At 47.5% G+C, this 249,994-nt stretch overlaps 4 protein-coding genes across 4 annotated transcripts; 2 read left to right on the top strand and 2 right to left on the bottom strand.

The window, feature by feature from the left end:
* Positions 1–9,290: 9,290 nt before the first annotated feature.
* Positions 9,291–36,010, top strand: DOLPP1 (dolichyldiphosphatase 1). Its single transcript, XM_066580540.1, has 8 exons — positions 9,291–9,421; positions 18,844–18,944; positions 19,022–19,106; positions 19,461–19,560; positions 20,097–20,195; positions 20,276–20,404; positions 22,606–22,695; positions 29,478–36,010. Exons 1-8 carry the CDS (start codon positions 9,346–9,348, stop codon positions 29,512–29,514), a joined length of 717 nt encoding a protein of 238 aa, XP_066436637.1. The 5' UTR covers positions 9,291–9,345; the 3' UTR covers positions 29,515–36,010.
* Positions 36,011–37,781: 1,771 nt separating this feature from the next.
* CRAT (carnitine O-acetyltransferase) lies at positions 37,782–74,340 on the bottom strand. Its single transcript, XM_066580539.1, has 14 exons — positions 74,053–74,340; positions 60,967–61,227; positions 58,289–58,407; positions 55,344–55,397; positions 55,097–55,262; positions 53,455–53,629; positions 48,241–48,419; positions 48,062–48,162; positions 47,049–47,168; positions 46,077–46,199; positions 43,888–44,023; positions 43,726–43,788; positions 41,633–41,770; positions 37,782–41,553 (listed from the first exon to the last, which is right to left on the bottom strand). Exons 1-14 carry the CDS (start codon positions 74,077–74,079, stop codon positions 41,338–41,340), a joined length of 1,878 nt encoding a protein of 625 aa, XP_066436636.1. The 5' UTR covers positions 74,080–74,340; the 3' UTR covers positions 37,782–41,337.
* Positions 74,341–74,604: 264 nt separating this feature from the next.
* PTPA (protein phosphatase 2 phosphatase activator) lies at positions 74,605–135,877 on the top strand. The gene is made up of 10 exons (XM_066580537.1): positions 74,605–74,832; positions 78,647–78,756; positions 82,631–82,717; positions 100,579–100,704; positions 101,924–102,041; positions 104,474–104,573; positions 105,874–105,998; positions 108,605–108,705; positions 122,961–123,068; positions 135,197–135,877. The coding sequence occupies exons 1-10, from the start codon at positions 74,808–74,810 to the stop codon at positions 135,269–135,271; spliced, it is 975 nt and encodes a 324-aa protein (XP_066436634.1). The 5' UTR covers positions 74,605–74,807; the 3' UTR covers positions 135,272–135,877.
* Positions 135,878–192,037: 56,160 nt separating this feature from the next.
* Positions 192,038–193,199, bottom strand: IER5L (immediate early response 5 like). The gene has a single exon (XM_066580536.1). It carries the CDS (start codon positions 193,073–193,075, stop codon positions 192,224–192,226), a length of 852 nt encoding a protein of 283 aa, XP_066436633.1. The 5' UTR covers positions 193,076–193,199; the 3' UTR covers positions 192,038–192,223.
* Between the last annotated feature and the right edge of the window lie 56,795 nt (positions 193,200–249,994).

Genomic DNA, 249,994 nt, shown 5'->3' with positions numbered 1-249,994 from the left:
TTCTTCACAAGAATCACCCAAAAATAGGACATCATGCAACGCTACCGTGTTTCCCCGAAAATAAGACCGTGTCTTATATTAATTTTTGTTCAAAAAGGTCTAACTTTTTTACATGTATAGCTGCCTGGACACTATTTAAATAGACTTTTTAAATTAACTGTTAGCAGGGCTTAATTTTGGAGTAGGGCTTATATTTCAAGCATCCTCAAAAAGCCTGAAAAATCATTTTGCATCCTCAAACATTCTGGAAAATCATGCTAGGTCTTATTTTCAGGGTGTGTCTTATTTTCAGGGAAACAGGGTATGAGAGAAAATTTCTGTGATTTCTGTGCATCTCGCAACACACGGAAATCTTGCAGTTAAAAACGGCCCTGTGAACCCAAATGCTGACAAAATGAAGAATACATCAAGTAAATTCACATAATGGGGATGGTGCGCGGTCTCGCTGTGTACAGACACACGCTGGCAGAAGCCTTAGTAGGGCAGCGAGGGTTCAGTCCAACCTCCCACTAGTCACACAATCACTATGATAAGATAACGGAGAGTAATTGGCATCAGATGAAAGAAAAACTCAGACAAGTTTGATAAATGAGGTTTCAAATTCTCTGTCCTCATTGCCCATAGCAGCCAATCACAGCGCAGCTTTCATCTTATCTCAGCAGTAACATGAATCCCTATTTATGAATATAGGGGTATATATTGTGCCAATTTATCGAATAACTTAATTGCGCCAAATTTAAAGTAGCGAACAGACTTGAAAATTATGTTGCACCAAAACAGGAAAGATGGGCCGATTTTCACAGAGCCGTGCTGCTGCCCCCAAAAAGGTCCATTTGTATTCTGAAATATAGTTTACACCACAAATTCTGCTTTATGTATTAGTATAAAAAATAACAGTCTAAATTACTGATATTAACACACAAAATGGGGCAAAAACCTGATAAATCCACTCGTAAATAAAAGCCAATGCTCTCGTCATGTGCCAATCAACCTGTTTTGATGCCCCCATACTCCTACAGTATTTGCCTTGGCAGCAGCTGCCTGACACTGGTCGCTGAAGTTAAGCTTACAGGTAACTACAATCCCCAAGTCCTTTTCCTTGTCAGTGTTGGGGCTCCTGTCCCCGGGTATGGGCAATGACCACGAATGCCCTGCGCATGGCCGCTTATCCCACGCACACGAACATGTGCAGTGTGGCTTCTCTTTTTTGTATTACGTATGAACAGCGTTTCATACGTTGCCTAGACCAATATAACGGTGCGTGGCGTGCAGAGAAATGGAACATGCTGCAATCTATTCCTCGTGCGTATCGACACGCAGCATCCACATATACATGTGCATGGAGCAATGAAAGTCCACTGACTCCATTCACCGCGTATCACACGGGTGAGCATGATATCGCGCTTGTGTGGCGTTTTTGTGTAAAAACACCTCCCATCACTTCTGGGACGTTGTGATCCTGCGGCACGGATTTCAGCCTCGTGTATCTGACCACATTCAAAAGAATGGGGTTCATATTTTAAAAAAATCTCGCGCTTGTTTAAAGTGGCCTCACCCAGTGGTTTCCCATTTAGTGTGTAATGGTGACCTGTATTTCCCCTGCCCATGTGCAGAAACATACATTTATCAGTGTTTAACCTCATTTGCCACTTTTCTGCCCCAGACCCCAACTTCTTCAGATCCTTTTGCGCTCTCCTTGCATCCTCTCTCGTGCTAATTACTTCACATATAGTGTAAAGCCCCATTTACACGCAAAGATGATCGCTTAAAATGTATTAAAAAGATAGGATGACTGACAGATTGATCGATCATTTTTGCATAAGCTGCTAATGGGCACTAATGCCCATGATTAGTTTATTAGTATGTAAATGAGCCTCTTTTTGCTGTATGCAGAAAACGGCAGCTGGTCTGTTATCTGCATACAACCCCTTTGTTCTACCGTGGGACTGCAGCTGAAAACAATGTTATCAACGCTCCTGTGGAGAAACTTAGCGTGTGGTGCCTGCTATCAGCTCTCCAGCGCAGAATGGATTTTAAACTCCACTAAAAATCATCGTTCGGCCAAAAAGTAAACTATGATAGCATTTACACGCAACGATTATTGCTCTAAAGACATCATTTGAGCGATAATCGTTGTGTGTAAGTGGGCCTTAATTAAAGAGAAGCTGTGCTGTGATTGGTTGCTATGGACAACAAAGAAAGTTTTACCGCGAGATAGTTTTGATAAATGAGGCCTTTTGTCTGATTTTGGAGTTCTCGCTCAGTCCACTGCCCTGCACTTGCATGAAGCGACAGCGTGCACCAACAGTAGTGTGGTATGTTGAAACAAAACCAAGAGTTTCAGTTCAATGAAATTACGGACAAGTGTGCAGAGAAGAGGCTCCTGATGGGAAAACAAGTTAGCGGCGGTCCCAGAAGTTTCCGGCAACTGGAAAGGTTCTAAAATAGTCCGGAAGCGCTCATCGAAGTGTTTCCTATGAGAAAGTGGGAGAAACTTTAGATGGGTTTCAAAAAAAGTCAGCGGAAATGAATTTGTCAAGCATGAAATCAATTCGACCTCCCGCCAACAACTGCATCAAGTACTGAACGGCTTCGTCTGTAGCCTCGTAAAGGGCTGATTGCCCCACAATTCAATCCGTGGAGATGGGGATTGGCTAGTAAAATGCCGGGTTACATCACACTGACAATCACTTTCTTGGAAACCTCTTGTTCTCATATGAGGCTACATTACATCTGTCAGGAAATGGCAATCGGCATACTGTGAGAAGGTGGAGAACCGAACACCCCCGTCTACAGAGAACATGTCCGAGATGGCCCAAAACTGAATGCTTGGTGTAATGAGGGATAAGATTATCGGTCCTATTTGTCGGTGACCATACAGTAACTGGCCCCATAGACCTGACCATGTTGGAATAGTTCCTTTATCTCAAATAGCAGATCTACAACCGTACATCATCGTGCAGCAAGATGGGGTTCACCCACATTGCGGTGTGAATAGTCAAAGTTCCCTCAACAACCCCTTATCAGATTGCTAGACTGGACATGGTAGCCCAATTTGGTGGCCGCCCCGTTCACCAGATCTTATGCCAGTTCTTCGTGGATCAATCTATTATACTGCGGATATCCGCGCCCATTGTACTCCATGGTCGTGGATATACACGCAGGCCATATGCAATTACAGTGTGACTCGTCTGTGGGTACTCACGTCATAATTAAGCATACTGCGCATGACCGCCAGCGTGAGTAAGTGGTGATACGCAATACATTACACGGCCATGCACGGGGTCACTGCCGGGCTCGCAGTTGGAATCCACTGCGGGCCTTCGACAGCGGAGTCCGCATACGGCCGTGTGAGCCTGGCATTATTCCGCTCTGGATTCCTTCCTCTGGGGTTATGTGATGGACCACACATTCGTGATACAGGCAGTGATCCCCCAGATTTGTGAGCCCGCATCCCTGATGTGATTGTTACAGTTACAGTAGACATGTTGGAGAGAGCCTGGCAAGAAATGGAGTGCAGACTGGATATTGTTGGGGCGCATGGGGAGGGTTATCAGAGTGTGCAATTAACATTGTGGTGGAAATGCTCGCAACTAATAGGGGATGGCAGGAGAGAGCTTTCTTCTGCGTGGACAATGCATCATGCAAATGTGTACATCGGTACGGAAAACACTCGTATACGCGATCATTCGCAGTTACTCTCGCCTGTTGGTGTGAGCCCGGCCTTAACTGATAGAATGTGGGAGGCTTAGGCTGCCTGTCCACGGGCGTTGCGGTATCCCACGGCGGATCTAAGTGAATCCCATTCATTTTAATGGGTTTCTTCACATGTGCGTGCTTTTTCTTCAACATTTCGGTTGTGCAAGATAAACAAAATACAGCATGCTCTATTTTAGAGTCCGCACAGAAGACAGTGGTGCAGAAAATCCGCTAGGAGATGGATGAAACATTGTAGAATTGGGAAGGGAAAAGAACACATCAGGAACGTATTAGACTAATTACTCATTTCAATCAGTGTGTATTTTTTTGCTGCGCACAAATGAACATGACTTGTGGGCGCAAAAAGTCCCGTAAAATACGTTGATGCCCATGCAAAAAAACATTTCATGCTACAAAAAAATCTATGCTCATGCGTGTGCAAATATGCATATGCTCATGTGACGCCGGCCGAAGCCTAGAGACAGGCCAAATCGTATCCCAAGAAATGGGGTACTGTGTTTTTTTTTGTTTTTAAACTTTGCATTGGCCCAACAGCCTGGTGCCTGAATGAATGTAACACAAAGGAAGTGCCCTTTAGTCACCCATATCAAACACCCTGACCTGTCGCTAGATTCAGGGCCTACGGATGTCTTTGCGTAGCGTTTTCTACATGCATCCACGACCGGTCTTCTTTATCTGGACATCTTTAGGCATTATGTTAACTAATTCCTGTAATTTAGCCCTGCCCCATCCCGCCTCCTCTCATTGCAAATAGTGCAGAGGGGTGGAGAGGAGGCAGAGAGGGGGCGGGAGCTCAGAGCACTGCTCCCGGCTCCCCCAGCCTCCTCCCCCTGCTGAGAGAGACGCCGTATATCGGCTGGCGTGAATTCCCGGCCGATATACAGTCATCTGAATAAGCCCTTACTATTGAAATTTCACAATGTATCATTGGCACTTCATATTGCTGTGATAGAATTCTGGATGCCAACAGTCTCCACTAGGGGGAGCACTGGCGTTGACTGCATATGTATTTACAGTAATATTGAAGGGTTTTCCAGGAGTAACATACTGAGGGCCAGGGGCGTAACTATAGAGGGTGCAGGAGATGCAGTTGCACCCGGGCCCAGGAGCCTTAGGGGGCCCATAAAGTCTCTCTTCTCCATATAGGGAGCCCAGTACTATGAATAAAGTATTATAGTTGAGGGCCCTGTTACAGGTTTTGCATTGGGGCCCAGAAGCTTCAAGTTATGCCTCTGTGCAGCATGGTTTAGGTATGGGTACGGGTACAGATACAGATAGAGGGGGGGCCTAGCTCACCTTTTGCATCAGGGCCCCTGAGCCTTTAGTTACGCCCCTGCTGAGGGCCTAGCCTCAGGATAGGTCATCCGTATCAGATTGGTAGGGGTCTGCTGCTTGAGATCCTCACCGATTAGCTGATTGAAGAGGGTAAGGGCTCTTTTACCCGGAACAATCATAGTTCCGATTCTTGTTGGATGACGGAAATCTGATCAATCGTTCAGTGTAAATGCCGGTAGCTACTGAATGACCGACAAAATTTGTAGATAAGTTTCTGCAGGCATAAAAATCAAATGCTGATCGGCCTGTGCTAATGGGCAATAGTTCGTCTATCAACGACCGCCTGTTTACTGTGAATGTAGGCGGCCGGCGTGCTCTCTGGATCACTCTGCCCCAATTTATTGAGCGATCCTTGCTCCTGTGTGAGAGCGCAGACGCAAATGTGGGCTAAAGCGCCCAACAACTGTCCCATTTAAATGGACCCTGGGTGCTGCGGCATCTCCTTGTCCATCGGTCATATGTCTGATTCAAGTAAACTAACGGACACCACTGCTCTAAGATGCACGGCGCTGTCCTATTATGTGCACTTCAGACGATCGGCGAGGATTCCGACTGCAGATCCCCTCGGATCAAATGTTTCATTTACCTCTATGGGCCACCTGTTAAAATCCACGCGTCCGAGTATTCAATGCCGGTCAATGGGACGAGATTTCAAGAAATCGCCGTCACATCCTGTGGAAAAATCTGCAGTGTAAGGCCGAATGCACACGGGTGTATTTGCATTTGCGGAATCCGGAGCGGGTGACGTAGCAAATACTGCCCATTAACATGCTATGTAAAATCGCAGTATTGGCTATTCCAGCGCGGATGGCTTTCATTGAATTAAATGGAAGCCATCTGATCCGCAAAACATCCGCAATCATCATTGCAGAAAGGTCGCAGAATCCGCGTTGTCACCTATTGACAACGTGGCATGATCTGTACTGTGCATGTGCGCTGGGCCGCACATACGCAATACAGATCTGGAAAAGTACGTAGGGGTCACAGGCTGGGCACGGGGTCGGATTCCGTTGCGGGACACTGGATGCTGAATCCGACCTGGCCGTGTGTACGCGGCCTAAATTGACCTGTGGTGCGGGTGACATTCCCGGTGAATTCACATGTAACACGTGGAGTTCGCTGCGGCATCATTGCATATTTTACATTCATGAAAATATGTTCAATACAGACGTACCCTTAACCCCTGTGTGATGTACACGTCCGTCACCGAGGTGTGGCTTGGGTATGTAGCGGGCTCAGGAGTGGAGCTGGTTGCATACCCGGCGGGTGACAGCTGTTTGGAAAATCTCGCACTTCTTCTCCTGTGCGCTGATAGCAGGCCGGACGGTCAGTGGATGGAAGGGGATCCCAAGCAGCAGAGCCTCGTCCATCCATTAGGCTGCTTTCACATGGGCTACAAAATCGCACAATTTTGTAACAATGCGACAGCACTGCAGAACGCACGTATGTGAAGCCCATGGTTGTGATCTATTTCCTGTCCGTACCCTTGTGTTGTGGCACTGGCAGCAGGTGCCTGATCAGCTGGTCGCCCATGGTTCTGAGCGGTGGATCCCAGCCGTTCAGCTATTGCTGACCTATCCTGCCTGTGGCATGGCTTAATAAGTGAATGTTAAAATTACAGTATACTGCACTACTGAAGTATTGCAGTGTATTGTAGAAGCAAATTAACAATTGCAAGTTCAAGTCCCCTTGGAGGACAAAAAATATATAAGAATGAGTGAAATCAAATTTTTTTTTTCAAAACAAAAGAATATTCAAAATCCCCCCCCCCCCATTTTTTTTCCCACTGTCCCGACAAAGAATAAAAAAAATGGTAATGCTGTATCCAAAAAAGCCGAAGTATCACATTATATATAATGTCACACATGGTAAATGCTTGTAAATGAAAAAAAAAGCACAATTCTAGAATTGCAGGTTTTTCGTCAAACCATCTCCCAATAAAAATTGACCTAAAAAAAATAATTGGGAAGTTGCGTGTACCCCCAAAAAACTACAGCTTTCCCACGCAAAAAGCACAAAATGCATGAGCCCATATGAGTGCTGCCTCTCCATTCATGTCAATGGGGCTGATGGAGATGGTTCAGCACACAGCGCTTGGCTACCTCTGGCCGTCTTCAATGCTGGAGAAAACCCCAGAAGTCTTGAGTTGGTCACAAATCACCTAGGATTTTTTCCCCCTTTGGCTAACTTAACGCGGGCAAATACGCGTATGCTTATAAACTCCGCCCTACATCACGCGTGCCAACGTGCGTTAAAGGCTGGGTTCTCACACGGCGTATTCCCGTCGGAAATCTCACGGTTTGGCCGCAGCAAAAAAGCGCAAGATTTCTGACCGGAAAGCGCTGCTTCAAAACCCGCTGAACTTAGCCGCGGGTTTCGACGCGGCTTGGCCACACACTTTTCCGTTGCGGCCGGCGCTCCCATAGAGGAGAGTGCAGCTGCAGCGGAAAAAAAGGACATTCTACGGCCAGCGAATCTGTGCTGCAACACCGGCTTCTGCTGGCTTTGCCACAATGGATTCACCATCCCGTGTAGACGAGATTTCTGAGAGATCCCATCCACATGGCTGGCTAATCCCGGGATTAGCGGCCGCAGTCCGATTCGCTGCGGCGAAATTCTGGACGGAATTTCCGCGGCAAATCCGCCCTGTGTGAACCCAGCCTTATAAATGTATGCATGGCGTTTTTCATTCAAAAACCCCTCGCATCACTTCTGTGAAATTGCGATTCAATGGGAAACATCACATCACGCGATTTCTTTAACCCCTTAACGACACAGGATGTTTGTTACATCCTGCATGTACGGCGTGTGTATGGAGGGAGATCGTGGGCGATCTCCCTCCATAGAATGCGGGCGCCGGCTTTTTATTACAGCTGACACCCAGCAACAACAGCTCCAATAAGCTGCGAGGCTCATCAGAGCTGTTAACTTTTTAAATGCCGCTGTCAATTCTGACAGCGGCATTTAAATCTCCCAGCCGATGTTCCAGAGTCCCGTACGACCCCCCCGCGATGAGATCGCAGGGATCCGTGCGGGTATCATTGCAGCTGAGGGCCTTCTGAAAGGCAGCTATGTCGACGAAAAAATTAAAAAGTTATAGCTGTCAAGATGGCGGCAGAAAATAATTTTAAAAATATATATATCGTGGCACAAAAATTGCAGATTAGACCAAAGAAAATTTGCTCTAAACACCACGGGTAACGGGTTGGCGCATTTTATGTCGTTCACTATGTATTTGCCGAATCTGCGCAATCAAACTGCACCGATCGTTCAGCCTACGAGGTTAATTTTGAGCACAGTTAGAAAAGCGATTTCATTTCGGCGCATCGGTACGGCTTTGATGCAACCCTATTCTTTTTGGCGCTCTTCTCATTTTGACGCCCGCATTGTTTCTGTAAACTCGTCGTATATTATTATTTTTTTTTATTATTGTCGTTGGATAATGTTCTTTATACGGCGGTGAATCCAGACGCTCAACTGCAAAAACCACCTCCGTACGCACTCTGAGGTAAAATTTGACCGAACTCACTCAAATTTTCATTATGGCACACCTCCATGAATTTTGGCGCATCTAGCATAAATTGTGGCGCATCTTCGCTTTTTATGCCTCCTCTATTAACTGTTTCCTGACCTGCGCGCATTTTTTTTGTAAGCTGTCAAACATTTGGCACATTATGACACTTTTTAGCGCATCTACTAGTTTCTTCCGGCGCTTCTAAATATTCACCACATTTACAAGCGCTGTTCAATAAATATGGCGTAGATTATACCTGTTGGGAATGACTAGAATTACGCTTTTATTGATAAAGAAGCCAATTGCATGCAATATTGTGCTAAAATATGGCTGCAGAATGGTACCAGGCACAGGACGCCCCCGATAGCCCTTCATTTTGGAAAAGAATACACTTTTAAGTACTTTTCTTTGAGGTGTCGGCCATAATGACGTCACGTGACCAACACGTCTGACACATTTACTCGGTATGGGAAGGCTGGAGTTTAATTTCAAAGCATAATATATTTATGTCTGGTGTTTTTTTTAATTACTTTTCACTATAAACTCTGCTTTTATAATGGTGTCTGGAGGTGACCGTCCTCCCACACGTTTCCCGCGCATCGCTTTCCCCTCCCGCGCCGCGCGCATTCGCACTTCCCGCTCTTTTCCAGCGGCTTTGCCACAGAGCGGTCACGTGGTGCGCTGAAATCTCGGTCATGTGACCTGACGTCATCAAGGTCCTTCTAGAGGATGGGAACCAGCCACTACCGTTTCCAAACGCCCGGTATCCGGGTAAGATGGCGGCTGTAGAACAGTGCTGGCTCTCGGCTCAATGGCGGCCGGTTTCCTTGACTCACGTTGAATATCCTGCAGGTAAATGACGCTCTTGCAGCTTTGACGCGTTCGCTTGCAGACGGCTGATTGAGAACGGTTGGAAGAATGATTTAATGGCGATATTGTGATCCCTTTATGGGACTGTCTGGGGTTGTGCGCATGCGCACTGTGGCAGAGGCTGATGCCGAGTTGTGTGACAGCCCTGTGCGCATGCGCGGGGTACTTTTCTCCCTACCTGCTGAGTGCACGCTGGCTGCCTGTCATGGAGGAAGCCCTCGTTTTGTAGTGTTCTCCGTGTACGGTGTGGCTGTAGTATATGTGTGCCATATACCTCTGCATGAAGGGATCTCTATGTCTGCAGTGTTTCTGGAACATTTTATTTGTTTTTTGACAGTTCCTCGAAATGTCGCAGTTCATGGCGAACCGTACGCAGAAGCTTGTGTAATAATAGGTATATTTTCCTTAGGGCCGTCGTGTATTACGTTTTGACCTGTGACCACGCCTCATTCGAATACGTAATAAATATGGCGAATTCCACTTCTGAATTTTCTACATGAAATCCGCCCGTGAAAACCGCGAAATGGATCCAGAGCTCTTCTGCTGCGGATCCGCACGTGGTTTTAGCGCTGTCAATGGGCAAAAATCTGCATAGAGAATTTACGACGCGAATCCGCGTGAAGAACGGACTGCAATCCGTTGCGGATTCTGCCGTGTGAAGGCTTAGCGGGTCAGATCCCACACGCGGGAGGGCCACGGTGGAATCAGGCTGTTGGCCCTGCGTACCTCACATAACCGTATCGCGGAGACTCGTAGGGGGTCATGCTCAGTATAGGTGGTTGTTCGCTGAGCGGCGGTGCGGTACCCGCTGCCCGTGTTAATTGTGTATATGGGCAGCGAGTTGGTCGCTTCCATCGATATCAATGGGGGCCGTCCACGCGTAATCCGTGAAAAAATGGAGCATGCTGCGATTTTTCTTCCGCTCACGGAGCACGCAATTCGTATCCGCGAGTCTGAAGGAAAACTTGAAAAGGTATGCTTTTCAATGCCCGTGTTTTACCGCAGATTTCCCGCGCAGATGTCGATCGAGGAATCTGCAATTCAAATTGGTTCCTGTGAGGCCGGCCTTGTACTGGGACAACCATAGGATGGATTTAACCCTTTGCAATCCATTTTTGGATTCAGGGTTTCCTAGGGTGCTTTCTCTTTCTGCCATTATACAATGGCGCCATCTGCTGCCTAGAGCAAGTACTGTGGTATGGGACATGCTGGAGAGGCCCCCCCCCCCCCGACAGAGCGGCCAGTAATATACAGTAAGAATACCCTGCCGGACGTCTGCCAATATTGGAGCTGTACAGCCTTCAATCAGAATGTCTTCAGACGTCACAGTGGATTGGAAAGGGTTAAAATCCAACCTTTCTAGTAGCTGCCCCGTACACGGGACAGATATGTACGACCGGGGTGAGGGGGTTGGTATGGAGCAGAATTGGGGACTGAGCCCGGTCCGTACACAGCTGGTGTAAGCGGTCTGACTAAGAATTAAAATCGGTGATCGGCGTGCCTTCTGTCAGCCCTTTAAGTGTTGTCAATTTTGCGATGAGCTTGCAAAAGATGTAGCCTGAGTGTCATGGCAGCTGATGGCCTTCTGAAGGCCCCGAGGGCTACCTTGTATTTCTGACTGTTAGGACGGGTGGCCCGTCCTAATGGATTGCCTGCAGAAATGCCATATACTGCAATATTGAAGTACTGCACTGTATGGTAGAAGCCATCACATGGTTAAAACTTCAAAAGTAAAAAAAAAAAAAAAAGTGGGGGTAAAAAGTCCTTATTATTGTAAAAAACCAAAGGATATTTAAGTTTATTTAAAAAAAACTTTTATGCTTTAAAAAAAAAAAGAAAAGAAAAAAAAAAAGCTCAAAACCTATTTGGTATCTTTGCATCCATAAAAGTCTGATTAATCAAAATAACACATTTTATACCGCAATGTGATCCCGGCCAGAAATAATAATAATTACACGGCGCCGGTCTCCAAGACCGTCTTTAATACGAAGCGATACAGCATACTCACCTGTCCGGACGCTGCGGGGCTCTGATGACCACGGGCCCAGCATACTCGCTTGTCCGGACGCTGCGGGGCTCTGATGACCACGGGCCCAGCATACTCGCTTGTCCGGACGCTGCGGGGCTCTGATGAGCACGGGCCCAGCATACTCGCTTGTCCGGACGCTGCGGGGCTCTGATGAGCACGGGCCCAGCATACTCGCTTGTCCGGACGCTGCGGGGCTCTGATGAGCACGGGCCCAGCATACTCGCTTGTCCGGACGCTGCGGGGCTCTGATGAGCACGGGCCCAGCATACTCGCCTGTCCGGTCGCTGTGGGGCTCTCCTCTGTTGTGGCCGGATCCCCCCCCCCCCCTTTTTTTTTTTAATAACTCCTGCTCTCCCGCGGTACGGACGCAGTGTCAGCTGCGACTGTGTCGCGGGGCAGATGGCTTCCATTGACTTCAGGAGAAGCCATCCGTGTGGGAAAAACGCACAAAATAAAGCATGCTGCGGGTGTTTCTCCTGTGCGTGCGATCCGCGTGCCGGGGAAAAACTGACATCCGCAGGTATTTAATTACTTGCCGGTGCCCAATGATTCCCTATGGGCGCAGATCACACGTGCGGGAGACCCGCGCAGGCTTGGTAATTCTATTTATGCCATGGACATGAGGCCTAAATGAATACTCCATTAGAAACCACAGGTCATCCCCCCCAAAAAAATGAGCCCTCGCACAACGCCTTTGAGGGAAAGATAAAGTTAGGGCTTGTGCCCACAGCTGTGACGGGCTCCGCAAGCAGAATACCGCAGTGGAGTCCGTCACTGCGCCCCCCCCCCCCCCCTCCCTAAAGACCCCATACTCCCCTCTGGATCCGCTGTGCAACTTCTGCATGACGCGCCGGAGCACATGTGCAGTACAGCGCATCACGTGCTGGCAGCGTCATATGACGCGGTGGGCAAGTCGCGTATTCACGCTATACATACACTGTGCTATAGCGGAAGTATAGCGTGACGGGCGGCTTCCATTGACAACAATGGAAGCCGTCCGCACGTATTTCTGTGGCAAATAGGACATGCCGTGGGTTATTCCACGCTGTGGAGTTCCGCGATGGAATTCCGTAGAGTGTACATTGCTTGCCTGGTGAAACGCCACAGAAATCCGGTCGTGGGCATTAGCCCCTAAGGCGGTCAGAAGATGCTGACCTACTGGACCCTGACCTGTAAGTTATGGGCGGTACCTGACGCTGCCCACTGACAGCCACCTCTCCAGTAATACCTCATTGGAAGCACGTTCCTCTTCAATAAGCAGATGCCAGAGACCGGGTGCCGCTTAACACCGGGAAACCATAAGATGGGATGGGTTTAAAATCCAAGCTTTCTTAGACTTTCTAGTAGCTAAAGTGCAGATTAAAGGGGGTTTCTACTATTCGGGGCTCGTTCACGTTTTGTGCTGTTGATTCTGTTTTCCTGCTCCGTTACGGGAACAGGAGAACGGAGGTCGCTGACCAAACGGGTTCATCTTCTGACAAACAAACGGACCCCATTGGCTGTATTGGAGTCCGTTCAGTTTCCATCTAGAATCTATCGCGATGATTCTCCGCTCGTGGACAGGGGGGCTGCGCTTTACATAGCACCCCGGCGATAATCCGGCCACGGGGAACGCAGTCAAAATTTGCCTGGGTTTTTCCAGGGAAGTACTACCTCAGGATGGGTCAGTACAAGCTGCTGCTCCGACCCTTGTCTAGCGGCCGGCGCTTTAATTGCAAGAGCAGCTGTCATTAAAATCAATGGGGGCTGCTGCTGTAGTTACAAGCGCCGGCCACTATAGGGGTCGGAGTAGTGGGTTCCACCTTCCGTACCCCTGGGTGTTGTGGTGCTGACAACAGACGCCCAAGAAACCTCAACCATGGTCCCAAGTGGCGGACCCCCAATCAATCCACTGTTGATGACCTATCCTGAGAATACGTCATCCGTAGTATTTCCCTGGATAACCCCTTTAGGGGCTGCGTGAGGATGTTATTACATGTGCGCCGTTAACACGCGTGTAATAGCACTCATACATGTGGAGCCCAGGAATCATTGGAAGAACGCAGCCGCCACTAGCGCCTATGTAATAGCAGTCAACAATCAAGCAAACGCTCGTTCATTGGCCGATCGGCTTTTTTTTTTTTTCGAGCGGGAAGCTGTACTAATGACAAATGGCCGCTGTATGGGGGCTAGCACCTGTTCGTTCTAAATGGGCTCGTTAGATCAGTGATATCGGCGCTCGTCTCCTGAACCGAGCCGATCAGCCAGCGATTGAGCGTCTGCTCGTTTGTCCGCCGCTGCTTGCACTCGGCCTGACGAAGGGTTGTGACTGATATACAATAAGTGTTGGGAAATGATTCCAGAGCCGAAGCCCTCGTCCTGAACCGACACACCGATGTTTGACTTGCAAATCTGTCATCTTTGCGTGCGGCACATTTTCCGGGCAGCAGTCGCTGCCACACCGGACGGACGGGGCTTGTTTGATTACTCATTAGTTCTGTTTCTTCCTTCGCCTATCTGGTAGTACAAGAAGGAAAGAGACTTGTAACGGACTCTTGTCTTATCAGGCAGCTGCCTGGGTGCCTCTTCCGTTGGGGCTGTGCCACCGTGCACAAGGCACATTACAGAACAATCCTTCTTAAAGGGGTTTGTTGGGCACACAATTAAAATGCTGAAATCTAGGAGGTAAGTAGCGGCACCCTGTACCTTTTTACCTGCCGCTCTGCACCCTCTTCTTCGTCCCGTGCAGCCGCCGATCTGCCGCTGTGTTTACATACATCATTTCTGCAGTAAACCCAACAACAGACTAATAACTACAACTCCCAGCATGCATAGAGCACGTTTATAGGCCAGTGCTGTAGCTCACCCATCAGCAGTCGCAAGGTACCAACGGGTTCCCACGGCCATGTAACTCAGTCTTTTAGGCCCTGACTCTTCGCAGAGGCTATTAGGCTTTTGTCATAGGTTTAGTAGACTGCACTACTTAAGTAATGCAGTGTACTATCCTGGTAATCAAACAATCGCCTCTTGAAAAATCTTAAAAATAGTGTTTTACAAAAAAAAAATTCAATAAAGTTTATTTAAAAGTCAAAAAAAACCCCAGTTTAAAAAGTAGGCATCTGACCTCTCGTCACGGCCCAAACAATGACAATATTTTGATATTTACCTTTTTTTGCTCTGTAAGACGCATCTAGGTTTTAGAGGAGGAGAATTGGGGGGGGGGGGAGGGGAAATCTTTTGACCCCCCCCCCCCCCCCCCACGCAGGGACTTTAGTTGCAGGGGCTAGTACAGGGTGACGGGGGGCCGCCAGAACTCCTGTACCTTCTCTTCCACAGCAGGAGCAGCGGCGCTCTGTAACAGTAGTGCATGTGGTACGGCGGTAGGAAGGGAGTCAGCTGATTGGTGGAGACGGGTGAGCAACGGCAGTTCTCGCCAGCGCTCACCACCAATCAGCTGACTCCCTCACTACCGCCGTACCACATGCACTACTGTTACAGAGCGCTGCTGCTCCTGCAGTGGAAGAGAGATGGAAAAGAGTACTAGCGGCCCTCCGTCGCCCTGCACTAGCCCCGGCACGGTCACAAAGTCCCTGGGACAGCTCTGTTGCTAGAAGAATGTGTTATGGGTCCTGGAGCAAGGCGCTGCAGATCCACTTGATTTTCTTTAAAAACGTGTTTTTTGTTTTTTGCGCTGTAGTAATAAATCTAGACTTGGTATCTCAGTAATTTGCACAATTTGCGCGCGGTGAGTATCGCCCATTGGTTGCAACGAGTTCGGTCATGTGCGTTTTTTTTCTTGCACACGCTTTTTAGTGGTGCAAAAAATAAGTCTGCCCTATTTTGGTGCGTATTCTGCCCTAATTAGCTCATATTAAACTTCATTGGTCACTGGAAGCAAAGGGTGCATGTTTGCTTGTTGTTGTTGTTTTTTATTTCTTGCTTGCGTTATTTCTATACATGCAAAAACGCAGCGCCCTTCGCCTAAACCCATTGTGTAAACGCGCCGGTCTGCGTCGCATGAGGTTTAAGGGTTGTGTAGCATTACGCAATTCTGATGTATCGCTTCAATGCTGTGACAATAAATAATAAAGCAACTTTGCATTAAACATCTCCTGTGTGTGCAGCACCTATGCTGACTAGCGTGTCTCCATGGTTACAGTCTACAAACGCACCCTTTGCAGTCTGTTACTCCACTCCATCCGACCTGTCCTCTTTCCACCCTATAGATGCGGGTTATTTGGGGGTCTCTGTATCTGGAGCTTATTGACTAATTGGGAACGGATCTGTTAATCTATTCGTGTCCCATAGGCCGCCGCTCCGTGTGACCGCCGCAGACGCTGACCGCACTTCTCTCATCTGGCTCCTTCTGCTCTGTGGTTTCCCTGAATATTTCATGTGGTTTTTAATGGCTCAGCAAAACTGATGGACTCAATTATTCATGAGGTTCTTCCAGGCTGCAACTAAACAAGTCCCTTGTAGACAACGCTAGTAATGTTAACCAGATACGAAGAGGGCGCGCTTTCCTGCGGGATCGGGGACGGGGGTTTCCATTAAATTGGTCACCTGATTTGGAGGGGTACCCTCCTCTATTTCTCTTTCTAGGATCTGGAAGACTCCCAACATCTGTTTAAAAAGACCAACCATATAAGGCCTCATGTCCACGGGCTTAAAATCTGCAGCGTTTCTCCCGCACGTGGATCCGAGCCCCATAGGGATGCATTGGACACCGGCAGGAAGTTAAAGGGGTTGTCCCGCGCCGAAACGGGTTTTTTTTTTCTCCAATAGTTCCCCCGTTCGGCGCGAGACAAACCCGATGCAGGGGTTAAAAAAGAAAACCGGATAGTACTTACCTGAATCCCTGTGCTCCGGTGACTTCTTACTTACCTGGTGAAGATGGCCGCCGGGATCTTCACCCTCGGTGGACCGCAGGTCTTGTGTGCGGTCCATTGCCGATTCCCGCCTCCTGATTGGCTGGAATCGGCACGTGACGGGGCGGAGCTACGAGGAGCCGCTCTCCGGCACGAGCGGCCCCATTCAGAAAAGAAGACCGGACTGCGCAAGCGCGTCTAATCCGGCGATTAGACGCTGAAAATTAGACGGCACCATGGAGACTGGGACGCCAGCAACGGAACAGGTAAGTGAATAACTTCTGTATGGCTCATAATTAATGCACAATGTACATTACAAAGTGCATTAATATGGTCATACAGAAGTGTATACCCCAACTTTGTTTCGCGGGACAACCCCTTTAAATACCTGCGGATGTCCTTTTTCTGTCAGGCGCGGATCCACGTGCGGGACATGCTCCATTTTCGTGCGGGTCTCCCGCAGGCTTCTATTAAAGCCTATGGAAGCCGTCCGGATCCGCAGGAGACCCATACCAGAATTAAACTCGCCTGTTCCGGACGATGCGGTTCTTCCCTTCTCCGCGGACGGATCTTCTTTCTTCGGCCCGGCGGATGTGTTCGGCACGTTGGCAGCGTGCATGCGCCGGGCACATCCGCCGGGCCGAAGAAAGAAGATCCGGCCGCGAAGGAAGGAAGATCCGCATCATCCGGAGCAGGTAAGTTTATTCAGATTTTTAGGCCTCATGTCCGCGGGGCAGGAGGGACCCGCTACGGATTCTACATGAAGAATCCACGGCGGGCCTAAGGCTTCCTGCACCTGGGCACACATGGATTCCGTGTAGGAAATCCCACATGGAATCCGCCCGCTGTTGACGACCCTGCGTACCTGGCAGATTAATTCTTCTTCTGTAGTACGGATGTGCCGCTGGTGCTCCAGGACAGATTTCCCCGTACCGTCGCCTAGGCGATTACTTGGATCCGTGACACTTCCGCAATGCTCATTGCAAAAGTGCCGCGGCAGGGATGGCTTCCATTGACTTCAATGAAAGCCGTCCCTGCGTATCCACTTTGAAAATAGAGCATGCTAAGATCTTATTTTGGCATATGGTGGCCGCTAATAAAATCCACTGGTGTGCGTGGAGAGGGAATCTCCACAACATCGATTGGCACATTGACCAGCGGATCGCCCGCGCCTGCTGACAAGCGCGTGATCTGCAACTCAATTTGCCCCGCGTGCATGTTGTCAGAATGGCAGAAACGTTCTCTGCGTGATTATAATGTTATAAGGAAGTGATTACAATATCAGAGCAAAAGCATCATTTATTGTGGAGAACCGACCCCTTGTAGGGAGGCTCTGGTATCCTGTTGTACCGCCTCTAGCTTGGATACAAGATGTGATACGGGTGGGCATGCAGGCTCTAGTACCCTGTTGTACCGCCTCTAGCTTGGATACAAGATGTGATACGGGTGGGCATGCAGGCTCTAGTACCCTGTTGTACCGCCTCTAGCTTGGATACAAGATGGGATACGGGTGGGCATGGAGGCTCAAGTACCCTGTTGTATCGCCCCTAGGTTGGATACAAGATGTGATACGGTGTGGTGGGGCATAGGAGGCTCTAGTACCCTGTTGTATCGCCTCCAGCTTGGATACAAGATGTTATACCGGAGGGCATGGAGGCTCTAGTACCCTGTTGTACCACCTCTAGCTTGGATACAAGATGTGATATGGAAGGGCATGGAGGCTCTAGTACCCTGTTGTCCCACCTCTAGCTTGGATACAAGATGTGATACAGGCAGGCATGGAGGCTCTAGTACCCTGTTGTACCGCCTCTAGCTTGGATACAAGATGTGATACAGGCTGGCATGGAGAATATAGTACTTTGTTGTACCGCCTCTAGCTTAGATGTAATGAAAACAAAGGTTTGGTCCGGTGTTAGCCAGTAGAGCAAAATGTGATTGTTCCCAGCAAGAGAAACCAAGTCATCTTGTAGATATGATACCTTTTAATGACTATGAAACCATTGGAGCTGCTGCTACTTGTCGGACGATGAGCCAATCCTCGGTCGGGGGCGTCCTGAGCCCAATCACCTTGTGTGCCCTCGCACATCCACTGGTCCCACCACCTCCTAACAGTCTGTGATCCTTTTATAGGCCAAGGGGGGAACCACTTTTAGGGCCTCCGGTGACAAGACCGCTCATCTAATCACCACAACTCTCATCATTTGTGTATCTACCTGAGATGGAACTGCATGCCGGGTTTTGCAGCAAAACTCCAACTTCTAGAGCTGTAATTTTTTTTCTTTTTAAGTGTATTTTGTTATATCCTTGTAATAGATGGTTGCAGCACGTTCTTTAGGATAGCACCAGTGGAAACCCCCTCTATAATTTGCATATAGGGCATATAAAACTGGGGAAGCCCTCAGCACCTCACCAGGATTGGTTATCTTGTAGACCTTCTCATATGAATGATGTATGTTGTGATAGTTGCCTTTGCTGTACAGAGTCTTCAATCTGTTTTCTTCCTCTTTTCTGTGGCCCTCTTCCTCTAGGAGACGTCTACGGGCAGCTCTTGGCCTACCTCAGCCTGGGACCAGTCGTCATTCTCATCAGCTTTGTGACTCTTATCATATTCAAGAGAGAACTTCACACGGTTAGTGTTTAATAAAACGTTCTCGTCAAGGGGGTTATATGCCGGTCATGGTCCCTAATTGTCTTTCTCTGTTCCAGATTTCCTTTCTGGGGGGTTTGGTAATGAATGAAGGTGTGAACTGGTTAATTAAGAACATTATACGAGAGCCGCGGCCCTGTGAAGGTAAGCGGGACAGGGTTGTATGGCCGCTGCTTACATTTCATGGATGTCAGACCAAAATTGAGAACAATTGTTGATCCTATTGTCATTCCTGACCATAGACACACAATGAGTTGCATGTTACACATCATGGGATTGTAGCTTTATTACAGCTTTGCCACAGGGACACACCGGGCATTATGGAGACAGCCATCATGCTGGACAGCCCTCAGTAGCTTCTGAGTCAAGGTGGTTGGGGTTCCTTGGTCTAGGGTCGGGGCGCTTGGGGGTTCCTTGGTCTAGGGTCGGGGCGCTTAGGGGTTCCTAGGGCTAGAGTCATTGTACTTATTTCATTTTGCATTTCGGTCCTTCTCGCAGGAACGCACACAACAGTCACCACAGAATATGGATTGCCTTCAAGTCATTCACAGTTCATGTGGTTCTTCTCCGTGTATTCATTCCTCTTCCTGTACTTAAGGTGAGATAGAATGATAATATATCGCTTCTTACAGGTTGTACCACTTTCCAGAACGGCAACTAGCACAAAGTTCACATGGGTCACTTTTGAGGCACTGATCTAGCGGACCGGTTTCCCCAGTAGGGGTGGTAAGCTGATCTCAACCTGCTCATAGACGCTTGGCATAGGAGTTAGTAAAATGGCCTGTCTTCATGCCAAACGACTTTTCAGTACGGGTAAGAGAAGTGGTTCCTGAGGATTAAAAAAGATTTGGGAGCGCCAGCAGTTAGACCCCTTCCCCGATGTAACATAACCTATTAAGGGGGAAGGTACGGCATTGGCTGCCATATTGGTTGTCAGCTGGCTTTAACATGAACCACTCAAGAACTTGTATTTGTCGGAGGTCTCCTGGTTGAAGTAGATAGGTTATTAGTTCGGTATGTGTTGATAGTTCCTAGTGATGTATAGGGGGTTTCTTCTCTGCCACCAGGTTGTACTTGCACTTTTAGGCAGTCTTGCGCTCCTCAGAACTCATTTTATGTGTTTTTGTCTTTCAGGATGCACCAGACAAACAATGCTCGGTTCTTGGACTTGCTCTGGCGTCATGTACTGTCACTTTGTCTCCTAACAGCAGCGTGTCTAGTCTCATATAGTCGGTATGTACGATGCCTTTTATAATGCTCTATACGAGTACTGAGTGTTACATCTCGTGTAACTGTCTGTGGTTTTCCTACAGAGTGTATCTAATGTATCACAGCTGGAGCCAGGTCACTTACGGAGCTGTGGCAGGAAGTATCTTGGCCATAGCTTGGTTTGCCATCACCCAGGAGATTCTTACCCCTTTATTCCCTAGAATTGCATCCTGGTAAGTTTTGAGCTACAAAATAAACTTTTAACCCTTTCCAATCCAATTTTGAATTCAGGGTTTCCTAAAAGGCTTTCTCTTTTTGCTGTTATACAACGGTGCCATCTGCTGGCTAAAGCCAGTGTGTGTGCACCACAGAGGCTCCGACAGCGGAGTGGCTGGCAATAGATGGTAAGAATACCCTGTCGGATGTCTTCTGACATTGGAGCTGTACATGCTTCCATCGGAATGTAGGAAGATGTCACAGTGGATTGGAAAGGGTTAAGTCAAAGACACACGAGCGGATCTGCAGGTTGTGTGCTGTCTGTGTCTACAACTGATTAGACTCAGATGACCCGCAGCACTCTATGTGCCATATGACACATTAATTTTTTTTCGCACATGGATTAAGTGGGAATAAAAAAAAAAAAATGCACCATTCACTTATTTTTTTCGATCCTTTCTTGCGGATGAGACTTGCCTAGTTAAGTCAATGGAGATGCAAGAAACAAAAACCTGATAGCCCTTGGATGTCGTCCCTGTACTGTCTGTATTTCATGAAACCGTTGTTAAAGAGTGCTGGAAAAAAAAATCGCCCGGTTTTCAGCTCTTTGTAGATCTGAAAAATAAATGATGTACTAAAGTTAAAAAAACAAACAAAAAAAACACTTTTTTAAATTTTTATTTGTTTTAATCCCCACAAGGTACTTGAACTGTAAACCGCTGCGTGCGTCTTTTTTCCCTGTACTGTGCTACCCACAGCCTGAGCAGCATAAGGGACCTGAAAGGTCCCCTTTTATTGAAGCTACCAGCCACTTCAGAGACAACGGCTACAGAGAATGGATTTGTTAATCCTGCTATACTCATACTGGATTATCAGATTATTCTGGATTATTACGCAGTCGTCATATATAAAACGTGTATCAGTAGAAATCTCCAGGAAGATGGGGGTTTCCTAATTGATTCTGTCTTCTGGTTTGGGTATTCCAAACTGAGCTCTGAGAAATAAGTGTATTATTTAAAGGGTCACATATTACAGCGTCCTCGATCCCCTTTTGCAGGACAGAGGTGGCTGCCCATCCTTTAAAGTCCATAGGGGTTACAGAAAGAGCCTGTGATTTACTCTGAGGTTTCAGGTTCTCTCTAGTCAATGTGACATAGAAGAATGATATGTACACTATCCTACCTAAAGTGATTGGATACCTGAGCAAGAATCAAGTGTCCAATTACTTTAGGTAGGATCGTGTACATGTAATTCTAAAACTTTCTGACAGCGAGGGTGATCAATGAGTGGAACAGGTTACCAAGGGAGGTGGTGAGTTCTCCTTCAATGGAAGTCTTCAAACAAAGGCTGGACAAATATCTGTCTGGGATGATTTAGTGAATCCTGCACTGAGCAGGGGGTTGGACCCGATGACCCTGGAGGTCCCTTCCAACTCGACCAGTCTATGGTTTATTTCCATATGATAATACTTAGTGGGACTCCTTTGGCCCTAACAACATGGATTCTCTCTGTGGTATACTTTCTAATAACGTCTAATACACTTCAGCTGGCATTTCCCTTAATTCATCCTGCAAACATCTGGTGAGTTCTCTCAAAGGAGATGCATCGGCCTGTCTCCAATAGCGCAAGCAGCGCCATTGTTAGACAGTTTGGCAATGTTCTATGGAGTGACAAATCGCACTACTCCATCTTCACATCAGATAGGCATACGTGGGTGTGGAGGACACCTGGGCAATGTCTTCTGCCTGATTGTGTTATGCCAACAGTTTAAGCATGGTAGAGGTTCCATTACGGTCTGGGGATGTGTTACATGGCATGGGCTCAGTCCGTTGGTTGTAGTAACAAGAACCATGAATACGTAAACTATGCCACGGAGAATATTCAAGGGCCAAAGGAGCTCCACTAAGTATTACCATATGAAGATAATTAATTGTGATTCTTGCTCAAGTGTCCAATTACTATTGGTAGGGCAGTGTGTGCTGATTGGCTGGTCTGTACACAGACTGACAAGAGCTCCCATGGGCTGCCAGTTACCCACCATTGCACTGGATGGTAATGTAAGACATTATGGGGGTGAAGACTCCATGTCCGTATATGTTTGTGCTCGTTTATTCCTTCGCCCATTCTTGCTGTGATTATTACCATTTTCCATCACGTTGACTCCCCTCCCCGTTTCTCGGATGTCTCTTTACACGCTGTCGTCTGTTCTTTCTTGCAGGCCCATCTCGGAATTCTTTCTTATCCGGGACACCAGTCTAATTCCCAACATCTTGTGGTTTGAATACACAGTCACTCGATCAGAAGCCAGGTAAATGCAGAGGACAGCATGTCTAGCTTCTCTCTGGGCTGACAAGGCATCCTGGGAGTTGTAGTTCTGCAGCAGCTTGAGCACTGTAGGTACACTATTCAGATAGACTATATATATTTTCTAAATTATGCTTCTAGAGGTCCTCAAAACTGGAGATATGTGAGGTAAAGTAGTCATCAGAACTAGGGATATAATCCTACTGAAGAACTGTCAACCTGTCTGGAAGGTAAAATGGCTGATAACGGTGAATAGTAGTTTGCATTCAGCTGCACGTTGGGTGTTTCTTGTATGTCTCTCTTAGTAGTTTGAGTTTGTATAGTGTTGGAGAAGATGACGTAGAGGGGAAGCTTCTGTATGTACTCCTCTTCAATCGGCCAAAGTGTGTGTTAAGGCAGATCCACATTGGATTGTCTAACGCCAACCTTCACTGTGCATGCGTAACACAGAAGTGCTGATGTCAGGGGCACTGGAGGGTCTTAATCAAGGGGGAATGGATGCAATGCGGTAACTCTGAGGTCTACGGCACTGTCCCAGTGACTCCGGGGATCTAATTGGCATGCACTGTGCACCAGAATAAAAGTTTTCCAGCAGAAATCAACAACAGTGACTTCAACAAAAACCTAGTTGTTGCTATTGCACTTCTGACATGTATTCTGTGTAGAGATGGGGTTGTACTACAATAGGCTCTCTCGTCCGTGTCATTGGGGGGGGGGGGGGACATGGCAGACTTTTGGTATAGCTTCTGCCACTAAGAGGCGACACAAAGCACAGTTAGTCCCTCCCACTAACACTGAGCTAATCAGTTGTAGCTTAGTGTCTGCAGTAGGTCTCTTGTTTTTATTTTTTTTTTCCCCCCCATTTAGCCGAGAATCGGGAATGAGATATTGTCCCCACGTGAGGAGGGCGAGCAGTGCTCTATCAGACACCCTGTTTTCTCCCTCCTCCAAGGAGACAAACTGGAACAGAGCGGAGCTAACCACTTTGCTTCCCGCCAGCCATTAGATCACCGGAGGATCCTGCCCCCAATTCCAGCGATCTCTCACCACTAGGTGACAGTCGCCGAGGAGGTGACGCTGCTGGTGCCCCAGGGAAAACGAAGAGAAGAGGCTCAAGAGGCGGCGAGCATGTCTTAGGTAAGTATGGCACCATCACCCCAATCTTCACACTCTTTACCTCTTTTTTGAGTGTAATTTCTCTTAGTCAGTCAGCACCCCCTTCCTTCATGGGACTCCTCATCTTTTCTCTCAAGACATCTCTGGGGTCACCCTCCTTTTACAGCCATGGTCCATCCTGCCAAAATCCCTGGCCTTCGTCTGCAGCCCACCTACTACACTAACTAGTCCCTGGAATGTGGGCAGCGTTCTACTCCTCCCGAAATACTTTCTCTTCCCCAGCAGCCCTCCAGGAAGAGGCTTATAGATTTGTGCCTCTTGGGGTCCAGGTCTTCCTGTGTCACAGCCAGGATCACCTACAGTAGATCTGCAGCGGCAATATTTGTCACGTCCTGCCTCAGACCAGGTTGGCTCCATCCGTTGAACATGGTTCTTGCCATCTAACTCTTCGACACTCCCACGCATATAAAGTCATGGAAAGACCTCAGACAGCAATCAAGTGTTACCCTCCAGATAGCTGCAATTCCTTAGGCATAGAATGTGTATTACTAGGGGCAGCACTGCTTTCTGGGGTGATGGTTACCTTCATTAGGTCTACAGTTCTTGGAGCCACACACCTGATATGGGTGAACCTCCTTCATTTGGGGCCAACCAGAGTGCATGAGCTTTCTCCTCTTGCAATTCACTGTGGTCCATCTCAGACCAAGTGTGTTTCCTTGGGGAGTTTCCAGGAGGTGGTCCTGTCAGCTTTGGATGAGACGAAGCTGGTACAAGAGAGGAACCCATACATCATCCATGCTCCAGTGGGAAGAGTCACTACTTGGGATGCAGCTGCAGCATGGAGGAGAAGCTACTAGAGTACACCTAGTAAGGCGTCAGTCTGTGTCGCTTGACTGTCTATGATGTGATTTTTGTTGGTTTTGGCAACCAGCCGAAGAAGTGATTTGTATATGGTCGCTCCACGCCTGATGTGGTTGTGCAATGATCTCCAATTTGATCAGCCAGCCAGGATCCTCATCACCGCACGGTTGTGACCGGTGCCAGCAGCAGAATGTTGTTATAGTCCTACTTCAATTGCTGTTGTCACATCGAGTAATTACCTTACAGCAGATAACAGATACTTTTCAGTGTCTGTCCTCTGATTCTCCCTAAGTGGAGTAGTTTCTGTTGGCAGTTTGCTCTTCCCTTTCAGGTGGTGTCCGATGTTGTCCGTCACTGTTTGTATTGATCATAGGTCTTTTATTCTTTCTATAAAGGGCATCTCCCTCTAGATTCTGTAAAATCTCGGTAGCTGAGGCGGCACAGCGTGGCGGGATTCCCTGATGTCAAGCCCAAGATGGCTTACTTACCGGAATCTTTTTGACGAGGCTTATCTCGGCTATTCCGAGGAAGATTTGTGACACCCACCAAGCCGGTACATCTGCCTGGTAAAGACTACCCTTCCTTCTATGGACTGCACTAAGCACTCTAAGCAGTCCGCTCTGCAATTGGGCAACTACTGCAATCCCTTCCATAAGCATAGTAAGTCACCTATTCGGTGCATTCCACAGGTATATTACCTGTAATCGCTTTTAGCACTCCTCTGCAAATTTGAGCGCAATATTGAGCCGAGAAGCCCCTATATCAGGCTTGCCAACGTGTTTCATTCACGCGGATGAGAGGCTTTTTTTCATTCGAAAACTCCTTGCATCACTTCTGGGAAATTGCGTTTCTCAGACTCGTGTGAATCGCGGCCCCATATCGCGCTCGCAATCCATGTCAAAACAGCCTTGCGTTACTTCGGGGAAGAAGGGATCCTCCGTCTTGGTAGAAGAGCACAGAGTTTCTCCCATTTTTCTCAATGACTCCTTACATTGTGTGCACCCAGCACGTGGTGCAATGCTGCCACCAGCCCATTGAAAATGATGGGTGATGTGAGGGAGCGCCCAAAGATAGGACATGCCACGATTTCCCTCCCCTGCAGCGAGATGGGAGACAAAGTTGCTCATGTGTATGACCCTTTTCAAAAGAATGGGGTTCATATTTGTGCGCCTCGCAATGAACAAATCTTGTGTGATTTTCTTGGCCATGTGAAAGCGGCCTAAGAGTGATGATTCTCTTGTAAACCCCAATTTCTCCCATACCCTCACTATTCTCTTCTGGGAGTCGTGCTGCCTTGACAGAAGGGAGGCTGGAGCATCCTGGGGCGCTTATTTCTCTAGGGCTGTTTGCTCTCCAATGGGACTTTTTTCCCCTCCTATGATGATTCCGGTTCTTCTTTTAACATTCCGGGACAGATCCTTCAAGAATCCTTCCCTGTGATCATCATCATGGATTTTTAGGCTACCCCTCTGACCTTCAGGCTCCTGGTCTACTTGTTTCGTTCTTCTCTGCTCTCTCAAAGACTACTATAGCAATGGCCTACCAGGCCAAGCAAGCAAAAACAAACAAAAAAAAGATGCCATGTCAGCAATATCCAGCATACTGTGACGAACTGCGTCTCACGCTCCAGCGCTCCTGACCTTCTGTGCCTCTGAACAGATAATCAGGAGGGCCAGCGATCAGCCCTTCTATCCTTGACAATTATCTTCCACCTTGACATTCCCAACATTGGCTCAACCATTCTCTTGGCTTGCCTTTGTGTCATTAGCAAAACGAAGAACACAACATACTTGACCCTCATTCCCATCTCACCACATTTATATGGGGCATATTCCGCCCTTAATTAAAACTTGTCACTTTACAAAGGCCCAAAACTCGAGCTGGAATGGCATTGTTGGACTTCTAATTATACTACTTGGCGGGCCAACTGTGCAATCTACGACCATGGTTCCTGCAGCAGGAACTGCCGATTACAAGGCCGATCTCCTAAGTTACTTAGAACGCCCGGAGTACACCAAGTCCTCGAATATGACCCATACACTAATTAGCTTTATCTATATGGCGAACTGCAAAAAATGTTCAACACTTTACGGATACGGTAGCCGACCTTCCCCCTATGGAATAATCCTATCCTGCCCTCCTTACAGGAAATATCAGATTGCCAATATTGGATCTCATTGGGTGTATCTGAATTGGGGGACATATATGATAATAATGTGCCTGTCACATTCACCCAATTATGTGAAAAATTACAAATGCGTCAACTTCAAAGGTTTCGATACTTCCAACTATGGCATGCTCCGAATACCCAGTGTCCCTCTACCGCCACCCACATATCAAAATATCACACAATAGGCACATTTAGATCCCAAGGGCCTAAAGGCCTAATATCAGCGCCCTGTACCCATCTAATCTCAGCTATAACCCACTATCTAGTCAGGATAAACGCCAGTCTTGTATCCCCTCACTAAGAGCTTAATGGTCAGATCTAGTAGACTCCCAGCTGTCAATAAGCTAATACTACGGTTATCCATCCATCTTATCTGACCCCAGTACCTCTTCACAAAGTGGGTAAAACGCCAAGGTCGGCCAGTCACAGATGCCATCAACTTCAGGCCGATTTTTGGCATTTGATATGGGAATGCCCCTATGTAGCCTAGTGATAACGCGGAATCCGCAACCCTTCCGCAATGTTATTGCGGAAGGGTCGCAGATCGGACAGCTTTCATTGACTTCAAAGGAAGAGGTCCTTGCGAAATCCATGCTAGAATAGGACATGCTATGTTTTTTTTTTTCCCTCTGCGAGCGGGAAATCACAACTGATTTCCACTTGTGGATATGGAAAAGCGTTTTTTTTTGCACAGCGTGTCTATGGGAAGTATTTGCTGCAGCATACAGAGGCAGATTCCTGCTCCGGATTCCGCAATGCAAGTACGCCAGTGTGCATTGGGCTTTAAACAGGCAAAAAACTTTTAAAGAGTAAAGTCCGGTCTCTTCCTTCACCGCCTATAGAAATTGGACATCCTCAGCAACCAGGACTTGTACTGTATCTACTGCTTGCTAGTCTACCTTTCTTGGGACCTTTTGAAAAGGTCCAAGATACATTCAAGGATCTGCCTCCACACAAGGTAATCCGTCCCTTTTCCCCATGTAGTGCGGTGTCTCCTCAGTTCCCGGAGCGTATCTCCTACAGGACAACAGGATCCCCATTCCTTATTGTTTCCATCTTATGATATTTTGCAGACACTTCCTTGATGATCCGCAAGTTTTTTAGCCTTCTAGTATTAGAGCTGCTATCCCATTTGCACTGTGTGCGTCCTACAACATGCGTTCCGTTACAGCCCTTGGTGGACCTTTCGCTTACAGGTACCTGCAGGGCCCAACAGTCTGACTGCGCTACCTTTTGTTTGGCCCCCTGGGTACTGCTCTAGAATGTCCCGTGGTCTGCTGTGTCCCCCGATGACACGGATGAGAAAACAGGATTTTTGTTATTGTGAAATCCATTTCTTGTCACGTTCATTGGGGGACACAGAACCCACCCAGTCGGTTATAGCTCGCTAGCTCTCGTGGTTTCTGTCAAGGTCCCTCAATGGTTTCTTACCTGCACTCTTGTTATGGTCTTGATTTGATTTCATGTGTTAGTTCGTTGTCTACGAAAGACTTCTGTATAAACTTATTTAGCTCAGTGCCTAAAGATGGGCTATAGCTGGTGGGAGGGACAAACCTTTGTGATTAGTTCTGCCTCCTAGTGGCAGGAGCTATACATGAACATAACGAGAAATGGATTTTACGGTGAGTAACTGCTGAGACCCCCCCCCCCCCCCCCCCTCCCAACAAGCCTGAGAATGGGGGTCCAGTGCCTCAATTTCCTCTTCACTGTGGGATCACTGCAACCCCTGTAGTAAGAAGGAGATTGAATGGAGTGGCGGTGGTGGGTGTGCAGCTCTATTCCGTTCATCTTCAATGGGACTGCTGGTGATGGAAGCTCCAAATGCTCCATTGAATGGCGTCTGCTCGGCTGCTGCTCCATTCAATCTCCACTTCACTGCAGGCTCGCTGCACCCACAAGAGGGATGGGGGGTTGTCACAGGATCCCCTGTTCTTGGGATCAGATGGAGTCTGGCTGTTGAGACCCCACTGATCAGGGCATTGCCTCTTTTGGATCAGTGATTCTGGTACAACCTTTTTAAATTAAACTTTTAAGCTCCACCTAGTGGTGACCGCAGACCGCTATAATTTCATCACTTTAAAGGGGTTTCCCATGCTAAGTACTATTGATAATCTATCTTCGGGATAGGTCATCAATAGTTGATTGGCAGTAGTCCTCCACTTGGGATCCCCTCCGATCAGCTGATCCTCCGGCCCGCATGGTTGGTCAGGGTGTGAAGTATAACAAATGGGATTCGCTCTCACTGTAATAAATGGGATGGATGCTTTCATTACTCTTCTAACTACTCATTGTGGTCGGAATCGGAAGTGTAATAGGTGTTGCTCCCATTTTATTTCAGTGGGAGTGAAACGATCTATTACACTCGGGCCCTGACCACCGATGCGGCCGTCCAGCACCGACAGTGGCCGTAGGATCAGCTGAAAGGCGGGAATCCCGAGTGGCAGATCCCTGCCGATCAACTACTGATGACCTATCGAAGGAGATGTCCTCAGTAGTAAATGCCTGGAATACCCCTTTTAATGCATTATAAAAGTTAGGACCTCCCATTGCTTATTTGAATAGTTGAATGTTTTGGCATATTTTGTACAAAGTTTTGGCTATTACAAACGTTTTTTGTTTTTTTTTCCGGACTTGTCCAGAAGCAGACAACGCAAACTCGGTACAAAGCTGCAGTGAATCTCCGACAAACTGACAAGGGTTGGGGTATGACGGCGGTAGGATCCATAATCTTCTGGCAGTCCAAAGGAAATGAAGCCAGTACAGCCCACGGTGCACCGAAGAACACTTAAAACTGACGGACCAAAAACACGGGAGTGAGAAAGAGAGGCCTTTACTTGGTTTACAATGCCTGTCTTGCCAGCGGCCGCCCTCTGCATGTCAGGACTGCAGCCGACCAACGCTCTCCAATGCACGCTGTCCAACCGTCCCTCTCTGACGAATTGATGGAAATTTGCAAGAGCTAAGGTGTTAAAAAAAAATAATTTTCCCTCACCTTTTTCCCCCCTTTTCATATGATCAAAGGAAATCCATCCCTCTCACGCCCCTTTTTATCGCATGAACGGCCACCTTTTATTTATTTATATTTTTAAGAAAATTGGATCTAATAAGGGTGGAAGACGCTGGAAATGGCGGCAATTTTTTTGGGGGGGAGGAGGTTGGGTTGGGAGAGGCTTTGGGACTTGTGGTCCATGATTTACAAGTGAGGCACTTAACCCCTTTGTGCTTCAACAGACTAAGCTTGGTTGCCGATTTAATAATACTGCCCCCTCCTATGGGCTTCAGCTATGCTCCCTAAGGTGCCTATTGATGATTGATTGGCTGGAGGGCTTAAAGCAATTCCTGTTGCACTTTTGAACAAGGTTTTCAATTTAAGGACTACAAATAACCCTTTTAACACTAGTGATTTTTTTAAAAACTTTTTTTTTGTAAAAATTGTCAATGGGCGAAAAGCGGAATCGTGTCCTTCCTAACTTGTTACTCGTCTTACTCCGTGGAGATGATTTTTGCCGTAACTGAGAAAGGAGCTCAATCGCTCTGTAGCCTCCCATGTGGTTCATTTCTGACCTTCCATTAAAGGGGTATTGCGGACATTTAACCACTTGTAGTACTGATAATCTATCCTGAGGATAGGTCATCAGTAGTTGATCATTGATCACCTGATCTCAGGCCCATGTACTGCCCTGTCTGGTTTAAACCAGAAGTGCTATAGAAGGTATTGCTTCCATGGGTCTCGCTTCTGTTACCGTTTCGGGTCAGATCCTGCTACAGTGAGTATGGGGCCTGAGATCAGGTGATCGCCGGGGGTTCCGAGCGTCGGTCCTCTCGCCGATCAAGTATTGATATTCTTTCCTGAGGCTGGGCCATCAGTAATTAAAGGGATTAAATGCCCAGAATATGCCTTCGAAATATCCTGTCTTAAAGTAAAACTGCACTGTTAGGGAATTACCTTATAAGCGATTGTCTAATACGTAGTTAATACCCAAATCTCGTTTGGTTTTATGATCAGGGCAGGAATAGGGAGATCGTCCTCCTGGTTGGTAGTATTGAGCCACCTATGAATGGAAGCGATATTAAGGCTTTTCTCCATAGGGTGCGGTAGTCTTCAACGTGTGGCTCCCCAGTTGTTCACCTTCAACTGTCAGGGCATGCTGGGAGTTGTAGTTTAACAAAAGTTGGAAATGACTGCTGTGGAGTATACAGACGACCGCTGTGGTTACTCTTGCTTGTAAAGGAAGAGATCCTGGATATACAGTATATCATGGGCTGTATTTGCTCGGGGGTCCTTTCTGCATGATTTCTGTCCGATTGTAAGCCGGTAAAACTCGCAAGGGGGAAAAAAAAACGTATTGGTTCCAACAGGTTATCAAACGAGAAACTTTTCTCTTGGGCGGATAAGCTAAGATCAAAAAAATTGCAGCGAGTCCTATTTTTCTGCAAGAATCGCCCATTATTTTCTAGGGGCGCGTGAAGAAAAAAAAAGTATCCCACTTGCCTGTCATACAAGTGCGATGCATTATACTATTGGACCCACGTGCATTTTTCAATGCATGATAAAACCGCATGTAATCTGATTCAAATTGTGTTTTTTTTTTTTTTTTTTTTCCCTCAAACGCACCGACCGTGCAAGAAAATTGCGGGGGAAACGACCAATTCTTCACTGGCGTACAGCTCGCTCGCGCAGGCGTATATTTGCTGCATTTATCTTCATACACACAAGATGCATGTAATGTGCACATTTTAAACACCCCTACCCCATAATGTGCGTATTAGGCACCGCGGTGGGACATGCTGCGTTTTTTGTTTCTACACGTGTTATATGCGCAGGAGAAAAACACAAGTCTGAATGGCCCAACGTAAAGCAATGGGCTTTTAGCACTGCGTATTACACATAAATTGTGTAATATGCAGCAGATGTACGTGAGGGAGCCCGAAGGAGTAGAGCTGAAGGAAGCAACTGATCAGGGTTGGAGAAATGTAAAGGCGAGCCAGAATAGGAAGAAATCTAAATGGTGCCCCCCTGAAGAAACAGCTCCACTCTTGTCCATGGGCTGTGGTTGGTATTGCAGTTACTTAAATGAAGTGATGCTAACTTTGAGGGGTGTCTACACCCCCCCTCCCCTTTTCAAGTTCTGGATTCTTAGTGACTCTGGAGGCTCATCATCCTGCAACTCCTGCTGTGGCTGGAAATACAGAGCTTAATTTTCAGCCACTTTTATCTTCCGAGCGCCGTTTAGTCCTAAAATATTTCATTATCCCTTCTAGCAGAATTTACTATGAAGAAAATATGCTTTACAAACTTACAACCCCCCCCCCCCCCAAAAAAAAAAATTGAAAAACAAATTAAGACCAGTTACAAATTGCTCCTAAAGTTTTTAACTATATGTAATTTTACCTGGAGCGTGGATGACGAGGTGGAATTAGACCGATCACAATAAGGGCAAAACTGCAGTTATAGCCGGTTTCACATGGGCGACAAAATTGTGCGTGTTTTTTTTTTTTTTTGGTCCTCTCACGTTGGCTTCAATTTGCGAGGTTTTGTAGCTCATGTTCCCCTATAGAGTCTTTCTGTGTATCGCATTGCATAAAAATTAAATCCATCACCTAAGAGGCTCTCTCCGGCGCCGCCGCACATCTCCTCAGGTTCCTGGCAGACTTGCTTGTAGTTTTCCCTCAGCATTTCCTGGTCAAGGGTTTTTAAAAACCCTGCCTCCAGGAAGTGCTGCGCCTCTGATTAGCTGAGCCTTGGCGCTAGAGAACCAATCGGAGCCAGCACTCAATGAACCAATCACAGCCATTCATTAAATGGCTGTGATTGGTTCATCAAGCACTGCCCTCTGAATCAGAAGCAGTGCTTCCTGGAGGCGGGGTTTTTCAAACTTCTGACCAGGAAACACTGAGGAGAAAACTACAAGCAAGTCAGCCAGGGACCTGAGGAGACCTGGGGCGGAGCTGGCCAGCACTTCTTAGGTGATGGATTTATTTATTTGGTTTTAATACAGCTAGAGCTTATATTCCAAGCCCCTCAAAAAGAGCGCTACAAAATCGCGATATTATTGCGAGAAAACAGCGTTAATCGCACAGAACGCCGATGTGATATTGCTGCCGCCCATGTGAAAGAGGCCTAAAGAGGGCGTCTAGGGTCGAGAAGCATGGCAGCTTTCGCTGGCTAGAAGTTGGGTGTGGTGTATTGCAGGTCACAAGTGTTCATGGAACCGCACTACTAGACCCAACCCATGGACAGGGGTGGAGCTCGGGCGATTCTCCCTAATTCAGGCACTCCTCTATTAGTGATTAAATAAAGGATGCAGTGAAGTGAATGGAGCAAGGACTGTGCCATACATGGCAGGTCTGGATGTGCTGCACCGCTGATACCTGCCCGCAACTGGAGCTGGGACCATTTAACCACTCGGATGCTGTGGTTTATAGCAACTACTGCATCTAAGCTATTAATGGGGGTGGGTTCTCCTGTCAGGCACAGGTCTTGTGAAAGCTCCCAATTCCACTGTTAGCACTCCTATTACCTCCTACCAGAGATGGTGTATTAGGATAATGCTTACAAGTATTGTATGGGGGACCAAGCTATCTCATAGTCACGTCCCCATGGGCTGTAAAGCTTAAAAACGAAAAAAAATGGGCCATTGATGGAAAAATAAATTATAGGTGTCATGTGACAATTTATATATAGTTTCACTACTTTATTGCAGTAATTGCTCATTTGCAAAAGTCATTTATTCGAAACGCTGAATGCAGGAAAAACTAAGCTCCACGTCCAATGCCACAATTGCATTTTTTCCCCCATTCTAATAACACTTAAAAAAATTTTAGAAGCTTTTCAATATTAACATTTAAAAAAAAAAAAAAAAAAATTCTGCAGGAAAAAAAGTCCTCTTGTCAATGGCAAAATAAAATGGGTATAATGCTTAGGACAGAGCAACAAAAAAGCTAAACCGTAGCTTACAACAGGGGGTGGGGGGGTCAGAGTCCATCTGCTGCTGCGATGGTTGTTCTCGGATTAATATCTGAGCAGGATGACCAATCGCACATAGAGATGGGACGGGTAGCGATTCCATACTCAAGTCCTTAAACAGGGTCTGTGGGAACAGGATATTTAAAGCGTACCTGAGTTTAACAAGTTGTCTAAAAATACACCAGGTTCTCCTTATCCATTTAGTCGCTGCTGTTTCCACCCTGTTTCATATCTGTAAGTTCTGATTTTTAGGTGGTCTTCTCCATATATATATAGAAAAAATTTTTTTCCTGTTGCTCTGCTGTTTGCAATCCACTTAAATGCAGAGGGTATGTAGCAAACCTAGCATGCTGCCAGTAGTTCACTGTCCTACACTTCCTTGCCCTGACTTCACATGCTGCAGTCTGTGGACCAATCAGAAGAGGGGCAGTATTTTTAAATTCCCATCCTGCTGCTCTCCCTGGACAATTGAGTAAAACCAATATTGTGTTTGTTTATACACTTCCCCCCCCCCCCCCCCCCCAAGAGAGGTTATCACAGTGTCTGCAGATCTGTTAGCCTGTAACCTCTGCCTGCACGGTAAAGATAGCGCCTCCCTCCCCCATTGCTAAGGAAACATCCCTGTGTCTATGTTGGTTACAGAGCTTTTGTATTAAGACAGTATATTGAAGGGAGACCCCTATTGGCAGCCACTACAAATGATTTACAGCGGTAGAGCAAATTTTTTTTTTTTTTCTTAAATGCAAGTATATTGCAGAAATGATGAGACTAACACATGCTAGTAGATGAGCAGAAGTTGGCTGAAAAGTTAGCGCCCCTTTTAAGTGGTAAATTTTTTTATTTTTACTCATGTTCCAGTTCCAAAAAAAGTCCTGTAAGCGCGCCACACTTGATAAATGTCAGCTAAGCCCGCAGCGTTCTGTGGGTCGCCACGCTCGGCCACCCCAGGGATAGACACCAGTTTTGCCCAGAGTGTTCCTTTAAGAGTGCGAGTTCCTACAAAATTTTGTAGTGTCTGTGGGAAGCAAGACGACCCAACTGTATGTGAGCGGCAGCACGCAATCGAGCCTAGAAGTCCTCAGTCGTTCCAACCAAAGGACGTCCCAGCAGTTGTAGTTAATGTGAATTGTCACAATCTGTTAAGTGAGCACAGCATTACTATCTGTATACACGTCGGGTACAATAGATATTCTGTCCATGTGGAAAGGGCTTACGGCAGGCCCATCCGGACGTCTGCCATCTTTTTTTATCCTTGTATTACGAACACTTGTCTATAAGTACTTGTCCTGTGTGGACCGATACTAGGTGATCGCACGGAGGAGAGCAGCAACTTTTTGCTTTTCTACATGACGACTGCATGGGAGGCTCACAAAGTTCACCCCACAATGTGCACAGTTGGGGTGTATCTGGTAGCTTAAAAGGAACCGGTCAGCCAGGTTCATGCTGCCCAAACAGCAAGCAACATCCACGCCGGTCAGGCAGACGGACGCTTCATTCTGAAGCACTGCAGCGTTACGGTAAAAACATGCTTTGCAGGACTGCTGCAAATGAGCAGAAGAGCCATAGAGGCGGGGCCTAGCCAGATTTTCTCTACCCGGATTGGCTAGACTGACCATTCTCTCTATACACAAACCTGAGAAAGTGGTTGGTGTAGCTGATCCCCGTGTGGAAATGCCGGCAGAGCCCCGTGCCCGCTGCCTTCTCAAAGTGCAACACTTTCAGAATACAGCGTAATGTCTGCCTGGTCAGGTGGCATAAAGGGGGTGGTTCAGGATTAGAGACCTTTTTTTTTTCTTCACCCCAAAAGTGCCACTCTTGTCTAGTGCAAGATATTGCCTGGGCATTGTATAATGGCCTTAGCCACAGTTCAGTTGTGTCTCAATGCCCGCTGTCGGATCAGGTCTAGTATCCTGGAGGTACACTGTAATTGGTGCTGCCCATACAAGAGTGGTGCTGTTTCCGGGGGAAGGAAATCTTCATCCCAACTCTAATCTTTGACGACCTCTTTAGGATAAGATGGGGCCATCACTGTATTGCTTCATGTGCATGATACAGGCCCAGAGCACAGATTACCATAGCGAGACAGCGCCCCCTGTCAGCGGCTCCTGGCACCAACTTGTCACTTTCGTTTGTTTTTGTTCAAATGTAAGTCCAACGAATTGAAACATGACATTTTTATTTTAAAATAAAAATTATGCAAAATTCTGCAATTGTGTGTTTTGTTCTTTACTTGGGAAGTGGCGTCCTGTGAGGGATGGGGCTGTCGTCCTGTGAGGGATAGGGCTGTTATCCCGGATGTCCCCTCTTCCCAGTGTGGGCAGGAAACTTGAAACCCAAATTCTTGCTTTTATTGAATTTGAAGTTGCCCCTTAATATCCTCACAGAATTTGGGAATACAAGTTTATAACCATCTGTGATGCTCTCACCACAGGCCGAATACCCTACAGCCATGAAGTACTATGTCAATCCAAGTCAGCCTATTACTAACCCTACAATGGTGATCTGGAGGAAGGGGAAAAAAAAAACAATGAGGTCCATTTTAGGGAAAAATTCCTGCCCAACTCCAATCAGAATAACAGACTCGCCTGACGTTATTAGTGATACAACATATATTGTATCGCTCAAGAAAGGCGTTGAGGACCCTCTTGTACTCTTATCAAATCTGCCATCACCACGTCCTCAGGCAGATAGAGCAGTGAGACTGTGGAACTTACAGTAAAGAACCACCTTCTATGTCGGTGTAGAAACCTCCTTTCCTCTAGAGGTAGTGGACGCCCCCTTGTTACAGTCACAGTCCTGGGTATAAATAGATGATGGGAGAGATCTCTGTATTGTCCCCTGATATATTTGTACATAGTTATTAGCTCGCCCCTCAGCTGTGGGTTTTTTTTTTATTAAAGCTAAATAATCCCAGTTTTGATAACTTCTCTGGGTATTTTAGTCCACTCATTTCAATTATTACTTTAGTTGCCCACCTTTGTACCCGCTCAAGCTCTGATACGTCCTTCAGTCCCGGTGCCCAAAACTGTCCACAGTATTCCATGTGTGGTCTGACCAGTGACTTGTGAAGAGGAAGAACAATGTTCTCGTCATGGACTCCTAGACCTCTTCTGATGCGCCCCATGATCCTATTTGCTTTGGCAGCAGCTGCCTGACACTGGTTTCTCCAATAACTGTTAAGGTTTCATGGCAAGATGGACTATCTGACAGATCTGGGAGAGAGATGGTTTAGAATCCTGGTTCTCCCTGGTTCTCTTCCCCCCCCCCCCCCCCTGTTTATACTGACTGAGAAGTCTCTCATGAGCTGAAATGAAGCGACTAATAAGTGATTTCTCGCTCAGTACCCCATCGGGGTCGACTGTCAAAATTGCTTGTTTGAGCAATTCTTTTAGCTGATAATTCGCCCGTGTAAAAGAACCCTAAATATTTACTTGTCCCTTCCATGAACAGAAGCCGATAATACATCCAATATTAAACGTATCATATACAAGATTACGGTTTTCTCTTACTGAGACTACTCCCATTTTGCTGGCTAAGGCCTCTCGCATCTGCGCTTTTACCGTGGCGTTCTAAAAGCCGCGGTATAACGCTCCCATTGATTTTAACGGGGCCGTGATTTTGGAGTACAGTCAGCTCTATTTTACTGATGATGATGGGGTGCGCTAAATCCCTGCATCCAAAAACCAAAGTAAAAAAAAGCGGCATTTCGCAGACATGTGTGAGGGTGGCCTAACACCGTACCAAACTTTTTTTTTTTACTACCTAGCTGTGACTACTTTGGGGCAACACGAAAAGCGGAGGAGGGAGCAGAGGACACCTTTTGGGGCACATTGTGGTAGCATTCATAAAACCACTGCAAAAAAAAAAATGCATTTACTGGGACCTCTACGCCAACCTCACATCCGGACGGGCATTGTGAACCAGGCCTGTGCGTCGTGGCGCTTGCTCTGGAGTATAGCGATACTAGATATAAACCGTTGTATTCATTTATATATTTATTATAAATCTCTTTAGCAAATCTTGAGCAGTTCCAGCGACTTACAGAGTACATCCCCCCCGGATCGGACATGTATGGACGGTGGAGTCACTGATCCGCTCCCTCTTCTTGCGTCTGCAGATTGTCCTTTGCTTAAGAACGCGTTACAATTCAACAAGAGAAAAAGAAATCAATGCAAATATCTTGTAGCACAAGTGCGAGGAGCGGGTTATAGAGCAAGCCGCTGGAGATGGTTAGCTCTTGGGGGCAGAGTTGGGTTAGTGTTCAAAAGCGGCTATGCTGAGTTTGTAGTCCCAGAATAGCTGAAGAGACAACTGGCGAGGGCGATATCACACTTGGCATCCATGTGAAACATCACTGCAGGGATGAAGGGAGGCACAGCCGCCGCAGAGGATTGCGGAGTTCCCCCATTACTTTCAATGGGGATAGGGCTGCTGCTGCCCCTGCCAGCCCCGTTGAAAACAATGGGCGATATCAACACTGTGCCATGCCGGAAACCATTGCTAATGTGAATAAACCCCTTCGAAAGAATGAGTTTCATATTTGTGCATCTTGTACTACCCAAATCTCACCAATGTGAAGGAACCCTTAAGCATCCCCCCATTTGTCTTAGTCTTCTCATTCCTAACGCGGACCCCTCTTATAAAGATTTCTCCTTTTTGAGAGAAGGCTTTTTCGAAGACCTCAACAAACCAGAGCAAGCAGCGGCCATTGTGGCAGATTAATTACGACTAGTTCTTAATAGGCTTGATGCCATGGAAGGCCACTGGGCTACCATGAAAATCATCAGCACCCCACCGTAGTCTCTGCCAGCTGGTCAGCAGGGGTTAAATGGCTTTGATCACAACTGTTGAGGGCAGCATCTGCTGTTTTATAAGGTGCGCATCTGCTGAAAACGATCTGTACCAACCTATGACATATAATTATGTCATAGGTCAGAAAGGGGGTTAATAAATTTGATATCTTATGACCACTTTAAGCCTGAAACTAAATCTATGCCCATGGGCAGGTGGAGATCGGCACCTTTCTCTAGTTTAAAGCGATCCTCTAGTCCTGGACAAACAAAGATGGCCGCACCGCTTCTCTGACTAGCTCATATACATTGCATGTTAGTATACATCAGTAATCTAAGATGCTCACATGGGCAGCACTGACCAATCAAAGCAGACTGTGGGGTCTTAAGACTCCTAATGAGTAGTGTGCATCAGGTAGACAGAAGAGCAGTGCGGCCATCTTTGTTTGGCCCCCCAAATACTTCAAAAGTCACAAACGTGGTGTGCAACTTCACCATAAGGGTGACTACCCACTACAGTTCTTTTTCAGTTTACCGCGAAATCGCGATTTTGCACGATCACAATTTTAACATTACGGCTGCATTCACACAGGGCGGATTTGCCGCGGAAATTCTGCGCGGAATTTTGCCGTGGCAAACCCGCCTGCGGCCACTACTCTCGGAATTTCTCAGAAATCTCGTCCACACGGGACGGCCAATCCTCTGCGGTAAGTCCGGCGACCGCAGCCGCGGCTTCAGAAGATGCAGCATGTCTATTTGTTTATTTCCGCCGCGGCCGCGCTCTCCTCTATGGGAGCGCCGGCCGCAGCAGAAGAGCGAGTGGCCGGGCCGCTTCAAAGCCGCCGAGGGTTTTTCCACGGCAGTTCTCCCGGCGGAAATCTCGCGGTTTCGGCTGCGGCCAATCCGCGGGATTTCCGGCAGGAATACGCCTAGTGTGACCCCAGCCTAACAAGTCCCATAGACCCCTGGAGAAAAAAAAAAACTGTGAATTTTACAGTGAAAAAGAACTGTAGTGGGCAGTCACCCTAAAGTGGTGCCAAGTGTTTGAGAAATTCGCATCGTTTCCCATCTGTCATTCATCACATATCTTCCATCTCCACTTCCCCACTGTCATTGTAAAGGGATTCTATAAGATCAGTAAAACATGGTGCTTTCTCCCCAAACCAGCGCTATTCTTATCCTTAGGTCACTATCACACAGCCATGAAAATCGCACAAGATTTGTACGTTGCGAAATGCGCAAATCTTGCAGAATATGAACTCCATTCTTCTGAAGGGGGTCATATAAATGAGCGATTTTTCTTTGTTTTTGCGCAGCACCGTGGGCGGTGTTTCCATATGGACGCAGCGTGACTCTTTAACCTGCTCCGCGCACGCTCTCCGATTCATCCCTAGGAGATTGCACGCACAAAGTAGGCTGAACAGAGCTATGCTGTGTGCATGCAGGGGACACTGCGAGCATGAAATACCACTTCCCAGACTCCCCGTTCCCAGATCTTTTGAGTCCCATGACGTAGTTTATAGGGCTCCAAAGTCATAAAGGGTTCCCTTTTAAGGACAACCCATGGACAAGAAGGGGGACATTTTTTTAAAGAAAGCAGCAATGTTTTTCTAACCCTGGACAACCCCTTTAGTACCTCCATAAGGTGCAAGTCATGAACACAGACCATGTGGGTCCATACTGGTCACCTTCTAACCCTCTTGTATCAACCACTTCCGGCCCCTTTATGATCATATATTTGTTTCCAGTGTGAAGAAATGGGAAAATCCATAGAAAAAAAAGTTGATTCGACTTTCATCAACTTTCCCTCTGTACATGTAGATTTCACACAAGCACCAGTAAACAAACGCCGATCATCCAAAATCAGTAAACAATAAGTTTGTGTTTGATCGTCGTTAACTCAGAACACCCCAAAACGAGTTTCATGTAGCTAAGTGATAAAATCAACACTCACATTTATATAAAAATCAGAGTTATTACTGGGGAGACTTCTGAACAAGAGCAGAGGGAGAAATGGAGGTTCTGCAAGCAATCCAACTGGTGCTTTGAGCAGCCAAACAGCGGGTTGCTATGGGCAGCACCTCCACTTTTTCCCTGTACCAGTGTTAAAGGGGTTTGTCCAGTTGTAAACCACTGATGGCCTATCCTCAGGACAAGTCATTAATAGTAGATCGGTGGTCAGGACCCGCCACTGATCAGCTGTTTGCCAGGCCAGTGCGCTGAGCTGACTTTTGCAGGAAGCAGACAGCTCCATTCCTAGTGTAATGACCAGGCTTGGCACTGCAGGCCAAATTCCTATTCATTGGGAACTTGGCCTGCAATACCAAGCGTGGCCACTACAGTAAGGCCGGCTGCAGAAGGACGCAAGAGTGGAGCCGTCTGCTTCCTGCAAAAATCAGTTCGCTGCACGAGCTTGCTGGCTTTGCAGAAGAGCTGATCAACAAGGGTCCGAGGCAAACGAACCCGCCGATCTATTCCTGATTGATTACCTATCCTAAGGACAGGTCATCAATAGCTTACAACTAGACACCCCTTTAGCAAGTCTCGCTGTTCTCTCTCTTCACGAGTTCCTTGGAGTTAGTAAACCTTGATTGAATGTGATTATTATGTAGACCGACAGCTAGTCCCAAGAGCAGAGGGCACCATATTTGGCTGTGTAGTCTCCTGCTGGTGCCCACTCTTGCCTGTATCCGGTTAACGCGCCATACGTATGTGGTTAAAGTCTCCAGCCTGGTGTATAAGTTAGAGCTTGGCCTTGGGGGTGCTCTGTATCAGCTGTTGCATATCACTCAGAGCCCGCTCCAAATAATGGACCATCCTGGCTGCGTTGGTCTCAGCACAGCTGTTATAGGCCGATACAGAGAAGTTGATGTGATTTTCCATGGGGTTGTAGCAGACGCCGTAGCCATCGGGCACCACCGGGCCGAAGCACATGACACAGTCTGTTTTTGCAGGCACCTGCAAACAATACGCTGTCAGTCATACAACAGATTATGTAACTTTGATGTAGTATGGAGAGAAGAGCTAAGTGTTGTACCTGGCTGGTGGAGAGGTTAAAATGCATCGCCACAGCGTAAGACGTATCCATGAAGAGCTCCGGCATGCTGACCAAATCCTCAATGGCTTGAAGCTTCAATCCCAGCAGATGACGGTCTATGGCTTTTCCGTTAATCGCCTATGGCAATGAGGGGAATGATATAAGTTTAAGGGTAACTCCACTTAAAAATAAAAACAAAAAAGACTTTGACAACCCCTTTAATGTTAAAACTGTCTCCCCGCTTTATCCCGCGCCGTCACTCCAGGTCTCCCCCCGATGTTATGGTTATAGGGGAACCTGGAAGATCTCCTGCTGTCCGTTTTAGTAACTACTTACATTTCCTGTGAAATAACAAATCTGGAGCAATTTTTTTCTTTAAAATGGGTGGAGCTGCAGTGTAAAGCATAGAGGAAGGGATCAAGCGGAACCAGTCTGATGAGAGTTGACTGCATCAGCCTTCCAGTTACTCCGGAGTCACTACTCATAGAAGTGATGTGCCTAATGGAAGTAGTGCTAGCGTCACGCCTAGGTAGGGACCTAAAGGGGTATTCCGGTTACACAAAATTTTTGTCAAATGAGTGCTGACCAAATATTAAAATTTGCAACATGGTTCTGCTTTGGATTTTGTGTCGGTAGCTCTAAAACCAGGACCTTCCTGGTACTTCAGAAGTCTTCATTCCCAGGTTTCGCTACATACAACCTGTAGATATTCTAGCGCTACTGGTCCGGTTGGCTCAGTAGGAACGACTAGGGATGGCTTTTTTCTGTTCAGCTCTCAGGACTGGATTGCTGACCAATAGCAGGGCAGCGCTTAACAAAGACATGCACAAACCGGAAGTACAGAGCGGGGAGTTGTGGGAAATATAGTTTTTAGGGATGCGGCTGCCATCTTGGAAAGTAGTGTTGTGGGGAAACATCAAAAATGGGGGACAGAATAAAAAGGTAATGGCTGCGCAATTTATACCCATTAGAAGCTGTGCATAAACATGGCGCAAACACCTTCCATATCTGGAATTTTTGAAAGTTTTCTTCACAACTGGAATACCCCTTTAAAAGATGGACACACATTAACCCTTTGCAATCCAATCTTGAATTCAGGGTTTCCTAGGGGGCTTTCTCTTTCTGGCATTATACAATGGTGCCACCTGCTGGCTAGAGCCAGTACTGCGGTATGGGACATGCTGGAGAGGCCCCGACAACAGAGCATCCAGTAATATACAGTAAGAATACCCTGCTGGACGTCTTCCAACATTGGAGCTGTACAGCCTTCAGTCAGAATGTCTTTAGACGTCAGCCAGCGGATTTGAAAGGGTTAAACTAATATCAGCTGAGCTGATGGATTTCTGCAGCATCAGCCGACTATCTAATGTTCCGACGCCAGATATTGGGGGAAAGAAGGATTAAGCTGTTAACGCGTTCAATACTTTTGCTCTCAGAAGAGATAAGCCGATACCAGAGGTATCCGATAGCAACTTATGGTCTTCCCCTTCGGCTGGATTCGCACAGGGCGGAATTGCCGCGGACTTTCCGTGCAGACTGCCTGCAAGTTTTATCCCGGGTTACCACAGCAAAGCGGACGAGAGTTGCAAAAAATCTCGTCCTCATGCTGTGGGCGATCCGCTGAGGCCGAGCCACGTGGAAACTCACATGCGGCGCGGAAATCAAAGCAGCGGCATGTCAATTGTTTCGCTGTTTCCACGGCGGCCTCTGTCTTTCTCTACGGGGAAGGCTGGCCACAGCGGAATAAGCCGCTTGAAAACCCGCAGGACTTTAAGCTGTGGAAATCTCGCTGAATTTCCATGCGGTCCTGCTGCGGACATTCCGCGAGATTTCCACGGGATTTTAGTCCCATGTGAATCCAGCCTTAAAGTGACCCTCCAGTTTTGGGACAAAATCCTGTCCCGGGATCAGAGGTGAAAGGAGTTATATTACCCCCCTGCTCCAATCTGGCACAGCTCTTCGGACTCCCCGTTTCCTCACCTTTGCGCCCCAAATGTAGTTTGTGCTTAAACAAAATGACAGTGTCCCTTTAAGGATGGCCCACGACGTCCTACATCTTACATGTCAGGCTCTGGGCAGCTTGTTCCACTTACCATGTCTGTGTATTCACGGTGACCCTGAACCGCCTTTCTGAGCAGATTCACTTTCTCTGTGTTCTACCAACAGAAAAAACAAAATGCGCGTCAGATAAAATGGCGGTAACATCTGTGGCGACTTCCTGTACAAATGACTGTAGTGTCACAGTTGTCATTCACCTGTTTCCCAGAATCCTCCATTCCTTGCACAAACTCCAGAGATGGCACAGAAGCAGACCTGATCGTGTCGGTCCTTCCCAGGCGGAACATTCGTAGGGATGCGCTCTCATAAGTGGCGCAGGCGCTTCCGTACATCCTTCACACAGGAGGAATTATATGTGAGCAGTCTTTCATACAATCCTCTAAAACACGCAGATTAAAGCTCTGGAACTCCTTAAGGATGCACCTCCCCCGCCCAATTTACCCCAGATTATTGTTTTTTCCTCGCCACTTTCAAAAAATTCTGAACTTTCAAAGTGGAGGGAAATGCAAAAAAAAAAGCAACGTTGCCATCTTGGGGGTGGGTCTTGTTTTTACGGCACACACATTGCATGATTTTGATAGATCGGCCTTTTATGGGCACAGCAATACCAAAAATGGTTTTTATATAATTTTTTGAAAATATGGGAAAAGGGCTTTTTACATTTTTAATATCCTTGATTTTTTTTCTTGTTTTAACAATAGTTATTTTTACCAGTTTTTTTAAAACTCTTTTTAGTCCCCATAAGAGACTTGAGCTTGCAGTCATTTGATTACTTATATCATATACTGCAATACTTCATTATGGACCCCTGAATTCCAATCGGGGTATTTAAATACTGTTGTCACAATTGACAGCAGCATTTAGAGTAGGGGTGTCAAACTCATTTTCACCGAGGGCCACATCAGCCCTCATGGTTACCTTCAGAGGGCCGATTGTAATTGTCAGACTGTATAGTAAAGGCCTGTTCACACCAGCGTCTTTGCGTACCTAATACGCAGTGAATAGAAGCCATTGATTTCAATGAGTTCATTCACAGGATGTATATTTTCACACAGCATGACCAATTTTGTTGCCTACTACGCACCGCAGCGGCCCCAATAGTAATGGTGACCCCCCACAGTGGCCCCAGTAGTAATGGCGACCCCCACAGTGGCCCCAGTAGTAATGGCGACCCCCACAGAGGCCCCAGTAGTAATGGCGACCCCCACAGAGGCCCCAGTAGTAATATTAACCCCCTCAGTAATATTAATTCCTCAGTATTAACCCCTTCAGTATTAACCACAAAATAATAATACAGTGGTAACCCCCTCAGTATTAATAACCTCTGCAGCAATAATATTAACCCCCTCAGTAATATTAACCCCACAGTAATAATAGCCCCCCAACCCATATACTTACCTTCCCCTTGCAGTCAGCGCCGCTCTTCCTCTGCTCAGCGCTAATCCCCGGTGCACACTGACAGCAGTGTGTGCGCCCTGAATGCTCCCTCCTTTGTCCTCTCATGTGGAACCAAGGAGGGGAGGACTCAGGGAAGGAGAATCCCGGGTGCACACTGACGTCAGAGTGTGCACCGGGATCAGCGTCGCTGCGTGATTGCCGGCAGGGAGCTGCGGCACTCCGTCTGCTAATCACTACAGTCGTGAGCAGCCGTCGGCATACGTGCCATAGGTTTGCGGGCCACATAAAATGAGCCAGTGGGCCTTGTATTTGACACGTGTGATTTAGAGGGTTAACAGCCACAGTCAGCGTGAATGCTGCTTGCGGTTGTTCTAAAGAGGTGTCAGCTGTCAACAATGGCCGACACTCAGAATGTACGGAGCGGGCTCAGGTTCCAGGTCTGTTCCATACAAATCCCATGACCAAGCCTGGCCACTGCAGTGGGAACAGAGCCGTCTGCTTCCTGCAGAAATCAGCTTAGTCCCTGGCACTGGGCCCTCACCAATCTACTATTAATGACTGATCCTGAGGACAGACTAGTAATAGTTCACAGCTGAACAACCCCTTTAAAATAATATTCATTGGTGAAATTCTGCCAATCAAATGCCCAAGTTGTATTTGTGAATCCCCATAATGGTCGTCTACTACAGAGAGAGTCCAGGACAAACTCCTGCAGTAGTTCTTGTCTAAATTTCTTCCTCTTTAATAGTGGTCTCCCAATCTGTGACCCTCCAGCAGTTACAAGGCTACAAGTCTCAGCATGCCTTAAGAGCTAAAGTGCGAAAGGTTGGAGACCGCTCTGTATCTTCTCCAGACACTTAAATATGGATCCACAAACCAAAGAAAGCAATATTAGGTTGTGGCCTGCCCTACTGAGCAGGGGATTCACAAATGAATCAATACCACCAGGGTGGCGTATTGGTACACACAGGCACGAAACCCTTCTTACCGAAAATAGGCCAGCTGGAGCGCCACTTGGATGAAGGCATCTGGGCTCAGCTTTTCTGACTTCGGAAAATTTTTCCCAAAGACGTCAAAAACAAACACTTTCACATCCAGATCGTGAACCATTCTGGGGGGAAAACAGAGAAAATGAGGAGAGAAGCAGCAGGACGAACACTGATGGTCTGAGTCCCAAGTCAGCCGTTTAGGCCGCATTCAGACAGCAGTGTGCGAGTTACACCCGAGACATCAGACAGCACACGGACACCCCACATGTGATGTCCACGGTCTGTGATACACGCTAGAATAGGACATATAGCAAGTTTTTTTCCCCCATGAACCATTGATCCGTTAAATAAAGAAAAAAAAAGTTGATTGCCTGATAGCCCACTGATTGTATTGGGTCTGCGTTTTTCCGAGTTTACTCAGTTACAAACTCAGACACAAAAATCGGATCTAGAACTTACCTGTGTGAATTAGGCCTTTTTGGGCAAAAATAGTTAATTGCATGAGATCCCCAGATCGCGCAGCCCGGCTGTCATTGCGGTGGGCTGCACGTGAGTCATAGGAGAAGGAAGTAGTCTAGCTGGCTTCAGTCCCATTGCAATCAATGGGAGCTGAAGCAGCTATTAAACTCCGGTTGTAGGAAGCGAAAGTGCTGGAAGTGTAATAGATGCTTCAGCAATCATTGATTTTAATGAGAGTGAAGCCGGCTAAGCCATTTCCGATTCGGTCTTATTTGGCGCATGTCTGGCCCTCTGCACTGAGAGCTGGGCGATCAGATGATCACTGAGGATTTGATGCAGCAGGTCCCTGGCGATTAACTATTGATGACCTATTCCTGAGGAGAGGTGATCAACTGTTTCTGCCTGGAAAACCCCTTTAACTGTTCCATTAACTGTTTCATCCCTGCTAATTAACGGACAATATCCGTAAATGAAAGATCAGCAATAAGCTTGCATCCATAGTGTCAGCTCACATGTTGAGGTTTTGCTTGGCTTTCTCAATGTCATTCTTGATTTCTGGAGTGATGTTGAAGCGAAGTTTATTGGGCATTGGCAGAGAAATCATCGGCGACCTCACCAGATCAGGCTTCTTCCTGCAGAAAAGATATTAAAAATAAGCAGATTAATCAAAAACGTGGACTAAGAGCAGCGCCACCCCTTTCAAATGAATGGGATGGAAATGTGGCACCGGGCAGAGCCGCTACACAATGAACGGTGCTATACCTGGTATGGACTGAAGGGACAGTGGTGCTCACCTGAGCGCTGCTGTCACTTCAATCAGCTGATCACAAGCGATGGAACCCAACCAATCACTATTGTGGACCCAACCTGTTAAAGAGGTTTTCCGTAGAAATATTATTGATGACCTATCTTTATGATAGGTCATCAATAGTTTATTGACCGGGATCCGCCGCTTGGGACCCTGACCCATCAGCCAAGGGTGCAGGTTGTCAGCAACGCAATAATAGAGGTCAGAGCGGAAGCCTCCACGACGACCTCCCATGTAGTGGACGGCGTTTGTAAGTACAGGCATGTCTCCCATTGATTTCAACGAGAGCCATGCCCGTACTTACAAGCTTCCGACCTCTGTTATTGTATTGCTGACAACATGCGCCCGCGCAGCTGATCGGTCAGGGTCCCAAACGGCGGACCCCAGCCGATCAGCTATTGATGACCTATCCTGAGGATGGGTCATCAACAGTATATCCACGGAAAACCCCCTTTAAAAAAGCGGATATATTTAAAGCAAATCTCCTCTCTCAGACAAACAAAGATGGCTGCACCACTTCATCTGATGCACAGTGTACACTGGTAGTCTAAAGACACTACATGCTGCTCATGTGAGCAGTGCTGGCCAATCAGAGCAGCATGCAGTGTCTTAGACGACCAACGCACAGTGCGCAATCAGGTAGTCAGAGAAGTGACGCAGCCATCTTTGTTTGTCTGGGACTGGAGGGTTGCTTAATTCCGTCAATGATAAACTTACGTGTATTCAACAACGTGATCGAGCAAGGCCACAATGGGGGGTCCTTCTGCCGGGGCGTGTTCATATATCAGCCCACATGACCCATCCTCCGCTACGATGAACTGAGAACACATTACAGGAGATGCTCAATAAGCTACAAATCTGCTCAGAGGATATCCCTAGAGAACGGTCTCTCCTACCTGAAGGGTTTTGTCGAACCACCTGTTGCCACTGTTCAGGCGGCTGCCTCCACCGTGTAGCATCTGAGCAGCCACGCGGCTCTTGTAGTGTTCATCAGACACCTTGGGCATCGGGCCATCTAGGCACACAGTGAAGATGCTCTTCTGGATGGAACGCACCGACTCCTTGTTGGTTTTATCTAGTTATAGAAGTGAAGGCATCAGTGGCATAACGTCTAGCTACTAACCTGTAACAAGGCCATGGGCCACTTATAATACTGGGATGGCTGTGGAGACCTGCAAGGTGGAGGACAATGACTTAAATAACTTTTTCACACTTTGATGTTGATGGCTTATCCTTAGGGTAGATCATAAATATCAGATCGGTGTGGGTCCGATTCGCAGTACTCCATCCGATCTACTGGCTGAAGGGGCCGTAGAGCACCAGCAAGCGCCATCAAACTTTTAGTAGTGGCTACGGCTGGTACTGCATCTCAGATCTATTTGAGTGAATGGGATCAAATTGCAATACCATGAAAACAAAGGTTTGGCACTGCGTTAGCCAGTAGAGCAAAATGTGATTGTTCCCAGCAAAAGAAACCACGTAATCTTGTAGATATGATACCTTTTAATGGCTAACAAAAATGCAAGCTCGCTATTACATCATGTATTTTTGTTAGCCATTGCAATACCAGGCACAGGCACTACCAAACGTATGGAGCTGTGACTGGTAAATAATATAGGGAATGCAGGACTTACTAGAACACCACAGCCCCTGCAGTTGACTGATTAGTGGGAGTACTGGAAGTCGAATCTCCAATGAACTGCTGCTATCCACATCCTGACTTCAAAAAAAAAAAAAAAGCCCTAACAACTTCTGTTAAAATAGTAAAAACAGCGGTACGTACCCGTCCGAAGACCCAGAGACACACCGCTGCACCCGGTCTTCTGACTACCATTAGACTCCTGCAACCAACCAATCAGAGCCCGCAGCAGTCACATTGTTCTCCGGGCATCTGAGTGGATACTCCAGAAGAACAGTGCCTGACCGCCGTAGCCCCCCCCCCAATTGGCAGCAGAGGATGGCGGGGCTGCAGCGCTGGATTGCTGGGGTAGAGGACAGGTAAGTACCACTGCTTCTATTATTTTAAGAGTCAGTTCTATTTCTAAAAAGTTCATAGAAAACCCGGAAACCCCTTTCATGCGTCTAACCATGATAGCCATCAGACAGCCACTTCCTGTCACAGAAACTGATGGCAGAATGGGAGATTTAAGAATAGAAAACTTTTCATTTTTGGCTGAATGTGTGTCTTTGACCCTTTGCTGCTGCAGCCCCTCTTTTTTTCATTTTTCCATCCTCACTTTCAAAAAATAAGTTGTGGGCCTGCTTTTTTGCAGAATGAGTTCTATTTCATTGGTACCATTTAACAACCCATAAAATGTATTGGAAAACTTTTATAAACTTCTAAGTGGGGTACAATGGAACTTTTTTTTATGTGTGTGTGTGTGAGGGGGGAGGGGGGGGGGAGATGAGTGGGTTTTACAGCATTCACCGTGCAGCGAAGACGACACATCTTTGTTCTGTGGGAAAGTTTCTTAGATCCTAGGTGGTCAAAGAAAAAAAAAAACTGGCAATTCTGGCATTGCAGATTTTTTTCCCCCCACTGCCGTCCACCATGTGGGATTAATAATGCAAAGTTTTAATAGACTGGACTTTTATGAACTCGGCAATATGAATTTTTTAATGCAACTACTGGGAAAAAGGTTTAACCTTTTAATATTTTTTTTTCATAGTTTTAAAAAACTATTAACTTTTTTTTTAGTCCCCATTGAGGGCTTGAACTTGTGATTTTTGACCACTTATACAATATACTACACTACTTCAGTATTGCATTATAGTGTATTAAGCCTGAGGCAAGGCTTAAAGGGGTTTTCCAGGGAAATACTAAGACTTTTCCTCAAGATAGGTCATCAAAAGCTGATTAGCAGGGGTTCGAAAGACGGGATCTTGGCTGATCAGGAGCCCATTGTCAGCGGCACAACACACAGGGGTACAGAGTGCAAGCTGCTGCATCAACCACTGTCTAGTGGCCGGCGCAACTCTCAATAAAATCAATGGGAGGTGTGCCTGCAGTCACAAGCGCCAGCCACTACACAGGGGTCAGTGATCTGCTCCATGCCCCTGTGCCTTGCGGTGCTGACAGGCTTGTGAAGTTAGAACACATGTAGAATACTACAGTATTTGCTGTGTGGGCAGTGGGTTCGGGAGGGGATCCTGATCTATATACAGCAGGTACCGGCAATCTTTGACGGCCGACATCTGCCTGCAACAACCAAGGAGGTAACTGAAATCACGGCCATTAAATGTCCCACACAGCCCTGCCATGATAAGATCACAGGGTTGCTGTCAGGGTGTCATGGCAGCCCGGGGCCATTGTGATTGTTTGCCTCTTAAAATGAGCTTTTGCCACGTTTTAAATAAGCAGCCTGTAGTACAGTATAATGCAATACCATAGTATTGCATTATACAGTATAAGTCGGCGTTTCCCAATCTTATCAGCTTTAGGGCACTCCTGGAAAAAACAACATTTACTGCGGGGCACCCCTATCAAAAAAGGAGTGTGATCATGGGGTGTGGCTTATCACAACTTATGATTTAACCTTCGATTTTCCGGTCATCACCAGTGAGCGCAGCGCTGCTGGCCTCTTCCACATCCCCTGACCAGCTGTACTGCACATTCACACTTTTTTTTTGCACATGTAATTTCTGTGAATGAAGGCCATTGATTTCAACGGGTTCATTCACATTTGTGTATTTTCACGGCGTATTTCGTCCTATTATGTCCTATCATTTTCAATACTCCTCCATTTTGCTGCTACTCTAAGTTCTGTGGAAATTCCATGGCAAATCGTCCCCATGTGAACCCAGCCTAATGGGTTTTCCAGGCAGCGCCTGCTGGGATATGCCAGAGTCGGAGCAGAAGCTCTGCTCTGACCCCAGTGTAGTGACTGATGCTCGTAATTGCATTTGAATACATTGGTTTCGATAAGAGCTGCGCCTGTAATTACAAACGCCGGCCACTATATGGGTTGGAGCAGCACTTCCACCCCGACCCCAAATGGCTTTGCCAGGCACCGCCCACCAATGTCAGCTGAGCGATTCCCAGCCTGGGAAACCACAGCACCCCGGTTGTGAATCACTGGTATAAGTGATCAAACGATTGCAAGTTCAAGTCCCCTATGGAAAAAAAATGTAAGAATTGGCATTGCTACATCTGTAAACGTCCAGCTTATTAAATATCACACTATTCATCCCACATAGTGAACACCGTCAGAAGCAAACATACAATGCCAGAGTTGTGGTTTGTTTTTTTTTAATCGCCCCATTTCCAAGAAGAAAAAAAACTGAATTAAAAAAAAACAAAAAACTTTGTATAAACCCCAAAATGGTAGCACTAAAAACTACAGGCCACCCAGCAAAAAACAAGCTTTCACACAACTGCATCAACAGAAGAAAAGGACTTTTTGAAAGTCGGAATACCAGAACTACAGAATGTGACCTGGACACAGGAGCCTCAATGACCCTTGGTCATGAAAGGGTTAGGCTGGGTTCCCACAGGATGGAAATCCCACAGAACTCTCGTGGCTTGGCCGCACTGAAAAACTGTGAGATTTCTGCGGGAGAGCCGCAGCTTCAAATCCCACGGCATTTTGCTGCGGGTTTTGGAGCAATCGGGCTGCTGGCATTCCGTTGCGGCTTTCTCTCCCCATAGAGAAGAGTGAGGCGGGAACGAAAAAAAGGAAAAAAAAAAAAAGAATTGACATGCTGCGTCTGTCAATTCCGCGGTGCATCAGTGATTCAGCCTGGCTTTGCCACGACGGATTGGCCGCCCCGTGTGGACAAGAGTTTTGCAAAGTCTCGTCCACGTGGCTGGCTAATCCCGGGATTAGGAGCCGCGGGCGGATTTGCCGCATGGAAATTCCACAGCAATTCCGTCCCCTGTGAACCCAGCTTTAAAGTGTAGACAGTTCTCTATGTACAATGCAAAAGCTTCAGCACTGTACCTATGCCCACCGTGCCAGGCACCACAGGGCATTCTGGCATGTGTTCTAGCAGTGATGTCGTCCTCCAATGTAGAAACACTCTTATACAGCGTATGCCGTATTACAAACGGTCCAATTTAAACGGTATAGAACAGTTTCTGACCAAAGGTTTCCAAAGCAGAGCATCCCCGTATTCGTGTGGGTTGTGAACAGCAGTCACTTAGAGGGCAGAGTGAAGGGTCTCGCTGATCGCCAGTATAGCATATTGGTCAGCACTGGCTACTGCCATTTACATGCTGCAGAGAAGTGCTAGTATGGGGACGATCAATCATTAACTACGATCGTTCATCCCATTACAGCTTGACTGTAGGCATATTCACATGGGTTGATGAGCGGGTAAACGAGCGTGCATGTGCCCGATCAGTGGCCCTTTGCAGAAAGGCCTTTAGGATGCCTTCACATATCGCTGATGCAGATTGTCCGCAGCTACAAAAATCTTCAAAAAATCCACACCATTTGATGTGAATTGAAGGGGTGAAATCTGCTGTGGAGCTGCACAAATAATGTGTGGATTTTGACACTTCGATTTGCTAAATTGTTTCGAGCTGTGGAAAATCTGCAGCAAATCAGCTACGTGTAAACGCACCCTAAAGCCTCATTTACACACAACGATTAGTATTTGAACGAATTAACATCTTTTTTGCATAGAGATGGGCAGCATTTAAATGTACAGATAATTATAATCGTTTGAAATCCTCTCCATTTCCCTCATCAGCTAAAGTAAACCCTGTATATGTTGTTTGCTCAAGTGGGTGTGTGTTTATACGAGGAATCTCTGTCTGGCAGGGTTTTAATTAGTATGAAGAAAACCACTGTCTTCTGCTGGCATGAGTAAACAAGTAGTCATTGTTTAGGTAAGGCAGACAAACACCTTCCCTCAAGTTGTTCAGTCTTTCAAAGATTAAACAAATGCCATTTAAATGAAGCGGAGAGCGAACTAACGACCATTTTTATGCAGCTGAAGAATGGCGATAAACTATAAATGAGCGAATAGTGCACGATGGCTTTGCGTTTACACGTCACGATTGTTGCACAAATTCGCTTGAACGAATTTTGAGCGATAATCGTTGCATGTAAACGGGCCTTTAGGAGTATTAACCTGAAAGTTATTAGACAACGTCTGTAACTCACCTTTGATGAGGTTGTTGTAGGCCTTGGCCCAACTGTTCCTGTGATTGGAAGTCAAGATGCCGATGGGCTCCTTGTTCGTCTGCAGGGAGGTCCCCCAGATCTTTTCCAGCTGATGAAAAAGCTGATCGGTGGTGAGGGGGCTTCCATCGCTGTTGTACACGTCCAGTTCAAAGAACTGAAGAAATAAGAAGGACAGAAAGACCAGATCAAAATGCAGCACATATATGGGAATTGCACAACGGCAAAGCAGAGGTTTATAGTCTTTTAAGCTTAAGCACCTGACTGTTGTCCCAGCGATCATTGCTCCTGGGCTGTCACACAGAAGCGATGATCACTCAGTGAATGGAGGTGGAGCGGCCTGGAGATTGGTTCAATCCGCCAGTCTCCATTCACAGTTAACAGGCAGTTGTTCATAGATGAATGACTATTTACAAAGGCCGACCATAGTTTGATTTTTATGCTTACACAAACTCAATGATGAGCGCACGAATTCTCATTCGTCATTCAGGTGCTGGCAGCACTTACACTGAATGATTATTGTTCGGATTCTCACAACCCAGCAAGAATCTAATCGTCCGGGTAAAAGAGCCATTAGGCCTCATGTCCACAGGCGGATCGGATTCTGCATGCGGATTTTCGCAGCGGGAGACCTTCAGAAAACGTTTGCAGGAGATCGCAGATCATCCGCGTGGAAAAAAAAATCCGTAACCCCACCTCCCAGCCTTTTCCCACATCGCAAATTGATTTTAACCTTCACATCCACAGTGCTACCGCAATTGTGTTTGTGGACGCACTGTGGATCGTCGGCACCCACTGATTTCTATTGAGATTGTCCACACGGAATCCGCACTGAAGTGGAGTATGCTGCGATTTGTTTTCCACACCAAACGATCCGCAAATCAAATCCACATGCTTAAATCCAGTTGCGGATGCCAATACTTCCCTATGGGCACTTTGAATTGCGGAATTTCCGTGTGGGTTCCGCAAATCAAATCCTCTTGTGGACATCGGGCCTTAGAATTTGTCATAGGCCTCATGTCCACAGGGAAAATCAGGCCCGCTGCGGATTCTCCATGCAGAATCCGCAGCGGGTCCCTTCTTTCCCGTGGACATGAGGCCTGAAAATAAGAATAAACTCACCTGTCCTGGACGCTGCATTTCTCCCCTCCGTCGCGGCCGGATCTTCTTTCTTCGGCCCGGCTGATGTGCTCGGCACGCCGGCACATCCGCCGGGCCGAAGAGAGAAGATCCGGCCGCGACGGAAGGAAGACCTGCAGCGTCCAGGACAGGTGAGTTTAATTATGGTCCGGGTGTTCCGCGGATCCGGACGGCTTCCATAGGCTTCAATAGAAGCCTATGGGAGCCGTCCCCGTGGGAGACCCGCACTAAAATGGAGCATGTCCATTTTTTTTCCTGCACGCAGGATCCGCGCCTGAAGGGAAAAATGACATCCGCAGGTATTTAACTACCTGCGGGTGTCCAATGCATCCCTATGGGGCGCGGATCCGCGTGCAGGAAAAACGCTGCGGATTTTAACCCTATGGACATGAGGCCATACTCATGGTTGATCTTGGGAGACTGTGGATGAGAACAGGGCAGTGCTATATCCAGTCCATGGACATCCAAACAGATTAGGTCTTACCTGGAAGTTATGCACCACAGTTATATGAGTGGGGGGCTTCTTCACTTGACTGTAGTTGACCACAGAGTCACGCTTCGGGCCAGGAACTCGACAGGATGATAGAATCTGGTAGTACTGATTCATACATAGAGGTTTACCACCAAGATATTCCACAGGGAGGGTCTCACTGTAATCAATAAGAGGACAGAATACATCAGGCCTAGAAACAGCCCAATGAGAGGTTCTGAGGATGCAGTCCATTACTCACTTGTCTATCATGGCTTTAAAGTCCAGAACGCCCTCAATCAGCTTCGCAGCAAATCTAAAAGAAGAAGCAGAATTAATAGTAAGACCAAACAAGAATATTATGGCAAGCAATGGTGATGAGATACCGGGAACAGCGCAGGTAAATTGCCCCTGCCATAGGGGCAGACCTTACACTGACATATCAAAAGTCACGGGGCAGGAACTAATATCGTGTAGGACCCCATATCTATTCTCTAGCCTGGAGAAGGGCAACAAATCTACGTGGCATTTGCCAGCAGCACTTGCCTACCCCCCCCCCCCCCCCCCGCCCCCCCCAGCTCCATGAAATTCATAGGTGCAGGAGCCGGGTGTGGATGGACCTTTCCATGATAAGCCATAAATGCTCAGTTGGGCTCAGGTCAGATGAACATGCCGGCCGCACCATTCGTAGGAACTCTCCAGAACATGTCTTGACCATTTCTGGACAACTTGGGCCCGATTGTACTGAGCGTTATCCTGCTGGAATATCCCATCATTGTGAGGTACATGAAGTCCATGAAGGACTGCAAATGGTCACCAAGCAGTGAAACGTAGCGGGCATTGGTCAATAGCATGTTAAGGCTAACTCAACCCATGCCATGCCCATAAGAACACCCCACACAAGTATGGCTTCATGAGGTCTGCTCCACACACAAACCTTACCATTAGCATGAAACAATTGGCATTGCCATGGACCACGCTATATATTGCCAGTCCTCTAAGGTCCAGTTAGTAACCTCAGGAGCCCAGGTGAGGCGCTGTGTCCAGTGTTGTGGTGTAACAGAGGCATCTGGGTGGGGTTTTCTGCTCCCATGTCTGCGCGTGCGGGCCCTCCTGCGCCGACCTGCCGGATCTCTGCGCGTGCGGGCTCTCCTGCGCCGACCTGCCGGATCTCTGCGCCGACCTGCCGGATCTCTGCGCCGACCTGCCGGATCTCTGCGCCGACCTGCCGGATCTCTGCGCCGACCTGCCGGATCTCTGCGCGTGCGGGCTCTCCTGCGCCGACCTGCGGGATCTCTGCGCGTGCGGCCTCTCCTGCGCCGACCTGCGGGATCTCTGCGCGTGCGGCCTCTCCTGCGCCGACCTGCGGGATCTCTGCGCGTGCGGCCTCTCCTGCGCCGACCTGCGGGATCTCTGCGCGTGCGGGCTCTCCTGCGCCGACCTGCGGGATCTCTGCGCGTGCGGGCTCTCCTGCGCCGACCTGCGGGATCTCTGCGCGTGCGGGCTCTCCTGCGCCGACCTGCGGGATCTCTGCGCGTGCGGGCTCTCCTGCGCCGACCTGCGGGATCTCTGCGCGTGCGGGCCCTCCTGCGCCGGCCTGCCGGATCTCTGCGCGTGCGGGCTTTCCTGCGCCGACCTGCCGGATCTCTGCGCGTGCGGGCTCTCCTGCGCCGACCTGCCGGATCTCTGCGCCGACCTGCCGGATCTCTGCGCCGACCTGCGGGATCTCTGCGCGTGCGGGCTCTCCTGCGCCGACCTGCGGGATCTCTGCGCGTGCGGGCTCTCCTGCGCCGACCTGCGGGATCTCTGCGCGTGCGGGCTCTCCTGCGCCGACCTGCGGGATCTCTGCGCGTGCGGGCTCTCCTGCGCCGACCTGCGGGATCTCTGCGCGTGCGGGCTCTCCTGCGCCGACCTGCCGGATCTCTGCGCGTGCGGGCTCTCCTGCGCCGACCTGCCGGATCTCTGCGCGTGCGGGCCCTCCTGCGCCGGCCTGCCGGATCTCTGCGCGTGCGGGCTCTCCTGCGCCGACCTGCCGGATCTCTGCGCCGACCTGCCGGATCTCTGCGCGTGCGGGCTCTCCTGCGCCGACCTGCCGGATCTCTGCGCGTGCGGGCCCTCCTGCGCCGACCTGCCGGATCTCTGCGCGTGCGGGCCCTCCTGCGCCGGCCTGCCGGATCTCTGCGCGTGCGGGCCCTCCTGCGCCGGCCTGCCGGATCTCTGCGCGTGCGGGCCCTCCTGCGCCGGCCTGCCGGATCTCTGCGCGTGCGGGCCCTCCTGCGCCGGCCTGCCGGATCTCTGCGCGTGCGGGCCCTCCTGCGCCGGCCTGCCGGATCTCTGCGCGTGCGGCACCTCCTGCGCCGGCCTGCCGGATCTCTGCGCGTGCGGCACCTCCTGCGCCGGCCTGCCGGATCTCTGCGCGTGCGGCACCTCCTGCGCCGGCCTGCCGGATCTCTGCGCGTGCGGCACCTCCTGCGCCGGCCTGCCGGATCTCTGCGCGTGCGGCACCTCCTGCGCCGGCCTGCCGGATCTCTGCGCGTGCGGCACCTCCTGCGCCGGCCTGCCGGATCTCTGCGCGTGCGGGCTTTCCTGCGCCGGCCTGCCGGATCTCTGCGCGTGCGGGCCCTCCTGCGCCGGCCTGCCGGATCTCTGCGCGTGCGGGCCCTCCTCCCGTTCTCTGTATACTCTTCATACTGCTGCATAAGAAAACCCCACAAGTGAAATTCTCGCCCCGGCTAGTCTAGCACTGATGACCTTGTTGGGAGTCGCTCAGATCGCTGGATTTTCCCATCTAATGTGGATCCACACTGAAACTGATCCTCGGAAAACTTGGCACTTGACGCTGCACTCTGATAGTTTCCATACAGGGAAGCCCCAATTGTGAGAGGGCCGGGGGCTGTAATAACGGGGTCATTAAGTGTATATCAGCCTGCGTGCTGTAATACTGAATGATCAGCGAGTCCGCTATGGCTGTGTAATGTTACAACCCCCCCGCACTGCTGAGGAGGGGTCTACGTTATCGGTCAGAGTCAGCAGTTGTAGCTCTGCCATCATCCGTACACGTGGGAGGGTCTGGAATAACCGGCATTTGGTAGATGGCATTGAGCCGGGTGGAAATAGCAGCAGAGTAAGTGTGGGAAAGGTCACCCTGGACATAGTTCAGCTCACAGGAGTGGCGCAGGCTACTGTACGGGTAACAGAACAACTTACCTCAGCTGCCCCTGTCTGTCTTCAAAGTCTTGCTTCGGTAAGACCACCCCGGGGCTGGAGTGGACCACCACCGGTAGCCGGTATTCTAGATAAGCTGTCTGCAGCCACCAGTCGGAGAGCTGCGGAGAAGCAAAAAACAGCACGTCAGATCTCATCGGGAACGGAATTAACAAATTCCTCATCATCTTTTTTTTTTTTAATCCCTCAGCTTGCTGTCAGTGAATGGGAGGATTGTTGTTTACACCAAGAGACTGAAAATCCACACAGACCGATTACTTCTCTGCTACAACTGACAAATCTCTCAGGATTTGAGCCACTAGATGTAAACCTCCATTCACTGACAGGAAGCAGATAACTTGAAAGTGATGAGGAAGTGAAATTAAAAGAATGTGACAAAGCTGCTGAATTTATATAAAACTGGATATATAAAAGTAACCCTCCATTACTGGAGAAACCAAGATGGCGGCGCCGCTTCTCTGGGTACCTGAGGCACACTGTGCAAAAGTGAAGCATTGGTAGTCTGAGACACTAGACACTGATGTGATTGGCCAATGATATGGCTCATGTGAGCAGCCCCGGCTAAGGAGAGCAGCGTGTAGTGTCTAATGCCGCGTTTAGACGGGGAATGAGTTAGCGGTGACGTCACTCGCCCTTTCAAACAATAATCGGCGCGTCTAAAAAAAAGGACCCTCAGCTGCTCCTATACCGCACGATAACCGTTCAGATTCCCGCGATCCAGTAAGATCCATAATCGGTCAACGTAAACGCGGTCAGCGACTGAATGATGAGCGATAATGTGTTCGTCATTCAGTTTTGGCAGACATAAGAATCGGGCGACGATCGGATCGTGTGAACAGGCAGACATTCATCTAGGAACAACGGCCTGCTCACTGTGAATGGTGGCGGTTGGCTGGAGCGATCTCCGGCGCGCTCCACCTCCATTCCCTGAGCGATCCCTGATCCTGTGTGAAAGCACCGGAACGATTATCGCTGGGATGACTGTTAGTCGCTGTAGCACCCAACAGTCGCCTCATGTGAAGGGACCCCTAGACTACCGATACAGCACCAATGCACAGTGTTCATGAGGTAAGAGGGCGGCCATCTTGGTTTGTCCAGGAATGGAGAGTTGCTTAAAGACCTCATTCACAACTCACTTTTCTCTATTTACTGATACTCTGGTAGAAGGTGCCAAAAAACCACAACATTTTGACAGTGCGAAAACGGCGAGTAGGGAAGAGTATAAAAACTGCATCCCCGAACTCCTCAGGCCTATGAGCGCCATGACTTAGTTTACAGAGCTTATAGGCAGTGACAGGTTCCTTTTAAGAAGATGGCTAAAGTTGGATGTACTCCTTGAAGTATATCTCCAGTCAAAAGAAGATCAACTTTGGCCTGGGTTCAGGCTGACCCCAATCCCTCAAAACCTCATTATCTAAGCTCTTAAAGGGGTATTCTGGTGACCTTAAAGGGGTATTCCAGGATCTTTTACACAGACAGGTCATCAATAGATATTGGCAGGAGTCTTTAGCTCATAACCCCCGATGATTAGCCGATTCCTGTGCCACTGCAGTCAGCGCCAAGGGGCATAATACATCGGTTTGGGTTGGAATGGCAAGCGCAGCTCCCATTGAATTCAACGGGAGCTGCACCTGCAATACTAACAAAGGCTGCCGCTTCCTGCGCTGACACTAGTGACAGCAGCATGGAGAATCAGCTGCGATCTCGATCAGCAGATCCCTGCCAGTCATCAATAGAAAAAAGTGCAAAATGCCGGAATGCCCCTTTAAGTTATCCTTTATCCGCAGACTAGGCAACAACTAGCTGATCAGAAGTGAATCGCTGAGACCCCCACGGATTGCCAGAACTGGGGTCCTGTGTCCTCTGAGAGACTGGAAAACTGAAAGGAGCAGCAGCACGTATGTTCAGCCACGGCTCTATTGATTTCAATGGAAGTGCTGAAAACTTTCAAGTTCAAGCGCTCGGCAATCTCTGGTGCTCGCAGTGAAAAAAATGGAGGGATGGCCGAGCATGCGGGAGGCTGCTCCATTTATTTTGCCAGTCTCTTGCAGAACATGGGACCCTACCCTGGTGATCGGTGGCAGTCTCAGCCGTCAGATCACCAGTGATCAGCTAGTTATGCCCTATGCAGTGGATAGAGGATAACCTAAGATCACTGAATACCCCTTTAAGATGTATCGATGTCTTGAAGTGCCCGGCTATCTATATAAGGAAATATTTGCTGCAGAGTCCATCTGAAGACATTTTCCTTCGTACAGAGAGCCCATGGCATCAGACCGCCTGTGATTTTGATATGGTCATGTGTTTAGCAGGTTGGAGATAGAGAATGGGTTAGGGTCAGAGATGAGCGAGTATACTCACTAAGGCACATTACTCCAGCGAGTAGTGCCTTAGCCAAGTGTCTCCCCGCTCGTCTCTAAGGATTCGGGGGCCGGCGCGGGTGACAGGTGAGTTGCGGCGGGAAGTGGGGGAAAGAAAAGGAGAGAGAGATCTCCCCTCCGTTCCTCCCGCTCTCCCCCACCGCTCCCCGCCGGCCCCCGAATCTTTAGAGACGAGCGGGGAGATACTCGGCTAAGGCACTACTCGCTCACCTCTAGTTAGGGTCTTTCTGGGATGACTCATACATATGATATACAGTGACAGTGTCCACGTGCCCGTACCCAGTTTTCAGTTTTCTTTGCTCTCCTCTCAAGCCCCTTCTGCAGCCGCTCGCCCACTCCAGATGTCCGGAAGTCGTCCACCAATTTGCTGGTGTGGGTCCATTCTTCCTCAGGCACCAGGGGCTTCAAGGCCAGAAGATACTTGTCCAGTGTCTGCTGTAACGCAGGGACGGGTAGAGCAGGTAACCCTTCTTGGTGCGCCAAGTACCTACCTGGCAGCTTCACCAACGACACAGGCTTTACCAAGCGAGCCGGCCTGGCCTAGAAAAGTACACAAATAATAGAAAAGTTTAGAAGTGCAACCCGAAACATATGTAACTGTCTGTAGACAGGGATTTAAAAGGACGACGTCACTCCGCCCGAATACCTGGTGGCGTCCCGTAAAATTTGTCACGCGGGATTCAAAATGTAGAATTCCCGGGCAGGTTTACGGGATGTCACTGATGACGTCAGGCCTTCCATTGGCTGCAGTAGTCAGGAGGGTAAACAACCAACCTGGGCGCGGCAGCGCATGTAAATAGAACACCAAACAGTGGCGAGCAGTGCGCAGTGGGAGGAGAGTATTGAGACCCCTACTGATCCCGAGTATGGGGGTCCTCTGTCCACCACTTCTCTGCACTGCAACTCCCGCAGCGAGGAGGAGATTGAATGGAGCGGCGGTTGAGTATGTGTGGTGCCGTTCCATTCATCTTCAATGGGACTGCTTGAAAGAGCGAGCGCTTGTGGTCAACCCCCATTGAAGAAGAATGAAGTGGCCCCACACCGATGTGCGACTCCTGCGCCATTCAATCTCCTCCTCGCTATGGGGGCAGGGACGACACAGGACCCCCTTTCTCTGGATCGGTTAGGGTTCTGAATGGCAAGACCCCACTGATCACATTTATCACCTATTCTATGAACAGGTATAAAAACTTCTTGGATAAAAGTTTTTTTCCCCCTCCAGAAACAGCACCACTCCTGTTCCAAGGCCGTGCCCGGTATTGCAGTTCAATCCAAATCACTTGAATGCGATTTCTTGCAATGCACAGAAATCGTATGTGAAGAGACAAACCTCGCCCGCGTAACTACACCCTACTGATATAGGCAGGGAGTCAGCGTTGGCAGCAGCTGGTTTAAAGATCATTTGGCCGGCAGTTATCTGCAGTTACACAACATCTGGCTGACTCCTGCGAGTAACGACGTTCATATCTGTTCCCATGTTAATAAATTTCCTCGTGTTATAAAGTGCTGAAGTGTTCATTTCATTTCAGACTTTTTGGTTTAGTGCCTTATGAGAAGAAACAAGCGTCAGCAAACATTGGGTTAATGGATTATCGGCTCCTGGCGTAGTCAGTCCTACGTCGCGCGTTCTGAGTCGGCTGACAGAGATGAATGCTAATCGTTGGCTTCCACGCCAAGCTATGCCATACGCACACTGCCATCCGTGCAGCGCTACCAGGCAACGTGGGCACCCTGAACGTCAATCCCAACATTACCCCGCCAATCCCTACTGAGGCGGAGCGGCGGCCACACAAGGAAACACGTACTTTCTGGCCTGGGAAATACAACATGGCCGATTTCGTCCCGGCACCTTTGAAGACTGATGTAGCAGTGCCAGGCTCAGTCCAATCAATGGCGGTATATTTAAGGGCCGCATCAGACGAGCGTTAGCACAAAAACGCACGCCATGGTACAAATATTTGCGCAGTGAAGGTCGTGCTGTCGTACGGATATCTGAGCATTTTACTGTACTTTCTGCGCTGCCGCCAGACAAAACAATAGGCTGTATTTCTGCGCATTGCGGGCGCATACACGCTCGTCTGAAGCCGCCCTAAGGAACGGTCACCTAATACACATGGCTGGCTGAACCCCGTAAGGACGTGGCTTTGTGATTGGTTTCTGCGCAGTTGAATTTCATTGATGCTCAACCATCCGGATGGCGCCATGACGGGTGAGCACACCGAGATGAAGGCGCCTCAGTAAGGACGTGTGTGTACAGGCTTGTTACTGTGGGAGGGGCTTACATGACCGATGTTAATTTGTACCACTCCTTATATGAGACATTTGCATGTACATTGCTCTTATTTGGTCTATGGAGGGATAAACATGTTCCCTCCTCTGCCCCCTGTATGCCGTCACGTTCTCCTTCTATTCTCTAACAACCAAACAGCGAGTCGCCATCCGTCGCTCGATTGTCGTGTGTGTTTACACTGGACTAGGATTGGGAAGTTTTGCTTCCTCTAACGAGTTTTTACACAGTAGTCGCCGAGGGGAAACGGCCCTAAGTAGTGTTTACTCGCAGGGAACGGCAGGTGAGATGTTTACACTGCATTCCAACATAGTACAAAGAATGTGCTTGAATACACTGCAGTACCTCAAACGACGAGTAATGCGGAGCGCTGCAGGTGACAGGCCTGTAATATTGCTGAGTGCTCCGGCCATCGGCTATGCAGAGGGAAGCGAGAGATAAATGGGGAGGATGGCAGAAGGAGTCAGGTGACCAAAAGTTTTGTTTTAGGGCTATATGACTGCACCATGGACTTCTGCGGAGGAACGGCTACCCAATGACATATCGGAGATCTGTAGCGATGTATAAGATCAAATTAATATTTCAGAAGAGAGGGGCTTCCATGGCTCCCAAGCCACCATATAAAGCGATTTCCAAAGGGGCCTGATCAGCGGCATTAGACTAGCGGGGCCAGGAACTCACGGCCAACCATGTGGGGGATTCTTGCGCAGCGGTGTGGAGAGTATATAGAGATCAAGGAGAAATGTCCAGCGAAAGGGATCCTGTGGATGGAAACTCATCACCAAAAGGGGTCCGAAGAGGATGTCAAGAGTCGTTCTGATGAACAGGCGCTGCAGTCAAGGAAACTGTAGCCGAATAAAACGCGGGTGCGGCAACTAACGTGTCCGAACGTACGACTCGTCCTTCCTTAGCAAGGATGGGCTATAACAGCAGAGGCCAATCCTTGTGTCTGAGGCTGTATTCACACGGACAAGCGCAATATTGGTCTGAGAAACTTGGACTGATATCACATGGATGATAACGCGATTTTCTATCTTTGCACCCGTGTGATAAATTTCATTTTTTTTTCTCAATAGGAATATTTTTTTAATCTCGCAGCATAGCAGAGAAAAGTCGCTGACGTAAATCCACCCATTGTAAATAGCGGACTGTATCGCCGTGCGTCTCGCAACACATAACTCACACGAGAATAATGTCAGTGTGAATATGTGCTAGGAGAAACAGAAAGGAGAGACTCCGGGGGGCAGAAGAGCGCGAAAACTGTATCACTGAGCAGCCGAAAAAAATCTCCTGTTAGATGGATCCAGATTTCTGTTGCACCGTGCCGATGGGAGCTCAGAATTTGACGCAAGCAGCATGAATTGATGACCCCTTCCTGTCCGCTGGTCCGTACATGTCAGCACCTCCAGCTAATCTGGAAGCTTGCTGTCCGCAGGGGCCGATATCCCTGCAGAACAATTTCATCACCCGGTGGGATCTATACTACGATGAACTGCTGCGGTTCTGAAGACCAAAGTAGTCCAACGTACTACTAGATGGGGTCTCTAATATAGTGGCCATTCAGTATATATGTTAATACTGGATCTCTCCCACTACTAAAGCGAGCGATTCCCTTAAAAGCCCATTCAAGTAATTTTACAATTGCAAAGGGGTTCGGATAAGATTAGAGAAAGAAGAAAAAAAATGGGTAGGGGGAGGGGGGGTGTGTCTTTATTTACCAGGAACAGTGCCACCCCTATGTATAGGCCATGTCTGGTATTGCAGCTCAGCCAAATAATCTTGTAGTGCTATCTGCATGGGGATTATGTTCTTAGTGCTTTCTACAAGGGCTTCTGTCACTAATATGATGGGATCTCCGGATTCGCCCTCATTACAGGGTGGGTATAACGAGATAAGAGGCATCAAGGGGAGTGAACCATCAGCAAGGCAAACTCTTCTTATTCTAATCCCAGCAGGAGCAAATCAGATGAGCGCAGAAGATTAGAGAGGAGTGAGAGCGGACAAGTGAGAAGCGTACTATACCTGATCCGAGCGGCGCCGCTCATCCATCGCTGCACCTAATGCTCCGATAGACTAATTACCGTGCCGGACCGTAAACCTTACAGACATAACACTGGTCTATTCTGTTAAGGAAACAAAACAGCAGCCATTACCAAGGAGAAGGCGCCACGGCCTCATGTATTGCCCCTATCCTCTCAACCTGCACAGCGCTTCACTTGTTAGAGCAGCAGGTTGTCCTCCGGAGCTGCTCTTCCTTCTGTAAGTTACAGGACACCATACTGCGTCTGCGGAGCCCAGGCTTCAGGCCTCGTATACGCCGAGTCTTCTGTGCCCTTTCATCTCATTTCCCGTCTCCGTGTCCCTTAGGCGCTCGTAAATTAATGGCGGCCAAATCCAACGATTACAGTACAATCTAACTGATGCCCATGATGGCATCCCAACTGCCCCCAATGCCAGCTAGCAGGAATACGGCGGCATGCTGAATTGAGATTCCTAGTAGCGGCGTATTCCCTTCTTAGGGCTCAGTCACACGGGTGTACGCAATTACAAATTTCAGTCTGTGAAAAGCGAACCGTTCTCACTGCATGTATGTGCGTGCCGCAAGCGCTTGTGATGCGTGCGCAGTTTTTTTTAGGCCATATTACATCTCTATTCACATGTGCAAAAGAAAAAAAAAAAACTCACATAGGCCTAATTAGTGTCACCTTTTTGTTCCCACGGTTCCTGGCAACATGCGCAAAAAACAAATTTGAATACGCGTGCAACTTGTAGCGTTTTTACGCAATCCCATAGACTTTAATGGGTGATTTCGGTTTTATTAATATGGACGAAATTAGTATTTAAAAAAAAAAAACAAACAAAAAAACACGAATGATTGGTCAGTGAAAAAAACGTTCATCCGTGCAAATCAATGGTGTCTACTGAAATCAATGGGAATGCTGCCTCCCGTTACACGTCCGCGGCCGTCCGTGCTGGAGGGGTAAGGGGAGGCTTCAGCTCCCATTGATTTCAAGGGCAATGAAGCCCCTCTACTGCGCCTCCAACCCGACATCCAGCTCTGCTGCATGACAGCGGGCCAGGAGGTAAGACAGGTCAGCAATAGGGTTTGTCCGAAAGATGTCGTTAAGCTTGCCCATGTGAACAGACCCTAAGGCCAGGCTCAGCGCTGGGTAGATTCATGCGACATTTCAGTGGGTGGCATCTGCTTTAACCCCTCGCCCCCCCCCCCCCCCCCAAGCTAGTTCGCCCGGTGACCAAGCCCAAATTTCGAAATCGGACAGGTTTCACTTCACGCGGTAATACCTTTGGAATACTGACTCAAATGATTCTGCGATTGCTTTTTCGTGACGCGTTTTACTTTACATCCGCGGTAAATTTTGGTCGGTGTATTTTGCGTTTTTTTTAGAAAACAAATTCCAAAATGTAGAAAAATTAACATTTTTAAAAGTTTGCCATTTTCTGCTTGTAATACGGATAATCCCATCACACAACGGTTAATAACATTTCCCGTATCGCCACATCACGTCGGGATCATTGCCAGGCGTATAAATAAAGCAGCAATTGTTCCCAAACTCCATTATTTCAGAGACCGGTTCAGCGTTGATGCGGCTTTAAGGGGTCTGAGTATTAGAAGCCCCCTATAAATCACCCCATTATAAAATCTGCGCCCCTAAAAGTATTCAAAAGCACATTTAGTAAGTTTGTTAACTCTTTAAGCGTTTCTCAGGAATTAAAGTGAAGTGGAGGTGAAATTTAACATTTCAATTTTGTTTTTGCGCATTTTCAATTTTAACCCTTCGCAATCCCACTTTAGATTCGGGGATTCCTAGGGGGCTTACTCTTTCTGCCATTATACAATGGCGCCATCTGCTGGCTAGAGCCAGTACTGCGGTATGGGACATGCTGGAGAGGCCCCCGACAACAGAGCGGCCAGTAATATACAGTAAGAATACCCTGCCGGACGTCTTCCGATATCGGAGCTGTACAGCCTTCAATCAGAATGTCTTCAGATGTCAGATGGGATTGGAAAGGGTTAAAGTAGTTTTCTTCTGAATCAGAGTCGGAGATTTCAGAAAAACAAAGCTCAATATTTATTACCCTACATCTGCAGTTTTCAGAAATATCCCACGTGTGGCGCTAGTGTGCAACTTGGCTCAAACAGAGGCCTCAGTAATGAAGGAGCACCTACTGGATTTCAGAGTTTCCCTTTCATTCAGATGCTCCAGGGGAAGGCTCTATGGAGATTCCCTGCAGCTATAGCTGAGGACGGCCTGGACATTTCTAGTCTATGGGCAGTACTGAAGTGGTCACAAATGGTAAGCTGTGTTGGTCAGGGACCATGAGGATGAATGTACTACTGTATATTGGGGGGGCTCTTTACGTTGGATGTGAGACGACGCTCTCCTCTGCCTTCCGCTTGGCACTATATCAGCTGGTTGCTTCACTCCTTTTGCAACGCTTGGCGAGAGAAGCGGCGGCGCTGCCATAATGATGTCATTCAATCCTCTACAACTGTAAAAACGGAAACGGCATTAGCCCCGGGCGATGGTAACATGCTGCTCATTGTTAGACCTACCGGAATATACAAGGAATTGCTTAAATAACTTCCCAATATGATGTTATTAGGAAAACCAACCTCGTCCGCCCATAGCCTATTATTACTGCTCCCACACTACACTCATTGTCAGTAACATCCCTCCCCTCAAAGACCTTGGGCCGCCTCTAGCTTGGATACAAGATGTGATATGGAAGGGCATGGAGGCTCTAGTACCCTGTTGTACTGCCTCTAGCTTGGATACAAGATGTGATACGGGTGGGCATGGAGGCTCTAGTGCCCTGTTGTATTGCCTCTAGCTTGGATACAAGATGTGATACAGGGAGCATGGAGGCTCTAGTACCCTGTTGTACTGCCTCTAGCTTGGATACAAGATGTGATACAGGGAGCATGGAGGCTCTAGTACCCTGTTGTACTGCCTCTAGCTTGGATACAAGATGTGATACGGGAGGGCATGGAGGCTCTAGTACCCTGTTGTATTGCCTCTAGCTTGGATACAAGATGTGATACAGGTGGGCATGGAGGCTCTAGTACCCTGTTGTATTGCCTCTAGCTCGGATACAAGATGTGATACAGGCAGGCATGGAGGCTCTAGTACCCTGTTGTACTGCCTCTAGCTTGGATACAAGATGTGATACAGGTGGGCATGGAGGCTCTAGTACCCTGTTGTACCGCCTCTAGCTTGGATACAAGATGTGAAAAGGGGCGGGCATGGAGGCTCTAGTACCCTGTTGTACCGCCTCTAGCTTGGATACAAGATGTGAAAAGGGGCGGGCATGGAGGCTCTAGTACCCCATTGTACCGCCTCTAGCTTGGATACAAGATGTGATATAGGTGGGCATGGAGGCTCTAGTACCCTGTTGTACTGCCTCTAGCTTAGATACAAGATGTGATACGGGCGAGCATGGTGGTTCCAGTACCCTGTTGCACCATTTCTAGCTTGGATACAAAATGTGATACAGGCGGGCATGGAGGCATACAGGTTCCGTATGGCATCCTGTGGCATATCACCCCACATTTGCTGTAACTGAGCCTCTAGATCGTGTAAACTCATAGGCTGTGGAAGTTGGCGTCCCAGATGGCCCCATACATGTTTCATTGGCAATAAATTTGACGACTGGGCAGCCACAGAAGTGTGACAATGTTGTGGGGGCGTTTCTATGACCCCCTTGTGTGTGTGGCTGAGCATTATTATTAAAGGACTGGGGCTTTCCATCATAAATATTTATGGCATATGGACAGGGAATCCCATAGATGTGAGATTACTGGGGGCTCACCACTAAAATAAACACATTGGGGATTTGTCACCATTGTGGAGAGTGACCACAAACGTATGGCCAGAAACAGGACAGGGTCCCACATTCTTTGGATTGTGGTTGTCCTCAAGAGGTTGTCCAGTTGTAAAGTATTGATTGCCTATTCTCAGGATACATCATCAATAGTAGATTGGTACAGTTCTGTCACCTAAGATCCCACCGACAAGCTGTTCTCTGGACTGGCGCGCTCATGTACAGAGTCGATAGCTGCAGGAAGCAGACAGCTCTGTTCACACTGCAGTGGCCTAGTCTGGCAGTGCAGGCACAGTTCTCATTCACCTCACTGGGAACTTTGCTTTTAATATCAAACCTTACCACTGCAGTGAGAACGGAGCTGTCCGCTTCCTGCAGGAATCATCTCTGTGAACCAGCACATTGGTTTAGGGAACAGCTGTTTGGTGGGGATCCCTTGCAGTGGACCCCTGTCGATCGCCTATTGATGATCTATCCTGAGGATAGGCCATCAATAGTTTACAACTGGACAACCCCATTAACAGTCAGAACCGCCTTTATAAGACATCAAAAGGATAAGAAACCACATTGAATAGATCTGCAGCAGAGCCCATGGACTCCGCATTTGCCTGCTCTAGTGTTCCACTTGGCGCCCCCTGTCTGCCACCTGACCAGGACACTGGTGGCGGTGTTGTTGTTCGGAGGTGTTGGCCATAGTACAGTTCATAGCACTGCCAAGCTTATGAGTTGTGAAGAGTTGTGTAAACTTTATCCCAGTTTCACGGCCTTGATTTCCTGTTTTATAGACCCAGATTACCCGCAGCTAACTGGGCGACGAGCTGTGATAACCGATTACAGAACCGCAAGCCTGTGCCGGCCAGATCCAGCATATAGAACATACGGACAGACTAATTTCAGCTACTATAGAGGTTGTCACCAGACTCAGATCCTGTGTGTCCTACAAGTCCTCATTATCATACAGAATAACATTCCAGCCCCCCTTCCTCCTACTTTGTCAGTGTGTCAGTCTACAGTGCAGTCCTGGCATTCTATTCAGAAACCAAGACAAACTGTGTTGTAACCCCAGCTCAGGAAGGAGTGTGAACAGCAGTGGAAGGGATTGTTGGGAGGAAAGTGGGTCGTCAACAAGCAATGACACAGTGTAAAGTCACTTGTCTTACTCTAAATATACAGCAGGTCCTGCGCGCAGTCCGTGCCGGGGACCATAAGGAGCTAAAAACCACAGCTCAAGGGTACGAGGCCCAAGTGTAACACAATACACTGCTGGCATCCCTGCAATCCAGTGGAGCAGTGACATACGCCAACATATGTGCCGGCCGGGGGGTCACCATCTAGGACATCGCACGCCCCTCAGTCCTTCAGCCATTCTTCAAAGTTTGGGCTTATTCACATAACCTTGTCCATTAAAGTCAATGGGTGCTTAAAAAAAAAAAAAAAAAAAAAAGGACTGCATTCGTGTGCGATCCATTTTTTAATTTTTTTTTTCACGCACCCATTAACTTCAAGGGGCATTTTAACCATTTAACACCACAGGACCGTAAGTTTACGTCCTGGCTGGGAGGTATTTAATGCAGCATGACATAAACTTACATCCTGTGGATGGTGCGGCTCAAAACTGACTGTGGGACGAACTCCTGCTGCAAAAGCAAGGATTGATGAGAGCATCGATCCCCGCTCTTAACCCCTTACATGCTATGTTCAATGTACATTGCGGTATCTAAAGGATTCACAGAGGTAATCGGAGGGCCGAGTGGGCTGCCATGGCAACCAGATGCCATAGACTGTTACCCGGACCTGCTATTGTGAGAGATCATGCACTGCAGTACAGAAGTACTGCAATGCATTATCAAAACTGTTATGGTTCAAGTCCCTTACATGACATTAAAAGTGTTTTTAAAAAAAATGAAACCTTTTTTGCGCACCTTCTCCTGTTTGTATAATAATAAAAAATTATTTAAAAAAAAAAATCAAAAAACACCGCCACATATTTGGTATCGTATCCATAACAACCTGTACAATAAATTGAACACAGTATTTATCCTGCACGGCAAAAACCATAGAGAAAATATAAAATCTAAAAAAAAAACAGGCAAAATGCTTATTTTGTTCATTTTACCTAAAAAAAAAAAAAAGCATTAAAAGTCCCTGAACGACCAACCCTATGTATTAAATGTGGCTTACCCCTTTAAATCCAGCTAATACTACAAAAAATAACCAAAACTATAACGAGGAAAAAAGTACCAGCGAATTATACGCTGGAACAGTTCCACAGACTTCCTTAAAGGGGCAGGCACACTATTTATATTATTGGTTGCTACAAGTGAGCGTGTACATACACAACAACAGATGCTACAATTACACAACTCTAGATACTGATCACTGTTTACAGTGCGATAGAAGTAGCATTCTCGAACACATTTTGGGCCGCCCTATGACTGTCTGCGTTTCCGAGTAGCAGCAGAGAAGGTCAGGGCCGCCAAACGGGGCCGCCAACTGAGATTTGCAGGTGGCACAAGAAGTTTTAAAAGGCACCTTCTCGAGGTGCGATATCCGTAGGAACTGTAACCGGATAAGATCCGGAACTAGCTCTACATCGGCAATCCGTAGGCGATCTGACAAGCTCGGAAGTGGTGACGGGTTCTTCTTAAGGACTGATGCCACCCAATTCTACCTCTAGAGCACCACCTATAAGTGGTGCAGAGAGTGATGGCGGCTCGTTCGGCCAACAGCTATTCCATCCAACCTCCGCATGCATGTGTTTTTAATGGGGCAAGTGGAATAAGCCTCTACTTATCTCCTGCGAGAACAAAAGGATTAGGCATATTGAAATTCAACATGTCTGATCCGTCTGTCCCCTCGACACCTGCCATCAGAGGAAGAGTGTGAGACCACCATACGCAATAGATGGTTGGACGATCCTGACAAAATCAGCGGACATTCATTTAATGTGTATGGCCATGTTTAGGCCGCCTGTCCACGGCCGAGGCGGAATATCGCCAGTGGGGGAGGAGTGGGCTGACAGGCTCACTGTGGAGACTCGCCGCAATCGCAGCATGCCGCGATTTAAATCCAGCAAGAGGAGAATTGCTACGATTGTATGAATGTTTATTCGCCTGTCGACGAATGAGCAAGCCTTTCTTTTGTTATGAGTGGCCACAAAAAAAAAAGGCGCCGGCAGCACAACCTCCGCTGCGAATGGAGGATGCGCTGCTGACGATGGTTCTCTACGCGGAACGAACTATTTTTCGTCCCAGTCTGAATCAGCGTACGCAAAAGTCAGATAGACGACGCTGCCTGTTGATCGGCGCTCACCTACTGGACCAGATTGCTTTATGTAAAAGGACCCTTAAAAAGGGCCAGAAAGGGGACTACTTGTAGGTAACCACCGTGGCGGCCAGTTGGGTTGTGGGGGTCTGGCTGCTAGAACACCCCCCAAAAATCAATTAACACGTAATAGCACTAAAGTGACTCTCTAATTCTCCCGCCGCCCCGTGGGACGTCGGGTGTGGAGAGCGGCAGGGTGCATGCTGGGACGTTACAGCCGAGCAGACATGGCGACATTGTGACCCTCACACTAGACTCTCTCGGTAGCATGCGGCCCGGCGTAACCCTCTCCACAACCGATGTCAGATGGGGCGTGAGGGCGAACTGGGGGGGGGGGGGGCGACTATGAATGGTCTGTTCGGGCACGTAGGCAGCACTGAGGGGGAAAGCATAACCTCAGAGTGAACAGGCTTCACAACAGTGATAAACAAGCTAGGCCTCGTTGCCCCTAGCAACCAATCAGCACTCTGCTCTTAGTAACCTGTGATGTGATTGGTTGCCATGGAAACAAGACTGTGACAATATGTCCCTTTGAGTGAGCCCTAAGACCGTCTTCACACGGGCGAAAGCGCATTTATGCACACACTTACGTGACGGGCGTTACGTTTTTGCACATGCCTGTACATCATTAAGCCTGGGGTCACACAGGGCGGATTTGCCGCGGATTGCCCTGTTACATATCCGCACTGCGGCAAAACCGCTGCGTTTGCAGTGCAATGCAGCGCAAACGAGATTTGCAAAAAAGCTGTTCTCACAGGGCGGATTTTTTCCGCACAGCCGCAATGCGGAAATGCAACTGCGGCGCGGTTTTCAAAGATGCAGCATGTCCATTCTTCTGTCTTTTCCGCAGCGCTTTTTTGTCCATAGACCTCTATGGACGCAGCCAAATACGCTGCAAAAAGTAAAAAACGCTGCGGAAAAAAAAAACGCTTGCGGATTTTTCCGCAAGAAAATCCGCAAGCCAAAATTAACCATTGAAGCGGTTTTGCCGCCGAAGCAGTTCTTCTGCAGCAAAACCGCCGCAAATCCGCCCCTGTGTGAACCTAGCCTTACTGTATTTTTTCTGAGTCATTCGCAATTGCGCGTGCGGAAAAAAAATGCAAGCGTGCTCCTAGTGCTGTCAATGGGCAATTAAATTACATTCGCTCAATGTGCTACGTTCGTGCGCAATATGCGCCCAAACAGCTGATCATCCAGGGTCCCAGTGACAGACCGCTGCTGATCAAGTATGGATGACCGGAGGACGGGTCAATGGTTGGAATAGCCTGGAAACCCCCTATAGGCTCCGTTCACACGTTACCGATTTTGCCGCAATTTTTGGTTCGGACCACTGGCAGATTTTACCCCTTCGATTTGAATTCAAATGCCGCGGATCCGCGCCTAAATCAGCGGCGCGCGAACGCTCCCTCAACCGCATAATAAACAGTCCTTGTAAACGGACCATCAGGCTCTGCTCACGTACGCATTGCGGGTTCCGTTCAAAACCAAAGCAGCGATACGACGGCTCCGTCACATGACCGACCCCGCCGGATTCAAAATAATATTTAATCTATTAATAATTGTAACTTTTTTTTTTTTAAAGTTGAGAAAAAGTTGAAAACAAGATGAAAAATATAAACCGCGGCGTAAACCATCTACAGGCGCAATATTATACATCAACATAAAAAACGTACAGCGGCAGCGACGCGTCTCAAGTCTCGGTTTTCCGAATTCGTTATCTTATTATGAATAACAGGTAACGAAAAAAAGGTGAAAAACTCATTTTGAGTTTTTTTCCACAAGTGAGGGCCTTTAAATGGTGCCCATAAATAGCACTCGGTGCCCAAGGGTAGAAGGGCACAATACTCCAGGAGAAAGGGTTAATCCCCAGGACACCCCGGGAACCCCCCCGCAGCTCTGCCCGCACTCACCATACTCCTCGCTATGAAGGCTAGCATGTCTCCTCCGCTGTCGGCCCCGGTACAAAGTCCCCGCTGTGCTGTCAGTGACAAGGACTGGCAGCAGCGAACTTCATTGCTCGTCTGTCACTCGACTGCGCTGCCCGTACAGGCCGGGGAGGGGCGCAGCGGCCATGTGCACGGGGTCACCTCAAACACCCCAGAGCCCTTCCCCTCTCATCACCCGGGACATAAACAGCCCCTGGGCGCCGTCTGCGCTCCGCAGCACGGGAAATATTTGCAAATAACAAACATACGCAACTTGGGAAGTTTGCCAAGAACAAAGATGGCGCATGCGTTTCAAACCGCCGCCATCTTAACTAGGGGCAACTGCTTCATAAGCGCGATGTTATGACATAGCGTTCCTGTTTTTCTATGGGCGCTGCAAGTGTCCCTGCCAAGAAAAACGATTTTTGAAGAACGTAAATAGGCAGAAGGTTGAAAGGGAGGAAGCTTTGCCCTCAGTAAAGATGGCGGCCGGCGACTGCTCGCGGCCATTTTTGAAGCTGGCAAGCGCCAAGTTCGGAGGGTGACGGAGTGCTAGCAGTGACTGAAGGTTCACTTATGTGTGCAAAGACGCCCTTAAAGTTTTGTCGGTAGCCAAAACATAAAGGAAGAGGAGGAAGAAGAGAAGGAGGAGGGAGAGTCAGTGTTTCCAGGGTAACGGGCGGAGGGCGTGTCCTTGGGAGGTGAAAGGTAAAAGGTGAAGAGAACCCGGCTGCAAGAAGATGGCCGAGAGGGAGCAGCAGACAGGTCTGTCACTGGGGACCCGTCACCCCCGATTAATAACCGCTACAGCTGGGGGAGCCGGAAGTGGTGCCAGTCACGTGGCTCCTGCTGGTCACTCGTTGCTATGGTAACCATGGCTGACTTTCCAGTGGGATGCCCATGTCTCAGGGCATCCTGAGGTTAATGGCCAGTTATAGAAGACCAACATATTCCAGCATGCCTTCTGTGTATGGGGACTGGTGGCATGCTGGGACTTGTTGTTCTGCTAGTAGAGGTGACGGCTATGGTGAGGCCTCATCCAGACCTGGCGGCGAGGAGAGAACTTGGAGCAGCGCATTTCTGTTGCTGTTCCTTAGCTTCCGCTTTTTGTACAAGCACTTTAAATGATGCAATATACTTAAAATGTGCGGCGCCTAGCAAGGCATGCTGGGAGCTTAGAGGTGCGATGCCAAAATGGCTGACGTCTACAAGCGCGGTGGCGCCTGATGCATGAGGGAAACGAGAAGCGGGCACCTTGGGTTTTACTGCTCTTCGTGGTCTGGAGATAAGTGGCGTGTGACTGTACAGCTGACGCTTATCCCTCCCTATAGCGGTAACATACGCATTCTGAGCGAGCGCGGCCAGTAGTGGAATAGTACCACACAGCGACTCCTGCGACGGCCGGACACAGTAATGGCTCGCTCACACAGGGGCGGATGCGTATTTCGGTCACGGAAATTTGCTGCGTATTTGCGTGAACGAAAATCCCATTACCTGCGCGTTTCGGCCCTTCCTGACTCTTCTGTGGCCCTTGGTGCACAAACACGCAGGAAAATAGAGCGAGTCCTATTTCTTTCCGTGTGCGCAAAATACGGAGATTCCGCGAGAGGAGGAAAAATTGCAACGTGCTCTATTTGGCTGTGGACTCTGCACAGATGACCGCCATTAAAGTCAATGGAGACCGTCCCACCCGCAGCCCATGAGCAATTAACATTGAATACGGGCCGCGGGCGCCCTTGTCATCGCTAAGCAACAGCATACTAACAGTAAGAAAAATTTGTTCCGCACACGACCGACGGCGAGATGCTGTTATACGCAGTGCGAAAAATTCAGGTACGCGGGGTCGCTGGCCGGAATCCGCTGTGCAAGCAGAATCCGGTCCACCCGTGTGAAGCCTCAGGCTAGTTTCACGCTGCCGAGCGTGATATTGGGCCGTGAAACTCGGCCTGATATCACACTTGTGCGCATGCGACGGCCCCGTGGATGCGAGGCGTTTGTGTCCAAAACGCCTCCCATCACTTTAGTACCGCTGCGATCCAGATTTCGGAGGATCGCGGAGTGTTTCCTGTTGTTTTCACGTGGAAGTCTCGCGTCGCACATCGTACGCCGTAGGATGTGTTTTCCCGTCCTATTGAAAGCGATAGGCAATGCGTTCCGAGGGAACGGCCAAAGTGAGGACATACCGCGATTTTCATATTTGTGCGTCTCGCGTTGCACAAATCTCGCACTATTTTCACGGCCACGTGAAAGCGGTCTCGGGGTGTATTTACACGTACGATTTCTGTGTGTTGCGAGATGCGCAGAAATCGTATGTGAATTGAACCCATTGTCTTCAACGGTTTAATTTCCATGAGCAATTTTTTTCGCTCCTGCGCCAAACAAAAAAAAAACGTAGCGCATCCTATTTTTGGTTAATTTTGTTCAAAAATTGGGTGTAAATGAATCAAATATAAATCCGATTTTCATGCGAGGGCGATGCGTATTTATATTTTTACTATTGGAACGTGATTTTTTTTTTTTTTTACCGCATCTACAGCAAAACGCCTCACAATCGCGTGTAAAAAAACCCCCAAACAATCAGATTTCTGCGTGCGATGTCACGCTGCGTTTCTCGGAGCGATCTCGCACTCGCCTGTGTAAATAAACTTATGGTGGAGTTACCGCTCACGTGACGGAGAATGAAAAACCGTGCACCACAATCTGTGGGCTCCGTGAACTACCAAGATGCAGCCCGTCAGTGTGTTGTAAAGCTTTTTTAGGGCTCATTCACACGGGCGTATGCAATTTTGTACCGTAAGGGATGCGCCATTTTTGCTGTGGGTGTCCGTGCGTCTTACAAGTGTGTGGCTTTTTCTGTCGGCGTTACGTCTGTAAGTCGTCCCTTTTCATGGGTGCAAAGATAAAGGCAGGAAGGCAAGATGGCCGCCGTCTTGACTGTACTTGAGCGGAGAGTCCCATACGGATACACCTTATCACCGTCTGCAGCACCCGCTCCTCCTCTGCGTTACTCCAAGTGGTCTTTCCACAAAATTTCAGGCATCATATGGTACAAGAGGATCCGAGAGAAATAATCTTTATTCAACTCTTCCTCGGGGATCGGCTGAGCCTTGTAGTACTCCAGCAACATCCATAGATGCATCAGAATTGCAATCCATAATGAGCGTCTCTGTACAGCCCCCCCCCCCCAGGACCACCTTGTCAAGAATGCGGGTCGCATCATGGTCAGAGTAAGCAAGACCTTCCCCTCCATCTTGATCTCCTGGATATCTGTGTGCGCTGACTGGGAAATACACCATCCTACTCAAAGTAGGAGCAGGAATCAAAACTAGTACTTATTTCCATATGCTAATACTTCGTGGGGCTCCTTTGGCCCTAACAACATCGGATACTCTCTACTAATGTCTGATACACTTCAGCTATTTCCCTCCATTCATCCTGCAAACATCTGACAAGTTCCCTCAAAGAAGATAGACGCTGCTCATATTTTCTGACCCGACGTTCCAAAGATGTTCAGGTTGGGACTCTGTGCAGCCGGTCCGATCATATCCTCAAACCAACGTAAAACGGCGTTGGATGTGTGACGAGGCGCGTCGTCTTGTCGGAAGTATGGCCGACCATTCCCAGAGAATTACCACAGTGTCGGCAGCACATTATTGTCTGGAAGGTCAGGGTTCACCTCCGTGTTCATGGTTCTTGTCACTACAACCAACGGACTGAGACCATGCCACATAACACATCCCCAGACCGTAACTGAACCTCCGCCGTACTTAACCGTTGGCGCTCAAAAAAAGGCGTTTCCCCGGCCGTCTCCACCCCCGGGTACCTCCATCTGATGTGAAGAGGGAGTAGCGTCAGAAGCAATGGCTGACACCTCCAGGGGTCTGCACCTTGTTATAGGACACGTGACACGCTAAGACGCGATTCATTCTGCTGATTGGGGGGGTCCAAATACTTTTGGTAGAATAGTCTACCTTCAAAGAGATTGTCGCAGCCCCCCGCACTCCTCCTCACTCCTCTGTGGGGTCTCTCCACAGCACCAGAGACCTCCAGGAATCCAAGATGGAGAGGGACGCCTTTGCTTATTCTTGATGATGTGACTCAAATTCTCATCAGGGTGGTCCAGGGTGCGTCTTCAGATGCATCAATGGACTTTGCCGGAGTACTACAAGGCTCAGCGGATCCCTAGAAATCTATAAAGATTGCGGTTAACGTCCTGGATGTCTCTGGCACTTCGGACCCTCTCCCGCCATTCAGTTAGAAGGTCAAAAGACAATTTAGTCAACTTTTTGGTTCGGGCATTTTATAGATTCCCTTTTATGAAGGGGTCTGTCAGGGGAGAGATCCCCCTTAAAGGACCGCTCGGAAGAAACCCTATACACTGTGTAATCCGCAGCGCAGGTCCTGAAGGGGCGGAGCATGACGGGTTCTCTATGACTTCTTGTGACTTGCTCCGCCTTTCTGACACTGCTTTGGTTAGTTCTACACCCGTCTGCGCCCATAACGCGTCATTGTGTGATAGCGCAGCGTGTTCGCTACTTTCGTCGTAGTATAGTTGATGTTTACCTCTCTTGTTCTCCAGGCTCCCATGATGGGGACGAGGTTCCTCCTCCTCTTGCAGGACACGTCTTCATGGTCCCAAAGAAGGAAATCAACACTGTTCCTGACATGGTCAAGTGGAAGCGCTCCCAGGTACTCCACGGCACTTGTATACGGGGTGTAGCCAATAAGCCGCATCCGGCGCCATATCTCACTACTGGGGTGCTATATTGTGGTAACAATAGGGTACTTCAATAGCAAGATAGGGATGCGCTACATGATGGTACAGCGCTCGGCCCCTGGGGGCCCCGGAACATGGATTGTGTGTTGTAGCCCCCGTTAGAGAGAGTAAAACCCAATTACAAAGATGAAGAGTAGCATGAGGGCTCACTCACACGGGCATATATGTGCCACCTATTACGTGTGAAATACGCAGTACATGTTAAATCCCCATAGTCTATATTGGTGCGTATTACACCAATATAGAACATGCTGCTTTTTTTTCTTTCATGCGTGTAAGGGCTCGTTCACACAGCCGTATTTTCATCGCAAAATAGGCATGCGATGCACAGCCACGTGACACACGGCGAATGGGGTCAATGAAAGTAAATGAATTTTCATTCATTCATTCACATTAGCGAATCTACACTGCACATAGATCCGCACGAGAGATAGATCACAGCATGCTCTATTTCTCCGCGTACCACACAGCGTGAGCCCTATACCTTTCTATGGGCAGCGTATGCAATGCTGTCCATACGCAATACATTGTGTATTGGTGGCAATGCGTACGCAATTCTGCTATATGACAGAGCGGGGAATTAAAAAAAAAAAACGACAAAGTAACAATGGGCATGACCGCGTGCGGGAGATATGCGGTCATGCGCAATGCACTCGCTGCTGTATGCAGCAGTAGCCGGCTCTCTACCAGCATCACACAGACCGGTAAAACTCTGCGGGGCTTTTACGCATGCGGTCGTGTGAATGAGCCCTAATACGTGCGTGGAAAAAAAACACGCAGATGTGATTGGCCCACTAGAAATGAATGAGCTTCTAGCACCACCTATTATGTGCGTGAAAAATACACGTGTAAGGCCGCCTGCAGACGAGCGGGTCGGATCCGGCGGCGAGAATTCTCGCCGCGGGACCCGACCCGAGAGCCTGCAGTGACGAGCGTGTAGTCACCCGCGCCTGGCGGCCCCGGCTCTTTCATGTGCCGGCTGCGGCGCAGCCGGCGCATGCACAGACCGGAGCCGGCGGCCGGGTGAGTGCGAGCCCCGCACAAAAATAGGACATGCCGTGGTTTGTTTGCGGCGTGAGATTTCGCGCGGCCAAACCGCGGCCGTCTGCATGGGAGTGCGTATTGTAATGCACTCCTATGCAAACTTTCAGTGGCGGAAATCCTGCGGGAAATCCCGCCGCAGAATTTCCGCCCGTGTGCAGGCGACCTAATACACGGCGACATATGGCCATATATATGAGCACTAAGTCCGCTGGGACAGTGTTCTGGAAGTGGCCTCCTTCTGCTACGATACGTGCATGGCGCCGTCGTTGGACCTGTGTTAATTCTAGGGACTCCACGCGGACCGCTACCTGAATCTCCTGCAGATGGCGGACGACTTCATGGATGATCTGCCACATAGTGTAAGGAGGACACTTGCCTTACCTCAGTCCTAGCAGCGGTCCCACCGGACTTAGAGAAACACGGACAGTGGGTTTCTGCTTCTCACCTGCTGCTCTTCAACTTTACAATTGGGTTCTACTCTCTCACTTGGACTATAATACAATATTGAAATCCATGTTCTGGGGCCCCCAGGGGTCCGTGCCTCATACCATAATGTAGTACAAGCAAAAAATAGCCTTTTCCACCCTGTTTCCCGATCATTGCTCACATATTGCAGATATACTTCGGATGTTACATAGCTGGCTTTAGAGATGAGCGAGTATACTCGCTAAGGCACATTACTCGAGCGAGTAGTGCCTTAGCCGAGTATCTCCCCGCTCGCCTCTAAAGATGCGGGGGCCGGCGGGGGGCGGGGGAGAGCGGGGAGGAACGGAGGGGAAATCTCTCTCTCCCTCTCTTCCCGCCGCAACTCACCTGTCACCCCTGCCGGCCCCCGAATCTTCAGACGAGCGGGGAGATACTCGGCTAAGGCACTACTCGCTCGAGTAATGTGCCTTAGCGAGTATACTCGCTCATCTCTAGCTGGCTTGGCTGTGGATAATCTGCAGTGTATCACAGTAGTTTTCAAGTGAGGGTGAAATCCGCATCAAAATCGGCAAGTCCCACACAGGTTTTGTTAGGATCCACACTAAAAACTGCAGCGTCTTTTGGTACATGTGTTCCCAGGGTACGATCACACAGAGGGATTTGTCAAGGGATTGTCAACGGTGATTTCCGCCTGTAGATAAAACTTTTTTTTGGCATGGGTACATACATAGAATTTGCCCTGTCAGTAGGCAAAATCCAGGTGCAGAATTCCGATGCCAGTGTTTCCGCTCCAAGAAGTGACATTTTACTTGTGAGTGGGATCTCGCAGAAACTTATTTTTCCGCACACAAATTTTATCCGTTGACAGGGTAAGGGCTTATTCGCACGTCTGTATATTGGCCAGGTTTTCACGCCCGGCCGATATACGATGTCCTGTTCTGCAGGGACGTTCACATATTATAATATGAGATGGAAAATTTGTTTAAAGGCCTTATTCACACGGGCTACAAAATCGCACGATTTTCTAGCGCCACAGCAATGCATGTATGTGAAGCTCATGATTTCCAATGGGTTCCTTCTAGTGATGAGCGAGCATTACCCCTTAGCGAGTACCTGCCCGCTCGAGAGAAAAGGTTCGGGTGCCGGCGGCGGTCGGGGAGCGGCGGGGGAGAGCGGGGAGGAACGGAGGGGAGATCTCTCTCTCCCTCGCTCCCCCCTTCTGACTGCCGCAACTCACCGCTCCCCCGCGCCGGCACCCAAACCTTTTCTCTCGAGCGGGGAGATACTCGCTAAAGGCAATGCTCGCTCATCTCTAGTTCTTTTACCTGAGATGTAGGTCTGTGCAGGCATGTTGGAGAAACTTTAATTTGAAGCTGGATTCACAAGGGGCATATTTGTGCATGAAATTTTTGCGCGTTCAATACGCAGAAAATAGAACCCATTGATTTCAAGGTGGCCTTATTAGTAGAAGACAGAACTAGTCCTGCATATTCATGAGCTGCAGGCTAGCCACACCCACTCCACCCTCCAGCCAATGATTGCCAGAGCTCTCTACATGCACAGTAGTAAAAACTGCCAATCAGGGGTCGGACCCCATCGATCCTATCCTAGAAATATGCATCACTTTATCAGAAAGCAAATAGAACATTACTTGAGGATTCATGGTTTATGACCACTCGCTCCCTCTTGTGGCGCTTTTGAGAACTGCATGGCTGATTTGATCAGTGTGTAGGATTTTCAGCTGTTGACTGCAACCCCTACAGGCGCTCACTAGACGTCTGCAAATATGGAAGACATGTCCTTGAATTAATTCCCACAACATCACTTGGCACGGAGATTCTTCAGATGTATTCACTGCTCTTGCTGTAGTTTATTGTACTTTTCAGCTTTCTAAGAACCTCAGAGTGTTTTGAATAGAAAATCCACTTTTAAGGTTCGTAATGCGGGAAGTCATTTTAGTGGAGTGTCTCCATGTGCACAAGACGTATCAATATCCTAAGAGTCCATGGAGGAGTATTGGTAAAGCTGAACACCCCAACTATATAATATTATTTAAAGGGGTATTCCACTATATGGAATTGAGTTGCTGTCCATAGCAAAAAAAACAGATAACATCTATGACTTTTTTAGGAGCCCGTTGGAAAATGATTGCAGCAATCCTCTTGGTTGATGCGGACGACTTCTGCTGTGCACCGTTTTTTGTAAATGTTCCTTCATCGCGGGGTCATTTATACACCTCATTTCCAGTGTCTCACTTTGATGAGTGTGTGATGTGCGGCGTAAGCTGCTCTAACCCATAGTGTATTCTCCTCGCAGGCCTACGCTGACTACATGGGCTTCGTCCTCACCTTAAATGAGAGCGTAAAGGGAAAGAAGCTGAGCTGTGAATACTACGTGTCGGAGGTAAGTGTGTCCGGTCTCTTACTGCACACTGCGCTCATCTGAGATTCATTCTTAAAGGTGTATTGCCACCTTAGAGATCTATGATATCACCACCTCTGATACTCACACCTGTCTCCAGAACTGAGGTCCTCCGACTCCTGTCCTTCCTCGTGAGATGGTGGCCACATCCAGACAGGGAGTGAGTAGAGAGGCGGTCATGCATCATGTCTCTGTCCATTCAATTCTGTAAAGGATACGGAAACAGCTGAGCAGCCATGACACACCGAGGGTTGGTGTACCCCCCTCCTGGAGATTGGTACGTGCCCCATAGGTGTGATCTGAATCTATACATTTTTTTTGGTATATTCTTTGTATACGCCATAAATGTAAACACCATTAATAGACATTGTAGAATTAAAGGGGATCTGTCACCATCTTTTTGAAACCCTCTTTGAGATCAACACAAGGTAGTGACTGGCACACTGATTACAGCGATATATCTGCTTTATGTATCCGTGCAGTAATTTGGGAGAAACTTGCATTTTATGAGTAGCAGTACATGCAGAGAGGACTACTTCCTGTCGTCCTCTGTGTTCATGAGCTGCAGCTAACCACATCCACCTTGCCCTCTAACCACCAATTGACAGCTGTCTCTCGATGCACTGTAACAGGTGGACAGCTGTCAATCGGTGGTTGGAGGGTGAGGTGGGTGTGGCTAGCTGCAGCTCATAAACAGAGGGCTATAGGAAGTAGTCCTCTCTGCATGTGCTGCTGCTGCAGATAAAATGCAAGTTTCTCCCAAAGTACTGTACAGATACACATAGCAGACATATCGCTGTAATCAGTGTGCCAGTCACTACCTTTTGGTGTCCTCTGAGAGAGGTGGGAAAGGATGGTACTAAGTCTCTTAAAATCAGCCACATCCTCCTAGGTTTAACTGTAGGTCTTGCTGCTAGAAACGCTGGCTTACTGATCATTTCCCTTGTGGAAATGACGTTTTCTGCTCTGATTACCTGGAATTCAGTTACTGTGTAATAATCTGCAATGCTCTGCGGCATGCTGCACCGCATTACCTTTCCTTTCTTGCAACTACCTGCCCACTTGTGCTGTTTGCTCAGCCAATGTCCCACAAATCTCGTCCTCCATCATTACATCCTGTCGCCCCCATTTCCAGGACTTCTCCTGTTCTGTTCTGCATCCTCAAAAACTCATCGGGGTACGTTCACATATTATAATCTGAGTGGGAGATGGAAAATTTGTTTAAAGGCCTTATTCACACGGGCTACACAATCGCACGATTTTGTAGCGCCAAACAAAATCATGTATGTGAAGCTCATCGTTTCCAATGGGTTATTTCATGCAGAGAGGACTACTTCCTGTCGCCCTCTGTTTATGAGCTGCAGCTAGCCACACCCACCCTCCAACCACCGATTGACAGCTGCCCACCTGTTACTATGCATAGAGAGACAGCTGTCAATCGGTGGTTGAAGGGCAAGGTGGATGTGGTTAGCTGCAGCTCATGAACATAGAGGATGACAGGAAGTAGTCGTCTCTGCATGTACTGCTACTCATAAAATGTAAGTTTCTCCCAAACTACTGCACAGATACATAAAGCAGATATATCGCTGTAATCAGTGTGCCAGTCACTACCTTGTGTTGCTCTCAAAGAGGGTTGCAAAAAGAGGGTGACAGATCCCCTTTAATTTTACAACGTCTGTGTGTATTAATGGGGTTCCCACTATTTACATTTATGGCATATACAAAGGATGCTTTGTAGCCTGGAAACCATGAGCTTCACATACATGTGTTTTGTAGCCCGTGTGAATAAGGCCCTAAGGCCTCATGTCCACGGGGAAAATCAGGCCCGCCACGGATTCTTCCGCGGACATGAGGCCTAAAAATCAGAATAAACTCACCTGCTCCGGGGACGGCTCCCGTAGGCTTCTATGTAAAGCAGAATCAATCAGGTGGGAACTTTGAAGTGCCGTGAATAAAAACTCCTTTTATTGTAGTCTGTGCATATAAAAGTCACAGGTTCAGAGGACTAGTTTCAGCTCCTCATGAGCCTTGATCACCTTTTTCTGCTGCTTTACAAACGTAGGCTTCTATGGAAGCCGTCCGGATCCGCGGGAGACCCGTACCAGAATTAAACTCACCTGCTCCGGACGATGCGGATCTTCCTTTCTTCGCGGCCAGGCACATCCGCCGGGCCGAAGAAAGAAGATCCGGACGTGAAGGAAGGAAGATCCCCATTGTCCGGAGCAGGTGAGTTTAATTCTGGTACACGTTTTCCGCCAATCCAGACGGCTTCCATAGGCTTCAATAGAAGCCTGCGGGAGCCGTCCCCGCGGGAGACCCGCACGAAAATGGAGCATGTCCATTTTTTTTTTCCCGCACACAGATCCGCGCCTGACGGGAAAAATGACATCTGCAGGTATTTAACCACCTGCGAGTGTCCAATGCATCCCTATGGGGCGCGGATCCGCGTGCGGGAAAAACGCTGCGGATTTAAAATAAACATTATCCCGTGGACATGAGGCCTTAGTGTGGAGTTTTGTTGCGGGTTGCATTACAGCAGCTGGGAATTTTCTGGTGGATTAACCTTGATCATGTATAGAAAAGCCAATGCGAAATCTGAGTCAAGAAGTAACAGGTCCCTTTTTTTTCTGCGATGCGAATTTCATATTTGCACACGGAAAAAAATCTGCGTTGTACGGACCGCTTTATGGATTTATTTTACGCTAATTTGATGCAGAATCGGCTCGCGTTTTATTGCAAATTACGCTGTGCGAACACGACCGATTCGATTCTGTAATGTACAGCTGTAAGTGCCACCTGAAAAACTTTTGCACAAGGACTGATATAACTTTTTCAGCCCATTGCTCCCAATAACCCTCCTCCTCACAGACACCCCTTTAACTGTCTTTAACTTGCTCCGGGTACAACACAATGAACTTTATATCCTTGTTGGCATCCTGGTGACTCATGTAGACGGCTTTATTTATGTTCCCTCATTGTACATAGAGGAAGGCGCTGAACCGGATGAAATAATCACCGTGTGTGTATAATGCTGCCCGCCATAACGTTAAAAGGGGTGCAGTGAATAACACGGATTATCCGGTAACAATGGCGCCTGTCGGGCAGGAAGTGGTCATCGGTATTGATGTATTAGGAGCAGGAAAAATGGCCTGGTCTGATGAGTCACATTCTCTTTTACATCATGCGGACGGCTGTGTATGCCACTTACCTGGGAAGAGCTGGCATCACAATGCACTATGGGACGGAGACAAGCTGGTGGAGGCAGTGTGATGGGCAATGCTCTGCTGGGTACTTGGGTCCTGGCATCATGGGGATGTGACACCTAACATTGTACAGACAAGTACCCCCTTCATGGCAGTGGTTTTCTCTAATGCCATTTAGTCCCCCGCCCTAAAATGACGCCTATCGCATAGATTTCCTGATCCCGTACCCTCTGTACCACCTCACCCCATCCTGATTGAGCTCCACTGTGCTTCGAAAGCGCTGCAGAATACGTTGGCGCTATACAAATAAAGATTATTTAATGGCAGCGCCCTCTTTCAGCAGGATAATGCGTCGGCCACACTGCAGCAACTGTTCAGAAATGGTCCGAGGAGCGTGACAAAGAGATGACGGTGATGGCGGCTCCGAATTCCCAGATCTTAATCTGATGGGTCGTCTGTGGGTTGTGCTTGAGAAACGAGTCCGATCCACGGAGGCCGAACCGCGCAACCTACGGGGCTTAAAGGATCTGCTGGTGAAGTCTCGGTGCCGGATACCACAGGACACATCCGAGGTCCTGTGGGGTCTGCGCCTTGACCTCCTGTGACGGCACAAGGGGTGAAATGGACGCACATGATGCATGGAGAACGGTCCGTTTTTCACTCACCAAAACCGCTCCCACACCTGTGAATACAGCCTGCAGGTACCTTTCACACAGGGCGATCATCGCTGGAATCTGTGAACTTAGGCGGTAGTCATCCAGTGTACCAGCGGCCGCGAGAAATCGCTTACCTGTCGGAGCCGCTTGGTTTTTAGCTCGCCTGACAACCAAGCGACTATCGGCCCCTGTAGACAAGCGGTCGGTCGTTTATCTATGAACTGCCTGTTTGCCGTGAGCGGAGGCGAGCAGCCAGAAGAGATCTCCGGCGCGCTTCGCCTCCATTCTCTGAATGGCTATCACTCTTGTGTTGGAGCGCAGGAGCAATAGTCGGCTGGACGGTTGTCGGTGCTTATGTGTAAAGGTACCGTAATAAGGTGTCGGACTGTAAAGGTAATGATCTCTGCCGCTACATAAGGAGAGGGGACACAGAAACCATGTTGTACCAGTAAGGCTGGGTTCACACGGGGCGTATTCCCATCGGAAATCTCGCGGTTTGGCCGCAGCAAAAACCGGGCGAACCGCTGCGGTGGCTTTGAAGCGGCCTGGCCGCTCGCTTTTCCGTTGCGGCCGGCGCTCCATAGAGGAGAGCGTGGCCACAACGAAAATAAACAAAAAAAAAAGGAAATGGACATGCTGCATCTTCTGAAGCCGCAGCCGCAGTTTCAGCCGGACTTACCGCAGCGGATTGGCCGTCCCGTGTGGACGAGATTTCTCAGAAATCTCGTCCACATGGCTGGCTAATCCCGAGATTAGCGGCAAATCCGCCCTGTGTGAACCCAGGCTAAGACACCGCCAGTATATTAGGGAAAGGGCTCCACATTGCTGCGGTTTTATTTTTATTACGCCTTTCTTTAGATTTCCAGCTTGTCTGACGGATTATTTATTATGACGTCTCATCTCATTTCTGTCGGTTGGACGGAGGAGAGCAGCTCGGCCATATAAGGATGGGTTTGGGGTCCGGCGGGGGTCCTGCACTCTCTGCTCATTGTGTTGTATGTCTGCAAATAATCAACCTTTATACACCACACCACTGCCATCTAGTGGACAGAAGGAGGATGACATGTAGAAATGCCATCCAGCTGGAAGTGACTGACTACTTTCTGTATGGCACAGTGATGTTCACTGCAAATAGGAATAGTCAATAATCTGATCTTTTATCTGCATTAGTTCAGTCAAGACGGGGACCTCCTCTAGGTAGCTGATGGTTATTTGTGACCTGACCCATTATATAAGCTGTATACACAAGTGTTTGAAAGCACAGTCTGTTTATTTTTGACAGGCCTCTGAGTATATTTGAGACTTTACACTGATGTGCCAAAAGTCCTGGGATAGCGGTATGTAAGGTAATGTTCCCTCAGGTGGTGCTCGGGAGCGCCCTCACCTGTATACGTTGTGAGGTGTTCTCTTGTGAGTGAGGATGAACCCCGGCCAGCGTGCTCATGGGAAGGTGATGTGAATTATTGGAGCTGGAGCGAGGCCTGATAGCGGGCGCCGGACGGATGGGACGTTACATTTCTGAAATTGTGCGTTCTTTTATCATTCCTTGATCCTCATGTGTACCAGGAATACATCACAGAAGGCATCACTACCCACAGTGGGCAGCGCAGTGGTCGCCCACGGGTGCTTAATGATCATGACCAGCGGTGTCTGGGTAGAATTGTTTATGCAAATGGACAAGCAACTCCGACAGAAATCACATCGATATTGAATGCAGGAGACCCCACACCCACGTAGCCCGCAGGTCAGTGCAGAAGACCCCCACACACATATCCCACAGGTCGATGCAGGAGACCCCGCACACATATCCCGCAGATCAGTGCAGGAGACCCCGCACACATATCCCGCAGGTCGGGGCAGGAGACCCCACACATACATATCCCGCAGGTCGGGGCAGGAGACCCCGCACACACATCCCACAGGTCAGTGCAGGAGACCCCACACATACATATCCTGCAGGTCAGTGCAGGAGACCCCACACATACATATCCTGCAGGTCAGTGCAGGAGACCCCACACATACATATCCTGCAGGTCAGTGCAGGAGACCCCACACATACATATCCTGCAGGTCAGTGCAGGAGACCCCGCACACATATCCCGCAGGTCGGGGCAGGAGACCCCGCACACATATCCCGCAGGTCAGTGCAGGAGACCCCGCACACATATCCCGCAGGTCAGTGCAGGAGACCCCGCACACATATCCCGCAGGTCAGTGCAGGAGACCCCGCACACATATCCCGCAGGTCAGTGCAGGAGACCCCGCACACATATCCCGCAGGTCAGTGCAGGAGACCCTGCACACATATCCCGCAGGTCAGTGCAGGAGACCCCGCACACATATCCCGCAGGTCGGTGCAGGAGACCCCACACATACATATCCCGCAGGTCAGTGCAGGAGACCCCACACACACATCCCACAGGTCAGTGCAGGAGACCCCGCACACATATCCCACAGGTCGGGGCAGGAGACCCCACACATGCATATCCCACAGGTCAGTGTAGGAGACCCCGCACACACATCCCACAGGTCAGTGCAGGAGACCCCACACATACATATCCCACAGGTCGGGGCAGGAGACCCCACACACATACATATCCCACAGGTCGGGGCAGGAGACCCCGCACACACATCCCACAGGTCAGTGCAGGAGACCCCACACATACATATCCCACAGGTCGGGGCAGGAGACCCCGCACACATATATATCCCACAGGTCGGGGCAGGAGACCCCGCACACACATCCCACAGGTCAGTGCAGGAGACCCCACACATACACATCCCACAGGTCAGTGCAGGAGACCCCACACACATATCCCATAGGTCAGTGCAGGAGACCCCCCCCCCCACACACACACATATCCCATAGGTCAGTGCAGGAGACCCCCCCCCCCCCCACACACACATATCCCATAGGTCAGTGCAGGAGACCCCCCCCCCCACACACACACATATCCCATAGGTCAGTGCAGGAGACCCCCCCCCCCCCCCCACACACATATCCCATAGGTCAGTACAGGAGACCCCCCCACACACGCACATCCCGCAGGTCAGTGCAGGAGACCCCCCACACACGCACATCTCGCAGGTCGGTGCAGTGTTCTTTACCTTCAATGGCATATGGGAGCAGAAGACCCAGCAGATGCTTCTCTTATCACCACAACATCAGACACAGCGCCTCACCTGGGCTCATGAAGGCTAACTACTAACCGGACCCTATAGGTCTGGCTACATGTGCCGTGGCCCAATGAGTCAGTACCAATTGTTTTGGGCTGATGGTAGGGTTTGTGTGTGGGGCAGACCCCATGAAGCCATGGACCCCAGTTGTCAATAAGGCACTGTGCAAGCTCTTGGTTGTTCCTGTACCCCCACAATGATGGGATATTCCAGCAGGATAATGTACCGTGCCATCGGGTCCAAGTTGTCCAGAGTTGGTGCAGGTAGCATTCTGGAGAGTTCCTATGAATGGTGCGGTCTTTACGATCTAGACTATATGCTTCTCTTAATACATACCAGCATTGTGTTTGCCTTTTTGGCTGCTGCATCACATTGTTTACTCCTGTTCAGTCTCTGATCTATTAGTATGCCCAAGTCTTTTTCACATGTGCTGCTGCTTAACCCAGTTCCTCCCATTCTGTATGCGCTTTCTTCATTTTTCTTGCCCAGATGTAGGACTTTGCATTTCTCCTTGTTACATACCATTCTGTTAGTCGCCGCCCACTGTGCAAGCTTTTCTAGATCTCCGACTATTAACCCCTTACATGCCGCAATCAATGTTGCTCGTGGGTTTTAAAGGGTTCCCAGAGGGAGGGGGTTCCTTCAGGGATGTCATTGGCTCTCCGCAATGTAATCGATGGGCTGCAGTGGCCTATGATCGCTATTCTTAGAGATACTACATTGCAATACAAAAGTACTGCAATGTATTATCGTAGCTTCATAGTTTCCAAGTTGTGCCACCACTTGCGAGTCGCTGAACAGAGCTCTGAATCCAAGATGGCACCGCTCTCTGTGCTGGCGCCGCACCCTCTGCCAAGCACTGGCTCTATACTCTGGAGAGCCGGTCTTTCTGCGTCCAGACTTTGTCACGGGCCACATAAAATTACATGGCGGCCCGGGTTTGACTGATGTACTCTAGGGGGTTCTTGCTCTGTGGTGTTAAGTTGTCCTTACAGATTAGACTAAAGTTGACAAAAATGGACATTTTCACCTAAACCAATCGCTTGTCAGGTGACCTTTAACAACCGTCATTTTAGTCGGCCCGTTTGACATTTCCGTCCGCTAGTTGAATAAAAGATCTTCTGTCCACAGGAGATGTTTCTGCAAATAACTTCCCAGAAAGATTTTGTTCGTCGCCTGATGATGTTGGACGTGGACGGCCAGTGTGAACGACTCCAACAGCCAATGTGCACTGAAATGTGTATGGCTGCATCTGCAGAACATTCATCGTGTGATTCTTCAATGGTGGTTCAACCATTAAGCCTTTGCAATCCAATTTTGGATTCATGGTTTCCTAGGGGGCTTTCTCTTTCTGCCATTATACAATGGCACCATCTGCTGGCTAGAGCCAGTACTGCGGTATGGGACATGCTGGAGAGGCCCCCGACAACAGAGCGGCCAGCAATATACAGTAAGAATACCCTGCTGGATGTTTTCCGACATCGGAGCTGTACAACCTTCAATCAGAATGTCTGAGGTGGATTGGAAAGGGTTAAACGACTTCTTTTTAATGTATATAACCACGTTAGTAGATTCAACACAAATTGCAGCGTTTTGGGTACTTTGGCGTAACTTGAGTAGGGGGTACTTGGCTTGGAAACTCTAAGAAACCCTGCAGTAGAGCAGCTCCATAGACTCTATAAGAACACTGCCACCTGGTGGGCAAATGAAAGACTTCACCCTACTGCTTCCAAATAGCACGATTTGTATGTTTTTGGCATAGCAGCAGGTAAAACAAGTCTCCCCTCCCATAAAACACGTATGTTCACGGACATCCCTTCCTAGGACAGAACGTATACGGTTGACTGTTTTCTTTTTTTTTGTTTTTGCAATTTTGGGGAAAAAATTGACTTATGAAGCGTAGGTCTAAGGCCGGTGTCATAAGCGCATTTACGTGCGCATTTGTGCAATGAGTGTTGCGTATTTGCGTGTCTTACTGCGAAAAAAAACACAGACCTGCTCCCATCCATTGAAATAGGCAAGTGGTGTAATTAGATCAATGTGCGCTCTTTCTCTTTCGCAAATGCGCAGGAAAATAGAACACGTGCGCAAACTAAATGCCCGTGTAAAACACGCTTATGTGAACGAACCCATTGAAATCAGCAGGTTGTATTTACTGCGTTTTGCGTGGGCGAATTTTCCGTGCGCAATATGTTGCGTTCACGTGAATCCGGCCTACAGGATACCGTTCTGGCGCTCATTTGGCCCACAGGCTTCTGCCATAAATCAGGCGCCGCTTCGTATTTAGTGTAAAACCTAAACGGAGAAGCGGCGACTATGGGGCGGATTTATTAAGGTTGTCTAAAATTTAGACCGCTTGAAACTAGGAAACATGCGCCAAATTTAGCACAATGGCTCTCGCTGTTTCATACATTTGCCGCATCTTTAGGTTCCTCTGTCTTAACTTCTTCACCTTTTGGTTGGCTTACTTTGGACCATTTTTTGCGCCAAAATTTTGTTACAATGTGACACAATTAAAAGGATGTCCAGAGTTAGAAAAACATGGCTACTTTCTTCCAAACACAGCGCCACCCTTGTCCATAGGGTTGTGTGTGGTATTGCAGCTCCATTCCATTGAAGTGAATGGGAGCTGGGCTGCAATACCAGACACAACCATATGGACAAGGGTGGCGCTGTGTTTGGAAGAAAGCAACGGTGTTTTCTAACCCTGGACATCCCTTTTCTAGTGAGATACAAAACATAAACACTTAATAAATGTGGCGCACGGCGCGCCGATTAGTGAATCCTCCTTTATGTGGAACAAGACGAGAGCTTAGTTAAAGGCCCCTTTACACGTGCCAATTTCAAATGACTTAGCGCTAGTCATCAAGTTTGACGCTTGACAAGCGTAGGCCGCCACCACACTCTTATGGAAGCTGTCTAAAAAAAGATCTGCAGCAACCAATCACAGCACAGCTTTCATTTCTTATACAACAGAGGTAAAATAAAGCTGCGCTGTGATTGGTTGCTACGGATTCTCTTTCAGACCAGAGTCTGGTGCCAGCCTCCTTTGCCGCGGCCCACTCTATATTTGTCGAAAAGGGGCCCCAAGCATTGGGAGATGGCGCTATACTGGGGGGTACGTGGACACCCTCGTCATCTATGTACTCTTTCCAACAAGTTGTTAATTGCGTCGCTCGTTAATAATCGGCGCGGCCGCGTGCTCCGAGTCTCCACAGAAGAACCGCAGTTGTTGTTGTTTGCAATTTAGTTTTATTAGTTTTGGGAATAAATTTCTCTTACAGCAAAAATTGCATAACTCCAGAAGTTATTAACTGGTTCGTGTGCCGCGGGGGCCACTGATCGCAGCCGTGCTACCCGTATCCATACATGCAGCGCTAGCGAAATTACACTTCCCCCAACTCGCAGGCCTCTGGAGGGCGCTCTGCGGCTCCAAATGAGATGAAATTTGGATAAGCGCCACTTCAGACGATGTGCTCGCCATTTATGGAAAAAAAAAATTAGTAAAAAAGTCGCCAATAGGTGGCGCTGTAGCTATGCACATCACGCTGCAAATGTTCAAGAAGTCCCCCTTTGCTTTTAACAACGCTCTCCATTCACAAAGCCATGTGCTCCACTGCTGAATGAGCGAGTAAGCTGTAATAACGAAAGCATGTCGGCGAATGCTGCCCTTCAGATCTGATGCAGGTCTGTCATGGTAAGCCTGGCCCGCTACAGCGCCACCTATCAGCGATTTATTGATTAATTTTTTTTAAACTAAAATTTCTTTTCATGAAGGGCGAGCTCCTCCCCTGAAGTGGCCTTGTCTGGATTTTGTCTCAATGGGAGCAGCAGAGCGCCCTCCAGTGGCCTCTGAATTGGGGAAACTTAATTTTGCCCGCCCTGTAGATTGATGGAGCGGAGTGCTCCTCGCTACTAAAGAGAACCTCTTCATACATATACCTCACCTGCCTCCCTGCCACGTCCTCTAAGGGTACCATAACTTAGTTTATAATGCTGGTGGATGTGACGGATTCCCTTTTAAAGGGAACGCCCACCCACTACTTGACTTAAAGGGGTTGGCCGAGTTGTAATATGGCCTGCCCAGTTCTGTTATTGGCCGCAGCCCCCTGTGACATCCCATCAACCAGGTGAAACTGCAGCTGTAAACCGGGACCAGAGCAGGGGTCCGAGCGCCGGCACAGGTTGTTCTGAGATATTACAACAACCCCTTTAAGGCTAAGGTTAAGCCGTATTCTGGGTACCCTCTTAGGGGTGACCACTTTGGACAATACCTTTTTTGTTGGATTGCTCCCCGCAAGCAATAAGCTGGTTACGGGGTAACTTGCTGCTTGGGGCCATGATTGACAAATTATAATGTGTAAGCAAGTGTGTAATCTCCCTGCAGTGCCCCCGCAGGGCAAAATAAGCATGTGCACGTTTCTGTTGAAATAAATGCGTTAGGCTGCCTTCACACTAGTTTTACAAAAAACGGAACCGTACAAAACGGTTTTCTGGCGAATGCATCAAACGGGTCCTTAAAAAAAAAAAAAAAAGTATGCTTTCCGTACAGTTCCATTTCACTTCTGTTTTTCATCATTTTAAACGGATCCCCTTGGCTAGTTTACATTTCCCTCCCATCACCTCCTGCCCTCTGCTCAAGCTCAGAAATTAAACCTGATACAAAAATGGAAAGGTAAAATGGATGAAAACGATTGATTTCTGTGTTTTTTTTTCAGTCCCTATTGACTATAATGTAAAAACGGAAGCGTCGCAATCTGCACTTTTTACTCCAGTGTTAAAAAAACGGAATGGAGACGGAAAAATGGAAAAAGTCATTAAAACAGAAGGTCTTTAATTTCTATGAGCCAGAAAACTGAAACTTAAGGCCCGACCACACTGTCCTCTGCATCATCCGTTGCACATACCGAGTGCCTAACCGCAAGTCTCCAGACCTGAACTCTGCGCATCAAATGTGCATTTAATACACAGAGTTCAGGTCCAGAGACTCACGGCCCGGCTGAGACACACTTCTGCACTCAGTTTGTGCAACGGATGGTGCAGAGGACAGTGTGGTCGGGCCTTGAAAAAAGGGGTTTTACCACAAAGACATCTATCCCTAAACCATAGGATAGGGGATAAAATGCCTGATCACTGGCACCCCCAGTGATGCTGAGAACTGCTTCTACATGCCCCTGTGGATGGAGAGGTAGTGTGCATGCTCCATTGCCGCTCCATACACTTCTGTGGGCATCTACATTTAAATAGGTGTCATGTTATTTTCTTCCACAAAGCAAACTGTGCCGCGGGGACTGCGACAAAGATTCCCATAGAAAACAATGGGTCACTGAGTTCGCCGCGGAATACACAGGGATTCTGCACCACAATCCATAGGAACAACTCAGTGGGAACGGAGGCTGGGGGCACCTTTACACGGAGGCTGGGGGCACCTTTACACGGAGGCTGTATATGCACATTTGCGCGCCACTCAGCGAAATTTTTTTTTGCTCACGCCTTTTCTGCGCACGTGTTGGCGTATTTTACTGTACTTTTTCCACTTGCAGGACATGTTCATTTGTACACGCCAAACAAAGATGCGCCGCCTGAAATATCTATTTAGTCTATGTTGTTCTTACAGCGGAATTTTTTTTTTTTTTCGTGACCGAAATGCACACACAGAATGCGGGAATGTGAACCAACCAACTGAAATCCATGTGTTCGATTATCTGAGTATTGCGCACATACATTTTACACACTTCCTAAGGGAAGGCACCCCGAGGCTGTATTTACACGGGTGATTTTTCACGTGTGAGTCCTCTTCATTGCGAGACGGACAGAACTCGCACGTAAACGGAATCCATTATTTTTTATGGGTTTATACGCATGCGCCATTTTTCTCTCGGATCGCAGCATGTCGTATTATTAGACGTCTCTTGTTCAAGAATCTCCTATTGTGTGATTTGCATGTTAGTGTGATGCTTCCCCCCCCCCCCCCATTTTAACGATTGGAAGCGCAGGTTTTTGTCACGCACGTGTACAGCGATGCGTATTTATCGACAAAACGCATCACAATTGCAGTAAAATCACAGGTCCGCTGGTGTGGTATACGAGCCAAACCACCGACTCCTCACTTTTCCACGACTCCAACTCCTTCATATGGGACTTTTACTGTATTGAAGCGGTGCCATCCGGCTTTTCATCACCGTTATGATCCTCTGTAGAGGCGGAGCGTCACTACTGAGCATGTGCAGAAAGTGCAGCGCCGAGTCACTTCTTCAACGAACAGCCTTGATGAAGTAGCAGAAGGACACTTGGTCTAAGGCTTTATTCACACGGGTGCTTTATCGAGGCGATTGTGCCGCGATTAAACACTGGCTGAAAATCATGACCATCTGAAGCCTTGGATTCCAATGCATTTGTCAGATGGGCGATTTTTGGGGGTGTAAAATCGTCCGGCCAGAAAAAATAGTGCATGCAGTGTACATTCCGGCCGACCCCCTTTACACTGACCGGAAAAGATAGATCTGGACATATCTTTGGTTAGAATACAGCGGGTGGTCCCATAGACTCCTATGGGAGCTGCCGGAAAAGGGAGGTGGGGGGGGGGGTTTAGCAACGGCTCTGCTAAACCCCTTCCCTCCTCCTCGCCACCCCTTGCCGGCTGCTGGAAAAAAGAGGGGGCAGGACGGGGCAGAAGATTGGCACACTAGCTCAAGCTTAGTCCCGCCCCCTGCTTTTGCCAGCAAGGGGCGGAGAGGGGGAGGGAGTTTAGCTGAGCCAAACTCTCTCTCCCTCCGCCCGACGGTATTCTGGGCTGCGGTTTTCATGCGCCGCAGCCCCGGCCATCTGAACCGGCGACAAAATGGGAGATGCAGCCGCGACTTGGCTGTGTGTTTCTGAGTTATTTCTTTCCTATAGTTTTGGGCCCCCGTGCCTAAAACTATATAACAATAATAATATTTATTTGTATAGCGCCAACATATTCCGCAGCGCTTACATAGACAGGGGGGATACAGAAAGACAAAAGAATAAACATTACAGAACCACGGTTACATAGTAATCAGTTGATGGAAACAATAGGGGTGAGGGTCCTGCTCCAACGAGCTTACATACTACAAGTAATGGGGGGATACAGAAGGTAAAGGGGGTGGAGGTGTGCAGGTATGGTGAGGTGGAGAGTGAGGGGTGCTATATACATAGACAATGGTCAGACATTAAGCCGTATAATGGCTGAATCAGTATGACTGCAGGAGCGGTTTATGGTGGCTGTCAGGGATTGCAGTCAGTAGGTCAGGGAGCATGTTATCAGGCGGAGTACAGAGGAGTTTGTTTAGGGAATGTGGTATGCCTCCCTGAAGAGGTACATTTTTAGGTCACGCCTGAAGGGGAATTGCCCGGATAGTTTTGAGGTAGCGCGTTCCAGAGGACAGGTGCTGCTCTGGAAGAGTCTTGGAGGCGGGAATGAGAGGTTTGAATTAAAGGGGCACTCAGTCTGATTTCATTAGCAGAGCGGAGGGCGCGGGCTGGGTGATGGATTGAGATGAGGGAGGCAATATAGGGGGGCGCTGTGCTGTGGAGCGCTTTGTGGATGAGGGTAGTGAGTTTAAATTGTATTCTGTATTTGACGGGCAGCCAGTGCAGTGACTGGAACAGGGCAGAGGTGCCCGAGTAGCGGCTGGACAGGAAGATGAGCCTGGCTGCCGCATTCAGGATGGATTGGAGAGGGGAGAGTCTGTATAAAAGTAATATACTTGTGATGGCGCCATCCTGCAGCTCTGGCGGTCCACTCTCACAGCATCTGGCAGGTGATGTCACTGGGTAAGAAGACCCGGTGATGTCCCATAAACCTGTAATGTGGCTTTCTAATATAGAAGCCTGACGCAGCTTTGTGTTTTTGTTTTTTTTTTCCCTCAAGCAAGACAACCCCTTTACTAACAAGTTACGTCCACGAAACGTTAAAAAAATTATTTGCGCAATTAATCCGACATATCGGCCCTACAAAGCAAACCCCCACAAATGGACCGCTGCTTGCGCCACATTAATTGCCATGATTCTCTCGTTTTGTCCCCTCTTGTTCTGCATCCGTGGTGCATTTTGCGCGTGGTGCAGGCGGCCTGCATTGTCAGGTAATGTATTATGCTGATGCACAGAATAGGTTTTGTCCTCCGTCCTCTCCGGCTCGCGCTGGCGATGACCCCGGCTACATAGGACGCACACCCTAATGTTTCCGTTGCAATATTAATTTAGCCGGACAATAGGATGCCGCCTGCGCTTCCACACACGGCTTTTCAAAGAGACCCAGACACCAACGAAACCCTTGTGTCTCTTTAATTATGTATTAGGCTGCCTGGGCTGGCAGCTGGGGCCGGCTCGCTGCGTACCGCTCTGCTGTGCTTAATCCCTTTAAAAAGCAGTAGAAGGCAATGGATGCGTGACTGCTCTCCCCTCCCCCCCTTCACCAGCTCCGAAGCCTAGAGGTACAGCCATCCCCTGCCAGCCATTACTCAGCCGTCTCCGCTCCACGAGAGGGATGGAGGCTCCAGAATTGGCCATAATGAGCCGCCTATGGCTGGGAGGCTGGTGGCCATGTAAATCATTCGTATTGTTTAACGGAAAGCCTCTCTCTCTGTGACTCTTAATTACACCGCGGAGCTGCAGCCGCCGCAGCTGGATCTCCTGGCGTCGCGGCGTTACCAATCCGAGCAGGAAGTATTGACCTGGAAGGGGGCGTCAAGGGTTAACGGCCACCAGAGTAACAATCTGGATACGGACGTAGCGAACATTAACTTGACATCTTGCGTTACGTTGTAGTCACCGCGACAGTCATGTTAGTGATTGCTAAATACGTATTAAAAAAAAACGGACTGATTCGCGCGCTCCGCCACTTCCTCCAGACTCCACACCTCACCCCAATCTGCATTCTCCATGGTCACGTTCCCTCGGCCAGGTCCTGCAACCACATAACCTCCCTTCCGCAGGCTACGGTCCTGCAGATAAATGCCAATACCGAAGAGATGTCCGATGGTGACGGGAAAGACAAAATAAGCGGAAGGCGCAGGGGATCGGGGACTTGGGGCTTATTCACATGGGCGTAATCAGTAGCGAATAAAACCCATTGATTTCAGTTGGGTTATTCGCATGCGCAATTTTTGGTGGTCTGAAAAAATGCACCATATGACCTGTTTTGGTGGCCTCGAAGCGAATGGGACTGCGCAAATGCGCAGGGAATAGTCATAATACATGCGTATTCGCCACTTATTTGCGCAAGACATCAATGAGCTTTCTTGTTGCGTTTCTGTAAATACGCAAAGCCTATACTCGCAGAAAAATCGGAAGAAGGCCCGACATACGCTGGAAATAGGCAATTTTTGGTTCGTTAATACGCTGCGTATTTATGGACCAAAATACGCTTATGTCCGTGTGAATGAGGCCTTGCATTACACTAAAAAAGTGCTTTTTTTTTCCATTTTGCCTGAAACAGCGCCCCTCTCGTTTGTGGACTATGTCTGATGTTGCTGTTCAACCTTATTAAAGTGAATGGGGCTGAGCTGTAGTACCAGATAAGCACATTTGCCAAAGTGGCGCTGTTTCAGAAGAAAAAATAAGAAAAATACTTTAAAAGCAGAGGCATTGAGTGGCCGGGTGTCGGCGAGCAGCTCTGATTGGTTGCAGGTCATTAGCGGTCATATGGGTTTTATGACTTGCTGAAAGGTAGGGATATTAGGAGCTCGCCTTAAAGTGCTCATCCGCCTTCAACCTCTGTTGGCCGACTGCTATTGGCTGGCAACTATCGCCTGAAAAGTGGCGCCATAGAACGAATGTGAGCAACAGTTGTTCCATGTAAACACGGCCACTAACTGAGTGATGCGTGGTAATCCGTTCACTAGTCGCTTAGTGTCAGCTCACCTAAAGATAGTCTCTGGTCGATTTTAATTATTGTGTAAACAAGTAATCGTTGTTTTTCAAAGACTAGCCAATAAGTTTGCAAGGAGGTTTGCCCTGGTTCAGCATGCCCCTCCCACTGAACACTGATTGGCTCCCGCCTTTTTTGTTTGAACATTTTGCCCTCCCACTTGAGTCTCATTGGTTCCCGAGAACCTATAAATACTCTTGAATGATCCTTCACTGAACCGGTCTTCGAAAAAGAACTGCAGCGTCTCGTAGCGGCCAGCGTTTACTTGAAGATCGCTCGCACGTATTTATATCCTTTTAGTGGACTCGACAACCAATGAGCACCCATGGGGGAGGAGTCAAAATGTCAAATTCACAACCACCAAAGAACCTCACGGCCCCTAACTAGTCAACGGACAATATTTCACTGCGTGTAAACGCTTCCAACGATTTGCTCAGTGATAGTGAAAGTGCACAAACAGTTGTTCTATACCCCCAACCCCCCCCCCCCAAAAAAAAAAAAATTAAAACTTTGTATGTATGACACTATAGAGTGTAAAGTAACATTTGCCCTTTATTTGACCAATCAAGCAAAACTCTGCGTGTGTGTGTACCCGTCTTCTAGCCCAGGGCAGTCCCTCAGGATGGGTGCAGCGCGGGAGAAGTCCTGGGGACAGGAGTGATAGCGGAGAGGATGATTGCTGTCTGCTTAGAGCTGAAGTGTCCGCAGTCGGGGGCGCTCACACTTAGGGGATTTGGTAGATAATCCGCACCAAACCCGCTACTTGTTAACGCTCCCATAAAGCAAACCTCAAGGGAGGCGCGGATGTCTTACCACGCACCATCGTAGGACACTTGCTGTTCTTGTACGCGGCTCGGGTTGTTGATCGTCATCCTAGGGCTGCCATCGCTCAGTATTTGTTTGTTACCCACACAGGTGATCGAGAAGCTGATGGTCTTACTGGACACCTTAGATCGCTGGATCGATGAAACGCCCCCTGTAGACCAACCATCTCGTTTCGGCAACAAGGCATTTCGGACCTGGTACTCCAAGCTGGATCAGGTGGGAACCGCAATAGGCATTCATGAGCAGTTACTATTGTATATGCAGCCACATGGAGGCGCTATCAAGCGATTACATATTGGGCTACTAAAAAGGGAATAGTCTAAGTACCCCCTATTAATAGCAGGGGAGCACATTGTGCCAATCGGCACTACCCGACATCTTATAGAAGACGGCTGGGCAGGAAGCTATAGGTCATATTTATAGAGCCCCCCAAATAGTCTGCCGGTCTGATCCCGGACCATGTGGATCTATAGTTCCTGATTTGGTCTTGTACAGCCCAGCATGGTATGGAAACAACGGAGGGCGTGAAGACTTAATTCACATTTTTAATTGCAGCGTGGGGTGGTTGCAGCATTCCCTCCTCCCCCCTCATTATATACATAGTGCTCACAGCGAAAGGCAGAAAGCATTTCTATAATGCCCACGCCAGCCGCTATACATTGCAGTCAGAAACCCAGCAACCGGGTTCACCTTGCCGTGTACTGTGTACATGCTATACATGCACCATGGTACATATATGTGCTAGTGACCCCTAACCTTCTAAGGGGTTTTGTCATTGTATTCGCACGTATTGTACACATCAGCGTTGTATATAGTCGCACTTGTATATGGACTCTGATTCTGTGTAGAAATTGCCACTTTATCGGTGCCATGCTTTGGGCAATGATGCAGATAAGGGAGATGGAATGATACCTCTGCAGCGCCACCTATTGGATGGGAGCATTCCTTCAAATCAAAGGGTCAGGCATTGATTGGAAGGAATGCTGCCATCCAATAGGCGGCGCTGTAGAGGTATTGTCCATCTCCCTTATTTGCATATTACCCAGAAGAGCATGGATGGCCTTATAAGTCTCCTCACTCACCTTCTTGGTGCTCTCCCTAAGGAGTGATGTTACCCTTCCCGACTTGGGCAATAATGAAATGGGTTCCCACGCCAAAATCAAAATCTCCACCCCACCTAACCCTGGGACAAGAGAACATACGTTTTTTTTTCCCGTCCTATGGGCTGATTCCCCTTTGTGTCCCTTGTAATTGACTGGCCCCTACAACACCTATGGGGAATGTAGTTGGGGTCTCCGTCATTGCTGACTCTAGTGTTATCGCTCACCGGACCCCTGAACCCATCTTCTTACCCATTGTAGCGAGCTGATGGTATAGCATTTTCCTCCGTAAGACATGAGCGCACACAAATCTAAAACCTGAGTCTTCTTCTTAGGAAGCCGAGAATCTCGTTTCCACCGTTATCCCCCCCCATCTGAGCGCGGCGGTGCCCGAGGTGGCCGTATATCTGAAGGAATCTGTGGGGAACTCGACCCGGATCGACTACGGCACAGGTAAGCAGTTGTGTAATGCCCCCATAAAACATCATTATGAATGAAAATGAAGCTCGCATTGTCATTTTACATACATTCCTATTCCCTTTACACTCGGTAAGACCGAGCGAGCGTTTATGCAAATGAGTATCTGTAAAACACGATCATCATTCACCAGCGTTGTCACTAAACAAAACCAGAACGATGCCCGTGGCACAGCACAATAGTAGAGACTCGGAGACGGAAAAAAAAACTCGCTTGCTATTCCGCTCTGCGCCACTAGGGTGCCCTGTTGCTGCAGCCGTGCCGCGTGCTCGATGCCTGCAGTGGTTTTCGCAGCACTCTAGCCCACTTCTTCCTGTGCTGTCATTTTTTTTCCCCCTCTCCCTTACATCATTTCTTGTTCTCTGTTAGTCACTCTAAAACGGTTTGTGTCTTGTAACTCCATGGGATGACAGCATCAGTCGCACGTGTTCCAGGGGTTGCTGGTAGACATGCGAGATGTGCGAGCAGCATGGCGCACTTCTCCCGTGCCGTAGCAAATAAGTCGTTCAGCCGCTTCAGTCGCCTCTGGAGCGATTTGCACATTTTTCCTCTGCTTCTTTTTACTTTTAACCCTTCGGCGGTACGGTGGAACTAAAAGTCTAAGCAAGCCTTTGACACGCCATGCGCTGCTTCCTCCATCCCAACGCAACGGCATTTACTCCATTTACCGGCGTGATTGGGAAAAGGTAGCTGGATAGGAATATATGGAACCCGGCAGGAAGTTGGCGGTCGTATGCTCAAAGTGGCACTGGTGGCTGGGAAGGGGTTAAAAGGCATAAAAAGGTACTATTTGAGGCATAGGAACTGGAAGCTTTGGGAGGGGGCAGAAATGGGAAGGAAGTTTGGGAGGCAGGAAAGGTTGCAGATGAGCGAGGTGACCTATAGCAGCAGTCTATATACAATATGGCGGCTAGGAAACGACGCTGCGAGAGTCGATGCAAATCTACTACTGGCGACCGCACCTTAGTGGGGTTTTGGCTTATATAGTCAGGCGGCCTGAGACTCTGTTCACATTAGGCCTCTTTATATATTGGGTGCATCTTGGCTCTTTCGTGCGCCCTCAGTGAAATCTATCCCAGCTAGGAACTAGCGTAGATTTCGGGTATTATTTACGCCATTTTCTGGTGTAAATTATACATAAATGTGTTGGTCTGGGGCGGCCTTGTCCTCTCCCTACAAGCCACACCCCCTTTTTCGGAAAGTAGCACAGAGTAGCGTATCTCTCAAAAAGTTTCAAAGTTTTTGCGTAAGCAGGACTTGCGCCAAATTTTACGACTTTTTTATTCCACTAAAGCAATGATAAATCTCCCCTATTGGGGTTACAGGGTGTCCACTCAAAAAATGTATAGTGAGGGGTGTGCATTCCTGTTTTTACATGGGAACCTGTGGGTGACACATTCTAGTTGTACATCGTATACAGCGCAAAGTCCTCCCAACGTATATATTCAATGGAGGCTTAAAGGGAACCTGTCTAGAGCACCACAAACTAACTTGCGGTGCTGTTAGGGCAGGGGACAGGGAGCTGGTGATGTATTTTTCATACTCGCCCGCTTCCTGGTTCCTGCAAAGCCCGACGGTGAAATCCACGCACCGGCCGAAAATCTGAGTCTTTTTAAAGTCCCGCATGCGCTCTTTATCGGCTCCCTGTCACCTCGTGTAATGGCACCATAAGTACGTTTATGGTGCTATAGGCAGATGACAGGTTCCCTTTAAACAAAGCCTAAGGCTAACTTCAAACCAGCGAGATATGGGGCTGTGAATCCCCCCCCCCCCCCAATATCCCGCTCCCCACCATGTAAAATACCAAGGGATGCGAGACGTTTTCATGGGAAAACAGCTTCGTGTCACTTCGGGGATGAAGGGATCGCGGAGTTTCTTCCATTGCTTTCAATGGGGCTGCAGTGCGAGATCACGCAGCCAGATGGAACATGCCGCGATTTTATCGCCCTCTAAAGAGCGAATGTAACGATAGATGTTCCATGTAAACACATGGCCTACAACGTCACCCATAGGCTCCCACGTTTTAAAATATGCACGCCTTTTGTATTGGATAGTGCTGCAGACTAGTCTCTTCCATACAGGTGAAGAAAAGGTATACTAGTCCAACGAAGAGCAAAAGGACATTTTGGGTGAGGTGGATACATTTGACGTAAATGCTGGGCAACGCCAGGTGTAAGAAATGATCCATGGTCTCCAAATAAACATGGCGGCCGCGGCAATGACGTTCCGTTCCTTCACCGTTTATGTGATTTCAAAGATCTGCAACTTTGTGCAAACATGGCGATCTCCAATCTGCAGCTTTCCAGTTCTTATGCAACTACAACTCCCAGCATGCACGTTGGGATTAGTACCTTTGCGAGTTCAAGTTGACAGGCCACAGCTCTAACGCGTTCTGTCTCTTTCCTTAGGACATGAAGCTGCCTTTGCTGCTTTCCTGTTTTGCCTGTGTAAGATCAGGGTTCTGCAGGTGGACGACCAACTCGCCATCGTCTTCAAGGTCTTTGATCGGTAAGAGGCTGGCAGTGAGGGTATCCGAGCCTGTCTTATAGGCCTGCTTACCTTATACAGTGACTAGTGGGCAAAGTTTAGGCAGTACCTGGCCCATCAGTGCCTACAGTCCCCTGGTGGTTGTTATGTGGGATTCCCCCATGTATCCCCTTATCTTTTGGGGATTCAGGTTGTACAGTATGAATTCTTCATATACATTTTCTTGCCCTGGTTTTAGAATAGTTCGATTATAAGCTCTGAGGTGAGAATTGGAAGACTTTTAAAAACTTCCAAATGGAGTGAAATGGTGAGAAAACTCACAACTGCACCATTTTGGGAGATTATTTTTACTAAATTGCATGTTGTTTTTTAAAAAACCTTTTAGAGATTGATTTCTACTAGAGATGAGCGAACGTACTCGTTTTGAATAATTACTCGATCGAGCACCGCGATTTTGGAGTACTTCAGTACTCGGGTGAAAAGATTCGGGGGGCGGGGGAGGCGTGGCGGCGCGGGGGGTAGCAGCGGGGAACAGGGGGGAGCCCTCTCTCTCTCCCTCTCCCCCCCCACTCCCCGCTGCAACCCCCCACTCACCCACGGCGCCCCCCGAATCTTTTCGCCCGAGTACGGAAGTACTCGAAAATCGCGGTACTCGGGCGAAAAAGGGGCGCGGCCGAGTACGCTCGCTCATCTCTAATTTCTACCAATTTTTTTTACATTTTTTACATTTTTTTTATTTTAGATGCGACAACTGGGAAAAGTTATATTTTATTAACTTAGAAAAATACAAAAAAATCTTTGCTTTACTTATTTTTCCTTTTTTTCTTTAGTCCCCATAGAGGACTTGAACTTGCGATTGTTTGTTTGTTTATACAGTAAAATGCAATAGTAATACTATGGTCCCCAATAGGCAAACAATCATGGCAGCTCTGGGGGCTTTTAGAAGGCCCCAAGCTGCCATGACACCCGGATTGGGGGCCATTTGGGACATTTAAATCTCGATAGATTTAAATGCCAGTATCAGAACTGACAGCGTAATTTAAGGGGTTCTCTCCAATCTTAGCGGTTGCTGGTGGCTGTCGGCTGTGTATGGAGCGGTTTCAGCTCCCTGATCCACTTCGTACACGGCATATGCTGTGGTTGGCTATAAACTGGGTACATGCAGTTAGGACTTACATGTATGATGGGAAAGGGTTAATCATGTGCGGTAGGAAGGTAGGATGGCCGTGTTCTCACCAGCGGCGTTGATTTGTAGGACTTGTGATGGTGGACATGATGCATTATGGTAACGACCTTCTCTCCATCCTCCGTGTCTCCACAGTTACCTTGAGGTCATGAGGAAACTCCAGAAGACGTACCGGATGGAGCCTGCCGGCAGCCAAGGGGTCTGGGGCCTGGACGACTTCCAGTTTCTGCCTTTTATATGGGGCAGCGCACAGCTTGTAGGTAAAAAGTTCATCCTTGTAGGACAGTTGTTGTTGTTTCTACATGACTTGTTCTCCTCGGGACGATCAGGACGCGGCGCCGCTTGTAGATCCGTACATCACTGCCTGTTCATGGACCAAGTTATCCCACACATACGTGATGTCTCGCATAGACATGGCTCCCACATTCACATTGGTGTTGCCTTGTACGTCCCGGTGTACATGTAAAATGTATCCACAGGTTCCCATCACCTGACGAAGGCCAAAAAAAGTGACGTCCATTGAAACTTTTTTTTTTTTTTAACTATTAACCATTTCAGGACCATCTGCTGTAAATGTTCGTCCAGATTTGTGTGCCAAGAACTGACATATTTACATCTATTCTTCTGCTACTGATTGCGTCCCCCAACTGCAACCCCCAAAAATCCCAATCTTACGAACAACCTCTGGTCCTGGTGACATCCCGGGGACCTCATCAGTCCCAATCCTGTGATCACCCCATTGATAACCAATCTTGGAGCGCTCAGGATTGATTGGTTGTAGCAGCTATTCCGAGGTTCTACAAGGGAGAGAAGCTGTTACTTGGTGGACATGAGTGAAATGAATTAGTGTTTTGCTTTTAACCTCTTCCTGCTTGCCTCATATAAATTAGTGGTAATGGCACGCTGCTCGCTAATTTACGTGCTGTGTTTGCTTCTGTGCACAGTAACATGGGGTGGTTCAAACTGCGCCAGAAAACTGTCAAATATGCTTTGGCCCATATTTATTATGTGTTTAAGACACTTTGGGACGCTTTCTTTTGCTGTGTCTGACAAAGGGGCATTCCTTTGTTTAAAAAAAAAAAGTGTATGTCCTAAATTGCGCCAGAATTTGCGACAAATTGTGCCAAAGCTTTATCCTGATTTTGGCGTAAACTAAGCCAACTGAAAGGTGGTCTAAACATGGACTAGTCACTCTTAATATTCAACAAATGTATCCTTCAGCAGAACTACCATGATACATCTGGTACATTGTAAGTTTGCACTGACTAATTTTTATACAGTCTTAACCCTTTCCAATCCAATTTGTATCCTGGTTTTCCTAGGGGGCTTACTCTTTTTCTGCCATTATACAATGGCGCTATCTGCTGGCTAAAGCCAGTACTGCATGAGGTGACACGTTGGATAGGCTCCGACAGCAGAGAGGCTGGCAATATACAGTAAGAGAACCCCGACGGATGTCTTCCAACATCGGAGCTGTACAGCCTTAAATCATAATGTCTTTAGAGGTCAGTCAGAGGATTGGAAAGGGTTAATAAGCCCCATTCTCTCCAATTTTAAAGAATTAGTATGCACTATATGCCCTTAATCTAGTTGGGTAGACTAAGAAATAGAATTAAAAACCGCATATAGAAGACTCAAAGCACTTGAGGCATAATGTCAAACTTTGTAAGGTGAAGTCCTACCCATTCCTCTGTAGCTCCAACAATCCGTGAGGTGGTCTCGTGACTCCATGCCCACCTGTTTTTGGGGCTTCCTATGACATCCCATTGTGACATCATTCAGAGGTGTGCACACCGCATCACTAGTAACATCATGTTCATTGCCTGACCGGATGTACAGCGCATGCGCCCTACCTTCTCCCCTTATGCTTTTATCCCAATGTATTGCGCATGTGTGCAACCAGTTTGGGTGTAGTGGGAGGGGTTACAAAGTGAGTGGGACAGTGTGCTGGGGCATTTAGCATTGGCGCCTGTTGAAGTTACGCAGCTGGACAATAACCGATTGGGCATGCAGCAGTGATAACTTTACTTTAAAGCAATCTTCCAGTTTTGGAACAAATGGCTTTCCGGGGTTCAGAAGGTGGAGGAAGAACATTAACTTGGTTCATTTTATTGCCATCCTTCAATTATGCCCGTTCTGGATCCTGCCTTTTGGCTGCCAAGATGGCCACCGCCATCTTTGGACTACATAATAGTCCATAGTGCATTAGTAGTGTTAGGACTACCAATGCACTAAGATTGGCCAGCGCTGTTCACATGATGGGTGCTGGCCAATCACAGAGCAGGACAGAATTAGAAAACTGCTTTAAAAAGCACCAGGAATGTTGCAGAACTGAACGACGGCCGACGTAATTAACAGGTGATGTAACCCCTTCGCCGTGTCCCAAAACTGGAGGGTCCATTTAAGTATTGTGGATAGTAACAACATGTTAAAGGGGCTTTCTCATTACCTAAAATTGCTTCACAGCCGCTCTGTACTTCCTGATTGCTGTGGACAAGGACATGTGACTGCTGCAGCCAATCATTGGTCACAGTAGTGGCATTCTATAGCCAGTGATTGGCTGCAGCAGTCACATGTCCTGTCCGCAGCAACCAGGAAGTACAGAGCGGCTGTGAAGCAAGTTTAAGTCACGGGAAAACCCCTTTGTGTGTAACCAACTACGCTATTCTATACAAAGGCATCCTTTTAAAAAACTTTTACTGGACAGCATAACTTTTTTCTTGACGCGGGAGTCTATGTAGCAGTGCGTATACGTCATAGGAGTCCTCCTCACCTTCAGTGTGAATGCCCTCTTACTGTATGCCAGCTTACCAGTACAACCCTGATTCGGAGGACGGTGTTTAACATGTTTTCACTGTTTCTGCAGATCATTCCACCCTGGAGCCCCGGCATTTCGTGGACGAGAAGGTGGTGAATGAAAATCACAAGGATTATATGTTTCTGGAGTGCATCTTATTTATTACACAGGTGAGATGTCTTAGTCACTGCTCACCTGAAGCACATGGTAGGAATGGCTGTAGATGCCCACCTTTCTCCTAAGACCCTATTACATGGCCTGATTATAATGGATATTCATCCGCCCAATCATCGGGGTGTGTGAAAGGGAGAACGATCAGCCGATGAACGCTCGTTGATTTTCAGCAAGCATCAACAGGCTACTGATCGGCTGTATATGTACCTGTGTCAATGGGAAGATGTACAGCCGGCCTACGTGAAAGAACAAGCTTTGCAATGCTCATTCAGTCCTATAAGCGATTCTCCGGTAAAAGGGTGCCAATCAGCTTGCTTGTTGTTTGGCACTTCTTTTATATGGACCGACTTCTCAGTCCAATGTAATAACCATTCGCTGTGCCAGTTAAGACTTGAAGATCTGAGTAATCTGATTGGTTGCTGCAGATGTACAGCGCGGTGTGTCTATGGGAACCAGCCTATTACAAAATAGGATTGGCATAGAGATGACAGCTAAGAAGGGTGAAGTCGCTTGGCAGCAGTCAGTCCCTGCCAGTCCCCAATTCCTTTTGGGCAGTCAGTTTGGATATTATGCCAGATCTGAATCGCTGTTACTGCATTCTGCCTTCATATAACAGGCAGTCGTTCGGTTATGAATGTCTACCTATTTACTGTGAATGGAGCCGGAGTGTGCCGGAGATCGATCCAGCCCGCCCGCCTCCATTCACAGAATGGCTGCTTGACGCTAGATCGATAGTTGGGCGGTAGTCCGTGGGAGTGCTGCAGGGCGCGTGTGTGTCCGACAGTGTAACAGTACCTTAAGGAATAAAGATGGCAAACACGAGGGTGATGAAGTCGCCCACCAACACCTCATTGTGAAGCAGTATTGCAAACACCCACCTAGTCTATATCCTCCAAGAAGGACTATTATAGACTCTCCAGCGCGGGCAGATGTGAAGCTGCACTTATAGTGATTGGTGCTGCCCCCTTCAAGAGCATGAACCATAATAAAGAAGGTGAGCAATACGCTGAGCCCATTGATTCGCTGCAGTGACTATCTATTTAGCTGGCCTATGATCACACTACCTAGAAGAGAGCGAAGTCCAAGGTACCAAAGTGGTGAGGACCAGAGTAGCCGGGAGAGTGAAAGAAGTGAGTATAGACTCAGTTATCATTTTATAACCAATCACTGAGTGTATAGTAAACGTTTCAGTCCCTGGGCAAGCCCTTTAAATGTCACCTGTCCAGTTCTCGGCTGCAGTTATCATCATTGACCATTATTCACATGGCACCAACATACAGCGCGGTGCTGAGAATGCATGTTCACTCTCATTTGCTCCTGGGGCGTACAAGCTAATTTCCTTTCTCATAAGCTGACAGAAGAGACCTGAGAGTTTCCCCTCCTTGGATGCCAGCAGTAGAACTACAATGAAAGGAGTAATTCTATCAACTGCGAATACCGTCATTCCCTCTTCCTCCAAGATTGTGGCTAAGAGGAGATTGAATGAAACAACAGTCAAGCATGTTTCTTGCCGCTCAACATTTTAAATACCGGCGCTTGACTGTTTCCATCGGAGCCATAGACTTTTAAAGGGAATCTGTTAGTTCTTATGAGCTTCATAAACTAAATGTACAGGCAGGTAGCTGAGGGGTTAGTCCAGGGATGTGATGCTTACCTTCCCTGCTGTTCCCTCGCTGTCAGCTCCTAAGGTTGTCCATGGCCGCATACATCCCACGCATTACGTGAACACATGCTCCTGGTCCTGTCATCAGCAGTGCAGGTCTATGTGGTCTGCATGACGAGTTCAGCCGCAGCTTTGAGAGCGGACAGCAGGGGACCGGCGGGGAAGGTAAGTGTTTCAAATTCTCAGACTCAGCGCTTTTAGCTCCTGTGACTCCATCACTTTAGTTAATGTTGCTCATAGGAGCTGAAAGTTTCCCTTTAAGGCCCAATGTCAATAGGCGGATCGGATTCCGACCCTGCCTGTGGCCAAGGGCACTGCTTACCCGTCCGAGTGTTCTGCGTGCCTGTCCGGGTCTTATATTTTCTTCACTGCAGATGTGTGATGGAGCGCCAGCCGGCACGCCACCGCACATGCGCAGTGGAAGTTTTTTGTTTTTTTTTCCCTTTAATCTCCTGCTTTCGCGCAGAATCCGAATTGCAGACGGGCCACGGATCGCACAGCTTCCGTTGACTTCAGTGAAAGCCATTACCGCACTGAAATGGAGCATGCTGCTATTTGTTTTCTGGACCTAAAGGTCCGCAAACCAAATCTGCATGCTTTAATTCATGTGCGAACGCCCATGATTCCCTATGGGCGGCTTGATTTGCGGATCTTCCATGTGGGTGACCCGCGCAGATTCCGCAAATCAGATCTGCCCAAGGACATAGGGGGTGCGTTCACACTGAGCTGATTTACTGCAGAAAAGTTCTTAGTATTTAGAGTACTAGTGTTTCTTGTGGCGCAATGGGCCACTTATAACATAATATAATGAATGACATTGTCACATGTAACTCACTGAAGGACCTGTCATGAGGGTTGGAGTTGGTCAAAATATTGAAGGATCTGTGATGACGTCACCGTCATGTGATCAGGGGTGGGAGATGTAACTCACTCACTGGATGAAGGACCTGTGATGACATCCCCGTCATGTGATCAGGGGTGGAGCATGTAACTCACTCACGGACAAGTGGTTGTTAGTACTTTGATTTTACCCCTTCAGTTTGAATTTAATTGAAAGGATGAAATCTTCTGCAGATCCGCAGCAGATCAGTGACGTGTGAACACACCTGAAGGGATCAGCAGGGCAGATGCTTGATTGTCACTCCATTCAAGTTCCGTGGTCTCCCAGCTGGGAGAAACAGGGGATTGTGGGGCAGGGGATAGACGATAAATACTTATGGCCAGAATAGTATATGGCGCTGAGCAGTGATGAGCCAGAGATCATGTGACTATGCCCCAAAAAGTGTGATGTTAATAAGATGATGTATCATAGCACGTGGGCTAATTACATTAGGAGTGGCAAGCGGAATTCAGATGGTGGATATATAATAATCTCACAGGCGTAAGCCAGAGGGGCTTGTCCAGGTCTCGAAAAACTGCTTCTGTTTTGACGAAACAGCGCCACATCTGTCCATGGGCTGTGTCTGCAATTTCTGTTCATCCCCATTCAAGTGAACTGCAGTACCCAACATGGCCATGGAGAGCTGTGGCGCTGTTTCTGGACCTGAACAAGCCCCTTTAAAGCTACTGTGCTGCAATGCAAAATCTATAACTTGGCCCCATATGTTATAATAGCGGGGGATCTAGTAGCCCACCAGGCGCCGGACCATGGAGCAGTTGTCACCACTGCATCCCCTATAGCTACGCCACTGGGCAATACTATAAGAATGAAACTGGTACTCCCATCTTGTAAAGTGATGGCAGATCATTAGGCTTGGCTCACATGGGCGAAGTTTTATTACGGAATACGCGATCGCCGTGGTAGATCGTGGTAAAATGCGAGCGGAAGAAAAATCGCAGCATGCTCTATTTTAGCGCGGAATCTGCGCGGACGGCTCCCATTGAAGTTAATGAACACGAGTCTTCCGTCGACCATATACAATTAACATTGCGTACGATCGGCGGAAACGCTCACAACCTCAAAGGAAAAGCTAAAGGGGAGAAAGCGCTCATTCTTCGGCGCAGGCGATGTGCTGTGCATAGCGTACATCCGTGCGGAAAAACGCGTGCATCCGCGATCTTCTGCAATCCGACTGATCGCAGGTGACCCATTCGTGTGAGCCCGGCCTTGGGATAGGTCATCTCTTTATGACTGAAGGGGAGAGGTGGTGCTGTTCTCCTCTGTTATCAGCCTGACAATGTCCCTCACTCATTTCTTCGCTCGTATAGTACTTGTACAAATGCCAGCTTTCGTTGCAGTGTGTTTTTGGAAGTCCTTGATAGTTGAAGAACAGGCCGGTGTTGTAACGGAACAGCTATGTGCACTGCACCCACATGGGTAAAGGTTAACACATTCATTTCTGATGTCGTAAGACTGCGGGGAACTCCACGGCTTGGGTGCGGCTGCGTGCAACTTCAGATCTTCGTGGACCTGTAAGCTGAGGTGTATTTGTAGTCCTCGCATGCTTGGACTTGTAGTTCCACAACAGTATGGACCGCCCCCAGTTTTCCATCCCCAGCCTATAGCTGAAGCTTGATAGAGGTTTGCATTGTGCTGCTCGCCCCCGGGTGTTATAACCGATGTCATTAAACGCACCTCTCTATGTAATCCGCACTCGGGCTTTGCCTCTAGCAGATCGGAGGGCAGGCTATCCCTACTGAGGTCCGGTAGGGCCGGCCGGCATTGAGGACGTGACTGGCGCGGGCGCCCATGGCAGAGTATTGCAGTGTATGGCAGCTGCAGACCAGCCTGTATTCCCCAATGCTCTAGAATGGAAATTTTCTCTGTGGAGCCGTAGATTTCCATATAAAAGTAAGACTGGGGGGGAAACAGAGCGGTGGCTCTGAGCTTATGTATTCAGGAAAGTATTTAGGAGTTCCTATAGAATATCGGATTTAATCTCACCAAGTTCCATTAATGCTGCCAAATTTGTGCCTTTTTTAAAATATGGTCTTTTTTTTAATTCAGCCCCATTTCATGCTTTTTAATGATGATATTGCAATTCTGTCTCTTGCAGTGTACATGTATGTAGATCCAGGTCATGTAGGCCGCTGAGGGATACAATCATCTTTATTCATATAGCGCCAACATATTCCGCAGCGGTTTACAGATCAGGGGAACCATGTACAGAAACGCACATTACAGGGTCAAAGGCTGATTAACCATTCAAACGACATGAATGAGGGTGCTGCTCACAAGAGCTTACAATCTACAAGGAGACAGGGGTGACGCGGGCTTAGAATGTATGAGGACATGGGGGGGGGGGCAACAAGAGCTTACAATCTACTAGGAGACGGGTGACACGGGCTTAGAATGTATGAGGAGATGGGGGGGCAACAAGAGCTTACAATTTAGGAGGAAATAGGGGGACACAAGAGCTTGCAAGCTAGAAGAAAATAGGGGGGACACAAGAGCTTACAATCTACAAGGAGACAGGGGTGACACGAGCTTAGAATGTATGAGGAGATGGGGGGACACAAGAGCTTACAATCTAGGAGGAGATAGAGGGGACACAAGAGCTTACAATTTTTGAGGAGATCCGGGGGACACAAGAGCTTACAAGCTAGAAGAAAATAGGGGGGACACAAGAGCTTACAATCTATGAGGAGATCCGGGGGACACAAGAGCTTACAATCTATGAGGAGATCCGAGGGGACACAAGAGCTTACAATCTATGAGGAGATCCGGGGGACACAAGAGCTTACAATCTATGAGGAGATCCGAGGGGACACAAGAGCTTACAATCTTTGAGGAGATCCGGGGGACCCAAGAGCTTACAATATATTAGGAGATAGGGGGGACACAAGCTTACAATCTAGGAGGAGATCGGTGGACGACAAGAGGCTGCAGTGCTTGTTCTGTACAACGGTTCGGCCGCCTCCTATATACCCATGGTAGTATACAGATAGCCGCTCACCTGCCGATATCTGGTTATATCTTTACGCTTTATCTCAGTAGTTCTCTGCCCGGCGTATTTAATAATGTATTCTCTATTCCTTCCTTTTGCATTAGTAGACGATCTCTTGTTAACGAGGTTCTCCAGGTTTTCAGAATTAATGCTCATCAGTATGTGATTAGTTAGGATCTGACTTCTGGCACCCATCAGCTGTTTGCAGGGGCCACAGCACAATGGACTCTTCAATTCTTCGTACTTACAGCACCATACATTTCATAGTGGCCGTTTTGAGTACTGCAGCTTTGTCCCATTTGAAGTGAATGGGACAAGGCTGCAGTACTTAAAACGACAGCTATAAATAATACTGCATTCAGCTTGCTGGACTGATTTTGAATAGAGATCCCTTCAAACAGCAGATTGGTGGGGGCGCCGGGGGTCCTGAGGATAGGCCATGAATTTTGAAAACATAGATAACCCCTTTTTAGGACTTTCATCTTTTAGCCAGAGCGGAGAGCGACTGTCACCGTGGAGGACCCAGCACAGTCATGCATTTAAATGTGAACTGTGTAATTCTTCTTTTTCCCTGCGGAGGCGCTGCAGGGAAATCGAACATTTGCTGCTTGGTTCTCCCTTAGAAAATTAGCTCCATGGGGGGAATCCTAAGCTGTGAGTAGAGGACCCTGTCAAGATAATGGAGTCAGAGAAGACTGCTTCCTTTCGATGCGGTTGTCTACAGCTGGTCATAAAATGTTTGACTGTAACGGCTATAAAAGCTTGTTACATCTACGGTGAGGGTGGGATGCTACCAGAATCGGGTGCCGCTTCTCTCGAAGGAACCTATGGGACCGGATGGTTGAAATCCAACCTGGACGGCCTGGCAGACACGAGATTGTTAGTAGAGCTCGTTATTCAGAGCTCCGTCATACCGACAGATGAGTGGCGCCATGGCTCATTATTTTACAGCAGTGGGGTCTTGGGTGTGAATCCAACCATCTGCATGGCGTTTGTATGTTCTCTCCGTGTTTGCGTGGGTTTCCTCGCAAACTCCAAGAAACCTACTGATGGGTTAATTGGCTTCCTATAAAATTAACCCTAGCGTGTCGGTAACCTAGTGCAATTAGGGATTCCAATCTGCGTACAACGCCGCGGTATACGTTTTTAGCATCCGATAAGCGACGAGAACTAAATGCCCGTATTCCGACACCGCAGGGATATTAGTCCTCGGTATACGCTCGTACGTGTCTTATGAAATAAGCGCTGTGTAACATCGCCTTCGTTCCCCCATCTGCTTACGGCATAGAATTTTTTTTCTATTTTTTTTTTTTTTTTTTTCCATGCGCCACTTTTTTTTAAAAGGGATTTACTGTCAGCCCCTGCCTGAGGCTTAGTCGATGGGAAAAAAAAAGGGGGGGGGGGGGGGGAAACGGTATCGGATGCGGTCTGGGCTTGGGCGCTAAGGGGTTAATAAAAGCGCAGCTTCCACCACAAAGGATGAGATCAGTGAAGTTTCGAATGAGCGATGCTGACTTAACGAGAGAGAGAGATGAGCGGTAATTGAAAGGCGCTGAGCATTGTGCGGCGCTCTCCTCTGCCTGCAGAGTCTCCGCTTCAATCTGCCCTTCTAAATTTGGAGGAGATTTTTTTTTTTTTTTTTCGTTCCCTTCTAGAAGGGAGGGTTCAGATTTCTGCTGGAAGGGAAGGAACTGACAGGAAGGGGCTGCTCTCATCTATCCCTCCAACCCCCTCCTCCCTCCTCTTACTGACTGAGGAACCATTTACAAAAGGCTCATTCTCTGGGGAGAGCAGAGTCAGGAACGCAGAGCCTGTGAGTAATTTCCTGCTCAATATGGCTTCTCTGACTCATACAATTCCCCTGAGGTTACTGCAGGATTGGCTCTCTCCCTCTCTCTCCATCATGTGATGTCTCAGGCTCTTTTTCTCCTGCCGTCTCTCATGATCTCTCCCTGTATTTTCGCTTTTTTTATTTTTTTTTATTTTACCCCTCGCTGTCAGTTTCGGTCGCCGCTTTCCGTCTTTTTTTTTTTAACACGCCGCTACTACGAAGGAGAAGCATCGTTCTTTACGACCTCCTGTAACTTCATCGCCAACAAATGCCCAGCGAAGTTCTTGCTGCCCACATCCCCCCCACACCTTATTATCTAGTGAAATAGAATATAAAATAGCAGCGGCGGCTTTATGAAATATTCACAGCGCAATTGTTGTGAGAATACGTCTTTAAGTTTACAGGGGTTCTACTCTTCGGACAGATACTACGTTTTAAAAGGGTCTCTTGACAAGAAGATGATCGCAAAGTCTTCTCCTGCTAAGCACTCCGCTGTAATCTCTGGGGAAACCTGGTAGTAGGTATTCAGTTTTCCTACAGCTCCTCCGCAGGGGGAATGAAGTATTGCACAGTGTCCAATTACATCAATGGCTGGACAAGGCAGGTTCTCCAGAGCGAGAGGTACTCTTTGTAATAGCTCTGGCCAAGAGATGAGGATCCCGAACAAAGCCCCCCCTCTTCCATCTATTTACCCATAATTCCCTGATGGGCTATATGAAAATGGGTGCTCTAAAGTACACATCCCCTTTAAATGGGTTTTTTGGACCTGGCTCACAGGATCCACGGCAATCACCTATCAGTGCAGCGGGCTGAATGTGCATCATAGGAGACGGGACTGGAAGTGGCATAGCTGGCTTCACTCCCATTGAAATCAATGGGAACTGAAGCAGCTGTTACACTTCTGGCACTGGGAATGGGCACGGAAGTGTAATGGCCGCTTCAGCTCACATTAATTTCAGTCAGCTAGGCCACTACTGGTTCCGTCTCCTATGATGCACAGTGTTAGCCAGGTTGGGCGTTTTACATGAACATCAGGGATCCCTTTTGGCTGGTCCCAAGTGATTAACTATTGATGACCTATTCTGAGGATAGGTCAACAATAGTTTTTGCTAGGAAAACCCTTTTAATTGGGTTGTAGCACTATTGCTGCAGGAAGCAGATGGCTCCGTTTATTACGTAGTGGCCATGATTGGTATTGTAGGCTGAATTACATTCACTTCAATAGGATTCAGCCTGTAGTACCAACCCAGGCCACTAGGTGATGTACGGCGCTGTCTGCTTCCTGCAGCAAAACTGCTAGAAGTGGGACGACCCCATTTTTAAAGGAGTGCTTCTATCCTGAGGGTATTTATATAAGGATATTATTAGTGAACCCTGTAATGGACTATATACAATTAGAAAAGCCTATCAGCATTACTCTAGAAACAGCACCACACTTGTCCATTGGGTTATATGTGGTATTACAGCTCAATTAAATTCAAGTGAATGGGTCTAAACTGCAGTACCAGAAAACGCCCATGGACAAAAGTGGCGCTGTTTATGAATAAAGCAGCCATGGTTTTTCCATCTCCTACCATCCCCTTGTTTCAGGACATCACTGTGCACGATGTTACCACCCAGTAGTTACTATTGCCCTCTCCTCCCTGTGATTTGTCATGTCTATGGGAGCAGCCCAATGGGAAATATGGAGATCCAGACAGGTTGGAATCTAAGGGGAACCTGTTACCACCTACGAGCTTCCCGTTCTCGCCGATCACCCCCTGACGTCTGCGGGTGAAGAGTGCTGCAGGCTGCCCGTGGGCATTATGCTCTATGGGACTGCATGCTCACAGCCTTCAGAGATGGATCTGCTGCTCTGTCCACACGCCAACCTTCAGGGGCGACGGCACGGGAACGAGGAGAACGGCAAGTATAAAAATACATCCTCTGACTCCACAGAAGTAATCATAGGGGGTGACCGGGTCCCTTTAACTACTTCAATTCTGTTCTTGTGCTGGAGATAAGCAGCTGCCATATACATGTTACCACTTCTCTCCATCCTTCCACAGAAATAGCCAGCTCATCTAGTCAAGCTGACTAAACATGTGATCCCACCCCCATTAAAGGAGTGGTGCCAAGATTACAAGTTATCCCCTAACTTGCAGATTGGTGGGGACTCACCGCTAAGACGTCCACCAGTCTGGAGAAGGGGGGTCCCAAATCCCCTGCCCTCCTCACTGTGTGGATACTGCACCCCCCACAGTGAGGAGTGGACTGAGTGGAGCGCTGGTCGTGGAGATAGCACTCGGGTATTCCCATCAGCCCCGTTGAAATGAATGGCGCGCCGACTGCATGCTCGGCTAGTGCTTCATTCATTCTGATGTGACTGTAGGGGGAGAAGCAACCCCTGCAGTGATAAGCAGAGGGGGACACAGAATTCCAGTTCTAGTGATCGGCAGGGGTCTTACTTGTGAGACCCCCCCCACAATCAGCAAGTTATTCCCTACCCTGTGAATGGGGGATAGCTTGTAATCTCCCCACATTGTGCTTCGCTCTGCAGCCCTGCCTCGGTCGTCGGTCATCGTCTTCTATGGAGGAAACTGCAGTCTCTAAAGTTGGATAGAAAGGCCATTTTGGACCCCATGCAGTTTTTGACATAGAAACCCAAGATGAAGCCGGCAGTATAAAGCTGAGAACCGCATTCAAGAACCCTAATGTGTGCATTTGGGGGGTTGGATTCCGCATGCAGGAGCCCGCAGCAGACTCCAACCCTGCTTACCTGTCCGTGTCCTCTTTCTTCTGTACTGCGGGTTGTGCGGAAGTTCCGGTGCAGACTGGTTGCGGATCGGATGGCTTCCATTGACTTCAATGCAAGTTGTCCGTGCGGGAACCGCACTAAAATGGAGCATGCTGCAATTTGTTTTTCGCATGCGGAATCCAATTTACACATGCGCATTTGTTTTACGAAGTGCTGACACCCATGCTTCCCTATGGGCGGCTTGAACTGCGGGTCTTCCACGCGGGTCCCTGCACGGATTCCGCAAATCACATCCGCCCCTGGTCATTGGGCCTTATTATAGAGGGGTAGGGAAAAAACTTCCAGATACCTCCAGCACTCCTGATTTTATACGGGACTGATTGGGATTGGTTCTGAAAGTTCAGCACAGTGCAGTACTACAGTATCTTAGTGAGCTGGCCCCATGCACACGGCACGTGCGGACTCCGCACACGGATGACCTGCGACTCGGTGCGGAAATGATTTTTAAATGCTTGCCGGCTATCACATAGGCAATTGTTTTTCTGCACGGATGCACAGCGGATCGTCCGCATGGAAAAAAAAAATCGAAAGCGACTGCCCTACCCCTCCTCCTCGCCTCGCTACTTGGTCTCCAAGCAACCAGAGAGGTAACTGCCTACAAATCCGAAATTGAATTGCAGATTGCGCTCTTCCTGAGGAAGCTCCATGCTTTCCCGTGGGCGACTAATGCAGCGGATCTCCCGCACGGGTGCCGATCGTGGATTCCGCAAATCATATCCGCCCGTGTGCATGATGTCTTACAGAGATTGTGTGTGTGTGTGTGTGTGTGTGTATATATATATATATATATATATATATATATATATATATATATATATATATATATATATATATATATATATTTATTTTTTGCAACTCCTTTAAGTCTCCTCAGTTCTTCTTCTTTCTGCACCGTCATGGCGGCGTCCAGTCGGTGTAGTTCTCATTAGTAACACTTTGAGGTAATTGCTCGCCGAAGAGCTACTTGCATTGAGCAGTTCCCCGCACGATTTGTAAAGCCACTGGTTTGTGACATTCAATCCAATTTTACCGCATGTTCCTCTGAACAAGAAAATCAAAGTTTCCCCCAAGCCTATAGTAGCATTTCGTCAGAGCGCCGAGGGTGTACGAGGCATCGGGGGGGTTCTGTCCTTCTGTAATGGAGAGTTAGTGTTACCATCAAAGTATCGGGGATAATAGTAGTACTGACTACAGCTGCAGTGCGTTGCCATTCAGAAGCTTAGTATACTCTCTCCATTACATTCACAGTTCCTTACAGTCGCGGTCTTTTCCACAAACTTGTACTTATGTGATAGTCCGTATGATTACTAGCAAAAGTGCAAATCTCTTGTTTTACCTAAAATGTTTTTCTGCTGAAAAAATACTCTAATGTGCTGCCCACTAGAGGTCTCACTTTGCTGTCCACTGCCTGTTGTCAAGTGAAGCCCGTCTTTAGTAATAGAGACTAGAGGACGGAGAGCATGAAGTGTTGGGGTGAGTTGTCATCTCATGCTGCCCATGGGGAGAGAGAGCTGCTGAAGGACAGGGAGAAATCGAGACTCGCACAAATGTTTTTTTTTGCTGCAGCAACTAGTAGTGAATATTTTACGGTCTTGCAGCTACTGAAATCACATCTATACTGCTCAGTTCTTCTCTAGTGTTCTTTTATGATGCTGTGCGTGTTACAGGGAGGAGAATCTGCCAGTTTCTTTATGTACAGTGTGTGGGAGACCTCATAGCAGCTAATCTACACCATCCAGCTCAGGGACAACTGAAAAGTTCACACACTCACATGTTACACCCTTCCCGTACAATAGAATGGCAATTAAATGCCTAATTAGGGCCAGCTGTCTTCTTTTCCCTGTATTGTACACGGGGTGAATCCACCCCCTTACCTTTTTTTAAGCTGCCGTAGAAGTCTCTTCGTTGTGTTATACAGGCGAGCTTTTCACGTGCGGAAATGCCTCCACAAATGCGTTAGTCTGAATCTGTCCTAAAGGGGTTTTCCATCTCTTGTTGCCTTGGTCAGTCCACTGTAGCCGTCCTGGTCTCCTTTATTCCAGTCCCCATTGAAGCCGGAAACGATGATGTCACGTTCATTGCGCACTCGACCGCTGTAGGCAGTCACCGGGGCCATTTTCTGTAAGTGTCAGAAAGTCTCTTTAAATCAGGGAGATAAACCCTTCCACGCACGCACGCACATACACATGCACGCACGCACACACACTGAGCACTTATTGGTTGCCGAGTCCACTGAATGCACAAGTATGTGTGAACGGTCTTCGAGTTAACACTCACTCCTGCGGTCTCTTTCTCGATCAAAACCCAGAGACTGCAGCAGCGAGTATTCTTTGGAAGACCAGCAGGGACTGTTCAGCTGAGGATCGTTCGCTCATATTTATGCGTTTTCGGGAACCAAAAAGTGTTAAGTGAGAGGGCAAAATGTAAAAAAAAAAAAAAAAAAAAAAAAAAAAAAGGTGGAGGAGCCAATCAGCATTCAGTGGGAGGAGCATGCTGAACAAGCGCACGCCTCCCTGCAAAGTAATTGGCTAGTTCTTGCAACTATTTTTAGGTGAGCTGAAACAAAGTGACCACTAAACGAATTCTCACTCCTCATCCGGAACGACCGTCGCTTACATTCACTATTTGGATGATAGTTGTCCCCCGTAAACCCGCCTTTAGAAATGTGTTCAGTGGGACCAGAGGCGTAACGTGAAGCTTCTGGGCCCCGGTACAAAATCTTTAACAGGGCCCCCTACTATAATGCTTTTTTTTTATAGTGCTGGGCTCCCAGTATAGAGAAGAGAGGCCTTATGGGCCCCTCAAGGCTCCTGGGCCCGGGTGCAACCGCATCCCCTGCATCCTCTGTAGTTACGCCCCTGAGCGGGACAACCCCTTCAGGCAGACACAAGTATGTGTATTAAAGGCATTGCCTCCATGGATACAACCCCTGTCATATGTCCTCGCCCGGGACCGTCAGGGACCACATTGTTAAAGGGATTACCTCTGATAACACAACAACTTTTAAAGGGCTTTCCGTCCATAGGCATTATACTTGACTAATAAGGTGGATGTTTTACTTCTGGTCCCCTGACACCCATTATGCCACGGGCTGCCAAGTCCAAGCAGAGGGTGAATGGAGGGGTGGCGGGTGGGTATGTATCTCTCCATTCAGGTCCGTGGAAGTTACAGAAACGGCCAAATAAGAAGAGTAGGAAACAAACAATACATTACAAACACCAACAAACAGTGAAACAAAAGGAGGGACGACCCCGCTCATCAGAGCTTACAATCTATTCAGGAAGGGAATTTGCATCTTAAGCTGCGGAGAAAAAAAATAAATAAACGGGGTCCGGCTCCAAAAACGACAGGGGGCACTTTTACACGAATGATTATTGTACCGATTACCACTAGATCGTGTAAAACAGAACGACGATCATTTAGAGTAAATGCTGCCAGCGACTGAATGATCAATGATTTATACACCAATCGTTCGTTGGTCAGTATATAGTGGTGTACGGGCTCTGTCTAAAGTCTATGGAGTCCATGCACCACTTGCAATGGGTTCAGCTGATCGCTTCTGCCGTTTTTTGTTTTAGCGATCGGTTGGGGTCTAAGGACCCAGAACTCCACTGACTAAAACTTTTTTAAAAAGTTTAGATCTACTTTAAATCTTCCCTTTTTGCATTCAGGACTGACCCTTGATATAAGCCTTCCCATCCATGGTAGTATGATTTTTGGTGGGGCCTGCAGCTGGGACCTGTGCTGACTGCCTGCACCCTACATTGCTGCGCTGGAGATGACTGATCAGCATTGACGGGGTTCTTGTACATCACTGAATGCAGCTGCCCTCTCATTCTTGGTGGGGGTCTCGGATTAATCCCCTCCATGTTATACTTAGAGTTGATGCAGGGACTTGTCAAAAGGCGACTGGACAGGGACAAGACCACAGTTCTCATATTTCCCTCTAGGTGCAGAACGATGGTTACTAAAGCTACTCTGCAAGAAAAGGACTGCCTATTGGTGACTTTTCTGCACTCGTGACAATAGAAATATTGTAATTTTACGTTCTCTGACCGTCCTTTCTCTTCCAGATGAAGACCGGCCCTTTTGCAGAACACTCCAATCAGCTGTGGAACATCAGCGCTGTCCCGGCCTGGTCTAAAGTCAACCAAGGACTCATCCGCATGTACAAGGCAGAGGTGAGATGCTCTGCTGGCTTTCCCATTAGGAAGTAGATATTAATTTGTCTTGTAGGCCGCAAGAATGTTTTTTTTTTTTGCTTTGATCCCCTTTATATTTAAAGGAATTGTCCAGGTTTAGACAAAGATAGCTGCTTTCTTCCAAACACAGCGCCACCCTTATCCATAGGGTTGTGTGTGGTATTGCAATTCGACTCCATTGATGTGAATGAGATCTGAGCTGCAATACCACACACAACCCACAGACAAGGATCCTTCTCTGTTTGGTAGAAAGTAGCCATGTTTTTTTAACCCTGCCAACCCCTGTAATGGGTAGCTGATCGGGAAAGGCTCCCTCTAGGTTATTCCCGATAGGGGATCACTTTATGATCACTGGTGGTGGGACCGCTGGGACCCCCACCAATCCCAAGAATTGGGTCCCTGAGGGAATGGAGCGGCGATCAGGCAGGCGTGTTGGCGCTCCATTGACTTCAATGACCATGCTGGAGATTACCGAGTTCAAGCGCTTTGGTAATTCCGGCACTGATCTTGAAGTGACTAGAGTGGTGGCGTGCCTGTGCGACCTCCGCTCTGTTCACTTGGGGACAACTGGACCCCCGTTTTTGAGATCAGTGGGAATCCCAGCAATCGGACCCCAACGATTATCTGTGGATTGAAGATAACTTTACAACTTGGCACAATTTCTTTTTAAGGGGTTGTCCCACTCCTAGCTGTTTTTGCTCTGTACATTGCGTAGAGAATTGGAGTCCCATTTACATCAATAGGACTCGGCCTGCAATACCAACGCAGCCCACTGCGCAATGTACAGAGCTGTCTGCTTCCGGCAAAACATCTAGAAGTGGGACAACCCCTTGAAGGCAGCCATAAGTATGGGATAAGTGTCAGTTGCAGCTTTATTCCACCATAACAAAGCAAATCGGAACAGGAAACGTATATTTTACGGCCCCCCTTCTTTAGATTTTTTTTTGTTTGAAAGCTTGCCTGACAAACATTGGTGACCGCACTGATATTTGTGCTGGGTGAAACTGTGGGGTTCCTCTGACCACAACGAAACCAAATGCTGTCATGTTGACTTACAGATGGGTTTATATAACGCCTGCTGTGTATCAGCAGCCTCTGTCCCCAGCATCAGCCACAAGACCCGTCGTCTGCCATATTGCGGTATAGTCCATGGCACTAGCGTGTGCTGCGTGGCTTCAGGGTCAAATGTGCAGCTGCAAGGGGATAAGCAGCTGCCAGACTGATCTGGCGCCGCTTATCTTCAGGATCAATGAAGGATATTTACGTGCACACGTGGTGGATTTGGCGCAGATTTTGATGCGGATCGGACTTCACCCCTTTAAGTGAAGGTGTGAACTCTGCTGCCGACCCACACCAAATTTTATAAAGCTGCTTCGCTAATCTCCTTGCAGAATATACACATTTAGCTAATAGCCGTTTGGACGATGGCCATGTAATATGTGGCCCCGTCACGCAGGATGATACGTAGGCCGTCGCTCCTACAGATAAAGCTACGTCTCGCAGGGAATGGTCATCGGCCGCTCGTTTCCCTATAGAACGCGGTTCAATATAGGAGCTGTTTAGTCGGATGGCCTCCTGGTATGCTGATCATGCACTGAGGGGGACGACAGACTGATCGGTGGAGCAAGGGTTAATGTATCTGGGTTCTATTACCACAGGCTTGCTTGTTAACCCGTGAAAGGGGCGAGCACATGTACTGAATAGAATTACTGAGGTGAAAAGTTCCTGGAGCTCTGAATCAGTCCTTCCTCCTTCTCCCCCTCTGCTGCCGGCTCCACATCCTGTGTAAGGTTCCACCCACATACCTCTGTAATCTGGGAGCCAGTCTTTTGGAAGTCTGCGCCGTCTCCTTCCTGCTAAGAAAACTCTGTTCCCGTTTGTTCCTCTGTTAACAGAGGCCAGGTGCGAGCAAGAACAGCGGGGTCTACCTGAGCGGGACCCTCGGCGTATGCAGTGGATCGCCGCAGACGTAAATGCAACTGGTGTCCTTGTTCTATGCCGAAGGGTCGTGCACAGAGGCACAATCTGCCTCCGAAAAATAGGACTTGGATTCGCCTCAATATCCAGATGCGCCGATGATTGAAGGGGTATTCTAGGGCAAAACTATTGATGACCTATCCTTAGGATAGGTCATCAATAGTTGATCTGCAGGGTCCGCCACTCAAGATCTTCAGCGGTCAGCTGACTTTCCTCAGGCCTGTGCCGTCATGTTCATCAGTCACATGGCCTGAGAGCAGATCAGTCCCGTTCAGGTGAATAGGATTGAGGTGCAATACCAGGCACAACCACTAAACCATGACCAGTGCTGTTCTTGATATGGACTGAAGTGACAGCAGCATTCACATGAGTGCTGCTGTTACTTTAATCAGCTGATCGACAGCGGTCCTAAACAGCGAATCTTCACCGATAAATCCTTGATCACCTGTCTGTCCTGAGGATAGGTCATCAGTAGTTTAGTGCTGGAAAACCCCCTTAATGAGGGTAGCATTACACAGACAGACCATTGATTTTAACAGGCAGCATGTAATGCTGTTTTTGTCCTGTTGGAGTGCTGTGGGGAAATCGAACGCAAGTTGCCTGGCTCCTCCACAGACTATAGCTGATCTCTGATGGTCCCAGCAATCCACTTATCGGAGAAACCGTGTAATAAAAAAAATAAATTGTCCAATGTGGACAACCCCTTTAAATTTAAAGTCCCAATTCACTTATTTGTGGGGATACAAAACTGAAAACCATTATGGATGGCCAAAATCGGAACCAAATTAAATGTCTCTTTTGTCTCGGCCTCCTCACCAGCATGAACATGTTAAAGAGACATCGCCTAGGATATACAAGTCTGTAAGCGGACCCCTTCCTGGTTCTGGGAAAGATGGCTGACACTCCAGTATGGCCTCCATGACAAGTCACCCTGCTGTCCCAGATTCCAGAAGTAATACATCCTCTACTAAATTAATAACTAGTAACCCCAAGGTGGTCTAGGACTACAAGTCCTCGCACCCTCCGCTTACAAAGACAAGGGACTACTAGATGTAAAAAGATACAGGGGCGAATTTCATGAGCGACAATCTTGCTTACTTTTATACGTGGCGACAGACTATTATAACATTGGTACTATGGAAAGAACACAGTGCACCAACAAACCAAGATGACCGATTACCTCTTAAAGGGGTTGTCCAGTTGTAAACTGTTGATGGGCTATCCTCAGGATAAATCATCCATAGTGGATCAGTGGGGATTTTTTTTTTTCCCAAGGACCCCCGCCATGCAGTTGTTCTCTGAGCTGGTGTGTTTGTGCACTGAGCGGATTGATAGCTCAGTTTACCCTACAGTGGCCAAGCTTGGTATTGCAGTTTGGGTTCATTTTACTGGGAACTGGGCCTGTAATACCAAGTCTGGCCACTGCACAGGGAATGGAGCTGTCTGCTTCCTGCAAAAATCAGTACAGTGATCAAGCTTGGTAAACAGCAGATCAGTTGGAATACTGCGCGGCGGATCCTTGCCAATCTACTATTGATGCCCTATCCTAGGGACAGGCCAGCAATAGTTGGGAAACGTCTCTAGTTAAAGGGGTTATCCAGTTCTAAATTCTCCTATAGAGTAAAGGATGTGCAAAATTTTGCCACCATTTTTATTGCTCCAAAAAGATTAATCTGATACAAATGTGCGTTATTGAATGTGCCGTAGATTTGCGCCATAATTTACACTGGTTTCTGTCGTTAATAATGGTATATATATATATTGGGCCGTGAGAGATTACATCCTTTTGTAGAAGTAGCTAGCGGGGTGTAGAAAACTAAAAAGTCACACAATGTTTGCTAAAAAAAACTTTGCAACGTCTTAATGCCAGGAGACTGGTGCAAGCGCCTTGATAAATCGGGACGCACATCATGTGATCCTGCGGTCGGGTGTTACTCCGCTCCCACTGACCATATCAGAGGCGACAGATGGAGTAAGGATACTTCTACGTGCGCTGATAACGGCTCAAATGAGCAATTACTGGCAACTGTCGGCCCAAGGAGACATGGCGCCCAACAGAGTACTGAGGAGGTGCTCAGTAACATAGTATGAGAGGCTGAAAAAGACAACGTCCATTGGAGCGCTCAGGCCATATACCGCTGAACGCTCCGAGCAGGGTACGCAGAAGACAGCTGGAGCGTTGTCTTCTACATACCCAGGTTGGGTTCTCCGAGCGGGATACCAGCTGAAACAATAGTATGAGCAGTATCCCGCTGAGAACTCTGCGTGCGGCACTGATAAAGCTCGTCGTTAACCTTCAGCTAGCGATGAGCGAATAGTGCACGAACCCTGCATGATGGCAGCGCGTTTAGACACAACGATTATCACTCAAAAGACGGCTTTTGAGCGATAATCATTGTGTCTAAATGGGGTATAACACATGACCACAAGATCAGACTACGCAGGGTTTGTTTGTAGTCTGTAACCATGGAGACACATAGGTCAGCAGAAGAGCTGCATACACAATACAGCAGGAGAAAAATGCTTAATTCTTTTCATTCTCTTTTTGTATTTTTCTCCTCCCCCCCCCCCCCCCCCCCTCCACTACGGCAATTTTCTTTACATGACAAGTAATGGTAAGGCCAGGAGCAGTCGTGTAGCGGAACCACAGGACCCTCCTAGTAGCCTCCTTTATTGGTAGGGCGCAGCGATGGACCCCCACCTGAAGCCGTTCTCTGGAGGGGATTACCATCAGCCGTCTCATTTTATGTGCCGTCTCCTGCTTAGGGCACCCCGAATGAGACCCTAAAAAATTCTAGTAGCCGCTACGTAATATGCGTTGTTATGCCGTCATGGCATTGCAGCATTTGGCAGTGCGCGGCTGTCTGTGCAGCTCTCCCGGCGCTATAAGGAGGTGTGCTATTGATTTGTAAGCAAGAGCTGCTTCACATTAGGATTGCAGAGCCAGCAGACTGCACCCATGTGTGTCAGTACAAACTGATAGGCCTCCTCCTTTCATCTCTTGATGTGTGTTCTCCGCACATCAGCTCTCCGCCTGCTGCAGCGCGGCTCTTCTAGCTCTGGAGCTGCGCTCATGTTTGCTCAGCCTCCACCAGGCCCCCCAGTCTCTGGGAGACTGAGTGAACTTTCACCCTGGCTGGAATTCTAGGCGGCCTGATCTCAAAAACTTCCCCCAGCCTCCCTCATGACACCATCGAGACCGGCGGCAGCTGCAACTAAAAGCCTGGGCTACAGCAACGCATCGGGGGGCTCTCACGGTTACACGCAGCCGGGGGGCTTTCTCCTCCGGGTAGAAGACTAAGCGTATTGTAGTGCTGCTCATGTTGGACTCCTTTCACACGGAGCGATTTAGCGTTCGCACGGCTTGTTTATACAGGCAGATAAATCGTTCGCAGCGCAAATTGTTCAGTCGTTGATGTTTTCACCAAGTCAGAGAACGTAAACGACCAAACGATTGCTGTTTACACGCAACAATGTGTAACCGAGCGATGATTTTTACGCCTGCGTAAAATAAACGGCGAACAAAGTCTTGTTCGGCGTTCAATCGCTGGTCGTGTTCACACCGAAGGATCATCGTTCAGATTCGCACGGTCAAACGATTTGTCCGTCTAAAAAGGCCGTAAGTTGTTTGACCGGCAGCTTCCTTGTCTCCCTATTAGAGGAGTGATGATGGGCCGTCAGGTGACATTACGCCGCTTATCTCAAAAACGATGGTTTTTATGCCCGCAGAAACCGAAAAACGAACAAAGAGCGAACTATGTGCCGTTCATCGCTGACTGCGATTAGACTGAACGATTATCGCTCGCTTTTGCTCGTTTGCAGGATAATCGTTCCGTGTAAACGGGCATTAAGACGGTAAACGCTTTCCTCCATTGCCAGTCACTGGTTGGTGAGATCTGCTGGAGCCTATAGAGAAGGGATTGCGGGCAGATTAGGTGAAACTGTAGACTATATTCCTTGCGCAGCTAGTCACCGATTTCCCATATAGATTCCTAGGTAAGGGAAGAGAGACCTACATTAAATGGCCACTTTATTAGAGACCCCCATCTAGTAGCGTGTTGGACCTCCTTTGGCCCTCGGAACCTCCGTGATTCCTTTTAGTGTAGATCCCACCGGGTGATGAAGTCGTTCTGCAGGAATATCGGCCCCTGCGGACAGGAAGCGTCTTGTAGTTGCTGCTAATTGGATGAAGGTGCTGACATGGTCTCACAGGAAGGGGTCAGCGATTCATGCTGCTTGTGCCAAATTCTGGCCTCCCATCAGCATGGGGCAACAGAAATCTGGATTCATCGGACCAGACGATGTTTTTCCACTGATCAGTGATACAATTTTTGCTCTTTCTGTTTCTGTTCGCAATGGCGCAGGAAATAGTCGTCTGCAGTTATAGCCCATCCCTGCTACGGAACGGCGAGTTGTGTGTTTACACGTTAGTTGGAGCACTAGCCTTGTATTTTGCTGCAGTTTGCTTGACTGTGCAGCGCCTGTTGGTTAGAACGATTCCTGACATCCTCCTCTGACCCCTTTCGGTGAGGAGTTGTTTCCTTCCACAAGATCACTGGATGTTTTTCCTTGATCACATCATTCTCTGTATACTCTCTACACCGCTACATGGTAAAACCCCATGGCAGTGGAATCCTGGCCCCGGCTAGTCTAGCACCGATGACCGGCCTCGTTGGAAGTCCCATATGGATTCACACTTAAACTAATTCACGGAAAACTCGTCACGCGATTTTATGCTGCACTGCGGGGTCACACGGAGAAGTTTTACATTTGTTAAAGTTGTAGCGCAAAAGTTGCCTGAAGGTGGAATTTCAGTACTCAACTGTTTACTAGAACCCCAATTAACAGGATCCAATGATTGGCTCCTTATAGAAGGCCGGGTTGGATTCTGACTGCGTAATATCGCAGCGGAATCAGACCCGGCGCCCCCCAGAGTCCCTATACTCAGCTCTCCGGATCCGCGGCGAGGGTCTCTGCTAGCGAGCATGCGCAGCGCATGACGAGTGGGCGGTGACGCGATCTCCCACGATACTTCTGCTGTGCTCATAACGGAAGTATCGCGGGACGGACGGCTTCATAGACCCTTATGGCGGCCAACCTGGGCTCCGCACCCACACGGTATACGTTTTTTTTTCACAATAGTAGCCCATGGGCGACTGTTGCAACTAAGTGTCATGCGCTAAACGTATACAAATACGTTGAAATTTTCCATCAGAGACCCTCCTGGCGGAAGCCTCGGGCGCGCCCTGGCGGTGACGGGTGACGGTAGCCTAACAAGGTTTAGCCTTCTTTCAGTACTGTATAGATCTGTTGGAGGTGGCAATCAATATGGCCGCCATTCCTATCCGCGTCCCCAGACTGCAGCGTGTAAAGTCCGCCTTGTTGTGTTGGGATAAAGGCGTTCTCTCCGGTAACCTGCGCACTTATGACACCTTCCGTATTTTGTATACAGATGAATGGGCCGGTCTCCATTATCCAGAGACACAACACACAGCTCGCCGGGCCGCATCGCGTGGCGTTATGTGATCCCGCTTACGTTTGTGCGTAGATCTGGCGCAGCCTTTCTGAGCTGAGTGTAAAGAAACAGCATAATCGTCGCTACCCAGCATTTCATTGCCGAGATGGGAAGCCGCTGCTATAGTTTGCGGCCGGAGCAACCCAACACTGTTCCAGAAGCTCTCAATGAAGTGAATAGGATCTACGGAAATAGCGCAGCACGCTATACTGTTCCCGTAGCTCCCATTCGCTTCAATGAGAGCTATGGAAATGGCGCTGGGCTGAAGCGCTCGCCTGTTCCCGGCAGGGCCGGGTTTCTGCATCTTGGCCACCTTACCCCTTCAGTGTAGCCGTGGGGCGCAAGACGCGCGCGGGTCTGTTCACACGGGGCGGGTTTATTGCAGGAAGTTCTGCGGATGACCGTTAGTTCCGCTCCTCTTTTTGGGTTTGTTTTCGCCTCAGGCACGCGGCACGGAGTTTATTAAGGGAGTTGTGACAGTTTTCTGGCAGAAAAAAACTGCAGCTTTTGGTTCATGCTATTTTTGCGCAAAAATTTGCAATTTGTTTTATTTTTACACTGCTTTTCATAAAGTGGGTGGGGCTTGGCAAAGGGGCGTGGCCTCCAAGACCCCACAGATTTACTGCCACTAAAGGGGTTTTCCGGGACTTGCATATTGTTGAACTATCTTGCGAAAATAATCAATCCGGGCCGCCACCATCGGTTGTTTAAAAGCGCCATAGCACGTGGGCGAATGTCGTGGCCTCTTCACAGCGCCGCCGTACATTTAGTACCAATGGTGCCTGGTATTACAAGTGGGACTAAGCTGCACTTTGGCCAATGGACGTGACATCATGTGACCGCCTCTCCAGCTTGCCCCGCCCCTTTGACAGAACGTGACCGCTACCCTTTTCTACACCGGCGCTACAGGGAAGAGACGATAGTGTGGGTACATTTCGTTGTCCGGTTCCTCTAAGGCCGTATTCATACGTACATTTACGTACGTATTTGCGCATCAGGCGTTGCATTTTTGCGCCCCTCTGCGTTTTTATTGTACGCTTTACAAACGCAAATTGCGTGCGTTTGCACTCGCAAAAAAAACCCTGAACCGCGGTTCCCGCCATTGAAATGGCCAATTAGTGTAATTAGTTTCATACGTTCTATTTCTCTGCACAAATGCGCAGGAAAATAGGCCGCGCCGCGTATAGTTTTGCACAACATAATGGCGCACGCAAAAAACGCGCTTGTGAATGAATCCATTGAAATCAATGGGTTCTATTCACGGTGTATTGCGTGCGCAAATACGGTCGTGTAAATCCGGCCGTGGGGGCGCATCTTGCTGGAGAGAAGGTCGTATGCGCGGCGGACGGGACGTCTTGCTTCATCGCCGCACTCTTGTGCGCACGTGATCCTATCAGAGTCATCCGTGATGATGATGCCCACAAAATCGTTGCCCCATATGTTTAGTGCCACGCACATCCCCTTTAAGAAGCCGCGCAGCCGCTCATCGGGACGGATCTTCTGCCTCTGAACATAAATGCATCCATTCACTGACTGCTAGCAGAAGTTGTGACAATCTGGGGAGAACCTTTCATTAATCTGTATTTGCAATCAACCGGAAACCCTTCTTCAGCGCTGACTAGTTGTGCCGCAGGCCAGTAATCCGTTGCAGATGGGGGGCGGCAGCTGAAGCGTTAACGGCGTTTATTGCCCGGTTGTTTGGGAGCGCAGCTGTGCCGTCCGCTCGCTTCCCACACACACATGTGGAAACTTCCTTAGTGGTAAACTTCCTGCAGAGACAGAGAGCTCACACACAGCGTCCGCGCGCCCCACCTCATCCTGTGCGAGCCAAGGTACGCCGTACGCCACCGCAGCCGCCAGCTATACATGTAACTAACGGTGGGGTGTGTATAAAGCCGGCGTGCCTGATCTTTCTTCCCCAGCGGCGTATGTCGGGGGGAGTCGGGACGCCCTCATACACGCACGACACTCAGATGATCCCGCTGAGATCTGCAGGCTCGTACGACTCATCCCTAGTGTGTATGGAAGCCGTACGGGGGCAGATGATCGGGAACGAACGGTCGCTTACTCAACCATCTGCCTGTAAAAGGCCGGCCTAACACGGCGTATATACGCACGCAATACGCAAAAAATAGAACCCATTGATTTCAATGGGCTTGTGCACATTTCCGTATTTTGCATGCACGCATTTCGATCGCGCAAAAAGAAAATAGAACATGTGTTCTTTATTTGTGCGCCAAAGATCCTCATAGAAGCGAATGGAAAGTGCGGACATGTGGGGAAAAAAAAACTGTCTGGAAAGCATTAAGACTAATTAGTCATTTCAATTTAGGCATCTTTGCTTCCCGCATGCAAATGAGCGTGGCCTGTGGGTGCAAAGGGTACAGTAAAGTGCAACAATGGAAACGCAAAAAAGACGTTTGTCCATAAAAACGTTACCCTAAGACGCGCAAATACGCTTACGGTCGTGTGAAGCCAATGCAAGACTGCCGTTATTCAGGCACTAGTACCTGCTGCTCGCGCCCTTGACGTCAGTGGGAATTTGCTGCAGTACCAGACAGAACCTATAGACAAGAATGGCGCTGTTTCTGGAAAATAATGCAGGTACTCAAATGGTTAATACATGCTAAGACTTGGGCTCTGTTCACATCTGCACGGGAATCTCGGATGTAATAGAGTAGCCAAAAAGCATAATGGAAACCACACGGACCCCATTGTAATTGACGAGATCCATCCAGCGCCGTTCGGTTCCATCATAGGACCGATCCGTTTACTGCGGGGTTTCCGTTTTTTCTGTTCCTTAAAAGGAAGCAGAACAGAAACCCAAACACAGAAGTGACCCGAGCCTCAGCTGAATTAACCTTCAGAGGACACCTCAAGGGCTGTAATCTTAGTCTCTGCCTGGCGAAGGCGCACACTAGATATCGTCGTGTCCCGCCATCGCTGCGTCTACAGAATCCAACCATTCGGTACTATAGGAGACATCGCAGGAATCGCTCACCCCTGAGGCGCTCGGAGTTGGCAGCTGATTGCGGTTCGTACCTCTGAGTCGCGATAGCGCTGCCTGCCATGTCCTAAGGAAGCGATGACATTGGTGAGTCATGAGTGACTAAGTACTTCAAGCCTCCGCGATGCCGGGTAACCTAATAGCTTGCCTCGGGGGAGAACTGACTTAGGCCAGGAAACATGCTTGCCCTATACAAAGGTGCCATTTAAAGGGGGGTCTCTACGAGTCTAGTCAACCATTACCCCCCCCACCTAGACAGTCCTGCCCTTCTAGGCAGGACCAGATGCTGCGGATTCATGGTGCAGAATCCACGCTGGAGCGATTTACGGAAGAGGATGCGGTTTAAAAAACTCTGGCGTGTAAGCGTGCCGAAAAATGAACAAATGCTAATTTATCGGCTGATCAGCTCCTTCATGCAAGCCTACAAGTACTCGCTGGTTGCACATCTTCCTGGGGTTCTCTCGCCGACCGATGGTTGCTGTACGGCGGGAGATGATTATATTAAAGGGGATTTCCTGCTATAAAAAAAAGAATTACCGGCTGGGCGTGGCATGAAATTAAAAAGAGAGACCACGCTGACCGGTCTCCAGCCCCCCGGAAACAACCTAGCGGCACTCGGTATGTATGTCTAGTAGAAGTCAGGGGCCGTTCTGCCAATCAAAGACCAAGGCACCCCCATCCCAAACTCCTGGCATCAGTGCTCACATCCTGGACGTCATGATGAGAAGAGCTCGGAACACTGAGGCTTCTGATTGGCTTCAGCAGTCACCTGACTTTCACCAGACGTACGTACTAGCAGCCGCTCAGATGGTTCACAAGCGAGTGTTGTCCCTTGTTTAATTTATGCTGTACTACAGATCATCTGCCCAAATGAGACTGAAGAACAAGTGCCAACCCCCAGGAAGAGCGCCCTAAGGGGATGTTCACACTGGGGCGAATTCTGCCTTAAACACACCTCAAAATCCGTGGCTTTCTGCCACAGGTCCGGGCAAAATCCCATCAATTATAGCACTGGGCGGATTCCACCTCTTCCAATAAGTGGGTGAATTCCACTCCAAGAGGCGCGTAAAAAGGATGCTACAAAATCCACACCGACATGCAGTTCCAATTCTGAATTACAGTCTGTACTATAGTCCTGAGCTGCATTCACAGTTCTACAGACTTCAGAGCTGAAATCCCCCCTGCTCGTTTAGTCTCTGCATTCTGGAAAGTGAAGTCTTTACACCATTCACTCTGCTGTAAAAAGTCTAGAATAGTTTTCCTACATTACTGTAAACTTGTTGACTGTTTCCAATGACAACCAGCAGAGTTGTGAATGCAGCTCTGGCCTCTGATGAATGCAGTAACTCAGGATCAGTACAAGATAAGTAATGAACTCGCACAGCTAGATAATATTTATATGTACACTGTAAATCAGCGCTCGACTTTGAACGTACCCTTGAAACGGCGCCTGGTCGGACCTGAGCTGCCGGTTTGTGTGTTTGTTCTGCGCATACATGAGGTTGCAGTATATTGCCTATGGGCTACCTGACTCTCTTTCATAGTAGCCGCATGTCTCTGTACCGCCGCTGCGTCCTCTAATTAAGCCTGTCCCTTTTTCTCTTGCAGTGTCTGGAGAAGTTTCCTGTGATTCAGCACTTTAAATTTGGCAGCCTGCTCTCCATTCAGCCTGTCAAGTCCTAAGGATCCCTGGCGATGGAGCGGAGATCCCTCTAGATACGAGCCTTCCCCGCCGTTCCCTCCTTCCTAGCTGTGAGGTCGCTTCTCTCTTCCACCTTGTCCTATCTGCTGTGGATGGGGGGCTGCAGCACTAATCCCTTTCACATTTGGGGATGGGGAGAGAGCAGGGGATAAAGCTTAATATTTTGGCATTCGCAGTATAAGTTAGGACTCTGGACTTGCCGCCATGTCTGTATAGGGGGAGCCCTTGGGATCACATCGGGGTCCCTCTAGCAGCCGATGAAGGGGTCTCGGTGAAGGTTGGTTGTAGGATATTCATGTAACTGTCCACAATGTGACATGTTGTCTCCCTTGCTCTCTTCGCCTCTCCTGTGGACGTCATCTCTAAAGAGACCGCCTTGTGCAGACATGATGGTTTCCTTGAAGTCCTTCTTAAGGTGAATTATAGGCATTGGAGTTCTGCCTGCACAAAGGGTTCACGCCAATAAAATCTCAAGACCCCGGTGGTGGGAGTTATCTGTACGCTTCATTTGATTGGTTCTTGTTACTTGTTTACACCATTTAAATTGGTTACAAAGTTGTAAATAAAGTTTAATCCCTTAAAGACCAGCATGTTTCGGTCCTTAAGGACCATACACTTTTTTGCGATTTTCAGGCATGTGGTGGTTTTATGGTCCTACATCCTTTTCTCGTGACGTAGGGGGCTATTTTTTCATAATTTTTTTTTTACACTGGAATTTTTCTCATTTTATTAGGGATGATGTGTATAAAAAGTATAAAAAATTTTTTAGAGTTTTTAAAAAAAAATATATTTACGCTGACAAAGTACAGGAATAGGTTCGCCGTTTTGTTTCAGACATTTTGAGTTATAGTTTATTTAGCCTATGATTACAGGGCGGAGGTGGCGACAGTTTAGGTCGGCGTGGGCTTTCCTTTTTTCTTTCTTAACCTATTTGGATTTTATTCTGTAAATTTTTTTCTACTTCATTATTTTTTTAACATCTCTGTTCCCCATGACCTCCTATAAGACCTCAGGGGGACATTTACATTGTCTGTTTTTTCACTGTAGCTGGAACATCCATGTAGGATAGGTACCTATGGGAGATCCAGTTACAGGGGAAAGCATTCCTTTATATTGACCTTAATCACTGGCAGAGCAGAGCTGGGGTCTTTTAAGACCCTGCAAGTCTGACACACCAGGAGTCACCAGCAATCACGTGATCGCCGGATCCCATACAGGAAATGGCAGTGCCGCTTCCTGTATTCTCTACTTAGTGCTCATTGAGCGCTATGTAGCCTGTAAAAGAGAAGACGGAAGCAGTTTGCTTCCAGCCGAGCACCCAACTTGCTAGATGGCGGGAACTTTAATCCTATACCGTATTCTTACCATGGAGCCGGATTAAAGCCCCGTAAGCGATGTGTATTTATGGCACTTTGGGTAAGAAAAGATCTGTCATGTCATAGGGTCCAGTTTACATAACTTAGCAGCCGTGGCCCTGCTGATTCCAATGATGTCTTTCTTTTGTCTATACCCACCCTCAATGCCCTGTATGGGCTCTTCTGAGATTTGTCTCTCAGTGATGTGAATGTGTCAAGTGGACGGTCCCCACCGCTTACTGTCAATGGGTGGCATCAGACTTAATTGACAGTGAGCGATGGGGACCGTCCACTTGACACATTCACAGCACTGAGGGATGAATCTGAGTAGAGCCCATACAGAAGGTGGAATATATAGTCAAAAGAAAGATGATGTTGATATCGGCAAGGCCACGGCTACAAAGTTATGCAGCCGGCCCTGCTGACATGAGGACGGGGTTCTATTTAAAGGGAACCTATCACCGGAGTCATGCTATCTGAACCACAGGCAGCATGAACCCGGGCCTATCAGAATAGAGCTCTAAGTCATGGGAGGCGGGCTGACCGGTCTCTCCATGCCCGCATCATTTAGAGCGACTCTTCTCTTCCCTTTAAGGAGCAGGCTGTGACTCGAGATGCTGTGGGCGGGGAGAAGTCAGTATGGCCCACTCCATGACTCGGAGCGCCGTTCCGAGTCAAACTTCAAATTAAGTTTATTCTGGAACGTCTCCGCGTTTCATACTAAAGCTCACACATACAGAATGTACATACCTGTCCCGGATTTATGTTGCCCTCGGCTCGGGTAGCATGAACCCGGGGGACAGATTCTTCTTGAAGAGCTTGTCCGGAACTACTTTCTTGGCCACTTCATCCAATAACTGGTGCTATTAGATAAAGAGGATATATGGCTGCTGTATGGAGATCTGCTTCGTGCAATATCCACGGAGGGTGCCATATGTGGGGCTGTGTATATGCGGCCCTAGCCAGTCGGGGGATGGAAGATGTAATTAAAGGGGTAGTCTGGTGAAAGTAAATGAAATTAAAGGGGTAGTCTGGTGAAAGAAAATGAAATTGAAATGTTCTCAGCCCTATGTAAAATCCTAAAAAAATAGTCCTCCTCCCCTCTCCACTGCCGTTCCGTCCCCCTGCGGCAAACCAGCTGTAGTAACTTCATCTGCACAGTATTGAGGTTCAGCCACACGGCAGATTTTCTTCAGCGGCTTTTCCATTGCAGATTTTGACACAACTCAGAAGGAAGATTTACACGTGGAAGGCCGGCTCCATACGGGCGTAAGCGTATTTGTGCTGCCTTTTGGACGATGGGCGTTGCATTTTTGAGCGCGTCTGTGCGTATTTAACTGTTGTTTTGTGGACAACAAAACATGCAAGCATGCTCCCTCTTATTCCAAAGGCCAATTAAAGTTTAATATGGAGCAACTGGTGCGCAATCCGCACCAAAATAGGACACGCTGCGTTGCGTTTTGCGCAAACAAAATGTACGTGAAAAAAAATAGATCCTATTCACTGCACATTGCACGCGCATAAATCCGTTCCACCTCCATTCACAATAAACAGGCAGTCGCTCATAAGTCAATCAGCAGAAACTGAACGAAAAGCAAACAGATTCTCATTCACCATTCAGTCGGGGTGTGCCTTTACACTGACTGGTTTATCAGCCTGTGTAAAAAGGCCCTTAGACTACTAATACATTCAATGTGCAAACGGTGCGGCCATCTTTGTTTCTCCAGGAATGGAGGGCCGCTTTAAACCTATCAGGAGCTTATACACCTCTCTCTTTATTGTTTATCAGTCAGGGGGCCAGGCTGTTTAGGACTAGACTAGATACCCTTGTAACAAACTCTCAGCGGCGGCGGCATGAGTCCTTTAACTAGCAGTATTAGAGAGAACTCCAGTAGGGGCAGTTTAAACTCTTAGATGCTGCGAACAATCGCAACTACCGCATCTAAGGTGTCTGACGGAGGGAGGAACTACCTCTATTGGACGACCGGTGACTGGCACCAATGGGTTATTGTGGTGAGAGGGATCTGCCATAGGCCTCTGTCTATTAGTCACTGACCAGCAGTGATGCTTTAGCATGCGAAGTACTCCAAAGCATCATTCATGAAAGCAATCAAACAATCGCTGGTTTACGGGCATTAGTGGGACAAAAAAGAGTAAAGTTGGCCTCACATGGGAGAACAATTGTTGGGATAGTCGCTTAAAAGAGTAAATGTAAGCGACCGCCGTTCCATGTAAACATGGCCGCCAACCGGGTTATAAGTGATTAATTCATCCACTAGTCACTTCTTTTCAGCTCACCTAAAAATAGTCGCTGGTTGATTAATATTGTCTGGTGTGAACAGATAATTGTGGTCTTTCAACGACTAACCAACAACTTTGCAGGGCGGTCGTGCGCTTCCCACTCAATGTTGGTTGGCTCTCGGAGGTCTCTCGCTCTCGGAGGTCTCTCGCCGGGGTGAGTGTTCACTCAAAGACCCCTTGCGTATATTTATGTGCGGTCAGTGGACTCGGCAACCAATCAGTGTGTCTTGGAGACGGGTCGTAATTTCAAAAAAATGCTTCTCAAAGTCCGATCCCGGAATGGTCAACAAACGAGATTTCGGCCCAGGCAGATGCAATCGATTCTGCAAACATGACATAGAAGAAGTGAACATCAATCACTCTGTGTAAACTCACACAGTCGTTGGTACGCTCTAGTGACCGTTCAGGCGATCGTTGTCCTGTGTGAAGCCGCTCTAAAATTACGTTTAATAAAGTTTGATACAATAAAAAAAAAATTTAATTTGTTAAAAAAAAAAGTTTAGTACACCGTGAAAAAAACCTACATATTCGGTACTGCTGCAATCATAATGACCGGTTGAAAAACTACACGGCTAACGACAGAAAGTTGCAGACTTGATTTTTTTTTCAACCCCCCCCCCACACACACACAAATACACAAATATAAAAATTAATAAATTAAAAGAATCCGAATATGGTGACATTGAACAATACGGCTCGCCCCAGTACAGCTCAGAAATAAAGCGCCAGCGAAGAAACATTGCTTGATCCTCGAGGCCCAAAATGGGTATCTAGAGAGTTGCACGACTAGTAATTCCCTCGTCCGCTGCTTATTATTAGATCTGCGAGTGCGAACGCTGTGATAAACCCTGCAGGACTCCCCATTGCTACTCTGTAGGAGCCATCAGCCCACAATACAGGCGCGGCGTACGTCGCTTATGTTCTCTCTACACAAGGCTGGCACCGGCTGTCATGATGTGCAGAACAAAACTAAAGCGCACATGTGTGCGGCTGACAGGCGTGTAACACGTCCCCATCCCCGACCCCCGCCAGCTCTTACACATCTCACTACATGCATAGGATGGGGGGGTGAGCTGGGGTTAGGGTGCCTTCAGACGGAACGATTATCGCTCAAACAAACGAATGCTAATCGTTCAGCGTTTGTTCGTACTCCACCTCCTGCAGGCATACAAACCATCGTTGGTTCGTTCACTAATCGTTCGGATTAAATGGCGCTCGTTTAGTCGTTCTCCCTTATACAGCAGATGTGAAAGACTGAACCATTCTCGTCTGAATGCGCAACGATGTATCTGTCTGTCTAAATGGGCTGCATGTCACTGGCTCGTTCAGACGAGAATCGGCTCGTCTAAGAGGTCGATCCATGAGTCACCTGACTGTGTGCCGCCATCTTTGCAGGTAGGAGCGGGATATCTTGCGTAGGACAATGTCTCAGTATTCAAGTCTGAATGTCCAAATGTGTCGCGCACCATACCAGATCTGAAGGGGCTTAAGCTGCCAAACTCATTGTTGAAGGTGGTATTACAGCTCCGCTCCATTCAAGAGAATGTGCCAATACCAGCCAAAGCCTGAGAACAAGAGTGGCGCCTCAAATCTCATAAGCCTGTTTAAAAGGGTTTTTCCACCAAGATCATCGATCACGTATAAATGTATGATCTTCGGGGGTCCATCCAGGGATCAGGAGAACTGAGCATGCCGAGTCTCCCGCGGGAACGGAGCAGCAGTGTGTATATGTGATCACCACTCTATTCACTCCGCTAAGACCACTTCATGTAGCCGGAATTGGTCATTACAATCACGGCCTCCAGGACGTCAGTACCTTCTGCTGGAACACAAATGCTCTTTACTTCCAGCTGCTAGAACGCATAGGTAAGTTCCAGTCCCGGCCACCAGTTCTCGAGGGTAACAGTATGCCACGGTAGGTATATATAATTGTGGTGATTGATGTACAGTATGTATGCTTTTTAGGTTTGATAAAGAAGGCACTAATCCATTACCCCAAAATGCGTAAGCTTCATTCATGGGAATGAACAAGCAAAAAAAGGAGTTGAATGCTCACCACCACACTCCGTTCGGCACCCGCTTCAAATCGAGGCTAGATCCTCTTGTCCAGAGGCAGCGCCACCACACAGTCCTCTACGGCAGTGTTCCCCAACTCCAGTCCTCAGGGACCACCAACAGGTCATGTTTTCAGGATTTCCTCAGTATTACACAGGTGATGTAATTATTGTCGGTGCCTCAGACATTGCCACAGGTGTTCTTACTATAGGAGATCCTGAAAACCATGACCTGTTGGTGGTCCCTGAGGACTGGAGTTGGGGACCCCTGCTCTACGGTAATCCACGGAAGATGCTTTCAAAAAATGCTGCTTGTGTATGAAGATCTTAGCCTTTGTTCTTTTAGTGTCAGTACATCAGAGTCAGATTTGGAGGACCCGTTTCGCTATGGAGGACCAAGGTCCACTGCGGACCGAAACGCGTCTTCCAAACTTGACTCTGATGTACTGACACTAAAGGAATAATGGCTAAGATCTTCGTACACAAGCAGCATTTTTTCATTTTTTGAAAGCATCTTCATTAATGGGGTTGTACCAAAATTTACTTTTATCATCTGTTTATAGGATAGATGATGAACGTCTGATCGGTGTGGGTCTCACTGTTGAGGCCCCACTAGTCTTGGGAATGGAAGCCCCGTGTCACCCTCTCCTCCTCACTGTGGACATCCTTTGCAGTGAGAGTGGTAGCTGTGCATGCGCGGTGCCGCACCATTCATCTTCAATGGATCTGCTGGAGTTGGCCGAGTGCCTGTCCTCTGTAATTCCGTCCGCCCCATTGAAATAAATGGAGCATGTTTCACCACCACTCCATTCAGTCTCCTCCCCACTGTGGGGGTGCAGTGAGCCACAGGAAGGAGGAGAGAGGGACACGGGACTCCCATTCTCAGGATCGGAGGAGGTCTCGGCGATGAGACTGCCACTGATCAGACTTTTATCACTTATCGTATAGAGAGGTGATAACACTTGAATTTGGTAAAGCCCCTTCACTTAAAAGCCTACCCTACCCTGACCTCACCGGCTCCTCATTGCACATCCTTGGGAATTTTCCTAAAGTGAACTCTGGAAGACTACTTATTTGTACAGCTATCTCAGAGGGAGGAAAGCTGGTTTTCTAACAGTTACCCCCCACAGTGGAGTAAGTAAATACCTTATCTAATAAGGAAACTTCTACTCAGCTACATTGAAGGTTCTCGGAGCGCTGAGGTTTCTTTTCTCTACTTTCACTCTGCATGCCTATTCACTTCTATGGGACTGAGGGAGATCGGTGAGCGCATCGCACAGCAGCGCTGCCTTCAGAGACCATGACTGGAGCACTGATCACACATGGGTACGGCTGCTCCTTTTACCCAGGGGACACGGGGTGCACCATTCTCCTGATCCCTGGAGGTACCAGCAGTTGATCCCCCAAGGATCATACATTTATGACCCATCTGTGGGATAAACCCTTTAGGGACCCTTCATACAAGTGGAACTATTCTGCACCAGAATCTGAGGTCTCCATGGTGATTTTTAGGCCAAATTGAAAGAGCTGAAATCAGCCTCCAACTTCACATCAACATCCGCAACGAGACTTGCAGGTTATGGTGCGGAATCCGCAGCGGCAGAATAAGCTGTGGTTGTGGGGGTAGACATTCACTGACATGTAGAATGCGCAATCATTTTACCCTTAAGAGAGTATTAAACCCACTTTGCTTTGATAATCCCCAATCAAGTACTCAAATGAGGCGATACAGGTCATGCCACAGGAAGTTGCTTAAAAGTGATGCTCCATTTACTTCAATGAAGCAACCAGAGTCAGCCCAGTACAGGCACTTGGCTGCCTCTAGCACTCCAACTGAATGGAGTGAAGACATGCATGCATGGCCGCCGCCACTAGGACTTCAGGACACACCAGGGCTAAAAGCTTGGGATGAGTGGGGGTCCTAGCGGTCGGACCCTGACCATCAGTTAGTCATCCCCTATCCTGTGGCTAGGGTATAACTTGCTGAGAAGGAAATAACCCTTAAAGCTTTTCCTTAGTTAGAACTGTTTTTGGGAATCAGGCTGACAGGGGCATAGCTATAGGGGTTTCAGGGGCAGCAGTCGCTACCGGGCCCTGGAGCTTTAGGGGGCCCAAAAGCCCCTCCATCACAAAAGAAGACATCAGTATTATAAATAGCACATAAGAGGCAAGGGGCCCTGTTAAAGATTTTGCATTGGGGCTCATAAGTTCCTAGTTCCGCCTCTGCTGACAACCCGTAGGGCCAGTACCTTTACAGCTCCATATGGGTTGTCACCCAGCTTTCAATAAATGGCAAATCTGCCCGTATACAGTGTATTTTACTAAAATGCTATATTTGTGGATGGTGAGTAGCCATCAGGCCCGGACGGATCTACCGTTACCTGAAACAATTAACAACTGAGACGAGAAGCAACATAAGTGGAATATAGGAGCGAAGTCCATGTTTGCAGCCCGGTGACATCACTCACAATGTCTGCGGGCACAAAGAGGTGAAGTCAGTGAGATCACGTGGTGATGCGATAGTTTATCTCTGTACACACATTATATTACTTATCTGCTTAACACAACCTGCATTATACTCCAGAGCTGTATTCACAATTCTGCAGGCTGCTGAGCCTGCTTAGGTGATTTGCATTCTGGGAAGTGTAGTCTAACTATACACCAGGCACTGTACAGTCATCTATAGGGTGGCTGCACATGGAGCGTTTGTGTAAATACGCCCAGTGCATGAATGAGGTTTGGAGAGGGCTATAATCAGGGTTTTGGGCGGGTGTCTGCGCATATTACCGTAATTTGCACGCGCGCGATACTCCACTCCCTTTCCATTGAATTAAAGCCTAATAGGAGCCATCTTCTTCTTCTGCTCTTTGCACAGTGTCCCACCCTTCCCCTTCCGGATTTGCGCACCTCACATGGACTCCTCTGGGACGCAGAAAGATAGAGCAGGTCCTACTTTTTTTGCGCCCACAAAACGCACACGCAAAACGCGAGAACAAAGCCATTAAAATCAATTGGTTCTATTCTCTGTGTTTTAACGCTTGTGTGATGTCACTCAGCTTTCCTAGACTCCTGATAAGTCTTCTGCCTTGTTACGCTTGTGCCACTAGGAAAGCTGGGGTGTATGTCAGCGCTGAGCAGCACGCATGTGGACAGCGGCAGGACGGTGTATCCGTGTGTGCTTGTGCTGATTTCCCATTCAGGACTGAGTAACGTCCGCCATCTATGATTGCAGCCATGTTGATTGTCACCCAGCTTTACCAGAAGCACGTAAGCTATTTCCCAAGACTTAGGCTGGTGGCACACGGGCACACGCACGCACATTTATGCGCACATCTGCACAATGGGTGCTGCATACTTGCACTCACATGTACGTGTTTTACTATACTTTTTGCGCACAACCACTTTGTGAATAGGACCCATTGAAATCAATGGGTCCTATTCACAGAGTATTGCGTGCTCACATTTTGCGCAAATACATACGTGTTAATCCGACCTTAAAGCGGTTGTCCGGTTAGCAGACAAGATTTCCTGATTTCGTCTATGGGTTCAGCTGTGCCAACACAATAAAAGTAGTACTTACCTATGCTTAGCCCCGCCGTTCTCCCAGCGCTTGTTGTGGAGGGTGACATCACCAGATGTCACCTGACAGCTGCAGTGACATCATTCTGAACTCCTGCCATCATGGCATACAGGATGTGAGCACTGATGCCAGGAGTTCAGAACGATGACCCTGCAGCCTCTGATTTGCTGCAGCAGTAAGGTGACATCTGGTGACGTCCCCCTCTACAGCAAACACTGGGAGGACGGCGGGGCCGCAGCAGCAGGGTCTTTGGGTAACTCTGCTGGACCCAAGGGGCATTTAGTAGGTGAGTATTTTTTTTTTTTTTTTTATTTGATCCCACTCCCTGCCCACTGCTTTCGGAAAGCCCCTCTAAATACTGTTTAAAAAAATAAGTCCCTCATTAACCCTTAGTGGCCGGCCTATTTAGTGCTTTAAGGACCAAGCGATTCTCAGAGTCGCCTTGCAAGAACCATAACTCGTTGATATAGCGATATGAGGGCTTGTTTGTTTTTGGTTTTTTTGACGAGTTGCGTTTTGAATGGCCGCACCCTGGGGTCCATATAATGTGTTGTGGAACTTTTATTACATTTTTGGAGGGAGATGGAAAAAACCCCTGAAATTCTGTCGTTGTTTTTTGGGTTTCGCTTTTACGGCGTTCACCAATCAGGCAAAATAACACGATGACGTTCTCCTCCGGATCAGCCCTGTTTTGGCCCCAACGCAACGCGCGTCATTTGAAAATTTTTAGTCTGGCAGGAAGGGGAAGGGGGAGAGGGAGAGAAGGAGAGAGAAAAACACGAACCAAGAAAAAAACAAAAGCTCGGGACCCTGCGTTCCACATACAAAAATGCTCGAGTCTCCCATTGTAGCCAATGGGGTCCGTTACTCGAGTAGAGCTCTCGAATTTTACGAAAAGCTCGACTCAAATAACGCGGACCCGAGCATTTGGGTGCTCACTCATCTCTAGCATTCACCATGCGTGATATATAACAAAATATTTACATTGTTTGCATCATTACGATCATGGTGATACTTATATGGTTTTTTTTGTTAACTTTTGGTATTTTATCCATTTAGGGACTTATTCACACGGGTGAGAATCTGGCATGACTTTTGTACATTGATAGACGCACAAGACTCGCACGAATATGTACTCCATTCTTTTGAATGGACTTCTTCAGATGAGCGATTTTCTTTTTTCTTTTTTTCCCTCCCAGCATGTTTTTGTGTTCCCGTGGAACGCCTCGCCTATTGTTTTCAGTGGGACCCTAAAAGACATTGCATGGCACTCACATACCGTGTGATGGGATGTTTCCCATTGAAATCAGTGGGAAACACTTGTGATCTCTGACGCACGTGAAACACTCTGCCTGAAGATCGCAATTTCACATAAGTGATGCGAGGCAGGTTTGAATAAAAAACACCGGAGTGAAAAACGCACGTTGGCAAGCGTGATCCAGGACAGAGTTTCTCAGCCCGATACTGTACTCACCCGTGTGAATGTAGCCTAAAAAAGGGGTTTTGTGGGGAAAAAAATGTGCAAGATTTTTTTTTCTTTTACTGAACTTTTTGGACACTATTTTGTAGACCCTGAATGGGACTTGAAGATGCAATTGTATGATCGCTAGGATAGTACACTGCATTACTTATGTAGTGCGTTCTACAATTGGATAGGGGATAACTTGCCAAGATGGGAATAACCCTTTAACATTGCATGCTGGGTCCACTCTCCTAGAACTTGGTGTCTACATGGACCTTCCAACTCTGAAAGAATAAAAAGAGGGATATTCTATGCAGTGTGCTACATGTGTAGCGGTAAGTTGTTGGGGGAGGGGTTGTGTTAAACCACATCTCTAAGCCTGCCAAATCCCGCCTAGTCAGTTTTATATGACCACATAGTAAGAATGTTTAACACAAAGTAATGGTGACCCGCTTAGTGCCCCACTCACTATCATGATGCCCACTTAGTGCTGCACATAGCAGTAGTGCCCCCTTAATGAAACCCACACAGGATGCCTCCTCAGTGTCCGCCACACACAGGATGCTGCCTTCGTTCTTCCTCACAGTTCTGATGCCCCATACAGTAAATCAAGCCCCGTGTGGAGGAGCCCTTAGCCTGTTCTCCATGTAACCTGGCTGGATCTCCCCTTCACCACAAGCGTTGGCAGCCTCTTCCTCACAAGACCACCTTTAACTGTCACTTCCTGAGCCGCGCAGCTGTACTGCAGCATTGTAAACACAGCATAGTCCCGAGCTACTGGGCAAACCCTGGGGTGCTCGCCAGGACTGCGCAGCTAGGATGGGCCAACACACAGTGACCACAATATCTCATCATCATTTACTATGATATTCCCATCTTTTGAATATATTAATTTTGGGGGGTCATTTCCTGCGCTGGCCATAGTAAGATTTCCCCCAGAGCTCGGTGAGCTGAATGCACGAAGACGCGAATGTCTCTTCAAGTATTTTGCGCATCCCTAGCTCCTTCATGCGCCGATACAGAAATGTATGCCAGGTCCCAACCATGTGTACATTTCTGGCATGTTACGCCAGTCTATGGTGTAAATTATAAATAAACGTGGCGGCTCAGGGGGGCCACACCCCATACTGTCAAGCCCCGCCTATTTTCTAGAAATGTGTTGGGGACGGTGCAAGAGGGAGAAGATTTACAAAATTTTGGCGCAAACATTTGTGACTTTTCCAAGACAGAATTCTGGGGTAGGTTAGTTAATAAATGTCCCCCACTACTGCATAAAAATTATATTTTATGCAGTAGTGTCGTGTGCAAAACATTTGTGCTATCTGCATAGTAATAAGTATGTGTGCAAAAGAGTCATTATAGTGAAATATTAGTAACAGGTTCCCAGACGCTGAGCATGCAGCTTTGCCATGATTAACCTTTGTAATGTTTTACTAAGAGAGAAGTATCACAAATGCTGTGGGACTTTGAAGTGTTGACTGTGGAGGATGCCACGCTACAATCAAACAGAAAAGCCTGGAAACATCACTTGAATGTTTCTCATTGTTCTCTTCTCTGATAGATCGAAAAAATATTAAGCATACCTGATTGATAAGGCTAGGATACCCCTTGAGTATCACCTAAATCAAGTGATTACTTTAACAGCCTCATTAGTCCAACAGTGAACCAGCCTCTAGTTGTCAACAGCCTTCCATTATGGTGTCCGCTATGGCGAGATCTGCCATGTTTAACAGGAAAATTAGACCATAATTGCTTGTCGCCATCGCTACAACAACCTTCTATTCTACATAAAACCTGGACCAGAGACCATCAATCTACGTCTAACAGGTCCGGGGTCAGCTATACTCGCACCCGCCTGGTCTATAGGCCTGAGGGCTTCCAGATCGGCATTGTCCTTTTTGGCTTTCACAAGGCGCTGCTCTACTCAAGCTACAGAAGAGGACTCACCTGACCTCCAGATGACGATGTGGTCAAAACTTCTGTTCTGAACAGAATGCAACAGTCTTCATAACCAGGAGATGGTGGGTGGCCCAGCCGTGATAACCGGAAGCATGGAAATGGACACTGTTTTCTCCATATGCCGTCGTTCAGGTTTACCAGACCAGTTCAGTAACCTTCGGTGACAACAATTACTCCGCTGTCCCCTTCTACTCAAAAAGTTACAGAGCTCTCTCGGCTACGTCCTCACTTCACTGCTCACTCAAGGGGGGGCTGATAAGTCCTTGTCTTTGTGATCTTCATTTGTTTTCACATCGATGAAAGTTATAGAAGTTGAAAGCTCCATCTTTGCAATACTTTGGCCTTATCTCATGTGCCATTCTTGTATGATGCAGGTTTGAAGACAACATGACTGGGGAACATAGGGTCCATCAGAAGGATTAAGGTCGCCTGTGGAAACCAATCGCGGTTTTGGTGAGCAGAGGAAAAAAAAATCGCAGCATACTCCATTTTTGCATGGATTCCGTGCGGACGGCTTCCATTGAAGCCAGTGGAAGCCGACTGATGCGCAGCCCGTCCACGTCATCGCATAGCGATGGCACAGGGGAAAAAAAAAGTGAATATAAGCCTTAGGCCTCTCTCACACAGGTTGTTTTTTACAGCGTTTACCAGCGCCACGGGTCAGGTGTAGTATCTATGCTATAAGGCATATATTTTAGGGGTAATGTATATAAGGCGTGTAGTATAGATGTAATGTATAGGTTAGCAGGCCTCTATTATAGGGGTAATATATATAAAGCAACTATTAAAGGTGAAATCAATGAGAGCTATGCCTGCAATTACGAGCACCGACCACTGCAGAGGGTACGGAACAGTGTTTCTGCTCCGATTCCTCTATACCCAGCGGGCGCTGCATGGAAAACCCCTTTAATGTCGGCTGAATGATTTCCAGCCTGGGAGCTGCGGCACCGCTGACGGGTTCTCGCTTCACACCAGGATGCTGCGGCCTTCCGTTTGTGGATCACTGACATGTTATACATTACACACACAATATACAGGTATATTACATGCAACTGTACAATCTACAGGTGTAATACACAGACTTACCTTCTTTACAGATGGCCTGTACAGGGAAGTCAGGACGGTAGAAAGAGTTAACCAGCCAGGAGAAGAAAATGGAGCCTCCTGTACTTCCATCTTCTGGTAGTGGCTAGCCTCTCTCTCCCCCTCCCCTTCCATCTGGCCCGACAGCTCACTGCTGCATCACGTTAGAAGCCAAGAAACCAGGAAGGCAGTAGAGGAAAGGGGATGCATGATCACAAGAAGGAAGTCTGAGGCTCCGCACTGCAAGGAGAGCCCTGGCTGTCCTAAGAAGCATCAGCGTGCTGTGGAAAAGCCCAGGGAGCTGGTTGAAGGGGCCTCCTTTACTCCTTTGCTAGTCAGTAGGGAAGGAGGTCCGAACAGAGTGCAGCATACCCAAAGTGTAGTGCAATGCTAGTACAGGCAGTGGGGCCCGCTCCTGCATCAGGAGGCCTACCGCAGCATTCACCGACTCCCCAGCGGGTCAGTCCGAGCCTGGTGATATGGAGCAAACACTAAGTGACAAGTGCCTTTCATACTTCACAGTGGTTGCCAAATGTAAAGCTAGCCACTTCAACACTGACGATGAAGACCATTCCAGGAGACTTCCAGGGGTGACCATTCCAGAAACCATAGACGCCATCCATGACAATTCTGGAAGACCAACGAATTTCTGCTAAGATGACAGCCGAGGCTCTGAACATTTCCAGAGAAAGACTTGGGTCCATAATTCACGATCATCTGGACACGAGGAAGGCGTCTGCCAAGTGAGTCCCGAAATGTTTGATAGCAGAATAAAAGTGTGCCAGAGTACAAGCCTCCCGGGGAATTCTGCAGCATTTTTGGCAGGATGCTGATACTTCCCTCTCTTGACTGGTGATGATGGATGTGACACGGACTTTTATACATGACCTAAAAGAGCAATCAAAGGAATGGAGGGACAGCAGTTCACTGTGTCCAAAGAAGTTCAGAGTGTGGAAGTCTTCATCCAAGGTGCTGGCATCTGTCTCCTGGGATAAAGATGGGATACTGCTTGTGGACGACCTTCCAAAGGGCTCTACTATCACAGCTGTTATAAGGGCGCTTTTTATGGTCAAAGCCTTATCAGCACCCCCTTATAGTGCACAAGATGGCAACTTCACCAATCTGCTTCCGGGTTCCCGAGACCACCCATAATCTCACCTCTACAATTTGAAGGCAAAATGTACTTGCATGTCAAGAACATTGTAATAAGAACCCCCTTACATCTGAGTCGCAGCCATCATCTTGCAGAAAGTGGTTCCCTTTCATGGTGACCATTGCCTATGCTTCCCAGTAAGTCCTGAAGTTTTTTTTTAGGCTTCCATGTACTAAGACTATTCTTCTAATAACTATTCTTGCAACTCATTGCGACTGAAGATTCAGGTCCTTTCCTTGAAGAATTGTCTCCCAAGGACTCTAATATTGTGGTGCCTACAAAAAGTTCTGGTACTTGTGATTAGACAGAATGTCTTGAGGAACCAAAGCTGTTGCACGGTGACTACTTATCTAACCACATTGTCTTCCAATTACTATATTACATTGGCATACCTGTTATTATGGTTGCGGTGTGTATATGTTGTACATATATTAATATGCTAGTCACTTGCCCCGTCCGTCTACTGCATATACATAGCTGCGGCACCTATTCTTCGTGGCGCGGAATACTAACAACGGCCATGTGTCCTCTACCTCCTGCTAAGAAAAAAAAACTGTTTACTTGCATAGACACCTTATTTATACATGCGGCTCTGGATTCTCACAGGCCCGCAGGATTAACAACAGGGGGTTCAATGATTTTAATAAGTTTCCTTTAAGATTACAGGCTCCCTTGGTGTCTCTAGTCCAGCCAGAAATACAGCTTGAAGATCTATACTCCCCCTGGAAGCCCCAGTGTATGGTACGTGCAGAACAGAACAGGACGCACTCAAACAAGACGAATGGGAACAGACTGCGATGGTGTAAACTGCATTTGTCTTTCACATTACGCCCTAACATACCTCCCTCGTGATGAAAACGGCTTGTCCTGCTGCTTAGTCCAGCCTGGGATGAAGAGCGAAAAGGGATTTACAATTACAAGTTCTAATCTGATGTGTTCTCTTCTAATATTCCCATGTCCGTGTACGACTTCCGCCTTCTACTAGGAGAATTTATATCTCCGGGATGGAAATCAATTGGTGGTATAGTCCAGGCCTGGGGAGCGATAACAGCTTGTCCATGTAGATCTGGACACACATGAATTACGCAGCCGAGTTCACACGAATGGCAGAGCTGCCTCGGCTTGCAATATGATCTTCAGTTAAATGTAGAGCAGCTGTAGGTAAAGATCTGATAGGAATGAACGAGAATGACCAAATATAGCGATGAGCGCCGAATAGGCAAAAGGATGGGATCCAATAGATCTTACTATCGGACCTACTAAAGGAGAGGAAAGTCTGATCCATTCATCATTAGGGCTCATGCACACAAAATCTGTTGGGCCCAACTGTTGCATGCTTTTTCACATACCATATTTTCCCATCGGCTTCTAGGAAAGAGTACAGAACCATATAGAGGCGGCATGCAGAATGCCCGCTTGTGCCGCCATACAGAGTCCGTGGTGCATGAGGTCTTATTGGTACAAACATGGATGTATGAATAATCAGATCTGTCAGCAGTGACCAGACCCTTACCCTAAGCACAGATTTTGGTGTGTGGCTGCCATGAAAGGCACTTGACTGTTGGAGCCAGTGACTTCCTGCAGTGAACATTAAGCCATATCAAGTTGTTAGGCCACACCCCTTTTACAACTCCGCCATGCCCTTTGTGACAATTCACAGAAATAGTGATCAGTTCACATTAAAAGTGCCCCTCAGTGACCCCCTCACAGTAATAGTGCCCCCTAGTGTGCCTCTCACAGTAATAATGCTACTGTTGAATAATGCTCCTTTTATACAGTAGAATAAAAAGAATAGCCTTTCATACCAAACAACTTTGGAGCAAGTGACCCCCTGACAGTAATAGTGCCCTTCAGTGACCCTCTGACAGTAATAGTGCCCTTCAGTGACCCCCCGACAGTAATAGTGCCCTTCAGTGACCCTCTGACAGTAATAGTGCCCTTCAGTGACCCCCTGACAGTAATAGTGCCCTTCAGTGACCCTCTGACAGTAATAGTGCCCTTCAGTTACCCCCTGACAGTAATAGTACCCTTCAGTGACCCCCTGACAGTAATAGTGCCCTTCAGTGACCCCCTGACAGTAATAGTGCCCTTCAGTGACCCTCTGACAGTAATAGTGCCCTTCAGTGACCCCCTGACAGTAATAGTGCCCTTCAGTGACCCCCTGACAGTAATAGTGCCCTTCAGTGACCCCCTGACAGTAATAGTGCCCTTCAGTGACCCCCTGACAGTAATAGTGCCCTTCAGTTACCCCCTGACAGTAATAGTACCCTTCAATGACCCCCTGACAGTAATAGTACCCTTCAGTGACCCCCTGACAGTAATAGTGCCCTTCAGTGACCCCCTGACAATAAAAGTGCCCTTCAGTGACCCCCTGACAGTAATAGTGCCCTTCAGTGACCCCCTGACAGTAATAGTGCCCTTCAGTGACCCCCTGACAGTAATAGTGCTCTTCGGTGATCTCTCACAGTACTAGTCTACCTTTAAATAAGACTAGATACCAGCTCTACAAAGTAATAGTGATTACAGTGCAGTTACCTCCAGGGATCACAGGTGATGTCTCTTGACTGGTGACACCTGCTTTTTCTTTTCAGATCACCAGCTACAACTTGTCTCTGCCCACTCTCCCCTTTCTGCCTCTACCCCAATGAACCTCTCTGTAACCCTCCTATAGTACTAGTGCCACCTCTGTGGCCCCATTTAGTTATACTGCCTCTTCTGTGGCCCCAGATATATTGCTCCCTCCTTTTGCCCACTTATAGTGCCCCATTCTGTGGCCCCAATAAAAGTGCTCCCTTTTATGACCCCAGCATTAGTGCTCCATTCTGTGGCCCCATGTATAGTGCCCCCTTGTCAGTCCTCCATGCCTGAACCTCAACGAGTTCATAGAATATCCATTGCATCTTCTATCTTTATCCCTTACACTAGACTTGGCCTCTCACCAGCAGCACTCTGTACATAGGACCTCTCCCCATCTCCCACTCTAAGCACACTGTGTTTCGACTTGGACCCTCTGATGGTACTCATCCTTCCGCCCCCCACTCACTTTGCACTTACATCATGATCACCGTGACCAATCTCTGGCCTCAACGTCGGTACAGCTAGGGCTAGTAATTGGCAAGAATGATCAAGTGCTGGATGGCACGTGATTGCGCTACCCAGAAGTGAGCGGGAGACCGAAGCAGTGCAAACCAAGCAGCAGGAGAGATTGGATGGTGGAGGGGGTGTGGGGGTGGGGGGGCAAAAGGGATGAGATGAGGCTTTTTTTTTTTTAGTTTACTTCATATCTGACTGCCGCTGGTGGATATGTCTCCTGCCTCCCGGGAAAGCGGAACAGCACCCAAAATCAGGGACTGTCCCCCCAAATCTTGGGAGGCATTATATAACAATGTGTTGGCGTTATACAAATAAAGATTATTATTAATTAGAAGGAACAACTGGAAAGTGGTTAACCAATTCCTATTTGGATGGAGCATACCGTAGCAGAGTCCGTTTTTGGGAATACCCCATTAAACCACACCTCTCCCTCGGGTTGCTTACGGGAGTAGTCAGCAACAAGCAATAGTACAGGATGTTATGCACCATTATGTCTGTGCTTTATGCCAGTCAGTTACAGTAAGGGTCTGTTAATGTGTATTCTGTAATATGCAGTAAATAGAGCTACTATACGGAGTGACTCACCTCTGTGCTGTACAGTATAGGGCTGTACCGATTATCCATGCAGGCCCAGTAATGCACAGACCATCTACCGTACACACTGCTGTAACTATTATGCAGCCAATCAGTAGGCACCTTGTTGGTATAGAATCTGTTGATTGGTTTAATTTGTCCCTAGTAACATACAGATTTCAACCAATCGCGTGCATGTTCTGTCATATAGGCACATGCCGATTGGCTGGATCTTCCAGGCAATTGCAGGTTCCACAGATGAGTGATGATGGAACAATTGTATGTCTCATTGTCATTAATGAAACAGGCACTTAAATGTTAAAGGGGTTGTCGAGTTGTAAACTATTGATGGAATATCCTCAGGACAAGCTATCATTAGTAGATCGTCGGGAGTCTGCCACCTGGGATCCTCATTGTTTAGCTGTTAGCTTGTGCACTGAGCTAATTTTTACAGGAAGCAGACAGCTCTGTTCCCACTGCAGTGACCAGATTTGGTATTACAGGCAAAGTTTCCATTGGAGAGAATGGGAACTTTGCCTGCTGTATAAGTAGTTGGGACTAAAAATGGGTGGCCAAAAGTGAAGTAGGGCAGTATATAATAGGCTGTAGGTGCCAAAGTATGTCACTAACTTTCAGAACTCTGTGTCGCTGCCGACTCACCGCACTGTAGTTGTGGATCAATATCTCAAGTACAATTGTGTCTCACGTGCATATCACATTATCTCGTTTTGGCATGTAGTGTTGCTAGCCCCAAAGCGTCCTGTCCCCCATCACAATACACTTGCATCGTAAATCCTTACATTGCTCACTAGCTATACTGCACCTAGCGTCAATCACTAATAGATAACCGGTAACCATTTACACCGACACAACCCGTGTGTCACAGTCCCTTCGGGGAGATGCTCCCCCATTCTGAAGTCATTGTCAGTGTCCCTAATAGTGTGCACACTATTTTCGTTGGACTGGTCTTACTTAATTCTTGCAGCTTGTTTTAGGCTCTAGGATCCACATCGCTGTCATCGTCTACAGGTCCGAAGTGGTCTCAGTGGCTTCAAGGACTGAGTCCCCAGCAGGAAGGAAGACCCCGTCTCCTCCCATTAAGTCTGACTTGGCCCCCAGTTCATCAGGGCTGCTTCTGTTGCCTCCCCTTGTGATGCTCCCTACAGCTTGAGACAGCACAGGGGTCACCACACTCACTGACTACCGTCACGTATTCTGTGGCCTCTCCTCCATGATGCCCACTTCTGAACTACTGCAGAGTCTCTGCTCCTGTTCTCCCTCCTCTGAAGGGATTCAGGTCCTCTTTTTCAATTTTGCCCCTGTGCCGCTAAAAGCCGCTGCGCTCTGGGCTTCAGCCCTTCATTACCCCCTATTACAGGGGCCAAGTATTCGACTGGAGGGTGAGCCATAAACTCTTGGTCATTGGCCTCTCTGACAGTGGCCCTACTGGTACAGAGAAGTGCTGTGCAGCGCTACCCGCTTACACTGCAACGCAGCAGAAAAAGAGAGCATTGAGAAGGAGCGGTTGAGTAGCCCGTGGCACAAGATAGCAATGGATGAAATTGCAGATAGCGGAACAAATTGTTACGGTCTGTTGCTGTTAGGTCATCTACTGCCACTCGGAACTTCTACCATCATTGACTACTGGAAAGCCACTTGTGATTTCCATTGTTCTGTTGGTAAAAAAGTTTCAAGCAAGACAAAATGTATCCCAGCTTCAGTTCTTTGCCACCACACCATCTTCTAACGCAACACCCATTCTCATTGGAATTCCACCGGGGGGTCCCTAAAAATGTTTTTTCACCAAGGTAGGCCCTGCTGTTGCAGACCCCATACCGAAAGCCCTTCCTGTTGCTCCAAGCGACCACCTATTTCACACTCAGCAAGCCTCATGACCATTCGGAGCCCATGTAACAACCTTAGACTAGACCGAAAAACTCTGAACAGGAACGAGCACTGTGTGACCTACAGAAGAGGGTCCTCGAGCCGGACTAGTGGTTGGCAGCAAAAGAGATTCTGCCGGAAAGCCAAGCGCAATGTTTGTGGTGGAGTGTGGAAGAGTTGTGATGGCCACATGGTTCTGGCGCGGGAGCATACCTCCAGCGACAGGTTTATCCCCATAGCTAGCTTCCGGCCCTTGATGCAAGTAGAACCAAAGTGAGTATTTTAGGGATGCAGCATTCTTGCAGTTAATTAGTCCAGAAGAAACGCCTCAATTCCAAAGTACATTTGCTGTACATTGAATGCAAGTAGAGGTTAAAGGGAACCTGTCATCACCCCCTAGGCTCCATAAAGTGCTGAAAGTGAGGGAACCCGGAGTCCGGGGAGATGTGTTTTATACTGACCTGGACCCTGTTCCTGCAATGTATCCCGGCAAACTTACTGCACGCAAACTGTATGTCTCTTTTCAGATGGCTGTGCACGCACATCCCTATTCATATCTATGGGAAACCATGCGCACAGGGCCATCAGTAAAGAGTCATGTTGTGTGCATGCACCATGTTCGTGGGGACACTGCGCAGGAATAGGGGGCCGGGTGAGTATAAAACACAGTTTCTCACTTGTTCCTTTAGACCTCCCACAGAGAGGTCCCATAGGCTGTTGTCACAGGCTTATTACAATGCACTACATAAGTAATGCAGTGTACTATCCTAGGGATCGAACAATCTCCAAATCTCCTTTAGGGACTAAAAAAATAGTGTTAAGGAAAGTCCAATAATGTAGTTTATGGTCCTCATAGGTGCGACAGAGGAGCTTTAAAGAATGCAACTCGCTGAAAACCAGACAGGGAAATATTTTCCATTTTCATAATTTGTTTTTATACTCTCATTGTAGATTTCTTATTCTATGTTCTGCACATGATTATGGGTAGCGACTAGAGATGAGCGAGTATACTCACTAAGGCTAACTACTCGAGCGAGTAGTGCCTTAGCCGAGTATCCTCCCGCTCGTCTCTAAAGATTCGGGGGCCGACTGGGGGCGGGGAGCAGCGGGGGAGAGCGGGGAGGAACAGAGGGGAGATCTCTCTCTCCCTCTCTCCCCCCCGCTCCCCGCCGCAACTCACCTGTCACCCGCGCCGGCAGCCGAATCTTTAGAGACGAGCAGGAGGATACTCGGCTAAGGCACTACTCGCTCGAGTAGTTAGCCTTAGCGAGTATACTCGCTCATCTCTAATAGCGACCATGTTGCCCGAGCTACAGAGACGTGTTTTACAGCAGAACTCATGCACCACAGACACAACGGTCTGGACCTGCTTCGTTGACTTCTAATGGAGGCTGTTTTAGAAAGCTTTATGACCTGTGCAAGGAGGGGAGGAGGGGAACTGTGACCATCACCTATGGTGGATCTTGTGTTACCTATATATATAGGTGTCACCTTTCATTCTAATTCTGCCTTTATGATAATGAGATGACTGATGAGAAGTTTTCTCTACCGAACAGGAAGCATCAGACGATTATTAGCCTCAGGGGTCAGTGTGAAAACTGCAAGATTTCAGGATCGAAAATAAGAAAAAAAATCACTAAGAAAAAAAAATAACTAAAACTTCTTAGAAATTATATTTACTATTAAAACTTACTTTACACAATAAGTAACTTTCTGATGATACATTCCCCTTAAGTATACATTTGTGACCTACAGTACTGTTGCATCTTGACACCACCAGAAAAATGGGTGGAGACCTAGGATTGTGTTGTGGGAGGTATAGGGTACACCCACAGCAGCTCCCCGATGCCCTTCGTGCTCCCTGCAATGCCTCCGGATGTAAAAATGTGTTACAGACAGGCTCCCTGTCATGCGGTCCCCGTGACCGGGAAGTCAGCCCTTCTCTGTGTGTCCCGATGCACTTCTTTTCTCTTCTGCAAGCGTCTTCACCGCTGTGCTCCCTGCACTGCTCTCAGCTGTAACTGTGTTACCGTCGGCCTCCCTGTCATGCAGTCCCCGCGACCCAGAAGTTGGCCCTGCTCTGTGTGTGTGCAGTTGTCAGCGGCGCTGACGGCACTTATTTTGTGGGAAAGCAGCGCCCGGCAGTTGCCAAAGGCACCGCAGGAAAATCACACTGTTGTAAAATTGAGCGCCGTGGACACGCACAGCAGGCCGGAGGGGACATGATGGGAGAGCGGCAGGGATAGTTCACAGAGCAGCAGAACTGCTAATATCTCCTTTTGTCCGCTGGCGCCGCTCTACCTCCATCTGCTCTGTGTCTCCCTGTTTCCTCGCAGGCTGTGAGCCGCCGTCAAGGTATCTGCGGCCCCTGTTTCCACTGACTTCTGCCATCATCAAATCAGCCAATAAAGAGCTGTGGGCGTTTCCTATAACTCCTGCAGAACAAACCCAGGTCTCCACCCATTTTCCTGGTGGAGACAAGATACAATAATACAGTGATCTACTTTGTAGGTAGTAACCATTAAAAACAATATCTTACAGTGAAGTAAGAGTTAGTTGCACACGTGTGTATAGAAGTCCGTTTGCTGCCAATCCACCTGCCCCACACAACTAGACGAAAGCAAAGAAATCAGCTATCAACCAAAAGAAAGCAAATTATTATACACTCCCTTAGAGGAGCCAATTGGAACTAAGTACACTATGGAAATATGGACCCTCATAAACCCTCTCAAAGTGACTCATTGTACCAATGTACTTTGTACCAATTCCCCCGGGTCCAATCCTTCCATCAGCAGCAGTAACCATCCCATCTTCCTCACTCACATAGTAGCTGGCCGTCCTGTCACCGATAACAGTATGGATCCAGAGCAGCAATCTCTTAGTGTGCCTCATCTAAATTGCAAATCACTAGCAAAGAGATTCAGAGATTATTTCTTTGGATCCCGGCTGGTACTTGCGCCAAGTTGCCCGGTCACATACTGCATTCTATGTGCTTAATAATCCACGTCATAGAATTCAAGTGAGATGTGCAAACAGCTACGAATTCATTAATTCTCCTTTATATAGTGCCTACATATTGCGCAAGGAACATATAAACCCACATAGGTGCCAGGTGGGGCTCATAATTTACCTTCTCGATCTCCGGCACACACAATAGGGCCAATTTCATAAGACACCAGTTAACCTAATATGTTTTTGGAGTGTGGGAGGAAACTGAAGTACCCGGATGAAGCCCACGCGGACATCAGGAACTTGGCTCCCATCAGTCTTTGCTCAGCCAAAGGTAGAAGAATCAAGGACTTTGTGGTTTCAGGATAAACACTTGTGGGGCGACTTCTTGCTAGGAAAGGGTTAAACACCATGACTTCTCACAAGGACATTCCAAGGGCCCAACTTGTAAGAGGCTGAAAAAGAAGAGTTGGGCGCTAGCGGTATGACCAATGGATGAGTCCTCGGACGGCTATTTCTGCTCGTCGGGATTATCAGCGCGCCGGTGTCATTCTGCAGCCTTCTGCATTGTGCAGCTGGAAATTGGTTGCAAACATGACACAATGGGAATATCATGTGCAAAGCCCAAGCAAAGAGATGTGTTCTGTGGCGGGCATTGTGTGCATTAAATACATACCAGGCCTGGCATATATTGGCCTTGCCATTGCCTCAATATTTAATCTTGTCTAGAAGGGTTCCCTCCGTACAACGAGGCCTCTACATGACAGGCGACGCTGCAGACTCAGACTTCTGAATGGCACATACTGAATGGTATAAATACAATCTCTGTTTCACTGCTGGCCCTCTCGCCCCGGGGCTGGTGCCCTCTCTGCATAGGTCACTGGCGAGCGCAGTCTGTAGGGCTGACACAGTGGACAGAGATGCTAGTGTTAGGGTTGGAAAAGGGAACTGTCTAAACAGCCGGCTTTGTTCCTTGTCTGACCTCTCTTAGTCTGCCCGTCCCCAGCCTTTATGCCTCACAGAATGATGTTGGTAGCTTTTGACCCGTGAAGCATGCTGAGGGTAGTAGTTCAACCAAGGCTGTGGAGCGATCATCTGGTGTCAGGCATCTCGCCCTATTCTCCCATCTTCCTCTGAGGGCATCTACTTGGATCAGGGGTGAGTCAAGGATGGATTTGCAGGAGGTCACTTCACGTTACCCTTTACCTTCTCTGGATGTTGCGGTTGGTGACACGGGTTACAGGATACGATGGAGACGACGGAGTTACAAAAATGGAAACTTTTTATTTCAAACGGGGAGACCAAAAAAGTGCAAGTCTGACGCTTTGTTTTTTTTTTGTTTTTTTTTTAAATGACATTCATCATGCGGGGTAAATGATGTTTTACTTTGATTGATCAGACTTTTATAGGCGCAGCGATACCAAATATGATTTGGGGGGGATTATTTGCTTTTCTTTGATTATAAAGATGGCAAAATGTTGTTGTTGTTTAAACTTTATTACCTTTTTTTTAAAAAAAATATTAATAAAACTTTTTTTTTTTACATTTTTTTTTAGTCATAGGGGACAAGAACTAGCGATGGTTTGATCGCTCATGCAGTATGATGTAATAGCATAGTATCACATCATACCGCAATCTGGCAATCTATGAAGCCATGCCACAGGCTTTCAGAAGGCGCCTGGCTGCCGAGGCAACCGAACGGCATCCTGTAATCTCATTGCTCGTATGGGACCCCCCGAACTCCGATCGAGGCATTTTAATGCGGCTGTCAGAATTAATACCGGCATTTAAAGGATTAACAACTGCGATCAGCGGGAATGCTGATCGCAGCTGTGGTGGGCGGGTGTTGGCTGTAAGTAGAGATGAGTGAGTATACTCGCTAAGGCACATTACTTGAGCGAGTAGTGCCTTAGCCGAGTATCTAAAGATTCGGGGGCCGGCGGGGGGCGGGGAGCGGCAGGGGAGAGCGGGGAGGAACGGAAGGGAGATCTCTCTCTCCCGCTCCCCCCCCCGCTCCACCCCGCTCCCCGCCGCAACTCACCTGTCACCCGCGCCGGCCCCCGAACCTTAACCCCTTGAGTGGCAGGTTTCCTACCACCCTGTCGTGCCCACCAGGGCAGGTTTTTTAAAATGGTCTAATCATTGAATTTCAACTAGTTTTGCAGTTGCGTCTCAAGAGCCATAACTTTTTCATTTTTCCATTGACATGGCCATATGAGGGCTTGTTTTTTGCGGGACAAGTTGTGATTTTTTAAACAGGGGGGAGGAAAAAAAGAAATGGGGAAAAAAGAAAAAAGGGGCCATGTCATTAAGGGGTTAAATAATGTATTAACTTCCTTCTCTGGGTCATTACGACACATGGATACCACATGTGTGATTGTATTTTTGATTTTTTACAAAGTAAAGGGAGACAAGTGTTTTTTTTATTTTTTTTTATTTTTTACTTTTTTTTTTAAAATTTTTTAAATTTTTTTTATTTTTTTTTGTCCCTTTAGGGGACTTCCACAGGGACCCATCAGGACCCCTGATCACATTCCAGGGGTCCGATGGTGACAGCCCTTTACATGCTGCAGTGACAGCCCTTTACATGCTGCAGTCACATAGACTGCCGCATGTAAAGGGTTAACACAGCAGAGATCGGAGGTTTTCTCTGATCTCTGCTGTAAGAGCTAGTACCCAGCTGTCCTCTGACAGCTAACAACCAGCTCTCCCTGCCACAGAGACCATCGGCTTGCTTCTGACAAGCCGATGGTCTCTATGGCAACCTGTAAACAAAGCAGGACATTGCCGACATGTCGGCAATATCTTCTGCTGGTTTTTCAAAGCCCTTGCTTTGTTCTCTGTGGGGCTGTGCAGGCAGAGCACACTGTCACAGCTTGTGGCATTGTGCTCTGCAGCTCCCATAGTGATACATAGCCCGGAAATCTTCCGGGCTATGTTGCTATGAGCAGTGGAGCTCGTCACGGAACTTTTCCGGGCGTGCCACTCAAGGGGTTAAGAGACGAGCGGGGAGATACTCGGCTAAGGCACTACTCGCTCGAGTAATGTGCCTTAGCAAGTATACTCGCTCATCTCTAGCTGTAAGTCCTCGTTAGGTTGAGCATTTGTTTTGCACGTCCATTAGATCCAATGGTTTGAACGCGCAAATTATGCACGAATGTAGATCGCGCATGTAGCTTAATTCACACGTTATTTTACAGACGTGGGAGGCGTTCTTTTCGTGTGGCTATTTGTGCGCAAAAAAACGCTCGTCTGAACGAGGCCTAGGAAACAGTTGCTACCCGCATTGCATGGAGCGGGGTCAACCCGGCCGGCCGCAGGAGGCACAGGCCGGCCGCAGCAGGTCCCACCCCCTTACAGTCCGATACACAGCCGTGTGTAATAAGCTCCCCTCCGCTGGTCAGGGCAATGTTTGGGTAGGGGAGGCAGAGACGGGCGCATGGTGCCATGTTGAAGCGCGATAGACAGCACCAAATTGTTGTAGCCTCTTTGAGGCTGTAAAGGGGGTTCTGCCTCCTGGTGACACGTGGTTATGCCGTAGTGCGTCACTGCCAAAAGATCAGCCCTTGATAGGAAAATGAGCAGAGATAAGTCTGCCCATGTCTCCAAAAGCCCGGGAAAGTGTGGCACCGCAGGGCACAATATAAGAGGAAAAGGAGTTGTGTTGCTGCGGAGATCAGTGGCGCCGCACAGAGAAGTAGACGCAGCTCCAGCCAGGCAGCAGAGCGGAGTGCAGGCACTGAGGCCTACATGTTACATGGCAGTAGTCTTGGAGAGGGGGCCGCACTGTGGGTGGTTCCCCCATGCTGGGGAGCTGTCCAGAATAGCCAGAGACCAAAGGGTCCTGATGTCCCTGGGGGCCAGAGAGCGACGCCATATGGAGGACCGATCCATTCATTGGACTGAAGGACTATGCAGCACATCAGAGGAGAGCGAGTCTCCCTCCCCACATCGTCGGACTTCACGGCAGTGGTGCAGATGTGGAGGAGAAGGCAGACGTTCTGCCCTTTCCCCTGTCACTGGGGCTCCTATGGATACATTAGTTACAGGGAAAAAGTGTGAAATAAAAAAAAAAAAAGACCCCAGAGGTCTTATATGATGTCATGGGGGATATAGAGGTTAACAAAAATATTTACAAAAATAAGTAAAAAAAAAAAATAACAGAACAAAATGAATATATACGTATATGAAAAAAATGATCCCCTGCCAACGCCAACCGAAACTGTCACCGTATGCGCCCTGTAATCGCAAATTCTATATTACAACGTCCGAAACGAAATGCTGTACTTTATTTTAGCGTATGCTCATTTAAAAATAAATAACTATAAATGTAAAAATTTTAATACATTTTTTTAGCTTTCGACCCCTAAAAAAACATTCAGTGAAAAAAAAATAGCCGTATATGTCAAGGAAAGAAAAAAAGCCGAAGAAAAAAAAAATTTAGGGCCGTAAAACCACCATTTGGGGAAAATCCCTAAAAAAATGTCTGGTCCTTTAGGACCAAAACACCCTGGTCCTTAAGGGGTTAATCGACCGAGAAACTACCAATCACAGAACGTCTTTCTGGGCATGCTCAGTTCAAACTGACACGCAATGTAACTAGTTTGTTGCACATTTTGTCGGATTCCTGCCCATCACCATGACAACCCATTGACAGTTTAGGGGAAGCCTCTTAAATGGTCACACAAAATTTTGCCCAAATAGGCTGATAGTTTTTGGTGTATTTTGGAGTAGCGAGGTGCAGTGTATATACTTGTGATTAATGGGAATGTGTCATCAGAAAATGATCCATTGTTGATCTAAAGTTTATGAATTTTTGGTGACTTATTTTTAATTTTTGAAGTTCTGATCTACTTTTCTTAAAATCATGAACTCCTGCAGTTGTCACACTCGCCACTTAGGGTGCATTCAGACGACCGTATATCGGGGATTTTCACGCCCAGCCGTTATACGGCGTCTCTCTCTGCAGGGGGAGGAGGCTGGAAGAGACGGGAGCAGTGCTCTGAGCTCCCGCCCCCTCTCTGCCTCCTTTCCGCCCCTCTGCACTATTTGCAATGAGAGGAGGCGGAACGGGGCGGGGATAAATTCCAGGGATTAGCTCCGCCACCATCCCGCCTCTCCTCATTGAAAATAGTGTAGGGGGGTGGAGAGGAGGCAGAGAGGGGGCCGGAGCTCAGAGCACTGCTCCTGGCTCTTCCAGCGTCCTCCCCCTGCAGAGAGAGAGACGCCGTATAACGGCTGGGCGTGAAAATCCAGCCGATATACGGTCGTCTGAATGCGCCCTAAGCCTCATAGTCTGACAATAACTGTTCTGCACAAAAAACTACTCATAGTCATCTCATTATCATCACAGGCAGGATTACATTGAAAGGTGATATATATATATGTATGTGACACAGGATCCACCCTTCACAATGGGTGAGGGTCACAGCTCACCTCCTCTCCTTCTCTGCATAGATCACAGAGCATGCCCACTACACTCTCCAATAGTCAATGGATCAAACCCTAATATTATGTCTATGGCCCATAAGGCTGCTGTAAATTATCTCTCTATATGCTGTTCACTGCAACTCAGGCAAGATCCCCATAGTTATGTATAGACAGTAGAATTAAAAAATCTGCAATTGGAAAAATGGAAAATATTTCAAAACCTAGTTTTACTTAGTAAAAAAGTATAGGTGCTACATCCCCTTTAATGGAGCAGAGTGCAGCGCAGGACGATGGAGTAGACGTGCATATTATAGGAGCACTGTGGGCGGCGCAGTAGTTTGAGCAGTCCCATGGATGGCACATTTGTATGGGTGCAGCTGGAGCATGAGTAATTCATGCAATGGCAACCTTATAAATAACTTGCGATCTGGACAGACTGAGCTGTAGTTTAAAGTATGGGGAAGGGATAAAACAAACCTTCTCAAGTCTATGAGACAGGAGGAAAATTTCCAGTTGCACAAGCTCCCCATAAGCTGTATGATAACCTTAACCCTTTCCAATCCAATTTGTATTCTGATTTTCCTAGGGGGCTTACTCTTTTTCTGCTGTTATACAATGGCGCTGTATGCTGGCTAAAGCCAGTACTGCATGAGGTGACACGTTGGGTAGGCTCTGACAGCAGAGAGGCTGGCAATATATCGGAGCTGTACAGCCTTAAATCATAATGTCTTTAGACGTCAGACAGTGGATTAGAAAGGGTTAAAGAAGCAGGAAGTAGCCAAGCAGTCAGCACTAAAGAAAGTAAGAAGCAGGTAAGTATCCACCAGAGGGAGGGATTTCTATATCCTTTTCAATCCCATAACTGGACATACGTTGGGTATTAAAGGGGTATTCACATCGTAGAGATATATGGCATATCCACAGAATATCCCATAATTGTCTGATAAATAAGGGTCCCACCTCTGGGACCTGCCTCAAAAACAGAGGTACTCCAACCCTCCAAGTTACACCATGGTGCCAGCTGTGCTATTATGACTCCTACTATAAACAGTAGAAGATCTTGCACATCGTTTGCCCAGGATTTTCCATAAACTTTGATAACTCTCAAGGCTTTAATAATTCCTCTATAAGTTCCAAAAGCAAAGAAAAAAAAACTACGCTTTTGTTATGACCAACAGGAATTCTTCTGCTAGATTGTTATCGCCTGACTTCTAACGTATTGTTGGAACAGTTATTATGCAACTGTTCACACAGTTGATCCATTGGAGTGGGTCAGCTGACCGCATTGCTCAGCCTACCTTGTTTAGGGAGAAATTCCTCATTGGCTAGCCTCTCTTTAAGCATCCCTGGCTTCTGAAGGGTGGTTGCTGGTTATAATAGTAACAAAGTGCATTTAAACCTAGTATTCCTTAAGTTCTATTATGGTGTTCTAGTTTTACCAGTCATTGTGGTCTGGTCGCTAGGGTTGTCTAGTCCAGTCTTGGTTTCCAAGCCTTGTGGTTTTGTTTGCTTATTCCCTGCTTGTTTCTGCCTAGCCTTGGTTCATTATTCAGCTAGTATGTTTCGCTTCTTATCTGGGTTCTAGTGCCCTCTTGTCCTCAGGCATAGTGTTTTAGATAGGGTCACCATTAGGGATAACTGAGGGATACTTAGGGGCAGTGGTATCTGGTGATAGGATCAGTCTCAGGGAGAGATGTAGGGAGAGCTAGCATTAGGGATAGGATTACTCTGGTTGCTATCATCTGCTCCAATCTCCACTGTCAGTTTCATCATCTTTATCATCCGATTACTATCATCCTTCTGCCCTTGTCATTTGACTGTGAATCCCTAGTTCGGTATTTGTCTTCCATTGTGCTGATACTTTCTTCATATATATTATTTGGAGACGTCTGGTTGTTACACTATTTGGCTCTGCTCTAAGCCCTGGGGGTATCTCTGTTCTGGGAGATTTGGTTAGTACCCAGGAAAAGCAACTGCTATATATTAAGTCAAGTTCTACTGTTTAGGGTCCAAACGGTGTTGTTAGATCTTAAAAAAAAAAAAAAAGTTATAGTTGTCCAGGAATTATATGAAAGGTATAAGATAAGTGAACACATATTTTAGTCTGTGGACCAAGATAGGGGATGTTTCTATGGCAGCAGAGCAGAATCACATAGAGGAGAGATGGAGAGGGCAGAAGGACTTTGTTTTCAGTCAACATTTCAACCAATTCCAGTGGGATCCACCAGCATCTTATATCTAGGGTGCCTGGAAGAAAGTTTTTTGACATCTCCTATTAGGGAAACAGGGATCCAAAAAGTTTGATTACCTGTATAATAAGCCTTGGGTCAGCAGGGCATGTACCTTCTCCAGGCGTAGGTAAAAGGACTTCTATCTCTGTGACTTGGAACATAGAACATACCTAATGCAACCCTTCACTTACCTGAATTTGCAGCGTTCCCATCCTTGATCCGTTTCATCGCCTGTGCAAAGGCTAGTGCTCCTCTCCCCGGTGACCAGGTCTTTATCTCCAGAGCATACATTTGGAAGTGTGCCCAGCTGCAAGGACGACAAGGCACAGTGCCCAACACAGATACAGTCAGAGTACTTAGTCTCATGCTGGTGCAGCGTCCAAGAAGCAGGCCCACAGCTGAGGAGATGGCGGCGTAGATAAGGATAACTATGTCACGGTGGCTCCACCATCTCCTCCCCTGAGGGTAGCTCGGGAGAGTTACTGCTGGGGGAGGTCACAGGGAAAAGTAACCAGGAGTTACCTTACAGTTCTTTGTCACTTGTGACACCACCGTTCCATCCTCTGCGGTGAATCGGGATGACGTCAATAACTCAGTCCACACACAGGGAAATTTTCTGGCCAAACCGGGAACAATCGGTAATGTCCGTTTACGGTAACTTGCCAAACTTGCATAACATCAGCAGTCTGGCAGAGATACAACAAAATAAAGTGGTGTGACAGGGAGGAATCTCAGGGTATTCCAGATGATCCACAGTCCCTGTTATCTGTGTGATCCTGCTCCCGGCAACTCCTTCTCTCTCTTACTCTCTACTGGTCCACACTCACATCTACTTGTCTTTGTGCTTTTAGCCATGCAGCGGTCCTTCTCCCACACTTAGTACTTAATGGTAGCACTGGAACATCCTAGGTAAGCTGATCCTAGGCCAAACAGAAAGGAATCGCTCAGCTTCCTCCATTCTCACCCCACACAGACCGATTCGTGTCGGTGTGGCTCACACATTGACTTCTCTTGTCAGAAGACTTGGTGCTTGGTTCTCTCCCTCTAACATCCCTACAAATAAATAAATATATATATATTTATATATGACATGGTCACATGACATACAACATGATACATTTCACAGACATAACCCCGACATTAACCCATTCAGTGCTGCAAAGGTGCAATACACATACCAAGTGCACACTACATATAAGACACTAACAAGACAATTGCACAAGACAAACACATAACATTATGGAGGGGCCCCACTAACTCTGGGCCAATACACTGCAATACTCTAAACTTCTATAGGCCTACAGAATAAAAATAATCATTGAACTGTGCTGGTTACAGCTTAGGCCCAGTAATAGGGGCTTACTAGTGTTGCTTATTTTATCAGCTGGCTGATAAAATCGAATTGGGTTAGTCCGAACCGATATTTGTCAAAAAACACGCAAAGATCGAATTTCCTATAATGACTGCTGCAGAGGTCAGTGTGCAGCCAATCAGAAGCCAGGGTGCAGTGCTGATGTCACTAATGTGTCCCCCATCCTGTATATTGGCAGCAGTTTCATTGGACGCGTGCATCACATGACCTAGCCATATATAACATAGGCACAGTGTAACAGCTCCCATTTTACAGGGGACGAGTCGGTGGTGGTAGAGGATGGCCCAAGTTGTGAGACCCTATGTGGGCTTTCTTTTGTTTGTCAGTGACACCCATGAACTACAACCGACCCCCCAACACTAATTTTTTACCAATTTTTGGAGGAGCACCGTTTTCCCCAGATGTGTGGCTCCATTCCCATGCAATTCGGGGGTCTTTAACTGCATTGGGGAACTTCTGAAGGGCAAATGAGTGAACCTGAATTTTACTCCCAATGACTTTAATGGAATTTGGAATGGGCCGTCCTGATTCACTATGATTCTGGTGCAATCGTCTCGATCCTGACACAAACTGATTATTCCACTAAGTCGCTCACCACTAGTGCTTACACCCGGGGATTGAATGATCTTGAAATAAGAGTCATGTGCGGAGGACGCGCTGCAGAACATGACGGTTTAGGGTTATTGCTGAGCTGGGTTGCTGAAAGACTTTCTTGTCTTCTGCCTGCCAAAGGCTGTTTGTAGTAGCGGTGATTACTAGGAGCAGTCTGTGCTGGTGTGCGGAGACGTGCAAGGACACAGCGAACGGAGGAAAAACTGAGCCTCTCTGCTCTACAGAACATTTGTGTTTGTATCGCCGGAGCCGCCGCTTACTCCAGTCACAGCTTACGTCTCGTCCGGCACTTTATGACTCTGTTGGTGCACAAATCTGGTCTTTATTAACAAATGGGAATGTATATACAGAAGGAGCGGAGATGGATATGTCACTTATTTGCTCCTTTTGGGCACGACATCGCTGTCTGAAAGGGGTTTTGCTAGTCCCAATTTTCTTTTCACTGGTCAAAAGTCATAAATACGGGGTGTAGTCTAAAAGCTGGATCCAGCCCTATATCTCAGTATGGGTGTCCTCTAGTGAAATAACAATAGTGTACTTGAATAGGAAGACATGCATGCGCTACACGATGGTACGGCACATGGGCTCCTGGGGGCCGCGGAACATGGATTTCAACTTTAAGTTGTGGTCCATGCAAGAGAGAGTAAAACCCAATTGCAAAGTTGAAGAGTAACATGTGAGAAGCAGAAATCCACTTTCTGCGTCTCTCTATGTCCCATTGGACCGCTGCTGGGACTGAAGTAAGGAAAGTGTCCGGGAAGTGACCTCCTTCTGCTACGGTAGGGACAGATCATCCAGAGAGGCCTCAGGGGGGTTGGATTGTGCATATGGAATTCCGCATGGAATCCGGCCCGTGATCGCGGCGGGAGATCCTGCTTACCTGTGCGTGCAGGCGGTGGTGTCCGCGTGGGCCCCTCTTCTTCCGGGTTATCTGTTCTGCGGAGGACGGGCGCAGTATACATTTTTTGGGGAATTTCCTGCTTTTCCCGCGGAACCCGCTGCCTGTCCGCATGTCATTTGCGGATGGGCCGGACAGCTTCCATTGACTTCAATGGAAGCTGTCTGTGCGGAATCCGCACTGAAATGGAGCATTGTGCGACTTGTTTTCTGGACCAAGAGGTTTGCAAATCCAATCTGAATGCTTTAATTCAGTTGTGGACGGCCATGTTTCCCTATGGGCGGGTTGAACTGCATATCATCTGCGCGGGTCCCCACGTGGATTCCGCAATTCAAATCTGCCCGTGGACATTGGTCGTCTGCAGGAGATTCAGGTACTGATCCCAGTTGAGACTCCCTGGAATGGACACTTGTCCAACGACTGCCCCATGCATGTATTGTAGCAGAAGGAGGCTGTCGCTAGTCCGGTTTGCTATTGTACATGATTTCCCTCTGCAGGGGCTTCTGGCTCCTAGTGAGGTCAGTAGCCATGAATCTACCCTGCACACCTCCCCGCACACCCCCTTTCAGTGAGCAAATCCCACCTACTATACCCAATGGTGCCATACATGCACTTCACTTGCCTCCTTAGGCACAGGCACAATATGAAAGGGTTTACAGTGGGGACAAGAAGGCTACTACCCTGTTTCCCTGAAAATAAGACATACCCTGAAAATAAGACATATCACGATTTTCCAGAATTTTTGAGGATGCAAAATGATTTTTCAGGCTTTTTGAGGATGCTTGTAATACAAGCCCTACTCCAAAATTAAGCCCTCCTAACAGTTAAATTTAAAAAGTCAATTTAAATAGTGTCCAGGCAGCTATACATGTAAAAAAAGTTAAACCTTTTTGAACAAAAATTAATATAAGACACTGTCTTATTTTCGGGGAAACACAGTATCAGCAATGAGCCTGCGGGCTTCATGAACGCATGCACGAGAAAATGCAGTGAATGTTATGTCACTAATGACGTGGTGAAGATCGCCCTGGCCAAAACCGAACCGCCCGGTGGATGGTTGGAGCATCACAGCAAGTCACAAAGAGCAGGTAGGAGTCTATATTAACGATTTATTAATCATGCAACAAGTGTTAAAATAGGCAAAGGTTGTTGAAAGTGGTAGAGCCCCTTTAAGAAAATGCAGTAGGTTCACATGCAGTCCTATGTAAAACTACGTATAGCAAGTTCTGCTATGCTGAATGACAAACTCAGCTCTGCAGCATTGATCATTAAAGAGATTTTTTATCCTAAAATAAAAAAAAAAAAATCTGCACTGGACTGGATAGGTTATACTAATGCGGGTCAGCGGAGCTAGAAGTTAGGTAGTAGTAGTGCCCCCATCGTAGAGGCCTCCGTTATGGGTTGCCACGTAGCTTCCCATAAACACTGCATGTACATCTGCATTGTTACACATGATTACATTCTTCGTCTGCTGGGTCTGCCCTGCTGCTATAGCATGCCTGTGCATCAGTGTAATTCTGGCATTCTATTCGTGAACCGGGAAGTTAAGGATAAACAGAGGTTTAGGCCCCTCCCACATAGGAGAAGAGCATAGTTCATGGAAGGACACAGAAAAAAAGGAATTTAAACAGTAAAATGAAGAAATCCCATGGAATATAATGTGGGATTATCATCTATAAGCGACACTACATCTGTGGCTGCAACCGTTGGCCCTTATGGAAAAGTCCTTTAAATTTGCCATAGGATCTATTCACACGGACAAGTTTACCATCCGAGTTCCGTCTGAGTTTGCAACTGATAGAATTCGGACCTATTAAAGGGAATGCAGTCATTTACAAGTCTGACGGTCCATGTTAAATAATTGCAACATGTCCAGGGAAATAACAATTGCCTTAGAGTCCAACCCCTTTATCTGTCATAGGAGGTAAAGAGGTTGACCACCCTGGACAATCCTGTTTTAGGGTCACCTATAATATGTTGATCACAGGGTATTCTGTTTCTAGAACCCCAGGGATCATCCTTAGCAACATCCAACAAATTGTAATTTTTTTTTCATTTGGTGCTTTGGATGTTAGACCTATTTTTGGGTATATTTGGGGAGCTGATTCAAAATCAGCCCAAATTTGCCCTATCAGTTCCAGTTTTGGACCCATGGTGTGTTATATGCGGTTTTCCACTCATGTTCCATATTGATAGCGATGATACTGTTAAGTACAACCTAGAGTCTGGAGGACAGAAGGAGTGTCTTGGTATGGTTCACCTCTGTTAGCAGGCAGCTCCCCGCTCTTCGCGGTCTGGACCCAACAGGCTACCAGAGCCAAGCAGCCCTACAGGTAGGAAACAAATACAGCCACTCCCTTCAACTCCAAGAGTAGAGGGCGCATTCAGAGACTTTCCCCATGATTGCTGTTTTGGAAACAGCGGTCGGGCACGGCTTTACCATTGTTGCTGCCACAATATCTTTGATACCGCTGGTTGTGGACTGTTGAAACCATTGGGTGGCCGAATCGGCCTTATATCGTTTACAGTTCTTGTAAGCAGCGAGGATGCCTGGTGACCATCAGTATACCAAGCATCCCTGAAGTTCCTGGCCACCTATAATATCCCAGGCTCAGTTTAAAGACATCTGCCACAGACCCCGGTACATGTTATGCTGGCTGGACCTCAGGCCTGAGACTTTCGTAACTCTAGTTCCCCCTACGAATGAGAAGGCCACGATGACTCCAAAGAGGACACCTGCTGTGTCTCAGGCTGAACCGACCACCTTTATGCTGATCTTCGAGAGGACCGTCGAAGCAGAGGCCCCCCTGGTGGATAGGGTGTCACCCCAGTCTCCACCCTGACATGATCCTTCAATATAGCATAGTCCCTCAAAATTCAGGACCTTTAAAGAGTACCTGCACTTTCACCTTGGAAGCCCTCTTCTCCGTTGGACGTTTACGACTCCTTTCGGCAGCTGAAGACGACCCCATATAGTGCTATATAAGCGTTATATGGGGCCGTCTTCAGCTGCCAGTAGGAGCCTAAAAAGGCTGACAGAGCAGAAGGCTTCCAAGGTGAAAGTGCAGGTACTCTTAAATAGTGTTATATGAAAAAATGAATATCAATAACATCAATAGTGTACTATTACAGCAAACAATACATGCAACAAGTACATAATGCTAATGAAGTGGCCCAGAACGGGGGCGGCTTCATTTGAAGTAGGGGGGAAACTGTAGTGGCCCAGAACACCATCCTGGTCCCCTCCATAAATTTCATACATGTTTTGTCCTATGTAGATGCACTGTGTAAAGCTTGTCCTGTCATACCCAGTGTGTGTGTGTTGCACAGCTGTGGCGCTCGAGAGGTTAAAAATAAATAAAATCATTGCCTGCATGTAAATGTATCAGTCTGTCATGTCATGTGGTATGAGTGAAGGTATAAATAGGAGTGCTTGAGAGCGGGAAGTGGTCTTCAATCTGTGTCCAGAGCTTCCATCTTGTCTACCTAGAGAGTGCTAGCACAGATCCGCATGGAAGCACCTTTAGCTTCCATGTAGGTGAAGATGGAGGAAGAGGAGGCTGCACCGAGTTCCTGTGGCTGCTGTGGAGCCAGTTCCTTGGAGGCTGCCATTGTACTGGGAGGAGGACCCATAGATCCCTAGGCTGCCCACCTTCCCAACGCCAGAGTACATGGAGGGATCTGCAAGGCCTCCACCAATCCAATACTTCTTCAGGAAGAATTTAGTGACAGCCCAGGCGGGACACCCAGTTTGGATCCCGATTCACCGGGACAATGGAGTTGTCTGGGAGTATATCCCAGAATTGCTGTGTCCATTTGTGCTCACTTATGGGGACGCTAACGTCAGCTTCCACTTCATGGAAGAGCAACAGATCCCGGCCCGTTTACTCCCACAGACACCGCTGAGGACACCAGCTGCGTCCCCTGTGCTCAGCATTGACACTGCATCTACTTCTCCCTCTACCAGCTCCGCAAGGATGGAGGACGATGCGGAGTCACTGGTAGGCGACGCTGCTGCAGCAGCAGCGGCTGATGTGGAAAGCAGGGAGCAACGGTGGGCAGAAATTGGAAGAATGCTGTAGCCACAGAATAACTTCCACTTTCCTTAGAACTCTTTACATAAGAGAAAGTCCTTCATTTTTTTTTGTTTTCTCGGTTATAAGCAAAAAGACTGCAAAGTAATGTTTTTCTTGCAAAGTATTCTTCATGTTGAAAAGTTATGCAACGTTTAAAAATGTTCAAGTGTGTGCTGGAGGAAGAAAAAGGCGCTCTGCAAGGTTAAACGCTCATTTGCTCATGCTCTCTCTCTTAACTAATTTTTAATGCTTAAAGTTATTTTATATTTTCATGCATAATTAATGTCTAATTTAATATAATCAATTCATGCTAATTCATGCAAATTTATTACAATCACCGTATGCTTGAGACTGTGTATGGAGTGATAGTTATAGGTGTATGCTTGTAGATCTCATGTACCCCTTAGTCCAGTCTTAAGTGTTTAGCAGCCCATTCGGTCTGTCACAGTGGGCGGGGCATTTCATTCACCTCATTCAAATTACGGACAGCGGTATTGGAGCAAAGTGTTATGTAAGAAGCTCCATAGCAATACTAGCGCTTTGGGATTCTGTCCAGCCTAGTAGATTTCTCTAATGTACTTGCAAGTCACAATCCTTTACATGCTGTCATAAATAGAAACCACACATAGAAATGACACTTCCTTTAGTCATGGTACACTGGGGGTACGTACATCCTTACATATAGGTGACCAGGGGTAGGAGTTGTGTTTACAGGTTTCGCCTTGCACACTCCGTGACTGAGTAGTGTGTTCTTAAAGGGGATGAAAGTCTAACACTCAAGATGGCCCGACTCCAAATGTACACACTCTGTTTTAGAGGCGCCGGGGACGGCTTTATTTGAAGTAGGGGGGAAACTGTAGTGGCCCAGAACACCATCCTGGTCCCCTCCATAAATGTCATGCATGTTTTGTCTTATGTAGATGCACTGTGCAAAGCTTGTCTTGTTATATCCAGTATGTGTGTTGCACAGCTGCAGCGCTTGAGAGGTTAACTCTAATAAAATCATTGCCTGCATGTAAATGTATCAGTTTGGCATGTCATGTGGTATGAGTGAAGGTATAAATAGGAGTGATTGAGAGCGGGAAGTGGTTTTCAATTTGTGTTCAGGGCTTCCATCTTGTCTGCCTGAGAGGGTGTTAACACAGAGCCGCATGGAAGCACCTTTAGCTTCCATGTAGGTGAAGATGGAGGAAGAGGAGCGATATCCCTTAGCAAATGAAGTTTGAATGTGAATGGAGTGAGTCCCACCATCAGAGAGAGAGAGCAGTCCAAACTAGTTCTGTATAGAGGAACCCATCGCACAGGTACTAGTTCACAGTGCAGGTTTTTCCTGTACGGCTGTCTAAAGTCAGGATCCCCGCACAAAGGTACTCTTCAGAGACACACTCATGCGCCTGCCGTGCGGGGTCTTATGATTAAGTCTTTTTGCTGTGAATCATTGTCTGCTGGAGTGACCCCTACCCCTCTTCCCCCTCTGTAGTGCTCCCAGTCCAGGAGCGGTACCGTACAGATAATGTGAACTGTAGGACCGGATTCCCTGACCTCTGAGCTCTAGCCTGCTTGCACTGAATAGAATTGTACCTGCATTGCCTTGAATACCTGTTGTGTTAAAGTTAAATCTTAAGTAAAGTTATACCGGGCCTCAACTGTTCCTGGGGACCCGAGGTATTATACACAAGTCTCTGTGTTCTTGTCTCCACCGCGTAGCATACCCATGTGTGGGAACGGTGGCATCACGAGTGATAACTACCACCCCCATCAACACATTTATTGGCACTTCCTATCCTAGGGGTGTCGAAGGTGGATTGCGATTCTGCTCTGGCCTTGGCTAAGTTTTATCCTTCAGGGACCAGTGCCTGGTAAGTGCCGCCGTGACAAGCCAACACTTATCTCTCCCAGCTCTGCACAGTAGTCAAGTGTCCGGGGTGTTGCACTAAATCAGCGTATTTGAACTCAAGAGTATCACTGTATGTTATAAAATATATCAGTCATTGAACACACAAAAAACTTTTTTTGTAGGACTTTCTGGAGTGAGATCTACCGGAACGGTCCCATTGGACAGGACAGGCCAGTCCCACCGATGGTTCCAGCAGTAATCTGCCACCATGTGGGTATCCCATCTCGCTGGTATCCCTCTTCTCCTTGAATTCTGAAGCAGTAGAGGACATGCTCTCCAATGTTAACAATCTTGGCAGTAACATGAGCATCAGGATCCACCACCTTCACAAGCACTTGGATCGTTTTCCAGAAGACCTTGGTGACTTCAGCGGAGAGCAAGGAGAAAGATTGTTTATAACATTAGGTTATACTCTTGGGTTGAAATATGCTGGTTTAGGCCAAATGCACATTGGCGAGTCGGATTCCGCATGCGGAATCCGGCCCTGGCAGCAGCGGCGTCCACAAATACCTGGTTTCTGTTTCTTCTTTCTGTACTGTGGATGGTCCGCACTGTTAGCCGTCAGACATGCGCAGTACAGATTTTTTTTAAAACTCCTGCTTTTCCCACAGAATCCGTGACCTTTTAGAAGAAATATGTGATACTTAGGGTGAATGCACACGGGTGGATTTGAATTGCGGATTCCAAAACTGATGAAAAATTGCAGCATGCTCCATTTTCCTGCGAATTTCACATGAACAGCTTCCATTGAAGTCAATTGCGGACGGGCCGCGGGTCTGACGGCTTCCATTGACTTCAATGGATGCCGTCCATGTGGAATCCGCAGGAAAATAGAGCATGCTGCAATTTTTCATCAGTTTTGGAATCCGCAATCCGCAAATGGTATCTTTTACATAATACCATTAAAGGCAAGAAGTCAAGGCTGGCAGAAGAGAGGCAATATGATAAACAGCCCGAATCGGGGCAGCAGCTAGCAGAGAGGGTAGTCTAAAAAATGTAGCCGACGTCAAGGAATGGAGAAGTCAGAATCAGGACCAGGAAATCAGAATAAAATCACTTTAACGAGCACTAGTAGACCTAAAGCTCGGGTAACTTCCTTAGGGGAAGGGTGCTGGATATAGGCAGAGGTGGATAGGGATTGGAGAAGGACTGATTTGCAGGATGTGCGCTGGTCCTTTAAGGCAGCCGATGCGTCCTTTGGGCCACAATGAGAGACTGACTAGAAACTAGAGGGCAGCACCAGCCGTGGGCAGGTAAGGCAAGATGGCAGCGGCGGGTGCAAATTGTAACATGAAGATCCCAATTGGCGCAGCATATAATGTGGCTATGCTGTATCTCTAAAAGTAGAGCTGATTGGGCAAAACTGGAATAGGCACCCCAAAATAGGTCTAATATTTAAAGGGCTACTTTTAGGCCACATGCTTTGCTTCTAGGGCTAAAAGTAAGTGACCCATTGAGTCCGGGGATGTAAGCTTTATACTTACCTCCCCCATCGTTCTCCTGGTGTGAGCACTGAAAGTCGACACTTGGTGCATGGAGCAGTGTGCTAAGTAGTCCACTCCTTCTAAGCTTTATAATGAGCGAACTACTTAGCGCACTGAGTGACGGATTCCAGCCCTCACATTGCGGGAACGACAGGGGAGGTAAGCATTACACTTATATCCCCGGACTCAACAGATCACCTACTTTCAGCCCATAAGCTTAGCTCATAGGGTTAAAAGTAAGTTATAGAGTCTCTTTAAGGCACCCAAATATGTGCTGGCCAGTGATCTGAAGCAGTAACTGTTCAATGTCCCAGCAGCGCCATCCCTGGGAAAATGAAGTATTACACAGTTTGTATTGAAATCAATGGATTGTTCAGGTAATGGGCTGATTTGCCAGGTCCTCCAGAGCAAGAGACACTCTTTGTAGCTGTTCTTCCCTTTGGCCAAAGGATGAGGATTCTGAAAGGGGACCCCCTCTTTTAAAGGGGTTTTCACACCAAACACATTTATCCTTATTCACTGGGCCTCAAGTGAACCTGGGAACAGCACATCCGGAATGCCCCAGGGAACGGAGTGGCGGTGCACAAAAGTCTATGGGACAGAGAGAGTCGAGTGTATCGACCTCCCTCACTCCAAATAGAGAGGTTGTCACACATGTGCACCGCCGCTCCATTCGCATGGGGCATTTGGGGTGTGCTATTTTTCACATCAATGGTTGGACCACATACGCAACCGCCGCTCCATTTAATTTCCTCCTGATTGTGTTAGGTGCAGTGAGGAAGAGGGGAACAAAGGGAACTGTGTTCTCAGGATCAATGGGGGTCTCAACAGTGAAACCCCACTAGAGGTTTATCGCCTATCCTGTGGATAGACAATAAACGTTAGCAAAAACACAACCCCTTTAACTCAGAAGTCCCTAATACGGTGTATGAAAATGGATTTTCGGAAACACTGAAACAAATGGTTTCTGTAAAATTCATGGACACCTGAGATTTTTTTTTAGCCAATAGAGGGTTGGTTTCCTTATGGGTGGGGGTTGTGGGGCTCTATTGGCTCCATATCAGGTTTATGGAAAGTCATTCCAAGAGGACTGCCCCTTTAAAATGGTTGTACCAAGCTTAGAAATGATCTCCTAACCACAGGATAGGGGATAATTAGCTGATCGGTGGGGTTATCCCCACTGAGACCCCTACCGATATCAAAAACAGAGGTCTTGTGTCCCCCATCCTCCTTACTGCGGGGTTTCTGTACCCCCAATAGTGAGGACGAGGCTTAATGGAGCGTTGGCAGTGCAGCGCCACTGCCATTATGGTTCCATTCATTCATTCTGATGTTACTGCAAGGGGAGAAATGGGAGTCCCGTTCTTGAGATTGACGATGAGACTCCCATCGATCAGCAAATTATCTCCTCCCCTTCCTGTGGATGCAGAATAACTTATAATTTGGTGCAACCGTTTTTAAGAAAATCCCCAAATCTACCGAATAACATTAAATATTACATTGCATCCGATTGGTCGTTGGCAGTAATGATTATTACTAACGATTATCATACATGGGCGTATCATGTAAAAACACCCAACTACTAATTATGTTTTTGTAATGATTAAAGTGAAATCAATCTATAAATTGTGTACTATCTCTTTAATATCCAGCCCGCTCTGTGATATTCGGAGCTTTGAGGGTGATGAGAAAACAAGTTTTAGACCCCGAACAAGAGACAAGCCTGGTTGTTTCACTGAAGATCTGTGCCGACTGTCTTCTCTCTCCAGCCTCACATCATGATTAATTTATCAGGGGCTTATGAATATGCAGATGAGCTTGCTTCTCTCCAGCATCCCCAGCTATTTTTTTTAAAGGGCCAGTCAGGATTGGCTGAAACAGCATCTTTCCATAGCAAATTCCCCTCACATCAACATCATCTCCCAACACAAAATAAATGAGGTGCCACCGATGCACTGAGCTGTGTGCGCCGTGAGCTGCGAGCGCGCAACGTGTCAGGCTTTGGCTTTTTTTCCCCCCTCGGAAGCCTGGCTCATTATGTGCGCTGTGGCTATTGTACTATCGGCGGATCTGGGGATGGGTGGGAGATTTGCCCCCAGTGGGGTTGCTCCTCAGCAAAGGTGAAGGAGATGCTAAATATTTTCCACGTGAAAGCCGTTCCCATATTTCTGTTAGCATTCAGAGCGAGAAAACCCATCCTGACCGAGCGCTACTCGCAGCGACTGGGGGTTGTTACAATGTATCAGTGCAGGCAATTCTCTGTAGGTGAAACAATGAAGCAGCACGAATCTCCGTTCTCTCCTGGACTCCTTCACACGGGCGTATTTGGGCACGCAATACGCAGAGAATAAAGCCCATTGATATCAATGGGTTTGTATACATTTACCGTATTTTGCGCACGCCAAAAAAAATTCGCATTTTGTGCATATTTGCACATTAAAGCTCCACATAGAAGGCTGTGGGAGGAGTGCTAACGTGCGGACAATGTGAACAAAAATGTGCAATATGCCCCGTAATTCCATGAAAAAAACAGCCATTTAAATCTTGCCATGCGGTGGGTAAATCAAATAATAAGCGAACGAACTGACGATGATTTTCGTGCTTGCGTAAAATGAATGGCGAACGATAAGCGTATCGTTCATCATTCAGTCGTTCATCATTCAGTCGTTTACACTGAACTATTATCATTCACATTCGAACGGTCCAGCGTTTTTTTGGAATTACAGTTTTTACGTGTAAAAGCCCCTTAAGCTGATGGCCCTTATCTGTACTGATAGGTTGTAGCGACCCCTCAGCTGTGCGAGCGGGACTAGATCTGGGGGCTTCATCCTCCAAATGCAAACAAGAAATATTATAAGGGGGTCCCAATAGTCGCCCTGTTTCTTTAAGCAATATAGGATTGTCACTAGCGTTTTATTGTACAAATGTTTAATCTGGTTTATGTTACAGGCCGTGCCGGCGTCAGATTAGGTGACCCCCAGTGCGGAATTGGTTTTGGCGCCTTTCGTAATAAGAAAAAAAACAATAAACATTGCACTGACAGGCAGTCTGCTTGTATTCTGCGTGTGCAGAAAGCAGTAAGATAGCAGCAAACCCAGACCAGAACAGCTCAATGAATAAATACTGTACCACAACCAAGCTCCGTACAAAACTATAGCACCAGAACCAAGCTCAGTACATAAACACATTGCTAGAAACAGGTTCATAACATAAATTCAGCACCAGGACCAATCTTGGTATATAAAACAGCCCTTGAACTAAGCTTAATACAAAAATATAGCACCAGAACCAAGCTCACAACATAAATACAACCCCAGAACCAAGCTTAGTACATAAACACAGAACCAAATTCATTACATAAATACAGTACCAGAACCAAGCTCATAACATAAATACAGCACCAGGACCAACCTTAGTATAGAAATATAGCACCAGAACTAAGCTGAGTACATAAAAACAGCCCTTCAACTAAGCTCAGTACAAAACTATAGCTCTAGAACCAAGTTCATTACCTAAATACAGCGCCAGGACCAATTTTAGTATATAAATACAGTACCAGAACTAAGCTCAATATGTAAATCATCTCCAGAATCACAGAAAGGAAATGATCAAAAAAAAAAAATTACAGAAATCGGCCACATACTCACTGATACATTGATGGAAGAGGGCAGGCATACAAACCAGATATCCCTCAAATATACTGAGTCAAAACTGCTATATGGAGGAGCTAAAAACAGACACATGTAAGGACACTGATGAGGCGGTTGCTTAATGTTTGAGGGATACCTGGTTTATATGCCTGCCCTCTTGTATCAATGTATCAGTGGGCATCTCCAGAACTGATAACATAAGCTTATATCATAAATGCAGCACGAACCAACCTCAGTGCATAGATACAATACCCAAACCAAGCTCATAAGAAATACAGCTTCAGAATCGAGCGAATAACATAAATTCAGCACCAGAATCAAGCTTAGTACATATATACAGCATGAGAACCAAACTCAGTACATAAATACAGCCCTAGAACCAAGCTCAGTATATAAATACAGTACCAGAACTAAGCTCATAACATAAATACAGCTTCAGAATCAAGCTTATAACACATGCAGTAGCAGAACTAAAGGATTGTGTTGTGAGGACCAATGGGCTGACAGCTGCGCATCAGAGGGGAGGAGACAGAGCCAGGAGGAGGATGATTCATATAGCTAAGCAAGACGCTGCCACACAGAGGAAGAAAATCATCAGACCGGTCAGACCTATAGGGGGCCCATCTCCCCACCCTAAGTCCGCTGGTGGCCAGTGCCCCATGCAACAGTACGGGTCGCTTGGAGTTATTGCTGGCCATGGTTACATACTCTGTTATAGCTTTGGGGACACTGTGTGTATTGGCTCGATCCTGAACTAGTGGCCATTCGAAGGTTTACATAACCAGTCACTGTATGGGGCAGGACATGCGAGTCTGTCGGACAATAGAGCATAGTCGGAATAGTAGAGCACGCCTCGCCCTGCATAGTAGTGCTTGTACTTGGAGCAAATGGTGGGGTGTGCACGCAAGTTGTGGTGGAAAGATAGGCACTGTGTAGAGTGCATAAGCAAGTATGAGAGGTCTGTGGAAGAGGTTGGGTGCGGTTGACGAGTCTGAGCCGTGGAAAGCCCTGGAGTTTCGAGTTTGGGTGCAGCCAAAAGCACTGAGCTGTGCGAAAGACCTGGAGCCTGTTGATCGCAGAGCTGAAGCAGCTGTAGCCAGTGACTTACTACATTGCTGAGCAGTTAGTAGTCACTACCCTAGAGCCTGTGAGTGCATACCCTCCTTACCCTCCTGTGTTCACTGGTGTGAGCCTAGAGCCACGTCAGGCCTGCTGGGTGCATGAAGACATACAACTACAAGGGCTGTAAAGCTGAAACGGTGCTGGAAAGTTCTGAAACTGTGTTGCCACTTTGCTGCCAAATAAGGCTGCTTTCGCACCTGTGGTAGGGCCCGTTCAGGGTTTCCGTCTCTCTGCTCCGTTTTGGGAGGAGAGAAACTGAAAAAAAAAACTAAAAAAAAAACTGATCTGTTTTTTTCTCCATTGATGTTAATTGGGTTTAAAAAAAACAGAAAGGCTTCCATTTGCTTCCATTGCCTCAGGCTTTCCAAAAAAGTGTAAACCTGACGGAATAGAAGCAAACAGAAGACTTTCTGCTTTTTTTTTTTTTTTTTTTAAACCCCATTGAAATCAATGGGGAAAAAAAACGGATGTTTTTTTTCGTGCTATATCAGTTTCTCCCCTTGAAAAACGGAGCAGAGAGATGGAAACCCCGAAATGACCCCAACACAGGCGTGAAAGCAGCCTAAAAGGTTGTTACTGTTTTACAGCAAGGAGTGTTCCGTCTCTTATCTGCCGTAGGGTCTCTAATGAGTTATTATTTATTAGTAGCAAGCAGAGATCTTGAAAAGGATTAACAATTAGAACACGATGTACACTAGAAAGCTGCAGAAGGTTTCATTATACGATGATGAAGCTTTATTTACATAAAACTCCTTTATGTATTAAAGAAATGCTCTGGACAAATTGATACATTGCATTATAACAAGTTCAGGTCCCGATGGGGCGGAGTCACTGGCGTAACTATAGGTGATGCGGTTGCACCCGGGCCCTGGAGCCTTAGGGGGCCCATAAGGCCTCTCCTCTCCATGCAGGGAGCCCAGTACTATGAATAAAGCATTATAGTTGGGGGTCCTGTTACAGATTTTGCATTGGGGTCTAGGAGCTTCAAGTTACGTCTCTGCGTTAAGGGGTTAAGAGAAGTCAGGGGCCCCTAAGATAAATTCTTGCACCAGGGCCCATGAGCCTTTAGCTACGCCCCTGAGCGGGGCATAAAAAGCATCTTCTGTTTGGGGTTCTTTGAATTCTTGCATTATGCTCCACCCCCTCAGATCCTCATATCTTAAAAGGGGTTGACTTTGGATATGTTTTCTATTGATGACATAGCCACAGGCTAGGTTATCAATAAATGATCGGCAGAGGTCTGCCGCTCGGGGTCCCCACCGATCAGGTGATTCTCAGAGCCGCTGTTTTTATGGACAGTGCAGGAAGCAGACTGTGCTGTTTGCATAGCAGCAGCCTGGGCATCCCATTGAATGGCATTTGAGCTTCGCCTTCAGTACCAAGCTGGTCACTGCAATACGAATAGCACTAACTGCTTCCTGTGCTGGCCACATTGGTAGCGGCACTGGGAACAGCTGATTGGCAGGGATTCCGAACAGTTGACTCCCACTGATTAATTCAACAAGAGCAGAACTAACTAATGTCAAAGTGAGCATGGGATTAGATGTTGGAAAAGGGACAACTTATTCTGAACAATGCATTTCAAGGCTGAAACCAAATCTGTCTTGAGGGGATTATCCCACTTCTAGCTGTTTTCCTGCAGGAAGATGACAGCTCCGTACATTGCGCAGTGGCTGGGGTTGGTACTGCAGGCTGACTCCTATTGAAGTGAATGAAACTCAGCCTGCAGTACCAACTCTGCCACTGTGCAATGTACAGAGCGGTCTGCTTCCTGCAGCAAAACAGCTAGAAGTAGGACCCACTTTACACGGGCTGATAATCGTTTGGATTCCTGCGATCCAGTGAGAATCTGAAAGATTATCATTCAGCGTAAATGCAGGTTCAGACTGAACGACAAAGGAGAATTATTTCGCTACTCATTCGTTGTTCACTTTCTACATGTGTAATGACCCAGAGTGGGCACTACAACAATTTGCCAGTCACTTTATGTAATCAGGAGTGTATATCCTTACATAGATAAAAATGGTGTGTATATAGCTTTAAATGTGTTAATTAGGTGTTCTTTCAAGCAATCCTCACATGACTCACCCTAACCTGCCCCTATACCTGTCAATCACCCCTAGCTAGTACAGGGATTGGATAGTTACTTTCTTTCCCCTAGCCTAGGATTGGTTGAGTAGGAAGGTATAAAACGTAGAGAGTGGGCGGGGTTAGGCAGTGCATGCTAGAAGTCTTTCCAGTTCAGTTGAAAGGAGGCTGAAGGAGACTGTGGAGTAACCAGAAGAAAGCCAGTGCAGTGGGAAGTGGAACATTAAAGTGTGAGTAACTAAGAACAAGTTATTCTGAAGATTTGGTGGTGGAGAAAGAGAGGGAGAGAGAGAAGTAAAAGAATTTGTCCAAGAGAGAACTGCAGCAACAAGCTACCGTAGTAAAGACAAGCAAGTCAGAAACAGTCAGTTCTTTGTAATTCCCAGCAAGAGAAGTAAAGCTGGAGTGTAAAGTCAGGAAGTCAAGAAAGGGAAACGTTAACCCTTACCTCTCAAATCTAATCCAAGTGTTTTTCTAATGTCATGTTGCCTTCATCTACCTCAAGTAAATGTAATTCAAGTTGTGTAACTGCTGCCAAGTAAAGAACCCTCTATCTCCCTGCCAATAAAGTGTTTTACCAGCTAAATCCTGCTTCCTGGAGTAACTTCCCACCATCTACACCATCTGCACTGAGGTACTACACTCTCCAGGCAAGGACTATTACCCCCATTTTTGTTTAGTTCTCCACTTTTTATATCCATTATTGTTTTTGGAACAGTTCCGGCCAAAACAACATCTTCCCCTACCCGACACCGCGGGTAGCGCCCCACTGGGGTATTACCATCTTACCCTGCCCAACTCCGCGGGCAGCACGCAGTGAGAACTGCCAAATTTTTCCACTGTGTAGCACCACGTCAAGACCAGGTTTACCCCCTTACCAGGAGGAACAGCAGGGCCACCATGACTATCATCTTATTTTCCCTTGCTGTTTAACTCCTCCTAGGTCTGGCCTGTTGCACATGCATAAAACTGAACAATGGATCGGCCTGTGTAAATAGGTAGTCATTCACTTGTCGTCCCATGTGAAAGCACCCATTGGGAGGTGATGGAGGAGCTGGCCATAACCAGGATCATCCATGTTCTTGAAGAAATCCCTGGATGTCTCCTCATTTGTTCTTTATAGTCATCGGAGTCTTGTTTTCCTATTATGCTTCACATACTGGCTACAAAGTAACATAGTATGCTAGGCTGAAAGAAGACAATATCCATCTAGTTCAGCCTGTTTGCAACCCCCCTTGTTGATCCAGAGGAAGGGAAAAAAAAACCTTCAATGAAACAGAAGTCAATTTAGCCCATTGGTGGAGGTGGGAGAATTCCTTCCCAACTCCATAATGGCAGTCAGAATAATCCCTGGTTCAACGTTTGAAAGTTCTTACAGGACTCCAAGACCCGGATCCACAACCCTTCTTGTTATTTAATGTCTATATCATGTAATATCATAGCTCTCTTGAAAGACGTCTAGTCCCCTCTTAAACTCCTCTATGGATTTTGCCATCACCACGTCCTCAGGCAGAGAGTTCCACAGTTTCACTGCTCTTACAGTAAAGAACCCCCTTCTCTGTTGGTGATGAATCCTTCGCTCCTCTAGACATAGAGGATGCCCTCTTGTTACCGTCACAGTCCTGGGTATAAACAGATCATGGGAGAGATCCTTGTATTGTCCCCTCATGTGGCATAAGCACCCAACAGCCGTCGCAATGACTATGACTCGTGCTTTCACACAGGAGCAATAGTCGTTCAGTGAATGGAGGCTGAGAGCTCCAGGGATCACTTCCGGCCGCCCATCTCCATTCACAGTGAACAGGCAGGGTCAAGCGATTATTTGGGCGATAATCACCCCATGTTAAGGTATTGCTATCTTGACTTTTCATAGCTGAGCGGGAAAACCACTGTTATAGTTACTAGCCACCTGGCCGGAGCCTACGGACACAGCCAAGCTCTTCAGCCCAGACTGGTTTCGGCAGCTCTCACTGAAGTGAAAGGAGGTTATGGATACAGTGTAGTGTGCTGAGCTCCACTGTTTCTACCGCTCTCATTCATTTCAATGGGGGCTGCGGAAACAGCACCGGGTTGAAGTGCTTGCCTGTTTCCAACAGCTAGTCGGAAAAAGACGGCCAGGTTTTCCCATCATGGCCAGGAAAAGCGAAGATGGAAACAACCCTTTAAACCTCTCCCCAGCCTTGAATGGTTGACGGCAGGAAACAATAGATTGCACTCAACAGCGCCATCAATGGAGTGAAGAGGCTATAGATTTAGTTTCCAATCAGTCCCTTCTTTAAAGGGGTTGTCCAGTTGTAAACTATTGATGTCCTATTCTCAGGATGGACCATCAATAGTAGATCAATGGGAGACTGTTGCCCTGGACCCCTTTGAAGACCTGTTTGTGCTCGGGCACGGAACGAATTTCTACAGGAAGCAGACAGCTCCATTCTCCCTGTAGTGGCCAGGATTGGTATTACAGGCAAAGTTTCCATTCACTTCAATCTCAGTGGGACCGGTCACAAGGGCAAGCAAACATATGCATCTAGTTCGGCTGCACAGGGAGTAAGTGAGCCCAGGCTACTGGTTTGGCATGGCAGCCAGGCCTCCCTGAGTTTGTGATAAAATAAACATTGACCATACTCACCATGCTCTGTCGCTCCCCGGCTGCTGTAGCCGGTGCCATTTCACTCAAGCCGCGGCTGACTTCCGTGTTGTGTGATCACATGACTCAATGTTAGCACTCAACCCCCAGCCTCAGTGTTAGTGAGTTGCTTAAACCAGAAGTCTGAGGGGACTTGATTGAAATGGCGCTGAAATGGCGCCAACTATAGCAATCAGGGGAGCAACAGAGGAAGTTGAGTAGGATCAGTTTTTTTTATTTCATTACATATAAGAGCGCAGTATTACTAGTGAATGGGGGCATAATGGTGCAGTATTACTGGCCAATTGGGGCAAAAGGGGGCATTATTGCTGGCAAATAAGGGCAAAAGGAGTCAGTATTAATGAATGGGGCAAAAGGAGACAGTATTACAAGCAAAGGGGGGTATTATGATGGACTTTGGCCAAAAGGGGCATTATTATTGACTGGAGGCAAAAGGGGGTATTATTACTAAATGAGGCACCACCGGTAGCATTATTACTATCTAGAGCACCGTAGAAGAAGAGATTGTGTAGAGGTGTGGCTGGAAAAGCAAGGAACCAAAGATATGCATGTCAAATTCTGTATAGACAAGTTGTGGTCCGGAGATGTTGTCATGGCGGTCTGAGATGGATGCAGAAGAAAAAGAAAAGCGAGGACTCTAGTCAGTGAGGGCATCACTTATATGGTCTGCAGAGCTGAGATATACTGCTATATGGTCACTATTGGTCTTTGAATGGTATTATTTTCTGTAACAGTATGGCGGTGGTATTATGTGGTCGTGTTCTGGCGTTAACATTTCCTCTCCTGGTATTATTAGTAATACGAAGCTTTTTTAGCACCCTTTATTTAGTATCTGCCTTGTCAGAGGAATTCAGATTTCTGCTGCATGGTGCTGATGGGAGGGTCAGAATTTGGGGCAAGCAGCATGAATTAGTGAACCCTTCCTGTCAGACTGCTAGAGATAGAGTAATAGTGCAGGGAATGTTTTCCCGTCACACCCTGCGTCCTCCGATACCTGTGAATGGACGGCACTATGAATTGCTGCACTTCTGAAGTCTAAAGGAGGTCCTATGTGCTACTAGATAGGGGGTCTCTAATAAAGCGACCATACTAATATTGACCACCAATGAAAATAACCCCCGGCCTCGGCATTATCTGTACTAGTTTTCTTCCCATACCTTCATTATAGATATATTTTTTTACCTAGGGTCTCTAATTCTACAAGGAGACAACTCTGATCCATGACCTTGGTCCTTCCATGTCCCACAGCCGGTGCTCTTAACTACTCTGCTTCCCTTCAGAAGTGGCCTGATGGTGCAAACATAAAGACACTGCAACCCTAGTAGGGAACAGCTGCGTGGAGGAGAGCGGTCATTTGCATACAGCAGATAGCATTCATTCATGAGCACACATGGACACCCACACGTAGGGGAACTCAGGTGACAAAAAAAAAAAAAAAAGCGGGCAGCCCGTTTTTCCCATTAGGTACCAACCAATTTTTGGAGATCCTAATGAATAAATTTTTTTAAAACTTCCGATAAATATTTCCAAATGGATCGCTGGGCGTCGTGCAAAAACATTACTTCGACTATGGCAAATCTACCCAATGCCTATCCAGCGTTGTAGATGGCACATTACACACGCCAGTGTATGCCAATTACCCTGACTTACGTGCGGAATGCCGGATCCTGACTGCAGTTGCTATAGTGACGTGTTAATATGTGTCTGTCCCTGACAGTGGCGTTAAATTACCCTGGGCAAGTGCAGTTTAACACCGTGCGGCTGCTTTTGACACATTTCTGCGCTGCTGCTGTTACATTGTGTCAGTGCAGGCTATAGACTGGGAATGTGATGTGTGTCTGGCCAGGCATGCGGAGATTATGCACTTTGGTGTCATTGTACAGCCACTCCTTATTGTCAGGTGCACAGAGCTACCCAGCCAGACTAACCAGTTCAGGGGAAAATGCAGGCTGCACCAACTGCTCACTCATTTCCCTATTCCACTGGCTGCTTTTGCAATGCATTTGTTTCCACAACCCAAGTCATTCTCCCTCCACTTGCATGGACTCTGCTATGCCAGCCCTTCTGCCTCTATGCCTAATAATAGCCAGCACCCCCTTCTCCTTGTCGCCTTCCTTTGTACAGCAGTCTCTCCCTTCCCCTCTCCGCTCTGTGCTGGTTATCAGCTGCTCCCTCCACACTCAGCAGCACATTGAGCTCTAAGCCACTTCCAGATGTAGCAGAGCTGAATTTGTCCTTTTGTCCCTGCCTGCTGCAAACATAATGCAGCAAGGCTCTATGGAAAACCAAGTAGCGGCAAATGACACACTCAGCTCTGCTACATCTGTCCTTTCTCTCTGCCGCAGCAGGCTTATTGCCGTCTTCCATCCCACAGGCACCAAGTCTTTCTTAGCACAAGCCTGAAATTCTGCAGCACGATGAAAGCTGCTTATATAGAACGCAATTTCTTACATTACGAACCCTTTCTCACGCCGATCGCTAAATAAACGGCGGGATGCAATCAACCGGACTCCATCATCATTAATTAATTGGGGCGTGTTTAAAAAAAAAAAAGAAATAAAAAGGTTTACTGATCGTTCAATAAAAGCCTAAAATAGCTGCGCCAATTTCTTAGATGATCGAACGCGGATTAAAACGTTTCATTTTAGGTAAAAGTTACTAAAGGGGTTTTATTGCTCTAATTTTGCTATTTCAATAATTCATTAATTGTTGATTTTTGATCATTTTGAGTATACAGGGAAAAAAAATTATTACAAAACGCATCGCCGCGCTTTTTGGCGACGGATCCGTAAATACAAAAGGTGGTTTAAAAAAAAAAAAAGATAAATAAAAATCTGATCTGTTTTTATGATTTCCACAATAAATCCCTAATGTTTCCTTTGCCCTTGTCAATTATTTTGTGCTAGGAGTGAACAGGGAAGGACGGAAGGAATGGAAGCTGCACTTTACAGCGTAACTAAGTTGAGCTATAGAAGCTTTGAAGAAGTTTGAAAAATCACAGCAATCCCGCCACGGTGTGTCAGGGGACAAGAACTGCTAGTGATAAGCTCTTTCTGCAAAGATTTGGAAATATTGGTATTATCACACCTTCCAATGGAGTGCAGGCTGTCATTCCCACAGAGCACCACTAGGAGGAGCTCTGGCAACTGCTTACAGACCCAGCACTGGGAGTAAGTAGATTGGTGGCCAGGCTTCTTGCTATAAACATAGCCTCTATTTTCTAGCATAAAATAAAACTAAAGACGGGAGGAAAAAAAAGCGGAAAAAAAAGCGCCGCTTCAATAGTCGACATTAGCTTCTTATGTTAAAATGTAGTCGGTGCTTTTTTTTCTTAATTGCATCTACTAAACCAAAGCCGCTCTTCTTCGCTCCTTTATGGTATTCTGTACACATAAATATAAAATAGTGGTGCAATAGTCTGCACAGAGTGGGATCGATCCAATTGACTGAGTGTTCTGCAACATCACAACAGCCTGTTTTCGGCTTCCCATGAACTTTCCCCTGCGCTGCACCCCTAGACCTCATGGGCTTTTCTCCATGGGAGCAGAGTGCTGCGGAATAGGTTGGTGCTATAGAAATAAAAGCTGGAGAAGAAGACCCGACTGCTGCTTGCTCATTCATAGGTCAGTCTATAGGGGTGCATTCATTACCTGCCTTCATTTAGTTAAAGGGAAAACAAAAAAAACACCACCAAGTGGCACAGCGCAGTGATAACAAATGATTGGAAAGAACACATGAGCAGAGGACACCGATCCGGAGCAGCTCATAGAAAAGGACTGATCCCTCCTTAAAGGGTCTACAGAGACCTTGCTGCTGAGTCTTGACTCACATGGGCACAAGATTAGGTGCCAACTTGATAGAAGTAGAACAGAAGTGTCAGGCTATGGGGCTAACCACACTGTCTTTTGTTGCATCCGGACTTCAGAAGTATGCCCTGGCCTGACCGCAGGTCTCCAGACCCGAGCACCTTATGCGCCTAGTTCAGGTCCGGAGATCCGCAGTCAGGCCGAGACACAGCCAAGGTCTGTACATGAAACTGATGCAACAAAAGACAGTGTTGGCCCTTTAAATACTAAAGCTTATTAGGGGCTACTACACCAAAAACATCTTTGGGACCAAGATCAGTCACACTTGTGTCTACAAGGCAGTGGTGCCCAATTTGTGTCCCTGTTTCAAAACTACAACTCCCAGCATGCTGCAAAGCAGGAATGATTTGGGGCATTGTCAGTTTTCATCCTTTTGGAGGGATTAGTTTGCATGTGTTCCCCCTAAAGTAAAATGAGCCTGGCCACTAGTGAGATGACACCAGAGAACAATAGTCTTGTTCAACAGCAAACTGAGATGAGATACATCCTTGAGTCTATCTAGCGTCGAGGCAGCCCATGTCACTGCTGCCATGGGGGCTTTGGATAGAGCATGGGTTAGCTGCAATGAGAACCATCGCAAGGGGTCCCCCTCTCCACAGGTCCATTAGCAGAGAAGAGTTTGGGGGAATTAACCAAGAGACCTTGGAAAGAGATGGAGAGTAAACAAGTTAGGGACCTTCCACACGTGTGGAAGATTTCTGCAAGATGCACCCAAAGACACAGCTGCTGCAGATTCCTGCTCCATAACCTGTATGTATCCATGCGGATTATGGTGCCTCTTGCAGAAATACTCCACGTGTGAAAGGTCCCTTCCTCTTGTCCCAGGTGGGCAGGGGTGTGGTGATTGCAAGTGCAGAAGTGAGCTATGGTGCCCCTTGTCTGATCTAGCCCCTTTAAATGCCCTCTCTACAGCGTTCCCCCAGCAGAGTTCACTCTTTATTGTAAGAGTCGAAGAAAGAAGATAAAAAGCAAAAATTTTTTTTGAATAAAATTTTTGTTTTTTTATTTAAGATTATAAATTTAAACAAATAAATTTGAACAGTTTTTACCCGGTGATATACAGGTCAATATACACAAAATACAGGGCATCGGACACAAAAATAAAACGTTTGGCAACGTTAGATTTGATACACATAGTGCTTGTAAAGTGAATGTTGGCACGGCAGGCTCGTCATCCTAAACCACCTTTTTACAACAAAAGGATTCAATGCCAAATATATATATATATAAAAAACAAACAAACAAACATGGACAGATCACACAACCAAACTATGCTGGTTTCATGAAGTCAGTTGAAGGCTGAAATTAGAACAAGTGAACTTTAGGTAACAATCAAGGGGGAGGGGGGAGATGCGGCTTCAGTGCTGCACATGGTCTATAGTGTTATTATTGTCATCATCATCATGTCCGAATGAGAAGGTGACAGGTCATCATCATGAGGGACTGATGATGGTGATCTATTAAAGGTTTCTAGAAGAAGACCCCATATCCAATACAATCCCCCATATCATAATAGTTGCAGCTGTATTATTACACAGTCTCACATTACTGGAAGTCACAACACAAGGTAAAAAGAACAAAAAGTTACAATGTTGCCATTTCTGCCTTCATCTTCCAAACTGACAAAGACTGGAGAAAGCTCATGATGAGAAGTATTAGACCTGGTTATTGTTCCTCTAGATCCTTCAAGCAGGACCTATGGTGGTCCTCAAAGAGGTTCTACAGGAAGAATAAGCTTTGAGGGTCATTTCATAAGTGCCCAGATACAATGGTTGACCTTCTCTCCCACACTTCTAAAGTTCCTCATGAAGCCCTCAACTTGTGCGAGCTCCACCAGGAGCAGAAGAAGCCCCCTCAGATGTGCAGCCTCTGCCCAGCCCGACTCCTTCCTCTTCCATCACAAGAATAACAGAAACAATATTTTTTTTAAAAAAAAAAACAACCTCAATTAAATAAGTGTTTCTCTGCTTTGTAAAAATAAAGTCCAAAGATCTTCTTGTCTGTACAGGATCTAGAAAACATCACTATGTATGTAGAAGTCCTGATGTCAGGAGAAGAAGAGCCACCCTCCCCATTTCCTCCCCCCATGAGCTAGCAATCCACCCTGGGTGAGGGCACTAGAATGCCACTATAGCTCTAGTCCATGCCCCCAGGCTGGCCAGTGCCTGTTTGCCACACAAGTGCCCGTTGAGGCTCTGCTCAGTCTCTGCCTGTCTGCTCATGAGTCCGGAGAAGCCGGAGCCAAAGATAGAGATCAGGTTGGAGATGTTGGAGGAGTCCGTGGGCTCTGGAGGGGCCATCTGTGGGCAAAAGTCCTCGTATCTGCCCCTTTTACAGGGCACAAAGTGGGGCTCCAGGTCGTCCTCGCTGTAGCTGTACCCCACCAGGGGGTATTTGCGCTTGGGAGCCGCCGGGAGCGCAGGGCACGGTGCGCCATGGCATGGGCACTGCGATGCGCAGCAGTCCTGGTGCAGATAGCCGTTCTCTACGGTGGTCACAACGTGAGTGTCCAAGTCCAGCACCGTGGTCTGGCTGCAGTGAGGGACGGCGGCTTCTTCGGAGCAGCAGCTCCTGGGGTAGAAGCTGCTGCCCGCTTGTAAGTCCTTGCTTGGGTGCGGTGCCAGGGCGCACGGTGGCAGCTCCAGGGGCTCCTCCACCGGCTCCAGCATGTCGGGCTGTATCCTGGGCAGCTGCTGGTGCATCTCGTCCTCTCCTTCCTCGGGGATCTGGAGGGGACTCAGCTCGGGGATCTCCTCCATGGCCGGGGCGCACTCCATAGGCTGCTGGAAGGGCTGCCGCCGGTAGAGCTCCGCGTAGCGCTCGCTCAGGTAGAGCTGCCGGGCGTTGCGCAGGACGTAGGACACCAGCAGGTTCTTGTGCAGCTTGATGCCGCCGCGCTGGGTGCGGGAGCTGTGGATCTTCCGCAGGGACAGGCTGATCAGACTCTGCGCGTCCAGGGCGCACTCCATGCTGGACGGGGCTCCAGCCGCCGAGCTCACACTGTGCGCTTTCTCTCCCTCCCTGCCGCTAGAGCTGAGCGCTTCAGCCGCCTCTCCTCCCCCTCGTCCCTACCAAGCTCTGAGCTGCTTGTGCCTGAACCTCGGCTCTGAGACACTTATATACCGGGGAACTGAGCCCGCCCGCGGCGAAAGCGGCCAATCAACTGCGCGGATTGCTTAGGATTGACGGGGAAACCACGCCCTCTACGAGCGCTCGCAGCCAATGGGGTCAAGGCGGGCACTCAGTGCGGTTCAAATGCTGGAGCTGAGCTGAGTGCCGGGAGTGGAGAGAGGAGAGCCCGGCGGTGCGGGAGGCAGCGGAGCCGGGACGGTGTGTGATGGAGCGGGCGGCCCGGGCTCTGAACCAACACATAGTGAATGGCGGACATTCATCTCAATGGATTCATGCACAGTTGCATATGTGTTAGCTTCAAAAAACCCCAAAATGCAGCATTTCCGATCGCAGTGCGAATCACACGCCAAAATACCCCATCGCGGCACGCGACCGGATTGGCGCATTTTTTGCGCTGCTCACAAATATACGCACGCTAACCGCAGAGAATAGAACCTATTGATTTCACTGCGTCCATTCTCATAAAGGCCTCCTGCGCACCACGGGATCGGATCCGGCAGAGGGATCTCGCAGAGGGATCCGATCCCGCGCCCGGCCGATGACCCCGCTTACCTGTCCAGATTCTTCTCTACGTGTATTGCGGGAACGCCGGCCGGGGCGCATATGCAGTACAGATTATGCCGTCGCTAGGCGATGACGTAGATCCCGCGACCCTTCTGCAGCGCTCACTGCGAAAGGGCCGCGGGACAGGCGGCATCCACTGACTTCAATGGAAGCCGTCCAAGCGGGAATCCGCTCAGTATGGAGCAGGCTGTGATTTTCCTGCCGAGAGAGGAAATTTCCGCTCATGTGCAGGAAGCAGCGGTTCTCCATAGGAGTCTATGGGCTGTATCTGCCACGGAATCCAAGGGCCGCCGCTGGCCTCGCATTCCGCAAATCAAATCCGCCCGTGTGCAGGAGCCCGAACACAGCACACGCGGTAAAGAGAAGGACCGTCTCTATTGTACGCAGCAAGAGTCCCAGAGAAGTCTGGGAGATGCACAGATACACCAGAGGAAGGCGACGCTGCGCGGACCGCGGGGAGAGGAACACATAAAGAGGCGTTAATAGCCATTAAATCCACGGAAAGGGCGTGTGAACTGGCCCTGCCCGTGCAAAAAGTACAGTAATATCGTTAGACCCGCGCAAATCTACCTCAACAGCCTCATGTACAAAAATGTTGCGCAAGGGCATGCGTTTCTGCGCAGACTCATGGGAAGCCATCCTAAGTGCGCCTTCAGACGAGCGTGTTTCAGCGTATTTTTGGGAGTAGAGAAATCCCACGCAAAAAACACGGAGAATAGAACCCATTGATTTCAAAGGGTTAATTTTCATTTCCTTTTTTAGAGCGTGCGGTTCTCGCAGGGGCAGGAGATAGTATCTGCTTGGTGTTGGACACATTTGCGCACAAAAGACGCCCATAGAGGTCTATGGGAGGTGCGCAGCGGTATTTGCAGAGGCAGGCACGTAAAGTAACTCGTTCTCTGCCCAAAAATGTTGCGCAGGAGCGATCGTATTTTGCAATACGCCCACGTGAAGCCGCCCTAATTATGTTTTTCCTATTTTTAGGGCTTTTTCAGGTGATCGTGTTCGCACGGGTTCTTGCACGCGCAAAACACATAGAATAGAACCCATTGATTTCAGTGGGTTAGTTCCCAGGAGCGGGTTTTGCGTGGACAGAAGTAGGATCTGCTCTATCTTTCTGTGTTTCGTGCAACAAAGGCCCCATAGAAGTCTGCCGGAGGTATGCAAATACGGAAGGGGAAGCATGGAATACTGCGCAAAACACGGGGAAAAGAACACATCTGCAGTAGAGATGAGCGAGTATACTCGCTAAGGCACATTACTCGAGCGAGTAGTGCCTTAGCCGAGTATCTCCCCGCTCATCTCTAAAGATTCGGGGGCCGGCGCGGGTGACAGGTGAGTTGCGGCGGGGAGCGGGGTGGGGGGAGAGAGATCTCCCCTCCATTCCTCCCCGCTCTCCCCCGCTGCTCCCCGCCCCCGCCGGCCCCGAATCTTTAGGGACGAGTGGGGAGATACTTGGCTAAGGCACTACTCGCTCGAGTAATGTGCCTTAGCGAGTATACTCGCTCATCTCTAATCTGCAGCTCATTAGGCTAAAGAGCTTTTTAATCGACTGAAAGGGTGTGTTAGACGTGCGTGTGAACTGCCCTGCGAGCGCAAAAAGTACATTACTATACAGAAATCAACCTCATCCAACCTCATACATGTGCAAATACGTTGCGCTGCGGCGAGCAGTTTTGTGCGTATGCTCGTGTGAAGAAGCCCTTGCTATCGGAATATGGGATTTTCATGCAAGTACAGCGATGCGAGGCATTGCTCTCACAGAATGCATTGCTTTTAGAGATGAGCGAGCATACTCGAGAAGGCGATTTACTCGAGAGAGCATCACCTTTTTCGAGTAACTGCTGGCTCGTCCCTGAATATTCGGGGGTGGGGGGGGAGTGAGAGAGATCTCTCTCTCTCCCTCCCGATCCCTTCCACAACCCTCCGCTCACCCCCGCGGCCCCCACAAATCTTCAGGGTCGAGCCAGCAGTTACTCGAAAATGGCGATGCTCTCTCGAGTAAATCGCCTTGCCGAGTATGCTCGCCCATCTCTAATTGCTTTCTTAGGAAAAATGCTGGTATAGGGCAGCTGCAGACGAACGTAAGAGCAAAATGGCTCCCTCCGGCGCTAAGCATTTGAAAGTGGGCTTCTTTGTGAGAATGGCTGCGCAAATTTTGGCACCACTTGCTGACATGATTAAAATGGCTATTAAGTAGAGATGAGTGAGTATACTCGCTAAGGCACATTACTCGAGCGAGTAGTGCCTTAGCCGAGTATCTCCCCGCTCGTCTCTAAAGATTCGGGGGCCGGCGGGGGGGGAGATCTCTCTCTCCCTCTCTCCCCCCCCCGCTCCCCACCGCAACTCACCTGTCACCCGCGCCAACCCCCGAATCTTTAGAGACGAGCGGGGAGATACTCGGCTAAGGCACTACTCGCTCGAGTAATGTGCCTTAGCGAGTATACTCGCTCATCTCTACTATTAAGTCAAATCAGGTGCCAGTGTTCGCAGGTATTTTTTGCGTATACTCGCAGGCACCTTCACAGACTCTTATGGGGACATTTTTTGCACAAAGGAGGGGGGGAGGGGAGTGACGCTGCGCGAAACGTAGAGAAAAACTGACCGATATCCCTAATTTGGCTTTAAATAGCCATTCTATTCCACAGAAAGGGAGTGACGCGAACGCGTGTGAACTAGCGCTTCGAGTGCAAAAATGACATTACAATGCGCTGTGCGTATCAATCTGTTTAGTGTCATCTCCAAACCTGGTTCATGCGCAAATACATTCCGTTCCGGCGAGCGTATTTGCGCATACGTTCATCTGTAGAAGCCCTTAGGGTGGCTTCACACGCACATATGCGCAAATTTGCTTGCCTCTGACGTAACGTATTTGCACAGTGAACGAGGATGATTTGGGCGGGTGTCTCCGCATTGTACTCTACTGTCTTGCACACGCAGCGACTGTTCATATGTGAGCGCAACTCGTCTCCGTCCCGAATGAAAAGCAATGAAGGTCTGGATGTGTCCTTTTTTTCACAGAATCTGGCAGCGTATTGCGCATCCCATTGCACATGCATGTGCGCACCTGAGGGTGGATTCAGACGACCGTATATCCGCTCGGTTTTCACGCCGAGCCGATATACGGTGTCCTTGTCTGCAGGAGGGGGGGATGGAAGAGCCAGCAGCAGGAACTGAGCTCCTGCCCCTCGCCACTATTTGCAATAGGAGGGGGCGAGATGGGGGCGGAGCTAAGGCCCGGCATTTAGCTCCGCCCTGTCCCATCCCTCCCATTGCAAATAGTGGCGAGGGGCAGGAGCTCAGTTCCTGCTTCTGGCTCTTCCATCCTCCCCCCCCTGCAGACAAGGACACCGTATATCGGCTCGGCGTGAAAACCGAGCGGATATACGGTCGTCTGAATCCAGCCTCACATAGACGTCTACGGGGACCCGTCATACACAGGAGAATAGAGCAGGTCCTTTTTTTGTGCGCGCAAAAATTGCACAATCAATAAAAAGAAAAATATAAGGAAAATAACGGCGTGGGCGTAGGTGCTGCCGATCCTACCAGCACGCGGAAGCATAGCGCAGGTCCTATCTGTTCCCCGCCGTACAATTAATGGCCAAGAGAAGACCTAGTGGAAACGAAACCGCTGAAATCCTATTGAAATCAGTGGTTTGGTTTTGTCCGTTACGCGGCCGTGATTATCATGGCTACATAAGGGGACAGAGCAACGTTCTGAATCGGCCCTAAGGGCTCTTTCACACGAGCATAGGCAATTTTCGGTCGTCGGTGTCACGGCCACAGCGCAACCGAAAATCATATAAATGGGCGCACAAATCTGCCATTCAGACGGCCCGGGTCCGGCACATATACGTCGAGTTTGGAATGCCGTTGGGCGGGGTAAATAGTTTAGCTCTGCTAAACTGCCTCCCCCTTTCCGCCCCCTTACCGACTCTCGGCAAGAGGAGGGGGAGAGAGCTAGTGTGCTAAGCTCCCGCCTCTTGTTGACTGCCAGCAATAGGAGCTTAACAACTAGCTCCCCCCTGTCCTGCCCCCTCCAATTGCAAACAGCCGGCAAGGGGCGGAGAGGAGGAGGGAAGGGGGCATGCTGCTAAACTACCTCGCTCCCATAGCAGCCGCTGTATTCAGGCCGGGAACATAGTTCCTAAATAGAGATGAGCGAACGTGCTCGTTTAGAGCAATTACTCGATCGAGCATCGTTTTTTTCGAGTAACTGCCTAATCGGGCGAAAAGATTCGGGGGGTGCTGGGGGTGAGCGGGGGGTTGCGGTGGTGAGTAGGGGGGGGGGGGAAGAGAGAGAGCTCCCCCCTGTTCCCTCCTGCTACTCGCCCCCCAAATCTTTTCGCCCGAGTAGGCAGTTACTCGAAAAAAGCGATGCTCGTTCGAGTAATTGTCCTAAACGAGCACGTTCGCTCATCTCTATTCCTAATTTTTCTTTTCTGGACGGCGATAAAAATGCCTGACTGGAATGCGCTATCTTGGCCGGCCAGGCGCTTTTACGCTGCGGGAATATGCCCATCTGAACTGATGCATTGTAAGCCGATGCATCAGATGGGCAGCGTATATCAGCTGGCCGTGAAAGCCTGACCATTATACACCTGTGTGAATGAAGCCTAAGCCTGCAATTCTACCTGCGATTGAGAAGGATTTGGGGGGAAAAACACGATTGTTATTTGTGCGCTTTTACACAGAGTGATTGTTGTTCACTTATTCTGTTTGGCGGTCGCTGAATGAATTGTTGGGAGCGTTTTCACGGGTTGAAATATCGTTCATCGACTAGTTGGGGGGGGGGGGGGCATTTTTTGGCAGGCGTGTATTTGAAATCCCTACACGTAATGCATGCTCATCGGTGGTCCAGTTAAAAAAAGGTGGGAGACAATCAGCATTCTGTGGGAGGCGCACGCCGAAGAAGCACACACCTTCCTGCAAAGTTGTTGACTAGTTGTTGCAAGACAAGGATTAACAGACAATAATTTAAAGGGGTTTTCCACCACTGCACTATCCTCAGGGTCGGTCATCACTAGTTGATCGACTAGGTTTGCCGATCAGCCGACTGAAGAGGCCATGGTGCTCACCTGAGTGCTATGGCCTTTACAATCGGCTGATCGGTTAACCTAGTCGATCACATGGCGTTACAGCAGCGCAGTCCCATTCAAGTAAATGAGACTGAGCTGCAATACCAGGCACAGCCACTTTACAATGTACGGTGCTGTGCCCAGTATGGGCTGAATGGACAGTGGTGTTTACTAGAGTGCCACTGTCAATTCTGTCAGCTGAGTGATTTCTGAAATAGGTCATCATTCATGTAGCGCTGGAAAAGCGCTTAAATCGACCAGCGACTGTTTTTAGTGAGATGGAACGAAGAGACTAGTGAACGAATTCTCTCTTGGCAGCTGGTTGGTGGTTGTGTTTACACGGAACTACTGAACATTCACGCTACGGAGTGACTATTTGGACGATAGTTGTCCTGTATAGACCAATCAGTAAGTAAGCTTTGGAGTGGGAGGGACCCCACCAATAGGGGGAACACACAAAGTCCATGCTGCACTTGTGTAGGTTTGAATCCAGGGCTGCAATGTGACGGCACGGAGCACCGAGCCACCATGTTGTCCATATATTTCCTAGGAGTGCCCAAACATCCTTCTGCCACATAAGGAGGCTCAAGTATTATACAGGGTGGGCCACTGAAAAGTAAGCTGATACCACACTTATGAGAGTGGTCTTAAAGAAAATTTGACTTTGTTGCCCATAACAACCAATCACAGTGCAGCTTCCATTTTACCTCAGCAGTATAAGAAATAGCAATCACTCACAGCCCGGCTTCTATTTTACCTCAGCAGTCAAACTACTAACGACCACTTGTCAGTGAGTATGTATGTAAGTGCTTCTCATGCACCGCCCCTGGTGACATAATCACTCTGCTCCCCCCCCTGGTGACATCATCGAAGGTCCTACAACCAATATAAAACACAGAGCCTGACAGATAGAAGAACAACACAGTTAGAGCTCTTGAAAAGGAAGGGGGGACAAAAATAACAAAACGAGAATACAACTAAACCGTTCTTATCTCAGACACAACTCCGCGGCGCTGACAGAAGACACCGACCTACCGTCAACACAGAGATCTGGTGGGCTGAAGGACCTGTGGTGACGTCACTGCTGTGAGAGGAGCCATTGTGCAGTTTGGTAGTAAGTACAGTACGTGGGTTCTTCTCATGCCCCGCCCCCTGGTGACGTCATCGCACGTCCTACAGGATATATAAAACACAGAGCCTGACCGACACAAGAACAACACAGTTAGGGCTCTTGGAAGGGGAGGACAAAAATAACACAATGAGACTACAACTAAGCTGTTCTTATCTCAGACCCAACTCAGCTGTCCTGACAGAAGACACCGACCTACCGCCACCACAGAGATCCGATGGGCTGAAGGACCTGCGGTGGCGTCACTGCTGTAGAAGGAGCCAAGCTGTGTTTGTTATGTGCGGGAATCAAGATGGATGTGGTAGAAGCTGTGAGTGATGTGTCGGCCACCCTGTACATAGTAGTTGGGGCCCTGTTACTGATCTTAAGGGCCACAAGTTCCACTTCTAGAAATAACCATTTATCATTACAACAGAATGGCATACTATGTAGTGCTCAAATAATACCATCATACCGCGCCCTTTAGATAAACCTGTGTGGATGCTGATAAGTCTTGTCATTTAGGCTTTGTTCGCATCAGCGTTGGTGCTCCATGGCCGAATTCTGTTATAATCATGGATGGAACAGTGCGGCATGCTGCGCTATGTCATCTGGGAAAATGCCAGACAGCGTAACGAAAACCATATGAACTTCATTATAATCCATGGCGCCCATCAAAACTATCTAACTACAACTGTCTCTGGCAACCAATCAGAGCTCAGCTTTCATTTTACCTCAGCAGTTTCAAAAAAAGTAAGCTGAGCTCTGATTGGTTGCTACGGGCAACACAGACAGATTTACTGTTAGACAATTTAGATAAATGAAGCCCAATATGTAATAAGGACAACTCAAGAACTCGCATGAAGACCCCTAAAGGAAGCACCCAAACAGGACTTGGGGTAACCCTGTCAGGACAACCGCCATTGGTTTAACGGGTCCCCGCACAACAAGTGATCACGACAGGGGCGTAACTAAAGGCTCAGGGGCCCTGATGCAAAACGTCAGCTGGCCCCCCCCTCTAACTCTATCTGTATCTGTACCCATACCCATACCTAAACCATGCAGCACAGAGACATAACTTGAAGCTCCCGGGCCCCAATGCAAAACCTGTAACAGGGCCCCAACTATAATGCTTTATTCATAGTACTGGGCTCCCTATATGGAGAAGAGAGGCCTTATGGGCCCCTAAGGCTCCTGGGCCCGGGTGCAACCGCATCCCCTGCATCCTCTATAGTTACGCCCCTGGATCACGAGGTTCAGCCATTAAAGAGTTTACATTCCTCCATAATGAACAAATTTCAATTTTTTCATTTTATTGTTTTCAAGATCACCGTTTGCTTTGGGTGAATGCAAACATTCTTGCTTATGCCCAGAAATTGTAATGCCTCCGGCGCACGGGCGTATGGTCTGTGAAAACCGCACCATCTCCACTGCGTATACATGTGTGTCTTTGGTGCCCGTGCATTTTTTTTTTTTTTTTTTAAAGGTCCATATTGCGTTTTCACGTGTGTTAAAAAAAAAAACACAAAAAGGCCCAATTTATATTACCTTTTTCCCAATGCAGCATACATAAAAAAATGCAGTGAATCCGATTGCAACGACGTATATGCTGCATTTTTACACAATCCCATAGACTTCAATGGGCATTTTTGGTCTGTGATGCAGACTAAATAGGACATGCTGCGTCCATAAAAAAATGCGCGACTGAATAAACCAACGCAAATCAAAGTTGTTGTACGCAGTCTGTAAAAACGGGGTTTTCCAGGGAGAATACTATTGATGACCTATCCTCAGGATACAAACACACAGTCCGCTTAATCCCGCGGCTCTCACTCAATATGCAGTCCTTAGCAGAGGGATACCTTTTCGTCTTGCCAGTCCCCTCGAACATCCGGTCATTTGCATAAAGTGGCAGCATCAAGGTGCTCCATGTTAAAAGAACAGGCCTCAGGATAGATCATCAATAGTGGATTGTCTGGGGTCCATCGCTCAGGACCCCGACCGATCAGCAGATTGTGCGCCTGCTGCAATAGGGGAAAGGGACTTGTTATTTGTATAGCGCCAACTTATTCCGCAGCGCTTTCAGATAATTTGTTTATTACCCCCCACCAAGCTGGGTACTCATTTTACCAACCCCGGAAGGATGGATGGCTGAGTCAACCTTGAGCCGGCTATTTGAACAAGCGCCGGCAGGGATTGAGCTCGCAACCTTCAGGTTGTGAGCGAGAGCTTAGGACTGCAAAAACACAGGGGTCAGAGTGGAAGTCTCCACACTGACCTTGGTGTAGTGGCCGGCGCTTGTAACTGCAGGCACGGCTTTAGTTGAATTCAATTAGAGCTGTGCCTGCAGTTACAAGCGCCGGCCACTACAAAGAGGTCGGTGCAGAGGCCTCCGCTCTGACCCCTGTGTTATTGCGGCACTGTCAGCGGGGGCACAATCAGCTGATCGGTCGGGATCGCGTGCGACGGGCCCCAGACAATCAACTATTGATGACCTATCGTGATGATGGTAAAGAACAATCTGTGGCCGCATTAGTTTTGATCTCAAATACCTCCCGGCCAATGGAGAGGGAACCCAAGCACGGGGTTACAACAAAGTGATATAATCCAGAACATCTGTAACGTCCCACCGACGCAGAATTAAAGGGGTTGTCCAGCTGCTGAATGCTTTATTAAACTACGGACGTCTGCACACGACTGTGTCGGATTTGGCATGCAGGACCCCACAACGCAATCTGTCCCAGTGCCCAGCCGCCATACCTGTCTTTTCTTCTTCTTTTCTGTACTGATGATGGTCCGCATGGCGAGCCGCCGGACATGCACAGTACAGATTTTCCCACACCGTCACTAAGCAGTGATGCAGAATCTGCGACCTTTCCACAATGCCAATTGCGGAAGGGCCATAGGTTGGACGGTTTTCATTGACTTCAATGGAAGCCGCCCGCATGGAATCTACTTAAAAAAATAGAACATGTTGCAATTTTTCCTCCACGAGCGGAAAATTGCAATTGGTTTCCGCTTGTGTGCAGGAAAAAGCGTTTTTCAATAGCATGTTATGGGCGGTACTTGCTGAGAAATTCGGAGGAAAACACCCGCTCCGGATTCCGCAATGCAAATATGCCCGTGTGTAGCCGGCCTACAGCGGCAAATCTGTTAAAATAACAAAAGCAGCAGTACTTACCCATCCTCTCCCCCAGGGATCCAGCGCTGCAGCCCCACGGTCCTCCCGGTCTTTGTCCAGGAATAGATACCACCGGACTGCTGCAGCCACTTAGAGGCCGTAGGGATCGTGTGCCGCTCTCCTGGCATCACTGCTCAGAGGCTGAGAAGATGCCAAGAGAACGGTACCTAACCGCTTTGGCCTCTGATTGGCTGCAGCAGTCTGGTGGTATCTGTTCCTAGACAAAGATCGGGAGGACCGTTGGGCTGCAGCCACTGGCGTAATTATAAGGGATATGGTTGCACCCAGGCCCAGGAGCCATAGGGGGCCCATAAGGCCTCTCTTCTTCATATAGGGAGCCCAGTACTATGAATACGGTATAACTAATTCAATGCAGAATTTGTTGCATTTTTTTTCACATGAAGTTAGGAAAGGTTTGAAATGTCCTATAAATATGTTCTATCCAGTCCCATTTATCCAAAACATTGATTACGAGGATGTCGAAACGGCAATAGAAAATCCTTCTTGCCTTTCCTCTTCATTAGACCAAGTATCCTTATGCTGCGTCTTCAAGGCTTTAAGTTGAGATGACTCTGCGCTGCACTTTCTGCACATGCTCAGTAGCGACGCTCCTCCTCTACAGAGGATCATAACGGTGATGGCACCAACTTTTCAGACAACTTCTGCTCATCTACTAGCTTATGTTAGTCTCATCAATTCTGTAATATACTTGCATTAAAAATGTTGTTGCTTTATCACTGTTAATCATGTTTGAAGTGTCTGCCACTAGGGGTCTCCCTTCCAGCTTCTTTGCAATCCACTCTCTGTTGTTAGGTACAGAGCTTCTGTAGTTACAAGGACACAGGGACATTTCCATAGCAACAGGGGAAAGGGCTCACATGCACTTGCAGGTTGACAGATCTGCAAAAACTGTGCTAATCTCCACGGTCTCTGTCTCCCCTTACTTACAGTGTCTGTGTGTGGGTGCACACATTACACACATATTATAGTGGGTTTATTAACCATTTAGCCAGAATGCCTGAAAAACCCTGGAAAAGCAGAGGAGCGGGCATTCAGTACTGCCACCTTGCTGATTGGACCAGAAACAATGTAATGCAGCATGGGAAGTCAGGGCAAGGAAGTGCAGGACAGTGAACTACTGGCAGAATGGTAGGCTTGCTCCACTTCTCGAACGAGTAGTGCCTTAGCCGAGTACCTCCCCGCTCGTCTCTAAAGGTTCGGCGGGGGGCGGAGGAGAGCAGGGAGGAACGGAGGGGAGATATCTCTCTCTCTCCCCCCCCCCCCGGCTCCCCGCCGCAACTCACCTGTCACCCGCTTCAGACTACCTAACCTGTCAATCTTCAGACTACCTAATGCCCATTGTGCATTGGTCGTGTTAGACTGCCAATGCTCTATACCTGCTCTCTGACTAGCCCGCACTGCTCATGTGATTGCCAGTCAGAGAGCACTAGCCAATCAGAGAGCAGTGCACAGTGTGTATTAGGTAGCTAGAAAACTGCAGCTGTCATCTTGGATGGCTGAACACAGGATCCTGAACTAGTAGATAGGACTTTGACAGAAGGGGGGGAAGGGACTTGTTATTTGTGTAGCGCCAACTTATTCCGCAGTAATAATTTTTTATTTATTACCCCCCAGCAAGCTGGGTAGTCATTTTACCGACCCCGGAAGGATGGAAGACTGAGTCAACCTTGAGTCTTCGGGTCGTGAGCAAGAGCTTAGGACTGCATACTGCTGCCTTAGCACTCTGCGCCCCACAAGAACAACAGTAAGTAGGTAGTATAACCCATCCGGTCCTGGGATAGAAAGTTTTCCTGAATCTGGAGGATTGTTTTAAAGAAATAGTTTGGCCAATGGTTCAGAGCAATAATATATATGCAGGGCACAGGCAACAGATCTTAATGCCTAACGACACCCCTGGGGGCAAATGGCCATTCATTATAACACCACTACAAATATGCAAATGCACCCTGAAATTTCAGCCAATGATGCGGTGTGCCACAGGTCCGTCTTCTGAAATCCGCTTTGAATAGCTCAAATTCCCTACAGTATTACATGTTGACCATTCAAATGAAAGCTGACTGTGTCCACCGCCTAACGGGGTACATGGAAAGGTATTGTGGTTGGGAGACAAACCCTTATAAGCACAGATGCCTCCATAATAGCTGCCACCAAGCTCACCATTCTTGACTTCCAGTATTCAGCATGTGATCTGCCGTACGCCCAAATCCCCAAGGTGACAACGTGCGGCTGTTCGCCAATGTAAGTCCAACAGAACACTATGGTTGGATAGAGGGACATGGGAGACATGGTCTCCTTGCCAGAGGGTTTTCTCAAGCTGGTAATATACATAACTACTCCTTCACATGATGGGTAAAAATGCAACTCCATAACATTATTCGTGGCATGTATCCCGCTTTACAAATGGGCAGCTAATAACTGGTATCACTTGATGGGCGCATATTATCAGTTCATCATCTTATAGATACAGCATCAAGACTTATACCTCGATTTGGGAAACATAGGGAAAGTCAGCAGCACCTACCCTCTACTGTTGGTGTGCCAGGGCAGGGCACTGAGGGTAGAGGTCCTGGATCACAAAAAGGAGCCTACCAATTCCAACTCATGAAGGGCAAATTTACTGCCTAAATGCAAGTCTGGGACACTTAGTCAGATGTGCACTAACCTTTCTGGTAGGAGGGCCACATTGTCATAGTGAACCAACTCCCTAGGGCTGTAATAAAACATAAAGAGGTACAGGCAGCTGAGACCCCATGGACTCGATCGCTGCTTTCCTATTCATCACCCCTATTCTCCCGTACAGGCTCCTAGATGCGATTCCCAGCGCTGTGATTTTTTGTCAAGTGGGTGGTCTCTACTACTCACTGTCAATGGGTGACATTGGATTGTTAATCAAGTCTCACATCACCCATTGACAGTGAGTCAAGGGGACTGCCCATTAGGCACATTCACAGTGCCAGGAGCTGGATCTTAAAAGTGCCCAATGAAAGAATAAGGGGAACTATGAGGAAAAGGAAGGCCGGATAGTCAGCAGGGCCATGGCTGTAGAGCTATGCAGCCAGCCTCGCTGCCTTTACGACAAGACCCCTCTTTAAAGGGGTAGTACCATCTGAGACATTTATGGCAAATCAAAAATATATGCCAAAAATATTTGATAGGTGGAATTCCTGAAAATGGAACCTGCACCTATTGGGAGAATGGTGGTCCCCGTCTGCCCCAATCATTGCTACAGCGAGGAGGAGATCATGCATGCTTGTGACTTTCTTCATTGGAGACAACAGTCTTGCATTTGACAACTCGTATAAATTACATTGGAGAGCGCTGCATACATACGTGGCCACCTCTAACTCATATACTACTTTCTGCAATGGGAAACAGCAGCAAGGGGACCCCATTCTCCTGATATGGGGGACCCAGAGTTGGCTACATATGCGCCATTAGTACTTGTCCGTTCCTGCTCCTGAGCTTTGTGCCACTTCTCTTCTCGCCAACATGTAAAAATACATGTGGACAGCCACACGTAGACAAGCATGTCTGTGTCCACATGGTTGGGGCCTCACAGAATGGCACCGTGGGCTGCATGTGGCTCTAAGTCAGAGGGTATACTATACACCCATGTTTTAAGCTGTTCCTGTGCAGACATTGATGGTGGGGTTCCATCACTTCTATGTCACCTGAAGGATGTGATTTCCCCATATCTGCCCTCCTCTATTTCAAGCCATCTCCAACATACGCTCAGGGCTTGCCGAGTCCACTGAATGCCCATAAATACATCTGAGCGGTTTTTCCGGTGAATATTCGAGCTGCGTTCTCTCGCTGGATGAATACCAACCAGAAACCATAGAAGCGAGAACTCTTCCGAAGGCCAGTAGGGACTGTTCAGTCGAGGATCACATGTGCATATTTATGTGCTTTCGGGGAGCAATGAGCGTTACGCGGTAGGGCAAAATGTTTTTAAAAAAGCAGGAACCAATCAGCACTTGGTGGGAGGTGCACATCAAAGAAGCGCACACCTCCCTGGAAAGTTGTTGAAAGACGATTGTCTGTTTACACCAGATGATAATTAACCCTTTCCAATCCACTGTCTGACCTGTGAAGACATTATGATTTAAGGCTGTACAGCTCAGATGTTGGAAGACGTCCGTCGGGGTTCTCTTACTGTATATTGCCAGCCTCTCTGCTGTCGGAGCCTATCCAACGTGTCGCCTCATGCAGTACTGGCTTTAGCCAGCAGATAGCACCATTGTATAACAGCAGAAAGAGTAAGCCCCCTAGGAAAACCAGGATACAAATTGCATTGAAAAGGGTTAATTAACCAGTGACTATTTTTAGGTGAGCTGAGAAGTGACTAGTCAATGAATTCTCGCTCATCACCCAATTGGTGGTCACGTTTACACGAAATAACTATCACTCACATTCCCTCTATTGAGCGACTACTCAGATGATAGTTGGCCTGCATAAAGCAACCCTTATACTTAACTTTTGAATTAGGCGCCGCCTCTTGTTGTCATTGTGGAGTGATGACATTTTGGACACAGACAAGCGATGGCAAGAAATTTAAAGGCAAAGTATTTATTTCTCTTACTGCTATTCTGTTGGGTGCAATCTATTGCTTCCATTTATCAGCTGTTTTTTCAATGGGATGACACAATGTGCAGGAAGACCCCTTCCCCATAAAGGGACCCCACATATTTCCAGTTCAGGAACATTTATACATTTGCAGTTCATGTTATAAGCTGCCGCCTTGGGGCTTGTGCCCATTTAGACATCATGGGCATCATTATGCAGTTCCCAGTGCAGACTCACAGCTCATCCTCCTGCTCCCTATTAGAAGCGCACACACTACATGACAGCAGCAATAGTCCCCATGGCCAGAGAGCAGCTCTAAGAGGAGGTCTCACCTACTGAGGGGTGAATCACTTTTGGTGGGTCTGGAAATTAGTCACTTTTCTGTAATGTCATGAAACGTCATCCTCTTTCTGCATCCCCTAGATTCTGTAACACAGATCTGAGTGCCCAATGATGGCTTAAAGGGTCTTTCTACTCCAGGGCTCCAGATGGCAACCAAAATGTTCACTAATGCGCCTATGATTTTGCAGATGGCGACAGGATTTTTCAATCTAGTCGGCATTTGCACCATGCCCGGCCTCCTGAATATAAAAGTGCTTTCTTCAGCAACTAGCAAATACATTTGCAAGATGCCCGACCCCCTGACCTTACTACAGCCAATCAGGAGCTCAAATAGCAACATAAATGCTGCTTCCAGGTCTTGAGACTTGTCCTTGGCGCCAGTCGCCCAGCACTTGGACTAACGCTGTCTGCCAGGAGCTGAAGGGGGAAAAATCCACACACACGAGCCCCATGTGGCAGAGTGCTAAGGCAGCAGAGATGCAGTCTTATGCCCGCGTTCGTGACCTGAAAGTTGCAAGTTCAATCCCTGCATGGTTCAGCCGGCTCAGGGTTGAGTCAGCCTTCCATCCTTCCGAGGTCGGTAAAATGAGTACCCAGCTTGGTGGGAGGTTATAAATAAATTACTCGAAAGCGCTGAGGAATAAGTTGGTGCTATACAAAAAAAACAAGAAGATTCTATTTTCAGGTCCTGGAACTTCTCAGCACCTTGCACTCTATGCAGAATCATAACCTGAAGCTTCTGGCCCCATGTGCAAAATCTGTAACAGGGCCCCTAACTATAATGCTTTTTTAATAGTACTGGGCTCCCAATATGGAGAAGAGAGGCCTTATGGGCCCCCTAAGGCTCCTGGGCCCGGGTGCAACCGCATCCCCTGCACCCCCTATAGTTACGCCCCTGCAATTATAACATGTGTGGAGGGACTGTATGCACTTATTTAGTTTGTGTGGGGAAGACTGTATGTAATATATCGTTGGGGTGTGTGGGGGCACTGTAATTGTACTTTGGGGGGATTGCGACACTTCACCCAGTAAGGTCGTATTCAGATAGCCAAGTGCAAATTGCGTCCGAGAATTTGAGGCACAACTTGCATCAGACAGCCCATGGATGCTGTCCGAGCAGCGGAGGAGGAGGACATTGCATGTTCTACTCTCGTCCATGAAATGGACCAGAACAGTACATCCTTGAAGTTTCTTCCACCAATTTTGACTCTGACGTTGGAGTCGTCTAAATTGCATTGCCCTTAAGATCGCCTCTGCATACAAGTTGAACAATGCAAGGGATAAGATGCAGCCTTGGTGTACGCCTTTCCCGATTCTGAACCTTGCAATGTTACCATTGGAGGTCCTGACTGTAGCCACTTAGTTTGCATATAACGACTGTATGAGTTGCCCCAGATGTCCCAGGACTCCCATTTGTCTAAGGTATGGCCCCAGCTTGGAAGAAATATCAGCAATCTCAGATATGCAGATGATGTACCGTTACTGGCAGAAAGTCAGCAAGATCTTGAACACTAAAAGTTAAAGAAGGAAGTGAAGAAACAGGCCTATACTTGAATATCACAAAAACTAAGATCATGACAACAGCCGGTAACGGTACAGGAAAAATCTAAATCAACAATAAAGAAATCAAAGAAGTTCAAGGCTTCATCTTCCTCGGATCGAAAATTCAGGACCTGAAATAAAATGATGAGCTGTGCTAGTCATGGTACAATGATAAGTATGGATAAGATCTGGAAAAACAAAGACATGAGCATTGCAATGGAATGCCGAATAGTCAACGCAACCATATTTTCAATCCTAACTTACGTCTGAGAAAGTTGGACACTGAAGATCAAGATTGATGCCGTAGAATTTTGGTGCTGGGGGGAACTCCTACAAATTCCTTGGACCTCCAAAACAGTCCTAGACCGCATGAAACCAAAGGGCAGAATTATGAAATAGAGGGGGGAATAGAGATTCCCATAACTTCATGATGTGAGCTAAAAACATCGAAAATGCTTGGATTGGTCAGCAGAAAAAGAACATGCTGGCTTGATGCTATCAAAGCCGACACCAACATGCAAATGATCGAACAGAAAGAAGCCGTACAAAACAGAACCACGCGGAGAGGGCCGATCCATGAAGTGTCTGAGAGATAGCCGCGACTAAATGGATAAAGAGATAGACAGATAGGACAGGTAGATAGATAGGTAGATAGAATAGATAGATAGATAGATAGGATAGATAGAAGGATAGAATAGAAGGATAGATAGAAGGATAGATAGGATAGATTAGATAGAAGGATAGATAGAAGGATAGATAGGATAGAATAGATAGATAGATAGATAGATAGATAGATAGGATAGATAGAAGGATAGAATAGAAGGATAGATAGAAGGATAGATAGGATAGATTAGATAGAAGGATAGATAGAAGGATAGATAGGATAGAATAAAGGATAGATAGGATAGAAGGATGGATAGATAGGATAGATAGAAGGATGGATAGATAGGATAGATAGAAGGATGAATAGAAGGATGGATAGATAGGATAGATAGAAGGATGGATAGATAGGATAGATAGAAGGATGGATAGATAGGATAGATAGGATAGATAGATAGATAGGACATGCTGTAATATTTGTACGTGGACCGCCACTGGTGTGTCTTGCCCCATTGTTTTAAATGGGTCCGAGTTCTATCCAAGTTTGTACAGTTATTGCAGATAAACATTGGCCGTGAGAATGGGCCTCAAGACTAATTCATTATAACATGATTTTTGTTAAGTTTTTAAGTTTGGTGAATAATTAATTTATTTGGCTCTTACATTTTTCAGTTTAGAAGACAATAAGTCCTCAGTCATTTGTTTAGTTTGGAGCCCTGCGTTCCCTGACTTTAAAGTTCTGTGGGAAAAATATCTATAGAATGTCACATATGGAAATCAATGGCCGCAATCTTGGGATCCGTCACCCAAAAACTTGCATGAGAATAAAATGGGAATAAAAAATCAACAGAGGTAAATGTTGACCGAAACCCAAGATTCTGACTGTTTTCCCCAACTGTCCGCCATTTGGTGCAGACTTTCCAGCTGTAAATCCTCTGCAGAGAATCCCAAACCCTTAGCTTTATACATCGGGAACATGTAAAAGCCTGTTGAGTCTAAGGCCTCATGTCCACGGGGAAAATCAGGCCCGCTACGGATTTTCCATGGAATCCGCAGCGGGTCCCTCCTGCCCCGCGGACATGAGGGCTGAAAATAACAATTACTCACCTCTCCACACGCTCCGGATCTTCCCTTCTTCGCGGCTTCCCGGCCTGAAGAAAAAAGATCCGGCCGCGACGGAGAGAAGATCAAGCCGCAAAGAAGGGAAGATCCGGAGCAGGTGAGAATATTCTGATTTTAGGTCTCCCGCGGATCCGGACGGCTTCCATAGGCTTCAATAGAAGCCTGTGGGAGCCGTCCCCGCGGGAGACCCGCACCTAAATGGAGCATGTCCATTTTTTTTCATGCACCATATTTTTTTTTATTCACTTTTATTGACCATCTGCGGGTATTTATCTACCCGCGGGTGGTCAATGCATCCTATGGGGCGCGGATCCGCGTGCGGGTGATCCGCTGCGGATTTAAAATCATCTTTTGCCCGTGGACATGAGGCCTTAAGGAATTAAAAGGGTTGTACCTAAATAGACATTTATTACGTATCCATAGGTAATCTGATCAGTGGGGGGTCTCACCGCTGTAACCCCCCACTGATCCCATATGCCCTCTCCTCATCACGGTGTGCTTTCTGTCCCCCCCAAAGTGAGGAGGAGATAAAATGGAGTAGCGCTCATACATGCAGAGTACCATTCATTGTCTATGAGACTGCCGGAGATAGCCAAGTGCTTGTACTCTATTCGTTGGCCCCATTGAAATGAATGGATTGATGCCGTCAACAAGCGAGCACCATTTAATTCAATCTCCACATCACTGTGGGTGGGTGCAGCGAGCCCACAGTGACGAGAAGAAGTGGTAACGGGACCCCCATTCTCGAGATCTTTGGGATCTCCTCTCTGACCCGAACTCTAAGGCTTAGCCTACATCTGCACTGGAACCTACATTCAACCTAATGCACATCTGAAAGCAGCCTAAGGCCGCCTGTCCACAGCTGAGACGGAATATCGCTATCGATATTCCGCCGTGGGGAGTAGGGGGGAGCACCACAAGGTCTCCGTGATGAGCCTATCTAAATGATAGGCTCACTGCGGAGAATCACGGCATGCAGCTATGTGAATCATGCAAGCGGAGAATTGCTAGGACTCTCCGCTTGTGGACGTTGGGCTGCACTTTTCATAGTTCTCCTGGAAAGCGTGTCATGCGAGCTCCGTGTGCGATTTATCGCCGTGGATCTTGCAATGGCACCCCGCCCGTGGACAGCCAGCCAAATACTTCTGACAGCTGACAGTTTGTTACAATTGTATCCAATCTTGACAATTATCTGTGAGATAAACAGCCGGGACTCCAGATTGATATTGTTTTACCTGCAAGGATACATTGTAGCAAACTGAGCTCTGCCGCTAATGTGTTCACTTAGGGCTTATTCACATGAGTGAGATTGTCGCACGAGTTGTGTGATGCGATGTACACAAGACTCACACAAAAATGAAATCCTTTCTTTTGAATGTATGAATTCACGTGAGCGATTTTTTTTTTTTACTCGCGGCATGCAGCGCTTTTTCTTCCATCCAAAAGCTGGGCGGAAAGAGGGCCGATCCCATAACAGTCCATGGGGTCCATCTGACGTGGTCTGGTTCTGTCCAGAGATGTAACCATTCGGCTGTGGGAATTCCCCTTTTTTGCTCCCCAAACAGAGCGGAATTCCAGCCTCAGATGTCAAACCGCCCTTGGGACTCCTTCACACAGACGTATTTGCATGCATATTTGTGCATGCAAAAATTGCGTGCGCAATATACAGAGAATAGAACCCATTGATAGAAATGCGTTTGTTCTCATTTTCTGTACGCATGTGCTAAAAAAAAAAAAATAGAACCTGCTATATTTTGTGTGCATTTGTGCACCAGAGGCCTTCATAGAAGTCTAGTGGGGGGGGGGGGGGGGGGGGTGTACACAAAACGCCACGGGATACTTGAAATACTGCGCAAAACTCACAGAGCAAAACTGCATACGCCCGTATGCATGAGGCCTCACTCCAGTGCTGCTTATCAGGACAGATGCATGAAATGTCAGTCTTGATAAGTGAGGCCAATAACTTCCATGCCAGAGAGAAAAACGTGTGGCACACAGCGTGGAAGCAGGACAAGTCCTAATGGTCCGCTCTGTGGCCATATTACGGCATTGGGGGCGCATGATTCCCGTTGAGAGATAAGGTGGAAGGGTAGTCGTCTGCGCATTCCTCCATTGTAGTTTTGGAGAGTTGCGAAACGTTTCTGCAACTTCCATATTCTATATTGTATAGACCCGCGTACATGTATGATCTCCGACTCTCCGGAGTGCCGCATGGAGATCCTGATACGTAGTAGTCAACCAGAATCTGCACCTATCAGACATTATACTTTCGATATGCCATAAACATCTCTAATGGCAATACCCCGTCACTGGGAGTCGTTCAATCTGACAATGTGGTCCTCAGCCTTCCTGATTGAAGCCATGAAGATGTGACGCATCTATAGTGTCATCCATGAACCTCTATAGATAATAGTGGAGTTCATCCAGGTTCCAGTATTTTGACAGCAAGAACAGTCCTGCATATGATTCCATTCAGGCTGCCGAAAACTCTGGAAGGCTTGCTGGAAACCCTAATGGAGGTTCCCAATGTAACGGCTCCTTCACACGGGCGTATTTGCGTGCGCAATAACAGAGAATAGAATCCATTGATTTCAACAGGCTCATTCACATTTCCTTTTTTTGCCCACACATTTCTCTTGCTGTGCGAAAAATAGAACATGCTCTATTCTGGGAGCATCTAAGGGCCCTACTGAAGTTTATGTGACGCGCACAAATGCAATAGGCAAGGCGCTGCACGAAATACAGCGCAAAAGCAGGAGGGCAGGGGAAAGAACATATCTGGACCTAATTAGGCTAAATAGCCTTTTAAATTAGGATGGGGGGGATTGTGCCTTGCATGCGCAAAACGTATAGTACGAAGCGCAGACACGCGTGCAAATCAACCTTGTTCATAGGGCTGAAGCGTGCGCATTGGCTCGTCTGAAGGAGCCCTAAATGTGAGCAGAGTTTAAGGGCGTTTTCACATGGAATCGAATATTCCGTAACAATGTTGCAGAATGTTCCATCCCGGAATTCCGCACCAAAGTCCACACGGCTAGATGCAGATTGTGATGCAGAATTGCCTGCAGAGTGTTCTGCCATTTTCAGTTCTGCAGCAAAATCCGCACACTAGTAAAGCAGACTTTCTTGTTGTATATTCCGTAAGACTGCGTATCCTGCAACGCTGCTGTGGAACGTTCCGTCCCGCCTTTCTGGATTGATTTTATATATATGTAATTTATTTACGTTTACTGTGCGAAGTACAATGATACAGAAATCTGATGCTCCACCAAAATTTGCGTTCTCATCTATGTGAAAGCCTCTGTCACCGATTCTGCCCTGTCCAGGTCAGTTGCCCACAAATTCTTCCCCTGCCAACCATGCTGGCTATATCAGGTGCCCCCCCATCTGGGAAGGTTAGTGACCCAGAACGGTCACTACATAGTTATAATACGGTCCTGGGGTAGGAGCACGCGTATTTAAATGTATAACTTAATTTGTGTTCTGTATTGTAAGGATGAATATTTGTCAGTTAAAAGAAGCTGTACTTGATAGGCAAAAATGGCGAGAATTGATCCATAGGGTAACCCAAAGTCGCCAATGACTGAATGTGTTACGTCTGCACAGGATATGTTGGACAAGCACAATATTTGCTCACAGTGCGGCGGCCCAAAAAAAACCTGACAAATAATAAACGGGAAGTCTTTCCTTAAATATGTAGTGAACGAGGGAGAGAGCCCTGCCTACCACGGCAGACTGATCGCGTCGATAGATGTGGGCCTGCACTCGTTCCTTAGACCTAAGTAACCCTACTTGGCCAAACTGATAAGGGACAAAATAAAATAAAACACAGCACTTAGCTTTAGTAGAATAAGCCGCATCACACTGAGCCATCCGGAGTAAGGAGCAGTGGACACCACGCTGACCTTCGGAGCTACTACGGTAACTACCAGTTCAGACAGTGAGCAAATGACAATACACAGCACTTTAGACCTCATGTCCACTAGAAAAATACAATCCGTGCAGAATCTGCTGCAGATTCCGCGCAGATTTGCTTTAAATGTTTTTTTTTGCATGCGGATACCCCTACCTATAGATAGCAATGTGGTCGATCTGCATGGAATCAGCGGTAAAATGGAGCATGCTGCGTTTTTTTCCCGCGCGTGAAAAACACAAATCGATTAAAATGCCAACCACGGGTGCAAAATTCAATTTAATTGACTGCAGATGGCCAATGATTCCCTATGGGAAAAATTGAATGCGGATTTCACCTGCGGAATCCGCAATTCCATTTTGCTAGTGGAAATGAGGCCTAAGCTCAGTATCAACTCAGGTAAATACCCAGCTAATTACCCACAGATGTGACTACATTACATCACACCTACTGAGCTAGAAGGTGCAGAACCAAATCTGAGGGCTCAGTCACACGGGCGCATCGGCACCCGTACACAGGCGCCGATGTGCCCGTGTGACTGAGCCCTTACTGCAGGAAGAAGATACCTGAAGATGGACATCTCTCTGCAGCGCTGATGAAAGAACACATGATCGGCAATGAAGCCGGTCACATGTTCTTTCTCCCGGCGCTGCAGAAAGACGTCCGTCTTGGAGTACGGCCGTCTGCTACATGCAGTAACAGGGGCGCCGATGCGCCCATGTGACTGAGCCCTAAAACCGCACCAGACTTTGTTGCACTGCTGCAACACAATGGTTAATCATCATGATTGTAAGGATGTAGCTTCAGCTGTGCTATATACTGTAATGGTCTTACTTCCATTGCCTGTATATACTACATTAATATCCAGACTTGATACTGCTGGTTTGAAGATATTTGAGTTTAATTTAGAACAGATAGAGCAGACCCAACGACTTGGCCCTTCCAACTCTCATCCAATCAGCCCTAAACTGATGGGAGGAACCGAAGTTATGTAAGTTAATGGAATGTTCCAGAGGTTTCAGAAGAGAGAAAAACAGTGAAAAGTGAGCAGATAGCTGGTTTAGGGGATCGGTTTCCTGGAGGATAAAGGGTGTTAAGTGCAGGTTGCAAATATCTGAGGGTCCTGGTGATAAACTAGAGAGGCAGCAGCACTACCAGCCACCACCTTCAACACTGAATCTTGGAGATTGGACTGTGATGGACTTTCACCCTTCACCATCCGAATGCTAAATAAATGTGAGTTATCGGCTACCCTACCTGACTCCTTGGACTCTCTGTCTCTGGGGGACATTGCACTACACTAGGGAGAAGTGGCCAGACTTCAACATCAATTCCCTAAGCTTTTCACTGTAGTCTAACCGCGTGGACGAAGGGCATTTACCATCATTACCACCGTGACACTAACCTCCTGCCCTGGCACACTACAGACGCAGGATGAGTTTTTGGTCTTTTGAAAAATGCTTAAAATGCTAGCTCACTTATACAGACTCTCTGACAGCGGTATTTAAAGTGTTAACAGTTCTGACGAGTGGTGCGGCTCGTCGGAACTGCTGCCGCCGGGTGCCCGCTGTAAGGAACAGCCCGCACCCGACGTTCAGGGGGCCGGTACAGCGTCCCACGATGAGATCGCGGGACGCTGTGCGGTTGCTAGGCAGCCGGGGACCTCCTGAAAGGCCCCAGGGCTGCCTATGCAGAGTGCCCATCAAGCGCACGGCTTGATAGGCGCTCTGCATAGACAGCCCTAGGGCCTTTCAGAAGGCCCCCAGCTGCCTAGCAACCGCGATCTGACCGGACAGCCTTCTATCAGGCTTGATAGAAGCCTGCCCGGTCCCTGCACAGTATGATGTAATGCCATAGCATGACATCATACTGTGCAGGACAGATAGTTCGTATCTAGCGAAATTCGTAAGTCGAATGTTCGCAAGTAGGGGACTATCTGTAGTATCTTAGGCTGAAAGAAGACAATGTCCATCTAGTTCAGTCTGTGTCCACCCCACCTTATTGATCCAGAGGAAGGCACAAAAAAACATGAAGCAGTTGACGATCCCTGTTGTGCAGATCTGTATATTGGTGCCCATACCTTGCTATGGTGACCAAATTGTACGTATTTCCACATGCCTCCCATGTTATATAGGGGCACAGAGGGATTTCATAAAAGGATCCGTGAGAATAAACAATTGTGCCACTTATCATCTGATGTTTGATTACGAATATAGAAACACTAATGATTTATCTAAAGGCTCATTCACATCTGCGCTAAGGGAGCAGGAAGATGGCACCCAGTGGCCAACCTGATCATAGGACGGTACCAAACTGTTCTGAATGGACCCCATTGACTATAATGGGGTCTGTTTGGTTTCCATCCAGCATTTTACAGGACTAAATAGCAGAATAGAATTTAGCTGATGTGAACAGACCCCAACAAAACCGGTCTGTAAATGGTTACAAAATAATGGTTTCTGACCAATTGTCTATACTATTGATAATTTAATGGATTTGCTGAAACTTTTTTTCACAATTTAGAAATTCCCATTGGGAGCCAGTTCATAGACTCATAGAATGCTAGAGTTAGAAGGGACCTCCAGGGTCATCAGGTCCAACCCCCTGCTCAGTGCAGGATCCCTAAATCATCCCAGACAGATATTTGTCCAGCCTTTGTTTGAACACTTCCATTGAAGGAGAACTCACCACCTCCCATTGTAACCTGTTCCACTCATTGATCACCCTCACTGTCTAATATCTAATCTGTGTCTCCTCCCTTTCAGTTTCATTCCATTGCTTCTAGTCTTTTCTTGTACAAATGAGAATACGTCTGATCCCTCTGCACTGTGACAGACCTTCAGATATTTTTTGTAGGTTCTTGACACAGGATCCTTTGGGGTCCCAGTTCTGATGTGTTAATAGGGACCATAATAGGGAGCATGAGGTCTAGCAGTGCATAACCCCATTTGAAGCGGACGGTTGCTGGGCCATCAGAATCACCAAGTATGTTGGGTTCCAGGTCACCTCGATTTGTGACGAAGCATATAAGAGGATGCTCCACATTTATAGACCCTGTCAGCACTTCTGGCTCCAGTTGTCAGGGTGAGGAAGATGGCGCTCCTGAAGCCGTGTTGGATCATGACTCTCGTGTTAATATTGTCTAATAGCCCGAACTGTCTAGGCACCTAGCGCTGGAGCCATTAGATGACATGGTCACTGTGGACATTCAAGTTCTAAGGTCTCCTAATACTTCTTTTCTCGGGAATAAGAGCGGGTAGAAACACGAGACACCTTTTAGAAGACGTGGGCATTCTTCGGACACGAGTCAGACAGATGGCAGCATCATCCAGTGCACAGAACCCAGGTGACAGCGACAACCCAATAACACCATGTACTCATCCGTTTTCTTCACTTGCATGGAATGACATCCGCGAATGATATTGAGACATGTGATGAAGGTATCATGGATGTAAAAAATGCGCTTTACTGGGTGCAACAGTTCAAAAAAGGCGGAACGTCATGAGAAGACAAACCGAAAGCACCTCAGCCATGCACTAGTCGGTTCAACAACATAATTGCGCTAGTCGAGCAAGTGGAGGACTACCGATTGACTGTGGAAGACATTGCCTGCAAAGTTGGCATTTCCATAGAATCTGTACTCACCATCTTGTATGAAGACCTGAAGATGCAAAAAGTTTCCTCCCAGTGGGTGCCGTGAATGTTGACCAACGATCACAAGGCTGTGCAAATGGCAATGTGCCAGGCGACCCTGTCACGTGAAGGCATAAATGGTGCCATCGTGGATAAGAGGTGGATGCCATTTTTCAATTCTGAAACCAAAGTCATGCCACTCTGGCATCAGCAGTGGCCAAAACAGACCCAAAAGAAGCCTTTGCAGCGGCCATGCAATCATGGCGTCGACATTGTAAAAAATGTGTATGTCTAGAGGGAGATTATGTTGAGAAGTAACAATACTTTAAAGAGTACCTGCACTTTCACTTTGGAGCGCTCCTGCTCCGTTGGCCGTTTTGGGGTCCTTCTGGCAGCTGAGGACGGCCCATATAGCACTGTATGGGGCCACATTCAGCTGCCAGAAGGAGATGAAAGCTGCCGACAGAGCAGGAGCGCTCCGAATGAAAGTGCAGGCACTCTTTAAGCTTTGTGGGGCAAATACTTAATAGATGAAAAAACAATGAGGAGACCTGAGAACTGGAATGCACCTCCTATAGTGAGCTTCACAAGTGATGTTAACCTCTTATAGACCAGAGTGTATCCGTCCTAAAGGACCTGCCTATTTTTAGCCATTTTACCCATGTTGTGGTTTTATGGCCCTATTTTTTTTTCTGGCCTGCCAAAATCATTTTTGCTGTTTTTGTCACATATTAATACCTTTTTTCTTTTCCATTTTTTAAATTTTATTAGGGGTAATTTGTGCAAAAACTTAAATTTTATTTAATTTCTAGTTCTTTATTTTTAAAATGATTATAGTTACGTTAAAGTAAAGTAGAGGAATGGCTTCGCCATTTTATTTTGGACGTTTTGATACATCTCAGATTACAAGGCGGATATCGCGACAGTTTAGGTTGGCATCGGCGTCGGGTCAATCTTTTTTTTAGATATAATTTTATTTTATTCTATAATTGTTTTTTTACTTTCATTTTGTAACTTTTTTTTTACCATCACATGAAACCTCTGGGGGTCATTCAGATTGCCTATTCCTTTTTATTTCACCCTTTTTCACTGTAACTGGAGCATCCATAGGAGACCCAGTTACAGGAAAAACATTCCCCTAGTGTGACAGTAGTCCCTGGCAGAGCTGGTCAGGAGTGTCACAGCCGCTTCCTGCATTCACTGAGCTCTATGTAGCCTGTAAAGGAGAAGGCAGAAGTAGTTAAAACCCACTTCTGCCTTCTCCTTCTGGTCCTTGGCTGTGTCTGACAGACGAGAATCCAAACTGCCTCTGCTAGATTGCAGGAGCTTTAATCCGGCGCCGTATATTTACTATCGGCCGGGATTAAAGCCCAGCACCAAGCTCCATAACCCATATTAGTCTATGCGGCGACACACAACACAGAGGCGACACACGGACTGCGTGAAAAAAACTCATTGCGTGCCCTATTCTGATCCGTTTTACGGACAAGACTCACCCATTAATGTCAATAAGGATAGAAAAAAATGGACAGCATTCAGATGCCATTCGTGTATAGTCCGCGGGCTGTCCGTTTTTCTTCAGAGATGCAGAAAAAAAGAATTGGGTCTGTTTCAGTTATGTTTTGCGGACAAGAAAAATGGATGACACAGAACTGAAAAAACTGATACACAGTCTGCATACGGATGACACATGGACTGCGCACAGAACTGCACACATATGAAAAAAGTCTGTTTTTTGCGGACGCAACACGCATGAAACCCAGATGTGTACCTAGCCTTAGCTATAGGATGACCAAAGCAGCCAGCAAGTCAGAGAAGAGACAGCTCTATTAATAGGCAGTTTTTGCGGCGCGGTTCGTGACTGAGCAACCAAAAACGCTACGTGCGCCGTAAGGATGCTTTCACAAATGGCGGGAAATTCCACCACGGGAAAATCCACACCAAAATCCACATCTCGTGCATGTAGAATTTGACACAAATTTGCTACGAACTAAATCTGTCGGAATTGGGTGACAATTCTACCGCCGATCCTCCGGCGCAGATTTCAGGATCAAAACTTCCCAGAAATGATGAGAGGCGTTTATCACACAAGAACGCCTCGCATCCGTGGGGACATCGCATGTTGGCGAGCGCGATATCGAGTTTCATGAATTCCGCTGTGTAACCCGCACCAAAATCTGCACCCGGATTTTATCCATGATTTTTGCACAACCCTTTAATGCAGACTTTGCACATGAATTGGAAGCACCCAATGTTCATATGCAGCAGAAATGCTCAGATTTTCCATAGCGCAATTGGCTGCTGAACGTCCCTAGCATTTTACAGTCCGAGCAGTATGGATGTGAATTCGAGGAGTATCACAAAACGTCATCTGCATGCTACAGGTAATCTGTGGTGCGAACTGCTGGATGGGGACAGAGGTGTAACTTGAAGCTCCTGGGCCCCAATGCAAAACCTGTAACTGGGCCCCCAACTATAATGCTTTATTCATAGTACTGGGCTCCCTATATGGAGAAGAGAGGCCTTATGGGCCCCCTAAGGCGCCTGGGCCCGGGTGCAACCGCATCCCCTGCATCCTCTATAGTTACGCCCCTGGATGGGGATATGCTGTGGACTCGTAGGGCGGATTTCAACTTTTCCAACGAGCGTGTGAAATCCACGTCCAAATCCTCATGTTAGGCCGGCTTCACACGAGCGTAAACGCAAAAACACTTGTCGCATCACATTTGCGCATGAACGAGGAGGGATGAGGTACATTTGTGCGCATGTCTACACATATAGCTGTACTTTTTGCGCACGCAGGGCCAGTTCACACGCACGCGACACACCCTTTCCATGGAATGAAAGGCTAATTAGTGTAATGAGGTCTATGTGTTCTTTTCCCCGTGTTTGGCGCAGTGTTTCATGCTTCCCCTTGTGTGTTTGTGCACCTCCGATAGACTTCTATGGGGCCTTTGCTGTGCAAAACGCAGGAAAATAGAGCGTGTATCGGTGTATTATACCGCACTTTTTCCGCCAGCAGGACAAGTTCATTTGCGCGCGGCAAACGCACGGATTGAGATGTCTGCTTAGTTCCAGATGTGCTCTTTTTCCAGCACAATTATGCAGCGGCCCCCGCATCTCCCTGAGTATTGCACGCGCATTTGCGCACCCCTGTTGACTTCTATAGGGATCTTTGGCGCGCAAATACACAGAAAGATAGAGCATGTTCTACTTTTTTGCCCGACTGAAATGCACGCACAAAATACGGAAATGTGAATGAACCCATTTAAATCAGTGGGTTTTGTTTTTAGCATATTTGGTGCGCAAATATATCCGTGTGAAGTTGGCCATATGTCCGGATTTCCTGCAGCAAACTCCACCTAAAAGAACGTATTTGCCCTGTCGATGGGCAGAATTCTGATGCCGAAAATCGTGTTTCTGTGAGTCTTCGCATTAAGGCCACTCTCGCTCTCACCGCTTTTTACAGCGTTCAGCGCGGCATTTGAAATGCCACACTAAATGCTGTGCTACGTCTCCATTGATTTCAATGGGGCTTGAAAGACTAGCGTTCAAAGGTGGCATTTCTAACGCCGCGATTTTCGAACGCCGACTACTCTATTTTCGCGTGTTTAAGTGCTTTTTAACGCACCTCATCACCCATTACAATAATAGGGTGTGTTACAAAACACAGCTGAACACTGTAGAATGCGTTCGAAAACGCCGCTCATAATTGCGGTAAGACATGGCGTTTTTCTAACACCTCTGTGAGAGCAGCCGAGGAAGTGATGCAGAATGGAATGTGAATAAAATACAGGTTCCATTTTTTGTCCAATAGAAAATAATACAAAAGACTACAAATCCCGATCAAATACTGATGATGCGCACGCGCAATTTTATTGAAGGCTTACTTGGACCATAGGTGTGGAGACCTGTCATCCCACCAGGTGAGTCCACCTTTTCATGTTCTATATTACATGACTTGTTAAGATACTAGTTCCTTCTTGGAGCGCAGACACTACTACTTATTCTTTCCCTCCATGGTCATGGAACTCCTCAGTGATAGTCTTACCATTCACAGTAGGTAACACATTAAAATTTAGTAGTGCAGGAAAATGTTCTCTACTTTGTGATTTTCTGCAGGCCCACGTTAAGGGTGCTTTCTGCAAGAACAATGCGAAATTTGGCTTCTTGTGGAATATTCAGCACCCAAACCCGACCTGCGGATTTTCATGCAGAATGAAAAAGGCAGAATTCTGCATCAAAATCCACATCAAGAATTCCACAACGTTCATGTTCTCTGGTATGAGCGCTCCCATGCATTTTTCACATAGCTTGACTGCGTTTTCAGCACAGATATAAACGCAGCCAAGCAAGCTGATAATGCCAGAGCGCTGCGTTTTAGCGCAGGTCTGAGAAGCCCCATTGAAATCAATGGTAGTGTTTGACAGCATTTAGTGCTGCGCTGACAACACAGTGATAAACACTGGAAAAACGCATTTACGAGAATGGCCTTAGGGTTCGTGCGTACACATGGTCGAAATGCCGCTATGAGAAATTCAGCTGCATTATCGCATAAATACCCGCGCCAAAATCCGAACCGTAGGTGCAGATTTTGACCAGGAATCAGCAGGAAATCTGCAGCCGATTTTAGTAGCTGCCTCACTCCCCCTCACCTCGGAACAGATGGCGCTGTAAGCCACCCCTGGCACAGACCCCCTGGATTAGCGGCCACAGCGAAATTCCGCGGCAAATCCGCCCTGTGTGAACCCAGCCTAACATTTCACCCCAGAGTGGCCCTTTAAACAAATATTACTTGGGGTGTATTGACACAATCGAGTGCGATATGGGTCGGACAAACTTGGACTGATATTGCACTTGTTGACCTGCGCTTTTTTCTTTGAGTGCGATGCCTTTGGCGATGTTCATGCATGTGAAAATCACATGTTGTTTCGATATTCGAAAAAGAAAACCGTATCGCACTCACATAAACCCGTCATGTACAGGCAAGTGCGATGTGATTTTTTTGGAGGGCTCACATAGGAATGGATGGGCGATTGTGAAACAAATTTGCCCAAAAGTAGGACATGCTATGATGATTCTTCTATCTTGGACTGTCAGTCCCATCGAAAAATCACCCGTGCAAATTATCATAGTTAAAATAATGGGTTCTTTTCACGTGCGATTTCTGAGCATCTCGCAACGCGCAGAAATCATTCGTGAAATCACCTGTACAAATACACCCTCAGGCCGGGAACACACTTGTGTATTTTGGCTCCGTGTTTGTGTCCGTAATATGGAAGTGCGTCCTGGTCTGACCGCGGGTCTCCTGACCCAAACCCTGAGGATCAGAGAAGTGGAGTTTCTGTAGTTGTGTAGCATAATACAATCATTGACGAAAAACTTCATCAAGCACCTAGAAGGAGTCGTCGGAACGGAATGAAACTTTCTCTGTGTGACATAAGTAAGTGAATACAAAGTTACTATCGACATCAGAGCAGGAGGATCATTTATTGGGGAAAACTGACCCCTTGAAGGGAGGCTCTAGTACCCTGTTGTACCGCCTGTAGCTTGGATACAAGATGTGATACGGGCGGGCATGGAGGCTCTAGTACCTTGTTGTACCGCCTGTAGCTTGGATACAAGATGTGATACGGGCGGGCATGGAAGCTCTAGTACCCTGTTGTACCACCTCTAGCTTGGATACAAGATGTGATACGGCCGGCATGGAGGCTTTAGTACCCTGTTGTACCGCCTGTAGCTTGGATACAAGAGGTGAAAAGGGTGGACATGGAGGCTCTATTACCCTGTTGTACCGCCTCTAGCTTGGATACAAGATGTGATAGGGGTGGGCATGAAGGCTCTAGTACCCTGTTTTACGGTCTCTAGCTTGGATACAAGATACGATACGGGCAGACATGGAGGCTATAGTACCCTGTTGTGCCGCCTCTAGCTTGGATACAGGATATGATATGGGTGTGCATTGAGGCTCTAGTACCCTGTTGTACTGCCGCTAGCTTGAATACAAGATGTGATACGGTTGGGCATGGAGGCTCTAGTACCCTGTTGTACCGCCTTTAGCTTGGATGCAAGATGTGATATGCGTGGTGGCATACGGAATACTTGTCCCATATGGTATTCTGCGGCATATCACTCCACATTTGCTGTAACGGAGCCTCTAGATCGTGCAAACTCGTAGACTCTGGAAGTTGGCGTCCCAGATTGTCCTATACATGTTCTATTGGTAATAAATCTGGTGATCGGGCAGCCACATTAGTGTGACAATGTTGTGGGGGCTCCTGAGACCCCCTTGTGTGTGCGGCCGAGCATTATCCTGCTGGAAGCCGCCATGAGAGGAACACATGTGGCTGCAGGATGTCCTGAACATATCGCTGAGCTGTCATTGTCCCTCATACCACTACTAGGGGGGACCGACTGTCCTATGTGATGGCCCCCCAGACCATCACACTAGCCGGCTGTACGAACACAACCGTTGTCAGTGCCCAAACTAAACCTGCATTCGACGCTGAAGACTGCACTAGAAGAAGATGGTGGGTGTCAATATCAGGACAAGTAATGGTGCCGTGACACCAAATGTCCTTCAGCCAAGTACCTAGAGATGGTTCCGACAGACACAGGGGTGTAATTATAGCGCCAAGTGTCTCTGGATGGCGGACAACGAAACAGTTGGAGCTGCTCGTACTTGTGGGACGATCAAACGCTCCTCTACTGGTGGTCTGTAGGGGGCGTCCTGAGCCCAGTCACCTTGTGTGTCCTCACATATCCACTGGTCCCAACACCTCCTAACAGTCTGGTCAGACGCTCCTCTCTACTGGTGGTCTGTCGGGGGTCCTGAGCCCGGTCTGCTAGTGTGCCTCACACATCCACTGGTCCCAACGCCTCCTAACAGTCTGGTCAGAACGGCCGGTGGGGGACAATTCATGGATACGACCATCCAGCATCTCACATCCCAATAATGCGCCCCTCTCAGACTCTGGTAACGGGGTGACATCTCTTCTCTGCGTCGTAGAGGCATCTAGTGGTCAACAATCTCTACAAGCGAAAGGAGAGGTTACTACACACAAGGAGCCTCTTATAGGCCAAGGGGGGAACCACTTTTAGGGCCTCAGATGACAAGACCGTTCATCTAATCACCACAACTCTCATCATCTGTATATCTGCCTGAGATGTAACTGCATGCCGAGTTTTACAGCAAAACGACAACTTCTTCTAGGGGGTGCAATGGTTTTTTTTTAATTTTTTTATTTTTAGCAAAGAGTGTAAATACTGAAATTATAGACATTAAATTCCATCCTACTGAACCGTACATCTCACAAAGGATGCTCGGAGCAGTGATAAGACTTCCAGCATCCTTTAGCCGGACTCTGCAATTTGAGAGATTTATAGTCGCTGGGTTTGTCATACGGCTCATCTCATAGGGATATTACATTTAGTTATCTGTGCTTCTCCCTAGAAATACAAGTAACCCTGCTGAGTTATCACGGTGCACAAAAGAAACAGTTAAATGACAAATTCTGCTCGGCTACTCCTCGTGCTACATCGTGTTGGAAAGTTACAGTTGTTGAAAAAACTCTTTCCAATGCAAGAAGAAAAGTGACCGGTCCTCCTTAAAGTTCACAGGCTGTTTGATGTTGTCGTCATCGGACAATCACAAGGAATATTCCGCCTTCCTTCTACCACATCCTTCCCGGAGTCCCAGCAGCAATCGCTTCCCAATCTCAGCTCTGCCCTCATCTGCATATTAAACTCAGTCTCTCTCCAGGTCTTTGCACTGAGAAACAAAAGGTGAAGAAGACCACAAGGTGGAGTTGTTAATTCCCTGACAATTACAGCTATGGATTGACATTGACCTTATATGTGAATCTCTCCTCCCGGCTCCCTGCAGCTATTACACTCTCGCTGCTGCTCATACATTGCTGGCACTGGCTGCAGAGTCGGCAGTTCTTCCCTATTAGATACTGACTTCTTGGAATAATGCACAACATGCTCTAATACAAAAATGGCTACAAAAATTAGGGACAGTTAAAAAACTAGAAGAATTAAATGCCTTTAAAATATAAAGACCCCAACCCTCTCACAATTGGCACTTCCCCATATGGAAATTAGATTTGTGCCCCCGGGGTGCAGCATACAATCACATGACAGGTTTTCCGTGGATCAGTTTCAGTGTGAATCCACATTAGATGGGAAAATCCAGCGATCGGAGCGACTTCCAACGAGGCTGGGTCATCGGTACTAGACTAGCAGGGGTTGGGATGTCACTGCCAACTGCGTGGGGTTTGTTATGCAACAGTTTAGAGAGCATGCCGAGTATGCCAAGTAATCATTCCTTGGTACGGATGGGCTTTAACAGCAGACCACCAGGTCCAGCAACTCTAGTGGGCAAAAGAGCGCAAAACTTGGATCACTGAGCAGAGGAGAAACATCCCCATGTCAGATGAATGCAGATTTCTGTTGCCCCATGCTGATGGGAAGTCAAAATTTGGCACAAGCAACATGAATTGATGACCCCTTCCTGTCAGCTGGTCAGCACTTGCATTTAATGTGCAGCTAATACCAGAAGCTTCCAGTCCGCAGTGGCCGATATTCCTGCAGAACAATTTGCGTGACTGAAGCTCCATGCTTTTTTAAAAATATGCCCAAAATAGTGTGCGCAGGCCTTCAACAGGCAATGTTTCAGATGCCCGTTCACTGGAGCAGCTCTGCTTGTAATAGCGCAGCTGCTCCACTAAGGTCCCCTCATCACTGAACACTGTGACAGCACTGTCACAGTGTTCAGTGATGATAGGACTCCCTGCGGGGATGAAAGAATTCCCTGCCACAGCTGTGGCAGAGGACTGTGATGCTATCCTATTGCTTTCAATGGGGCTGGCGCTGCTGCCGCCCCATTGGAAGCAATGGGATGAAGGCAACCCCTGCAGCAATGATTTTCGGGGGGGAAAGGGGGTGGTAAATATAAGCCTTGCCCAGAAAATCATCCCTAGCTGTTAAAAAAAATGTAACTAACCAGAAGCGCTATCCGTCTCTTCTTCCCGGTCCCTGGCAGTCTACACATTTGTATTCTGGTGGCCAGGGATTAAAAAATCCTTGACTCCAGAAAGCGCTGCCTTTGATTGGCTGATTGCTGTGACTAATCAGAGGCAGCGCTCAGCTGTCATTCAATGGCTGAGCGCTGCCTCTGATTGGTCACAGTGCTTAGCCAATCAGAAGCAGTGCTTTCTGGACGAGGGGATTTTTCCCTCCCCGGCCACCAGAATACAGATGAAGACTGACTGGGACGGGGAGAGGACCCGGACAGCGCTTCTAGGTGAGTTAAATTTTTTTTTTAACAGTTAGGGTGGATTGTCGGGGTAGGGCTTATATTTCAAGCCACCCCCCAAAAATCATCGCTACGGGGGCTGCCTTCATCCCATTGCTTTCAATGGGGCGGCAGTAGCGCCGGCCCCATTAAAAGCAATGGGATAGCATCACGGTCTTTCTTTCGTCCCCGCTGCAGACCCCTCATCACTGAACACTGTGACAGTGCTGTCACAGTGTTCAGTGATGAGGGGACTCCCCTTGGAGAATAACGGAACCCTCCGGGAGTCCCCTCATCCCCTGTCACCTCTGTGACATCACATGATGTTTTTACGCGCAGCACAGACTTTACTAGCGCTCATTATAAGCACGCATGTCCTATCTTTTGCAGGTGCGATTATTTTGTGTCTCTGAAAAACGGACTGCAACCGCATAAAAATGCAAGGTTTTGGTGCATGATTTGATCAAATCCATGTATGCCCATCCGCCATGTCAAGACGAAACTAAATGGATGGGTACCATGTTTGTACTGTGACTGGCACAAGCGATGACCTCCCAATGAGTGAAGTGGGTGTCACACACACTGGTTTCCTGAGAAACACCATGATTGTGTCCGGATTTCTGCCCTGGGCATATTGACGTGTGTATGCGTATACTTTACAGTATTTTTTTGCAGGCGTATGCCCTTCATATTTGCATGCTCAAAAAAACGTAACCATGCTCCCACTGATTTCAACAGGCAATTACGTCTAACATGTACTATTTTCATACACAATATGCACGAAAATAGAAGATGCTGCGTATTTCTTTATACGCAGTGAATACAACTCCTTTAGTTCATTCCCATTAGCATATTTTGCGCGCGCATTTGGTTCATGCAAAAAAATACACAGCGCGCTCTATTTGCCTGCGCATTCGCACACAAAATGCACATATTGAACTCGTTAACTTAATTGTGCATTTCAATGAATGAGAGTATGGCTGCGAGTTTTTTTGCATGAAAGTACACCAAACTTTCTTCACACGAGCGGGTGCGATATCGATGCGAGAAAATATCGCATATCTGCTCATGCGATGTTTCAGCTTCAGAAATGCTTTTTCCTGAAAAACAATCGCGGATCACATCGCTGCCGCCTGCGATTTTCTTGTGCGGTGGACTACAACAGGAGTTGCTAATGTTAAAAACGCATCCCACGAACATCGCAAGTCCATGCGCTGCGATACGATAAACCGGAGGCTTCATAGGGAAACATGGATGAGAAAAATAGCAAAACGCAGAAGATAGGGCAGGCAGCGATTTCCAAATCTTGCAACATCACATGACAGGAAATATCGCAGATGGGAATGAAGTCATTGAAAATCACGGGTTTCATAATTTTGCGTTTTCTTGCACTCTCGCATTGCTCAAAAATCGTGCAATTTTCCCCGTCCGTGTGAAGGCAGCCTAAAACAAAAAAAAAGGGGGTTTGGCACTTTAATGCCCACGACCGGTTTTCTGCCGCGTACAACGTGGCGGAAATCCGCGGCATTTCACTGCAGATATTAGGTTCCATTGAACCAAATAGCTGAATGTTCACGCTGTAGCACAGCGGAAGTATAGCGTGAATACGCGCCCCGCCCACCGCTGGCCGCGTTATATGATGCTGCCGGCGCATCATGCGCTGTACTGCGCATGCGCGTCACGTGGGAGCTAAGCAGTTGATCCGGAGGGGAGTATGGGGTTTCTGGGGGTGGGGTGTGCCGTGACGGACTGCAGTATTCCGCTTGCGAAGCCCGTCACAACCATGGGCATGAGCCCTAAATGTGATTGATTGAGAGTGGGAAAGGGCTTCTATTGTGTGTCCATCTTCTGGAGCTGAGAGAGTAAAGCAAAGAGACACATGAAGGTACCTTCAAACCTTGTGTGTTGAAGATGGAAGAAGAGGAGAGATTCCACCGAGTGTGTGTTCCTGAAATCAAGAAAGAGTGAGCCCCCAAAGAGACAGAGTGAGCAGCAAGTGAGTGCATGGGTATTCATCTAGAATTGTTTTCACACCCGAGCTTCCTGTAGTCTGGAACTGCCGGGTGGAGGTACTCGATTCTCATTGTTCACACTCAAGCATTCTGAAGTCTAGGTCTGCTGAGTGGAGGTACGTGTCTTTAATTCATCACACAGGCGTCCCAAAGTCTGGGCCTGCCGTGTGAAGCTACTCTAGCTTATCTATTGCCTGCACTTTCTCAGTCTGTAATTTGTGCCTTGTGTATTGTGGAAGTTTCCTTCAAGAAAAGTTATTCCAGGCCCTGACCATTCCCGTGAACCTGAGGTACTATACTACTGTCTGTGGCTCTTTTATTTCCCCGCCCATGTTCATGCCGGTGGGTACCGGAACAGTGACGTCACCCGTGACAACCACAATCTCTGTTCTACCATCTATTGGGCATCCCTATCCTAGGGGTGTCCGGAAGAGGCCCAGCGCTGCCCTGGCCTTGGCTGCGTACGTCCCTCTGAGAGGGATTGTGGTAAGTGCTGCCGTGACAAGTGACCACTCTACCCGCACTTGTTTGTTGTGGGATGAGCTCTAGTAATCATTTATCTCATTTTTAGGAACATTTATCACTTTTTATAATGTTTTTATATAATGTATTTTAAACTTTTTTTTTACACTTATTTAACTCTTTATTTTTGTTCTACTAGGGGAATATCTCTACCTTTGATGGTTCTTATAATACACTGTTATACTGCAGTTTATTATATTGCCTATGCATCTCTGCGGAGCTCAGCCCCCATTCCCACTAGTGCAGCAAAGCAGTGCTGTTATTCTAATGCAGTGCCGTAAAAAGGTGCTGCATCAGAATAAAGCTGCTGGGGTTCTAGCTACAAACCTGATGAAGGCCAACATCTGCATGGGGTTTTTCAAAGTCCATGCAGATGTTTAATTTGATAAGATTTGAACCTAGGACCCCATCATTACAAGACAACAGTGCTGACCACTGAGCCACAGGCACCACCAATATGAAGTATGACTGACCGTTAAAAAAACGCAAGTGGGTAGGGGCCCTAAGGGCTAATGCCCACGGATGGATTTCTGCTGTGCCGTGTTCCCTGTGGCTGAAATTTACGGTGGAATAATGCAGCTATTAGGTTGTATTGGACATAGGTCTCCATTAATATAGTATGAATGGAGACTGATTCAGCGGGGACTTTTTGTTTACCACCGCGGTACTGCCGTGGCGTAAATCCGTGGGCATGAGCCCTAAAGGAGGCTGCAGGGAGGTGCCCCCCCACCTTGGTTTTCTTTATAAAACACTGCAATTTTTGATGCAGTCTTTAGAGCCAAAGCCAGAAGTGGATTCAAAAGAAAGTGAAATATAAGCGAATATCCAAAAATAAGTGAAAATCTACCTCTTCAAATGAGGGTGTGAATTTCTCACCAAATTCTGTGTCAAAGATCATGTCAAAGTCCACAACAACTGGTGGGGCTTTTGATACGTACATCGTACTGTGGAATGTCTGCTGAGAACATAGAATGGAACTCCCAAATGGAGACTAATGGAACCATGCACTGTCATTAGTCAGACAGACGCCACTTTGGTGTTCCTTTGACAAGGGTTCTAAGGGGGGGAACACATGGAATCCTTGTTAAAAGGACACCTGAGGGTTCTCATGTGTTCAATGGCAGTGCTGGCAGACAGTTCTGGGCAGTGGCTTGTCTAGAGGGGGAGCAAAAGGATTGGGTATTGAAATTAGGGTTGCTCACCACACCATTTTTGGTGAAAATCACCTTCTAGTAATGCATGATTAATGACGGTGGTGGTGCCTCGTCTTCAATTAATATGGTTAGCACTATTGCCTCGCTGTACTTCTAGGTTCAAATTTGTCCAAGAACTACTTCTGTGTGAAGATGTTATGTTCTCTTTGTGTTTATTCTTCCCCTTCTCCTCCTCTGGAGAAGAAAGAACAAATGTGGAGGCTCAGTTGTTAGCAATGCTTCCTTGTAGTGCTGGACTTCTAGGTTCAAATATGTCCAAGGACAACATCTGCATGGAGATTTTCAAAGTCCATGCAGACGCTTTCCTTGATGAGATTTGAACCTAGAAGTCCAGCACTGCAAGGCAGCAGTGCTAACCTCTGAGCCGCATTCATGGAAGAGGCACCAACACCACACTGTATTGCTGTATTCCCATGCATTTTGGGGGCATTTGGCTGCATTAGGGACCTTTTAAAGTCCAAATCAGAAAATCCGATTTTTATCCCCATTGGTGCTAATAGAAATCTGGATCGGGTCACCCAGATTCCTGATTTTTTTTTTAATTGGGCATATCAATTCCCCACCTAATAATAGCAATAATTGCCCATCACTAGTTGACATTCAACATGCATGAGACGTCTTGCCTTGGATATATGTCAGACACATACAATAGTTGGCGGATTTAGTCAACTCTCCCTAATCTGTGTTGGGGCTTTCAGGCTTCCTTCACACATAGTTTTGTTTTTAAGAGACCCTATTACTATCTTTTTGCACCCTTATCTGCAAGGTAGTGCCTGGCACACTGATTACAATGATATGTTTGCTGTGTGGATCTGTGCAGTAGTTTTTGAGAAACTTGCCTTTTATTAGTAGCAGCAAATGCACAGAGGACTACTAAGAGTAGTCCTAGATATTCAGAAGCAGCAGGTACAGCTGTAGCTACACCCACCCTGCTGTCCAGCCACGGATTGACTGTTGTCTGTCTATAACTGTGCATAGAGAGAGAGCTTCCTCCAGGAAGCGATGGCTCTGATTGGTTCATCGAGCGCAGCATTGATTGGTCCTTGAGCTCTGCTCAGCCAATCACAGAAATCGTGTTGTGGAGGTGGGATTTATGAACTGGCCAATCATAAATCCCGCCTCGAACAACATAACAGGGGTTAATATAAGAAAAACTGAACACAAAATTAGGCTCTTCGCAGACGATGTTATTCTTAGAATCTCCTAAGTCCTCCTTCCAAACAGTCTCTCACATTATCAGAGAAATTAGTCAGGCAACCTATTATAAGGTTAATTCCTCCAAATCCCTGATCCTTAATATGGGAATCTCCAGAACCAGGCAAGCACAGTTGCAAAACTCTTTCCCATTTAAATGGTCTAAGGGGCAGATTCCCTATCTGGGCATAACACTGACCTTTCCTGGCCACCAAATGGGACCAATCAACTTTAGATCCTTGATCTCTATATTAGGGCTCCCACACATTTGCGATTGCGTTTTTTGTTAACGCGCTTGTCAATGGGACTTTCTAATGTTAAAAACGCAACGCAATGCACCGAAAACGCAATCGCAAGTGTGTGGGAGCCCCTAGAGAAAGACATAAAAAATGTCACCAATGCAATGGTTTCATGGGTGGGCCGTATTGCCATCACTAAAATGTTATTACTCCCAAAGATCTTGAACTACTTTCGTAACCTTCCTAGAATTGTCCCCAAATAATTCCTAAACAAATTACAAAACGTATTAATGCGCTTTATATGGCAAAATCAAAAGGCAAGAGTGTCCTTCAGCCTTCCCAAGGAGTACTAGGTTGCCCATGCATAAAAAACCACTACCATGCAAACCTACTAAACCAGTTGAGTAGCTGGTGGGTAGATGAGGTCTCCAAACACTGGGTAAATATTGAACCCAACATTACTAGATCCCCAAATCTTTCACACTTATTGTTGGTTTTTAGGTTAACAAAAACATTCCCATCATTACGGAGCCCCACTATATCAGCCATTATGCACATTTGGAAACTGGTATGTACAAAACTAGACATCCTTCCACTACGGATTCTTAAATTGCCAGTGGAGGTGATCCCACTACTGATACCAAACATAGATATGAGTACATGGTGCGCTAGAGGCATTTGAACAGTGGAGGATTTGTTTGAGAAGTCCTCGCCTAGGAGATTTATGCAAATACATGAAATGTATATATAATCCCCCAATCATAACACCCCTTAATAGCTATGAATGCTATATATATATATATATATATATATATATATATATATATATATATATATATATATATATATATAACACCAGAGACCAAACCAAGGGTATCTCTAGGGCATATGCAGAACTATCAAGATGCTCTCAGCCTCACATACTCCTTTTCAACACCACATGGGAAGAGGAACTCCTGCAAAATGTCATCACAGATCAATGGTCACAAATGTACCTAGTTGGGTCGAGACTTTCTCAATATGTGAACCACCTGGAAACCAATAGGAAATTGATGTACAGATGGTACTTAACCCCATCCTGCTTAGCCAAACTTTATCCACAAATCTCTGAACTATACTGGAGATGCCACAAGCAAGTAGATTCATTCCTTCATATCTAGTGGTTGTGCAAACCTCTCCAAAACTTCTGGGACCAAATCCAACATGCATGGCGGTCCATTTTACAAATTATGGTACAGTGGGGTCCAGAGGTGGCCCTTTTGTTGCTGGGCATTGAATACTACTCCTCAGAGGATCAAACAACTAATCTGTGAGTATGTATGTCTGTGTGTGAGTGATTCTTATGCTCCTGGTGATGTCATCACTCCGGCTTTTCCCTGGTGATGTCGTGGAAGGTCCTGCAACATATATAAAACAAAGAGTCTGACAAACAGAAGAACAACACAGTTAGGGCTCTTGAAAAGGAGAGGACAAAAATTAACAAAATGAGACTACAACTAAGCAGTTATTATCTCAGACACAACTCAGCAGTCCTGACAGAACACACTGACCTACCTCCACCACAGGGATCCGGTGGGCTGAAGGACCTGTGGTGATGTCACTGCTGTGAGAGGAACCAAGCTATGTTTGTCTTGTGTGGTAATCAAGCTACTGTGAGTGTGATATGCCACCAGAAACACTGGTACTCTAATGTCCTAATAATTACTAGTCTTCTTCTAATCTTCCAAGTCCATATCTTGTACTAGTATACCAACGCTGACCGAAATTTTCCAGGTGGTTTATCACAGCTGCGTAATGGAACATATGAATGCATCCAGACTAGACCAGAAGAAAGGGTTCAAGAAAAAGTGGGCTAAGTTGTTCAAATTTTCGGGATATACTTTTTGAATATCCTAAAAGACGGCACTCATTGGGTTTTTGAAATATGGGCGGCATGAGGTGGTCCTTAGTTCGACATTCTATGCCTAAAAGGGCTGAGAGCCTATACCCTTCGTCTTATGCATACATGAAGACGCGAGTTGATTGCATTATATATATATATATATATATATACACATACATACACACACACACACATACATACATATATTTTTTCCTTATTTTCCTTTATCCTACTTATTGGTTATCACCCCATGTTCAGAGTTTCGCATTCTTTCAGATTCCTACTGTATGTATGGAGCCCCCGAGGCGCCCGCTGACGGTCTTTTTTCTGTTATTTTTGGAGTAAAAAAACACTCCAGAGAAAATCACAAGCATTTTTTTTTTGGATGACGCCTTTTTTATAGGCTTTTATTTGGTGGTGTTTTTATTCACACATGTGTTTTTTGTTTGGCTTTTTTTCCCCAATTGAGACGCCTATGGGAAAGCCAAAAAGACATCAACCCCGCGTCATGCTGTGATTGGTAAAGAATGCCACGGACTGAAGAAACAGCAAAAGTGAGAAATAACACCGCTACAAAGAAAACAAGGTTGTTGGGCTTTTCATATTTTACTATTGACCTGCAGGAAACATCTGGACGCAGCTTTTTTCTGCCAGAAAAAACACCGCTGCGTCAAAATGGCAAAAAACGTAGCATTTTTGCATTAAAGGCTGTGCGAAACCGTCTTTAGGCTGTAATATGAGTTGCACCCGAGAATCAGTCCAGTCAGTGTGCTGCCCAATATTTACGGATGCTGCATATATTATTGTTGTCCATTAAAAAGGGAGAGGAACGGGACGTGCCGGGTGAAAAAATGTGAAAAATTCTCCAATATAGCCTATAGAACTCTACACACTACCCTTTCTTCACGTGGACCATGTAAAAAAACTCATCGCGTGTCCTATTCTCGTCCACATCAAGAGCAAGAATTAGGGCATGCTAATGAACGTCAATGTGCGAGCTGTCCGTATATGTATCCGTTTGGTGTCTACTGTGGAGTCAGGTCTGCAGCGACTCCGTGTACCACTGGTAGAGCTTCCTGTACACAGCGTACACTTAGTAGGGGAGGACTTCCAATTAACGGGACTTCTCCGAGTGAGTCCTAATAGATTTTGCCATACGTGGGGTTGATGGTATTTGTCTGGCAAAACCTGCTTTGGGTTCTCCAAGATACAACTGCAGCAACTTTACTTATCTGACCCTGGAAAAAATGCTGCAGGTTTTTCCTATGCGGAGGTGATGAGGCGTAACGCATAGCATTCAGTGCCCTGATCTATGTGATATGTTGGTTATGCTTTTGGGTTTACATAGCTGTTGATGCCAAACATGGAGTTAGACATTACAGCCAGGGGCGGATTTTGCCTTAGACACAATAGAGGTCCAGTGCTTACAGTGGCACTTTGTAGGAAGTGTCAAGAGCATTTGGTTAAAAATAAAGATGGCCTCTCCAATTCCAAATGGGCTATCTCCCCAATAGGCCCCCAAACCATGATTGGGCCTGGAGAGCTATGAGCACAGCTTCAATAATTCACTGCTCCTTGGGCTTCTTTGGTTGCAGAACACTTGTCATGACGCACCGCTGCAAACTAGGTCGGCGTCAAAACACAGTGTGGTGCCTGGAGCAGAAGAGGTCCAAGGAGAGAGGATCAGCGAGTATAAGGAGGCTTTTTTCCTCTGGTTTAGGGTCTAATTAAATTAGGGGACTGAGGCATGACTAATTTGAGGGGAATGATTCATTTGGGGGGGTTGGTCTGAGAGCTGATTCATTTAGGGGGTTTGTTCTATGGTCTGAAGTCTGAGTCATTTAGGTTGTCTGGGGTCTGATTCATTTATGAGTTTGAGGTCTGATTCACTTAGGGGGTCTTGTCTGGGATCTGATTCATTTAGAGGGTCTGGTCTGGGATCTGATTCATTTACGAGGATGGTCTGGAGGCGGATTCATCTAGGGGTCTGAAGCATGAGATCTCATTCCTTTGGTGATCAAGAGTTTGATTCAAATTAGTGGTCTGGTCTAGGATCTGATTCTCATCCCTGGGACGTGCACCTATCTTGAGTTTCGACCCCACCAATCCCGGTTGAAGGTGGTCAGGAGGACAAAAATAGCCATTGCGCCCCTAGAAGAAGTTGTCGTTTTGCTGTAAAACTCGGCATGCAGTTCCATTTCAGGCAGATATGTAAATGATGAGAGTTGTGGTGATTACTTGAGTGGTCTTGTTACTTGAGGCCCTAAAAGTGGTTCCCTCTTGGCCTATAATAGGCTCTCGGAGGCTCCTTGTGTGTAGTGACCTCTTCTTTCGCTTGTGTAGAGCTTGTTGACCAGTAGACGCCTCTACGATGCAGAGAAGAGATTTCACCCCGTTACCAGAGTCTGAGAGGGGCGCATTATTGGGATGTGAGAAGCTGGATGGTGATATCGAGGAAATGTCCCCCACCGGACCGTTCTGATCACACTGTTAGGTGTTGGGACCAGTTGGCGAGTGAGGATACGAAGACAAAGTGACCAGGCTCAGGATGCCCTTAACAAACCACCAGTAGAGAGGACCGTTTGATTGTCCAATAAGCAAGAGCAGCTCTTAAAATTTTGTTGACCGCTATCCAGTGACAGGTAGCGCCATTGTTACAGGCCTTTGTGTCTGTCGAAAACATTTCCAGGCGCTGGGCTGAAGGACATTTGGTCTCATGGCCCCATTATGTGTACTGTGTTTGACATCCACCGTCACCTCTGTTTGCAGTGGTGTAATGAATGACTAAACTAGACTGCTATGGAGTGGAACCAGGTTGTCTGCAGTGATGAATCCAGGTTTAGTTCTGTACTGACCATGGCCATGTTCATGTCTGGAGACTTCAGGGTGAGCACTTCAATCCTGCCTTTGCTGTGGAGCGGCACACTGCCCCACTGCTAGTGTGATGGTCTGGGAGGCCTCTAGTAGTGGTACGAGGGACAATGACAGCTCACGGCCGCACACACAAGGTTGTCACAGCAATGTCCCCACAACATTGTCACACTTCCGTGGCTGCCCGGTCATTAGATTTATCACCAATAGAACATGTATGGCACCATCTAGAAAGCCAACTTTGACAGCCTACAAATTTACATGATCTAGAGGCTCATTTACGATATGCTGCAGGATACCATACAGAACATCGTACTAGAACCTTGTGTGGTGCAGAGAGCTAAGGCAGCAGAAATGCAGTCCTAAGCTCTTGCTCACGACCTAAAGGTTGCGAGTTCAATCCTTACTTGGTTCAGGTAGCCGGCTCAAGATTGACTCAGCCTTCCGAGGTCAGTAAAAGGAGTACCCAGCTTGAAAGCTTTGCGGAATAAGTTGGCGATATGCAAGTAAGATTTGTTTTATTTAGAACGTTCATGCCCACCAGTATCACATCTTGGATCTAAGCTAGAGGTGGCGCAACAGGGTATTAGAACCTGCATGCCCACCCGTATCACATCTTGCATCCAAGCTAAAAGCGATACAACAGGGTACTAGAGCCTCCATGCCCACCTGTATCACATCTTGTATCCAAGCTAGAGGCGGTACAACAGGGAACTAGAGCCTCTATGCCTGCCCGTATCACATCTTGTATCCAAGCTAGAGGTGGTACAACAGGGTACTAGAGCCTTCATTTCCATCTGTATCACATCTTATATCCAAGCTAAAGAAGGTACAATAGGGTAATAGAGCCTCCGTGCTCACCCATATCACATCTTGTATCCAAGCTAGAGGTTGTACAACAGGGTACTAGAGCCTCTATTTCCGTCTGTATCACATCTTGTATCCAAGCTAGAGGAGGTACAACAGGGTACTAGAGCCTCCATGTCCGCCCGTATCACATCTTGTATCCAAGCTAGAGGTGGTACAACAGGGTACTAGAGCCTCCATGCCCACCCATATCACATCTTGTATCCAAGCTAGAGGCGGTACAACAGGGTACTAGAGCCTCCATGCCCGCCCGTATCACGTCTTGTATCCAAGCTAGCGGCAGTACAACAGGGTACTAGAGCCTCCATGCCTGCCTGTATCACATCTTGTATCCAAGCTAGAGGTGGTACAACAGGGTACTAGAGCCTCCATGCCCGCCCGTATCACGTCTTGTATCCAAGCTAGAGGTAATACAACGAGGTACTAGAGCCTCCATGCCCACCCCTATCACATCTTGTATCCAAGCTAGAGGTGGTACAACAAGGTACTAGAGCCTCCCTACAAGGGGTCGGTCCTCCACAATAAATGATATTGTAATCATTTACTTCTACCAACGTTACAATCACACTGAGAAAGTTTCATTCAATTCCGACAACTTCTAGGTGCTTGACCTATTTTTTGACAATGTGTGTAGATGGACATGCACAAGCAAATGTACATACATAGAATTGCACACACATGAAGCAAGCACCTTAGGAGTTCACGGCTGTGTACTGGACCCTCCAGACGACACAGCATAATTACAGATTTTGTCAAACTGTGGATTTTGCTACGGATCACATCTCTTTTTTTTTAGAAATCTGCACCAACAATTTTGCAAGGCGTTGTTAGTGCCGCAGTGGTAAACTTTTGCGCTACGTAAAAAAAAAAGCAGATTTGAACTAAAGACATAATAATTTGAAATGTTGTGGTTGACTGTAATAAGGGCTTTCAGTTTGCTGAATTCACAGCTTCGATACCAATTTTTCTACTAACTGTAAAGGGGTCTGTTCAGTTAAAAAGAACTTGAGACCCCCTCTAGGAGGCAGAGTAGGGCGCTGCTAACAAAGAGCAGCTCTTGCTCTCACGGACCCATCCATATATTACAGGGCCAGCCATTCATTTGAGTGGTTGGCATGTAATACTACATCTTCCCTGTAGCGGCTGCTGCAGGAGACCTATATAGCAGGCACGGCTTCCTCCGCTAATATCATCAGCAGTTCCAGAAGCCAGACCTGCAGCAATCAGCCTGGAACCGGGAGTACAGCATGACCTGTAATACAGTTTCCCATAGAGGCTGCTATGTACTCGAGTCCCTCCGCTCCCTCTCTCTGCAAGCCTACAGAATAATTATATTACAAGGCATTATTACTTGCTGAATAGGGTCTCCATAGCAAAAATCAAAGTGCAGCCCCTCCTGCTGCTGGTGTACCCCTGACAACTCGGTTCCACATACCTCGTAAGATACAGATGCAGCAGGTTTGGGTTCCTCCCTCCCTTAGGTTCTGTTCACATCTGTGTTGGAGGTTTCATTTGAAGCTTATGTTGCAGATCTGTCCCAGAATTCGGAGCAAGTAGCCCATCTTGTCCAGGAGGCACGATATAAGCCAGCCAGAACCCATTATAGTCCATGGGGTCTGTTCGGCGCTGTTCGGATCCATCATAAGACGAATTTATTCCTGGCGGGTGGGAAACAGGAAACCGGAAACCCATGGCACAGATGTGAACAGAGCCTTAGTTGAGATATTCATACCTCGCACATGCAAGCAGCGGTATAACTGTAGTGGGTGCAGAATATGTGGATGCACCTAGGCCTCATTAAATATTTTTCATTGACCCCCTCCGCTCCATAAGGATATTACTAAAGTCAGATTTAGGTCAGAAGTGGTGTTGTGTCTCCTTAAGGAGAGCAACCAAAAAGTGTGTGGGAACACCTAGGGGGTGAGTGGATCAGGATGGTATACTCTGTCCCCAAGGAGAGCACCCAGAAGAGGTGTGGGGACACCTAAAAGCTAAGTAAGGAGACTTTTTAGGCAATGCTCTTCTGGGAAATTTACGTAATTTGCATAAAGTCCGATTCCCGCGGACACCCTTCATGTGCTGTCTGATCTCAAGAAGCCTGCACATTGTATGTCCTATTCTTGTCCGTGAAAATGGATGAGAATAGGCAGCAATTTTTTTCCCCCATGAACCATCAGTCCGTATGAAAGATAGGCTGTCTGAATAGCCTCATAAGCTGTTATAGGGCTGCGTGCTATACATGGACAGCGCACAGTCCGAACAAATGACTGTGTGAATAGACCCTTAGGCACATACGCCCTTTCCCTTTCTATATGCCCCATTAGGGCACTGGTCGCTCTGACCCGTCTCTTTTAGCAAAAAGGAGTCACTGGAAGAGTGGCACTTGCTATGGAAGATCTGGAGCGACCACGTACAGTACAAATATATAGGCTCCATATATGGGGTGTAGTCAGAGGCGTAACTTGAAGCTCCTGGGCCCCCAGTGCAAAGCCTGTAACAGGGCCCCCAACTATAATGCTTTATTCATAGTACTGGGCTCCCTATATGCATAAGAGAGACCTTATGGGCCCCCTAAGGCTCCTGGGCCCGGGTGCAACCGCATCCCCTGCATCCTCTATAGTCACGCCCCTGGGTGTCGTCTAATAGACAGATCCAGCCCTATATCTCAGTACTGGTGTCCTATACTGAAGTAACAATAGGGTACTTGAATAGGAAGACATGGATGCTCTAAATGATGGTGAGGAGCACGGACCCTGGGGGCCCTGGAACATGGATTTCAATATTGTATTATGGTCCCAGTAAGAGAGAGAGAGTAGAATCCAATTGTAAAGTTGAAGAGCAGCACGTGAGAAGCAGAAATCCGCTTTCCACGTCTCTCTAAGTCCCAGGGGACCTCTACTAGGACTGACGTAAGGAAAGTGTCCTCTTTCTGCAACGGTAGGGGCCGATCATCCGGGAAGTCGTCCGCCGTCGTCTTCGGGAGATTCAGGTACTGATCCGAGTTGAGAGTCGCCGGAATGAACACAAGTCCAACGAGGCGACTGCGGCAAATTCCAACCCAAACGTTCATGCTGAAATTAGCTCGCGCTCTTACTAGTAATTTACATTGCATCTGCACTGAAATGGCGCTTCGGCGTTCACTAACACTGTCCGAAAATGATGGTGTCGGCCCTGAACCGCACTGTCCAACGGCTCCATGCATGTATCATAGCAGGAGGAGGACACTTCCAGTACACTTTCCTTACTTCAGTCCTAGCAGCGGTCCCACGGGGCTTACAGAGATGCAGAAAGTGGATTTCTGCTTCTCACATGTTACTCTTCAACTTTACAATTGGGTTTTACTCTCTCACAGGGGCCACAACACAAAACTGAAATCCATGTTCTGGGGCCCCTAGGCGCCTGTGCGCCATGCCATCATGTGATTGTTCCCAGCAAGAGAAACCAAGTAATCTCGTAGATATGATACTTTTTAATGGCTAACAAAAATACATGATGCTAAAGCGAGCTTGTGAACCAACGCAGGGTTCATCTTCAGGCTTAAATGGAATAGATCCGAAGAGGCATGCATATTTATACACACTTGTGACAAGGCACAGGCATGGATGTGATTGGTTCGCACTTAAAGGAATACTGGAAAGACACTGATGAGGGAGTGAAAGTTTTATGTATTACTGTATTCCTTTAAGTGCAAATTAATCACATCCATGTCTGTGCCTTGTCATAAGTGTGTATAAATATGCATGCCTCTTCAGATCTATTTCACTTAAGCCTGAAGAAGAACCCTGCGTTGGTTGGGAAGCTCGCTGTAACATCATGTATTTTTGTTAGCCATTAAAAGGTATCATATCTACAAGACTACTTGGTTTCTCTTGCTGAGAACAACCACATTTTGCTCTACTGGCTAACACAGTACCAAACCTTTGTTTTCATTATACTTTCTATTCAAGTACACTATTGCTGTTACAATATAGGACCCCAGTACTGAGATATAGCGTCAGATTCGGCTTTCTGCCTACACCCCATATATGAATATACACTGTGCATTGGGTAACGGATGAGGATCGACTACCAATGTAGTCATTACAGGGACGATTTACACAGGCGTATGGGAGTTGCGCCCAAGATTCTCAAGTGCAATTTGCATCGGACAGCGCACAGTGTGTGCCATCCATGCAATACACGGACGTGAAGTGCACCCCTATGAATAGACCCAACTTTCCCCAGAACCTGAATGGCACATTGCAATGCAAGGATTTACACGACGAGGATTTAGCATTCTTCTATAGCCATTAGCGTGTTAGATTTAGTCCGCCTTTGGTTTTGTGTCATTTTTGCAGCTTCTACCCATGAATAAAGAGGGTAAAGAGTTGCGGGCACTGAAGCTTTGCTCCCCTGCCTACTTGGCTTGTTCTGTTCTATTGCAAAGACTCCCACAGCCCTGAGCTTCTATTTTACAGGCAGATTCGGCGGCGTGAAGCCACTCCCTTGTCAACGTTCGGTTTCTCTACATGCTTGTGCCTGCAGAGCGGAGAACAAAAGGAGGGGGAGGAGTGGCTTCTGGGCGCTTGGAGTGGCAACGCTCGCAGAAGAGCTGTCTGATAAATTGAAGCTTGCAGCTGGAACGATCTATATTTTCCCAGTGCAAGGGAAAGCGAAGCTTTTTTGTATTTATTACCGTACGCAATTTCACAAATATTCATCGGGGCGATACCGCTGTGAAGCTGGGCTAAAGCTGAGCTTACACGTACACACTGGCAAACATCCCAATCATTCATCATCAAGGCTTTCACCTCCGCTCTCCTACTAAATGCATGAAATCAAATTCTGCTCCATGCAGCTTTTACATTTTTTATGGAGTAGGAAATCATATCCTGCAATTACCCCCATAGATATAATTTAAGGGGGTTTTCATTCTTTTTTTGTTAGAAGGGTTCCTGGATATTAAGCCGATCGCTTCTGGTACCTCAGTGATCGGCTATTAATAAGAGAGTAACTTGGTATTAAGTGTTCAATTCCCCTACAGCGCCACCACAGGAGAAACAAAGCATTACACTATTACTATTGAAAATCAATGGGCTTACTATGTAATGTACTGACACGCCAAGTCCTCCAGAGCGAAAGACGCTCTTTGTAGCCTCCGTCTGATGAATGAGAATAAGTCCTACAAACCAAGATGGCCACATTACTTCTCTGACTATCTGTGTATTGTTAGTACATCAGTAGTCTAAGGGCTTTAGCATAGTGAATGTAGACGGAGTGGGTCAGGGATCATTCATAGATGAATGGCAGTCTGTTTACATGGGCCGATGATCGTTCCGTTTTTTTCTGCATGCATAAAGTGAACGACGAATGATAGGCAAACGAATTATCGTTCGTTATGTAGTCGGTGAATGCATTTACACTTAATGATGATAGCTCAGGTTCTCGTTGGAATCTGAACGATTGTCTTCCCATATAAAAGGGCCCTAAGGCACTATCCACACCTTGTTGTTGGGCCAGTGTTGATCACATGAGTTGTGCTGACCAATCAGACCAACATGCAGTGTCTCAGACTACCAATGCACTACTAATGTCAGGTTGTCAGATAAGCAGTATGGCCATCTTGGTTGGTCCAAGACTGGAGAGTCATTTTAAGTGTAAGTGCCCCAGAAATTTAAAGGGGTTGTTGGACAACTCCTTTAAATAATGATTCGGAAGTAGCTCTTTTAATCGAAGTAAATAGGTGACAACTACCGTAGTACTGGCTGCCTTTACAATGCCCATAATGCCACCCAACCTTCTATGAAATCTAAATATCATAAATCTGCATGGCAATCATGTTTTTTTGAAAGGTGGGCGACAACCTAAGGGCTCCCACCCACTGGCGTTTTTTTCTCCACTGCGCTGCGAGAGTAAGTGAAAAATCTCGCAGAGCAGTGCGAGAAAATCGCTGGGATATTGCTCCGACATCACCAGTCTTTTCAATGGGGCCAGCGGCAGCAGCGCTAGCCCCATTGAAAAGATATGGAGAATGCCGCGGACTTCTGTCACAGCTGTGGCAGGAATTTCCTTCATCCCCGCGGGGACCACGGGGATGAAGGAATCCTCAGTCACAGCTGTGGCAGAAGTCCGCGGCATGCTATCCCATTGCTTTCATTCATGAATAGCTAAGATATTGCTATTCATGAATGAATAGCTAAGAGCTATTTGCCATTGGCTGAGCGCTTAGCCAATAGCTAAGCACTAGCTGCTATTGGCTGAACCCTCAGCCAATCCGCACAGCCCTTTCAGGAGGCGGGGATTTTTAAATCCCCGTCTGCTGAAAGTGCTGCAAAGCAGTGCTGGGGAGCCAGCCGGAGGACGCGGCTGACAGCAGGAGAGGTGAGTAGTTTTTTAATTATTTTTTTAACCACTTTTTGATGATTATCAGGGAAGGACTTATATTTCAAGCCCTTCTCCGATAATCATTCTGCGGGGCTTGTCAGAATTCCCATGTATCCACTATCGCTTGACAGAAACCACTGCTTTCAATGGGATCGGCAGCAGTGCCGATCCCATTGAAAGCAATGGGATAGCATGCTGCAGACTTCTGTCACAGCTTTGACAGCTGCCACAGCTGTCACAGAGGATTCCTTCATCCCCGCGGTCCCCGCGGGGATGAAGAAAACTCCTGCCACAGCTGTCACAGCTGTCACAGCTGTGGCAGAAGTCCGCAGCATTCTCCATATCTTTTCAATGGGGCTAGCGCTGCTGCCGCTGGCCCCATTGAAAAGACTGGTGATGTCGCAGCGATATCCCAGCGATTTTTGGGTATCTGACGGCGTTTTTCTCGCACTGTGATGCGAGACTTTAACTTTAGAATCGCATCGCAGTGGAGAAAACAGCTGATCACCCTGAGCCCTACTCTTGGCACCCTGGCATTCACCTGATTTTGTCAAGGGAAGAAGCCGTCGTCTAAGAATTTGCCCTGTTCTTAAATGGGCGAACTTGAAACTCCAAGGCCTCAATAAAAAATCTGGAACAGACCCCCATCTACCATGTGCCATAGTGCCTTCCTATATAAAGCTCCTAGGCACCAGTTGCCACTGCCACCCCGCACCCTTTATAGCTATGCCCCTTGCATATCTGAACACTCCCATATTCTGGACTCAGACTTGTTTAGAGCCATTTTAGGTGGCATGGTTTGTGTAGTTTCTCTGGATGTTCTGATTCTGGTGGTAGTTTTTTCTGTAAAAAGCTGCATAATATGGCGTGGGCATTTTTGAGGAAGTAGGTAAAAGTGCATCGAAAATACGCCCCCGCCTGTGTGACTTATGTGAAATTTTGATGCATTTTTGAGAATTTGTTCAAAATCAATGGCCCCCGGGTTATATACAAATAATCGAATAATGAAGTCCTACAACTTTCTAATATACTTTGTGCATCAACTGCTTACAATTTTAAAGATCTCTGCTTCATGTCATTGAATAGAAACAGTCTTGTTTAATATCCAGAGGTTGAACCCTTGAATAGACCTAATACTTCACTTCTCACAGTCCAGACATTCATCTGTGAACTAAAGATCCTGGACTCTAGACTGATGGATTTTACCTAAACTGATACACTGCAACAAAACCTCAGGACAGGGCTGAGATTTCTGCTGCTTTGTAGAGGATTGCCTAGATTGGATATAACCACTGTTAGAAATATTAGGTCTGTATGGGTTTTCAAAGCCTGGATACAGAACGTCTTTGAATACAGGGAGGTATTTGCACCAAAGGAGTTTTTATAAAGTTGTAAAACTTTTTATTACATAGTATTTAAGCAGAGTATATTTTACCTTAATGGGGTTTTCCAGGACTAATCTATTGATGACTTATCCCAGACAATTAGTTGACTGAGGTGATAGCAGTGCTTGAGCGAGTACCACAGCAGCTTTAGCCCATGCCATGCACACTGCTGTACATTGCATAGTGGCTGTGCCTGGTATAGCAGCTCAATTCCATTCACTTGAATGGGACTAAGCAGATTTCTGGTCATTTCAGTGATCAATCGCTCTTCAGACAGCCAATCAGTGGGTCTTCTGAGTGGAAGACCCTCACTGATTAACTATTGATGACCTATCCTGAGGATAGATCATCAACAGTTTAGTCCCGGAAAACCCCTTTAAGGGCCTCTTACTTGACCAAATTGTTGGCCACAAACGCTCATTTACCAGTTCATCGACCCATGTAAATGTGCCAATGATCAGTTGCTCGTTTGTTGACGGATCGTCTCGCATAGGCAGTGCATCTACCTGTTTGAACGACGGATGATACTGTTTTGTAGATGAACGATCGGATTACTGATCGCTCATCTCCAATGCAGCCGCCATCGGCCTACGGACAGGCCATTTAGCCCTTTCCAATCCACTGTCTGACGTCTAAAGACATTCTGATTGAAGGCTGCACAGCTCCGATGTCGGAAGACGTCCGGCAGGGAATTCTTACTGTAGATTACTGGCTGCTCTGTTTTCGATGGCCTCTCCAGCATGTCACATACTGCAGTTCTGGCTCCAGCCAGCAGATGGCGACATTGTATAAGGGCAGAAAGAGAAAGCCCCCTAGGAAGCTCTGAATCCAAAATTGGATTGTAAAGGGTTAAACCAGCGATGATTGGCACTCAATTTCAATGGCCATTATTGGCTCAAGTAAAAAATTTAGTTTAGTTTCCACTGCACTATGGGTACTTGTCTATGATGGAGATTATTTTCCACTATCATGACAGATAGTGTGAGCAGCCGACAGCCAACTATATGCTTATTGAATTGTGACCACATGGCACCTCTATGATGGAGTCCCTAGACCCAACCTTAGCACCGATGTTGTCAACGTCATCAGTCTAAGTGCTGGAAAAAGAGAAATACAACTGAACACAAGGTAGGAAAACACTGTGGTGCCTGGCAATTTTTGGTGGGACTAACTTGAAGCTTCTGGGCCCCAATGCAAAATTTGTAACAGGGCCCCCAACAATGATGCTTTAGTCATAGTACTTGGCATAGTATGGAGAAGACAGGTCTTTTGGGCCTCCTAAGGCTCCTAGGCCCTGGTGGGACACTATGACTAAGCATTGGCAATGTCTGGGGGTTGCTGTGGATGACATTGTGAGGGGTACAGTGACCACTACTGTATGGGGGATAATGTGGCTGAGAGTAGCTGGAAATGTCAGGGCAGCACATTGGCTGGCATTACATGGAGCTCAATGCAGATGACGTACCCCGCTTCCCTTAAAATAAGACATACCCTGAAAATAAGACATAGCATGATTTTCCAGAATTTCTGAGGATGCAAAATGATTTTTCAGGGTTTTTGAGGATGCTTGAAATATAAGCCCTACTCCAAAATTAAGCCCTGCTAACAGTTAATTTAAAAAGTCAATTTAAATAGTGTCCAGGCAGCTATACATGTAAAAAAGTTAAACCTTTTTGAACAAAAAGTAATATAAGACACTGTCTTATTTTCGGGGAGACACGGTAGGAGTGATTAGCACTTTTGTAAGGGGTTAAAGGGGTTTTCTGGGGAATTTAAATCAATTGGAGCCTCTTAAAATAAATCAAATTTAAATCAGTTAGAACCCCTTTAAACCCCTTTAAATACTCCTGTGTACATGTATATGTAGTTTTACTTTTGAATTGTGTTTTATGGCCCTGCCAGGACCTTCAGAGGGAGGTGACATGATTTAACGGGAGCTCAGCTTTGATATAGCCATGTCCCCTCAAATACCTCTGCAGCGGTGGTCATCTTGGAAAAGGGCATAGTAGCCCAAAGAGTATAAAAAGCCGAGTGACACGGCAGTTTTTAGTGTGACTATGATACAGCAGAGCAGAGTCCTCCTAGCTGAAGTAGTGGAGGTCGTGTTCCCAGGCTGGGGAGCAGCCAGAAGGCATAAAACATGAGGGACGGGGGCCCAGAAAGAAACCGAGGGGCCTGTGAAAGGTCTGCGTAGCAGCTGCTGTACAGATGAAGAAGAGACCTGCTGTAGTGGTTGCTCTAGCAGATGAAAAGGCAGCCACTGAAAGTGAAGGAGCGACCACATAAGAGGGGAGTGCATCTGGACCACCAGGGCTGAGGACCCCACAGTGGATGGAACGAGAGGGAGTTCTCTGCTCTCTCTTTCCTGACATTGAGGCAGTAGAGTATTGCTGGACCGTCTTTGTGTAATCTGGCAAAAAGGATGCCAATATCAGTCTGTCGCCCCGGGTTCTGTAATGTGTAAAATCCCTGGCCAGGATGGGAGTTTTGGGCCTTATGGGACTGCCCTAAAGGGTTAATGTGATATATTTCTTATGAGTTACGTCACACTTTAGTGCCAGGACTTGGACGGGTATTTGAAAGCTATTTGATCGATCGATGTAATGTAATTATAATTGCTATGGTGCAGCAAGGTACTGGTCACAACTGACCTCCTCCTCCTCCCTGCACAGAGCATGCTGACAATGCTCTCCCATAAAAATCAATAAATCCTCCGTTATCCGTTGTGTTTATGTCTCATGAGACTGCTGTAAGGCATATTTCTAAATGCTGCAAACTGCAGCTCTGACAAGATGGCCGCCCCCAGAATAAAAAAAAAAAATCTACAATCAAAAAATAAAAACAAATGAGAAAATGGCAAATAATCTCATTTGGTAATAAAGGAAACCGGTCCGCAAATTTAACCCTTCTAAGCCGTTCACATGATAGTATTAGTCATCAATAACCCCTTCCTAACATGTACCTATTAGCCCCCATTACCTCGCATACGTCTAGAAATAAAGCTTGCTAAATTCCGGCGCCATTTCCAAATCGCTGTATGCCTGCCGCCCGCAGTCTTCTCTGTGAAACATCCTCCTGGCTCTGATTGACGTGGATGATGCTCCTATGTAATCCGTGTCAATCGGGACATGAGGTGGACAACCTGGGCATCAGAGTGGGACCGGCACATGTGCAGATTTGCTACCGTGTTTTCCCAAAAATAAGACAGTGTCTTATATTAATTTTAGTTCAAAAACTTT

This window comes from Eleutherodactylus coqui, chromosome 10 (genome assembly GCF_035609145.1).
Source record: "Eleutherodactylus coqui strain aEleCoq1 chromosome 10, aEleCoq1.hap1, whole genome shotgun sequence".
Lineage (NCBI taxonomy): Eukaryota > Metazoa > Chordata > Amphibia > Anura > Eleutherodactylidae > Eleutherodactylus > Eleutherodactylus coqui.
Note: the sequence above shows the minus strand (reverse complement) of the source record. Positions and strands in the feature narration are given on the sequence as shown.

What these genes read in the sequence shown, in the direction of transcription:
- CRAT (XM_066580539.1), bottom strand. Translation starts at nt 74,079, where the DNA reads ATGCTAGCCTTCATAGCGAGGAGTATG. An exon ending in CCTTCATAGCGAGGAGTATG is followed by an intron (nt 61,228 to 74,052) that starts GTGAGTGCGGGC and finishes GTACTTTTCTAG; the next exon opens with GCCAGGCCGGCTCGCTTGGT. An exon ending in ACCGTGAATACACAGACATG is followed by an intron (nt 41,771 to 43,725) that starts GTAAGTGGAACA and finishes TCATTGCCATAG; the next exon opens with GCGATTAACGGAAAAGCCAT.
- IER5L (XM_066580536.1), bottom strand. Translation starts at nt 193,075, where the DNA reads ATGGAGTGCGCCCTGGACGCGCAGAGTCTGATCAGCCTGTCCCTGCGG.
- PTPA (XM_066580537.1), top strand. Translation starts at nt 74,808, where the DNA reads ATGGCCGAGAGGGAGCAGCAGACAG. An exon ending in CCGGATCGACTACGGCACAG is followed by an intron (nt 102,042 to 104,473) that starts GTAAGCAGTTGT and finishes CTCTTTCCTTAG; the next exon opens with GACATGAAGCTGCCTTTGCT. An exon ending in TCCGCATGTACAAGGCAGAG is followed by an intron (nt 123,069 to 135,196) that starts GTGAGATGCTCT and finishes TTTCTCTTGCAG; the next exon opens with TGTCTGGAGAAGTTTCCTGT.
- DOLPP1 (XM_066580540.1), top strand. Translation starts at nt 9,346, where the DNA reads ATGGCGGCTGTAGAACAGTGCTGGCTCTCGGCTCAATGGCGGCCGGTT. An exon ending in TCACGTTGAATATCCTGCAG is followed by an intron (nt 9,422 to 18,843) that starts GTAAATGACGCT and finishes CTCTTCCTCTAG; the next exon opens with GAGACGTCTACGGGCAGCTC. An exon ending in GTCACTCGATCAGAAGCCAG is followed by an intron (nt 22,696 to 29,477) that starts GTAAATGCAGAG and finishes GGACTTGTCCAG; the next exon opens with AAGCAGACAACGCAAACTCG.